Raw genomic sequence first — 288,358 nt, forward strand, 5'->3', positions numbered from 1 at the left:
AGACAGAGACCTGTAACTTTTGCTTCAGTATGTATTTCAAAGTTCTTGTACCAGAAGAAGTAACTCCCCATTTATAACACAAGCTAATTTTTTCTTGTTGCACAGATAAAAAAAACTAAGCTTAAACAACACAGATGTATTTACTGGCATTAGGAAAATATGGGTTTGTAACTAGCAACAGGAGTATCAACATAAATAATATGCTGACCCTAATTCTGCCAACAGAGCAGAGAATCTCTTCAGATCTCTTCTGTGTTTTATTAGGAAGTATAGTTATTGGAATTTCAACTTCAAAATCACATTTTTTCAGCATTTCAAACTTTCGAGTGTTAGAAGACTCACTGCATGCAAATCAAAAGTATAATTATTGAAATAATTACGTGCCAGGAATCATCACACTTTCACTGAAAGGACCATACTGGTCAGGAGACTGAACAAGATGTTTTGCTGTTACAAAATATTTTCTACACAAATACTTCCTGACATTAATCAACTGCATCAAGTTCGTCATCAGCTCACAAGACAGGTTTGGTTTTGGCAACAGCTTAAGTCAAGCAATTAAAATACAGAGGTCAAAATTTGAATGTGCTGGTTATACAGGTTTATTTTAATTAGTGAATTATCATCAACAATATGTTTTGATATTTTAACTTCAAAGGAGTGAAGTGCTATAGGAGAAAGCAAAGGCTGAAGCAAAATGTAAGATTCAGATGCTAAAAAAATAACATTTTCCAGAATGTAAGTAAATGTTTGGTTTCTAAACTGCTACTCCTGGTTATCTAGAGATTTTGACCAGGTAAGAAGGACCATAATTGCATGATTTTTTTTAACATCTGAGGGATTTCTGCTTAAGTTTGCCACCTTAGATCACCATCTATGTCCTAGAGCAACTTGAATAAAAAGTCTGGAGTTTCAGACAACCTAAAAGACAGCAGGTAACACAGGCAGATAAAGGACTAACAAGGAAACTGACAATGGCAAAACAACCAAAAAAATACTAGAAAAGAAAGTATGACAGACATGAGTTGTTACTATCACATAGAATAGAAAACCCCAAAAACTTAAATCAGACAGCCAAGGAGGGTGTGGCCTACACTAAGGAGAAAACCATCCCAGCTTTTCACCACAGTACCTGGAATATCTCTTTTGAAGAGCTAATAAAGAAAAAACTAGCACTTTACCTAGGAAAATAATTGCACACATTGTACCAAACTTTGATTTCTGACTAATCAAGCCTGAGATCAAAAATTCTATTTATAACTCTACCCAGGTTTACACATTACTTTTTAAAAGTTTTTTAACAGATACAAGTTGTATGTTTAGGCAACAGATGGGAAAATAATTAACACTGAAAAGTACTTAAAAGGTTTTAGTAACATTGAAAAGAATCCAAAAGGTCTGAAAAAAACCCATCTATTAATCACAGAACTGTCAGCAGGAAAACAGCCAAACCAATTACTGGAGTCGTGTATAAAGCATACCAAAACAGAACATTCTTTATACACCACACAGACATGGAGCTGCACTAGACCTCTTAAACTGCAACAGAAAAAGTAAAAGAGCCTATTTCGGGAGCTTTCAGTCTCCTTTCAAGAACACCGGTTGAAGAAAGGTGAAATATTTTGCATTCAATCTCTCAACACCTCCTATTTTATACAGCTTTATATTTTACTAAAATTTGACAGTCTACCACGCACCTAAAGCTGTGGGATTCACTACCTGAAAACCAAACAAAACCACCAGAACACAAAAGCTGTTTCAAAATATTAATGTCTTAAAAAGTCTTACTTCTCAAATCATCATGAATAGGAATATATGCTATAAAAAAAACCCAGACAAGCACACAATATGTCACTGCCTTCCACTCAATTGTTATCAGAGGAAGGTGTCAGGAAGAATCAAAACTTGAATTACAACAATACATAGCACCCACGGAAGTGTGTCTTAACAAACAACGTTCTTCATTTCAAATAGTGCGTTCTGCTGAGCTGTCTGCCATGACACTGATCAAGCATCTGCTCACTAAAGTCTTTAGGTTCATTAGTCATGTTCTTGATAACACACAAATATCAGCTTCTCAATCAGAACTGGTCACAGTGCTAGCTGGAATGCACACATGGCTACGAGTAAACCATAAACTTGAAGGCAATCAAGTCATGCTGCAGTCTCTTATCAAAGCTTTGAAACAGAACTTACTCAGCTCATTTCTTTAAAATTTAAGTGAGATGCTCATGTAACACTGATGTAGCTACAGACACAGCTAACCTACGATAATCTCTGTTAATGAGAAGTTTGCATTTGCTATACATTGGGATAAAAAGTTACCCATTTCTAAGTGAAGTATTTGCAAAAGGGAAGAAAACCCATGCCAAACTTAACCTTTAGTCAGAAATCTGCTCTGTGTAAATTTACCAGGAACATGTGGATCAGCATTAGGGAAACAGAGCAAAGAGTATTACCAACTGTCTTCATAATGGTCTAAATAAACTATTGATAAAACAGTTTAGCATCTAAAAAGAAACAAAAAATAATTTCATATCTACTGGCAACTACTCCCACACAACAAAAATAAACAATGAGCAGGTGGATCAAAAAAAGTGAAATTTTTTCATTCTGATAGATTTGTTTGGTTTAGTTTGTGTTTTGTTGATTTTTTTTTTTAAGTACTAAATGAAAACTAGCAGGTAAATGCCTACAAAAAACAAAGAAATCCAAAACACTGGAGCAAAGAATAGTATGCCACCACTCAGAATGAGTTCTGGACATGTTCGAGCAATGCCTCAAAACCTCAAGCTCCTTCAGTGTGTGTTCTCCTTTTGAGAAGTTTTCCCTTCCTCATCTCAAGTACCAAAGAAGGCCAATAGCCTTGAATACAGATCGACTCCAGCAAAGTACTTGGCTGACAACCAAAAGCCCTGAATTCCTTTACTAAAGGATGCCAACTCATACACTCCCCAACTTCATTCTTCTGATTCCCAAGAAATTGCCCAGATTCCCACACTCCAGATAAGAGGCATACCTGTGATGTCACAGGGATGACACGGAGCTATAAACCAGCAGCCACACTGCTGTAGGAGCCCCTTCTGAACAAGAACAAAACAAAGGAGTCCTGACCAACGAGTTTCTGGGCTGTTGATTAAAGAGCCATAGACAAAGGTTCTCTCATTTTCCTCCAGCAATATCTGTGCAAGTATTAAAGTAGAGCAAAGGGGCATGCTGATTTGGGAAGTTTTGATCATGCTATAAGCTCACCCTTAACAGAAAGCAAGGTTCTGAAGTTTAAACCATTCTCAGAAGTATTTTAGCAACTTATTTTCGTATTAATGAAATTATTATAACTTTGTATCACTTACTCTCTAAGGGAAACAAGATAAAGAAGGTAGGCAGACAATACCTGAATTTCTGGGACATCACGTCTGAAATAAAAGCAGCTTTTCAAATCTTTTCTACATTACAAAACAGCGTAACTTGCTCTAGAAGAAAAATTATCTTTTTTTTCAGATCTCATTTCTCATGTTAAATCTACACATGAAAGTGAAATTAATCCAACAAAACCTATAACCTCAGGAATCACTACAAATGTGTCCATTTGGAAGTGAATAGAGATCTGAGCATTGCATAAGAGAAAGGAATATGACAACCAATGTCCTCCACTAAAACTCTGTGACAAGCCTAATATGTTTTTCCAGGGAGGAAAATAAAATTCCAAGTTTTAAACTAAGAAAACCCTCCAAACAAACAAACCAACCAACCAAAAAAACCCCCACCTTCTAATGCCTGACACAATAGAAGCTGACTTCCATATTAAATCCAAATTAAACCAAAAGATTTTACTAGGACACATAGTAGGTAAAGTCAAGTCCAAAATTAAAGCTCAATTCTAAATTAAGTATTTAAGCACAGGCAAATGACATTGGATACTTTTCCATCAACAAGCCAGGAATCCAGAATGTAACTACAAGCCATCAAAGTTCTCCCCTCCTGTATGAAGTAGCTGCATTCTGCCAGAAAAGCACACTCACAAAGGAATAGGATTTTACTCTTCTTTTGTAGCCTAAAGATAAGTATGGCTTGCATCTTCTGTTCTATATGCAATCTTGTCACCACCACTGAAGCTCTTCACACAAGACTTCCTCTAACCTTGCTGAAAGTAGAAAGAAAGCCAGGATTTGCACAAAGTAGAGTCTATTACTCATCTCAAGGAAGTTTAAGTAGCTGTATTAGTCTAAACTAATAGAATTTATACCTGACCTATTCCTTCTTAACAAGAAGAGAAGGCTGCTTCACAAGGAAGGCTCTCTCGAAGAGAAGGTATATTCAGAACTCCAAGCAACATCTTACCAAGAAAGACAGAAAAAGTAGCTACACCTTGTATCAATCCCATGTCTACTTGTACATGTTCTCTTTAATATTATACCTATTTCTTTTGCTATTTTGTAAGCTTCATCTGGTGTATTGGCAACCACTCCATGTGGAACAGAAATGCCAGCCTCCTTCAACAGTCCCATGCTCAGGTATTCATGGAGTGATAGCCTCCTCTGTTGCTGTTGTTGCACTTGAAACCCATGATTACTGAGTATTCCTGGACTTCCAGCAAGTACCTGAAGGAAAAGAATAAAAAGAACAAAAAAAGAAAACAAAAGCACATAACTGTTGTGAAAAACTGCTTTCTTTGTTTAGGTTAAAAAAGAGTCTACATATTAAACAAGTATACTTTAGTGTACCAGTGCAAACACCTGAACATTTAATCCTACGCTTCCACATTAGTCATTCGCATCAGGTGTCGTCTTTAATTTTGGGAGGTTTCATTGGGCAGGGGAAAGAGCTGGTGAAACTGCTAGCACTGGCAAGGACTGGCAGGGTTAAAAATCCCTTGAGCATTTAGTTAGCATTTAAGTACTTTAAAAAACCATCTGTAAGAAAAAGAACCTCAAGGAATTTTGTCAGCATTCTGTAACACAAAAATTAACAACAACAAAAGCAAAAAACGCTTGGTGCATTTTTGGTATTTCACTATATGCAAACAAGACCTTAATTTTATACATACACAAAGCAGGACTCCTACTGAATTCAACTAATCCATGAACGTAGATGAGTACCAAAAGACTCATGGTAAAAAAATTACAGAAGAAATTTAGATACAAAACAAGCTTTTGCATTTATTTTTATTTTTTTAGTGTGTACCATTGGCACAAGCACTGTAAAAATTAGCCTGTACTAGGAAGTTTCTAACAAGCTGGATTTTTAAGGTTTCATTTCACTTCAAATAAAGGAAACAAGCAGACGACACATGAGCTTTACTACAGCATTCCAAGCTAGCGAATAGACAGTAGCCTCCAAAGGACTCCTTCTCCAAGCAGGAGGCCCTTTCCTTGGCACGACCCCAAGGGAGAAGCGCTGAGTGACCCGCCGGCTCCGGGAGGCTGCGTGTAACTCGAGAGGGGCACTCACGGCGACCTTCCCCAGAACGCGGCAGGAGGAGAAAGTGGCAGCGAGCGTCACACGCCGTGTCACACGCCGCAGCCTCCCGAGCTCCTTCGTGTCACCGCTGCCCAGCGGGGCTGCAGCCAAAAACATGCCCGCACCCTCGAATGGCATTCACAGGAACCAAGAGCAGAGGTTGGCGAGGTGCGAGCTGGAAGAAGAGTTTAACTGGCACAGCCCGACCTCTCCTAGGAGCAAGGTGACGGCGGACATGGAAACACTGGGGTTTCCAAGCAAGATAGTGGAGGGAGCGCTGAAAAGGAAGGGACAGGGAACCACGGCGGGGAGACCTGCCACAAGCAAGAACAGCAGCTCCGAGGAGCCGTACGCCAAAGATGAGCACAGTGCTACCAGCCCCGCCGCAGGGCAGAGCAGAGCAGAGCAGAGCAGGGCAGGGCAGGGCAGGGCAGGCAGGACGGCGGCGGGAGTGGGATGAGACGGACGCTCCTCTCGACGGCGCTCCGCAGGGAGCGACCGCGACCCCAGCTGGCCCGACCCCGCTTCGGCTCCGACCCAGCCCACCCCCGCTCCCGAGCCACCGCTACCTTCCCCGCGACGGAGCCCAGCGAGGCGCGGAGGCCACCGCCCCTCAGCCCGGCCGACACCCGGCTGCAGATCATGGAGGCCGCCATAGCCGAGCCCCTCCGCCCTCGGGTGCCCCTGGCAGCGCGCACGCGCCACTCCCGCGCCGGGGCGGGGTCACGAGGGCGCGGGGCGGGGCAGGAAGCGCCTCGCGCGGCTCCGCCCCCGCTGTGACGCCCGCCGGGCGCGGGGGGGGCGCTGAGGTGCTCTTCCCGGCCTGTCGTTCTTTCAGGGGTTTTGATTTTAATAAGGGTTATTTTTGCCTCGCAAGGAGCCTAAAAAGGGTTGTAATCCACCCACAACCGTCTGATCGGCCTCGGTCGGCACCGCCTGTGTTAAAAGGGAGGAAAGGGGCACAGCTCCCTTATGCCACGCCCACGCTCCCTCCCCGTTCAGCTTCTGAATGGAATAACTTTCAGTATTTTCACTCTGAGGATTTGTTGTTGTTGTTTTCGTATTTCAGGGTGTTTTCATGCAACAACTCAAGCACACCCATTATTTCTTAAGACAAGGGGGAATGGTTTTAAAGTGAAAGAGGGTGGGTTTAGATTAGATATAAGGAAGAAATTCTCTGCTGTGGGAGTGGGAGGCACTGGCACAGGTTGCCCGCAGAAGCTGTGGATGGCCCATCCCTGGAAGTGTTCAAGGCCAGGTTGGATGGGGCTTTGAGCAACCTGGTCTGCTGGAAGGTGTCCCTGTCCATGGCAGGAGAGTTGGAACTAGATGGTCTTTAAGGTCCTTTCCAACCCAAACCATTCTGTGGTTCTACGACTGAACTGAGGACTAGTGGGTATTGCTAGGTATTCTGCAACCCACCTTCCCCCCACCCATCCCAGGCCCCTTCCCCATGCCACAAACCCTGTTTTTGTTTCACACAGCTCCACACTGCATCTCCCTCTCTGCAATTCAGTGTCTGTACTTTTACTTCGGTGACCTTGACTCGGGTCACTAAGGAACAGAAGCAGGGGGACAGGTGTCCCTGCAGAAACTAGTGACCAGACCTTGTGATTCACAAGGAGGCAAAGCTTCTTCCTTTAAAACAAAAAGGTAATTAGGAAAATAGCATTGGCCTGGGAAATTGGAACAAGAATGTCCTCTACCAATAATAAGGAAAATGCAGTTATTTCTGTACATTATGAACATCAAAGCAGGATCTGAAGGAAAGCCATGTCGGAGCTCCGATTCTTCTGAGTTTTGTAACTTGAATTATCCATTAAATAACTGGACAAGTTGCCTCTTTTTGTTCTGAAACTGAAGATGCATTATCATAACTTCTCCTTGGGCGAGTATTGCAAAAGACTGAGTCACTCTGGGTCACTTATTTTGCTCCTGGTCCTCTGCTGTCCTAGCGTTATTGTCACCTGTTAGCACTGCAGTGAGCTCTGCAGAGTGCTTAGCTCTGCACCTCTGTGTTCAGACACGCAAGGTAGGAGTATGTGTCACTGAACTTGTAAGCAGCTGCAAAATTTTGATAGACCATCCAAAATTTCCCACCACAGCTGATAAAATATTTCTTCCTGCCAAGGGGTAGGGGAAAAAAAGCACTTGAACTCTGTGTTCTTTCTGCCTTCTGTACACACAGTGGCTCGTCACTAGTCATAGGACCTGCTGCAGTTCCATCACAGGACAGTACATGGATGCCATTTCCACATACAGAAAAATCTCCTGACTCCGGGAGATTCCCCAAAATGACCTCCGCCCTGGAAAGGATTTGCAACAAAGTTTACAAGAGGATGTAATGGATCTTGGCAAAACTTCAAACCTTAACTTTAAAAGCCCAAAGCTACTGTTCAGAGATAAGTACTGGCTGCAGGTCAGGAAACCAGACTTACCTCCTGACTCGGTTGCTTGCTACAGCAAGAAAATTGGACAGCTCTCTCTGGGATTTTAATTAATTCTTGCCTTAGCAAATGGCTGTAAAACATTCAGATTACAAGTATTACTGTATCTTCTTCTCACTAGGGGTTACTTATCCTTCCAGTTTCAAGATGAAGACAGTTTTTACCTTATACATCAAAAGAGGAAATGTTACATGGCTGACAGTTTTGAAGGACTTCTAGAAAGATTGAGGCAGCTGCTGCCATTATCTAGAGTCTGATACACAGCTGTATGGAGAGCTTTAACTATCTGGATGCTGTATTGTCTGATTTCCTTCTTGGCTGTGAAAACTCGTCTAACTGGGATGGACTGTAAAAACGCCTGGATTTCTGTCTGATCACCAGTGCCACCGTCTGGCTCTGACTGTCAGCACAAGGTGGTTGTAAGCCCAACTTAAAATCTTAAAAACAACAGTTCTTGGAAATGACACATTCAGCTTTTCTTTACTTTTTACAGAAAAAAGAAAAGATAACGATCTTGGCTACAACCAGGCAAACCCCTAGTGAGTCCAATTAAACTCACTCAGGTTTCTATAGGCTTGGCCTAGTTCAATATCTGACCTACAACTGCAGAGATTGTGCAAGGAATGCACTGTAGGATCCTAGTAGATATCCAAAGATTTTGCTAAATCTCCAGAAACAGATTCCTTCCTATTCAGAGTTTAAAATAGTGAGGTTTCTTGCTAAAGTCAGAATAAGCTTTTTAACACAGGATTGAAGCCCTCTCTGAAAAGTTGTATTTAAAACTATAAAGAAGAAGGGAAAAGGTACATTACAAATGAGAGAGAAGGACCCAAGAAGTTTTAACAGGCAAGCAGGCCAAATAAAGCATCCTGGAAGGCTCAAGCATTATGAATAGACGTGAATTGGCTTTATTATGAATTTATCACATTCACGCAGTGACAATGGTACAATCTGATTTATTTCCCAGACCTTGTAAGCTCCACTGGTTGATAGTTTATAGTTGAAAAACATCAGGAGAGAAGAACAAGAACATATTGCCAAGAACATCAGAGTGAGGAAGGCAAAGCCTCTGCCAAGACCATGAGTTCAGAGGGTAGAAAATTTTTAAGAAGAGATTTATCAGGGGCTGAAAAAGCATCCCAGTACCTGTGGAGAAAACCACCCTGAGCTTTCCAGAGCACTTCTAGTTGAAAACAGGAGGGAAGAGGCCACTTCTTTGGTATGGTAGATGAGTAAACAGGTTTAGCTAATGAAACAGCCAATATCAGAGAAAAAAAATTGACTTTGAAGCAAAATGAGAATAATCCTTCAGTGGTGTCTACCGTGCCTAACATAGCACATCTTGCAGATGGTGAATTCTCTCTGCATTGCTTGTCTGCAGGAGACATCGTGGTTGTCTCCGGACAAACTGCAGAGGTCTATCTAACAGCATGAAACTATTCACTGCACCCATTTGCAATATGAACAGGTTATTCCACCTCTCCTGCCAGTCATACAGAAAAGACAATCCAGGGTCCTTCACTGAAGGTGCTCTGGTCTTTCTCCTGCAAGGATTTTGACATCTATCCTAGCAAACAGGCATTTAATGTGTGCACTCTTGGTGCATTTTTCTACATGAAGGTGCATTTTTCTATAGAATACAGTATGAATATTAATCACTAAGTCACCATCTCTCCCAACAGAAGAACTGTGAAACACCAGGGAAGACTGGTAGGTGAAAGGTTCAACGAAAGCAAAAGGATTTGGTTTACAAAAATGATCTTTTCAGCTAAACTGTGGAGCTCCTTGACACGGATGCTGCAAATGATGGAAATTTACGTTGGCTCAAGAGGAATTCTTAGCAGGTTTAAAGAAGAGAAACAAGAAGAGGGTTAGTAAATACACAAAAGCCACCTCTGCCTTGAGAAGTCACTGAGCCACAGATGGCTGTAGAATAGTAGTCAAAAAACCTGTCATGATTTCTTGTCTACTATATTCCAAACATCCATTGTGGACCTCCAGGTACTATCCTAGATGGATTTTTGTCCTAATAGACACTTATATTCTTCTGATTCAGGGTCCCCTGGGACTGAGTACACCCAGAAGTTTCATTGAAGTGTACTGAAGCACAATTCATCTTCACCAGCCTATGAGTTGCCCAAGGTCACTTAAAATGTTAATGGCAAAGCTACAAATCAAACAGAATTGTCTCACCACCTTCACTCATTCTGATGACTCAGTCCTGTCTGTACACAGCAAAGAAATAATTAACAAGCAATGAAGATAGCACACATGTAGTACAGCTCTAATTTGTCCTGTTGCTCTTGCACTCACCATTATTCTCTCCATATGTAAATGTGATCAGAGCTTATTTACATTTCAACATAAAAACAATATATTGCACTTTGCCAGATTCCACTAATACTGCTTATGAAGCCATACTATTACAGCAAGCAATGATATATGGTAAAAGACAGACATTTAATGGAAGCATGAGGTGTCATGGAAATAATTCTGCTAAAATAAAAGTGAGGAAACAGTTAACAATGTTGCATTTTCAGTATCAGGGTTCAGGATAACAACCAGTTGCTTGAATGCAAGAGAAGAAAAAATCTTCCAAGTTCAAATTTCAGCCAGCAGGCACTGCTGGCAGGACTTTGGTGCCATGCACTACTGTCACATTCCACCCAGCTTCTGTATGCCAGCTTTGCAATGTAAAATATTTAAATACAATCCTCACATCTTCCAGTTCATACTTCTGCTAAGCAAATGTGAATGTATAGTAAATTCCACAGCCAGGGAACCATGTGTATGAAATTCTCAGAAAGATGGATGTTTTCTGGTTGTGTAGCTGCTTTTCAATAAGATGTTGTACACTGTGAGCTTTTCTAACCTGCTTTCCCTATGTGTGCTCTTTTTAGAGAACAGCTGTGTAGTAGTCTTTTTAATTTGACATAAATCTGGCCTGTCACTAACATGGTTAGTCCCACCATTCTTGTTCCCAGCTGCTCTGACTCACTGCCTCCCTCATTTATGAACCTGAGGTGTAAATTGCATCAGGGAACACATCCTGCTGAAAAAGTAATCTCTCTCCCAGTTTGCTGAGTCAGGTTTGGTTTTCTGCTATGTTTAATCTGATTGAACTCTGTCCTGTCCCCTCCCTGTGCCGCCCACAGCATGCTAGAAAACAGATTAATGACAAAAAAAATGGGGGGTTTTGATCCAGATATATAGCTCACATGTATAGTTCATTCAATAACAGTGTCATTCAATAGCAGTGTCATTCAATAACTCTTCAATTAATAACAGCGTTAGCATAAGGAAGAAGGGATTGGGCCTGAAAAGTAGCTGCCTCTTTTCCAGTAGCTGCTGGACATATGCTGGTTTAAATTCACTTTTTTAGCTGTTTGTCTCACAGAAGTACTTTGTCAGATAAAATATTAATAAACAAGTTTAGAAGTACATATAAATCATAATCTTGCAAGCTTTTCAACATACTACTGTGGCAGAGGATTTTGCTACTTTTTTATTCTTGGTTTATTCCCATATCTTTCTTCAGTGGATGTCTGTTCACTATCAAACTCAGAAAACCAGCCTATATTTACTTCATAATCTGCAAAACCTAGCTGCATAGGCATGTCCTAAATAAATCCTAGAATGAAACCAATTAGAACAGATTCCGTCAACAAAATGCTTATTTTCATACAGTATTCTTTATATTAATGATCACAAATTTAAGGTGAAAAAAATTGAAACAAATCTAAACATCTGTATACAAGCAGATTTCAAAATCTTAACAAAAAATCAGCCATTTTAAAGTTCTGTAAAAGGGTAATACTTCACATCTTTGTTGTGATCAAGAGGATGGTAGAGAGGAAGGGAAAATCTTAGCCTACTGACAAATAAAAATACATTGTTTATAAAAGCATACTTTTTATACTCTACATAATCATCTTTATATAATATTTTCATTTAATTGCATCCTGATAACATGGTAAACAAGCTTACTGACCCTATGAACTATTTTTTGTATTTAAAAATAAATCAGTAGAATGACACTAGGTCACCCTCAAGACGTGTTACTAAATGCTGTTTGGTAAAAGGTACAGAAAAATGGTGTACACAGAAAGTAGAATGTTTTCATTGTTTAGGTAAAAAACTTTGTGGTGTTTTAATGTATTGGACCAGAATGAGCTTTGTGGGTGAGGAGTCTTTGATATGGCTTTTTAAAGATCATTATCTTCTTATAATGTAAATACAGAAGTGATATAACTGACTGATGTTTCATCTGGAGATTAGGATACTCCAGCTGCACCAGGGAGACACATACAAATGAATGAGCTTGGTTTACGAAAAGTCTTGTTAGCTTGGCAATTTGCCCAAGATTATTAATTTGTTATTGTTATTATTTACAAATGTCAGTAATTCAGGGTATGGGCTGACATCACAGTTAAGCAGCATGGCCAAATACTGTCAAAGGGCAACACTCAGCCATTCACTCCTGACATGCACTTCATGCCAACACTGGGACCCATCTCATGCTGTATTGAGCCAGTTCAGGCAATTAAACCCCAGAAAACCGATCCCAGAAAATGTTATTATGCTTCAGCCAGTTTGGCCCTGTGACCTTCATATGTAAATAAAAACATCTATACAGTTATTTCAAAACCTTACCAAAAAACCCCAAACATTTTGAAAGGTCTGCAAATAAAAAACTTCTTTCTTTGTTGTGCTCAGTAGGCTGAAGAAGGGGAAAATCTGACAAACTTTACAGTTGTTTATAAAGAAAATGAAAGCTTGTATCTTGTATTCTACAAATCCCTGTAATTTACAAAAATGCGAAAATGAGGGTAAATATTTGCTAGCAGAAACTTTTATTTCTTCTTTATCAGTCAGGAACTGTCTTTCTGCCTCTGGAGCTCTGCTCAGCTAAGTTTGTAGCTTCCTTTTAAAAGAATTCCAACGTGGCACTTCAGAGTCAGACTCTTCACAGACCAGACACTGTGGGCTAATCAAAGAAGGGCCACTTTTTAAATATTGAACAAATCTGCAGTCAGAGACCGACTGGCCCTGACCTTTAAAAACCGAGTCGTATCTTAACTTGTTTTCAGCTGCCCCTCATTTGCACAAACGCTTTTTCTATTCCCTATGATCTCACGAGTCCCTGCGCACTCAAAGGCAAGGAACCCCAGGCGAACAGCAGGACAGAGCACCTCTCCCTCTCGAGCCTGCCTTGGATCCTCGCCACCTTCCACACCAGCGACGTCACCGCCACGCGCATCTTGCGCGCTCCTGACACACCCCCGGGCAAGGGCCTCCCAAAACCCGGGAGCCCAAACCCTGATTGGCGGATCCGCCCCCGCCCGCCCGCGGCGGGACGGAGCCTCGCCGAGCGCCCGGGGCTGCCATGGGCGAGGAGGCGGCGCAGCCCCGGCGGCCCGGGGTCGGCGTGGGGGTGGTGGTCACCAGCGCCGCGCACCCCAACTGTGTCCTCCTGGGCAAGCGGAAAGGCGCGCTGGGCACCGGCACCTACCAGCTCCCCGGAGGCCACCTGGAGTTCGGGTAGGAGCCCCGCGCTCTCCCTCCCCGCCCTGCCCTTCCGTGCCCTGAGGCGGCCGGGCCGTGCCGCGCCGTGCCGGGCCGGGCCTTCCCTCTCCTTGCCCGCCCGCAGGGAGAGCCTGGCGGAGTGCGCGGCGCGGGAGACGCTGGAGGAGGCGGCGCTGCCGCTGCGCCACGTGCGGTTCGCGTCGGCCGTGAACGCGGTGTGCGCGTCCCAGCGCTACCACTATGTCACCGTGCTCATGAAGGGCGAGGCCGAGCCGGGCGCCGAGCCGCGCAACCAGGAGCCCGACAAGAACGAGGGTGAGTAATCATCTAGTTCCAAGCCCCCTGCCACGGGCAGGGACACCTCCCACTAGATCAGGTGGCTCAGAGCTCCATCGAGCCTGGCCTTGAACACTTCCAGGGATGGGGCATCCGCAGCTTCTCTGGGAAACAGAAAAGCTGCTCAGGCAAAAGGACTCTGGATGTAACAGAGAACTTGTCTTTGTATTGGTAGTTTCTGCATGATCCATCCAGACTTGCAGAGGAAGAATTGTTGTATCACAGAAACACAGAATATCCCGAGTTGGAAGGGACCCCCAAGCATCATCTTAATCCCATTCCTGGCCCTGCACAGGACAACCCCAACAATCGCACCTTGTGCCTGAGAAGATTGTCCAAAAACTCCTTGAGCTCTGTCAGGCTGCACTGTGGAGCCCGTTCCAGTGCCCCACCACCCTCTGGGTGAACAGCCTTTTGCTAACATGCAGCCTAAACCACTTCATGCTGTTTCTTTGGGTCCTGTCTCAACTCTATACTCTGATTTTTTTTTCCTTTTTTTTTTTTTCTTTTTTTTACCCCCTACAGGCTGGGAATGGGTCAAATGGGATGAATTTCCTCCAGCAGATCAACTGTTCTGGGCCTTACGTTGTTTAAGAGAGCAAGGTTACAATCCCTTTACTGAAGAGTTCGATCATCTAAAGGGGTACACAGGAAGTCACCAATTAGAGTAAAAACAAATTGTATGTTATGTAACAAACTAAAGGACAGACCTGCTTTTTTTGGTGCAGAAGAAAAAAAGATTTAAAGTGCTCACCCTGCCCATGTGAAAATATTATCTTTACCAAAGAAGAAAATACCAAACGTTTCAGTGCTTTTACCATATTTCACATGATGGTTGTCTCATTTCAGATCCACTTCCAGGTCTAGTTAACAATTAATGCTTGCTTTTACAGAAAACTCAGTGTTTTATCTAGTTAATCTTTATATTGATGAACAGCCATTTGGAAGTCAGAACTAGCCAGGGAAGCTTACTCACTTAGAAGCAGTTGCAGCAAGAAAACTTACTTGTTTAAACCTGCTTTCCTGTAATTATTGGACTGATTTTAAAACTTAGCTTTGTCTCTTAGCTTCAGTTATGAAGCTACTGTCATGAACAAAAGTTACATTTAATAGACAGTGTCTTTTTCTCCTGCAGACAGCAGTATATATTTGAAAATCAAAGGAGTATTATAAATGTGAAAAAATTGTCGTGACTTATTGCAGGGAATGAAAATTCCCTGACCCTTCTTGCCACTTGCTTTCACAAGAGAATTCTGTTTAGAGCCTCAGTTACACTGAATTTATCTGCAGAAATGTCTCAGATCTCTGCAGTTGATCTGAATTTATGTTACTGAGCTCTTAAAATGGAGAGGTGCCTACTCTACTAGGCTGACACAAATCTCATTTTTAGGTGTAGCTCCACGGCAAAGTCATACTTTGTGGCTAAAGAGTTGTCAGTATTAAACAGCACAGATGGGTGTAATTCTGTATGGCTACTGAGACTTGGTAAAATTGTAAATTTTGACTGATTAAATGACTGAGTTCTTAGTGGATGAAACTACAGTACCCAACAATATATACAAAACCAAGGAGTTCATATTTTTAATTTTTCTAGAATCTGTAACCAATTTTGATTATTTTCTAACTGTAAGTCACTCAGATACCAGCAATTAATTTTAGGATATAACTTTAAAAGAAATCACTAATTCGCTCATTTTTTTCTTGCCAGGGTTTTTTAAAGCACAGCTCTTGTCTATTTCCTTTAGATATACTCATTGTACAAAAATATTGTAAGACACCTTTAATTTCTTTTGAATAAAACACAGGCACAATACTGAGAGATTAAAATTGCCTGAAATTATGAATTGATTTCTCAGTTCTTAAGAGAAATCAGATTGAGGGGTTTAAAGCTCTTCCTTACTTTGTACACCCATTTTTTTAAAGAGAGATGGCTCTTCTTGCTGAGAAGCAGACAGTGATGAGGCGTCAGGATGCTACTGCCCATGGCAATCCTGCTTAGAGTTTGAAGTATTAATTACGTGCAATTTCCCTTAGGACAGATACCCATTCTCTGAAGCGAGGAAAGGAGTAATGTTACACACCAGTTTTGAAATGGGAAATATCACTTAAAAGTCCTTTGCTACTGTACCTTTGTAAAAAGCTTATTTTTCTATTCAAAAGTGGAGATTTGCTTCCTGAATGCAACCTTATGTACACTAAAAACGATTCCATTCAGCTGTCAAACAAAGAAGCTGTAGGAATAGTTGACAGATGTCCTGCCCATCTGTCACAAAGAATAATGAAGAAGAAAAAATTAAAATATTTAGTACAATTTTTAATTTTAGAAGGCATCTAGCTTCTGATGAGAAAACAGGAGCCACTGCAAAATGGTTTGTCATGCAATAAATACTTTCTTAGCATGTTTTGTTAATGGTTATATTCATTCTATATCTTATAAATACACAAGTAGACACTGAAATGAGGACACAAACAGTATCTCCATATGTGAGCATTTCTCATTTTTAAGTGGACTGAGTAAATGACTACAGTGCATTACTGCAACCAGCTGTCAGCAATCCCCAACTTAAGTAACTTTATTTGTATGTATCAAACATTTATATTTCCCACCCCTCCAGAAAATTTGGTTCACAGTCGATTTTAGCTGCCAAGACTCAGTCCTTTCAACTAAGTCTTTACTTTGATTTTTGGTACTTTTGCTAAATAGGAAAATCTATTATGTACAGATCTACACCACTGAGTAACAGAACACTCAGTTACCATTTAATGGTTCACTGAACTGCTTGTAACTGACAGAACTCACCTAAAATGGCATTATAGTTAGCCAGCATTGAGAAATATACTCCTGAACTGTTCATAGTTTGGAGCACTGACGCAAGGAAACTGATTAGGATGCATCTAATACCCAGAGTTTGATTTTATGCTAAGTGAACAGTGGGCAGAGCTGTTACCTTACCTATTTTTTAGATGTTGGTTGGTCCCATTTAATCCTTTAACAGAGTAACAAACAACCCAGAAAAAGAAGTGGTCATTGCTTCAGTTCCATCTTATTGCCTGGAAACAATCACCCACCTCCACAATATTTCAGTTGGTGAATTACATGATACAGCCATAGAAGAGTTTTGAGTAGTCTGTAACACTACACTTTCCAGGAGTATTAATTATCTATTTTTGTATTTAGTTTCAAAAATGTCCTTGTAATTTAGAAGATAAAAAAGACCAGTGAACTGTATCTGTGGGATGTGTTAAGAAAGGGGCATTTAGAAAGAAAATACCAATCCCATTATACAAAGCATTAAGAAACTCCATTTTGCAATATTGTGTATGATTCTGATCACACATGTTTTAAGACAAAAACTGATTTGACCAAGAAAAGGGGTAGGCAAGGTTATCTAGGATGACTGAGACAGGGCATGTGTATTAAGGATTAATGTGAATTAAAGAGCAAAGACACTGGAGGTAAGCACCCAAGAGGAAAACACAATACTGAATAAAGGTTACAATATGTATATATATTAGTAACTTTAGACTGTGAAAGAGGTGACAGTTTAGTAACTCTGAAAACACTTCTAAAAAGTACAGCTGAGACAAAACCCATTTCTCTGAAAACAAAAACCACTGCCCCGTATTATGTGATTGAACCTGACTGAAGTCTTCCTCCTTTCTACATCCTTATGGGATTTGTATGCATGTTGGTCACAGGTGGCAGCATTACTGGCAGCAACATCTGGGAGACTACTTGAGCGAAGGAGGAATTATCTGATTCATCAGATACCTCCTGTGAGGAATCTACAAAATGGAAAGTGAAGAGAATTGTGGTCTGTGCTGCAGGAAACCTTGCTGCAGGACAGTAACTGCCAGGAGCAACAGTTCACATGAGTCACGTAATTTTATCAGAGGGTTGGTTACTTAAGAGAAAAGCAGCTGTCATAAAATGACTCCTTAAGCAAAAAAGAACAAGGACAGGAAAGCCAAGGGAAGTGCCTTTGGAAAGACAAAATAACATTGCAGCTGATGCAGGAAATGCAACTGCCGAAGTAAACTTGATCTGTTTACAAAGTAAACAAATTAGCAGGTTCAAAGAAGTGAAAAACTTATAGATGACAAGAACAAAAAAAATCCTTGAGCACTTTGATCTGAAAGGAGCTAAACCTGCAGCATGCCCCAAAGCATGTCACCTCCAGGGTCCCAGGCCACTTAACCAAGTATTGGTGCAGCCTCGTGGGTGGGCACTTGCTGCCTCAGGGTCTGCCCAGCTTTGTGTGTACCTGGAAGGACTCACCTGAAAAGGAATGACAGGCTTTCCACTTCTGATTCCTCCTCAGCTGCTTCTAATGCTGACTGGCATTTTGCAAAGGGGAAAATGGAGTACAAACTTCTGAAAATCAGAATTCAACCACATACTGGGATAAAATGTGCCAAGTATTGAAGTTACATGGCAACTCATCTAAGATTCAAGTTTGGAAAACTGAAGTTAGATCAAAGCTGAGTTTATTTATGACAAATTATTCATTATATATTACAATAATTACAAACTCTTTTATTACACCTTATTGCCATATTTTTGTTCTTGATACAAAGATGATCAAGAACATGGATTTAGGCAGTAACAAAAAAAGATACTAAAATTACAAACTTCATGTCTCATTTCTGTAGCATAGAAAAGGCTATCATCAAAAGAGTAAAGTTACTAACAAACATACAAGGGGATTCCCCTTACACCTTTTTTCCCAGGAACTTATGTCATCTAATGTATAGTAAATACATATATATAAATATATATTTACACATCTCTTGCAAACATACATTTACACAATCACTGAGAATCTGACATCTCTCCCCCAGCAGACAGCTCCCAGTCATTTCACTTGAACATCTAATGGGAAAAAAACAAGTCTATAGTCCATGGTTTTAAATTAGTCACCCTATTTCTGAGCCAGCTGTTATCTTCTCCCTACACAGGGCTGCTGGTATAACAAAAGGATATTGCAGTTTGTGACAAACAGCATCTAACCTACCTTCACCACAGGAAAGGTCTACTAGGGATACTGTCCCTCTCGTACCTAGTCTGAGTCACTGCTGCTGCTTGAGGAGTCTGTTGACATAACTTCTACATCATCTTCATTCTCTTTATTGTGTCCTGGAGGCTCCAACATGAAGTCATTACTATGATTAGGAGGTAGCATGTTCATTGACATATCACTTGACTGCCAAGGATACTGAGGAGCAAGCACATCTAGAAAAAAAGTGGCATAATCAAACAATCTATCAGTTTTGTATGTTGACAAATTTAATAAGACAGATCAACCAGAACTTCATTTTAAAATCAAAACAAATATTAAAATATTTTCTGAGTTTTGGACAGATTAAACCCTCCAGTAACACCTCAAAAACATCTCATGATAGAGCAATTCTGTAACTGTAAAAGTCTACTCTGCCAGAGAGGCCCATTTATGTAGGTGGCTCTTAATAACTTGATATACAGAGCTTTTCACCTTCAAAGCACAGTTTGAACTGACTTAACATTCACAATTACTGGGAGTAATGAAAATTATCACTGTCTGTCAGTATGCAAAAATAGATAAAAATGTAAGAAAAAAAAATTCAGGCAGACCATAAAAATTCAGAGAAAAAAACTTTATCCAAATATGCCTTCATTTGAATGAGCTGAGAAGGGAAGCCAGTGTTTTACAGTGTGTGGCCATGCTTCAATGCTAGAACCAGTCTGCTGTTAAACCAGGATGAATGTGTGTGCTGAGCAGCCTCAAAGTTTGGAGGCTACCAGGCAGCCCAGCAACTGGCTTGCACATTCACTAAGGACTCAGTAAATGGACATCTCTGCAGGAGTCTCCAAAAGGACTAGATCCTGTCATTAGCATTCTCAGGACATGCCTCCACACACCAACAGATTCAGCATCCCTACACAAAATGCTGGGGCAGCCTCAACTTTCTTGTAAATGAATGTTTCCCTCTTACCTTGACAGTCTAAGTTATGTGAGGGTTTAACCTGACAGAGGAGCCCAAGACCCAATTAAGAACTTAACTGGAGGAGTTTAAATCCCACATCTTCCAGCTTCTCAAGGAAAATTCCTGAAAATTCCTTTCAGTTCTTACAGACAGCACTCAAAAATAAACAGATCAAGTCTGCATCCTCTAAGGCAGAGGAGCCAGCCAGAATGGGCTCTACCAAAACTTACATAAATAAATGCTCAAACTCCATTAGGAAGTCGCACCCTTAACATCTCCTCTGACCGTATTTCAAATGAACAGAAAAGATAACGTGGCCCATTCCTCAGCATTTCCCTGGTGGGTTGCTAGGGACAGATGTCAGGGTCCTACTCCCATTCAGCTCACTGACCCATTTTATCTGAGGCCAGAGGTTTACAAAGTGAGATGATGCAGAATTTCAAGTCACTTCCTAAGAGTGACAATAGGATTAGACAGATGATCGGAAACACAAAATCCAAATTTACTATTTCTCCAATGGAGTCGCAACAGGGGTTTTTTAACAAATTCAGCATCATACTTGAAAACAAGCCTTCCATAATGCCTGATAGTGGCCTAACAGACATGTAAGAACTGTTACCGATCTCCTGTGAAGCCAAACTAAGAATTTTTCCACCATTTAGTCTAACCATGGTAGATTAATGCTGCACAGGTACAGAGGAACTGAACTCTTGATTAGATTACTGTAATTTACAGCTAAGTTCAATTTTACCATGAAGGAATGAATCCCACAGAAGTCAGTGGAAGTGCCCATTTCACTAAGCAATTAAGGGATTAAAACTTGATTCCTACACTTAATGTACTATCTCAGCAGTTGTCCCTTGCCATGTCTTTTAAATCCAGAACTTCTAAGCATAGACTCAAAGAAAGGTAGGGGATGACAATAAACTGCCTTTCTTCCAAATACAGCTTTCACAATTCCATGCTTTGTCATCACCATTAAGTAAAAGTTGCTCTAAAAGTGCTTCTTTCTAATATGACTGGAAATCACTTAGTTTGTTCATTTAAAATATGTGAAGGTAACTGAGTTTTGTTTATATTGACTTAGTTGCAGTGTCCGCAGTATAGCATGAAAAAAAATTATGAAATTTCTAATTAACTCTCTTTACTAGGTCTTCAATGCTAGGGAACAACATTAACCATAATTTTCACTGCTTTATCTCTGGTTTGCCTTTGCTAAGGGAAATGTATAATTGCTGTGACTCTATAAGGAATAAAGAAAAACAAAACAAAACTGAGTTTCACTTACCTGGCAGTCTGCCTGCTGCAAGTGCATCCCCTGGTAAGTGCCCATTAACTCCATTGGTGGATGGGTTGTTCATCTGACCCAAGAGACCACTTCTCATTTCCAGGTCTGTAGGATATGGCCTACGTGGGTCTCCTTTAAGAAAAAATGGAGAAAAAGAATGCTTTGAAATATTTAACAACTGTCTTGTACACAGTAGTTTTAGCTTCAGTGCCTAGTTTAATGACCAAAAAACTCCATACTCTGGTTGCTTAGATAAGCAACAAGCATCACATCTGTTTTATTAAAATCCAAGTCTGTCTTTCACTTAGACTTTCTTTGTTCACTCAAACTTGTCAGAAGCAGCATATTAAAAAAAAACTCCAAGCAACCCAAAGCAACTAAAACCAAAAAACCCCATCATGTTTAAAATATATCTTTGCTCTCCCTGCTACTTCATGGCTAAACAGCAAGAACAGGAATTGGATCAAACACATTTTCATTTTGGACAAAGAGGGTAGTAGCCCAAATTGAAACACGTCATGATAAAAGTTCTGCTTCTGACTCCACTGTTTACTAACATTCTCTGAGAGAATATTGTCAGGGGCAAGAGGAAACACAACCAAACACATAGAAAAGCCTTTAGCATACTTGGCTTTGACTTATAATCGGGGCGAACACTCGGGGAAAAAAGCGAACAAAGGAGAGCAGAGGAGGCCAGTCTGTTAATGAAAGCAGACAGTCTCATAACCTTTTGGAGATGTATGTGAAGTCCACAGGACTTTGGATATCCATTTTTGTTGAAATATTAGATGTTAACAGCTGAAAACAATGTTACTCTAGTAAACCCCAGTGGTTATCACCGTGTAAAAACATTCTAAGACCAGATATTAACCATGATTTATTACAAAAAAGAAATCTAGTGCCATAAACATAATAGTTACCTGGTACCCATGTCAGAGGGGCACAAACAGCATTGCTAGCACTGATCCTATGGGCATATTTAATTATTTCTTCAGAGGAAATGGCACCTGGAAGAACGGAAAAAAAAAAGTTACTGCATTCTCAAGAGATTGCATCATTATTTCAGAATATCGGACGCCAATATCTAAAAGACTGGGAATGTGATTTTGCCAAACATTAAGAGCCTGGTTCAAATGCAGTAACTGTTTAGAAGATTCTCAGGCGACACAAAGATGAGCTTTGCAGTGAACTGATTTTACAGACACGAGTGCAAAACACCTTCAATGTCAATGGTTCTCCAACCTCATGAAAAACACAATCTCTTGAACACGTGTACTTGACAAGCACAATTCCTAAAACTTCAGCTCCTGCTTTATTATAGAATTTTCTGCAGGAAAGAAGGGGTTTTTGTTTGTTTAGTAATTATAGATTGCACCCAGAGGAGTCCTTCCAAATATGTGCCTGTACTAGATTAATAGAAACTTTATGAAATTCCTTGATTATCTAGATGAAAGAGGCATAACAAAATGATAAAAGACACTGTAAAAAAACACTCAAAGAAGATGCCTCCCCTCCCCCTTCAAAAAAAAAAAAGGTCATTTAGCTTGGTAAGTGCCACAGAATGGCAGGAATTGCTACAATTATAATCTAGTATCACAAGCTAGTCAGTCTTTCAAATAAGGTGCATAGACACACAAACATTCTCTTCCTTAATAAACCTCCTGAGGCAATTCGGTAAGGCACTTAGGTAATCAGAAATACTATTATCAGTCCAAGAAGACTGCTGAGACACTTTCACATTAAGATATGTTTGCCACAATAAAAAAATTAAATCCTGCCTTTATTCTGAGGAAATGGTTATAGTTTCATAATGAAATGGAAATCTGTGTACACATGAAGCATCTGAAATCTGTGATAGCAGAATTAAAAAAAAAAAAGGCCCAACTGGAGCTCACTAACAACTTTCTTTAGAATTGCATTTATGTAGTATGTACAAGCATGGATACTCACCTTTTCGTGCTTTTTCAATTGATTTCAATTTTTCCTTTGCTTGATAAACAGCTGTTGCCTAGTTGTAAAAAATAAAAACCCACAAAGTAAACCAAACCTTCAATGCATCTCTAATTTATAAACATCTACATAAAGTCAGCTCTCTGAATAAATCCATTTAATTGCATTTTAAGAGAGAAACTATTCCATGAACATTTTCAAAACACACAGAAATAAAGTATGTTTAGCAGAAAATTAGCATTATAAAAAAACCTTAATACCATGATAACTAAACAGTGTTTAACTACTGAGAAAAAAACCCAAACGACTAAGCTCTTATGAAGTTTTAAATATTTAAATCTTCTCAAACTAACACAACACCACTTTGCCCAGAACCACCTTTTCTACAAGTAGATGCTCAAAAGCAAACACATCATTATGAACTTACCAGTATGTGCTCTGCTTCTTTTAGCTGTTTCTGCAGCTGCTGAATATCATTATCCCGCTTTTCTACTACCTTTTCTAAAAGCTGCATTTCATGATGGATTTTTCCCTGATCAACTGCCAACTTCATTAGCTCTTGAAACTCTCCATCTCTCTGAATCAGCAGTTCCAGGATCTATTAACAAGAGTTTTGCAGAACTTTTAATTTGGCTAGAGTAACAACACACCCTCAGTCGTGCTACAAAGAAGAGCAAATGGCATCCATAGGACTATTTTTGTTTGAATGAAAAATGAAACAAAATTTCTTCCTGTTTGCAGAAACAGCCTATGAAGCACACAAGAAGTGAACAAACAACAGGAGAACCAAGAATGCCTTTGTAGCAGGGCCAAAGCCCCATCATGAGCATTAGCTTGCATATAGGCAAGGACAAAGGGAGAAAGAAATAACAAACAAAAGAACAGAAAAAAAATAGAAGGTAAGCATTATGCTTACCCAAAGAAACACAATTCAGAAAGTCAGCTTACCTGGCTCTCCTCTCCTGGTTGTGGAAGCTTTTGGTTTCTTGAAATTGCCAAAATTTCAATTAGTTCCCTGAAAGGAGAACTCCGTTTGCACTATTTTCTAGGGCATTATCACATGAAGTCATCCCAAATTTACCAGACTACTGGTATCGTTACAAAACTATCCATGGACCTGAGTGTTTTGTATTATATAATACACTGTGGGCAGGGATTTTTCAACCAACAAAGCACATTATTTTCTTTGTTATTTGATCTCATGAAGTCCTCATGTCTTTGAACTCAAGAAATGTTCTAAGTGCCTGTTAAACCATAAAAGACATAAGCAGAAGCTGAGAGAAGAAACAGCATAATGAAGTGCATTCATATCCTTCTTCTACTACCTTTGTTCGTTGTAAGAGGGTCTTCAGTGTTTTACTTCTCTACTTTTTCTCCATTTTTTTCCCAATATACTTGTAGTTTAGAGCAATTAAGTCTACACTTTCAAATATCTCCAGAGCCTGTCATGAAACTACTTTTACAACAAGTATTTCCACAACAGCGTATTAGCTGTGCATCAAGTACACAAAAATATTTAAAAAAACTGATAATATTCTGGTGCTAGGCTAGAAGTGCTCCTCAAACAGACCTCTTGATTATCCTTCCAGATATCCAGATACTCTGCCTCTGTTCTGAAAAGCCAGCAAAAACCTCTGGGTACCATGATGCAAAAAGGCATTTTCTGTAAATTCAGCAAAGTTATGTGGCTTCTAAATCTATGAATGGCAGTTCAACCCTATGCATGAGTAACTGCCTATCTGGAAACACTGTCCTTGGAAGTACTGATTCATTGCTTGGTCCAGTGTAAGCAGCTCAGTGTGAGTTAATACAGCAGTGGGGCCAGAACCTCACAATAAAAACAGATATTTTTCAAAATGTGGAAAAAAAGCCCCCCAGTAAAGCTCTAATCTTGGTCTAAGTCTCTCGGCCACTCCTGAACACTACTATGATTTTAAACAAGTAGAGAAGGAAGAAACTTGTCACTGTCGCTTAAAGCTTTACTCTACCTGACCATCACTGAGCAGCAGCAAATAAAATCTGTTTTAAGTAGGTCAGCTACCACCATCAAGGGTGATGTCATGGAGGGCTGTAATTCTACTCTGTGTTATGCACAATGTAGATTCAAAACTATAGAAAGGCTACAGATTAGACGTGTTGCTTAATTTTTGCCTCTACCACCAAACCAGTATTGTGACCAAGAAAGGCCTAGCTCCAGGGTGCTGCAACACTTTGCTGATCAACAGGAAGATTCACTAAATGCTGAAAAAAATAGTAATTTAGATAAAGAACAAGTTTGTTTTCATTTTTCCATAAACACATGTTCTCCAGCAACCCTTACGTCACAATAAAATCTGTGACTGAGGATAAAACTTAACCAGACACAACAAGAGCAACTCACCAATACCTTGTCCTACTCTTGGTGATCATTGAGGGAGCAAGCCACAGGGACAGCACAGGTTATTCCCTCTGAAAAAGCTTTCCTAAGCTCCTGCTCTCCCTGAGGTGTGGAAAATAATTAGGAACTAGCTGAACTTCACTGCCAGATGTGCAGTGTAGTTGTTAACACGGTTGACAACTTGCATGGAGATTACCAGTCTGGACTCAAGACCGTGGACTAAGTATCTGAGCACTTCTGTAACTCTGAAGACGAGCTCTGCAGCCTACTTGGAGTGAATGTAGCACTAATACAGGCAATGACCAGGACAGCTTATGTCATGCAACACCATCTACGTATTTCTGACTTAAGCATAATTTTTAGTGACTAATAAAATGCCTAAAATCGGCGTGTGAGTGTGCACTTTATGGGGAACGCAGGTGTCAACCAAAGGAGAAAGGCAAGTGCGAGAAAAAGGAAGCGCTCCTTCTCTCTGAAAAAGGGAAGCGAAGCACGACCGATGCTTTCCCACTGGGATGAGCGCCGAGGAGCAGTGCGCAGGGCCGGGCCGAGCCCCCGGCGCAGCACCAGCCCCTCTCCCGCAGGAGCCGGCCTGAGGACGGCGGGAGAGCAGGAAAACAAGAACCCGAGCCGGGCTCGTGTAAAAACGTGAACCCCGCGGTCCAGTCGGGCCGGCCCCTCCCACCCCAACCTCAGGGACTCCCGCTCCTCCCGCCGCCCCCGCCGGAGGCTCCGCGCACGCACCGCGCCGGGAGCCCTCACCCCGCCCCCGGTGTTCCGCCGCCACCCAGGGCCGACGGGAGGCCGAGCGCGGTACCTGGCCAAGAGCTCGAGATCCTCCAGCGCTGTCAGGAGCCGCTCCCGGGTGCTGCTCCGCTCCCCGCCTCCCCCGCCCGCCGTTGCCCCTGGCCCTGCCGCCGCCGCCATCGCCATCCGGGCGCGGGCCCGAGCGGGAACCGCCCCTCGGGAGGCGCGGGCAGGCGCGCGGCAGCGCCCCTGGCGGCCGAGGGACGAGCAGCGGCCGCTCGGCCGTGTGCGCCTGCGCGGGGAGGCGGGCGGAGGGCGGATTCCCTCCCGCCGGCTTTCGGGAGCCGTCCGGGGATGGGAGAGCAGCGGCGTCTCGGCGCGGCTCGGCCCGGGGGCCTCTGGGTGTGAGGGGAAAGGAGGTCGCATCTGCCTCGTCGAGGCCAGATGCGCATCTGTCAGCGCCCTGTCTTGCAGCCGGGTCGCTGCACGAGGAGCTGCGCTTGTTGCTCTTTTTGAATCACAGAATCATTTAGGTTGGAAAAGATCTCTTGAGATGATACCGAGTCTGAACAGCACCATGTGAACTGGACCACGGCACTAAGTGCCACGTCCTGTCTTTCCTTAAGCACCTCCAGGGACGGTGATTCCACCACGTCCCTGGGCAGCCCACTCCAATGTTTAATCACCCCTTCTGGGAAGAAAGTCTTCCTGATGTCCAACTTAAATCTTGCCTGGTGCAGCTGGAGACTCTGACCCCTCATCCTCCTATTGTTAGTTACCGGGGAGAAGAGGCCAACTCCCACCTGGCTACAACCATTCCAGCTGGAATGCATTTCCAGTCCCCGGGTCTCCACAAAGAGCCTCCAGATGATACTGATGTATGCTAAAGATACAGAAAATGGGCTGCAGGTAAAGTGTGTGCAACTGAATTACATCTTCGGGGGCTTAACTCAATTTTTGAGAGTCTTGGTGTCCAAAAATCCCTCAGGTGCCTTTGATCAGATGGAGGATGAAATCACAGAATCAGAGAAATGGTCAAGTTGGGATAACAGAGGGTCATTTGGTCTAACCTCCCTGCTCAAGCATGGTTTTCCTAGAGCACATTGCACAGGATTGCATCCAGAGGGTTCTTGATATCTCCAGTGAGGGAGACTCCACAACCTCTCTAGGCAATCTGTTCTAGTGCATGGACACCCACACAGTAAAGAAGTTCTTCCACATGTTCAGGTGGAGCTTCCTGTGTATCAGTTTCTGCCTGTTGTCTCTTGTCCTATTGCTTGACACCATTGAGATGTGCCGGGCCCCATCCTCCAACAACCTCCCCTTTAGACATTTATATATGGTGTTTTACTGACAACCAAAGAAGGTTAAATGCCTGATACTGAAAACAACAAAAACCTGAGCTTTAAATTGGACCAAGACAAGGGTTTTGCCTGGGCTGGCTGTCCCATACATGCCTAGAGGCAACGCTGACCTCCTGACACTGCCCATGCAGACCTGTGTGTCTGTGAAGGCTGAAGGCAGCTTGGTATCCATCACAGACCTCTACACACAATGGCCAGGGCAGATAACAGGCACAAATCCTGATGCCAACCCTGGCAGCAGTTGAGTTATAATTAAAAAGTACTGTTGTGTTGTGGGGGTTTTTTAATGGTGCTCCATATGGGCTGGTGAAATGGGCCTCTCATTCTGGGTGGGGTCACAGTGAAGCCAGTGGAAGTTTTTATATTCATGAAAGTTTCAGTTATGTGGAAAGACCCTGAGAAGCCAGGGTGGAGGGAAGATGAGGGAGTACAGAGTGAGAGCTAGTCTGGGGCCAGGGTTTAATAACCGGGGCAAGCACTGCCACAGAACAACAGGGAGCCCCAGACCCCGTGTCCTTCTGCTGTCAGCAGGCAGCTGTCAGTAAACAGCAATTTTTTTTCTCCCCTGATTAGAGAAAGGCCTAGATGAGCAATAACATCCCTGAGTGCTCTGGTATGTACTCTGATTATCTGTTACCTTCTGCAATAAGTATGTTCCTGAGAAATTTACATTTATTTTAAAAAGAAAAAAAAGCAAGAAACTCATTAGTCACTGATTCTTTGAATTGTGATTTAAATAAGCAATTCAACATTATGAGATTTGTGATAAAGCAATGAGATTTGGCAACTCTGAGAAAAAAACTGCCAACAGGAGTTATTTAAAATTCATTTGCAGTGCCCAACAACTCTCAACATTCTGATTGTAAATAGTTTGGGAATTCTGTTTAAACTGCATACCAGATAAAATCTCATCAAATAAGTCTGCCTTTTAAATAAGTTTTGCTTGCTTTTTTTTTCCTCCTCTATTTCCTTGCTTTTGTTCAGGGAAAGATGTAATCAGTGATGCTGTCTGGTTGTGCATCCAGTTCACTGATTTGTTAGTGTCTGTATGGGTGCATAAACAGAAAGAAATAGCAACTTCAAAAACAAAGCAGTCCTTCTGCTAAATCATTTTCTTCCTCATACTCATTTTGACATCTGAATTATTTAGACCTGAAGTACTTCTGATATATTTCAGAGCAATAATGCTGGTTTCGCTAGAGCTAAAAGCTTGCAGCATTAACAGGACACCCAAAGTTGACAGGTATTAATATTAGTTATAGAAGATTTCTGTAGGCTGATCATTCGTTCTACTTGTGCCGAGGAGCTTGTTCCCTCCCTTCCTCCTGACAGCAGTACTACTCCCAAAAGGCCAATACCACCCATATTTCACTGGAGCAGCCACCCTTCTCTCCCCACTTCTCAAATTTCTGTCCCTTTTCCAGGCGACATAGACAACTGTCTGCTTTCTGCTGCCCAGTCCTTTCCTTCTTGCCCTGGTGATGCAGCCATGGCTGGGGAGCGCAGTGGAACAGGCAGAGACTTAATTGTGCTCGTGCCTGTGTGGGAGGACAGGGTGAGACCAGAGGTACCAGGGAATGCCTGCCTGTGCCAAGACACAGAAAGTCATTCAGACCATGTCAGAGGGATCATCTCCTTCAGGACAAAGGGAAAGGCTGGGTGAAATGGGCTTGTGCCCCAAACTTGCCCCATGGGATGATTGCTTTAAAACTGAGTGAATAATTTGCTGAACAGACTTCTGAAATATTTGCCTATAAAAACAACAGAGCCTCTGTTCCCCCAGTGTTGATTCCTCTGTTCCCTCAGTTCTTCAGTGCTCTTGGCCTTCTTTCCCCTGGGTAAACTTTTTTCATAGTTGTGTTGGTTTTCAGCCAGATCTGCTTCTTTAAAGATCATGCCCCTCCTGAATAACTAAGCATTGTTCCCAATTTTTTCCAGTAGTCTGAGAACATTTTAGTTCGTGTGCCATACATGGATCTTTGCACAGTGAGTTTATTAGGCATTTCAGAGCTCTTTCATTTCAGATTGTCTATTCAATGGCATACTGAATGTATTGTTAAGAACCTGCTAGCACAAGCAAAAATAGCTTATTTTACCTTGTTCAGTGGAGTCTTGTCTCCTCCAGGATGGGCCTTGAAGTGATGATCTGCAGAGCGAACTGATTCCTCTAGACAGGTCTAGGAACAGCTGATCTGATCTAATGGTTCACCAAGGCCAAGAAGCTGAGATGTTGCTGACTTCTCATGTCCCAGCTGCAGATTTTCACCCGCCCTTAGCTCCTCCTTGGTGTTTGCCTTATGGTCCATGAGCCACTTCAACTCAATAACCAGACTGAAGAATATTTAATTTGGGAGAGGATGTTCATTTCCTTCTGTGTTAGAGAGTGAACTCTAACCTCATCATATGGAACCATGCCTTCAGAGCGTGGCTTTAGTTACAACTTACTTCATGGGACCGTAGACTAGTGCTGAAAAGTGAAGTCTTCCCCCTCTCTTATTCATAATTCAGTGCAATTCAGACCTAGAATTCCTCTAGTGTAAAGCCTTTTCTTCCAACATAAGATTGTGATTTCTTAACTTCAGGTATTCCTACTTTACTTCTCATGACCTAGAGGATCACTCTAGAACTTGGAAGCTGAGTTGTAGAGAAACTCGCCTAAGAAGGCCAAAGCAGATCTGTGCTTCAGTTAAAATCTGTGGCTTTTCCAAGCTACAGTGCTTTTTAGCTGTCTTCTTATTTATACATTCCAGGCACTAGACATCAAGTGTTCAGTTGGCAACTGTTGGATTTGCCACACCTTAAAATAATAAGGAAAAATACTGACTACAGAAGATACATAACTCCAGAAGGCTCTCACAACCATGTGTAATAAAGCATTGCAATGACTACAAATAAAAAGGCAGGAGGATAAGCAAGGAGAGCAAGAAGGAAAAAGGACAAAACAAATACTGATTTTCACTTCCCCTAGATAAAGTAAAAATAAAATCCTTTCTGTCAAATATAAACTAAAATAGAAATCAAACATCTTGAGCACTGCTTGGAAGGATTTCACAGCTGTACTTTGGTCTGTGAAGATGAGAATAATCATCCCTCATTTATCAAGATGTCTTTACACCATTAATATTTTGAAATGCGTATGATAAATCATCCATTTCTTATTGCTATTTTAAAAGAAATTTCTGTTTCCCTGCTCACTTCTGTTGGATAGTGATTTTAGACCAATGAGATAACGGAAATGAAAAAGGTGGCTTTGCTTAACTGATGTCATTTTAGAATAGGTTAAAGATGAGATAAAAATAGATAATACTATGAGCCAAAACTTATTTTTGGGGGGGAAGGAGTGTGAAACACTAGTACATATGGCCAAAACCAGAGTTTGGTATGCCATTCCAGACTGTTTCAGCACAGAATTAGCTCTACTTTGAGCTATATTAAACTTGAGTTACACTGATTTCTGCTGGTGTAAATTTGGGCACAGAGCCCTCAAGACAGGAAGTCACCCAGGCAGAAAGCAGTCCTTGCTTTCAGTCTGCTGGAGGGCTTGTGGGGACCAGTGCTGCCTATGAAGTAGGAGGTGTTGGGTGGGAAAGAGAACCAAAATTGGCCCTGGATAGTGAGGGGAGGGGAAAAAAAAAAAAGAGAGAAAAAATAATGTCCTTTGAAGAGGAAAAGCTTGTTTGACAGCTTGGCCACTAGAGATATTCACAATCCTGCCAAGTCTTCCCATGAATAAAGGAAAATTTGGGGGCAATTAAATAAGAGATTTTTCCCTCACCAAGCTAAAAGTTAATGCTGACTACTTCATGAAATAAAACATCCAATTAGAGATAATGAGACTCCTGGGGTAACCCCCAACACATAGTAATTTTGAGTCTTCATTAAGTTAAACTTGTTTATTTGGAAAAAAAAAATCTCATTTTCCTGGTGGCTCCTGCTGTAACCTGTTTACCAAAAACTACTGGGACACCCACACAAGGTTCTGTAGAGACCAGGCTGAAATTTAGAGTTGTTTACTTCCCATCCCAAAAAAATCCAAGGGCTATGATGACAGCTGCAGTCCCAGCTCTCCCACATGCTGAATCCCAGCTAGGCTGATGGGAGTGGTAATTTACTTAGAATGAATCTCTTCCCACATCTCCCTCAACGTTTTATTGTGCCCCATTGCCTGCTAAAGATAAAGCTGTCATCTCTTCCCATTTACACTGGGTCACCTGTCTTTTACCTGGGTGAGTTCATCTTCTAATCTCCAAGATGCTGCTCAGATTTTCACCTGCTTAATGCAACTTCCAGACAGGTTTTCAAATACCTGCAGTTGACATCAGCATCAGCTTCTGTGCTGAGATTCAGAAAGAGCAGAACACCAGCCAGAAACAGAGGTACCTGGCTTAAATTAGTTGTGAGGACTGAGTTCGGGGGTGAAGATAAAATGGAAGATTTATTTAGAAACCTACATGAGCAAAAATGAAAAAAGTGGTTTCTCTCCTAGCAGTTGGAGACAGGCAGAGGTAAAACTCCTTATGAAAGAAAAGTCTTGGGAGAATTGAGGAAAGTTTTTGCTGGCAGCTGAGAAAACAGTATGATACACTATTCCAAAAGCAATTACAGAATGACTTGTACTCAGCAGCCAAATAGGATCCCATGGGACATTCTGAAAACTAACAAACTACTAACAGTGCTGGTTCCATGTGAATTGAGGGGAGAGTTCATAGCTATTATGCCTGGGAAAGAATACAATCAGTAGTGCTCTGTCCTTTGTGAAACAGGCCTTGCACAGATCTGTACTTCAGGGCCCTGCCATTTATGTGGATATTAACATATCATGAAGAAAGAAACTCCGCTGTCATTTAAGTGCTGGCAGACCTATTATGTCTGTAGATGAGTTGTTCAAGGGTTAGTGGTAGGCCAAGTGAAGAGTTGTTTCTGTAGTTTTGATCATCCGCAAGCATAGATACTGAAAGTCCATTAAGAAGACATTCTTCAGTAGTGACTCGTGAATGCTTTCAGGTGGCCAACAGAGCTCTTTAGAGGGTCACCTTATCTGCTTCCAAAAAGGATGAAGCCACTAGTGCAACAGCATTGTCATGAAGAATCAGAGACCATATCTCAAAGGCCAGGTTGGGTGGGGCCCTGAGCCACCTGATCCAGTGGAAGGTGTCCCTGCCCATGGCAGGGGGGTTGGAACTAGATGGTCTCTAAGGTCTCTACCAACCCAAACCATTCTGATTTCTAAGATGATTTCTATGTTAAATTCACACCAAACTCCCCTCCAGTGGAAAAATCATAACTACAGCTCATGTTTACTCATATCTCATCTCCTTTTTAGCTCAGACTGCAACTTAGTACTGACATAAGATATCAAAAGCCACGCAGTCTTACCATGCCACCTTGTGCTAGATAGGTGGCAGTCGATGAAAGTAATCTGACACCAGTTCATACATGATTAAGATAAATGTATCCCTGATATCCAGGGTATTTTGAAATTCTTATGGGCTTTTTACCTGTTTAATATAAACTTATTGTGCTAGGACTTGTTTCTTGTGCCTTGTAAGGGCACAGAACCTTGCTCAGCTCCATGCTGCCTGTCAAAATTTCATATGTTATGCAAATAACAATGCCAGCATTGGAAAATGCTTCGTTAAAAGCTGCTTTGTAGGCATGAACTCGAGCACATAAGGCATATATGCAAAATGCACACTGGAATACAGAATATGAAAAGCAACCAGTGCAATCTGTCACATCTTTAAAGACCTTGAAAAGTGTCATGACAGGAGAATAATTTACATGTTTTCATTTCTCTTAACCTCACCGAATTAGTTTCATAATGCTTGCCTTGCCCTGCCCCCATCCCAGTAAGAGCTGTGTAGTCATTACCGTAGGAGGGAAGGTGGCCAGGCTGGGATCGTATGTAATTCCTGTCCCCAGGTGCTTCATAAATGACACTTAGATTATCTGGTAATAAAGTTGGCAATGAAAAGAATGCCATAGGAGTGAGTTATAAGCATTTGCAGGTAGTGTGGCGAGGAGTTCACCTCAGGGAACCCTCTTACTTAGTCACTTGCTTCTTCCCCCACAGTATCCCTTTGCGCTTCTGATTCTCACTTGTCTCTGATTTTGTTCTGGTTACTCAGGGCCTGAGTCATACACCTTGAAATAACAGTCACCCTCATTTCCAAATTCAAGGCTCAAAGACACATGAACAATTATGGTACTTCAAGAAATCAAGATCCAGTTTTGTCAAGGGTTGACCTTGTGAAGTGCTGAGGGTTTTTTCCTCAGTTCAATAGCACGCCTCTCCCTGTGTTTAACGCTGGGCTTTGGGCTTGTTGCTTGCAATTAAGAACATATTTAAACTGTTTGGTAGATTGTGGCCTGAGCATACAGTACGTGGCAGATTCCTCTGTCTTGCAGGATAGAGTACTTGAGAACACATTTGTGCTAGGACTGCTCAAGTACATTTTTTCTAGATGCTGATAACTCTATCCGAGCCAAGTGCTTCTGCCTTCCAAGCTATTAACATTTTGTCCTTTAAAACACAGTGTAGTTCTACTGTTCTTTGAGCACTTTCACAAGATGGAATTGCATTCAGCGTGGATGCAGGCAGGATGTTTATGGAATTGTAGGCAGTTGTATGAACTATTTGCATTGCTTCTGATTTGACCATTCCACTGCCACAGCAGAGTATCCTTCTGCAGTCACCCAACAGTTCCAATTCCCTACACGGCCAGTGTAGGTTAGAAGTTAGTGCTGGAGATGGCACTATGCTGGGTTTTTTCCTCACAGCGCTGACTGTACCTTTCTGTTACGTGCCAACAAAATCAAAGAAACTCATGGGACAAACACCAGCACGCAGGAGTGCCTCTGCAGTAGTCCCAAGTCCAAACACATATCTGGTATGTCAGGGTGAGCCTTGGGTGTGCACCAGTCTATCCTTTTGCCTCGCCCACTTCTTGGCGCCTTTGATTCATGGGGGAAATATACTCAGGCCAAAAGACAACCATGGCACATTCCTCCAGACCCCCAAGCAAAGAACATCATGTTGGTATTCCAGACATGCGTTCTGCATGTAGCAACATATCTTGTGTTGGTTTAGGGACTTTGGGTCTTCTTTCTCTGTTAACTCACAGTACCTGTCTTTATATAATATATAAATATATATAATACAAGTTTTAAAATTTATTTTTCAGGAAACAGGTATTTCATAAACAGGCTTGCTTTTGTCTCTGTGAAAAGGCTATCCTATCTCTATGGGATGTCTACTTCTCTCAGGCTATCAGATGCCTGCAAAATTGTCCCTTGTTTGTGAGAGACCCACACAAGGCTCCTGGCTTGTGAATTCACAGGTGCCATTGGTTCTGTCATCTTCCTAGACAGTTGCCTCTCTCTTACGAAAACAGACAATGCAGGTACTAAGGTGCAGTCTCAAAACAGAAGACCATGCCAGACTCTGCAGAGATAAAATCCTAAATCCATAATCCTTCTTCTCACCAACCTCCTCTTCCTGGCCTGAACATAGGTGCCGAGAAAAAAAAAAAGAAATTATGAATTAAATAGTAGCCTAATGCTACAGAACTTTGTGAACTAGAGAAGGACTCAACACAGATTTTTAAGATTGTTTATGCAAGGAAATTATATTGAAATTCTGTTCAGACATAAGCAGTTAGAAAAGGTTTCAGAGTTTGATCAATTCTGCCATTAAAACTTTAAAATATTTAAACCTTAAATTTTTTGCAGAGACTGGTTTTGCCATTTTTTTTCTATGAGTTTAGTGTCTCTGTTGCAGTCCTTATTACAAGTGTTTGCTGTTTATCTCATGTGCCCAATTACCTCAAGGCTTGTTTTTATGTAAACAAAATGGTGTGGTTTGTTTCAACATCTGAACATCAGCAGCAGGTTAGCTGGAGAAGCCATGCAATGTCCCTAGTTTCAGACTGACCTCTGGCAATCCTACCTCCTGCTGGAACAACATCTTGTGTTCACTTCCAAACACCTGATTCGCACTAATTTTCCAGAAATAACAGTATGTAGGAAGGGAATCTAACTCTCAGTTACACCCCATTTCCTCTATCTTTTGGAGAGATGACAAGCTTCCATTAAGAGGAGGAGAATTGAAACAAGTCCTTTCCAATTTGAAATTTCACACATGTAGAATATGCTAACCGAAGTTTGCTTAAAGTAAAATGGAGAGTGATGCGGAAGCTGAAGTAACTGCACGTGCTATATTCAAAGCCAGACTGTGAATGGATTTCTTGAAATATCAAATTTTAACTGTAGAAAAGCTGTCAGAATGCATCACATATGAACACAGAAAGAAATTACAGTCTGCAAGCAGATGAATATCTGTGATGAGAAAAACAGCCCAACTGGCATGTAGAGGAATGCTTGAAGCCTCCTTTGTTATGACTACAGTAAAAATACACATCTATTTTCCTAGAATAACAAAGCACTCATTCTCTTTCCTGCTTGGAGCTGTTGGGCATTTGCAGCATGTTATTAGCAAATACTGTACAAATGTCTTGTGTTTTAAAAAATCAAAGAATTTAGTAAGTAAGGAGAATTAATACCTTGCCTATATTGCCCCTGGAATTATGTGGTTTGCTTTGAGGAGTCACTGGATTAAAAAACTGTAATCTATGCTGAAAGCAAGGACTGGTACCTAAGACTTCCATTTGTCAGGGGAGCACCTCTATAATTAAGGTACAGAGTTGGGCTTCCTGTTATTGCTTGTGCTTTTCCTGGCTTTGTGATTCTTCATTGGTTTGGGGGTTTTTTTTGTCTAGAAATCTCTGCTGTAGGTGGGAAGGGTCATGCATCTTAGCCTCCTGGCTCTGTCTAAGAAAGTCTCCTTTTGCGAAGGGAACTGCAGGTTTGAACAGTGTCCCTCTGAGGAAAACTCTGGCCTCTTTTTTCTTTGACTGGTATATTGGGCCTGACTGAGATAAAGTTCATTGTTTTTCTTAGCAGCCCTCACAGTGCTGTGGTTTGCATTGGTAACTGGCAGGGTGTTGATACAACACAAGTGCTTTGGCTGCTGCTGAGCTGCACTCTCCCTCTAACATTCCTTCCCCCATCAAGGGGCTGGGAGTGGGAAAGATCCTGGGAGGGGACACAACCAGGCCAGCTGACCCAAATTAACCAAAGGGATATTCCACACTATATGGCATCAGCTCCAATATGAAAGCTAAGGGATAGAGGAAGAAGGGGAGCCATTCATTATTCTACAATATTTGCCTTCCAGAGAAACTATCACATGTGCTGAGGCAAAAACCTTCACTTGTTTGGTTTTCCTTTGCTTTAATAAATTGCCTTATCTCAACCTACGAGATATTTTCCATCCTATTCTCTCACGTGTCTCACAAGGAAGGGGAACAATAGAGCGGTTTAGTGGACACCTGCCACCCAGCCAAGGTCTAAACACTACATCATTTTATTTCCTTTCCTATCTATTCCTTTACCTTCATTTCTTGATTTCTCACTTGATTTCCTTTCACAATTTTTTTCCATGAAAGGAAATTTCTCATTTCATTTCCTTTCATGAAATGAAGAATTTCACTTCATGAAAATAAATGAAATCTTGAAATCAGAGAATGAAGTGAAGTGGAAATACAGGGAAGGAAATATAATGACATGAAATGAAATTGGAAAAACAGAAAACTCTGAAATGAAGTGAAACCAATGAAAAGGAATGGAAAGGCAGGAAGTGCATCAAAATGAGCGAAAACTTCATGACATGATTTTCAAAGAAACCTCAAGATTTCACTTCATGAAAGGAGATGAGAAATCAAGGAATGAATGGAAATTAAAAGACATGAAAGGTAATATAATGACATGAAATGAAATTGGAAAATGCAAAAATTCTGAACGGAAATGAAATTTCAAGGTTTCTTTTAAAATCATTTGTTGCAGTTTTGGCTCACTATGATGGTCTTCCTTTCTCGTCCATTCCATTTTGTTGTTTTGACTTTACTTCAGAATTTTCCATGTGTGACACTTCATTTAATATCATTTGTATTGGTTTTGCATGGCCTGGTTTTTGGTATTGGGGAGCCACAGATGTGGCTTCTGACAGAAGCTGCTAGAAGCTCTAACCATGTCCTGCAGAGCCAATCCCTGATGGCTCCAAAGATGGACGTGCTGTTGTTCACAGCTGGGCCAATTAGAAATGGCAGTAACACCTCTGTGATAACATATTTAAGAAGAAACCTAAACAAAGGTGGTTGCACAGTTTTAATTTTGACTAGAGAAGAGCTGAGTAAGAACATGTGAGAGGACAACTGCAGACACCAAGGTCAGTGGAGAAGGAGGGGGAGGATGTCGTCCAGGCGCTGGAGTCGAGATGCCACTGCAGCCTGTGGTGCAGCCCATGGTGAGGCAGCTGTACCTCTACAGCCTATGGAGGATCCATGGGGGGATGCAGAGATCCACCTGCAGCCTGTGGAGGAGCCCACACCAGAGCAGATGGATGCCTGTGACCTGTGGGAGACCTGTGGAGACAAAGGCCCAGCTCCCATGCTGGAGCAGCCTGTCCTTGGAGCACTGCACCCCCTGAAAGAGTGACCCACGCCACAGCAGTTTGAGGGGGACTTGCCCGTGGGATGGACTCAAATTGCAGCAGGTCACAGGGAGCTCCTGCTTGTGAGACGGAGTCACATCAGAGAAGTTCACGGAGAACTGTCTCCTGTGGGAGGGATCCCACGATGCAGCAGGGGAACAATTCCTCTCCCTGAGCAGTGAGAGAAAAACCACAGGTAATGAACTGACCAAAACACCCATTCCCTGTCTCCCTGCACAGTCGGTGGGAAGGAGGGAGGGGTTGGGGCTAAGGTGTTTTTATAAGAGCTTATTTTACCTCTCATTATCCTGTTCTGATTTTATTAGTAATCAATTCACTTTATATCTCTAAGTCAAGCCTGTTTTGCCCTTGATGGTATTTGATGAGTGACCTCTCCCGGTCCTTATCTCAACTCATGAGCCCTTTGTTAAATTTTCTCCCCTCTATCCAGCTGCAGAGGGCAGTAACTGAGCAGCATCCAGCCAGTGTCAACCGGCAGCAACTGGATATTTAAACCGTTGCCTATTTTTCCTTGGAGGCCACTTTTCAGCAGGACACATTTATTTCCCATGGCAGAGCTAATTACCTAAATCTAGAAACAAATGAAAGGAAGGAGGGATCAAAATAGGTTCCAATCTCACACACAGAGAAGTCTAAATATGAGAAGAAGAATCTCAGCTCTTCTCTGCCTTGTCTTTCCCTCTGTCTAGTTTCAAGAGATGCCTCTCTCCCTCATTCAGAGGTTTTGTTGGTAGGAAAAGGATGCACCACTGCCTCAGTTCCTGGAAGGGGTGAGAGATGCTAAATCAAGCTCATGAACTAAAGTCTTTGCATACCCTGCCTAGAGATGAAATGCTCCATCTTTAGTCCCTCGTGGATCTTCCCCTTTTGTTCTTAGTGTTTAAGTTTGAAAACTCACTTACCACACACGTTAAAATACTAACAAGCTGTTAAAAATGCAGAGTATCTTTCTTCCTTTGTTTACGCCATCAGCTAAATGTTTGTACCGCATTCCTTTAATGAGATGGACTGTGCAGTGGGCCAATTCAGAAAACAGATTTCCAAGGGAAAAAATTCTCAGGTTAGGTTTTAGTTAGGTCAGCTCCCTGGGCATAGTTCCACTGGCACCAATGCTATGGAAAACATAAGGCCAAAACGTGCAGAAAAAGAAGAAATGTGTGAGTAAGGAAGGAGGGGAATCAGGCAGCAGTAGCCCAAATTTAGAGCAGCTTCTGCTGTGTTGGAATCATACTCCAAAGTACAGTTTGGCCTGTTATCTGCCCAGTGGGTTGCCATCATCCATACCTCCTGTAAAATAAATCTGTTTGAAATGCACACTGAGTCCCAAAATAAATTAGATATCACCCACTGTAGGGTTTTGCAATAAATTTTAAAAAAAGGACTTGGCAATGAGCAAGGCCCAAGGGTGGGGTTTCATGTGATGCTGAATGCAATTTAAGAGTTGGCTGCTGCTGGAAGGGGGCTGCTCCTCCTTTTTTGTCCTGCATTTCTTCCCACACAGGCACATGCCATTAATGCTTGCCTTGCACCAATGCCACCGCTTGTCTTGCACTTAGTTTAAGAGTGGGTCAGTTTGTCTCACTGTTCACATCCGAAAACAAAGCCAGCAAAAAAGTGAGTGGTCTCCTGAGCTTAGGAGCTGAGTCAGCTTTCTTGGTCACCTGGCATGTTTGGATGAGCTCCACACCAAGCAATTCCATGGAAGGAATAGGAGGATCTGATGGGAGAAGAAGGGTGAGGAGGAAGATGGGAATAGGATCACAGACTGTTGGCAACGCCCAGCTGTTAGGGTGGTCCAGTTTCCTGCCAAATTGCAGCCCAGCTCTTCTTGGACTCTCCTGTCAAGAATGTATCATTAAATACATGCAACTCCTATGTCAGAGCCCTGCCAAACTTCTACTGCTATGCACTCTGGGCCAACTGAGTTTGCAGATCCTTGTAGACTCAAGAACCAGCCTTCTCCTTGGCTCTCACTGGCAGCTTAGGCAAGTTATGGAACAGTGCTGCAATGTGCTTCCCCTCCAGGAAATTCTGCTTACTAAGGGAGCAATCTAATTATGTGCTTGAAACTTCTGGAGAAGTATCACCAGCCTCTGGAGGGGAGCAGCAGGAATCCAGATGCTAGGCAACAATAGTAGGAAATGCTGCGATGAAGCCTGCATTCAGTAGGGAAGAGTGTCCTTAAATGACAAAATACCTACTTGAGAACTTCCTCTCTTTGAGCAGCAGTCTAGTAATTCCTTTGTTAAAAGGACTTGACATTTTGTTTGCTGTCAGGTCTCAGGTTTTACAGGCAGCTGTCATAAGGGGGCCAGCCTGTCTCTGCTGGGATTTATAACCCAGGAGATTCACAGATCTGTTTCATAGGCCATAGCTCTGGCTTTTTCCTGTCCCCCAAACCAAAGTCATTTCAGTTGGCCAACAGTCAAGCAGAAGGGAGAGCTCCTTTGCCCCTGAGGAGCAGCAGGATGCAGTTTGAGTAATTATAATCTACAAAGTCATCCACATTCTTTGGAGAGAAAAACTAACTCTGTCCCTGAACCCTAGACACCCAGGCAATAGGAGCCACTCAGAGCAGCTGAGACACACTGGGATTTTGTGGAAGCTGTGGTGGATACACAGGAACCTTTCCTCTCCTCCCACACATGAGCTTTCCAGCATCCTTCACAGCGAAGTCGATTTGCTTCAGTGAAAATTCCTCCGTGCAGTACATACACCGAGTTCCTACCAACAGCATCTGTTGCTGAGCTATTGTGGAGTATGAAACAGAGCCATTGGAGCCCTAGACCCCAGATTGTTCCTCACAGAATCATTTGATTTATGCTGCCAAGATCTGGAAAGAGGATATGTGTGCTTTCTTACAGAATTTGGGAAGTGCAGGTATTTCAGTAACATGGTCAGGGATTTCTGAAGAGGAGGTGTCCTGAATTTCTTGGCAGGGGTGAAAGAAGCCGGTCTGAGTCACCAGTGGTGCAGCAGAGCTTCCATATTTTCATTTGTGAGGGTGGTTTTATTTTCTTCTTCCCACACTTAGCCGCAGTGTGCATGGTCTTTTAACACCCTGTTTCAGGATCTAGATGTGCAAAGGAAGATGATTTGTTGTGGCTGCATTCAGTGCCTGGTGTGGAGCCTGCTTTCTGAGAACACACTTGCCTTAGGCTTGCAGCATGAGTCTTCAGATATGCTTAGCATTAAAATGTGGTTAACTCAGTTTCTAGCCCAGCTGAACTTTGACAATTAAGGAAGACTGTGCAGCAAAATCAGACTTCTGTGTTTATTTATTTTTAGCTTCTATGGAAATTACAATGATGCAGTCTTGTTCTGAGCATATGTGTGCTCTTGCATGTCTGTCTGTCCTCCCTTTGCAAACAACTCCTGGCCGCTCTGAGCCCAGTTCTATTCAGAGACAGCAGTTTCTAACATACTGGGTCCCTACATATATCAGGAAAACAGACAGTTGAATATAGCAGAGGGAAAGCCTAGTGCCTTATATGGAAGAAAATGTATACCATCAACCCAAGCCATGTTAGATAAAAGGAATCTACACAGGAGAGCAATATTATTTATCCCGACCTCATAAAGAGTTAATCAGAGTTCGCACCATTTTCAGATGATAGAAGATCCACCATAGATGAAAATGAGTTGGAAACACGAGTTTCAATTGCTGTGTGGCATATGGAAATACTTGATTACTTAGGTGAGTAAAAAATAAATACTAATTTTGTCTTCCACTCTTTCCTGCTCTGTTGCTTTGCTTCTTTTGCTGCAGGCCTGTAATCTAGAACGAGATCCTGTGTGACCAGGAAGTGGGGGTTAATAACTATGCATAGAAGGCTTAATTTTAAGAGAATGTTCATTAAGCTTATCCATTAAATTTGAACAAGGAATATTTTACTTCCCGTGGCCTTGTACATCTCATCCTTAATCTGACATTGGTTAGGTCTTAGCAAGTCACTGCATGTTTGATATGTCCTTTGCTGGAACTATAAAATACATTATCCACATATTATTCCATATAGGTGAATCCAAAAGAGAAAAACACAATAAAACTGTGCTAGCTTTGAAATTCTGGTAGGGTTCTAGCTACTTTCAACAATTCATACATCTCCTATCTTGTGGTGAGTGCCTTACTGTCTTGGTTTTGGAGACAAACTTCAGGAGGAAACACTCTGGAATGAGTGTCTCCTCAGAAGGGAAAAGGGCCTTCCCTTTTCCTCCACCCATAAGACAAATGGGTCACAGCAAGTGAAAGTGGAAAAAAACCCAAACTGTTTATTAACACCAAACAAAACAAGGTAGAACAGGGGGGAAAAAACCCTCAAAATACAACAGATTCCTGGAGGGGGAACAGAGACACGGGCTCGGACCAGCCTGGGCCAACTGCAGCGAGGAGGGAAGCGAGGCAGTGAGGCAAGGGGAAAGGAAAGGAAAAAAGGACAAGGGAAACCAAAGAACCTTTTTCGCAGCTACCTGGAACACAAAGGAACCCAAAGAGCAGCACAGCGCTCCCGGCGCACTCCCTCCCGAGCCCCAGAGCCCCCGAGCTGCTGGGCCCGGCCATTCGACCCGGCCCCGGGTCCATCTAAAGGCGCAGCGTCCTTGGGCATTGAGCGGGCGGCGTCATAACATCACCCCAGGACACTTACCTTCCCCAAACCAAATCATTCACAATACCAATTTTCTGCATCAGGACATAGTGAAGTACTAACAGAAATATAATATAGATTTCAGTTGCCAAAAGAAGTAAACTGAATGTTGTAAAGTGCGTTCCCAGTGGATTTCACTGTCCGTCTGTGTCATGACCACAGTGTGTCAAACCCTGAGGTATGCAAGTAACTCTAAGAATATAAATAGCCACCAGATCTTCAGAGGTCTGTGGCTTCACAGAATAAATAAATTCACAAAATAATTCCTAATCATATTGTAGTTTTACATCAGTTGTACAACATACTAGATCTATGCCTTCATCACTATGAGTTATTCTGATGACTTCAGCACATTTATTCACGTTAGTAGGCAACTCAACGCACTGCTCTCCCTATACTGGTGAAGGAGATAATAAATGTCCCTTGGAACTAGAATTTGGGCATACAGTCTATTAAGCTGGAAAAAGGATCCCAGCAAGAGCTCCTGTCAGAAGGCTTTCCTGACACCTGTGCTAGGGTGTGCAGCCCTTCCCCAGACGGCCCCTAGATGCTGTGTGGTAATCAGTCACAGACCATTTGCAATATGCAGTTTGGATGCAGCCACCCTGTTTGGGGAGATAAGAGAGTTTAACAAAATGGGTAGTCACAGTGGCCCTCAGCGGGATCATAAGCATATTTAATTTGCTAGCACAGGCATAGCCTTAACATCTTTCAATTGATAAAATGGATACAGCTAATGTGAATTAGTACAGAAAGAATCTCTTTAAAGCCTGACCATTTGCTACCCTTGCGTATCCATTTTGTTCTTTGAAAGATGATTTTAATGTCAGTTCCTTCTTCACCTTTGAGGCCCAGCTGTCAGCATTTCCCATTTCTACAGCTCGCCCTTAAATGAAGGTAGACTCCTTATGCTCCCCTAAGCACCAGTCATGTCAGCAAGTACTGCAGAAGCAATGCAGAGCCAGAAAGAAAGTTCTGAACTCATCTTTGGCAGATTTAAAAGCCTGTCATCCTTCAGTGCAAGAACAAGCCTCTGTAAGTGAGGATTATCTCAGAATGCATTTTACATTAAAATTCAAACACTGTCATAGGAGGAATATGCTTTTCTTCTTTTTTTTTTTCTTAAAGGAAAACATTCTAGTGCATATTTTGACTGCTGTTCATTCTGCTTCTGATAAAAGGAAGCAAGACTCAAAATAACAAAATACTGTTTAAATGGGGCAAAACCTGCGTAATTAAGAAGTCAAAATATGCTTTTCATTAGTCAAGGATGTATTAATCAACAATTTTAAACATGTTAAAACCTGCTGTTTAGTCCTCAATTATTTTCCACTCCCTTTCCTTGTTGCTTTTTTCATATTGTCAAAGCCTAGACGCCCAGTCCTGACTGAGGACTAGGGTCCTCGTTGGGCTCACACATAGAACTTTTGCTTGATGGGTTCATCTTTCTTTCAAAATATTTGCTCAACTATGGTTATTACTCAAACGATGTAAATCTGTGACTATATACTTAAGATTACCCTAGACAGATGGTCTTGAATCAGTTCACTGTGTTTTGTTGTTTTAATAAATTACATGCTTTAATTAACTAACATCTCACACAGACATTTCCCTATCAATTTTCCATAGGCTTCCTTAGCCTTTTTAATTGTAACAGCAGCCATTTCACATCCAGACAGTCAGAATATATAAATTAACACCATTTTTCATGGATAGTTTTGAAGCCACATGCAAATCAAGTGCTAATAGACAAATAATTATTCTCCTGGTGCACTTGTCTGATTATGAAAAAAAGCTGACTTTGTCAGCATTCCTTGCTTTGCTGTAAAATATTATTCCTGTTTTACAGTGGAAGGCAGTAAGAAACACAGTTTAGTCCCTAATTTTTGAAATCTGGTATCAGGCAACTTGTACCTTCTGGGTGTGTCTAAAACTGTGGGACCAGAGACATCAGTTCCCAAAATGTGTCCTGGCCACTTTGTAACTGCATATGAGGATAAGGTTCAGATGTACAATTTTCTCCCCTTCCTGCATCCTGTTTTTCACTGGAAGGAAATTCAGGTGTATGGGAGAAGAAGGCTCTACAGTGTGCTCCACTTTGTCTCCATCTGAACAGGCACAGGATCACAACAGCAGTGAGGACAGGGATGGGGAAGGACAGAGGAGGGACGCACTCCAAAACCCTGCACATTGCCTCTTAGGAGTGACAGTAGATATGTAGAGTGAAAAACGTCCATTAGCACTGGGGTGTAGATAAAGGAATTTTCTGGCAAGTATGGGACTAGGGAATTTTTCTTTTTTTATTCAGGGTTATCGTCTTACTCCAGCATAATTCTTTCCCTCATTTCTGTTTGATTGCTGCTACAGAACCACTATGATATTACATATTTATATTACAGTTGCAAAATAATACTCTGCAATTTCAACTTTCGTTTTTAGAAAGCACCTTGTGATGTTAAATGTGAGAAACCAACAAATTTCCTTCCTATGATCAGTTCATCTGTAACCTCTCTCTGCAGCCACATTTTCACTGCTGACACTCACCTATAGATGACTTCTTTTTTCAGATTGTATTTTCATTATTAATCTTCCTTTATGAGAAATATTTCAGTTTCCCTGCAGCAGACTGGCATTTTTTCTGGGATGTTTCAAGGGAAGCTAATTTACATCAGGGAATTGCTTCAAGGTGATCTATCTGGGACAGTCAAAAAGTCTGCATAGTCTGTATTTGCTTTATAGACATATTTTCTACTTTAACACATCACCTCTGGCTCATAAGCATCTCACCTCCATGACCAGTCTTTGCCTTTTTCCTAGTAAGTGGGCAATAAATTTGTGATTGCCAGTTGTGGCATCCAAGAAAACTGGGAGGGAAAAGTCTATCCAAACTTAACAGCTGGAGACTAAAGGGGACTGCCATGGGCCAAGGCTGGCTTACAGCTCTGAAGGAAAAAGTGCTAAGGGACAAAAACAGGTCCCTTCTTTGCCTGGAGATACTGCAAAAGGACTGCTCAGAATGTCCTTCCTTCCTGAACAAGGTCAGTCTTTTTCTAAGTAAAAAACCTGTTTATTATCTGCCATGTCCCAAGTTGGAAATGCAAAACGCTTCATTTACCACAGAGGCACTCAGCATCAAGTTAAGGGGCACCATGCAAAACTTGAAGTGGATTGAACAAAAGCAGTTCCAGCAGAGAATTTACTGACACATCCTAGTGAGACATCCTACTTTGTTGACTGAAACTCAGATTCAGAGCTACATATGTGCCTGGTCAGAAGACAGGCAAAACATTTCATTTCTGCAAAAACTCCATTTTTCTCTTCCCATCCAGTGTTGATCTCAGGCAGAGATTCAGAAAACAAGACTGCATCAAAGTGGGGAGTAGCATGTGCTTGAAATGCTGGCACATTTCCACCCAGCCTATGGCATGGCTCTCATTACACAGTAGATGTAGCTTTTCTTCTTTCTCTTTCTCTCTCTTTTGTCTATCCAATGACTTTTTTGATCATTTGGACAGATAAGGCCAACAAAAAGTCTGTTCAAGTGTTCTACACAGCCATGTCAAACAGATGCACTGAATCTGCTAATGCCGTGGCTCAGACAGACATCTCCAAGCTTCCTGCCCCCCACATCTCTCTCACAGGAAGGCTTTCTCCATAAACATTATAATGAGCTTGCCATTATACGCTGTCCCTCAAGTACTTCATTACACTCCTCAAAACTACCCTTTTTGGAGAAGAGCTGGCAACAGTGAGGAACTGCCATGCAGGTCTGTCAGGATGCCTGAGTTGTCCTGTTTTGATTTGTCTGTTTTGGTCCATTGTCTTTGATTTTAAACTTAACTGCTCAGTCCTGAGAGGTGGAGACCTTGTGTCCTGTGTCTGTACAGCACGCAGCACTACTGTGTCCTTTGTCCATTGTTTCAGGTTTCTAAAAATGGATGCACTGATTGATCCTAATTGCTCTTCTCCATTTCTAATGGTTAATCATATTTTGTGTAATCCTACTCTCCCTGCCTGAGTATGAAATTATACTCAGAGCAGCAAAATCTGAAGGGATGGAGAACAAAAATCTATTTCTTTGACTTCTCATTAATTTTTGGGACTACAGTGTGTCTCTTCAAGGGGGCTCCTACAAAGGACTTTTGTGCCCTAGGTCTATGAAAGTGCTATACCCACACTGTAACAGACCACTCAAACTTACCACTCCTAAGGATTTCTGCTGCTTCATCCCAAAATGGGCAGCCTCTGTCTGTAGCACATACTGGCAGTAGAAGTTCCCAGTCACATCTGCCTTTCCTGTACCTGTCCCCAAACACAAGACAGACAGCTTGAGAGCATAGTCTTTCTCCAGTGCTGGTGCTTCCCAAGGCAGATATGAACCTGTCAGATGAAGTCAGTTACAACCACAGTGTTAAAAAAAGATCCTGTGCTGCTATTTGGTAGCAGCTCTGTGGTGGAGAGAAAGCTGTCTGAAGCTGTGCAGTTCTGGATGTGTTTTAGTAAGAATGCAAGTATGTACCCAAACTGAAAGTGTCAGATCAGAAAAATATACAAACCATTATGTGACAATAATGCAAAAGAATCTTGGAAACATACTAATGCCTCTATGTTTTCAGAGAGAGAAAAATGGGACATAAATGCGGTATGGGTGGACAGGCCATATGTGCAGGGTTACAGTTTTGTGGAGAAATGAGAAATTGCTCTCTGTAAACTGTCTCTTCAGCATCTGTTCATTCTGTTGTTGCGTGAAGGCACTCCCAAAGTGCAGGACAGACTGAACGCAACTTGCCATCACTCATTAAAAAATTGCTGTCCAGCCCATGAGGGTGTGCTGCCCTAGCAGAGCATGTCCTCAGTCACCCTTCTCCAAAGTGACACATGGCTCCCTGGAGGAGATGGACAGCCAGGAGGCAAGTATCTGTTTGTGGTGGCTGTAGAAGTGTCAAGGGTTAACATTCCCACATGAGAGCCTGCCTGGCAACTCTTTCCACCCCAGTGGCTGAAGAGTCCTTTGAGGACAGCAGGTTCCTGTCTCCAGTCTCCTTAAGGCAATGTGGGGGAATTTATGCAATGGGACTCCAGAGGAACTGATTCCTGAGCACCCAGCTTAACTGGAATCCTCATTTGTCTTGCCTCACTCAGAATCTTAAGATTTTTTCTTTTTAAAGTCACCTTTCATACTGTATATGAAACACCCCCTATGTGACATCTCCTGTTTCAGGGCTCCCTCAAACCCCTGTTTCATACCTTAGACACCATGTGGTCAATATTTTACTACTCTGCTGGTGGCTCAGTGTCCGTCTTCACCTGCTCCCCACTGAAAATATACTGTAAACACTCCCACCTTGAGACACGCACACCAGTGTACCCCAGTGTTTCTTCTAGGATCTCAATTCTTTTCACATGCCAAATGCTCTCCGCCCATATAATTTTCCCTTGGCACCAACACTCCTACTCACTGCAAAGATTTTGTCTTCCTCTCATTTGTTGCACTCTTAGCTTAGTTGACCCCAGCTTTCTCATGCTAAAGACTTTATGCCCTTTCTATCTGTGCTGAGGACTTGATGCTGGTTTTTTCTTTACAATTCAGGCTCCCCCCACTCCCTTCCCTAGTTCCATGGCTGGGTTCACACTCATTCCCCCGCTACTATTATGAGGTTGTATTTCTGTCTGAGAGAGAAATTATTCAAAGTGCAGATGTGTCCCAGCTGTGTTGACAGAACAAACAAAGAGGATGGATGGGCACTGTTATCTAGGAAGGTGCTAATGGATTTTGGTTCACTATACATTTAGAAAAGTGTCTGGGACTGTAGTTCTGATAAACATAAGGAAAAGGTCTTCTATCCTCTTAATTTTTTGTTCCTCCTTCATTATTAAATATTTACTAAAATCAAGAGAGTTCTGCCCACTTGTGCCAAGAACACAACCTGAAACTTGAGAAATAAATGGAAACTGTATTCAGAAGTTGTTGCTTTAGAGAAAACACAGGTACCTGACTAACCTGAGTGTAGCGCTCACAAACTCAGCCTGTTACTTGTACAGAACAGAGGAGAAAACACAGTCTAGCAAATATGATAATGTGATTTATTCAAAGACATTTTCACACTGAAAGACACCTCTTTGGGTCTCCTAAACTAAAACAAGCTGATAGCCCCCGTACATACTGAGAAAAGAATGATATACCAAAACATGCCTACACAATTTTTTTATAAAATACTTATCACCTTCTTCTTAATTTGGGTTTAAAACTAGCATGAAAATTGTCTTCATCTCCACACTCCCAGTCTCATTAAACTGTCTATTCCTCTTGCTCTTTTTTCTCTGGATATTTATTTTTGGCTCCTCTGTCATTCCTGGCTCATATTTAGTTGTGTTTGTTCTTGTTTTTCTAATATGGGACCTGCATCTATTGTCTTTACTCAGGCAATTCTTTATTGAAAGTAAATGGCAATCTTACTGGGGAAAAGGCAATGGAAATGACCCATGGTTTTCATATTAGGATTGTTGTGGCTTCTGTGACAAGCTGCATGATGGTAGGGATATTCACCAATATACAAGTAGTCTCAAATTTCACCACAAATGACTGGTTAAATATTATGTTTCCATTAATAATCTATGTAAAGAATGTATTGATCATAAAATATACTAATTTTAACCTATTTTTAAATGCTTTGCATTCAGAAGGGGCGGTATTATTTAGGAATCTGATTCTTGTGCTATGCATTACTGAAGACTGAAGGAAAACTAACGGGTTTGCTGGCAAGATACATATGTTTTTACATATTTTACATATTTTTATGTAAAAACTTTGACTGATAATGTCTTCTTGTCAATCATTTGAGTGATGCAATTTCTGCAAAGAAACTGTATTCTTCACTGTTGCTTCCAGAAATGGCCAGATATTTCTTGGTATATACATTTTATTAATCTTGAAAGGGGATTGTAAACTCCTTTTTTAGCAGAGTGAAGATGGATAATTTACCTCTAAGGCAGTCAAGACTCATAATTGCACATCTTCAGTCAATGGGAATATTGCTCTTGACTTCAGTAACTACAGAACAAAGTCAGAGGCAGGAACACAGATTTTTTTTTTTTTTTTTTTTTTGGTGTCTGAGCCTCCCCAGAGGAGATAGTTGAGAATTCTTAGATTGACACGACAGTTTTCTCCTTGAGTCTTGATCTTTCCTTACAAATTACTATTACCTTTATTTTTCCTGCACAATTTATGTCCACAGTGCAGAGTCTGAGCCACCCTCCACAGGTAGGTAGTCATCTCACCGTAGCTTGTTCTACCTTGTGCTGGTGTGATCAGTGCTGTGTTAAGGCAGATAGAGGAGATTTTCCTGAGAAAGTAAGAAATATCTCTTTCATTTCTTTCAGTTCTCATCCTTGTAATCATATCATTACCCCACTAATCAGCCTCAAAAATATAAAGGAAACTTGATTTGTTTGCTCTATAGCTTTAAATAATCATGAAGAGAAAAGTGTTGGACACAGATTGCATGTTATTTAATTTTTTGTCTCTATAATAAGGCAAACATTGATGATTTCTGGGGGGTAAACATATTTTCTCAAATCCATTCAGGATTTGAGAAGGTGGTCCTTTAGGAAATTTTCCTAAATGAAATTTTAAAATGGGTTTCAATTATTGACAGATATCTCTTTGGCCCAGGGACATCACTTAACAAGCAGTATGCTGCAGCCTACTCCAAATTCTGCTGTCATTATAACCCATGGTTTAAATTTTTTCCTCTCCTCTCCTCTCCTCTCCTCTCCTCTCCTCTCCTCTCCTCTCCTCTCCTCTCCTCTCCTCTCCTCTCCTCTCCTCTCCTCTCCTCTCCTCTCCTCTCCTCTCCTCTCCTCTCCTCTCCTCTCCTCTCCTCTCCTCTCCTCTCCTCTCCTCTCCTCTCCTCTCCTCTCCTCTCCCCTCCCCTCCCCTCCCCTCCTCTCCCCTCCCCTCCCCTCCCCTCCCCTCCCCTCCCCTCCCCTCCCCTCCCCTCCCCTCCCCTCCCCTCCCCTCCCCTCCCCTCCCCTCCCCTCTCTCCCTTTTTTTTCTCCTCTTGAAGTTGTATTGAAAAGTCTGGGCTGTATGATGTGAACGAGTCATAGGCTGGGGATGTATGGTTATTGCTCTGCTTTACCAGAATTACAGTATCATAAAGGAAACCTCCTTCATGCTGAGCATTCCTGGGGAAATCTTTCCTTGATCTTATTAAGCCAAGTGACCTTACTGAACTTACAGTTGCTTTTAAAAGATATATAAAATGGGGTGGGATATTTTACAAGTCTGTAAACTGAGTAGAAAAGTAATCTCCAAGCATCAAAAAAACTTATCTCAAATGCACAAGTAAAGACACCTCTGATTACTGCCATGGGACAACTGCTGGATCCCATCCTTTGTTAACAGTATTCTCCTGCAGGCTCTCATAATTCATGTTGCTGCTCCTTCTGTCTTGCTAGGAAAAACAAAAACAAAACCCCCAAACTGCTGTACACAGAGATCTCAGCATCACTTTTGCGTGCACACACACACAGACAGACACACACCCCCGCCTCCAGCATCTTCATTGCCAGACTGACAGTGTCAGTTGCAATAACAATGAGGTTTCGTTTTACATCCAAAGTGAAGTGACTGTGGCTGCTGCCTGCCAGGGGCCCTTCCACTGCTCCTTCCCCTTCCTCCCCCACCAGCAGCTCTGGCTGCTTCTCTGGAGGCAGCTCCAGGGGTGGTGCAGCTGAGCAGTGAGTCGCTCAGAGCTGATCCAGTGAGAGCTCATCCACCAAGCAACGGCAGTAATAAAAAAAGCAGCATTTTACTCTTGGATCCATTTTATCTCTGATCACACCAGGGCCTAAGGGGCTGTCACTGTAGCAGATAGATGCAGTTGTCCAAAATTTGGTGTAACATGAAACTTCTCCTGAAGATACCAGGTGATATTTTAAGCAGGTGCATCGGGGTGCAGCCTCCTGTTTGGGAAGGTTTATCTGAGGTGTGGCAGAGCAGCCAGCAGAGAAATTAACCCTCTGACACAAGCCATGGTTTACTGTTCTCTGAGCAGCATCAAGAGCCAACCACACCGAAACCTGTCTAAACAGGACAGAGACTTTCATGCTTTGCAGTGTGCAACTTACACAGCTTTGCAGAAGTTTATCTTAAAAACCACCAGCTGCAAGGTAGAATTAATCTTACATCATCAGGCTGGAAAGGTCAGTTCTTCCCTTCTTTGTGGAATGCTGGTAAACACAGAAGAGATTTGAAAATCATCAAGGTCAACAAAAGCTGTAGGGAGCTTTACAAAAAAACCCAACCCAAACCAAAACAACAACGATAAAAACCCAAAATCAATTTTAAAAAGATCTTGACTGATAGAAATTTTGTAAATTTGGTAAACAAGAATTTTGTTCCAACCGCACACCACTGACATTCCACCCCCCTGCTTACTTCAAATGAATAGCAAGGATGCTATCAGAATGGTTTGTACTACAGGAGTGCCTAGGGTGAGTTAGCTGGTGTTAAAAAGCACTGTGTGCATGCTCACACTTCCACAGGGTCTATGAAAAGACAAGCACAGGTTCAGAAAAGCCAGGGGAAAATAGTGATATACAGCAAATGGGGAGAAAGGGATGAAACCAGGAGTGCAGAGCAATGATAGGATCAGACTAGTCAGGTGAGCAGCTTATCACTTCACCTCAGCAGGGCTGTCATTTTCCCTGCACATCAGTGCACAGGAGGCTGTATCCTGAGCCCTGGGACTGCAGAGGAGCAGAAACAGTAGGGTCTCACAGTGTGTGAGTCCATCCAGCATACTCAGGGCTTCAGGTGTGGCTTCATCTTCTCTCCTGTAAAGCTACCGTTTGCCCCAAGGGAGAGCAATGCTATATAGCATTAAATGCATGTGTGAGAGACCCGGGTGATCTTGCTGGGAAGTATGAGACAAGGACAACTTTACAAATCTGTGGTGACCCAGCTGCCACAGATGTGGCTCTTCTGTTGGGCTACGAACACACTGTGTTAGCAATGGCATGGGTTTTGATGGACAGGACAGCTCCTTCCTTGGATGGGTGAGCTAAGGTCAAAGAAAAGAAAGGTTTGCACCAGTAATGATGTGTAGGACCTGCCACAAGATCTAACAGCCAATATGGATAGGGCCACGTGCCAGCCAGAGAAGGCCTGGAAGGCCAAGTGAGGAAGTTTGCGTTTGATGCAGCAGAAAAGGAGACAAAAAGACAGGTACAAAAATCCCTGAGGCCTAAACAGAAATTTGAGACTGTGACATTGTCTTCTAGGATATACTGTAATGGAGCAAGCTGGATTTGTCTTTAATTTCCTAAAGCTGGCATCCTGGGGTAAATTAGTGATGGGTACCCAACAGTTCTGGAAGTCTTGGGTGCTGACGGACAAAGAGAAAAGGAGAAATAGTATCTGCTCAAGAAAACCTAAAAGACAAAAGATATTTGCAGCATGTATTTATTTGTGTTAAAAGGGGGAAAATAGCATTTGCTGGGCTGGTAAGGAGAAAGAAGCAGCTGCTAGAATATTAGAGGACAAGGGCTTGTACACAATTTTTATTTCTGTGAACAGAAATGAGAGAAGGAAAAGAGCTTAAAGGAAAAGAGAGTGAAGCCTTCAAAGTTATCCCACGTCCTTAGCTTCCCTGAGAATTTTTTCTTTCCGTATCTGATTTAGATTATAAAGTCCCCAGGGCAGCAATGGTCTTTAATTTGAGTCTTCTTCAGTACTGGCCAAATCATGATGCTTAATGAGCAAATAAAGTGTTTATAAATTCATATAAAGGTTTCTTGTCTGCAGTCTGGCATTTAATAGATGACACCCAGTTAAGACTGACAGGATCAGCTTAAAGGGAAGAGCATGAGAGTCCTTCCACTGCCTTCAAACAAGGGAGGTTCTGGTTCATGTTGCAAACAATTCTTTGAAATTGAGAGCATGCAACTGGATACTGTACACACAGGTACCTTTCTGCATATTGCATAGGGCAATTTCCCACCAGACGAACTGCAGACCCAGTCAGGCAAGCTGCTGCATCTTGGTGGACCCCAGGGTTCCACGTGGGTGCAGAAGCCGGCCATGCAAAGCAGCTTGCTGGATTATGGCATAATTCATTATGTGGTACAGCTTACTCACTCTAAAGGGCTTTATTCACAGCAGGGATGAGTGAGGTGCCGGGAGGCACAAGCCAAGCTGAAATAGATTTGTCAGGCTTATTTCATGCTTTGTTGTGGTAGCTACATTTTAGATAGATTGTGAAAATTATGTTATTTCTAAGATTCAGATTACAGTACTGCCTAGAGATTAATAAAAATTGGAGATTTGCCTGCAAATGCTGGGTCCCAGATTCTGTGAAAATACCAACAGTCTGCAATCCCAGTCATCTGCAAGCTAAAGAATGGCAAAGATTTATGCACCATTTGGTTTGCCAACTTCAGCAGGCTCTGGCATACTTAGAAGTATATAGAGGCTGATAAACAGACTCACTCATATGGCTTTTGGTATGTTCTCTTTCTTATCCTATTCTGTTTAAAATAGTAAGTGCCATCTTTTCCTTTCTGCTTTAGCCTTCAGGAATTTAGGTTGTTCTTTTTGTTTTGAGTTGTTAAAGAAAAGGTAGACTTGCGGGTGGTAGCAGATTTACCTCATGACAAAGCTAAAAATGCTGCCATGGACATATTCCCCCATCTAACAAAAACAAACAATCTGGAAAAGAATTCCCAGATCAACACATTAAGAAATGGGGAAAAAAAATTCATTTTGCTGATAAAAATGGCATTTTGTCACTGGAATTATACAAATAAAACTAGTAGTCTTACCTGTGTTCTAATGTATCTAGGATTAAGTACAAGTCCTTGTGAATTAATTCAGGGATTGCACAAAAGGGACGCTGTGACAGCATGTTTGTTGTAGGCCATTTGGGTAAGTATCTGATAGATGAGATTCTCTCAGATGAAGCTGAGGGGGCTGTGCAGAAAAGAGGTAGAAGGGAGAATAAGGCAGAGAGGAAGAGCCAGCCGCAGTGTGAAAAGCCTTGAAACAGTGTAAATGGATTTGAACTTGTGGCTGAGAAAGCAAGCTGAATAAATGTCTGTCGCAGAACAAATTTCTGCTTGTCTCCTCCCTCCCCCCACCCCAAGAAATGAACATGATATGCATAGTTAGACAGAGATAGGTAAATGGATTATCTATAGAGAGAGAGGGACATAAAATTGGGAAGAGTGGTTGAGGGAAAAGTAAGACACACCATATCACAATGTTATGCAGTTAACAAGAAACAAGGACTAGTAGAAACAATTAAAAAATACCATGACACCATATGGAACTTTCTACTTTCAGTTGCATTTAAAAGCTTTATAAAAAAACTTTAAACAACTACATTCTCTTCACCTCAAAATGGTGTCCTTTGTTGGCAGACAACATCAATATTGAACGCCCCCTCCAACCCCCCCCCCCCCCCCCCCAGTTTTACATGTTTGAATCTACACATGTCTCGGATAGGCATTGGAAACTGATAACCCTGGTGTAAGAGCAAGTAGGCTGATTTTGAACTGTAGATGGGTAAGCAGAGGTACCCCTTGAAGCATTGTGGCATTTTACGAGGGACATCAGAAAGAGAAAGCAGCTTCCAGTCCTGATGGATGTAATAGCCATTTTCCACTCAGGGTAAACAAGGAATCAATGAGTTGCCCCCTTTTAGTGTCAGCTGAAACAATGGAAAACATGTGCCCAAGGACACAGACAGATCTAAATAGTGTGGGTCATTTCTTCCTGGGAGTGGTCCCGATATCCAATACATGAATGAGGCAAGGGACTGAAGGAAATGAAGACTTGTATGTGAAAGAAAAGGGGCAGAAACATGAGAGGGAATGAGAAAGTCATCTGGATATAGACCTACTTGTCTGAGAAAAAACAATGCTGTGGTTTTGAGAGATGTGACAGGCTGGTTTACTACTTGCATCTATGCAGAAGTGGGGAGACTTTCCTCCCCACTTCCCCTTTCCTTCTTGTTCTTAGTCTCACAGGCCCACTGTTCATGCTGGTGCTGGTCCCTATATCTCTCTGAACTGGCATAACTCACCAACTCAGCAGAAAACTAATGCAGAAAAACTTAGATATGCATGGGTGATACATCTAGCACAGGCACTGGGTGGAATTGCTGGTGGAAGGAGGAGAATATGAAGAGTGACATGAGGGGTAAGATGAAGGACAAGAGGAGAGAGAGATGAGGCAGGATTTCCTTTTGGAGAAGTGGAGCCATCCTATCAGCTTAGCTGCCTGTGAAACCACAGCCTGAAAGCACATAGAAGCAAAGCACAGTCAGGAAGTAAGCTGGGAGGTTCTCTTCATGCTTTATCCTTACTTTGGTCTCTAACAGAAATAATGCTAATATCCTAAATTCTCACTAATAAAAAGGTCAGAATTGGCAACACATAAGGTGCTGCTCTAATCCAGCTGCAGTCAGCCGCCACGGTTTGTAAACATGATTCAAGAAGCAGACAGAGTATATTTGATCTGGAAAGATAGGAGTGTATGCTGCCTGGGGAAAGAGTTAGATGTACTTTGACATAGATGATAAGATACCATGCCTTAGCCTTGACTGTCTTTTGCATACCCATCTCCCTGTGAGGAATATCTGAAGATGTCATTAAGGAGAACAAAGCAAAGCAAAACTCTGAACTACAGCCTTTGCATGCTAAATATTGTCCTGAATACACAGTATGCCTGCCCAGATTCCCTTTGAAATGGGAGCAGAGGTGTCACCTGGTGCTTTTCTCAATCTGGGAGTAAGACAATAAAAACAAAAAATAAAAAAATCTATAGTAGTATCCTGGGAAACTGTAGCTTATGATATCTTTATTAAAGTACTTTATCGTTTTCATGTAGAGCGCTCAAATACTTTTAATGAAAGTTCCTACTAAAGTAAAACCTCCAGGGTCATACCAAATATGGTCAGAAAGTGCCTAGGGAAATGTCTGTATTTTGTCTTCCTTAGGGTCCATGACATTTTCTACTTAAGTGAAATATCTGCAAATAATTCAGTCAACCTCTGTTGAATTTTAAGGTAGTTAGATCGAATTCTTGGAATATCTGGGCAATTTACAGTCTTGGGTGCAAGCTGTGCCATCAAGCTGTGCCATCAAGCTGTTTTATCTTAAGATCATGTAAATTACTATGATTTGCTTTGTGAATTTTATATCTTCATTGAAAATATCCTTATGTTATCCATAGGTCTCTAAACACTTTAGGATGATAGTATGAAGCAGGTTAAGTTAGCTTTTCTGTTAGTCATTTTAGGTCAACGATTTAAAAAGATGCTGATGATGGGGTACGTGGCATAAGGACAATTCAGTCCTGGTGCCATCTAATGCTCCAGGGAGAGAGACCGTATTTTGACTAAGTCAGCAGCAGAGCACCCGCTGAATTCCAGGACTGCATTTTGCTTGCCTGGTGTCTCACAGAGATTGACAGAAGCACTACTCTGCCAAGCTCTTGCCAGGAAATCAACTCTACCCAGATGAGTCACCAAAATTAACTTCTTGGAGCAGAGTACAACCATATCCACAATGTAAATTCGAATATGTGCATCACACAGTTTTACTGGAGAGCACCCTACTCGGATGGTGTGCTGAGTTCACTGAGTTCTTACCCGAGTGCACCGGAGCGGAAGGGGGAAGGTCACACCTCCACTTCCCCGGTGCTCCTCGTATCCTTCCCCAAGGGTTTAACAACTGGTGGATTTCATCACGATGCCTATACAGCATTTTGGGGGTTTTCTTCACGAACATAAGACCCAAACATTTTTCTTTCAGCAAAAAGCCCCAAATTAAAATGACACCCAGGGAAATGCTGGCACTGCACCGGGTGAGCCGACCCGCTTGTGCCAAGCCGTGCCCCCGGGAAGCGCAGCGCCAGCAGCGCGTCAGCCGGGGGCTCCTCCATGCACAGGAGCCAAGCCCGGGGCTGGGGGGCAGGGGCCCCCGAGGGTCTCTGCCCCGAGGTCACTGCGACGCCAGCCGGGGCACGGCCAAGCACCGACTGAGCCGCGGCCCCTCAGCTTCCGAGCCCAGAGCTGGGACCCGCCCGGCCGAAGCCCCCCGCCCGTCAGCGCCGAGCCAGGCAGTGGGCGGAGGGCGAGGCCCTGCTGCCACCACCTCCCCTCTTTCCACCCGCCCTGTCAGGCACCGCCTCCTCCTCCTCTCCTCCTCTCCTCCACCTCCTCAGCCGCCTGACAAGGGGACGGGGGCGGCAGTCGCGGCGAGGCAGCAGCGGGGGGGGTGACAAGGTAGGAGGCAGCCCGCGAAGCTCCGCCGGTCCGGGCTGCTTCTCGTCCTCTCTCTCCTGCGTGCGGGGCGCTGAGGACCGGCCATGGTGAAGGTGTCGTTCAACTCCGCGTTGGCGCAGAAGGAGGCGGCGAAGAAGGAGGAGGAGAACAGCCAGGTGCTGATCCTACCTCCGGACGCTAAGGTGAGGGCGGCGGGGGGACCGACCCTCCGGGGCCGGCCCGGCGGCGCTGGGCGCTCCGCTCTGCTCCGCTCCGCTCGGCGGGGCTGGCCGGGGAGGGGAGCGCGGCGGGGGCGATGCCGTGCTTTGTACGCCCCTTGCCCGCGGCGATGCCCCGCGGGCCGGCCGGGGTAAGGCTGCGCAGCGGTGCGCCCCGCCGCCCCATCGGCTCACGCTTCTAAAATGGCTGACAGGGAACGAGCTTCACGGCTCCGCTTCTCCCGACTCCGGGGATCTCTGTGGTGGTTTCCTTTTTCTGTTTGTTTGGTTGGGGGTTTTAGTTGGGGTTTTGTTTTGGGGGTTTTTTTGTTAGCCCCTATAGCGCGTGGACTGCGGCCACCTCGGCTTTGAGGGCCGGCTGCGCGCCCGCTCCCGCAGCCCCCTCGCTGTGTTGGGCCGGCGGTGGGAGCTGGTTTGCGTGGAGAAGGCGGGTCGTGCCTCCTGTTCCCCCCGCTGCCATCCCCCCCGGCCGCCCGGCGGGGTCCGGCCGGCTGCTGGCGAGCTCCCGGACCCCGGATGCTGCAGAGCAAGGGAGCGCTTGGAGGGTGAAGTTGGGGGTTCGGCCGCGCTCGTGCCGCAGCGTGTTCGCAGAGCCTGGTGGTTGTGTGGTACAGACAACTTCGCCTCGGAACTTGGGCTGGCTTAAATAAAGGAACAAAGAGCTGCCTCCCCCCCGCCCCAAAACAGCACCCAAACTCCAAGGCGCTGCTGTCGCCTCCCCTCTGCAAACAGCAACGAAGAACAAAACACCAGCCGCTTTTAAAGTTTTTGAAGTGCAGAACTGCCTAGAATATAAAGGTTTTTGGTTGCAATTTCTATGCTCCCGTAATCAAAACCAGTTTTTAATTAGGAGAAGTGTAATTTGCTCTAAGCTCTTTGGAGAGGGAATGAAAACTTGAAAAATGGCCCGTTGCACATAAAGAGTGCCTTGCTGTTTTCATTTGCTTTCACAGTCTCTTGTGCATCAGGCCTCCGCATTACCAGATTGGCTCTTCAGAAGTGATAGTGTTCATTAATCTCCTAAATCTTTGTGATCAATTTCTGCCTAGGAGGACAGTAACTGTTCAGTTTGTAGCTTGAAGTTGTGCCCTGGTGCAGGTTTTCCTGTGATTTTGATGGGGACAGGTTCTTCACCTGCAGAATCCATTGTCATTTCACAGCCAAGGGGAACCAGAAAGGTGTTTCTATCTTCCTGATACAGCAAGCGGTTCAATTTCACACTTCTACTGACCATACTACACTTTCAAGTAAAACTCTGACTAGAGTATTTAAGTCTCTAGAACAGTGTGCCACAAGAGATGAGACAGTATTGTTACTCGGATTGCCTGCAATTATGGGAAATCCATTAAGTGCTCCGTGTTCCTAGAGGAGTGCCATTCTCTAGGAAGTAATCGCTTCTCCGAGCCCAGATTAACGTGTAGAATTTCTTCCTGACCGCAGGTTTGATGGTCAGTTTGACACCAATCGCATAAGCAAGACAAGCTGCATGTTCCAGAAAACGGGGTTTTCTTATTAACTTGGAATCCAGACCTGCTCTGGCTGATGTTTGTCTCCAGATAGCCTACCAAATTGGGCTTGTTTTTCTGCTGCTAAACAAACAAAATACATCTGGCTAGTTGTACACTGGGGAACAAATCCTCCTGACCCTGTCCAGATACTGACGGAAGCATGTCATTTGACTGTGATTTCCTTAATGCAGAGCTGTAAATTCTAGCAGCTGAGGATGACATACAAGATCTGCCTTAACTTTGCTTTCCTTGCCTAAAAATGAGACTTGTAAACATTTATTAACCAGGTCCAAAGGCGGTCTCACACTAGCTACTTAAAAGTTCTTGCTCTGTTGTCAGGGGATGAACACGCCTGAACGAAGCTTGAAACACTCTTAAAATAGCATGCCAGGAGGGGATGCTCAGTACAGATGAAAATTCCACAAACAAACAAGCACTCTTGAGAGATGAGTCTCTGACATTCTCCTTGACACATTTCTATCTTTTATCAGCAGAACTGCAGACCTGCACCTAACAGTGTGCAAAATTCACTTGAGTAAGCTTTTTTGGAGCTTTTTTTTGTTTTAGAGCATAAATAAAAGCAGATCTGGTACAGTAGTGTTGTCTGTAGTTTTTGTAGAATAGGCTGTGCAATCCATGCAGGATTTACCGTAGTAAAACAAATAATGCCATGTAGCTCTAGAGGTATTGTGATTCTTCCAGTCTGAGAGCTTATTCTCAGATCTCGGGCGGGGGGGGGGAGGGAAAGGAGCTGAGGGCCCTTGTAAAATTTGATACCTTTGAGGTACGTGCAAGATACACTCTTTGAACTTTGCCTTCTCTAATACAACTGCATTGAAACAGATCTTCCCCCGCCCCTCCACAACTTCAATTGCCTATGCAGTTCTTTGGAGGAAAGGGGAAAAATAAACCACAACTGACAAATGTATTATTCATATCACGTCGTTGTTGGAAAACCCTTAGCTTCAAGTGAGGTTTGAAGGCAGTGTGGGAATGTTTATTGGAAGAGTGAATTCTGGTAGATTGAAAAAGGTCACATCTCCAAAACTGCATATATGGGACATTTGTTTTCCTCTCTCCTACATTGTTTTTGTAGGAAAATAAATAGATCTGGATCACAAGTGTAAACATGAAAAATATTACAACATTTTATGAAGCTTTCTTTTATGAACAAAGTCCTGGGAGGCATTCTGGACTGAAGTAAAGGGAAAACTCGAAGAATGGAAGAGGATCAGCAGAATTGCACTATAACAATTTTATTACCAAGAACTTAAAATATTTGAGCTCAAGATATTGATAGTTGATATTAATGAATAAAGCAAAATACTCTGAAATATCCAGAAAATAAAAATTCATGGAATGAGCTTTTGGGCTAATTCTTTGACAGTCTTGTTCTGCTGCTTTTCCCAGCACAGTGCCTTGAAGACTGCCACGCTGCCATTGCAGGATTACTCTCAAATACATAATCTTCCAAGGACTTACTAAAGAGCATTTGCAGCTAAAATATGCTGATGATGCAGCATAGAAATACTCTGATCTTTCCAGAATGTGCACAGTAACCTCTGATGAAGATACTAATCGGAAATTAATCAGGGAAGGTAAGACAGGAAGACGCAAGAAGAGTAGGGGATGTGTCAATATGTCACGGAAACAACAGCTTAAAAAAGTGCTTTTGCAGAAGGCAATGGTCTTATGCTTTGGAGCACGTTACTTAAAAAGGAGTTGAAAAATCCAGAGTGCTAATCCTGTCTCTGCATAAATCACGGCTCAGTATTATGGCAGGTAGTGAAAGTGTCTCCATAATTACTGCAGGCAGCCATTACAACTCTGTTTCTGTTGTTGGGATGGTACTTCTATGCCATAATTCTTGGCCAAAATACAGAATACTCCTAGTGAAGGTTCTTAGGCCACATTTCATTTTCCATTTTGCTCATTGTCTTTACAATAGGGTGTTTTATGACCCAGTTTCCCAACAAACAAACAATGTGTGGTATTTTAACATTTCTCCCTACAATAGATCTTTGGAGAGCCAAAGATGGTTCTGAGCATTGCTGAAGTCTTCAGACATTTTGTAAAGGCCGTTTACTAGATTAAGCCCTCCCAAAAATCTTTGTGCGCTCAGTGACTCAGGCTGTTGCTCCCTTCTGCCAGGTTCAGTGGCAACCTTTTAAAACTATTTTGTTTTTTCTGAGGTGCTCAAAAAAAAATGGTGCATCTTTACCACATCGAGATTTGTGCACAGAAGCTGTGGATTCACACGTATGTGTTGAGGCTGACCTTTGGATAACTGCATGTGCAGAGAGTTCAGTGTGAAAGTGTAAATGTTAAGAATTTAAAAGCAGCAGCTTTCTGCATTTATTCATTATAGGAACATTATTACTTTGACCTTTAAAATTAACCTAATTTTTTCACTTTAGCTTAATCTTGCTTAAAGCATACTAAAATAGATGTTTTTAACACAGAATGAAGGGATCTACCTATGAAATACTGTTGAGCAACAACTAATAAGCACTATTTTGCTGTGTAGAAAAACCCTCAGATTTTGTGCAATTGGTGTTGGATGTTTCTGAAACAAAGGCATTAACTTTACAGGTTTTTTACATGTATATATGTTACTATACCTACTAATGAATAGTTACTCGCTTATTATTTTGTTGTCAGGAAAGCAGGTTTTCCCACTTTATGGAATGTGTCTGTAGCTGGGTGGTTTAGGATTGTTTTGTTTGTTTTTCATTTCTTTTTTTCTTGCAGGAGTTCCCATATTTCCTTTATAGGCTTTCTCCAGCCAAATTTCTATAGGCCTTTCACCAGTTGCCGTTGGGAAAAGAGCAGTCTTTGTATTTTCCTCTATTTTCTGTGATGCAACTAGGTCATTAAACCAACTGGCTTCTGCTATCTGTCAGAGCATTGTGGAGATTAAAACATGATTATTTAAAAGAGGACCAGAAGTAAAAAAACCTAACAAAGTGAATTTTTTCCCTCTTTTCTCAGGCATTGCTAAAATTTTAATGAAAATCCACCAAACCATAGATTAAAACCCTCCAGTTTCAGGCACAAAGAGTACCCAGGGTTTGTTCTGTTACTTTATTTGACTTTATGGATACCCAAAACCATAAATTAGGGTAAATTGAGTTTTATTGAACAAAATTAATGTTTTCAATGAGGGACTCTTCCTAAGAAAAGAAGCCTTGTGGCTGATATCTTCCCCTGCATCCTTTTACATTATGAATTTGTGCTACTGGTGAAGTAGTGCCATTTCCTGAAAATAAGGTAACCGTGGTCTTGAGACTTTTGGCTCCTAAAGCTATTCCTTAAAGGCTGCCAGCAATTGAGAGAATACTGAAAAACCAAGATCTCTAAAAGTTTCTGCTGCTCCTCTGACAATCTCTTGCTATTTTTGAGTGAGTTTAGGGATTTGGAATTGCAAAGTTCAAAATGTGGTCTGGAAGAGCTTGTGTTATCCCCATCCCCCAGCAATGGACATGAACCTGTGGGACAGAGGAGTTCTGTCAGTGTTTCATAGCTCACTTCCTTTTCTGTCTCTCATAACTTCCCAACCTGAATAACAAATACAAAGTTTTGGTTGAGAAATACAACCATTTCCCAGAAGAATGATATTTAATATTTCAAACAGGATGTGTTCTGCCAGACCTTTGTGATAACTGCTTTGTCAGTTGTTTGTATCCTTCACGTTTTTGGCTGACTGAGCAAGAGCTGATGGCTGTACCATACAGCTCGTGTGAATTCAGTGCAGGGATGACTAGAGGGACAATCCAAATACTTCCTGCAGTTCTAAATAGTTTCTCTTTTAAGATTCCCAAACTTTTGCTTGGCTGAGACGCCTTGCCCTAAAAATGTATTTGGAGAACTTTTTTTTTCCTCTTAACATCATCATGTGGAAAAGTCTGTAATTAGATGATGCTTTATTTAGTGCAGTATCTAGAAAAACCATCCTGCACTGTAATGTATCTTTATAGTAAATGTCATAAGTACTTCTCTTGTGTTCACTCCTTTCTGTGCTGCAATACTCTTTTTGATAAGCTTCAAGAAACTAGTTTAGATGTTAACATTGCGTGGTGGTATGAAGCATACCACTTAAACAGAGGCTGTTGGAGTGAAAGTTCTGTTGAAAGGGAATGATCAAGGTAAATTGGTTCATTTCTGAAGATGTGGATCAGAATGAAATGCTGAGCTTTCCTGTGAAAATCATTTGGAAGAAAATTTTCTTGGAATCAGCAGTATTTTCAAGGGAAATGGTTTTGACTCATTCCATTGTAACGAATATTTAATCCAACAGATGAATGTCTACTTTAAGAAACGTTTAATTTCAAAATATAATGTTTATATACATTTTTATTCTTTTAAGTATTTTAATGAAATGTTTGCAGTTGCAAATGTAATCCAACAGTTGTGTTTTTATAGACTATTTTCTATTTTCAAATCTATTTTCTTTGTTATTTATGTAGGTTTTTTCCCCTTTTTTTCTTTTTCTTATCAGCATTTGAGGAAATATTGATGCTTATGGACTTTTGGGGAGGTATATAAGAATGGTAAGCATACTTACCTCCAGTAATACTTTCAGTTAACGGTTCTGCAGTTGTGATTTTGGAATATTTGTCAGCTTTATACTTGTTTTCTATCCAGTAGCTAGCAGTTACAGGCATCTGATAGCTCTTCACAAAAAGAAAACAGTCCTCTCTGTGACTCTCAGGAAATACCTTCAAAAGCAAATACTGCATTTTTCAGTCCTAGAAATTCTAAATGTTCTTTGTTCTGTATTTCCAAAAACATTATGACATATTTAAAATGTAACAACAGCTGGGATAAGTAATTATGTGTTTTGTTACTTATTGCACAGATTCCTTTTTTTTCCCTGTTTTTTTTCTCCCCATCCTTCCCTTATACTATGATTGACAAAGGTTAGCATTATCTGCTTTTAGTCTCCTGATCTGTATGAATAATACAACATTCATTTTCTTACTATTTATGTACTGCTTTTTATCCTCAGTGGAAATTACTTTGAATCTACAGATGAAAAGCATGCTAATTTATAAAATTCAGCTATCTGTCCTAATTTTACAGATGTGGTAAACCAAAGGGATGAGATAATTAATAAGATTGAGCTCTGCAATGAAGTCAGAAATGGTTTTGTGGCAGACATCACGTGATGTAGGCAGGGTTTGGGACACAACGGACATACAGAAAAGCACTAGGTCCTCTCTGAGTGATCCATGTGTCATCTGCAAGCAGGGGTCCTCTGTGCAACAGCTGTGCAAAATTTGTCATGACAAAATGCCAAAGTCATATTTGCCCAACAGTTATTATAGAGATCCTGGAAAAAATAAACGGGTATCTGGTTTGCCCTTTCCATATAGTGTCAGTGGGTGTGTGTGTGTACACAAATATTTTTACAAAGTTTATATGTTATTAAGTATGCAAAACATATAATTTCATATATATATATATATACACACATAAAAATAAAACCCACAGGCATTTTAAGAGCAGAGTTCGTTGAATGCAAATCCTTGGTTAATTTGTGGTTGTCTTTGTCCTAGGGTTCAGCAAACTCCTGCTTTGATGGCAGCTTTCTGCTCTTTTGTGGGTAGAATGACATGGTGGAATGACTGTGAAAAAAGAGCGTGCTGGGGAGATCATAACTGGGAGGGGTCAGTGATCTCTGGGGTGGATCTCACATAGTTGCTGAATCACTAAGGCCTATTTATTTATTTTAAAAGATAAAGCCTACACAGAGATAGAAAACCCTTGCATTTACACATTTGAAAATGCAGCAGCCTTTGCAGGGTGTGAGGCCAAACACGACTCTCGGAGGCTGCTGCACAGTGCAGTGAGTTGTCTTGCCTAAGGTTTGCAGTTTTGGGAAGCTCTCTTAGTAAGGTGTTTGAACACTGGCCAGCATCTGTGATCCTGCAGGGTGTGATGCTGCCAGGTGCTGGGCACTGGAGTGTGTGCTCCACTTCAGACTTTGAATAGTTTAATTGCACTGAAGCCCTTTAGTTTGTTACAAAGGTTTTGTCTAGAAAGAGGGTGTAATTAAATGTAAGCCTTTCAAGGTCAGCTCTCCTGTGCTGATACTCATAACTGCTACAATTAAATGCTATTCTGTATTTGCATATAGAATGGTTTCCACTCAGAGAGCTGTGCTTGCTGTACAGGTACTATGCATTCTAATTCACTAATACATTATTAGCAGGGTATATGTGTTTGGAGACAGGGCTGCCATTCCCAAGAGCCTCAACAGGCTACGGTAATGAGCTGAACAAAATCTCATGAGTTTCAGAAATAACAAATGCCAAGTCCTGTACCTGGAGCAGACTCATCCCAGCCATCAGGACACACAGGGGACCACCTAGCTGGGAAGCTGCTCTACTTGGGAAGGACCCAGGGCTTCTGGTGGACAGTCAGCTGGACACTAGTCACTGACATCACTGAAGGCTGAGAGCTTTCTGATCCAAAAAAAGACAGCAACAAACTGGTGCAAGTCCAGCAGGGGCCAGCACAGCAGTCAGATGCTGGAGGTTATGCCCTGTGAGGAGTGGCCAAGGGAGGGGGGCTTATTCAGCCCAGAGATGAAAGTGCTGCAGGGAGGACTTCACAGCAGCCTCCCAGTACGTGGGGAGATGACTGAAAAGACAGTGGTCATAAATTGAAAAAGGAGAGCTTCTAACTGATAGAAGCAAAATATTTTTCAGTCTTGAGGAGAACTGAATGCTGTTGAGGAAGTTGTGCAGAGAAGCTTTGAAGTGTCAGTCCTAGCGGTTTTCAAACCTTGACTGGTCAAGAGCCCTGAGCAACCCTGACAGGCTTCAGAGTCCACCCTCCTTTGAAGCAGGACTACAGACCTCACAAATGGGTTTTGTGATGCTGGATTCTACTTTTGAGAGAAATTGAGACACAACAGCCTTTGTAACTTGCTTGAGATGACATACCATCTGTGGCTGAACTGGGAATAGAGTTATTAAATTCCGAGGCTCAGTGGTGCATATGTGCATGCTAATGAGATCTCTTGGGTGAAAGAGCCAATGCCGCTTGGGAAAATAGCCTTGAGAGAAATCTAGGTTAAATTCACATAGCGTTCTGTCATACTGATGTCTGAGAATCAGGCAGTCATAGGAAAAAAGAAATTTCATATATAAGAAGAGAGCAGGGTAAGGCAGAAACAGGAACTGGAGCAATCAAGGTCAAAGAGATAATTTAGTATTGATCCATTTTAAGTGGAATAGGAACCTTCTAAGTTCCTGTTTTCAAACACTGATCTAATTCAGGATAAAGATGAGAGAAATACTGCATTAAAATTATAGATTGATTTAGTGTAGTTTTTATAAGTATGGTAGAATGCAACTCAGTTGTAAGTCAAAGAATAAAGGGTTTATTTTGGCAATGTTTTAAATGAAACATTTTTCAAAATTGGACAGTTTAATGAAATGCCTTGTTTGGTATGCTGTAACTATAAAGGGTGTGGTGGTTTTGTTTTCTGAAAGCAAAATGCATTCTGAAGAATGTCCCATATGACTTCGTAGGTTTGAGGGGTTTTGTTAAAAAAAATACAATCCCTCTTGCTGGATATCTGTTCAGGCTTTCCACCTGCATGTTTTGGTCTATGACTTGCAAACTTGCACCAGAACACTCTCTTTTCTCTAAGTATTTGAGAAAACTAAGTGTGGAATGCAGAACAAATTTCCATCATTCTAATTTATGAAAATCTATAGATAAATTCAGCAACATTAATATATTTTATAAATAAACCTGATTTCTACCATGAGCTTCCAGACATTTAGAGGCAAGACATTTTCCAAATGTTGTAGGTTTTGTTGAAGTTTTTATGTTGGGGAGCAAGGAGAAGGCAGAAGACTCATGAAACTCCAAAGCAAGGGAAATAAAGGATGTGTGGAGCTTTATTACTGGTCTAGCACAGACCCAGCACTCCTGGAAGTCTGGGGTTTTTTTCTTTAATGCAACAAGTGGTTAGAGTTATTTGTGAATCCTCAATGTATAGTGTTAGTGTTACTTAAAAACTGTAGATGTGTATCACAGAATGGCTGGCACTGGAGGTCATCTGGGCCAACTCCCCTGCTCTAGCAGGACCACCTGCAGCTGATTGCCTGAGACCATCTCCAGCCAGCTTGTGAGTATTTCCAAAGATGGAAGACTCCACAACCTCCCTGGGCAAACTGTGCCAGTGTTTGTGGTCATACAGTAGAAGAAGTGTTTCCTGATGTTCAGTAAGAGTATAAGATGGTATTAAGATCCTGTGGTGCTAACATCTGTACAGAAAAAGACTCAGGAGGGCAATCCTTGTCCTGAGTGTTTGCTGTGAAAATGCAGGCCAAGAGGCACAGGAGTGTTGTGCTGGTTGATGTGACAGGCCAAAGTACAGAGCAGTTCTGTGGCCATAGCCCAGCTCCTCATCACCAGAGCATAGTGGTGAGTGGTGTATCTTGGACAATGATGAAGGGAGGAAATGGAAATAAGGTGTGCCCAGTCACTCTGCACGTGGCAGATACCGGAGAGCTCTGCTTTGGGGTTGGGAAAGGTACAGGGGGCACAGACATAGGATAAGTGGCCAGAGAAGGAAGTTGGAAGATCTTGGAATTGGACAAAGAGGAACAATCTGGGGAACACAGACTGAACCAGTCAAATACAGTGTGTGGTTATTTGTACACTTGCTGTAGACAGCCTGGGACGAAGATATAGCCAAAAGTGCATGTGAATGACCTGAAAAGAAATCTTTGCCTGGTCTACAAATACAACTTTCAGGCCATTTAAGTACCCTGTCACTTTCTAGTACATGTAAGACCAAAGCTAACAATGACAAATCTTAATGCTAGTCCAAAATTTAACCAAAGCAACAATTTGAATAGTTACTGGCTTTTTCCCTCTTTACCCATCCTCTTTAATTGTTGACTGCCATCAGGTTTTGCAGTCTCTTATCTCAGAAATGAAGGCAGTGTTTAGGTAAATCAGGATTACTCACACTGGTTAGGAGTTGCTGGATTACTCTTCAGGACACGCTTCTTTTGTTGTCCCTCTATCACGTAGCTGTGGATGAACTGCTGATTCATGTTCTTAACATTCACTTTACAGTTGTAATTTTGCTTTACTTCCTGCAGAAAATTTGAACTCTTCATGTTCTAACATGTTTCTCTCTTAAGTTTTATTTCCTGCTCCCCTACTCTTGCCTCTTCCAGTTTTTGTTCTCTTTACACCTCTGTCTCTCCCAATACATGCAGCTGCAGCTAAGTTCCTACCCACTAGCACTCATTCCACTTTTAAGATGATCTTGAGCTGGCTGCTTATACTAATGTTTTTATTCTGTTATAGTTACCATGTTTGAACAATGAAATGAGTCATTTGACAGACACCTTACGTTTTAATAAAACTCCCCCATTATTTCGTGAAAGGTAGCATTCAACTAATTAAAATGACCTTGGACTTCGAACTTGTAAAGCTCTTGGAATGCAGTTTCTTCTTACTTCTGGATTTCCTAGTGCTGTCTAAAAGATTTTGTATTTACAATACTATTTCAAAGACCATATACAGATATGAGAAATACAAGAAGAGGTTAATAGTACCAACTGCCTAATAGATAATTCTAATTGATTAATCTCCTTAGTTATTCAGGCTACGTTACTACAGCAAATGGCAGCAAAATTAAGGTCGTGTTTTCATGTTGTTCTTTAGGCAGAGAGCCTTTGGTCAGATGGACAAGTCCCTGCCCATTGTGACAGAACTGGCAGTGCTGGCACTGAAGGGTTGTAATGTTCAGATACCAACTGTTCATAAACAGCCATAGCTTGTTTTCTGGACAAGCAAGAAATCTCTGAAGCATCTATTGTATATAGAGTGGTTTTTTTCAGCAAGTTTTTTTTAGCAAGTTAAAAGATGATTGTACTTAAAATTTAATTTTATTAGTAAGGGTAAAATTGCTGTTTTAGAGGCAGATTAGTATGATCTCCTTCCAGATTGGCAGCATCTGCCAAGTGAGGAGTCTTGCAAAAGCCTGCCTTAATTTCCCATCTGCAACAAGTAATAAGTAGAATACCAGGCTTGAAGCAGTCTTCAGGCAGGAATACCATTGAAGGAATGCAGAGCTCTTTCTAAATTAAGTTCGTTTTAAATTTACTTTCTTTTGTGAGGATTTTCTACAGATGTCAGATTGACAAGTCAGAGCAGGCAAGCCTGACCAACAGAATTCAGTTTATACAGCCATTGGTCAGTATTTCATTTAAAGACTTTTTAGCCTCTCTCATTAAAAAACACTTCTAGGAAGTCATCATTAACTTCCCTTCTTCCTATTCCACTAATTAAAGCTGCAGTTGGTCAATATTTGCCTTCAGGAAGCTCAGTCTGTCCCACTGTGTTCTATCCATCCCTGTGAGCTAAGTGGCATGCAGAGGACCTTGGAGGAAAACTGTTCTGAACAGCTTCCAGCCAGTTCTACCCACATTAACTGTAAGCTTTTATATATGTGTTTGTGTATATGTGTTAGATATTATTCTCACATGCATGATTATCGACGTTTTGTGTATTATGCTGCAGACATTTTTAGTAATACTTGTAATACTCAGTCATTCTCTGCATCTGGTTTCTCTGTGGATCAAAAACTGTTCATTCTGAAAGACATTTCCCCCTCCCAAAATGATTTTTATTGCTGTAGTATCTGTTTTTAAATTTGGGACATTATCTTTTGCATAGCAGTCATACAGTATTCTGGACTTCTCACAGCATGTTGTCCATCATACCTGGTTTAGATAGATGTGTCCTTAATTTCTGCAAAGGAACAACGTCTGATAATCTTCTCACTCATTTTAATATGAGCTAGACATGCCTTGTAAGTTTATAGACTGCTTTACTTTTATAATGTTAAAGCAATTATATTCCACTATGTACAAAAAGCCACAAGGGGAAAATCTAAGAATCTAAGTAATTACCAAGTCTAATTATACATATTTGTACCTCAGTATTGGAGCTTCTTAGAATACATTTGTGATATTACCCCAAACATGAATTTGGTCATTCTATAATTCAGCATTTACTTAAAGAAAAAAAAAAAAGTAGCATTAAAATTGAACTGAAAAAGAGCAAGAGAATATATGGCCACTAGCCATTAATAACTGCTAGTGTTTGCAGGTTTAAGGGGTTATTAACTTTTTTTTTTAATCTACTGCAGAACAGTTAATGCTAATTGTCATAAAGATGTTCTTACTTCTTTTGACTGATTATAGAGGGAAATTTCTTGGTTAACAAAGTAGGTACCTAATTCATATGCAGCTAAAATTAAGTGATGTAAAGTGATGTTCTTTATGATCTTGTGAAGATCTCTCCGTAGTTGAGAGGTGTTCTGGTAAACAGTTTGTGGTATCATGTGCCCATCTCAGAAGTGTTTCATGGTTTTAGTAAGGAGACAAAGAGCAGCTTTACATTCACTTCTGTGGTCACTGATGAAGGGACCTGTACTGAAAACTGAAGTAATCTTGTCACTTCTTTGTGAGAAGACTCTAGATTTGAATCTTGCTAGTCTCAAATAATAGAGAATTTAATACTTGTTTTCTGTCTGAAAGGAAAATTGTTACTGCAGAGCTTGAAGCTATTCAGGTTGGGAAGTTCTGAACCATTTAATTTCAACACTGTAGGATTTAGTGCACAAGTGGCAGAGAGATGCTTCTGTTTCATGTCTTATCCATTGGAAATAGGCTAATCAAATGTTTTCCAATTAGAACAATCAGCTCATCAAGGGAAACAAGCCAGTTTTGGGCTTGCATCCAGTTCCTCCTAAGGCATTTCGCATCAGAGATGAGTTTTGTGGCATCATCTTAAGGCTGGGGACTCACAAGGGAGTTGAAAGTACACGGGGCAGGGATGAAGCAGAAGAGAGGAAAGAAAGGGACCAGGACAGTAATGATTAATTATTGCTGCTCACAGAAGCAGAGAGGTGTCTTTTTAGAGGTCAGTCTTCACCTCAAATACATGATGCTTTCTTTTGTGAGATACCTCTGGCAGTGGAAATCTGGCCTAGAGAAAAATTAGTCATTGAGGCTGCACTGTCGTGTTGTGCTGTGGCTTCAGAAGCCAGCGCTGCTGCCTGGGAACAAAGTGCAGTTGTAACCATGTGGGGAGAAGCAAGCACTAATTCAGCACTGTCCCTCTTAGTGGGGATCTGCTTTCACTTAATGGATTTTTTTCAGAACATGAGTCACCTGGAAACAGGGTGAGCATCCATTGCGCTTTCTTTTGCAGTGCGGAGGGTCAGTTTTATATAGCAAGGGAAGATTATTCTTTTGGGTCAATACAGCCCAAACTGAGCTGTCATGGCAACAATACAAAAGCTTAGAGAGCTTATCCATGGGTCAGCTACAAATACGAGTATAATTTGTTCAGATAAGTTATGTATAATATTTTAATTTAAGCTGGTTTTAAACTGCTTGATAATATACTTCGTTTTCAAACTAGGAAATCAATTCTGTATTCTCTTTCAGTAGCATAAAATCTTTTCAGTGTTGTCAGTTTCAGGTTCTACCTGTGCTGAGATGCCATGCTTTCATTCATTCCCCTAAGCAAGAGCCTAAACTGGGCTTGAACTCTTGCTCTGAGTTTGGTGGGTTGTTTTTGGTGAGCTGGGGACAAATCAATGCAATAGGCAACTACAAATACAAAATAGCTTAACATGCCACCACTAGGGACACCTTCAGAAATAATAATGATAGTCATTAGCTGGTGGTAAAGGATAAAAGAGTTGTATTAAACCTGTTGTTTACATCTGTCATCTCATATATCAAAGCAAAATTGTTTAAGGTGGAATACTGATAAACTTGTCCTTCAGGTTCCTCCTAGCATGGGAAAAGTGTAAAAGTTACTTTCATTTTTTTCTGATTATTTTTGTGGCATATGGAAAATTGATCTGACATTAACCCCCATTTCCAGGTAGGTGTTCATACTCTGAATGCCTTCTGCACCATTTCCCAGATGCATGTTTTCTTAGTCTTTCTGAACTTAAAAAATAATGAAAAAAATGGAAGAGGCAGTTAGTCTACTAATGGATAATTCTGGGTGAAGTTAAAAAGGTGTAGGGGGTAAATGCAGCACCAGGAAAGAATAAAGATACTCTTTATATTCTTCGCTAGGGAATATTTTGATACTGTATCCGAAAGGCAGTTTGCTATCGCTTTTTCTGACGTTAACTTGAAACAATTTAAATGACAGCTATTATTTAAAAGTTTCAATCGGGTGTCCTGTATGCTTTGAAATATCTAGGGAAATAGTTACCTAATGATACAGGGCAACATAAAAATAAAAATCCTTGGTTTACCTGGTTTAGATTTATAATTGAGATGATTTATAGAAGAATCCACAGTGACTCTCAACCTGACCTGAGAGTTAATTAGATTAGCATGGGTATTATGTCCTATTCTCAGTCTTTGCAAAGAGCCAGGTTAAAAATCAGGCAGCTTGTAATCCTGTAATTTTTTACACTGAATTCCTTAAATAATTTGTATTCTAAAAGTGTTAAAAAGTTGTTTCTTGTCTTTATATTCTGCCTTTTCAGTCCACAGCAAATTTTTTTTGCCGATTTCACTTTGCCTTGTAATGTATCCCAGAAATGTTGGTTTGAAGGGGCCTCTGGAAGTCATCTGCTGCAGCCTCCCTTTAGAAAGAGGATGGTTGCCAAAGGAAGATTAGCCATGGCTTTGTCTAGTTGAGTCTTGAAAACCTCCAAAGATGGAGATTTCACAATCTGATTTACTGTGGTATTTAGCAAGGTAAAGTAAAATAAAATGTGTGAAATATCTTCAGTTTGACTCTAAATATTTCTGAATCAGATTTTGGCAGCTGTTGCCTGGCAAAGAAGCTGCATTGCCACTTCTGTATGAAAGATGATTGCAGTATACTGTAAAGGTGGATTTCACATCACTTAATTTTAGCTGCATATGAATTAGGCACCTACTTTGTTAACCAAGGAATTTCCCTCTGTAATCAGTGAAAAGAAGTAAGTCCCTCCAAAATGCTACTTATCCCTCTCTGGGATGGCTGAGTCATTCCCAGGAAGTGCCACTTTCTCCCACCATTTACAGGGAGGGTCCCCTTTCCATTTGGTGTCAGACTTGCTTAGATGGCTTCAGCCAGATAAGGGGAATTCCTTCCCTACTGGGTCAAGGCAGCTGGGGACTATACCCACAACTTTGTTCAAGTGGGGTATCATCTTAATTAGCAGATACAGCCAAAAGACCCAACACAACAGGCAGAACATTGACTAGCAACTATGGCTGTCAAAGCCTTCTCAAGCGCTTCCCTCATGCTCTTCCTCAGCTTTCTGGTTTGGTGGTTTTTTGTTCATTTGGTCATAATGATTTTGCCCTGGTCTTCATTCTACGTTACTGTTTTGTGGTTGCAAAAGGGTAATTAATTTCTTTGTATTTATTTGAATTCAGATGTTTTCCCAGGAAAACCTGGCTTGGAACAGGGTAGCTCAAAGTTGGATTTTTTTTTTTTTTAAATATTTTCTTTTTTTCTTTGGATATGAGTTATGCAAACACTTGGGGGAGGAAAGAGCATTGTAATGTGGCTGATAGAGGAAAGATTTTGCAAGCAGCAGTTTATTGCTTAGGATGCCTGTGGGGACTGCATGGTTATGCAAACTAGTGCCCTAAAGGGGAAACATCCTGTCATTCCTTTAGTATTACACGAACAGCAGATAGAGGCATGGCAAATGCTGTCTTAGAGCAGAAAGCTTCCTTAACAGCAACTTACAAAGCATCTTTTTTTCATTCTCACTCTGCTGTTCTGCCAGCCAAGTTGTGGTAAAGGCTGTTTTGTTCTAATGGAACAAACATAGGAAAGGGTATATTTTGCTGCTCTTGCTACCTTTGATCATTTGTTGGTTCTTCAGGTTCACTTACATTGCATATACTAAGGTAAAAAAGAATCTGACCTTTCTGAGTTGACTTCCTTGCTCTGTTGTTGTTGCATGGAGGTTGCCTGAGAATGGGTATTTTTCTGCCTGCAACCTGTGAAGTGGCTCACTGTGTATTATTAGGTATCTCAGCAGATTTTGTTATATTTTTCTCTTAAGTCCACTGATTTAGTCAGTGACTGTGGCTTTAAAAGTGACTGATAGTACATGTTTTACTAAACCTCAACTAAAATAGACTTGTTTTAAATTTTACCAAATAAAGTAAGTTTCTAAACACTTGTTTATGCTGAAGTACATACAGCCTTTTCTGGTGGATGCAATGTTTGTATTTGCTGGGCCTGAAGTATCTGCTCTCTTAACCTGCCTTGGGAGCAGTGTGTTGAAGGTCTCTCTGATGCCTTGCAGGACCCTGAGGATGCTGTGCCTGTTGGACAGAGAAGGGCCTGGTGCTGGTGCATGTGCTTTGGATTGGCCTTTATGCTGGCTGGTGTATTCCTGGGTGGTGCCTATCTGTACAAATATTTTGCATTCCAGGTAAGTCACATACTTGTTATGAGAGGGCTGTTTTTCTCTGTGGGAAGAGGAGCAACAGACTGTTCTTTTTGTGTTACATTTAGAAGAGGAACAACAGACTAAACCAAAGGAAGTAAACTATTTTTTCTTTCCAAAACTTCATGTTTTCTGAAGGCCAGAGTGTGAAGTTCTCTGAAGTTACGTATCTGCAGAGGAGGGCAGAAGTGAAGCTGGCAAATAAAAGGGAGCAACACTTTTGAAAACCTCACTTTGCAGAGAAAAGATTGTATCTAAATAGGACTTGGTTTTAGGAGCCCCAGTGGTGTCCCAGATTTTTATCTGCTCTCTTTTTTCTCTTGCAGTGCCAAATACTGGAGGTGGATTAACCCCTTGAAAGCCTCCTTGTTTGATCCCAGGTTTCCTAACTCAGGTGGCACTGCTAATGTACAGGAAAGGGACTGCTTGTCAAAGCAACACAGTGACTCTCCTCTTCCCTAGCTTCCACAAGGATAAGAAATATGGGCCCTGCAGGGGACTTGGGAAAAGTACAGTCAGTGTGGTTTAAACATGCTCTGTCAAGTCTAATCCACATTGACAAGATCAGACCTCTAACAAAATGTATTTTCAGTCTTTTTAACAAATGACACTGCTGCAAGAGCAGCTCTGTGAAGGCAGCAGTGCTGGGGAAATGGAGCATTTACCTGAAACATGGGGAATCTGAGTTAAATATTGTCTCCCTTGGGGGAAAGTGTCACTGGGCAGCGCTGTATGTGCTGGGCTGTTGCCCAAGTGGTGCAAGCACACCCTCCCTGCTGCAGAAGCTGCTGGGGTTGCAAGATCACAGAGCTAGAAAGGGAGAGGATAAGCCAAACATGAATCTCTCTCTAGCCCACTGGTTAGTGCACCTAATTATAAGGTAAAAATTCATGTTCTTGTCCCTGATAGCAGGATTGTTGCTTTCCCCCCATTTTAGTAGCTGCTAATGTGGAAAGCCAAGTGATTAAGCTTGAGAAATTCTAGCTGAACTTGCAGTTTGTAGTCTATTTGGCTATCACATTAACCAAATTTACAGGGGAGCAGTAGTGTTGCAAACGATGATGCTTAAACAGCACAGCTTATCCCGGTGGATTAACGAGCTGAGGAGCTGAAGGTCAGCTTCATTTCTAATGCACATTTCACCCGAGCTTAGCGCTGGGTGCTCCACCTTTCACCTGCCAGTGAGATGGAACTGAAAGTGCCATTTAATTCAAACCTGTGCTACTTGTTTATGCTGCAGGTCTGCGTTAAAAGAAACATTCAGGAATTGAGCTAACATTGCACTGAAGACACATTTTCAGTGTAAAATTTAAAATTGATGGCATGTGCATATGCATAAGTTCTTTATTTCTAAAACTATCTGGCCTGTAAATTTGGTATGTGACTTCCTGTGACTCAAAACTGTGTTTTACACTTCACTTAGGTAGCCTGCCATGTGTGCTGTGGCAAAAGGACACAAATTGCTTGTTTTAATTTCTCTTTTTACCTTTTTGTCTTTTAAAACTGTTTAAAAATGATTTTAGAAATTGACTTCTAGACTCCTGAAGTCTTGTAAAACTAAGCAACTTCACAGAATAATTGAGTTTGGAAGGAAAGTCTTGAAGTCATCTAGTCCAACCCTCTGCTGCGAGCAGGACCAAATTTAGAGTTAGACTTGCTTTTTAAAGGTGATTTGGATGACCACTGGATGGTTTTAATGTTTTTATCATAATTTTGACTACAGTTAGATCATAATTTAATAATAATAATATGCATGCATATAGATGTAGGAACTTCATTGTCTTTGTAAAAATACATGTAAGAATGGATTTTAAGAACCTCCTTATGGGATCCTGTTTTCCTTGAATTCAAGGGAAGAACTGCCTCTGGGGTGAGTGTAATTGAGGTTTTATCTGTGGTCCTGTTGTAGATAGCAACTGGCTCCTACTGTGGTATACAAATCAAATTAAAGTCAAAAAATTCATTTAATCTGACAAGTGTTTCTTCTCTTCATTGCTCTGAGAATATTACTTTTAAACTTCTACGTTACTGATCTTTTTGTTGCTGGGTTGTTTACTATTTTTAGCAGGGTGGTGTGTATTTCTGTGGAATAAAATACATTGAAGATGGCTTAAGTTTACCTGAGCCTGGGGCAGAGGCTCAAAGTGCTCGCTACCACACAATTGAGCAAAATATTCAGATCCTGGAGGAGGAAGATGTTGAGTTTATCAGTGTGCCAGTCCCTGAATTTGCTGATAGTGATCCTGCTGATATCGTCCATGACTTCCACCGGGTAAGAAATATGTCTGAAGAAGTTGAAAGCATTTAAAACTTGAAAAATGTTCCCCCTCAGTCATCCTGATAAATATACTCCTTATTTATTATGGTGGGGGAAAGCAGAAGGGTGGAGGAGGCAGCAGAAATGTTTTGATCAGCAGCAGGCTGCAAGCAGTTATTAACCAGGCATGAAGTACAGCACGATACAGTCATCATCAGGTAGTGTGTAAACCACCATTTGCAAATACAGTTCTGTTTTTAGAAAGGGAAAGATCTTAGACCTACTTGCTTTCCTTAGTATGAGGAAAGAGAATATTGTTCTTTCTCTGCTGAGTCCACTGGGCCAGAATTTGACCAACTGCTGTGGTGCCAAGGGAAATTTGGAAAGGGCTGTCATAGCTTTGACATCAGCTTGGAGCAGCTGATTGCATCTGATGTCGCTGGGTGTGTTCAAGCACCCCCAGAGGTGCTCTCCTAGCATGGCTCAAAACCTCAAAGCAGCAGCAGAAAGGGAAGGACTGTGGAAGACAGCTCATTTTCCAGATGCCACAGGAAGCCAAAGTTTAATTTCTTTGTGCACCACAGGCTACTGCAATTCCTAGAGGCCCTGAACTAGGGTTTCAAAGCTGTGTCTTCCTTTTTTGGAGAAATAACCTTGATTGATAGGAATCATGGTAATGAATTTCTGTTAAGGCAGCTGTCAGGCCTACAGCTCTCAGTGTTAAGAGCAGCTGTAAAACAATTAGAAGCCTTCCTTTTCTCTATCAGCATGGTTGGAGCTGTCTGATGGTGATGAAATGTTGTACAGCTGGTTTTCAGGAAGCTAAATCTCTGAACATTTGAAGACTTCGCTGAACAGCTTTTTTTAAGCAAAGCTGAAAAAGAATAGGGAAGTGTCCTATTTTTTTATGCAAACTTCGGAGTTTAAAGTGCTATCTATCAAATATTCATAGCCAGATTTGGAGGAAAACATTGCTTGCTCAAGCTATGTAATTTAAATAATATTTCAGAATATATTTAGGGAGCTTCTGTTAAGAGTTAGAATAAAGACTCTAAAGAGGGAAAACTAGAAAATGAGAAAAGGAAAGCATCTAAGAAGCAAGTAAGAGCAATATAATATTAGAAATTTACTTTTTGATTTAGTAAGTTAAAGGCTTTGCTCTAGAGGTCAGTGCAGGGGTCATTTGACATAGGTACAGCACTTGCTCCACGTAATGAGATTAGCTGCACTGATGATTGCTGTCCTGGCGTTATTTTGACTGCTGGGCTCCTGGTGCTCAGTATTTTATATATGTCTGCAGCCTCAGAGCTTTCAGCAGCTAGAGATAATGTCTTCTTTAGCAAGAACAGGTGCAGTAAAACACAGCTCAGTGAACAGAGCTACAGGATTCATCAGGATAATTCCCTGAGCTTTTTATCAAATAATGGCAAGTATTGCAGTTCAGGTACTGTATAAAGATAATTATTCAACTGTGAATAATCATTAATCTTGCAATTCAGTAGTATTTTTGAAACTAAAACTACTTTTGTTGTATTATCTGTAGCAATATTCTTTTTCCTTCTGTTTTTGTTCTTACAGCAGCATTTCCTCTTTAGACTATAACAAAATATAAAAGCATGAAGATTAGAGCAGGTTTTTGCCCTGTTGTTTTGAAATGCAGGCACTAGGCATAAATGATTGCTATACTTGTTTCCACAACAGCTCAGATGCACCTTTGTAGTTTCCTTGCTTAGTGCATTTGAGCTACGCATCACCTGCTGCCTTGCCCAAATCCCTGTCATAGATAGAAACTGTCATCAAGGCTGCCCTTTCTTTGTGCATTTCCCTGCCCTAAGATTGGAATTTGTTGGACAGACTTTATAGTGAACAAAAGAATAATTTGAAGAACAGCACGAGGCAATAGCAGTTCAGTAATGTCTGTCAATTTTCTGATGTTCTTTTTATTTTGATTAAAATAAATGTTTTTCTCAACAGAGACTCACTGCCTATCTTGACCTTAGCCTGGATAAGTGCTATGTGATTCCTCTGAACACTTCAGTTGTTATGCCACCAAAAAATTTCCTGGAGCTGCTCATCAATATCAAGGTATGATTAAATCACAAGTAGTTTGTTTTTAAGACAGGAAAAATGTAGATGTTTTTCTTTTTTTTTTTCCCTTCTGCAGACCTCTGACATTCACACAAGGCACACGATTGCAGAGGTCTTTCCAAAGAGAAAAAAAGTCTATAACCTACTTAGTTAATAATCTACAATCATGAAGGAATTATTAATTCAGAGGAAGGCAAAAAACCCCTGATTTTCTTCAGTGCCGTAAATTTGGCTGACAAAATCATGTAAATGTGGTGTCGCTGGACTATTTGATAGTATCTGTGTGTTTTTTAATTTATAATCCATTGTGACTAAAGTTACTACAAAGCATGTGTGCACTGGACTAAGACTGGTTAGCTGAGAGGCATGAAGTAGGTAAGACTGGGAAATCCTTTTAACAGGGGCATTGGTCCCTAGGGTTTGCCCCCACTTCAATCCAGTGGCTTGAGGGTGTGCACTTCACATAATGTATGCTTTTAATGCAGATGGTTTTTGGCCTTTGGGTTTCTTCACAGAACAGCAAAACAGTCTAGGTGAGGAAGGGAGCTGATGAAATGTGACTCAAGATTTAGGGAGAATGTTTTAATATTTTACTGGGCTTTTGTAACTTTAGACCTGTTACGTCATCTTCGGGTTTGCATCTTTCAAAAAAGGCTTTGGAATTAGGACTCCAGGAACCATTTTAGCCATTTCTGAGTGGTTTGTATATATAAATAAATTTCATGGGAAAAGTTACCACAAGTAAGTCCTCTGCTGCTTTTTTGAGACTGGCTATTTAACCATACTTTCGTTTCCTGTACATAAGGATTATGTGGTGTCTGTAAAACTCAGTGACCCCTTTTTTTTTTTTTTTTACTTTGTCTGTGGTGTTTTCTTTCCATTTTTAGATCACACAAATTTCACTATTAAAATCTGTTAATTTCCTAGTTTGTCATTAGTACTGAATCAAAATTGCTTGGTTTACAACTAAGAGGATAACCAGGCATCTCGCACTTAACTGAAAATCTGTGCAAAAGCAAACAGTTTTGATCATTGTGCCCAACAGTGGGTGCCCTAATTTTAAGAGACATCTGTTTAATTCTCATTGTATTAACAAAAAGCTGTGGGCATTTGATGTCGCAGAAAATCAGGCTAAATATTTATAACTGGAATCTGGAAAACTATGCTGCAGATACACAAAGTGGGTAAATACTGTCCTGCAGTCACACTGGTTGCACCAGCAAAAAAATGTATGAAGCCTATGTGCTAGTTTCATTAAAATGAGCTCTGAATACATACAGAGGGCATTTTATGAAAATGGAGGAGCTCTGGGCTGTTTTGGTGTTTAAGAAACACCATAATTTTAGCCTAAAGAACCACATTTCTATATATTGATACAGTTTGCTTCAATGTGCAGACATGAAAGGCCTCCTTTGTTTCTTTGGGAAGCAAAACTGAAACCCAGATATATTTGCTCATCCACCTCGTTCCCGCTGCTGAGCCAACTGGCTAATTGTAACTGTACACAGTGCACAGGATGTCTCAAAGATGATGATATTTGTGGCTATGCTGGATCCCAGAGCTGGATAATTGCTGCTGCAGCAACTGGGCAGAGGAGATCTCTGCACTGAGTTTCCTCTCCTCCTGTCCCACCCAGGGAGGGCTGAGAAGGCTGGGTCTGGGGGTGGTCCGGGAGGTCCTGTGGCTTGGAGGGCATAAGCCCAGGAGTGTCCTTGCAGGCTGCCCCCCAGGTCCTCAGCACTGCTACCCACCCTGCCAGTGCCTTGCACTGCTGCTTTGCTCTGGCACTCCCTCAGGGCTCTCTCCTGAGATTCAAGAGACCAGGAGTTGAGATACAGTAATTTACAGAGACTTAATTACAAAATTATGAGTGGGATAATTTGGGAGAGTGATGTTTGCTAAGTTGTTACTTAAAAAAAATTGCTGTTGTTTTCCTCATAGTATATATTGAAGAAAATATTCATAGTTTATTTATTCATGTAAAATTTAAAGTGAATTTTATACAGTCCTTTCTTTACTGAGAAGAATAGCATTTAATCAGCTTCTCAGCATGTCACTGGAGCTGAAAAGATGATCTTGTTTTGCAGTGGAAATTTCAAGTTGTTTATTGTCACTAAAAAATACAGAGATCTTTCACAACAGAAGCTGCATTTGTTTTGACAATAAGCGATCATTTTATTTTTAGGAAGCAAGGAGAACCTTCTTTACTGCTATAAATTAGAACCACTTTTAACAGGATTTCTTAATATTTTTTAAAATTGATGATTATTTAATAGTGGTGGTATTAGAAAACTGGCTCATAGCTAAATCTGTGCATCTTCAGTTATGTGCAGTGAGGTGTGCACAGAGCCAGATTCCTTCATCATTTCATCTCTGGCAAAATAATACTGGAGGGACTAGAGAGGGCTTGGGAAGCCTTTGCATGTCATCGTGGCTCTCCCCTTTTTCGGTGTATTGCCTTGAAACACCTGATGTCCCACCATGCCTTTGTAATACCTTTCCACATAAACAGTTGTGGAAGTTGCCACAATAACTTACAGGTATGGATGATCTCGTCTTGGCTTTGGTTGGAGAGCAGTTACCCATGTTGTGAATAAGTTCAAGGCTTCCCAACCCCATGGACTGCAGCCAGATTATACTGCAGCTGGCCTGCTTCATCAGCAGGAGTATCTGCACGTAGATCATGCTTCTGCCAACTCTTGCTTGGGAGTTGTTCCCACTGAGGTCTGGTAGGCTGTTACTAATTAAGTGAAAACTTTGAATGATAAGTGCAGAAGTGACCCGTGACAGTGGGTGCCCCTGGAAAAAAAACTTGCTGAAGACTGATGTTACTGTAGCAAGAGGGCAGTGGGTGTTAGCATCAGTGGAAGTTCTGTCACCTTTTTGAATATAACTGTTACATGTTTCTGTACTGAAGTTTGCACATTTAAAGTAAAAGTCTGTGGATAATACATATTTTTAAATAATTCAAAGATATGTTGAAGAAAAACATTGCGAAGTGTTTCTTTTGTACTTAGACCATGAAGAGATGGCTTTTGACAGAGCTGTTACATTTTTGTTCAACAGGCTGGAACATACTTGCCTCAGTCCTATTTGATTCATGAGCAGATGATTGTTACTGATCGCATTGAAAATGTGGATCAGCTGGGATTCTTTATCTACCGCCTCTGCCGCGGCAAGGAAACCTACAAACTACAGCGCAAAGAAGCCATGAAAGGTAAACACTCCTCCCGCGGTCTTGTGTGTTAGCAAAAACCTCAGTGATGCCTGAGTGTGTTCAAAGAAAAGACTCTAATTAAAGCAAGGGTTCCTTATTGCAGTAACCAGCCTCAGTGTGTCTGATATTTTCTTGTGTAGGTATGGAAATAAGTCATGTCACACTGCAAAAGTGCTCAAGACCCCAGTGAGCTACAAGTGCCAAAATGTGTGTGTGTGAATGGGTGTGTTTTCTGGAGCTCAGGCTTTCATTGATGCTCTTCTTCCATCTTGAACCCTAAACCACCCACCCCACCCCACATCAAAGAAAAATGTTTAATACAGGAGAAGCTTTAGCCTTGTAGTCCAAGTACAGAATTGCAGGTTCTTCTTGTCATTAAAGCCATCTATACATTGTTCCATGTCTTCCTATTTGTATCAGTGGAATGTGAGTAGGAGCTATCTTCACAGGAAAGTTGTAGTGCTTGGTAGTTTTTCATGGAAAAATGGTTGAAAAACATTATTTGGAAGAGTCTTGAAAAGTTATTAAATACTGCCTTAAAATTTCCATTCAAATGTTACTCAGATTTGCTTTTAGGTGGTTTGGTTTTTTTGCTTTTTGATTGGTTGATTTGTTGTTGTTGTTTAATCAGCGTGTGGTGTGCAAGTACACACCAAAGCAGTTTAATTCCTTCTGTCATATTGTTAGATCTGACTGCTTGGGAAAACAAAGAGAAGAAATACATTTTATGAAAGCAGTTTAGAATGATGTTTGAAAATTAAAAGGTCTTAATAGCAAAATCCAATTAAAAATTCAGTATGTTTATCCTGTAGTAATAAATGATTGGCATAGGTTGGCAGTAAGCATAAGTTTGCCTAAAATTTGGTTAAATTCTGTCTTTTTCTGATACCAAGATAATGTTTAAATACTACAAGTCCATTCTTTGTTGTGTGTAGCAGTTAATTCTGTTGCTGTTCCCTCTCTCACATCACCACAAGCATTTTTACAGACACACAGAGAGGGAGATTGGGAACTGATCTGGGTTAAAAGCTAGCCAGTGGGGGGTTTTGGCAGGTTGGTTTTCACTAAACCAGTACTGGGATTTGATCCACCACACTTTCGGGATCATTCCCTGCTTATTGATTTTTTTTATGTCTGAATGTGTGCCTGTGTGTGTTTCCTTGGATGGGAGAGGGGAAGTTCTGATTTCTGGCGACATCTTACCATAGCAAACATAAAACTTCTGTCTCTGATGTACCTCAGCCCTTCTCTTGACACTCTGTTCTTTACCAATACAACAGGAATTCAGAAGCGTGAAGCCATCAACTGCCGAAAGATTCGACACTTTGAGAACAAGTTTGCTATGGAAACACTCATCTGTGAACAGTAATGAGGAATAGTACTGTTACAGGAGACTTAAAAAGTACAGTATGACCCCACCCTTTGTATTGTGTGCAGTGATTATTTTTTAAACTCTTCTTTAATGTAAGTAGTGGACAGGGCTTTCTTGCTGAACACCTTCCATACTTGTCATCTCATGATACATATAAAATCAATACGTTTTAGTTTTCTCCTTATTTTCAGGTGTGGTGTTCTTCTTATATTTGAGTAGCAATTGTATAAAGACTTAGTTGCTAGTGCATTTCATGTGATGAATCTTGAATACTAGGAAGAAGAGGAAGTCTTTGAAATATCCACCAGTTTTTAAATAAGTGAAATTGAAAAAAATTAATAATGTACAAATGGACTGCAAGAGCTACTTCTAACTGTAATATTACCTGCTATATAGTTTGTTACAGCATATAGACAAACCTGTATTTGACTATCCTAACCAAGTGCAATTTGTTTTGTTTTTAAAATATTGTCATATTTACCTTTTTGAGATTGATTTCTGACTTGATGTTTTAAAATGGCAAGTGTTTGCTGTAACAATCTTTTAGAAAATTAAGAAGTAACTTATGTTACTAACTTGTATATAATCCATGTATGTGCAATGGAAAATAAACCTTATAAACCTGTTTGTCTAAAAGTCTTGTGTTTTCTTCTGCTACTACTGGATTATTTTTAAGAGGAGGGGACTACAGTTAAAATTAATGCATTTTACTTGAATTGCTGTTTCTAAAGACAGAATAGATGGCTGAGAAATGAAATATGAACAGAGAAGCATGCTTTTCTGTCCCTTTTCATTTAAAGGCAATATTGTGCTGCTTGCTTAAATTCTGAATGGGTATTTCCACAATACATTTGATCAGAGTGGAGACCCAAAGCTGATCTAACCTGTTGTTAATGTCTGAAATCCCTCTCCTAAGTATTTGTCAAATGATGGGCATCATCCAACATGTGCTGTGAGCCAGGCTGACCCCACTGAGAGCCATGTGTTCGCTACCTGCAGGACTGTGTTGTTCCCTTGGTTCCCCACTGTGGTGTTCCTGCCAGCCTGTGCCACTGAGCTTTGCCAGTTGATCTGGGGCTTGCTCAGTTACCACCAACACCATCCTGTATCGTGCCATTTACACTTAAAACTGCTATTCTTAAGGCAAGATTGATTTTATTTTTTCTAATATGATTTGCATCTTTGTAAAGCCAACTTTTGTAGGGGAGAGAGCAGAATAAGATGTATCATAGTAGTTTGCTGTTTGCAAGAAAAAATATAGGACAGAAAAAAAAAAAACATTGAAAAAACAAGGCTGGAAAATCTCCCCCCAGATCCACTTGAGAGCTTCCATGACATGGGAACTGACTTGTCTTCTGGCCAAATTTTGAGCATTGATTCATCAGAAAAGTAGGAATGTTTATAGAATAATTGCATATTTGAAAAATAAAACCAACCTGCATATTTTTAAATAATATGCACCATAGGTGTCCAAATCATTTGTCTTAGGTTAATTTGGTCAAGAGGCTTTGTACTAATCTTATTTTTCATCTTCTAAAGGATCTTTTCTTAACACAGTGGTAGGATGCTTACTGGTTTTGGAACTATTATACAATTGTAAACATGCTATGATCCAGCTTCCTGCTATTGTGAATGTTTGGATTGAGATAAAATAATTTGTTTTAAAGGAAGTTTTCTAAATACACAATACTTTTTTTTTCTTCATCTGCATGTAGCTTAATTTACAGATTAAACCTGGTGTAAGTATCATATGTAAAATGAAAAGTATGCTGTATTCCAAAGCTGGACTTTTTAAATCCATTTTTGATGGTGCATGGTAATCATGAACATCAAATAAGGCCTCATATGCATACAGGCTAGATACTCATGTATGAATTATATTTACATAGCTGCACTTCAGTATATGTGCAAGCAAGCTGGAAAACCTTCTGGGAAAACGTTTAGCTACAGACATTCAGGATGTTGCAATTGTGTGCTTGCAACAAAGGTCAAGTGTATGTCAGCAGAAGTTTGCTGGTGCGTTCTTTGGAGCCCTGTATGACGCAAGATTCACGCTGAAGTACTTTTAAGGATGTTTCCTACCTTTTCATGAGTGTTCTGTTCCTATTTTCCCTAAGTTAAACATAAAACCTGTTAATTTGTAAGCAAGCTTCGAATGGTCTTTAACTTGTTTTCAAAATAAAACTCAGTGGCCAAACTCGGTGATCTGTGATGTGCCCTTTAACGGAGACACCAGCAAATGAGGCTGCTGAAGGGGTGGTGGAGCAGGGGGAGAAATAGATTTGTTCTTACAGACGGGAGATTTCTGTGATCATGCTGTATGCCCATGTCCCTAATAGCTTTTGTGCCTGTTGGAAGGAAATTTCCTTCACTCAGTAGTATGAAAATAAGCATGGGGAAGGAGGGAGAAACTCGTGTGCACTGAGAAGAAGCTCCCATCGTGTGCTTGTGTCTTATTAAATGCCAGGCAGTTTGTGTAGGAAGACAACCTAAAACACCTGGAGTGCAGTGAAAGCTCATGTTGGAACTGCCCTCAGACCAAGTCGATGAAGGCATGGGACACAAATCCATGGAAAGAACTAGCTCTTGGAGATGCGTGGGCTTTTTTCCTTTTTAAATAACAAAAGTATAATAAGTACCAGTATAATAATAGTTAAGAGGCTAATAAACAAAGATAGCTGTGCTGCACTGAAGAAACCACATTTCTAGCCCAGTGAATTCCAGAAAAGGGTTAGTATAGAAATGACCTCATTGGATAATTATCTTTGCAAATAGTTCTAAAACTCCTCATAAGAAACAAAATCAGTCCTAATGCTGAGGCATACTTAGTTACTGAAGCAACAAAATCACTATCCTGTGCCACCATGTTTAGGTGGTGGAGGGGGCTGTATTACTCTCTTATGCATCCCAAGCAGCCTCTGATGTTCAGCTGGTCTTTGCGCATGTAAAGTTGTTGTGACCAGTCAATGTGATTGTGATCTGGGCTTGCATAGTGCAATAAAAGCTCCAAGGCCTCCCTCCTCCAGCTAAAGTCTTTCAGTTTTAGTAAAGAGGCACAGGGCAAGTTTTGGCATGCAGAAAATCCTTTGGGCCTGCAAGACTGAAAATGCAGGAGTTTGGTTACCTGATGCCTGTCAAGGTGCGTACGTGCTTTTGTTCATAGGGGTTGGGTGGGAGGATGGAGATTTGACACATCAGCGTTAGCAAAAGCTTGTGGTTTAGAGACATCAGCAGAGCTGCACTCTCACTGACATGGCTTGTTCTAGTGGTTGGTAGGAGGAGATTTTATTGCTACAGAAGAAGCAACATAGAAGAGCCTATAGTGCTGTTGTCACAGGCGTTTGTCTGGAATGCTATACACAAATGTTTTCACTAATTAGGCTATTTCACTGCCATGGTTTAGTAAAAATGTCTTTCTCTTAGACCCACTCTTAACAAAAAGAAACAAAATTACAGGTTGGTTTAGTTCAGAGAAATGCCTGTGCTCACTCACTAAGGGCTGAGGTTGCTGATTTTCAGTTGGTTTTCAGGTTGTTGGTTAAGATTGATTCCTAAGAACTACTTCCAGGAGAGTGCATTTTGCTTCTTGTGGCTTAGGAAATCCTGGAAGTGGAGACATGGGAAACATCCTTGCTGGGGAGATGGCCAGCAGCAGGACAGGGTGTTGCCTGTGCCAGAGCGCATTTTCTCATGTGGTGAGAGGAAGAACTTGGGACTGAGAAGGACAGGAAGGAAGGGGTCATTGATGTGGCTGTCTAATTGCAAGCAACAAGAGGGCTGTGGTTTGCTGGCTGATCTTTATTTCATTACCAGCTGGCAGTACCAGCTGAAATGAACTGCCCTGCAGAGGGGACGCAGAATGCCCTGCACCCTCGTGGAGCAGAATGTACCCAGGGTTTGAAGTGCCTTGCCTGCCAGGGACACAGGGTGGTACCTGTGTGACAAAGCACAGGGTGTGATGCAGCTGTGCATGCAAGGGCATGATTTATACTGATGTCCAGAAACCTTCGTAAGCAAGGAAAGCTGTACCGGGAATGATGATTTTTTTCTGATGTAATTGCACTGTCACTAGGGCTTAATTTGATAAATTGAATCAGTCAGAGATTTTATTTTTGAGTGCCCTGGTTCTCAGCACTAGTGCAGATCAGACACAGCTCTGACAGCCATTCTCACAGAGAACAAGAAATGTGGAAGTAGTTATGATTCTTCTATAAATAGATAAATATCACTATCTGAGCAGAAAGAGAAAAAAGTGACACTCAAGTCTAAAAACTTTTATCAATGCAAAATCTCTCTGATGTCCAAGCAAAAGAACTAGAAGTATGTACGAAAGGTTGAGGTTCTGCACATAGGCATAATTTACGTGCAGCCATTTCCCCATTCAGTGACAAGTCGTGGTGTCCTTTCAGATCCCACTGGCAGTTTGGTCAAATGCTTTATTGATAGAGATTCCTGCCTTAAACTCATCACTGCAGTATTGAGAGTCCAGCAGTGCCCTGTGTAGTGCTCTGAGAAGAGCGAGCCACAGATGTGTATAACTGTGGAGTGAAAAATATTCTTTTTATTAATAATGTCTATGTATAGAGAGAGGCTTTGATCTGTTAGAAGAGGCAACATCTGACAAATACCTCTCGGCTTAAAGAGAAATGGGTTGAGGTTTGTTATGGTCCCTATGGAATTTACATCACTGTAAAAATATTAACTCACAGAAATGGTTTTTATTCTTCATATTCCAGGCTGTGTATTTCTGTAGGAAACAATGACACTGAGGTCAGGCTCACCACCACCAAGGGGCACAACCAGTCACCTTCACACCATCACCCCAGTAAACCCTTTCCAGGTTCAAAGGCAGAGCTGATGCCAATGCAATCACAGCGTTACCAGGGGAGGTGATGCTGTGGCGTGGAAAGGGCCTGTTCAAGCCATGGCCTGAGTGTCCCTGAGGCCCTCCTGCAGCCAGACTGTCACTTGTGTCTGTCTGCTGCACCAGGTGTTTCTCCAGCAAGGTTCTTCTTAAGGCCTGGGGCCTGTAGGGCAGCAGCTGGAGAAAAGCTGGCCTGCAGGTCTGTCACCTCCTTGCTCCTGTTAGCACTTGTGCTGGGGCTTGAGAGGGACAGCTGGGCTCCAGGTGACACTGATGGCAGGGGCTGGGGGCCACTACACTCTGCAAGGAATGTGAATGCACAGAAAAGGCTGGCAGGAGAGGCTATGCCCCCTCACTGGTTAATTCTGCCTGTTACAGGCAGGGAAATGGGTGTGATTCAGGCAGACATCTCTATAATCTGTGACTTTTACAGCCCAGGGGCTTTATTCAAGCAAAAATTCTGCCAATAATTAGTATTCGGACTAATATCCAGAAGTTCCCAACTTAGTGGATTTTTAAATGCATACATTTCAGTCATGCAACTTCAGGAAAACTGATTTTACTATAATTGAAATCACAGCTTTTATTCCCACCGGCAATTACCATGAAACTATAGCAACAGTTTTAAGTGAAAAAATTAGGATAATAAAATTACCTAAGGTTGGGTAGCAGCTGGAAACAATGAGTCAGGACTGCATGACTGGACAATGTTTCCCATATGTCTATGACCTATACTCTAAAAGCAGTTGTAACAAGATGTTTAGAATAAAGATTTTGTCAGGTCAGATGTGAAAATTATCATTAATACTTTATTTGACCTTGCAGTGTTTCCTTTGTTTCTTTTTTTTTTCCCCCAGTAGGAGCTGATTTTTTCTTTCCTTTGTAATTTATTTGAAAAGTCTAAAGGCTTCATTTATACAGGATTAAAACATTCAAATCAGTACTTCTAAAAAAGGAGAAGGGGAAAAAAAGTGCAGCAATTTAAATATGGTTTTACACAAGGATGTGCCTTTCTTTGGAAGTACATACACACATGTTAACTCTTCCTACTGCAGTTTAGATGTAGTTACTATAGCCAAGGCTTTGGGATGGATGATTAAAGGTTATTGTTGCTTGATTCATCTGCTACCTCCCTTCGTCTCCCTCCAGCTGTAACCTGAAGCATGCTGAGATTATATTTTGGTTTTACCTGTTTATGAAGGGGAGCCCTAAGAGCCTTGCTTGATGAAAAAGTGCATAAAATTTGACTTGAGAAGGCGCTTGGTGCACTAACAATTAAAAAAACTTAGTATTTACACTGAAGCTGGTTTGTGAACTCTTTAAAGGGAGCAGTGCACAGAGGGCCATGAAACAAATTCTTTGCCTGCCATCTGGACAATCCAGGGCCTGGCTCTAACAGTATGTTAAAGCAGCTGCGAGGGAAGCCACCCAGGAGGGTGTGTTTCCTTCTTGCTGACAGCTGGCATGGTCTCCACTGGCTATGACCAAGTTTTCTGAGATGCTTTGCTCTTGTTTTAAATTCTTTTGTGCTCTTAAAGCCAGTTGTGAGGAGAAGGCAATGGACTCAGCTGTGGTTTAGGGGTTTAGCTTACTTTTCCAAGCTGGTAGGTCTCTCTACTTGTCTGTGGTTCAACTGTAGATGACAGACTGTCCTAAACTCGAAACCTTCCACAGCATCTGGTATCATCTGAATACAAGAAGTATTTAAATGTGCTTAGAAGCAGGGTAAAGTTACTGCCAGTTTTACTAGAATCATAATAAGGAATGTCTAAATCCCACTACAGTCTACAACTCAAACATTTAATTTGGAGTTTACATACTTTGATTTGTTCTGTATTCACTTTTCTGTAATTGGTTTAATTCTAATCATAAAGCAGAAAGCCAGACACTTTTCTCCTGTTTAAAGTTAATGAATATAAAGGAAAAGCCTGAACAAATTACTAAAATGTACAAATGTAAAGATACCAGTGAATTTTAATAGTATAACATATTAATGCTCATGACGATTTTTTGGGGGGTTTTCTTAAATCCAGAGTTTTTACAGCAGTCTCACTACAGCCTTTGCTCAGGTAGTTGCAGAGAGCAGTAAGGTGTCCCAAGCCTCCTTTTCCCAGGTTAAACACCCCCAGCTCCCTCAGCCGCTCCTCCCAGGACTTGTGCTCCAGGCCCTTCTGAGCTCTGCTGCCCTTCTTTGGACTTTCTTGTAGTGAGGAACTGGACACAGGACTTGAGATGTAACTCCACCAGTGCTGACACAAGGGGACAATCCTTGCCCTGGTCCTGCTGGCCACACTATTGCTGATACAGGCCAGGATGCCATTGGCCACCTGGGCACACTCTGGCTCACGTTCAGCTGCTGTTGACCAGCACCCCCAGGTCCTTTTCCCGTGGGCCACTTTCCAGCCACTCTTCCCCCCGCCTGTAGCGCTGCAGGGGCTGTTGTGGCCGAAGTGCAGGACCCAGCACTTGGTCTGGTTGAACCAGCGGTCCTAAAGGGTCTGCAATTCCTGCCCTGCTCTGCACCTGCACAGTTATCCTTACACACAGCTCTGCGTTTCTTCCCGTCTCACGGAAAAGCTGTATCGGCTGCCGGGGCTTGCTGAGTACCTGAAGCGTCACGCACGGCACGGATGCGCTGCCGTCCGTGTGGCGGCCGAGGGCCGGGCGGGTCTCTGAGGCCGCGCCGCCGCTGCCGCTCGGTCCCGCCCCGTGTCCGGGGCCGACAGGCGGAGCGGGGGCGCGGCCGCCGGCGCGGAAGTGACGGAGCGGTGGCGGTGACGCCGTTTTCCCGCGGTTCGGGCGGCGGGCGGGGGCCGGGAGCGGGAGCCGGCGGCCCCTGGTCAGTGCCGCCCGCGGCGGGCGCTCCCGGCAGCCGCTCCCGCCATGCCGCCCAAGCCCCCGCGCAGGGCGGGCGCCGCCAGGACCCAGCGCCACAGCCCCGACGGCGGCTCCGGGCCGCCCGCCGCCCCCCGGTAAGCGCCGCCCGGGCCGGGAGCGGGCTGGGGGCGGGCGGGCCGGCCGCGTCGGGGCTCTCCGCGCCCGGGGCTCCGGGCTGTGGGGCGGTGTCACCCCGGGGCGGCTCCGGCAGCGGGTGGCGTGGGTTCCCTGGTCGCCTCGCGGTTCGGTGTCCTCGCTGGCGATGTGTGGTGCTTTTCCTAGGCTCGAGGTCGGCGAAGCGGACTTCGTCGTGCTCTGTGATGCGCTGAAGGTGTCGGACAGCGTGAGGGAGAAAGCGTGGAAGACGTATGAGAACTTGTCGGCAGCGGATGGAGCTCTAGTGAGTAGCTACTGCTCGTAGCATCGCTCCGCAGTAGTGGCTGTCCTGTGCTACTGCTCAGATATTGAGCTGTAACTTTGCGGCAGCGGCCGCCGAGGGTCCCACAGCCAAAGTTCACATACTGTGACTTAGCTTTTCGAAGTGAAAGCAGACTGAAGTGGGGTGTTGCCATGCTCACGTCTCTGTAAACTGGCTTCTGTAGAGTGCCCTTTTTTGTTAATGTTTTGCGATAAAGGTACGTGCTCAGGAATCCTTTTAGATTACTAACAAGTGACAGTAGAAAACAGCACCATGCGCTCAGTTAATTCTTCGAAGTGCAAGTAGTTTCACATATGTCGTAGTCAGCTTTATACAGGTTGTCTCATTCTGTGTTTCTGTGTATTTTTTCCCTCTGCCTCTTTTATGAGGCCATGAAGAGGGTACAGACAAGACTATTGCAGAGACAAGAATGTCTGTATGTTAAACCTTTCTTTTCTATTGCATAATGTTAACGTGTGCTTATCATTGAGGCATTTCCGTTCAAAGTTAGTCATTGGGCATGTGTAAACAGATTAATAAAATGTTAGGCCCTTTCTTGATTTTTACTTTTTCATCTTCTCAGTATGACTGCTGTGTCAACAAGCTGACTCAGAGAACAGCTATAACAGAACTAAGTCATGGCAGAAGCTTTGTTATAGAGTCCAGATGTAGTTCTGTAATACTTAGCTAGGGTATTATTCCCACTGTGTGGACTTGCATTGTTCTACATGTTGTGACTTCTGCTTGGCCTTCTGCAACTTGAGCTGACTTACCACACCTATGCTGTCACTACTAATAGTTTGTTATCTGTGTTTTTTAAACTGCAGTGTGGAAATACCAGCTCTTGATGCATTCACATCACAGTGTTATAATAGCATGGGAAGGAGACTGCACAGCTCTTTCAGTAACAGATACAATTTTTGGTCATGGATGTTCATGGGAAGCATTTCCCTAAAAGCATAGTTGAGTTCTCTTATATCAATGAAAACAGGACTACTCAGTTCCCTTGACTGAAAAAAAACCAAGGCAGGTTTCAGTATAATCCTGCAAATTTCATTTACAGGTAAAGTTTTGTTTTCACTAATCATTACTTAGCAGTGGCCAGGTAAGATACGCAGTGTTTGAAACCTTTTGGCATTGGAGGATTGCCTCCTTTACCTATTCAGAACCAGACCTTCATTATTATATATAGCTAATATCTGTTGTCTTGCTATTAAAACTGATTGCTGAGAGCCTTTCAATTAACAGGAAAAAAAATCCACATTGTACTGTGTTTCAATCCAAGACCTTTTCCTCAAACTTACAGATGTATTTGCAGGGTATTGAAATAAGTAAGCTGGCAAGTGTGTGCCTCCATGGGGACCTGGAAGGTACTGGAGTGCTACTTCTAGCTGAGAGCAGGTTTCACCTGACTCTGAAGTCAAGTGAATTACAGCCTGGTTAATTGCTGCTTCTTTTCCCAAATCAAACTGTTATCATGGTGAGCTTGGCTTCTCAGGGTGACTCTCTAGTTCAAGTTGCAGGGATTCAGGAGGAGGCTGCTCTTTTTCTCCCTCTGGTGAAGGCATTATGGTGGAGGGACTGTCCCAGGGTTTGTCCTGCAAGCACCAGCTGCATATGTTTTATTCAGTGAGATTCAGTACTAACCTGTTCAGTTCTGAGCTGGAACAGAAGCTGTTGTCTAGTAGCTTTCTGTTCTGAAGCAGAAAGGGAAACACCAGGCCACCAGTTGAGACAAATACTTACCAGAACATTTCTGTTTAACTGTGTAGTTGGTTTGACTTGAGGAAGCTTAAATCATCAGGCCACTGATGGAAATAGAGGTAGCATCTAAGAATCCCCCTCTCAAGCCACTTACAAAATACGAAGACCTGAAACCTTACCTTTCTTGGCTCACTGGCCTTGTTCTTTGTGGTTGATATTAGAATTGTGTCTGCCTAATCTCTGACGATGTGAAGGGCACTCATAGTGCTAACTAGGAAGCAGCGTGGCCCAGACTTTAGGTACTGTGGTAACTGGCAGATATTCAGGGTTGAAATGTGGGTTTGGATGTAGTCTGATCATCTGCTATATCCTTGCTCAATGAATATTTAGTGACTTGAAGTGGAAACATCTTGTAGTACTGTCCTTTTGGAGTCACTTAGGGTGCATGTACAGAGACTCTGCAAGCCAGGTGCATGTGGCCTAAAAGTATAAAGCAATTATTTTTGGAAGGCACATTCAAAAAAATTGCTAGAATGTAGTGACCGATCGGCCTAAATGTGCCTGTGCTTCAGTGAGACACTTTACTGGCTAGGCAGGCATCAGCCAGGAGGGGAGAACTTATCTGCTACTCCATGGAATTAAAGCCAATGCCCACTGGAGCCACTGCTTTTTTTCCTTCAGGATGTCACCTTTCCACACTGGTATGTTTTCTTTTGAGCATTTGAGCTACTAGTGATGATACTTCTCTCTGAAATGTCAGCTTTCTTATCTTGCATGTTCTTTCTGTGCACTGTAGCTTTCCTTGCAGTGCTCTCAAGTTATCTGTTTCCGCAGCGTGTGAGTCAAGGATATACAGCTGCACCCTATTGCAGCTGGGCCTTGAGTCCTTGGAACAGCTGAACCTCTTTGAGAGGTGTGGAGGAGGAGAAGGGTGACAAGAGAGAGATGGTAACACAGTTTTTATGGAAAATGTGGCTGACCTGTAGTTGTAAAAACTGGATCTTCAGAGAGGGACTGTTAAAAAGCACTAAAGCCATCTGTTAAATATGGTGGTGTTTCCCTTCGTAGTGGGAGAACATTAAAGATTTCCTCTGTGATAGCTAGAGTTTAATGTCACTCTTCTACAACAAAATGGTAACTCAAAGTCTCTTAGACAGAACCCCAAACTGTGGCTCCAGAGATGTTGTATTGAGCCAGTGCTCTTGGTATATGGGATGAAGGAAGGTGTCTGATGTGTGATCAGGAAAAGGTTTTCTTTTTAAATTCTTTTGATATTTGGTGAATTCCCACGCAAGCTTACTGTAAAGAGAGCTTTTGCATTAGTGTCATACAAATGTTTTTTTTCTCTCTGTCATTTCTCTTCTTTACCAAACCAAGCTGCCTAGGTAAACAGAATGTTTTAGAGTTGTAGTTTTATTGTCTTAATTTCAACACTCTTACACACTGATTGTTTTTGGCTTAACAGTTGACTCTGGTGCTTGCTTCTCTTGTACTCTTAATTTTTTGTAGCTCTCCTGAAATCCGTATTATGAACCAATAGTGCCTGTAAATTCTAGATGGAGTGAATAGATTTAGTGGAATTACTGATGTTCTTTGGTGAGCAGCATGTGATTGTTGGTGTAAGAGATATTAGAAGTAGTCCAGGAAGCCATACTAATACTGCTATGAAAAAGCTCAGGGCATTTGTTATATTCTGCTACTGTTTGTTTTGGTAGAGAACAACAACATGAGAATCTGAAGGAGAATATGGGGTGATACAAGCAGGAAAAAAAGCTTGAGCGAATTGTTGCTGAATATATTGGAAAGAACCTGTGTGAGGAACAGATGACATGGTGACTAAATTGGAACCAAACTTCTCCAAAGAAAACTGAAGTGGTTTAAGAAATTGATAGAAATTGGAGTCTGCCAAGGACCTTAAGACACAGGGTCTGGTATGCTTCAAGCTCATCAGCTTAGTTGGCTGTAGTATGTGGTGCAGGGGTTTGGAGCTCCATTTTTTGTTGGCTGTTCATAGCCCTGTTAGGGAGACATGGCTCACTGTTCTCCTGCTGCAGCTCAGCTGTTCAGACTCAGGAATTCCTGAACCATTTTTATCAAGTATTTGTCTAACCCGCTATTAAAAAACTGTCATGGTGAAAGATCTGCAGTCTGCATAGTTAGTTTTTCCTAGTGTAGCTTTCTTTGCCCTTGTATTTTTTCCCCCAAGTACTGTACTAATTTGTTTCTGTTACAATTCAAGCCTGTGGTGTAAAATTCTGTACCAGCCAATTCTCTACCCCATGAGAATGTATTATTGCTGCCTTTTCTTTTCCCTCAGAAAGTCTCTAGCATCTGAAGATGTTTTAGGTGGTTTTTCTTGTTTCTAATTACTTATCTTACATCCTGAAATTCTCTCCAATTGGTGACTTACACTGGTATGCAGGAGTTGATCTGCTTAGTGAAGAAAACATACAAGGTAAACTGTAGCTTAAGTTGAGGAATGAAATAATGACGACTTAAATATGGAAGGTTGGTCTGTATAGACCAAAGTGCTCATGTTCAGCAGGCCAAGTGTCCCCAGTCCCTAAAATTTCACATTTAAATTAAATCAGGTCCTTTTAGTTGTGGTTTCTTACTAAAAGGAGAACATTGGTAAGCCATCTCATCCTCATGTTAAAAGACAGAGAGGCCTCTTGCTTTTGGCAAAAGCATGAAACACATATGAGGTAATAAAGTATTTTCTGTCTAGACTTTGTCTCTAATTTATAGAACTGCAGCTGATCTGAACATGAATCCATTGAAGCTTTGGATGGATGAGCAAAATTACAGCTATTTTAGGATCCTCTGTCATTAAAAAACAAAGAGCTACTGAAAGTCCCAAAACAAACAAATCATTGCCACGGCCTCTTGCTGATGATATTCAGTATCTTAGCAGCAGATGCGTTGCTTGTATGTGCCCTTGCACTTTAAAAGCTCAGGCAACTGGTATAGAGTTTCTTTTTTTACACATCTTCTGCCTATCTTGGGGAAAGATTGATGGCCCTTCCAGTCTTGCTACATGTAAAAGTATAATAGGAACTTTGCATATCAGATGAACTATTTTCACCACTTCAAAACTTTCCATTTACTTCATTACTTTTAGCTGGTATTATATTTGAATTTGATCTCATCCATTGAGAACTAATAATAATCTTCCATCCCAGACAATGTTCAATAGAAAATTTAAAACTGGTATTGCTGAAAAATGGAGGATCTAATTGTCTTTACACAGAACTTCTTATATGTAGACAGGGGGTAAATTGGTCACTATCAGCTTTTTTTCTTCCCCTGGGATATTTTTCCTTCAGGTTTTTATTCTGAACAGTTTTCTAATGTGAGAGCTTCTTGAGTCTATTCTGCAGTCATCTTCCACCCACTGTAATCATAAACATGTAAAGTTAGAATGGTTTGGGTTGGAATGGACCTTTAAAGGTCTTCCCATTCCAACCACCTGCCATGGGCAGGGACGCCTTCCACTAGACCAGGTTGCTCAGGGTCCCATCCAACTTGGTCTTGAACACTGTCAGGGATGGGGCATCCACAGCATCTCTGGGCAACCTGTGCTGGTGTCTCACCACCCTCACAGTAAGGAAAAGAATTTCTTCCTAATATCTTATCTAAACCTGCTCACTTTCAGTTTGAAGCCATCTCCCCTTGTCCTATCTCTTTGTGCCCTTGTGAAAAGTCCCTCTCCAGCTCTCTTAGAGCTCCCTTTAGGTACTGGAAGGTGCTGTAAGATCTCCCTGAAGCCTCCTCTGCTCCAGGCTGAACAACCCCAACTCTCTCCAGCCCTCTGATCATCTCCATAGCCTCCTTTGGACTCTCTCTCTAATTAATGTCTGTGAATGTTTCTTGTACCATCAAGCTAGTTCTCTGTATTGATTGGAATGTAGTAACTGAGATTTTAGTAAGCCAGGTTCCACATCTTTCTGTTCAAAAATCAGGTGCTTGGTATTTACAGTGAGACATCGTATATCCCATTTGATTCAAGCATCCATCTGTCTTTGCATGTTTCTCATGTACATTTCCATTGACCTTCTTTTATGCAGCATCATTTGAAGTTTCTATTTCTGGATCACTTTTGTAGGCTGTCATCAAAATCGTTATCAGTGTTGGCAGAAGAGTAAACATCTCTAGCTGCATACTGGAGCTGAGACTTCCTGTGGCCATTTCCTCCTTGGGACTGCTTGAGCACTGGAGAATCTCTTGAGGCAGAGAACAGAAGTTATTTCTGTTAGTGCCTTTAACACCTTGCAGCTACATCTGGAAAGAAAGAAGCAAGGATCCCATTTCACAATAGTTAGTGCTGGATGAGCATTTTAAGCCAGTGACTCCTCCCAGGTTGTTTTCACTAGATTTAAGTAAACTAGTCATCTGGTAAAAACCAGATCAAATAAAAGCAATGGTAGGTCCAGAATGAGAAATATTTTGAAAGCTTTTGTAAGAGTTTTAGATTTTTTTCCCACAGAAAGCTATTCAACAGAACTGATCTACATTGCCCGAAGTTATAGTATTGGTTCCTCTGAATCCTAAATAAAAGATGAGAAAAAGAGAAAGAAATCTATGTAGACTACTAGGTGTTAATTAATCTTAGGGCTAGTGATTGGTAGGTAGGCTTTGCTTCATTATCAGTTGAATTAAGGTCACTGGAAGTCATCTTACTGAAACTGAAGGACAGCCAACAGCAGATGTTGAGCTGTTGTCTTGCCCATTTTCTGCAGTGATGCTGTATCAACAAAGATCTTGAGTCAGACTGGTGAAGAAGAAAACCCTCAGAAATTAATTTCTGGCTATGAATTTTTCTTCATTTCATTCCTATGCACTCAAGTCCATCTGAGATGAATCATCTGCTTTGGCTGTGAACAAAGCAAAATAGTTGGAAGGAGTGATGCTGCCATGTTTTTGTTCAGCAGGCAACTTTAACTCATTCGTGTAGGAAAGAAGTGAACTTGAGGAGGGAAGGGGTGTGAAGAGGGGAGTACTTATGAGCGTGACTTGCCAGGAAGTTATCTCCTTATCCCTTCTCCCCTCCTTCTGCCCCATGATGTTTGTATTTGTTCTGGTTTCAGCTGGAATAAAGCTGATTTTGTTCCCAGTAGCTGGTATAGTGCTGGATTAGTTTTGGATTTAGTATGAGAATGTTGGTAACGCTGGTGTTTTAGTTGTTGCTAAATACTGCTTGCTCTAAGTCAAGGACTTTTTAGGTTCCCGTGCTCTGCCAGTGGACATGCGGACAAAGATCTGGAGGGAGCATGGCCAGGACAGGCATCCTGAACTGGCCGGGGGGTATTCCACAGAATGTCATGCCCAGTAGATAAATTCTTGGAGTTTTGCTGGGAGTTGCTGATTGCTGCTCAGGGATGGGCTGGGCATTGGTCAGCCTGTGGTGAGCAAATGTATTGAGCATCACTTGTTTCTATTGGGTTTTATGCCTCTCTCTATCTTTCATTTCCCTTGCAATTATTACTAATGTTGTTGTCATTATTGTTGCATTTTATTTTGTTCCAGTTATTAAACTGTTCTTTTGTCAACCCATGACAGTTGGTTTTTGATTCTCCTCCCCGCTGCAGGGATGGGAAGTGAACAAGCAGCTGTGTGGTACCTAGTTGCTAGCTGGGGTTAAACCATGACAATATTTATGGATTAAAATCACTCAAATCTTCATGCATGGCTATGGCAGATACCTTATTTTCTGAGAAAACTGCTGTTTACCTGTGTCTTTGGTTGTTTTAACCAGCAGTAGCTGGTGGGATAGTCCCAGTCCAGTGGTCTTTCATGTTTTTCTCTCCTTCTTCCTTCAGCTGTGTTGTAAGGCAGGCATGCTCAGGTGCTGCTCACCTTTGCTACTAGAAAAAAAGCCCAACCCATAATCTATTTATCTTGGGTTGTGGGTAATTTTTCTTGTTAGGCCAGGAGTCATCCAAGATGTTGTGTTGAGGAGAAGGTGTCCAAAGCATCCTGACCATCAGCAATGGGTGTGGGAGTAGTCCTGATACTGAAGTTTGACTCACTGTAATGGTTTGGAACTCATGGATTGCTAGGCTGCCTCTGAGACTGCCTTCTTGTTAGTAGTAGGAACAAATGAATTGTTATCCCAAACCATACTGGACAAGGAGTTTAAAGGTCGTTCTTGGAAAACCAGACCTCTCTCCTATTGAGTAAACCATTGCTATAGCCTTCTAGCATTCATGCTGCCAGAGTTGAGCTGGGCTGCCCAGGAAAGCTAGGTTTGTTTGGATAGGCAACAAACCAGGAACAATTTCACCACTTGGTAGCACTCAGTCTTCCTGCCCTACAAGGTGTTGTATTTACAGGACAACATCCTGGTCTGAGTTTGCAGGAGCATGGAGTGAAAGGAACTTATTTATTAAACAAGGTCAGGTGTATGCTCAGTCTGTGTGTAGTCATCCTTCTTGGTAGTTCACTAGCTAGCATTAACCTTCACCATTTTTTACATCCCTTTAAGTATCAACAAATGCATCTCAGTCTGTTAATAGCTTATTTCAAAATTATTTTCTCTTGTGCAAGGAGTCATGATTTGTGGAAACACTCAAAGGGGAATGCAGGAAGAAAGTAATGACTAAAATGATTGTCAGTTACTATGTTGTTGAGGGTGGCTGATTACTTTTTCCTTGAAGCTTGTTCTATAACTCTTAACAGTTGCACAAGCCAGTGAAACTTTTTGTTCTTTGGAGAAGGCCCCCAGTCAGTCTTCCCTGATGTATAAATACCACAGAACAATTGCCAAAAAAAAAAAAATTGTTGGCAATATGAGTGAAATTGTATCATTTATGGGCACAGCAGGTTATTGGTCATGGTTACTGCTGACTAAGCAAGGACATGAGTGGTGCAGAGGATTTCGGCGTGGTTTTGGAAGACCACATAAGGTGGAGTGAGCTAGGTCCTGTTGCCTTTGGGGAGCATTTTCTAGAGTTAACAGGCCCCTGCAACTTGCATTGGTGTTGTCTAGGAGGCAGCTAGGTGGAGTGATCAGGGAAAGGATAAAAAAGTGGGCTAGGGAGTGGGCTAAAGCAAAGCAGTGTAGAAGAGCAGGAATTCAGTGTTTCCATTCACTTGCTCCTGGTGCTCCGTTTCACCTCTGTCCTCCAAGAGATGTCATGTCCGACCTAGAGCTGCCGAGACGTGCGCTCAGATCCTGCTCCTTTGCTGTGGGCCTGGGTGGTGTTGGAGTTTTATTCACAAGGATGCTGGATGTCTGAAAAGTGTTTTACAAGTTTGCTGTTTCTAGAGGCTTGCAGGGCTGCACCCATACCTTGTTCTGTCTTCAAAATAGCTTTGTTTTCAAAGCTACCTGCGTAAGGGGTTTTTTTCTGTGCTTCTGCAAATCACTGTTCTCCAGAGGTTTTCCACTGTGATGCTGTTTTGGTGGAAGGGTGTTGAAATCTTAAGTGTTGCCTGTCTGGCTCCAAGTGAGTGGCTTGTGAACCATCATCAGGAGTTCTACTCTATGTGGATGCCATGTCTGTCATTGTGGGTTGGCTTCTTTTGATGAAGGATGATTGGTTATAACTTGTACCTTCTAAGTAGCAGAAGGCAGACCTTAAATGTAGAGGTATGGTAGGAAAATGGCTGGAAGTGCCTGTTACTGTCATGCTTTACGAAGCAGAGATGGGTTTGTGCTCCAGCAGTGATGAGTGGTTGACACAACTGAAATCGCTTAGGAGTGTTTATTGCCTGTCACTGTAAAGGTTTTAATTATTTTTTTATGGCTTGGCTTCTTATTCTTTAACCTTCAGTGTCTTTTTATGGTCAAATATGGTAATTTAGGGGAAAAAAAAAAGGAATCATGACTTCTGCTTTTCATAAATGCTCCATGGAACTAAAGCTTGTATTTCAGAGTTTTGCTGAATTGTATGGGTAAAACTGATCATGTTCTGTAGGAGTAAGAGTTGAAGTGCTTGGTCTTTCACCTGTGTTGTAAAACCTGGAATGGTTTCCCATTATCAAATAATTGGCTATCATAGTCATATGTTTGTTTGAGGATGTTTTGTTTAACCATTTCTAATCATGTTTGGACTAATTAATGCTTTCCATGTATTACCCATTTTTATTGAATAATAAAGACTGTTTCCTCTCTTTTTTTCTGAAAGGCTTGTAACAAAAAGAAAAAGGAAACATGGGGAGTATGTATCTTTATTGTAGCAATTGATCTGGATGAAGTGACATTTACTTTCACTGAGCTTTTGAAAAGTATTAACATAAGGTAAGTGAGTTTAAGTGTGTGAATTTAGATTTCAACAATTAACTCACCAACATTTTTATAAAGAGACTGTCTTTAAAGCATAGTGAATCTTTGTGCATATCAGATTAGTTGATTTTAAAATGAAAATTACTTACCAAAATTCTGAGTATATTGGTAAACTAGAAGTCTTGCTATTATATTTTAGTTGAGGGAACAATGATACCTGTTTGATTCATCTATGGCTGGCTTCGGTTGTAACACAGTTTGTTCTTGCTCTCCCTAAAGTATTCATCAGTTTAGGTTGGTGCAAATTGCACTTAAAATATTTTTCTTTCCCTCTATGAAGAATTTCCATAAAACCTTTTTCCCAGCATTAGGCTTAGGCTAAATCAAGAAGTAGGGAAAAAAAATATTACTCTTCAAACAGTTTGCCAGCATGCTGCTCTTCTCAAACATTTTAATGCCAGTCTAAACTTTGTGCTTTCATACATACTTTCTGCTAGGGGAGTATTACTGTTATATTGTATATTAACTAAGTTCATAATACAGAAATTAAGATTATAGTATCTGCTTTTAAGGTAAATTTAGGTGGAAAAAGCACTAGGCATAGCTTGTGTTAGATTCAGCTAAGGGAAAGAATTCCAGTGCCATCTGCCTAGTAACTGTGCCGTGTGTGGAAAGCATACGCAGGAGCAGAGCCTCTCGATGCTCTAGGGCAGGAGGCTAAGTCCTGGCAATAACCTTGGGCCAGAATATCCTTTTCCTTGAAGTCATCTGTTATGATTAGACTTCTCCATGCCCTCTTCTACCTTGCATCATCTCCCAGAGCAGGGTCAAGTCCAATGTTTTGACTTAATCTCTTCAGTGTTGACTGCCTTGGAACCGTGTGGCTGAAAGCCAATTGCATTTGTGCAGCGACATTCAGTGTGTTCCACCCAAGTTCCACAGACCAACTTGTGCTGAAAACTGAGAGACTTTTTTCCTTAGGGTTTCAAAGAGTAAGCTGTTACTCTGCTGATTGTGGTTTTTAGCAATACTCAATTGCCTGTTAGCCCTGGGCTTTTTGTCAGCTGTAAGGTCAAACTGGCAGAGCTTTCTGCTAGTCATCTTATCCTCTAGAGCCTTCAGATATATTGGAAAGATCTTTTATTCCATGATAAGAGTTCTTATATGAGCTTCTGACTGGTTTTGTATCTTGTTTCTTTAATCTGACAAAGATCAAAAAGTCTCTCAGAATATTATGATAAAGGATCAAAATATATTTGATACAGTTGAAATAGTTGAATATATTTGATAGCTTCCTCCTTTTTAATTTTTAGCAATCTGCTCATTTTAGTTATGAACATAACAAAATGCTTCCTTGATGGCCATAATATTACATGGATGAGTAGGGAGAGCTTTGATCCCACGTGTAATAATATTTCCAAAGGTTGGAGATCTCCTTGCCCCGATACCTGTTGAAAGACTTGAAATTCCATATAATTCAATGCATTCATCTCAGTTCTCATTCCTAGGTCTTTCTTTAACATGGATGGAGCCAAGGTTCATGTTCTTAGAGTAGTAGGAGCGTTTCTGTAGTAGAACAGGAGAGCTGAGAGGTGTGTGTTGGATATTTGTGGTATTACCAGCAGAGCAAGAACAAAGGTGTGTCTAGTTAGCAAGTTCTGACTTCCAGAGATAATATCTGTGCTAGGCAAGAAAATATTCCTTCTGTAGTAGAGCCTGTATCGTGAGATACCTCTGCTGCCAGGCTGAACAGTATTCCTGTGTCTGGAAACGTATAGGTGGGGCTCAAGGTAAACAAGTAACATTTCCCAAGGCAAGGTTTCAGTCACTGGTAATAATAGTAAAAACGTGCTGGAGTCTAGTGAAGTAAGGCAATGGGTTTTCATATAGATGTGTTTTTATTTTCTCTTTTTAAAGAGCTGTTTCAGAATATTTGTTTTCACGAATTATGATAATGTATTTTTTTTTTCGTTTTTCAGTGTATGCACATTTTTTCAGTTTCTGAAAGAGGTGGATGTTAACATGGATACTGTAAGCACTAAAGTTGATAGCACTGTATCAAGGCTGAAAAAGAAATATGATGTATTATTTGCACTATACCATAAGTTTGAAAGGTAGCGTGTGTTTTTTCATTTTGCAATTGATTTTTGTCTGTCAACATTTAAGTATTTTAATTTTTCAAACTGTGTATTATAGGAGCCCATTTAAACTGTGCATGGTAATATTTGCAGAACAGTGAAATTGAGCTGTTTACATGCATTAAATAAACACCTCTTACATTTTACTCTGTAACTATCACAATGCTTTGTTAAACAATCCCCTTGTTGCAGTACAAACAGTAGTAAGACTAGCATGACAAGTTATTGCTACTCACTTTAGGCTTTTTACAGATATAAAGAGGATTGGTTTACTATCTAATGGTTTTTTTTTTTATTTAACATTTTGCCTTCCAAATCACAAAAGACTCTCAAATATCTTTTAAATAACCTTTGACAGCAGTAGGAGATCACCCTTTGGTACTTTATAGAATGAAGGCATATCTATCCTAGTTAATTTTTCCATAAACTGAATTTTTTTCTTGAAATGATATGTACTTAGAATAATTGGGAAGCAACATTACGCCACAAGGCTTTCAGTAACACTGAAGAAATACTAAAGATTTTTAAATGCCCTTTTATAGAGTGTTTTGTGCAGCTGCAGCACACTTTGCTGTATTGTACAGAACACTGAGTAACTATGTACAAATCATGTCTTTCTGGAAGAGAGTAATTTTATTATACCAAGTTAAAATTGTTTTGCTGTCTAAGCTTTGACATAAATATGCAAACAACATTATTTCAGGCTTGCCAGGGCCATAGTTGATCTGTTGTTAATCTGTTCTTTGAGTCAGCTTTTTTTTTTTTTTTTAAGAAGTTAGAAAAATGTTTTGTGAACTGGTGTATTTTTTAACTACACTGAAGTCAAATAAGAATTTATTTTGATTTTGTAGGACTTGTGGCCTTATTTATCTGGAACAACCTAGTAGTGAGTAAGTTTGATTTTCCTAAATTGTGTTTGTCAAGATGTAAAATGTGATAGCATTTTATCTTTTAACCCTTCAGGACTGACCTAAGTTGTAGAGTGTCATGTGTTGACTTTAGATTTAGTGTGGACTTTGAATTTCAACGAGATTATGGGAGATGCAGAAATCATATATGTTACCTATGTATCTATCTGTATATCTCTATATATGTGAGCTATACATATGTGTTATATATATTATGTAAGTATATTTTTATAAAAATATATAGTGTATATATATACACATAGAAGTGTATATATAAAGTGTATATATATTATATTGTATTTATAGATAAGTATATTTTTATACCTCTATCTCTCCTCCACGAAGTATTGCCACCCAGTGGCATATGTCTCAGCATGGTGGAAATGAATATGTGGATGGAGAGTGAGCTTCCTAATCACAGCAACAAACGAGTGTACTAAAAGATGCCTTAGCAACTCCTGAATGAGCTTGAGTTCATGCTGTGGCTGGAGAATAGGGCATTAGTCAAGGGCACAAGAGAAAACAGCTCATAGCAGTTCAGTGAATTGTCTACGTTCACTTTCTTTTCTGAGGATGTTACAGATATTTCCTGATTCTTGAATGGCTTTACCAGGACTTAGGTTTTTCAAACGTGTAGTCCTAATTACAAAGGGAATGGAATGAGATTTTTAGTAAACTTAACAATATGGGAAATGTTGCATGTTGTTAAATAGTTCCATAGACTGAAGCATGTTTTCAAACATTGTCATTTAAATTATTACAGAGCTATCAATGCAAATTATTTTTGCTTCCCTACAGGATTTCTGCTGAACTCAGCTCTGTATTAGTCCTAAAAAATTACTGGATTACTTTTTTGCTGGCAAAAGGTGAGTTTTGATTAAAAGACACTAATTTTGATGAATGTGTTTGAAGTGACTTTGTTTGTTTTACATGTCCAACATGAGACTAGTATCCTTATTACAAGTAAGTATTTTGCAGACCTAGAATGTTTTGGTTGCCTGGCTTTTGTAACTACTCAGTGATATTTCTTTATATGCAGTTTGGCTGTTCTTTTCACTGATACTACTTTCTGTATGTAAACATATATATTTAAGCTTTCTAAAATTGCTATGATTTTTTTTTCTTTTACTTTAAAGGGTGCCATTCTGTATTTAAGTCTATTCTGAGGTGCTTTGTAGTCTGACAGCATTTTGATAATGGATAATTACCTTAAAAATTGTTTAAAAATTATTAAAAAATAATTACCTGGCGTATTTTTTTAAATGGACTTACATATATTATAAATATACATAGTTTTATAAAACAAATTTAATAATAAGGTATTTTAGTAAGTCCCTGAAAGCACATCCTCTGAGTGTTATGAATCTATCTTTAAAAGGCATCAGTTACAGTTAATGCTGAGTGAGGAAACATTTGTAATAGTTCATGGAGCTCCTGTCTCATTGTACTCCTGCTAACAGGAATGAATCATATATCTCAAGTGCTGCTTACTGCAGGTGTGTGTTATCAGTGAAGTGTACACATCCCCGATATCAAAATCGGACCTGGATCAGCTGAGTTTCATGGAGCTTTGTCACTAGAATTCTCCAAGCATAAGCATAGAGCAAAACCTACTAAAGTTTTTTTTAGCCTGCCTTTTCTTGAGAACAAAGAAAGCTAGAATTTACTAGAAAATAGTTGGAGCTTCAGAAGAGCCTGGGTGATGCTTTCTCCTTCTGATTGAAAATAAATACAAAAATTGCACTTGTAAGTAGAGTACAGGTAATGATCTGTAGCTGTTCAAAATCACTATCGACTTGCTAAATTTTTCATGGCAATGCACGCTGTCATGGGATGGCCCTGTAGATCTTCTTTGGCATATGAATCATAATTTGGGAAAAACTGCAATAATGCAGCTCTAAAAGTGCTCTTCATGCTATTACTTGTGTGACTTTGAAGTAATTTCATATACATTTGACAGGCTGAGCATACAGTGTGATAGCATGTTTTGAATTTCTCTTCACTGTATACTAGCAGCTCCTGCTTTCTGAGTATTTAGCAGCTTTCAAAAAGCTTGCATAAGACCACAAAAAAAGAAAGTAATGAGGAATTACACAGAAATAAGAGGTTATTCCTTTACAGTAAAAAGAAAAAGAAATCAGGACTGAGCACTGAGGGCAAGATTTTGTGCACAGTAATTTTATTTGTATGTATGCCATCTCCAAAGCCATGAACTTAAGAGCCATGAGTTTTAAAATCAATAGCCTTTAAAGAACACTGGCATCCCGTATGATGCTTCCTGAATTCTAGTGGTAGTGTTTTTCTATATGAACTTCCAAAGCTTTTTTCAATTTTTCAAAATTACTGCTAAAATTAAGTCAAACATCTCAAAAAGGTTTTCTTTACCCTTTGAAATATTTGCAGGTAAAGTGTTGCAAGTGGAAGATGACCTGGTGATTTCTTTCCAGTTGTTGCTGTGTGTCTTAGATTATTTTATCAAACTGTCACCTCCTGCTATGCTCAAGGAACCATACAGTAAGAATTTTTTGGTTTTTGTTCATTGAAGTAGAAAGTAAATTTACTAAATTTCTATTAGTCATGCTAACATTCATAATTAGCATCATAAAGCTTCTTAAGCTTATTAAAATGCATTTTTTTTCTGTTTTAGTTCTATTTAGATAATAGTGAGTTTGAATTCAATTACCTGAATGTGGCAGTATATTTAATATAATTTTTGCTATGTCATCTGCCCATACAAGTTGTTTAGGGACTTGTTAAAACAGCAGGTTTAAGTTGGTGAAAGAGTTCAGGTTCTGGGTAGATTATAACTGAGAACTATTATTTAGGTTTGTCTTGAGTTACAAAAGGAAAATGTGGTGCTATGACTCTTATTTCATGGATGTGTAACAGCATCACAACAGCAGAAATGTGCAAGATACTGGACTGTACAGATATTTAAAACAAATGGATAAAACAGTGGATAACAGCTCAAAATACAAGAGTAGAGGTAAAATGTAGACAGCTTTGCTTTTATTATATCCTGTTTGCTATTGGAAGTGTCACTATTTTAAGTAAAAATATAATGGGTCTTCTCTATAGAAACTTCTATTCAGCAGTAAGTTTTTATCCATTCAGTTTTTATACCTAAAACTTGGAAAACCTCACTAGAAAGGTAGAGAAAGTAAATATTTATAGCAACTTTCAAAGACAGAATTTTATTTGAGTTAACAATTTTATTCCGCAAGCTGTGGAATTAATATACTGAAATATTTGGAGCCACAGGATGTGACTCACTTTTTTTCTTTACTAATTAGTTTATCCTCTGCTGGGTTAAGATGCAACCCTAGTATATTTAGCCTAAATCTCTTTGCTTTATTTCTTTCTTTGGCAACTAAACATCCACCTAGGTTATAATGTCATAGAATAGATAAGGTATTAACTACTATATTCTTAAAATTCCATGTTTTGGAGGATATTTATCTGACCTAGTGATTATTTGTTGCAGGTAAGAACAAATAACCTTGCTTTTATTCTAATGTGAGGGTGAATAAAGGGTGGGAAAGGATGGGCTAAGCACAAGCAGATGCCTGCTTTCCTCCAATACTATTTTGAATTTAAATTTGTCCTTCCTAGTAGGACAGACATACATGCTGCTCCTTATTTCCATTGTTAAAAAGCAGATCCTTTTAAAAAAACACGGAATTGAAACTACCTGTTTTTGAATTCTGTTCATGCTGATTTATTTTTTCATAGTGAAACTGTGCAGAATAGGAGCTCATTATTAGAAACAGTTTGGTTCTGTGCATCATACCTTGAAAAAAAAATGCTGCCGCTTGACACTACATTGCTGAGATGGGTATCACTGTCCCAAGTGCAAAGCACTGGGTTTCTAATGTGAAGCTGTGTATGAACTGTCAAAGAGCTCTGCATTCTTTGAGAAAATAACACAATGTATTGTCCAAACCCTCGTGACCAAGAGGCTTCGTGTTGTAATAAATGATGTCAAGGTTTATGATCTGAATAAGGCTGAGGGGATTAAGATGCAACCACCCCTGCAGTGTGGTTTGTCAGAGTTTCTCAGAACGGTTGTCAAATGCAAATGAAGTTACAGGTGAGAGCAGCGTGCTGATTACAGTGTCAGGTCTAAACCAACAATATTTAATCATATTAATGTATGTTATTAATATAATTTGCATATTTCAGCCACTGAGGCCATCTATTTTGAGTTTAGCAAAATGAAATATTTTTACCTTGCTGTATTAAAGTTTTTTGGTATCTTCTTCAAGGTGGACTTGTTTGTTTCTGCTTGTGTGCCTGGGGGCATTTGGGGAAAGGAGGAATTCCCTCCAGGACCATATTCCAGGTTCCCACCAGCACTTAAGTCCTGGACTGATTTATTGTCTTTCAGCTTCTTGTTTTATACTTCTGTAAAAATAGAAAAAATAGTAACTCATCTGTGAAAAGATAAGGCTTTCCTAGCTTTGCAAAACCGATTCTCATTTAAAGCTACTTGCAGAAAGTGCTGTTATATTCTGTGTAGAGTAGCTTCTTAAAAACAAAATGTCCAAATACTGATAGAGGAATTCAAAAATTACCTTTTTTTTAATATAGATCTCCTGTAATGAAGGTTTCTCACCTAGCTAAATGGGTGAAAAAGAAAATGTGTTTCAGGAGAAGACCTGAAAAAGTATATACGAAATAGAATCTTCTAGGTTTAATAACTTAAATTTCTCTTTCTTAAGCTGGCTCTAACCTTGTGATGGTTCTGAATATCTTTCTAGAGTCTTCTGTGTCTGCAGTGACTGTAAATGGTTCAGCTCGCACTCCAAGAAGAGGCCAGAACAGGAGTTCCCGTACTGCAAAGCAGCTTGATACTGATACAAAAATTATTGAAATCCTTTGTAAAGAGCATGATTGTAATTTAGATGAGGTAATGCCTGCACTTTAAAGTCTGATAGATCTTGCTGCTAGACTCCATCTGGAATATGTATTTATTTAAATGGTCTTTTTTAAAATTGTCATTATTTGTGCCACATTAACTCTTCTGTCAAGTAGTTACCTTCTGTAGTGAAGAGAGAATACCTTCTATAGTTTCTCTAGTCAGTAGTTTAAAAAACAAACCAAAACCACCCAAAACAAGCCCTTTAATGTGGGTGATAATTTTGCCAGGGTAACTGAATTGTGAAGAATACAATATGAAGTAACAGGCTGATCACAGCATGTAGCATATGGATGCAGGGCTGCTCTGATGGGGTTTCACAGCTGTATCCCATGACGAGAAAATGTATGCAAAAAGCACATTGCTTCTGTGGGAGATCTTAAAAGACCCCCTTTGCCTTTTCCTTTGCTGTTAAATCTATTTCTGTGTAGAAAGGACTGATTTTTGAATATCCAGATGGATGATGGAAGCAGAAATATGAGAGGGCTGGAAAGAGTGCAGTTCTTTTCCAGTTTAATCACTTAATATTCTAGCAAAGGATTGCATTTGCATGCTGACATATCATTGAGTTTTGGATATATAACAAGCTTCATTCTTGCTTTATTGAAAACAAACCACAGTACATTACAGAAATGTCTCAGTTTCTTGATTTAAAGATGCAAAAGCAGTGTATGCATGGCTGACTGCCTTGATAATGTTATATTTTTTTCTTTTTTTTTAAGGTCAAAAATGTGTATTTCACAAGCTTCATTCCTTTCTTGAATTCTGCTGGTATTGTAGCTTCAAATGGACTACCAGAGGTAAGTGGAGGAATTTAAGACAGTGTGGTGGGTAGACCCTGGCACCCACCAAACCCACTCTTTTACTCCCCTCTGCAACTGGATGGGAAGAGAAAATATAACCAAAGGTTCTTGAGTTTAGGAAAGGATGGGAGAGTGATTGCTCACCAAATACCATCACTGGCAAAACAGACTTGATTTAGGGATGTTAATTGAATTTATTGCCAACAAAATCAGAGCAGGATAATGAGAAGTAAAATAAATGTTAAAAACACCTTTTCCCCACCCCTCCTTCCTTCCCAGGCTCTACCTCCTCCCCATCAGCACTGCCAAGAGATGGGGAGCCAGTTTATCACATGTTCCTCCCACTGCACAGGGAGAGGAGTCCTTCCCCTGCTCCAGTGGGGGGGTCCTTCCTACAGGAGACCGTCCTCCATGAACTTCTCCAACATGACTCCAGTCCACAAGCAATAGTTCACAAACTGCTCCACTGTGGGTCACTCTCCCACAGGGTGCCGTCCTTCAGGCACAGCCTGCCTCACTGTGGGTCCCCCACAGGCTCACAAGTCTTATCAGGAAACCTGCTCCAGCGTGGCCTCCTCTCTCCATGGGTCTGTAGGTCCCTGCCAGGACCCTGCTCCATGGGGTTACAACCTCCTCTCAGACATCCACCTGCCCCAGTGGGGGTTTCCTCAACAGGCTGCAGATGGATCTCTGCATCCCTGTGGCCCTCCATGGACTGAAGGGGCACAGCTGCCTCTCTGTGGTCTGCACCACAGGCAGGAGTTCCAGCTCCAGAGCTTGGAACACCTCCTGCCTCTCCTTCTTCACGGACCTTGGTGTCTGCAGAGTTGCTCCTCTCACATATTCTCACTCTTCTTTTCTCAGACAGCAATTGCTTCTGTGTAATAACTTTTTTCCCTTCTTAAATACATTATCACAGAGGCACTACTGTAATTCCTGACTGGCCCAGCCTTGACCAACAGAGAAGGTCTGTCCTGGAGCCGGCTGGCACTGGCTCTGCCAGACATGGGGGAAGCTTCTGGCAGCTTCTCACAGAAGCCACCCCTGTAGCCCCCCCGGCTACCAAAGCCTTGCCATGCAAACTCAATACAGACAGTTCAACAACGTTTTACTTCGTGCCAAATTACTTAAGATGCCCTTTACCCATTGATGGAGTTCTAATAGGTTCTTCCAAAATCATCTAGCAAAATGAACTGTTTTTCAGGAATGTGGGTTAGCAGGGATTCCAGTATTGATAAAGTATATTTAGCTTATACATTTGAATTTAATAAATGAATCTCCTGAGGCTAAACCAAGCTTTGCTCAAAGCAAAAAGCTTTTGCTCAAAGCAAAACATAAGAGTTGCATATCCATGACCTTGGTAAGGCCATTCATCTGAAATACAGCTATTACAATATTAGGTCTCTGAAGTCACTCAATAAATGCTTAAAGTCTTAAATTACACACCTTAATTTAAATATAAATGAGACATGTTATTGTAGTGTTGTTGGAAAGATATCCAAAAGATTAGTCTCAGTTTCACAACTTGGCAGAGTTTGGACTGCTGTATCTGTGCAGAATTACTTTCATCTTGCTGAGCTGTAGCCTGCATGCAGCAGACTACCTCTATGCAATTGCATCCAGAGTGCATTTTAATGGGTAACTTCTTGCAGTGTGTTTACATTCATCATTCTTAAAAGAGTAAGTTTAGCTGTGTGTCACCAGTAGATGTGGTAATCTGAAAATAAGCAGCTCTGAAGCTGATCAGAGCAATGAGTCTGCAGGGTTCAACCAAGAGTATCTTCTGTTTAGTTTCATAGTGTATTGGGTGGGGAACAAAGTACAGGACTCACTGAAGATCTTAATCTCTTCCTAAATTAATTTCAGGGTATCAGTTGCCTGTTTAGACTTTTTAATTTATGTGTGTACATATAGTTGGGAAACCCTATATGAACTTCCAGGCAAAGGTCATTTTACAGCTTATTCTTGAATCAGAGGGTTTTCATCCAAGGCTGCACAACTTAAGCATAATATCAAAATTATTAGCCTAAGGACTTGCTGGTGAAAATTTTACAAAATTATGCATTTGAAGAAAAATACAGTCACATGATCTTTGCTCCTTAACCTTGAGTGCCAGAGCAGAAAGTTAGAGCTGTATTTCAGAGGTAGTTGGTTCATACATGTAATCAGCTAACCAATAATCATGGATGAGATCATCAGTACAATAGCTAGTAATGTGGCACATTTAAATTTACTTTTTTCTTAAAAAAACACTGAGCTTTTGAAAGATTTCAGTGTTCTTTCCAAAGCAAGAAAAGCCTTTGAGGCTTAATGTTGGTATTTTGTTTGTCTTTACCATGTGTTTGCTGGTCAGGCTTTATCAGGCACTGATGAATAGATTGATACAGAACTCTTATTTTTGACTGAAGTTTTCTTCCAAGTTAGCCCAGTACAGCCATCTTGTCTAAGAGCTGCTGTTTTTTTGAGAAATTTATGAAATACTGAAGTGCTTTAGATGAAAAGAATGCATGAGCCATTAAGAAGGTAATGAAAAATGAAAATACAATTAAGTTTTTAAATAAAAAGAATAGCAATAATGAAAACTGAAATATAATCTTTGGTTTAATAGACCTAATCTCAAAGTTTTAAATGTGAGATCAGTTTGGAGCAAATCCATTTGGCAAAGGTAAAGAAGAGGGTAAGGAGCAAAGGTGTGGGGGCAGTATTCGTAACTTTCTCTCTCTTGGGACTGAGAGTGGACTAATTTGGGTTCATATGTACTGTTGCCTGTTTTTCTAACAGGAGTTTGCCAGAGCACATCATCATTTAATGTTTAAGGGCTCAGGGAGCAGATAATTGAAGTGGCTGCCTACTTCTGCATGAGCACAGCAGCAGATTCAGAAGCTCAGATAAAAAAATTGCAGACTTCCAGTTAATGCTAGTCACTCAAAGTAAAAATAAAATGAAGCAATTAAAAAAAAAATTTTAAAAATCCAATAAGCTTTTCCATGCAAAGTGAAGTCATATCAATCCGGGATTTAGTCAGTTAAGAAACTTTTTAACAGTTACTAAAAAAACTACAGTGTGAGTATGAAATAACAAGTCTATTTTTGTAGCAATAGGCATGTCTCTTAAGAACTACTCCAGTGCAAAAATATTCATATAAAATGAAGAAACTTCTACTGAGAAAAAAAAAAGATTTGGGTTTAGGCCTTGTTGTCCAAACCAGCAAAGACAGGGACTGAGCAAATTGCCCGACAGCTGTTCTTAAAAAAAGCATTTTACATTTCCTGCTCTTAGAGACACCCCTTTTTCTGGAAGGAAAGATTTAAAAGCATGGAAGTGTTAGTTTGATTTGCAGGTCTGTTTCCTACTCTAGCTATTTTTCCAGTGTCAATACCTACATTTCTTCAAAAAATTCTTACAATTTTGGATTGTTTTCTCTTATAAACAATAATTTTCCTCTGGATATGTTTCAGCTGTTGTGTAAGAAGTAACTTTGTGAGCTCCAAGGTCATTCTTTTATCATTTCAGCATTGTAATCATGAGGTTAGGAGTAACTTATGTTATTCAGTAAATTGTCAAACTTGTTCCTGTAAAATAAATCTGCGGTTTTTTCAATATCTTTTTGAGGTTGAAGTTATCTTGAAACAGTATGATGAGCTCTATCTCAAAAACAAAGATATAGACGCAAGACTCTTTCTGAACCACGACGAAACCCTGCAGCCTGCCGTCATAGCATGGTAATACTGCCGGTTCCTGCTCTCATTCTGTAATAGAAAATGCGAACTTGTGTTGCTCTCTGCCCCCTTGTGTTATAAATGGAGATCTCTGTATCCTGTTGACCTGCTAGCTTTGTAGTTCAGCTAAGGTATTTCTGGCAGCACCAGCCTTGCTTTATATCATCACTTAAATAATTAGAGAACATGTGGCTGTGACTGCCTAAAATGATTTGGAAGCTCTGCTCTAACTCTTACTCTGTGCAAGGCCCAGGGAAAAGCTGAGGAATCATGAGGAGGAGGCATGTCATACTAGCTGATTAGATGTGCCAGAGGTTGTGTTATGGCTCTGAAGCCAGCTGGCACTGAATGGCTTGGATGGTGGATTCCCCATCCCTGGAAACATTCCAGATTAGGCTGGACAGGGCTCTGAGGACCCCCATTTAGCTGATGTCCTTGCTCATTGAAGGTGTGTGGGACTGGATGGCCCTCAAAGGTCTCTTCCAACCCAAACCATTCTATGATTGTTTGATTTTATCTTTTTTTTCAATCTTGCAGTTAAACACTAGCAATTTCTGACAATTCAGGATTTCTATAACTTAATGTGGGCTCGCCATGTGAGTCTGAATTTATCTATGCTATGAAAATACACTAATTTAAAATTGGTTAGAATGGAACTAATATCATCTCTACATATAAATTAAGGTGTTTGTAAATAGAATTCTAGAAAAGAAAAAAAGCTTGGAAGGAAACTTTAGAGGTTGTCTAGTCCAGCATCCTGCTCAAAGCAGATCTACTTGGGAATTTAAACAACTGGAGTGATTGGACATCTAGATTGTCTAAAAATCTGTTACACGTTTTTCTCTTCAGATTGGTCAGTCTTTATAGAAAACCTTGTCTTTTGAGTTGTATTTTTTCTTTATAAGTTTGTTTTCCATTTCTGTAGCTCACAGTTGGAGAGGACACCACTAAAAAACAATTCAGATGAGGAAGTCAATATTATGCTTCCACAGACTCCTGTTCGGTATGAGTTTTTCTCTTAAATGCGTTCTTTTGTTTAATACTGTAGCTAGAAATATTCATCTTTAGAGTAGTCTGTTTTAATTTTTAAGGAACTGTGGGCTTGGTTTTGTTGTTTTTTTTTCCATAAACCATTCTGTAGTTCTGATCGTTGACACTTTTTATTTATAGTAGATATAGAGCCCTCTAAAAATGGTAAAGATGCTTCCTTAAAGTTCTTGACATTAAGAAAGTCCAGGAGTACATAGTTTCTGCATTGCTAAAAATTTTAAATGTGCTAAACCAACTTTGATCTTGAGAGAAAGTGTAGTGATATTTAGATTCTCTCCATCCACACCTGGGCTTTGCTCTGAGTTTTCCAGAACTGATGCTATTTAAGGCAATTCATGTGAAGGCCTATTGACCAGCACTGATTTTGTGCTGTAGTAACTGTTTTTCATGAAGCCACAAGTATCAGTAGATGGCAGCAAAGTTTTGATCACCAACTTAGAGTGGTGAGTGTATCCTTATCTCTCCCTGATTAAACAGAACTCTGTAGAGGATATGCTGAAAGTATCATGCTTATTGCTTTGAATTACCTTACAGTGTCGTATTTCTGAACTTAGACTCATAGAATCTTCTTTAAAGCCCCCTGAAACTGAGAGAATTAATAATTTTTATCAGTGGATTTGTATCTGGTCATTTATGTAGAAATTAGTATATAAAAAGGGTGCAAGTACTAGTTTAGAGCATAATGAAGATGTGTTGTATGTTTTTGTTTTATGTTTTTCCAGTGTTCTTATGCTTTTCCTTGTCATTACTAGAGTTTGGCAGAAGTGATTTATTTCACCAATACCTTGTGAAAAGTAGATTAAAGAAAAATGCATCTTTGCACTGCTACAGTTGTAATGATTGAACGTGTTTTTCTTGGGTTTGCACTTGTTTGACTGGTGATATGAGCCAAATTGAGGTTAAGTGGTACAGAAATTTAAAACAGACAAACACACAATATTCAACCAAAAACAAAAACCACAATGAAAAATTCAGGAAGTAACAATATCACTGAAGAATCAAAGTGTTTCTTAGGTGTTAAGCCATTATTTCGGTTATTAAAATTATCACAATCTGTATGTAAATAATTCAATAAGTTGCATTGTTAGAGTTCATAATAGTTAGCACAGTGCAATAGATTTTCCCAACAGTTTGGTAACTGGAGTGAGAACTGAAATCATAATTTTTATTGTGTGGGGATTTGCTGTTCAGTTTCTGGAAGCTGTAAAGCCAACCTTAATGCTTATTATGCATTTTTTTGTGTTTTTCCAGAGCGGCAATGAATAACATTCAGCAGTTGATTATGATTTTAAACTCAGCAACTGATAAACCATCAGATACTCTCATCATGTATTTCAATGTAAGTGACTACAAAGAGGATTTGTGTAAGATTCTTGAAATTATCACTGAAGCAAAATATACACCTGTAGATCTGATGCACGTGTTTTTGAAGGAGTAAATTTTTATTGGATTGGCTTAAATGTCATCATTCATTGTAGAAAGCACTTCTCTCTAACTGTTGTGTACTGGAACCTTATAAGTGCTTAAATACTTTAGATACTGAGCTAAATATTAAAATTCTTTTATGTATGTATTGAATGGGAAATAAAAGGGAGTATAAAAGGGAAACAAAAAAGAGAAAAATGTGTACTGCACTCTTTTAAATACTCCATTTTTATTTATGTTGATGACCTTATTGAGAGGTGTTATGAAGGGAAGCAGGACTTTTAATCATTTAAATGATTAAAAGGTTTTTGAAGAAAAATTTCTTTTCTTTGCCCTTCCTTCCCCTAATTTACTTCCTGTGCTTTATTAGAATTGCACAGTGAACCCTAAGGATAGTATCCTGAAAAGAGTGGAAAGTTTTGACCACATCTTCAAAAAGAAATTTGCTGAAGCAGTTGGACAAGGATGGGCTGAAATTGGCTCACAGGTAGGTATTTGGGTAGAGTATCACTCATTTGAACTGTTAGTTAGCACTGGCTAATGTGAGACCTGGCTTACTGACCATCCTTATTCAGTGCAGATCAGTAAAGGTAAAAAGTAACAGTATTCTTTTCAAATTGAGGAAGCACTGTAAAGATAGTATTTAACAAATTCCTCTTAATATATAAGGAACTGGGTGGAAGTATGTTGGAAGTACTTTACTGAAGAATGGGAAAATGGCTGGCTAAAATACATTAAGTGAAACATATATTTGCGTTCATTAAGCTAACTTGGCCTAAAACTGCAAAAGGTGACTCACTTCCTTATAAAATCAGGAGGGCAGCTGTGCTTTCAACAAGGATTTTGGAAAATAAATCCGACCAAGTTTGTACTCGACAGTCTCCTTCCTGTCTGTCAGCCCTGCTTTTTATCCTGTTAGCATGAATCAACGTGAACACAGTTCATGTTGTTACACTTGGTTAAATCTTCTCATGGCTGGGCTAGTCACACACCTTAGTAGTCCTTGAGGCCTCTCCAATGTTATTGGCAAGTGGAACTGGGGACCGTAACTTCTTTATAGTGGCTCTGTCAAAAACTGGAATGTTCTGGATTGTTAAAACACAAGAGTCTGCCTGTTGTTGTGTGTTAAAACTTCTTGTAATATTCCTTAATTTCTCATTCTAACAGAGGTACAAGCTTGGGGTGCGTCTTTATTACAGAGTAATGGAGTCCATGCTGAAGTCGGTAAGTTTAGTACTGCTATCTCAGCACTGGCAGTACATCTAGAAATACTAAGAATATTCACCAAGTTTGGTCTGATTTATTTATTTCAGGAGGAAGAGCGCCTCTCAGTGCAGAATTTCAGGTACTTGCCCATAACTTGTTATTGAGGTCTGCTATTTTAAGTCTTGGGACAAGTACTAATAACTTCCTTTCTCTTCAGCAAACTTCTAAATGATAACATCTTCCACACATCTCTTCTGGCGTGTGCTGTTGAGGTTGTCATGGCTACGTATGGCAGTAAGTTAAATCTAAAGTCTGGTACTTAGTGATAATTATTACCATCTATTCTAATCGGTAAAATAGAGTAAATAGCAAAAAAACCACCCAAAATGCAAAAAGCAACTCACTGAAATGTCTGAGCTAGCAATGAGTCAATAAATAGAAAAAGGAAAAAAGATCAAAAGTGGAAGAAAGTAGAATTTGGGATAATTTTAGTCTGTTTTCCCTTCAGGAAATGCTTCACAAAGTGACAGTACCAGTGCTGAAACAGACATGTCTTTCCCATGGATTCTCAATGTATTTGATTTAAAAGCTTTTGACTTCTACAAGGTGATCGAAAGCTTTATTAAAGCGGAGCCTAGCCTAACACGGGAAATGATAAAGCATCTAGAACACTGTGAACATCGAATTATGGAGTCTCTCGCTTGGCAGTCGGTGAGTGACACTTTAAAGTAGTATTTGCCCTTGCATAACGTGCTTACTTAGAAAAAAAGTCGCACCCAACTCTATAAAATAAGTTGTGGTCTTGCTGAGATTTAGTTGTAGAAAAATAAATTACAAGAGCAAAATAGGATTCGTTTTGGCATGTCTTCTGGTTTTAGAACAAAAGGAGGGTATCAGAGGAAGAAGTCAACATAGCTCTGCTGATTTACGTGATTGTAAACCAACATCATCTTACTAGTCTGGCACAAATTGTAGGGGTCATACCCTTAACTGTGTTTTGGTACTAAAGTCAGCAATAAATACTATGCTTTTATTTGAAAGTTAATTTTTATCCAGTTGCTATTCCTACCTGGCAATAGCACCTCAGTTCTGGGCATCTGATATGTTTGCTAATAGTACTTAAAATATTGTTTTGTGTTGTCGTTTGCATTTCAGTCACTTAGGTATTTTTTGGATGCCATTAAAATAAAATGCTGGAAGGTTGGCTTGTTTTTTTAGGTTGTATTTTACTAAATCAAACATTGTTTCTTTTCATTGTTTGTTACTTATAAACCAGAAATAGGCTATTTATGCCACAAAACAGGAGACTATAGAGACTGATAGTTTTGACCAGAGAGACATAAAGCAACCATTTAAGAACCCATCCCTTATCTTTTAGTTCTGGAGAGGAAGGGGTGTTTTAAGAGGCAGACACTATTTTAGGAAACTTGCAGGCATGTAAAAGGTGTTTGAGAATTGTAACCTTCAGAGGACAAAAGACAGAGGTACAGATACCAGGGTGTGACTCTCTCTGGGCAAGAAATGATTCGTGCTACCTTCTACAAACCAGCTTGAAGCCAGCTTACTGATCAGCAGTACGCCGTATCCACCAGTTTCTACCCAATAACTCAAACAAGGCATGCAGGATAATCTAATTTAGACCTGGGCTTTCAAACTGGAAAATCCAAAGAGTTGTATTTTCAAAAATTATGGGTATGTCAGGCTTTTGTGAAACAAATTATAATGTCATCAACAAGTACAGGACTATTTCAGGTTTTTTGAGTGCTCTGCTTGAATGTATTTTAATGTTTTGACTCTCTGTTTTTGAGTTTCTAGAGGGACATGTTTGGTACTGTTTTGGGGTGGCTGATTTGAGTATTAGTAGCATGGAATAGTTCAGTTGGAAGGGGTCTAAAAAAAAAAATCACCTAATGACAGAGAAATATGTGGAGTGGAGCCCAGTGGAGGGAATGAAAAGAAATGTGCATGACATGTGTCCAAAGGCCCTGCTGCTTCGTTGACCTCCATATCCCCTGGTCTGGGTCTCCCCAGGCTCCAGACAGTGAGTGTCTCCTATTGTTGGAGGCTTGGCACCAGAGGGCACAGCAGGTTTCCTGCAAAAGCTGAGGACAGCTGTGGCAGCCAGGACAGGCACTGCAAGATCCTGTGCTGGCCTATACTGCCTCCTCTGGCTGCCCATGACGGGAGGAAGGGCTGTGAGTTGTAAATAGCAGAGTGCTCAGGAGAGTAGGAGGAGTACTGAGGCATTTTCTATGCCAAAATGTCTTTGGGTCACTGCCGCAAAGGACCTGAAGCCCCACATGGAAATGTAAAGCCATGAGTCCTCTAGTGTGGAAAATTTACCCCTTCCTCACATCTGAATATTGGCTGGTTTTGCCTGCAGAGTTTAATTTATTAGAAACAGGAGAAAATGCTTACAGGGCTGACTCAGGAGGCTGTTGAGGTATCCCAGAAAGGCTCAGCTAGTGAACAAAAGAATGGTTTACTGTATTCTTCTGCAGTTCCTTATCTGGGTATTGTCTCCATGCAATGGTGTACAAGGTTTGCAAGTGTCAGCTTAATTAGCAATACCCTCAAGAATGGGCAGGCAATTGGAGAAGTGTAAATACCAGTAAATACCTCTGAACCTCCAAACACTCAATAAAGGAGGAGAGAAAAGCCAGATGCCGCTTTCTTACTCATAAAGAATGTCTCACCATAAGTAGTTGCTTTGGTTTAATTTTAAGCAGTCCAAGAAAGATGGACTCTCGAGAAAGTTCAAGTGTCCTCATATGGTTAGAGAGTGGTTTTGGGTTTTGGGGGGTTTTCTGTTGGTTTTTAGTTCCACGCCCCCCCCCAAAAAGTGTTAAAATGAAGAAGAAAAGCATGGAATGAGCAAAGCTTATGCAAAAAAACCGCCAAAACATCTAGCTTAGTAAATAAGAATAGAAACTTCTGAAAAACATTTATTTACAAATATTTGTATAATGCAACTTTGATTTCCCCACTTACTTGCTATGTATTTTTGTTTAGTTCTTGTGTCCTCCACCCTCCCAGGTAGCGCATTTCATTACAAGGCTTGTCTGTTTCAGTCTTTGCTCATTCTCCTGACTGCTTTAAAAAGCAGAACTTCAATGAGAGATTTAAAAGGATTGAGCAATTTAATACAGAATAGCTTGAATTTATTGTAGTTTTACTTGTCACAGAGCTTTTGTGAGGAAAAATGCCTTGTATAATTTCTCTGGAAAAAAGTCTCAAGTGCATCTGACCTTTACCTGACTTTGGAAGCTGTATCAAGTGAATGTAAAAGATTCTGGTTTTTACTGTTTTCTGAAGATAAAATATTACTCCTTAGCTACTCATTGTGAATATGTTTATTGCTTTTGCATAGCTAGCTGATTTAGTCATCTGTGCTTTAGGAAGGAAATGAAACTTTTCTAGGTCATCCTTTCTTTTAACAAAAAAAAAGCATAGCTAGACAAAATAAAGGGTGGAAGCCAGTTGAAGGTTCTTTTCAATAATTCTTGATTTTAAAAAGGGGCAAGTACATACTGACTAAATCATGTGAAAAGTGCTTCCTTTTTCTTAAATCCTTATTGAACCCAGAAAGGAGAAGTCCCATTTAACCACTCAAATATTTACCAGTGAGGTTATGATGCTTCCAGATGATTATGTGGAGATCTAATTAGAATATGTTAATAATGCTGCATAATTTTTATTTGCAAAATAGAAATACACTGTACAATATTCTTTCTTTACTTTGAGTTTGTGCTCACAGTATTTTGAGCACTGTTTTGATTCTGTAACTTTAGAGGGAACTGAAATTACTTCAGACTCAAAGATGCTGAATAGCCTTTGCTTCATTTTTATCATACTTACAGAAATATGATTTAAACCCTTCCATAGTTAAAATCTGTTTCCTATGAAAGGGATAGCTTGTTACCTGCCAGCCTGGGAGTTCATGCTCAGCCTTTTCCATAATTCTATCAATTATGGCCACCCAAAAAAGTCATTGTTTTGACTGTCTCAAATCAAGGTTATGTGAACAAATTCCAGAATATCTGAATTTCCCTTAGAGAAAGCCCTGTCAACTGCCATGTCACATCTTTGACTGAAGTGTTTTTGCTGTTTGCTGCAGTTTGTTAGGAATAAACATGAAAGAGCAGGTTTTCAGTGCATGCAAACCAAACTCAAGTCTGTCAGATTTCAATCTATTTTGAGTGAAATACCTGTGGCTTTTCTTGGTTTTGCTGTGCCATTCAAGGAAGTAAATGCCTATGGCATATCTTTGTTACGTGTATCTGCAAAACAATCCAGCTGTATTTCCCTGCCTCTCAGCTTCCATTCTGCTCACAAGCTCTGAATGGGAAGGTACAAGCAAGGTACTGTGTATTTCACGCTGCTGCTTAGAGAATGTGCTTCTTGCAAATGCCCTTTCACGGGTACAGTATTGGGGTAGTGAAAGGGTCTGGGTCTTCTGCACTGGAATTGCAGGCCAACCACAGCCTTGCCTGTAGATAAAGCAGAAGCACTCCACAGTTTCCTGGTTAGTTCTGTAGACAGTAGTGTTCTGTTAACTTGTTAACTCATCCATGTGACCACTAGTATTCCAAGGGGTATTTCTCTTAGGAGGGCAGTTTTAAAAGGTTATGTGGTAGCTCTTGCTGTTAGCAGGGATGAGGGTCAGCTGCATCACCACCTGCAACCTGCCCACAGTTCAGAACAGAATGTGAAGGTTCATTGTGGCAGGCTAAAGGGAGTTCATTCAGAGCCTGATTTGGTCTGGTAACTTCAACTGTGGTTTTCATGTTTGTTTTTGTGTGAGTAACAAACAGATGTGAAACCAAAGCAGTGCATTGCACTGCAGCTGTTGACACTCTAGCCTTCTTTGGCTGTATTGCTCTTTAATACATGCTGTCCTAATTAGTGTTTGTATTTTTCAAAGGAAGAAGGAACACCAGTATTGATATGTGTTGTGATTTGGAGTTGCAGTGTATTTTGGAGTTTTAATGACTGATGAAAGATAAAGATGGCTTCACAAAGTTACCTCTCCTAATGGCTAAAATACGATTAGAAGTAGACAAGTGTGTTTTGCTTTATTTATAACTTCTTTCATGTAGCATTGCTTAAACTGTGCTCCATAATGTTTCTCCTTTTTTAGCTTCTTCTTTTCTGTGGTTTCTATTGTTTCTATTCTATTTTGCAATGAAATCTACAGTGTTGTTTTATCACGCATTGTAACTTGATGTTCGCAATAAGTATTTGTCAACTAACTGTATAGTTGGTGTTTATACTTAAATGCCTCATCCCACACCAAAGACTTCAGTTGGTTTTAAATGATGCAGCTCATTGTGGCAGAAGTGCCTTTGTGCTCAAAACCATGTATTCCCAAAGAATATATTATTGCATTAATATGACAAACTCGCTGAGCTGGAATAACAGCAGACCTACTTTGATCATGCATTAAGGAGAAAAATATTAAGTAGGTATGTTTGAGATTTGCATAAAAAGCGTTAGACAAATCCAGGTCATGGTAAAACCTGTGAGCAGTTACAGGTTAGTTAGTGCTCCTTAGTACTTTGAAATAGTACAGGCTTAGCTATGCAGCCTCCTGGTCTTTGACTGTACAAGGACACACTTATTGTGGAGCTCACTGTTCTCCAGTGCTTAGTGCCTCTTTCCTTGGGTGCAGTGTACAGTTTCATATTAGGTTTCTGTGCTCCTTGTAAGGAGGAATTGAGCATCTAGAAAGAGGAGTTAATATATTTTCTTGTGGTTTTTATCCTTCTCAGTAGGGTTTTCTGTTAGGTGTGTTTGAAGTCCTGCAGCTCCTGTGAAGGTAGGTATCTACATGCAGTTTAAAGTCCTCTTTGGTTTCAACATCTTAAGTGATTCCTTTTAAATGAGGAAGAAGTAGGAACGGTCATACTGTTACCATTTGATAGATTAGGTTACTGGATAAGTGGTTTACTGTTGTGTTAAAAGAATGAATCTAAAATCTTGTTGATAGGCAGCCAAGTAAGGGCAGGCAGCAAGAGCTGGGTATTTGGGGCTGAGTCTGTAGTACTGGCCTCAAAGGGACAATAGTTTGGGCTTAAGTATTGCCCCACCGTCATTGGGGGTATTTCATTGCTAACATGTTCCCTGGCCTGTTCTGGCATTTGTTGGCTCTCCTCTGGACAATGCCTAGGCAAGATTTGGGGCATGATGCAGCTCAGGGACTATTTTCAGCTGCTGGTATGGATTAGCAGTGGAGAGTGCATAGTTATATGGGTGCAAGCTGTGCTTTGCTACTTGCCCTTGAGGCCTCAGGACAGGCTGTGGCTTGTTGTGTTACCAACCACAGATGCAGTCGTGGGCTCAACCATGAGTGACTTTAGTGCTGGCAAATGAGTCACGCGTTCCTGTGCTGTCTTTCCTTTGGGCTGCAGGACTCATGCGCGTTTCTGCACAGCAGCTGGCTTCTCCTGGGAAAGCTGGTCTGTATCAGACATACTCCTTTGATGCCTGCTAAATTTTGCCTTTCCTCAGATATAGAAATACCTAATTTGTGAATGGGGGACAGCCTTAGGCACAAAAAAAGTGCTGAGCATATCCAGAATGACAACATCTGCAAGCATGCTCACTGGCAGGATGCAATCTACAGAGGTAGCTTCACTGGTGTAAAGACAGGCACCTCAGGAATTGCAGTCATCAGATTGCTCAAGACATCACTCATGTCTTGTGGGCTTCTGGATTTTAGGCACCTAGTATCTTGTCTCAGCTTGGAAGTTGCAATGGGCAGTGATTTGTAATATGGATTTTTCTAGTGTTTTTCTTGCAGGGGACGAAACATGCTAAGGGTCATCAAACAATGGCTTGTCATGTGCTCACCATGCTCCTTTCTACAAAGTTACATTAGGAGTATGCAGCTTTAACCTTCAAAAAGGAACTGAGAACATATTTGAGGTTTTCTGTCTGTACATACTAAATATATTTCTGCTTGCATCATGAGTGTGTTCCAGAAGCATGTGGGATGAGAGAGGTCACGACCACTGCTCCTTGGCGTGATAGTGCTAAAGGCTCATACTGGTTCTGTTGCATGGGCTTTTTAAAATTTTTTTAAGGTTATGACATTTCAGTTGTCACAGCTGTGGCTGGAAAGCCTTCTGTGATTTTACCTTTGTCATAACAGGGCACATTTTCATGAATCTATAAGATAATTGCTTTTTGGGTATTTGTGAATATATGACATAATGTAATATGAATATATTTATGTTTATATGCTTTTTTTTTATTTTGGCTATATATATACACACACTCTTTAATAAATGCTTACATGAAATATGTAAGAGTGTTTATCCCATGCCTTTCTAGTACTCCTGAAGAGTTTCCTTTGATAAAAATCATGCTTTGCTTTTTGAGGCTTGAAACCTACCTGCTTTAACAGCTGAAGGCAAATTGAAAAACCAGGAAGAACGGCGAATTACAGTCTTCACTGTCTCTCCCATCACTTTGAAAATCTTCCCTGCCACTCCTATTTATCGTGAGGATGACTCAAACTGTTGTTCGTGCTTGGGTGTTACCATTTGAGAAAATCCTCTAGGCTACTGGAAGAGAAGCCAGAACATTTAAAGCTGAGGTCCTGTGTTTCCTCCTTTTGTCTGTGTTGACAGTGTATTCACTTTTTAGTAGGCACTCACAAAGTGTATAAAGCACTCACTAGGACTGGAGGATTTTGGTTATGTTAGCACAGTGTTAACAGGTTTATCTTTTGCAGGTATACCAAGTCAGCCCAACCCTTAAGATGCTCTTGGTTCAAGTACAAACATGACTAAAGGGATTACCTAAGACACAGCAACTATGCAGAGTTTTCATTCTGTGAAGTTTAGATTCCATTCTTGATTAAGAATTTTAAGTTTTTCCCTACTGCATCTACTTCTTTAGGTTATAGTTTCTTTAGGGGGTATGAGTCCTACTTCTGTAACTTAGACACTTAGGTTTCCTCTATACTTGAGAGAGAGCTGTACTTCCAGGAAGCAGTTCATTTTCTTTATTTTAAACAGGTATTTTACAATGGGATTATTCACTTTCTACTGTCATCTGACTCAATGACAAACCTAAACTAGATTTATAGCGTTTGTCTGTTAAGGTTAGAAGGAGCAAATAATTTGCTTAATTCTCTTCTTCATAACTGCATTTCCCCCTTCCTTAAAGCATGGCAGGGTGGTTATCAAGAGGTGGTTGTGTAATTGTGCCTAGGTTTGCTTTAGGTGGCTGCTTGTGCTGTGTATCTTGCCTGTAGCCGCTGCTGTGTTTTCACATGGAGGTCATGTACCCAGGCTGTGTCAGGATCTCTCTGGTTATAGATTTACAGCTGTAACAGGGAGCTGGGGTTTACAGGCTGTGCTCAGTGGAGCTGCCAGCTCTGTTGGTGCAGCATAAACGTATCTTGCTTATCTGTACACCAGTACCAAGTACAGATTTAGTCACAGAAATAAGTCTGCTTTAACATGATAGACTTTTCTTTAGTCTGTTTTTCTTTAAGGTTGCCTGATTATAAGTAATAAGGAATAGTGAAACAGTTTTCTAGGAATCCTTGTTTTTCAAGTTGTTGGGGTTTTAAATTTTTTTTTTTTTAATACTGTCCAATGTTTTGGTCATATCACAGCTGTAGGAATTTGATTTTAGTCCTACTATGTTTCTAGGTAGTTTGAACTTCAGCTTTTCCTACTGCAACACTGTTATATCTGCATTGTAAATACTTTGTAGGAGTGTTTAAAGGTCGCCCATGAGGGAAAAAATATATTAGAATTCAGGGAGGTATCTTTGCAATTCTTCAGTTTTGTAAAATCTTGCTGAATTGTGGCAAATTTGATGTGACTGTCTCCCTAAATACAAAAGTAAATGAAGCTTAGGTTAAGTTCTGTGACTGTATCCCTGTTGCTCCTTCCTTGGATGGGACTATGCTCTCCGACTTTATAGTTTTATAAATCTCTGTAGGGAAACAAAACTGGTAAAATGAATAGAATGAAGTTTTGTTTTGGTTTTTGGGGTTTTGTTGTTGTTGGTTGATCTGGTTTTTGTTTTGGTCTGGCTTATTTTATCTGATCCAGAGTCCTGAATAGTTGTCACAAGCTTTCATTACTCTTTCTTTCCTGATTGCTGTGTCATTTGACTCACTCACTTGCTAACTCTTCTATGAAAGTAAAATTAGCTTATGTTAAGAAGCAGTGGGTGCCAAACAAACATTCTAATGTGGAGGTTTGGGGTTTTTTTCCCAGCTGTGCGCTCAATTTTCAAGCTCTTAGGCCAAACCAGTATCTTGTCAAACTGTCAAATTATATATTATTGGAAGATGTTTTTGCTTCTTTGCTTGCTGCACTTTCTTTAAGTTATTGTATGCATGAAAGCATGGAGTTTGTTTTGAGTTGCTTTTTTGTAGACCAAGTAAGTTCTTTGTGCCTGTTTTTTTACTATATAAATATATATAGTATTTCAGCTATGTGTTTGTATCACTATCTTACAGTAACTTTCTAGCAATAAAAAGCCCTTGTCAGGGATGTGGATCCCCCTGTTCACAGCTGTTGAGCAGGCATGGTGTTCACCATCCTCCAGAAAGGTAATCCCTCTAGGTTTGGTGGAAGCTTTTCCTTTGGGCTGGATTTGCCTGTTAGGATGGGGTAGGTGCAGGTTGGTAAGTGCACAGCTGAGTGTGGAGCTTCCGCAGCTGCATGCCTGGTGTTCTGAACCCTGAGCAGAGACTTGAGGCTCACCCAGGTAGACTCTGCCTGCTCTGAACTTGGCTTGGGTACGTCCCTGGACTGCCAGCGCCCTGTCCTTTCTGTTTGGGAGTCACCCTGCTCAGACCAGAGCCCGTGCTTGGCACGCTCTCTGTGTGCCTGTTGCACCTTCCAGCAGCTGGGAGGAACTCACAGATCTTATCTGTACAGCAGCAGGTACTGAGTTTTTTGTTTTGCATTTGCTACCCAAGGGAGCAATACAAATACAATAGCATGCAGTCTATGTGGTAAACTTTCTTTCACACGTAAGAAGTGTGAAATAACTTCAGTATACAAGTAGACCAGCAGTTTTCGGGTTTGATTTCATTAATGAAACATTTTTTTTTGTTACGCCAAAAAGGCAGATATTTTGGTACTTGCTTCACCATCGATATTCTCATTTTTGTCCGTGTTTTGCTATGTACTTAATAAATTTTTCCAATAGACTTCCTTTCATAAAGCAGCAGTATTTGCAGAATTCATCTGAAAAGCAGACTTAACCTAGCCACAGTTGTTTTCATGTGAGATAGACTTAATATTATTCCCAAAATGATGGCATTTTGATAATTGTGGATGCCTCCTGTTGCTAGCATTGTTATTTAAGAATTTTGTTCTTTAAGGCAGGAATTCACTGTTTAAAAAAGATAAAGTTAGGGGAAATATTTAAGCTATGTGTGTGCAAAAATATTCTTTTTATCTCATCATAAAAGGCTTGGAACTTTCTAGAGGCCTTCCATTGTCATTGCTTGTGGTTTCATTCTCAGGTTTAAACTATAGGAAATTTGCCCCTTCTTATTGCTGAACAGCTTTTAGTTTTGATAGAACTAGAGTGGGCAGACTGCTTCTTAAATAGAAGAAAAAGAATTATTTAAAATCTAAATTCTCAGCTCTGGAATTTTTAGTTTTCCAGCAATGTAGTAGGTTTTATAGAAGACCAGAAAATGTGTGAAGGGTTCTTTTCGTTTTGTGGTAAGTTCAGTTTTCCTATGGGAAGAACTGGGCTTGCTTTATAAGCAGCTATATGACAGGAACTGGATGGGGGTGAGGTGATAAATATGAAAGGCTTCAGTCAAACCAGAATTGTCAAAGCAAAACTTCTCCATCCAGCTTGCAGAAGCGTTAGACTGTGCAAGCTTGGCTTTCTGAATTTGGCTCATCTTAAATGAGCCCTATTGAGTATGTTCTGTAAATGTGCTAATGCAGTGATACTTGTGTTTATACAATGTTTTCAACATTCTGGTAATTGGATAAAAATGCAGCCCAGGCATTTCTGTCTTCTAGATTTAGAATCATTCTGATTTACACTTTGCCATAGCTTTTGAAATGTATCCTCTTTCATTTTGTCAGTGGTGCTCAAATGCCAGAAACCCTGAGGTCTAAATGTTAATAGTCTAGCCAAAAAGGGAACTTGTCAGGATTAACAGGTCTGCTTAGATGCAAGAACCTTATAATATTACATTTACTGCTGGAAAAGTATGAACAAATTGCTCTTCACTGATAAAACTCTTTAGAAAACAACTTGAAAGAATAAATAAGGCTAGAGGATACTGTGATCAGGTGGGATTTTCAAAATCACCAGTCTCAAAGTGAGCCTCACTGGGTTCTCTAATTTTAGCTAAGTTCTTTGTGTAATTCTAGAAGTCTCATCTTTGGTTATGATGGTGCTTGAAATTACAAATGAAAATCATTTTGTCATTTGCAAGAGATGATGCAAGACTGTCTAATTACAAGTGACATGTAAAGACTGAATGACAATCTAGTGCTCCCTGCCGTGTTTCAAAAGAAATGAGAAGGGCACTAATGAAACCAGTGGATTTGAAACAAAAGGAAATTTGGGTTTCTTAGTTTTGTTCCCCCAATGCACACACACACACACACAGTGTGAACTTTTTTACTGTTGTGAACATTAAAAACTTTGCACAAGTTTGAAGGAGGACATAACAAGCTCACAGAAGAAAAAATTTTGCTGAACACACAAATATATCTGACCCAGAAAGTCCTGAGATATGACTGATGAAGTGGTGTTGCACTTGAGAAAGCCTTGTGTGCTTCTCCAACTCTTATGTTGTTCCCCAGGCATCTAGCCTCGTCTGCCCTTGGAGTCAGGATTGTAGATTAGTTGCATGTTTGGGGTCTGATCCAGTACTGTCATTCTTATCTTTCACCTGATCTCAAGAGCTCTTTTTCAATTTTTGCATTTCTGTGACTGAGGTTAGTTCCTTAAGAAACAAAAGCTTGGAGGTTGATTTTGGTTAAGGATTCCTTACCTGCCTGAACAATGTTCTGTAGGGATTTTTTTACACACTTTTAGATGAAAAATATAAAGACATATTTGACTTGGTATTGGTATTTTTTTAAATGTAAAAGACTTGAGTACTGAGGTGAAAAAAGAAATTGCCTGACATTCTGTTCTTGTTAAAGCCAGAAATTAAAACTTCAAGCTGAATATAGAAAGTGTAGAATAGGACATCTTTTGATTTTGAAGTAATGGTAAATCTGAGGTGTTTATAGTAAATATTCTTTTTCCTTGTCTTTTAAAACTACTTGTTAATTCTCTAATTATCAATATCTACCTGCCTTGGTTTAGATCAAAAACATGCTTGGAATCAATTAAATTTGGCCTGCTTTTATTTTTATAGGAAGTGTGCATTTTCTGCACTCTGTAGATGAAGAAACCACACTAAAAAGAACAATTTCTCAAGTTTTGATCTTAAAACTGAACGCTTAACTCTCCCTTTGTAGGAATGTGAGTAAAAATAATGCACTTTCAGGAAGTACTGGTTGCAACACATTCAGATCCTCACCAACTCTGACAATGTAAGCCTTTTTTCATTTGAGATGTCTTGGCATGACTTAGGAACATAACTTCTCATCTAGATTTTACATTTAAATTTTGGCATAAGACCTTACCAGAGAGACAGAAGAGTTGGTATCAAAGACAAGAGCAGAAAGAGGGAGTGCATCTGTTGCGGAATCCACCAGTGAAAGCATTGCTCCATCCACACCTCTCCAGGATAATCTGTTGCAGAACCAGAAAAGGCGGAGAAAACCTCATCCAGTCCTGAATAGCTGGTACCCTGTCTTTATATCAGCTTGTGGGAGGTACTGTTTTACTCCCCATCTTCCCAATCACATCAGGAATTTTTCAAGTAATGGTCTGATTCTCAGCATTACAGATGATGCTTTTTGACTGCATTGGGTTTTTTCGTTTGGGTATTTGTTGGTTTGTTGGTTTTTCTTCCTTCTGTGGAAGAGTGGAAATGTTTAATAAAAAAAATACGAAGTTTCCTCAAATAGCTTCTGGAGACTGAGCTATTAGCTGATCAGAAAGGTATTGCACTGTGTTGCACTGTGCTCTTCCCAAAAAACAGAAGCTGCTGCGCTGGAGAGTGAGTGCAAAGCAGAGAGAGCTATTGTCTGTGCTTCTCCAGGCTACTTGAGGTAATACACCCAGGAAAGTTCCGTTTAAAGGGGAGTGCTCATATATGTGACTTTGTCTGATCGTTCTGCTTTTAAGTCAGTGATGGGTTTTTACTTTTCCCTGCAGTTTTGTGATCTCAGAAAGAGTAGCTTCTCTTTACCGGGGTGAGGCTCTGGGGTGCTCACTGCTGTAAGGCAGAGGGCTGTTGCTGAACAAGTTGTCACTCAACTGAGTAACAGCTTTGACGAGCTCAGGGGAGTAGTGCCCTGGAAACATAGCCCAGCAGTGACATTGGGGCCTATTCTCTCACATTTCTTGGAGGGAGTCTAATATTAAACAGACCCCTCAGAGAGAGAGGCATTGAGACCTTAGAGGTGCATATCTGGTTTTGGACTTTGGATTTGTCAGTGGCATATGGAAAAAATAGAGAATTTCTACTCATGCTGAGAGTTTTGAGCATTTTTTTGAAATCTGATATGAATCAGAAGATTTTAGGTTTCCCAACAAAGATAATTGCTTATTCTCAGATGTTATGCAGACATTTATATCTATGCTATCTTTGTAGCTTAAGCCCATACTATTTCAATTTTCCTAAGTTCTGTGGCTAAAGATTGAAAATCCTGTTGAATTTAAAATTCAATCAACTCTGGTTCCCAGCAGCCATTGAGTAACTCGGTTTCCCAGAAGTAGGAGGCAATGTATGGTTGATTTATAACAATTAAACAGAAGCTTTGCATAGGGAAATAAACTCATCCAGATTACAACTTACCATATAGTTTGATGGCTCAATATGCATTTTCTCAACATTGATTCACTACTCTGTATATACAGCCCTGGTGTAAAAATGTCTCAGTGCTGTATCTGTGTTGCAGTTGACTGGCCTAAATCTGAAGAGCAAATTTGTTTAGACTCAGTTTTTATTCTTGACTCCATTGTTTTTGGGGAGGAAAAAACAACACTTATTTTACCTTTTAAATTTTATTTTATTTTACAGTGATGTTAAATTAATTCTGCAGAAAATGTACACAGTTTTCTAATAGCTGGGAAACATGTATAGCAGGATGTTGTAATGCAGTTTTGTCTATGTATTCCTGTTTGTAACAGTAATATATGTATATTCCTCCTTTTACCTGGTGCTGACTTTTCAAAGTGTCTTGATTAATTTTGCCAGCACAGAGCCCCAAGTACTTAATTTTTAAAACTTTTTAAAGTTTGAAAGAAAATAGCATTTGAAGTTTTAAATGCTCATGTTAAAATTATTTCTAGGACACAAAAATTGAGAGGAAGTTGTGCTCCAAAATTACTGCATCTTGAATTTATGGGACACCAAATAGTTTCCTGGAAGAAATAATTGACTTGATGCACATGTTCATTTCTAGTTAGAAAAGGTCTTGTTTTTCTAAGAAACTGTACTTTGAGATTGAATTAACTTATTCAGAGGATGTTATTTTCCTCAAAAGTCATGCTGAGTCGAAGAACTTCTCACAAAAGAGTTTAATAAAGTGGTATTGTACCTAAAGCATTAACTTCAGTCATCACAAGTTACTTTGTTCTAATTACCACAGGCTTCTGAGGGAGAGGTGAGAAGGAAAACCAGTTTGTCTGAGACGTTTCCAAATGCTCTAAACTACCAGACTTAATTGCTTTATGGGGGCCAGGCTTGTGGAGAGAGCATGTATTTTTATCAGATAAGCCTGGAAGAAACAGGGTTCTTGTAACCCACTGATTGAAGCCTCCTGTGAAAGTAATGGTCCCTAAGAAGGAAAGTGCAGAGAAAAAGACAGGGGGAGAAGTAAGAGACAAGAGGGAAACTCTAGAGAACTAGATGCAGTAGCTGAAGTGATATGACAATATGGGGCAGTTTTTCCGCAGTGTAAAGCAGGTTAACTTCACCCCCATCCTCAGTAACTTGGAAACTGATACAATTAAATTGAGCAACTGTTTTAACTTCAGGAAGGAAAAACAACCTACTTTTTCATTTGTGTTTGACTTGACAAACAGCCTTTGGACTTTGGTTAACCTAGTCTAAACCCTAAAGTTCATTTCTAACATACAATCTGTAGGAACAGACCTTTGACATAGATTTTTAAAATACTTTTTCTGTGTGCTGTTATGCTTAACACTTTTACAGCCTTGTAATAAGCTTTTCAGATGTGAAGGAAGCACAACCTTTACATATCAGAATATATGTCCACAGCTAAGAAATGTGCAGGCTTCTAATTCCAGTTTAGTCCCGATAGTCTTTTAATACAGTTCATATTGTAGAGTCACTGTCAAATATTTTCATTTTTATGGTCTGGAGGCTGTGTTGAATGAAGTTTTCTGAAACTGGCCTTTCAGAGAATCTGACGTCCCGTGGTCTGGTGGACTGATTCTTTTTTATGGAATTTTGAATGGTATCGGATGTGAAGTAATAGACTATGGGGTCAAAACAGCAGTTTGAAACAGCAATGCACAGAGTGATGGGGTACATAGTCCTGACTGCAGCCACCACTGAGCAATTGACCCAGGTCTGTGTTCTCATAAGGGAGTAGAGTATTAAGGTAACATTATAAGGCACAAAGCAGAAGCAGAATATCACCAAATGGACAAAAATCATTTTGAGTACCTTTTTCTTGCTTACTTTATTCCGGCTTAATGTAAGCGGTTTATTCAGAGTCCGTAGGACCACAGTGGAGCAGGTCACGTTCAGGATGAGCGGAATAAAAAACCCAACAGTTTCGATGAAGATAACAATCCGGGATAGGTAGGTTTTCCACGTGTCCTCTGAAAAGTTTTCAAAGCACGTCCTTTGCTCTGTATTGTTCCAGCTGTTTGTGGACTGGAAAAAGCTTGCTGGTGTGCTGCCTGCTAGCACAGTTATCCATACTGCAACACAGACAATCTTTGCATTCCTTTTGGTCCGGAGAGTCTTGGATCGGAAGGGGTGTACGATGGCTAAAAAGCGATCCACGCTGATGCAAGTCAGAAACAAAATGCTCCCATACATATTTGTATAAAAGAGAGTGACAGAAATCTTGCAGAGAATGTCTCCAAATGGCCAGTTTCTGGTTACAAAGTAATAAATCCTGAAGGGTAATGTAAACACAAAAAGCAGATCTGATATGGCTAAATTAAGCATGTAAGTTGTAGTCTCGTTTCGCACTTTTAAAGTACAGGTGAAAATGTAGATCGCTACACAGTTTGCTATGAGGCCAAGAACAAACACCATGCTAAAGATACACCCATATAAAGTATATTTAAAGGAGTCCTCAGTGGAACAATTAGAGCTTACCATTATAATGGTATGTTAAAAATTCCTGTGATTTGATGTTTTCTCTGGTATTTTTATTGCAACTTTTTTGAAATTCCAGAAGAACTTGCAGGTCAGATGTATTTGAACAGCGTGCTTTGGCGAGTTTGTTACGCTGCTAAACTTCAGGGAAGGAAGGTGAACTCTGTGGCAGGGGAGTACATCTCCAGCAGAAATCACCAGGAAGTCTCTCTTCTCTGCTGAGTGCTATTTGTAATCACATAGCCAGTCTGCAAAAGTCAGAAAATGCATCATTTGTGGCAGATGAGGTCACCCCAAAGCTTGCTTAGTTCCATTTCCCGCCTCGATTCAATGAAGCCATTGTAGGACTTTCTGCCTTACTCTTGGCTGCAGATTGTGATGGCGAAGGCTTGTCCATCCGAATTTACTGGGAGCATGTACTTTAGGAAGTGTTTTCCTGGACACTGCGAAGTGTCGGCACTTGCATTTCCCCCTCTCCCTTCTTTCTGTACAGCAAGTTTTTCGGCTCGCTGCCTGGCCCCATGGGGCGGGAAGCAGAAGGGAGGGAGCGGCTTGCCAGGGCAGAAACCGAATTCCAGAGCGTGTTCGTTCCTGCAGCCCACAGCCCTCGGCAGCTCCTGCCAGCCCAGCTCCTTCTGGAGAGCAGAGCAGAGTGCCCGGGCAATTTGTAGCATGACATCACAGGAAGAAGAGGCCGGGCGCTGAAGAATGGTTTCAGTTTGGTTTGTTTGCCTTCCCCTCTCTGCAGTACCTTGCAGATGTAGCTTGCAGAGTGCTGCAGCTGCCTCTTAACTCTTTCCATGCTCCCTGAGAGGTCCTTTGTCAATGTTGCTGGGGTCCGAAAACTTTTCAGTTATAACAAGACTTTGCAGTGTCTAAATAGCTCCCTTGCCCTTAAGTTCCTGTCTTTCTTTGGAGATAGTAGTAATTGTGGGATTTTATATAGGACTGAACTAACATTATGCCTTTTGTTAATAGCTTTGCTTGTAATAGAGGATACATTAATCACCAGAAATCAGCTGAGTAGTTCTGTCTAAATTCCCCCAATACACCAGTACAAACCTCAAGAAGGACAAAGTAACATTGATAGGTAATTAAATAAATGCGCCAAATAATTACTGAAAAAGAGGGTTGCTTTTGGATATTCACAGGACTGAGATGTGTTGCAGTGGGAGGAGAGATTTTTTTTTTTTTAACATATTCCATATTAGAAAGCACACCCCAAGCTTTATTTCTAATCAGAAAAGTGGTTCTTTTAAAAAAAAAAAATTGATTCCAGTGTTTTTTTGAAATGTTGTGATGCAGAAAGTGTTTTCTTGAATATCTAAGCACAGAATTAATACAGCAAAATGCATATACTCTACTGTGGCTCTGGTAATTTAAAGGGGGACAGTTACCACATATGCACAAAATACTCCCATTAGTCACTGATAATTGAAACAAAACATGTTGTAACTAATTACATTGTTAAGTAAATATTTTTTAAAAAGTTGCTCTTACTGCCTTTAGGGGCAGATATGAGATAAATCTCAGTTTAGACAGACTCATTTATTAAACAACAACTTGGATAGACTCACTTCTGGCATCAGACACGGTCTATTTCTAAGTCTTAGAGTAACAAACCTCTTCATATCTGGCTGGGTGGCATGGTTCTTTTGAACTGTATTTTAATCAGTTGCACCTAAGCAAGGCTCTGGGGCAAAACCTTTCTAGTCTGCTGTGAAGGAGAGTAAATAATAGCGCTTCACAGGGTTTTGGCATAGTTTCTTGTAAGGTATGTCAGACAAAATTCAGAAACATGCAAAAGTGGGTCTTGCTTATTTTATTTCAGGTTTTCTTTATAGTTTTCTGTGAAACATTTTCACCTTGATTTTGAGGTGAAATCAGGCAGTTTAACTTCAATAGGCTACAACCACAAGAAACCTTTTTGACTATTCTTGAAATTCATGCTTAACTGTAAGGCATAGTGCACCTTGGACATCTAAGTCAGTCAGGAAATGAAAATGTGAGCTTGGCAGAGTCTCTCATGTGTCCAACTAATATGTACCTTAGCATAAAGGTTTTCCTGGCTTTTCTCACAAAAGCAGTCATCTCACCCTAAATTTTGTTTCTGTCCATGGCAGCCTTGCATGGTGAAAGAAGGGCTTTCCTGCAAAAGTTCTGCATTGGGCTACGGGAGCTCTGCTCTCAGCTTTACTGCTCCAACTTTCTTTGCACAGGAAAACTGTGTGGGGCAGGCTCAGCTACTGGAACGAAAATCCCTGAAGTACAGAAATTTGATGTCACATGTCAAAGGCTCAAGAAATAATTCATGTTTAGGGAGAGAAACTAATGGCAATGAGTGTGTATCTCACTGGTTAGAACTTGATTTGGCGTTTGGACAAAGGTGTGGGTGCACAGAGGCAGAGTGGGATGTCTGGTCCCTTTTACCACTGTAAATGTGCTTTAGAGCAGTTGTGAAGGTGCATCCTCAGCCTTTGCTCCATCTGTCAGAGCTCCTGGCTTGCTGTGGCCTGTGTTGTTGTTCCTGTTACAAGTGTGGACACTATCAGAGCTGTATTTATGGCATTGTGTGTATGGTTGTGTTGTCTTTAGGACTCTGTTGCTGCTGTACCCTTGTGGTGCAGTACAGTACATGCACTTTGCACTAATTGACGACCTAAGTGATAATTTGTATATGTCCAGAAATACCATTCAGCTGCAGGGTTTCTCCATCTGCAGAAGAAAATGTGAACCCCCTGAATTGACAGTTTTTTTCCTTCCCTTCCTCTTTCAGCGAGGAGAGTTACGACTGAGCGGGCAGGCTGAGTCATTTCAGTGTAGAAGTGTGAACGGCAAAGGCGAATTTTGTACCACTTTGTTAATTTAGATGCAGCTGATTGTTACCAAGCAGTGTTTTAATTTGTGCGAGCTTGTCCAAGCTGAAGAACCTGCGTTAGTTCGCTGGGAGCAGTTGGGAGTCAGGAGTGGCCTCCCTTCTGGCCAGGCTCCAGCGTGAGCAGGGGCGAAGCTTCATTTCACTCGCTCCTTTCGTTGGATCATGTTTTAAGATGTTGGCCTTTGTGCCAACAGGTTCGGAAAGGACTTTAGTAGCCCCCAACACCTTAAATTCTAAGAAGTTTAACAGTTATGGAGGAAGAATTGATATGGTAATGGTCTTGCTTACAGCCCTTCACCACAGGCAATTTTCCTTCAGGATGGGAAGGAGGGGGTAAGCAGGAGGAAGCAGCTGCAGGGCGGGCCTTGTACACTGAGGGGGTTTTTGTCGCCAAAGGAAACGATGCTGTTGCTGCAGGGAGGTGCATATGTGAGTCTGTCTGCCTTTCTGCATTAGAGATGGGAATGAGTTAGGACCTGTCATTTGTTGCTAGTGCTAGATGAGCAAAGTCTGCATTTCCATCAACAGGCTTCCTGTGGCTCTTGAGAAGGCACAAAGGCAGAGTAAGACTGGGTTCCTTAAAGCCAGGAGCTGATGAGGTGCTTGAAATCATCTCACTTTAGCAGCGAGCAAGTTTTGTGCACTGCTTCAGTCAGTCACCACATAACTCTGCTTCTCCGAGTTTAGATACCATTTAAGTGATTTTGGATTTGTGTGGCAAACCTGCTCCACCACATGGGGTCAGAAGGAAAAGTGCTTATAACCCTTGCAGTGTGCTTGGAGAGTGGCTGTAGGACACTGCTCCTTCCTCCCCAAGACGCCACTGAGTTGGATACTTGCTCTCATTTAGGACATAGGGGGCAGGATCCCTTAAATTCAAAAGTCCGACTGGTAAAGAACTATTTCACTGAAATAAAACAAGTATTTGAAGGCTTTCCAAGCTTTTAGAGTTGTGCTGACCAGTGTTGTATGTTTGTCTGGTGGTACCCTCACCTTCAGTGCTGGAATCAAAAAGAAGTTTAAGTGGTCAAAGGTGAAATGCATTTGAACTTGTCTAATGTACTGCATTCAGTCTGTGCTGATGCTAATACTGAAAGCTCTTTAGAGGAGGGGAAAAAAGCAACTTCAATATTAAGAGCGCTGTAATAAATTCTTACAGTTTTTCCAAGGCCAGGGTATGCACTGTTAAATGAGGGTTGTCAGGGGCACAAAATGCTCTGTGTGGGACCATTATTCCGTAACTACTGTTACTGCTTTTAGTGGCACACCTGTGTCATGGTGCAGGCATTTGTTCTCACTTGGGTTAAGCAGTCTTATGCAGAAGAACTTGTGCTGTCTGGTGCAGTGAAGACAGACCCTGACAGGACAGTATTTTCTTTGACCTAAGTATTGTTATTTATTCAGTTATTTTGATGGGTTTTAGCGCTTTTTTGTCTATTTACTGGAGTTTCTCTTTGAACATGTGTATGTACAGGAAGGAATTTATTATGGTTGAGAAGGAGGGCTGAGAGCCAGGATGTCTTTCTGGCTGTGCCACGGATTTTCTGTTCCAATCCTGGCGAAGTTTTCTATAGCTTTGTGCTCTAGCTTCCCTCCACATTAAGAGCTTGTTCACTTCCACACTGGGATCTGAGGCTGTCTTAATTGCTAAATATAGTTTGAAGCCCTTGAATGGAGAACCCTCTATTAAATATGATCTTGAGATAATTACAGCGGCAACTGAATGTGACAAAAATATAGACAGATTAAATTTTTTTATTTTTAGATTAGATTTCAGCCAAGCAAAAGAATCAATTAAGAGACTTCATTTGTTTCACCTCCGTAAGTCTCTGGAAAAGTAGGTGTAGAGGAAGCAGGGCTGGGCATTTTGACCTTCTCAGCTGTCTTTTGGAGCTCCCTGCTCAGACACCCCTAAGTCACTGTAAGACTGCTTCTGAGAAGTGGATGACTGCTTTATTAAAATGTGGTGATGGTGTCCACCTATGGAGATAATGTGAAGCTGTTATGGCACTGAAGAGTCCCTTTTTTTCCTCCTGCTAATGTGGCAGGCAAGTCTTCAAATGAGCATTGTAAAACTTAGGATAAACAGAGTATTTTTATCTAGCCAGCCTAATAATCCCTTGTGACTGTTGCAGAGGCAGTTAAAGGCTCCTCCATGTCAGGAAACTTGTTAGCTTAATGCAAATAAAATCACACATACAATTTACAAGTAAAAGTTGGTTGTGTAATTGCTTAAAAAGGGAAAAGGAAGCTCAGAATAAAACTCTGGACTTGTCCTTCTTGCATGTTTAAAATTCTTCTCTTTTCTCTTAAATTGTTTCAGTTTCCTTTGAAAGAGACACAACTGCTCCTCTTCTGCTTGTAGATAGAGGAAACAATTTCTCTCCTTCTGTATGAGATTTTAGGCTGCTAGAGTACTTCCCCCCCTCCCCACGTTGGGTTGATGGAGTAAGTCTAGTTGATCTCATAGAAGGCTAGTAGAGGTTAGATAACATGAAATCTTTTCAAGCTTTAATCTGTGGATTGATTGGTTTAAAAGGGATGGACTAAACAGCAAAGGAAAGGATCATAGAGATTAAAAGCTTGAAAAGTGTATGTTGATGTTCTTCAAAGGGAAGAAAAATGGCAAAAAGATCATTTATAATCTTAACAACATGATTTTCAGTGGATAGGAATAGAATGAAAGGAATCTCTAAAATGTCAGGTAGGAAGAGAAATGCCTTAACTAGAACAAAATACCTGAGTTCCTAAACTCTCATTTGCATTTCTTTTAAACTTAAAAAAAAGTGTTTATTCAGTTACTCTGCAGACGTGATTGAAATAACATCAATACTTGAAATTTCTGTCTGCTGTAGATGCAGGAAATAAGTTAAATGCCTTTCCCAAACACTGCAGCAAGTTCTGGCTCTACTCATGCTTGTACTGTTTAAGTCCCAGGATTAGAAACTCGAAGTTTGAGTTGGCAGAAATTTGTCAGATGTTCCATGGCCAAAAACTTTTTACTCAAAATACTTCTCAAGTGCAGAACATGACTGTTTTAAGAACCTATAATAGACTAAAAATCACTTGCTATAGTAAGCAAATATTAGGAATGATAGGAAAGAAGAAGCCTCATTAATTATTTTGGAAACTAAACCAAGCATAGGGAGTGAAATGGTTGGGACAACAGAACTTTAGAAGAACATCTGTAATTTGTGTAGCTCTAAAGCAATTGCTTACTATTTTTTATATCTTTAGTGTCAGTTTTTGCCCAACATTTGTTCTCTGGGCAGGATTCAGGTAGTCTGGTTCTGTGTCAGGATTACTGGTGTTACTGCACTGGTTCTGGAGGATTCTACTTTCATGCTGAATTACTTGCAAATACTGCATCCAGTGTTTACAACCTCTTTCAGTTTTGGCCAAATGGAGGCCTCTGACTTTATATAGAGGATTTTAACCTCTACTTGTCAGAGGCAGCACAAAGCCTACAGTCACATTCCTATACTGCATTTTATAAAGTGTAACATTGTGAAGCTATTGAAAAAATTTGCCACAGTCATTCAGTAAAATTTATGTGAGTTCATATTGTTTAAAAAACTCAAAACCCCATGATATTAATTTTGTTCCCTTCACAAAACCGGAATGTAAGAAGTTAATGGGGGGAGAAAAGTTTTGTAAGAATTATTCAAGCTGGTAAGCTAATTAGTTTGGATAAATACTGACATGAAAATGCTTGTCAGGGGAGAACTGCTGCCAAAAAGCAGAACTTGGGCTTGATTTATGTGAAGAACTATTACTTTCTAAATGTGTAAGTCAGCAAATAACCTCTTTAAATTCTGCATGATAAGATCACTTAAATGATTATTTAGCATATCATTAGTACTGGTAAACAGCAATTACAAATACTTCAGTTGATTTTCTCTTAAATCTTCCCTCCCAGCCCATATCCTGAAGTTTTATGGAACCAATTCGATACTTTATGAACCATTTTATTACACTGTTGACCACATTTAGCAGTTGTTTTTTCAATGTGGCAATCAGCTAATACCTAGAACATAAGAAAGGAAATGTCAAAACTTGGTAGGGTAGACAAAAGTCATGCTTCTCATGTGATAATTATAATTTTTCTGCTGCAGCCTTGGAGAAATGGAGTGATGCTCTCAAATGGAAAACATAAACAATCAATTTTTGTTGAATCTCTGTTAATAACCTTCCTGGATGTGGCAAGGTGTCTGTCTGGGAGACATTGGTTTGACCCTGGCAGGAGAGGGGAGACTGAAACCCACATGTCATGCCCTGAGCAAGTGCTCTTGTTGTGAGAGATTCTCATCCTTTGCTGTCAGGGAGTGAGTCCTCTGAAAGAAAGGTGCTCCATCTGTGGAAGTTCAAGCTCATAGGGGGATGGGGCTTTGAGCCACCTGGTCTAGGCAAAAGTGTCCCTGCCTCTGGTGAGGGGTTTGGAACTAGATGACCTTTAAAGTCCTTTTCAACCCAAACCATTCTGTGATGTTGTATTTAGCCTCAGAAAAAGGCACTACACTGAGAACGGAACCTTTGTGCTGCAGTTCCTGGTGAGATATCCATGCAATGATATTTTGCTCTTCCAGTGGAGGTGGTAGAGGAAGCTCCAGGTAGTGCTGTGCAGCCTACACTGTCCTGCACACCCCTTACTCAAGTCTCTGGGTTTTGCCAAACTTCCTCAGCTGTTGTCTGTGATGGTTTAGTAGGTATGAGGTACCTGTTGTTGTGGAAGGATCGCCAAAGTCCTACTTCTGCTTACAAATATTCCCTTAACTTTCTCTGTACTTCTTGAATTCCTTGGCTTCTGATACAGTTTTTAGGGTTGATTTAAACAGTGTAAATGTGGGCTGTTGCTTGAAGTAATCCTACTGCTGTCCATTTAAGCCTCTCTGCTTCTTCCCTTGTGCTGTGTGTACATATGCACTCAGCAAATGAGGACAATTATTTGGTTTAAAACTAATCCTAACAAATACATAATTTGCAGTCATAGCTGTGCTAATGCTAAAGCCAGGGATGAGGCAAAAAGTGGAGATATGTAATTTGGAGAAGCACCAGCATGATTAAACTCATTTAAGCCAGTGGTGAAACTATGCAGGAAGTTTGGCGATGTGTGTTGTGGCAATGTTCAGCTTTGAGGCTTTCAAATCTGTATTGTTTTGACTCTTGGCCAGACATTAGCATAGTGTTTGGTTGTGTGAGGTTTAAAAGCCTCAGCTAAGCTCAAGAGTGAGATCTGTGCTTCTGGTCTACTACTCTATAATTTATTTTCATGTAAATGGTTTGCAATAATGATATTTATAATGTAATAAAAGAGAGCCATGTATGTCTAATTGATTTTTCCACAAAAGAGGATAAAAATGAGCAGTATTACAGACATAGTATGCATAGTCATGCTTTGCTATATAAGATTGATAGGGGTGGTAAAGGATGGCAGCTTTCTAGGCACATAGCCGATACAGAGTGCATTGAAGATGCTGTAAGTTTTCTTATTGACTTCAGGTTGTTGGATGCTGTGGACCAGTTGTCTTCACTGTTGATTTTCATTTTCATTGTCTCAGGCCAACCAGTCTAGAGAGTCAGAAAATCACAGACAAATAAATATACTACAGGTACCTCGTATCACCTGCAGTTAAAATAGACAAAATAGAGAGTCAGGTAGCAGGGAGATGGATTCAGGCTGAGATTGTAATTTGAGGTTCTAACTTCAGAAATGCATAAATTTCCTGCCTCTTATTTCCTTGGAAATCAATGGTACAATCTGTTTTGTTTTTGCTGTGGCTCAGTCATTGGTTTCTATGCTTCAGAGCTGCTATAGAAAATGCCCACTGAATGACAAACAAAGAACCTGTTAGATACTTAAGAAAAAAAACCAGAGAAGTCTACATAGCAGAACTCCTACTGGATTGAAGTATCTTAGTTGAGGTCCCTTGTGTGAGCTTTTCTTAACAAGACATTTATATGTAAGGCTTCTGGCTGGTGTTCTGCTGTGCTTGTGGGCACACTCTGGGTTTTGGTTTCTCCACGAGTTTGACACCAGTACATGTGTGCTGCAGGGAGTGGAGCTGCCCATAAAAGATCTTACACTAACCAAAAGCATTTTCCTTACAGTGAAAGTAAAGATAGCAGAGCAAAAGTGCATTCAAGTCAAAGTAACTCCTTTAAATTTGACAACTGTTTCAATGTGTTCTTTGTCCATCCTCCTCTGAAATATCAAAAGTATACATACAGATGCACAGAAAAACTTGGTATATATGCCTAAGTCAGCGTGAAAATGGTCTCTTTTTTTACCAGAAGCAATGTGGTGAAATTTCAAGGTCAGGTTGTGGCTCTAAGTCTTCCTTTTATTCTTTATACTTTCTGAGGCAGTCAGGTTATCCTGATTAAAATGCAACATAAATCTGTGAGAGTTATGACTTTTTAATCTCATGTGGAAGTATGTGAGAGGCAGGTTTAGGAGAAATGGCTGAGCTGCAGTTCAGGTTTGGTTATTTTCTAGAGCAAATATCAGAAGCTATAAAATTCAACAGAACTTGGAATTACATTATTGTCTACATAATATGAGACCTTTACACACTCTGGAGTTTGAGAGCTAAAGGGAAATGTTTTGGGGGGGTTTCTATAAGCCCAGCACTTTAAAATCCCTTGTCAGGAGAGAAAATCTTCCCAGTCAACCCAATCTTTCTGCATCTGCTTATCCTGTAGGAAGTTAACAGTAACAAGTTCAGTGTGCTCATTTGTCACTTCAGTAAAACTAAGGTGAAATATTTCGATTAAGTCATGTACAATGACAGTTCATGGAGTGATAAAGATTTAAAATGAGCATATGATGCCTTTTAAAACACTGCTTGGTGAGCTCCTGTTTTGAAATTGCTAAAAGAGATGCTACAACCAGATTGGTGGTACTAGTAGAAAGAGTTTGAAATGCTTTTATTGGAAAACATTAGCAAAATTTCAGGTTTCTGCTGGAATCCAAAAAGGTAAATTGAAGTAAAAGAAAAATTTTAAGAAGCTGATTAAGCTTTCCTTAAATTTAAGGATCAAAAGACTTGAATTTTCTCAAATTAGGATGTAGAGCATAGTGGTTGCCTCAGAAACACTGAACTTGGGTTTTGCTTTGTTTACAAATGACTAAGAGTTTCTCACAATAAAAATGCAGAGCTTTAACAGAAAAGCACATTGCTATTGAAGGATTTCACATTTTTCATTAGTGTTTTCCAGCAAGAGATTTTTAATTTAATGAGATCAGGGGAAACATGTTTTGATCATTTAGTAATTGAATGCACCTTGTCACCTAAGTCAGTTTTACTGCTTTATTGATATGTACTCTTCATGTATTGCCTAATGTCATTGATTTATTGCTTCAGGAAGAATCTCTTAAGTTCTTTTTATGTACGTGGTGCAGTTTTTATTATATGCCAAGGTCATATAATTAAAAGGAGCAAGTGTTGCACAGAGGAAGGAGAGAGCAGAGGCTGTGAAATTTCCTTGATTTTCATACACACATCTACTCCCTACTCAGGAGTATCTGAGCACCAGAAAAAAAAGGGGGGCATCAAAAATTTTGACATCCTTTCTTTTTAAAATGCTGTCATTTTAAAAGGAGGTTTGACTTCCTCATTTTCTTTATGAAGGCCTAAGACCCACATGCCTGTGCCTTGGCTGGGCAAGCTTTTGCTTTTTAGTCCCCAGTTGGGTGTGTGCTTCTCAGCATGGCTTTTGTTGGGCCTCTCTGAGGCATCTGGTTGCCCTCATGGGTCTTGCACAAAGCCTCCAAACCAACTTCTGGCTTCAGGTTCCACAATGAGTGGGCAAAGGGGGTGCAGATGGGTTGCTGAGTATGGGTCCTTCACTGCATAGATGTGTAGCACAAGGGTTTCCTGTGGGGGAGGGAAGTTTCTGCATTGGTGCTACTCAAAGGTGAAGAGGGGGGTGGGGGTAGATCTGGTTTGTGGTGTTATGGGAAAATCCCAACAAAACATGATCTTTATCTTTTTATAGCTGTAAGTTTTAAAACTTGAAGAAGATAAATGTTGCTTTCCTAGATCTCTGTGAAGTCATCCAAATAGAAATGCACTGGGTTTTAAACACCCTGCTTGAGCAGGGAGGTTGGACTGGATGGCCCACTATGTTCCCTTCCAACCTTAACCATTCCATGGTTTTCTAATATCCCACATGATTTTGCTCTAAATATCTAAGGGGGAAATGTTATGCCTTCCAGTGTGTTTTTCCAGAGCCTGAGCTGGCCATCACTGATCAGTCTTCATAAAAGATTCTTGTGTGGCCATGAGAAAATGAGTATCATGTCTTACATTGTTTTCTGGAAAATAGTACTGGCCTAGTTTGCAGAAATGTGAGCTCAAACTTCTTGCAGATGTTGATGTGGTCCAAGTGTGGTCTGCATATACCACATCTACACACTCAGATCTTAGATAAAGCGTTTCGACTTTTTTGCACCTTTTTATTGGTTTTGCTGTTCTTTACTAGTTCAGCTATATTTTTTGGTCTTACAAAAAAATTAAAGCAGGTATATTGCATTGTTTTAAGGTTTCTTTAGTCTTCTTTTTAAGGATCCTAGAATAACTTCATGGATATTCCACATGTTTTAGTGTAAGACACTTCTGGCTCCCATCATTTACGAAGGGATATTCTTAACATTTGATAAGACCAGTTACAGTTGTTTCTCTGCTTCAGATCGATGCAAAGCTAATGCTGACCTAGTAATTCTGCTGATACAGTAATTCTTGTATTGTTTCTCATAGGGTTATACAAATCTACACTTTGTAGTTAGGGAAGCCAACTAATGCTGTAGATGAGTGAAATTGCCCTTGAGACAAGTGGTGGGAAGTGAAGGAATAACCAGAAAAAAGCTGGGCTGGTAAGGTTTTGTTTTTTTTTTTTAGTAGAAAGCACTGTAATACCTTTTACCCCTTTTAACAAGGGCATGCAGTGACAGGACAAGGGAGAATGGCTTTAACCTGAAAGAGAACAGTCTTAGATTAGATATTAGTAGGAAATTCTTTACTGTGAGGGTGGTGAGGCACTGGCACAGGTTGCTCAGAGAAGCTGTGGATGCCCCATCCCTGGAGGTGTTCAAAGCCGGGCTGGATGGGCCTTTGAGCAACCTGGTCTAGTGGGAAGTGTCCCTGCCCATGGCAGGGGGGTTGGACTAGGTGACCTTTAAGGTCCCTTCCAACTCCAGCTCATTCTGTGATCTGCCTCAGAATTAGCTGCAATAATTTGAGAGAAAACAGAGTGGAAAAACACTTAGTAATTGATAAAATAATAGATGTATAAAATTACTAAAAAGTGAGTATGAAACAAGTGTAACATAAAAAAATATAGGTACTAGTGCTTTCCAAGTTTTTGTTTCAGGTCTTTTAAGACAACTTATTGAAAAGTTTGGGGTGTTTTTAGTATAATTTTATACTACTCTGTATCGCACTGTCAAAATTTAATTATTTATTTTCAGTTTTGGAAGAATGTTTTAGGTTTTTTTTTTAATAAACTCTAAATAATAGCCCAAGACCTTTTGTAACGTTCTCTTGTTAATTTGATTTCCGGTGCAGTCTTCCTCACCTCTATTATGCTGCATTTTCACTGATTATTAAATAACTGCTTGTGAGGCAGAAATGCGTATGTGGAGATATCTTCTTAAATTCTGCCAACTGAGCACTCAGAAGCTCTGCTTCTGCTTTAAAAGCCAAGCACAGCAGGGTGACTGCCAGGTCTTGTCTGCCTCAAGCTCATATTAAGGTATAGACCAACTGAGCTTGAGATATCCTGTAATGATAGTCATACAAGTATTGGCTTAAATTGAGATCAAAACTCTTCTCAGAGGATGGGTTTCTGCCCTAAATGTTGTGACACAGTTTTGTTACACCTTCAGGTTTTTCTTTCTTCTTTGTCTTATGTAATTTTCTTCATATTGAAATGCCTTCCAAAACTGGTTGATAAATCCATTGTATAAAACTTTTCATGCTCACGTTGTTGTGTTTTGTTATAAAACATGGCATATTGTTTCTGGAACTCCAATTTCTCTGGGCTATTTTTCTCTTTTAGATTATATTAAGTACATTGCAAGACATTTATAGTAATTTTTTTCTTTTAAATATCACAAGGAGTCTGCTGTTAATGGTTTCAAGACATGTGCCAACCCCTACCTAGTACTACTTCTTCTAGGGAATTGCTCTTTCTGTGCATGCAGCTTGCTCATATCCTCTGCAGATCATCTGTTATATCTTTTTTTGTTCAATTTATAATTCTTTGACTTCTTGGTTATGTTGGTAAAAGATATTGTCCTGCTCTTTCAAAAACTGCTGTCTATAAAGTTTCCTGGCACACTTACCACTTTTAGGTTGATAAGAGGATTGTTGGTGGTACATTGTACCTGAATTTGTCCAGCTAATGAGAAATTGGAAAGAACACAAGACTTGAAACTGAATCACAGGCTTTAACTGAAAGTCTCAGAGCCACTTCATTGTCATGTTTCCACTTGTACTTGTGAAAATATTTTCCAGAACCACTCTTAATTGTTGTTCTGGGAACTGGGACTGTGTAAGTCAATTAGAAATGAAACTGATAGAAAATGTGATGCTGTACTGTGACAATTTGATTGTTACAGTAGTAATTATGTAAAATTATCCTTAGCAAGATAGGCATTTTGTGATCCAGAAGTTCCTCTGAAGAAAGTAAGTACTTGAGTGCTGTTTTGCTCCCCAGTATAAGACTTTTTCCTGCACAGAAATAACTATAGAACTGTTATTTCTAGTACTGTGTGATGTTACTTAAGATAATGGTCCCTTAAAGCAACTCTCCTCTACTTCCTGTACTGAAAATCTTTACACCCTGTAGTTTTTTCACAGCTTAAAGATGTTGCAAAACTTTTCAATCTCTAGATTTTTTGTTGATATATTGTCCTTTCCAACAGTCAAGTGGCTCACATCCAGGTGGGTTTTGGTTTATTGTACACAATTTCCTGTGTGGAGAGTGGCGGGAAACTGGTATTGATTCAGTTGTCCTTGAGTTGTCCTTTGGCTCTTGCCTAAAAATCTTGAGATTCATCCAAGAATAAGTCGTACTGAAGCCTGGCTGCCTTGTGGAGCTAGGTAATAAACTTGCTAATTACTTCAGATACAGATTGTTTCTGCAGCAGCACTGCCAGTGCAGAACACAGATCCCTCTGGAAGACGCTCATAGCAATTGCTTTGGGGGGGAAAAAATGTTGGCAGATGAGCCTAAAATGGTGTTTTCTTGGATAATGTTCAGCAAAAAATAGCAAGGGTTATTGTATTTTGTAGTGCTTTGTGTACCTGCATGTGCAATTGTGTGAGTTGAGCAGGAAAACTGCTGCAGGAAGTGGTGCAAGAGGTGCAAACTGTGTAGTAGCAGTCTGCCCAGGTCATTCTGAGCAGTTTAAACAAAACAGTTGTATGAAAGTGTAGTTCTGCCTGTAGATTGTCTTTCAAAACGCCTTTCAAAGTGGTTTTTAAAAAGTCTTACAGGCTTGGCAAACAGGATCAGTCCTAATTACCAGGGTTTGTTTTTTTCCTTCAGTATTCGACTGGTGATTGGTTGCAGAGACACAAACCAGTAACTGTATCAGAAGTTTCCCAGTTTGCCAGGCATTATCACTGGTCTGTGTAATATTTTTGAATGTAACCAATAGTTTTAGTTACTGTGTTGACACAGAAGTTCTATCGTCTTTATGGCCAAAAAGTGTTTTCACAGAATTCCTTCTGCATTGCTAGGAAGGATATTTTGATGATACTCTTGTACAGTGAGGTGGGTCCCATGGACTTTTGCTAAGAGACACTCTAAAACATAGAGAATTGGTTAATTGGTTTTCATTTGGTGAAGAGTAATTTCAGGAGTGGAGAGGCTGAAAACTCTACGGTATTGATTATTCTGAAATAATGCCCCATTTTTAACAAGATTTGCCAGGTCACTCCAGAGACTTCTGAGGAAAAGTAGATAATTGCAGAGCTGTGAGGAGAATGGATTTGCAGCATCATTTAAAGCAACACAAGTGTAAGATATATATTCAGGCTATGGCAGCCTTCTCTGGAGAGATTTGAACTCCTTTATCACTAGATAAAAGGAGATCCTCACAAAGCTGCATGACTCTATTACTTGATCTTAAATGCTCAAGATGAGTGGCATAGGAATAGGATGTGTATTAAACATATACACACTGTAAGGAGTTAAAAGCAGATCTGTCAGTATTCTTATATGAATTAAACTATTAACACTGTAGTTGTTAATGGGGTTTTTTATAAATTTTGTAAGAACAAGCCCCAGTACAAACATAATTTATGTAACACAACTCATGCGTGAAATTAGGACATGATCCTTAATTTTGTTGGTTTTTTTCATGATCAATACTATTTCAGTTTAGACTCTGAAGTCTACTTTGTTTTAGCAGGTCTGAGTTATTTCAGAATTCTGGTAACTAATTGTCACATGAAACTTCGGAAAACACAGTTGCACGCAAAAAACAACTTTCTGGGCATGCAATTCTCCCTTGGGAAAGAGGTTGGAAATAGCTTGTGCTGATCCAGTCCTTGCACTTCCATTCCAAAGCTGTCAGTTCTAAACTGGCTTTGTTTTGCCCTGTAAAATCACTGCCATCTTTTATCACCTTATGAAGAAGAACATTTCTTAACATTGTGTTGTATTGAGTGATTCAATAATTTGAAAACAAGCAAAAGAAAAAAAGCAAGCCCGAGGCAGAAAAAAAAAACCAAACACCCAAGGGACCTTGGCATTGAGATACATACGTAGTTAAGTGCTAAACACTGCATTAAAATTTAATGTGAACAGATAACTACATCCTGAAAATTTATTAGGAAATTATTGCCAAATAAAAATATAAAGCATATAGAAAGCAAAGACAAAAGCAGGTTTTTTTATTAGTGAACTACTAATAGCACTGTTTAGAGTAAAGCTGCTCAGGGCTTTTCCTCTGTAGTCAGTGGAGTACATACAAACCCCAGGGTAGCTCTTCCCCATATTTAAGGATTTTTTTTTTTTAATCTTTTAATGGAAACCAAAGTCCAATTAAGCATGTAGTTGGGATAGAGCCAATACAAAGATTGGGAAGCTGGGAAGCACCTGTGTATCCTGTAGTTTCACTGTAGCCAAATAAAGAGTAGCAAATAAGAATTTCAGCCTGTTTTGTCCATAAAAGGAGCTTTCAGATGGGGAAAAATCACTGCAGATGCTTGTGATGGAGGCATTGCTGCAGGGAAGCATCCTGCAAAGCCACTCTTAACAAAGCCCCACTTAATTCAGAGTTTAGCCATGGAGAGTTAGTTAGCCCCTGGGTACTGTGAGAGGGAACTGAGTCAAATTTTACTCTTACTCTTCATTCTGATGCCAGTGGCCTTTTGACCCTGAGAAATTTTAAGTCTTCACTGCTTTCTTGCTTTTTGCACTAATAAAATGGAGGTTCTGTAGCCATCACAGGGAAGTCTTAAACAAAAAGCAACATTTTGCTTAATTAGTGAAATTTATTCTGTGGCTGCATCTAGTAACATTAATCACTTATTGAGCATTAAATTAAAGTAAAAACTGCAAATCTCCTTTCATGTTAAAGGCATGCAGTGGAGGTGACCTGTTCACCTGTTAAGTGCTGCTTAAAAGCTTTAAAAAGCAATATGAAATTAGTAAAAGATAGCATGAGTAACATCGCTTTAGAAACGAGTTCCTGATAAACATTCCTATTCGATTAAGCTGGACCTAGGGGTTAAAGTTCTTTGTGACTATTACTTAGAGGACTGGTAATTGCCTGGTTAATGATGCTGTATTTCTGTCATATGAGTGTTGAATATCAAATAATGGGACTGAAGCCGAAGTTTGCCCTGATAAGCTTGAAAACACCCTGCAAGCTGCAGAATGTGCTTTGAATTCATGGTGTAGAAGTGTTTTCATGTTTAAGTGTAAAGAAAGGAGACATGGCTGTAATTAAACCCATCAGTTTTGCAGCAGGAGGGGTAGTTGCACTTGAGAAAACCTATCTCTTTGTGTTTCTACATTATGGCACACAGGGGTTTTTTTGTGAGGTATCAGTCTTGTCAGTGCAGCACCTACTTCTCCAACTACGTGGCCATGCATTTAGAAGGGTACCCGTGACAGTGGTAGGGGTCCCTGGGGAAAGAGCACAGGGGGCTGCACCTAAAAGTCTGAGAGGAGGGTGGAAGTGGTGATCAACAAAACACCCACTTTAAATGTCACCAGGTCTGAAAGCTAAACAATCTCTCTCTGCTCGTGCAGCCACAGGGCTGACAAGTTTGTGCAGCCAGCATAGGTGACAAGTCTTTGCCCAGGGACACGCACTGAATGGCGCTCTCTCACACCCTGCCATTGCTGGTGCTGGCAGCACTGCACTGCTGGGGCCAGCTGGGTTGTAGGACCCTGTTTGTCTTGCCACCTTTTTAACCACAGCATCAATTAGTGTTTGTGGGAACCAAAAGAGATGTGTTGGACTCACTGCATCTTGCTGTTGGGGCTCTATGGGTAGATGTTTCTACACAAAGAATATCCTCTTGCTGACTGTAGCTCATCTAACTGATGGAAAACAGCAGTTATTTTTGTACATTCCTGTCGGATAAAAGTCCACGTGCCAATCAGGTTATGGAATATGTTGTTGTCAGTAAATGCACAACATCTTGTACTTTGTCTCCTGCTTTTTTCTACTCTGCTCCCAGCCTTTGTGGTGTGGCTGCCCTGTCTGTTCTTACTGCTTGTTCTGGCTCTGTTTGTGATTGTCTGTGGAGCAGACTTAAATCTGGGTTTGCTTTCTCTGTTAACTTTCTGATGACTTGATTGACTTATGTGGAGCCTGACTGATTGCTGAGGCTGGCAGGTAGAAGAGGAGTGGAAATGACACAGAAGTAGGCAGATCCCTTCTGTGTGTAGCAAATGGCTGTGTCCCCCATACCTTATTTAATGGAATCACTCAGAATAGTGTGAGCAGAATTGGAGCAAGGGTGAGAGAGGACCTGGAGCTGTTGGTCTCAAGTGCTAACTCAAGAATAATAACTTTTGCTTGTCTTTCTAGACCTCTCATTCCCTTTTATCAGCCCCTTTTCGTCCTTCATTAAAAACAATACTTTTCCAGTCATTAATCACTAAAATGTGAAATGAATGAGGCAGGGTTCACTCTTAGTCAAGATACCTCAGCAATGACTGCTCTGGGAAAGGAATTTGGATTCTTCAGAGCAAAGTGAAGTGGTGGTGAGAATAATAAAAAAGGAAGAGGCCAAGTGGCCAGAAGAATGAGAAATGGAAAAGGTCACGTGCCTGCATTTCTAGCAAGGGCAGCACTGAGAGACACAAACGAGAAGTGTGTGCACTCCTAAATGGAGGGAAAAGTGATTCAAACCAGCCCAAGAGCTGAAGTAATTAAAAATGATGGAGAAATAACTACGTGGTTATGAATCAGTAACTGATGTTTTTTCTGCTGTGAATGAAACGGCTCCAGTATTACCAAAAGCACAATTTAAAAATTGCAGTGTGAAAAATTGTAAATCTCATCACTCTCATCTTGTCACTCTGAATTTTTATTTGATGCACTTCAAAAAAAAAAGTGTTCTTTTTTTGGAAATAAGTCTAAATAAGGAATATCTTAATGCTAGTTTTAATTCTAGGAAATCTAGTCTAGTTTTAGTAGGCCATTTCTTATTGCCTTATCCAGGTGATCCTTCATGCTTTACATGCATGCTGTGCTCCTCTTCATAGCTACAGATTTGTCATCAGTGCCAGTGCATTTTAATACTAAAAATGTGCATTTGGAGGATCAAACAGACCATAAACCATCAGACAGTGCATTGTGCACAGAGCAATGAGCTGACAGATTTTACTGCTGTCTTTTGGGGAGATCATTTGAGGAAAATGCTGCATGTCTGGTTTTGCCCACTTCATCCCGAGTCTTACGGACACTGCTTCCCCCACCTCCCACTCTCAAGAAGGCACATATTTGCTATTCAAATGTTCCTCTGTTGTTTCAGGAGTTCTGATGCTGCACTGTTGAGAGGCAACATTGTACTCAAGTATGAGTCTCCTGTTTAAAGAAAATAAAACAAACAGAAGCCATCAACCCTGTGCTTTCAAAGTTATTTAGAAATATGGATATTTTCCAGTGCAGTTTTGCTGTCTCAGCATAATTCTACACTCTGTGCGACTCGCAAGCAGGCTGAGATTTTGTTTCTGCAAGACTGCTGTTTATTACTAATGTCAGCAGATGGGCCGGTGTGGTTTCAGCCAGAACCTTCTCCTTTCCATTTACATTCCCTCTGCATCACCTCCTACCTCGAGCTCTCAGTTTCAGAGGACTGGGTTAAAGGACTGATAATTAGCCTCAAATCAAAATAGGGTTTGCTTTGGGCCATGAGGGCAGAGACTTAATGTATCCAGAGTCAGTCTAACTCTTTCCAGCAGTGGCTCTGGAACATGATACTGCAGAGACTAAATAGTCCCCAGTGCAGTTAAGTGACTGTGGTTTATGTATTATCAAATATAAAATATTGGGTAGATGTTGTAGCAGAAATGGATTGACAGTAGGTACAGCAATAACTTTCAGTCACCAATGGGTTGAGGTTTCCTTTAGCTGTTTTTTGGTGGGTGTTTTTGGTTGGTTGGTTTGGTTTTGAGGTTTTATGGGGTTTGGGAGGATTTTTTGTTTGTATTGTGTTTTTTGAAATGTGTCCTTTCATGTGTTTTCTTGTGTTAATTTCTTTTCAGAAATTACTTCAATAGGATGGTAGTGAGGGACTCGAATACAACTAATACAACTGTCTCAAATCTGTAGTTAACCTATATCTAATAGACTGCTGTTGAAACAGGAAAAAAAGTGTTTTAAGTATTTAATATCTCAAAGTTAAATGGTTAAAATTTATCTTGCCAAGTATGAGTGTTCTTAAGTACTTAAAAGCTTTAATCTTCTGTTGAGGTTCACATTTTGGAGGTTGGTTTTAGAGAAGGAACAAAATTCCTTCAGAGTGGTGGTCTATTCTCAGTGTAATGAAGGGTTCCTGTAATTTTTCTAGGGGTCGCCTCTGTTTGATCTTATCAAGCAGTCAAAAGAGCGAGAAGGTCAAGCTGATCAGCCTGAACCCACTTCTACTCTCAATATGCCTCTCCAGCATAACCACACTGCTGCAGACCTGTAAGTGAATGCCTGAGGTCTAGGAAAATGTGAAGTTGATATCACCCTTAATATTCAAATCCACCTGTATTCTGTTTTCCTACTTGTTAGGCTTGGCACTTAAGATTTGTTAAACCACTGTATTTGTAGATATTTATTATACATAAAACATTTAAATCAAATGCTGAAATACTTTTTCCCCAGCCCTATCAAACTTGTAATTGTAAACTGTTACATTACTTGCCTAGGAATAAATAAGTCCCTGCATCAAATAATATGGGGATAACAGGTCACAATAGCAATTCCTTTCTTCTAATGGGGAAGAAGGAAGAGTTCCTGCAAATATTATTCATCTAGAATTGTTCCTTTGTCCTGTGATGTTAAGGGCTTAATATGTGTTGAACCTCCAGCTATCTTTCTCCTGTGAAATCTCCTAAGAAGAAAGCATCTGGACCTCCTCTAAGTGCTGCTTCCACTCCAGATGTTCAGCCTGCTGTGATCCCCCAAACACAGAAACCACAGAAATCTACCTCCCTCTCTCTGTTCTACAAGAAAGGTTTGTTCCTTCTGTATGTGCTGACATTGCAAAGTTCTCTCTTGCTTTTTATCCTTTTTGGGTTTTGGCACTCAGCATTTCTGAAAAGTTCATTGTGGGACCTGTAATGAACACCATGCAAACCTCTGGAAGAAAGGGCAGAATGGTGCCAGCAGGTGGTTACTGTGTGCACTCTGCCCACTGTGAGTTTGAATTAAAAACTTACCTATCCTGGCTGTAAGAATGTCCATATGGGCTCAGAGGGTTCTGCCTTAGTGTCCTTTTCCCGGCAGTGACCATAAAGAGATGTCTTGCAAAGCTGAACAACTGGGCAGGCATGGATGGTGCTTCCCCTGAATGCTTTCCCAAGCTTTGACTTTGTCCAACTGGGGTGGGTTTTGAACTTTTTGTGGCTGTGTCTGCTTAGTAACTCTCAGCAGATTCATGTTCCAGGTGCTTGTTCAGACTCTTTGAATTGGCATAGACACACGTGTGCAGCATTGTTTGGTGTGGCCTTCCATGTGTCCACTCTCTCATGTGAAAACCTTTTCCATTTATTTTGAACCTGGCTTCTACTACTTTCCCTTGATGTGTGGTAGTTTTTTTTGTTGGAGATGGTGAACAGTCCAATGCTGTCCCTCCTCAATTGCACTCCTTTCATTTTGTATACTCCTGTTACAACAATTTCAGTTTATTTTTCTTTGTTTCTGAAGTGTATCTACTGGCCTATCGTCGACTCCATACCCTGTTCCTTCACCTTCTCTCTGAACATCCTGACCTGGAAGCCTTAATCTGGACCCTCTTTCAGCACACACTGCAAAATGAGTATGAGCTAATGAGAGACAGGCACCTGGACCAGGTAACATGAACAAAAAAGTTTAAAAAGGATCTCCTGAACAAAATGTTCCTTTTATGTTCTTTAGCCACTAGAAATTGTACTCTGAGTTTCTATTAATCTGTTGATCACTGAAAGGGGGACTTAATTTAGACTGAAATCTGTCATCTCAGTTTTTTAAGCAATGGCAATTATTTAATACGGCACCTTCAAATACCATTTTCAGCTATTTTCAAAATAATGATGAGAGACAACAATTTCTAATAATTTACATTAAAGTGATTTTCTTGGGGAAAAAAACATGTGTGGCTGATAAATATTTCGTTATTCTACACTAAAACTGCAGCATACGGTATTGAGAAGATACTATCAGCTTCAGTTAGTTGTTTGTCACATAGAAATGGAGGTAGCAGTAGCTGACTTAGGTTCTGGAAGTTCTTATGAATTTGAGTTGGCTGCTAGTTTATAGAGCACAATCTGTAATAGAAAACTTATTTCTTTACTTGAAATGAAGAAGCTGAATTAATTTTCTGCATTTTCAGTTGTCTTGTCTTGTTTCTTTAATAGATCATGATGTGTTCCATGTATGGCATATGCAAAGTGAAGAATGTAGATCTTCGATTTAAAATAATAGTTTCAGCATACAAGGAGCTTTGCAACACAAATCAAGAGGTATGGAAGTTCTTAAATGTTACTCCTCCATAAAAATCTTACAAACTAATTACTTTCCTCTGAAATCAAAATAAAACAAACTACACCTGGACATACAAAAGAAAACTTTTGCTGCACTGCATCTCCATTTTATGGAGAAGAAAACTGACTCTAATACTAAGTATCTCTTTTAAACATCTTGCATAAATAGTTTGGTAACTCTCCTCAGAAAACAAATTTCTTTCCATCTTTTGAAAGATACTAAATAAAGGTTTATGATTCTATTTGGAGTCTAGATAAAAATTTTCTGTCTAGAGCTAATAGGACTTTCAAAACCAACCCAAGTTCCTTTATGACTTGTCTAACTTCCATGGAGCATTAAGGGAAGAGAAGCAGATGACTTTCTAATGAAGCTTTCAATAGAAACATGGTTTGATACCAAATAGAGATGTATGGCTATATATCAAACAGCTGTGTATGTATTAAAGTTGCAGGCTTAATTCTAACATGAAGAAGTTCCTTTCTTCACAGGAGTTTTAATGTACTGAAATTTTTGCACAGCACAGTAATGAAATCAATAAAAAAACCCTCACCAGTTAATGGAACTGTAGCATCCTTTCAGTAGCAGAATTTCTCACAGTGTATTTGTGGATCTTGGCTAAACTCCAGACATTGTCTCCAAGCCTAGAGAACTATTTTATCCCCGTCAGGTCAGTAATGAGTTTTTTAGCCTTCCAAGGCACGCACAGTAGTCTAGACTTTTTGACACGTGTGTGTGAAAGCAAATTGTTCTTAAATTTGGAAAATGTTAGAACTGTGTTCCCACCAAGGGGCTGTGCCAGTTAATGAAGTAGGTGCTTGTACTGGTGCTCATACATGTTTGGAAAAGTCCCCAACAGTTTAGAGAAGTTGCAATGGCTTGCATACAACCCATGTGCTATTGTAGCTCTTAATCTAACACAGACTTTGAGTGACTTTGAGTCTGTCAAATGTCAAATTATCATTCTGGGTTTTTTCTGTTTTTTTAAATCTGTGTATGATTTTCTCACCCTATGCAGACTTTCAAACGTGTTCTTATCCGGGAAGAACAGTATGACTCCATCATAGTCTTTTACAATTTAGTGTTTATGCAGAAGCTGAAAACAAATATTTTGCAGTATGCTTCCAGCAGGGTAAGCCATTAGCTCTGTTCCTTATTCAATAGACTAGAAATATGCAGGCAATAAATCCTTATGATTATTTTATTATTTTTATAGCCTCCCACTCTGTCACCTATCCCACACATTCCTCGCAGTCCTTACCAGTTTTCCAACTCTCCTCGGCGTGTTCCTGCTGGCAATAACATCTACATCTCACCTCTGAAGAGCCCATACAAATTCTCTGATGGGTTTCAGTCACCCACAAAGATGACTCCAAGGTCTAGGTACGTTGTTGACAAGCATTTCTTTGACAAAATTTAAGGTATTTGAGGGATTTTAGTGGAAGAAAATTGAAAAACCTGCACAATCTAGTTTGTCAGTAGTCTGTGGCTATCATGGAATTTCTGGTTAATAGTTTTTGTCCTGTATTTGGAATCTTTATTCATCATTCAATGCTTTTCTGTTGTGCTCAAGGAGTTTTTTTGTTGTTTTTTTTTTTCTCTTTTTTTTTTTACCTCCCACTTAAGAGGAGTTTCCTCACCTGGTTGCTTAAATATTGTTGGTTTTGACCCTGCATCACACTCCCAAAAAACACAGATGAGCTTTGTCAGCTTGTTTAAAGGGAAAATAGTTTTTTGCAACAAAATGGTCATTTAGCTGGCTGAACAGAACATTTCAAACTGTTGGTTACTAGTTCTTAGCAGATGAGGATGACAGTAAATGTACCAGTTTCCGTGGCTTTTCAGGCTAGGATCAAGTGAGTCCCACTGTGCACAAAAGATTGTGTATTTTAGGTTGATTAGCAAACACCTAAAGGTAAAGTAAGAGGATGATAGTCTGGGTACCCAGCACTGAAGGGTCTTCTGCTCATACGGGACGGACTATGGGGGCCTCTGATTGTTTCAAGGCACAATTTCATTTCTGTCTGTGTGATTCAGTTCATTTGGTGATTCAGCATTCACTGGCTCAAAGAGAAATGTCTCAACACAGTAAAGCACAGTATGGATTTGCACTGTTAACGCAGAGAGGGAGAGAGGAAGAGACCTTGTCAATGCCTTGTGCTAACCTGTGCAAATTAGTGGATGCTTCTGTTATTGTTAAATGTAGCTTAAATTTCTCTTCTTCATTTGGCAGAATTTTGGTGTCAATTGGAGAATCATTTGGGGTGAGTTTTAACATTTTTAATGTCTGGTCTTAAATGCATATAACTTTTGGAGGAACGGGATAGCCTGCTCACATCTCTAGAGCCGGCCAGTGAGTGTGTCTGCTTTAATATAGTAATTATAGGGAAGTTCTGTTAACTCCTTTCAAATACCCAGACTTCACTTTTAAAATGTGTTGCGTTTTATTGTAGTTGCTTTGGCACAAGATAAGAGTTCTTAAAACTCCAGTGTTTTAGAACTTCTAATTTTTTGTGGATGATCTGGAAGTTGGAGTGGTTTCAGGATTTATTGGCAATTCTTTCCCTATTTTCTTGTCACTTCAGACTTCTGAAAAGTTTCAAAAAATAAACCAGATGTTGTGCAACAGTGAGTGCCAGCTGAAGCGCAGTGCAGAAGCAGGTGCTGCTGCCCCGAAGCCACTGAAGAGGCTGCGCTTCGATATAGAGGGGCAAGACGAGGCAGATGGAAGGTGAGAGATTATCCTGGGCTTTTCAGAGATCTTGTATATATTTGGTTCCCAGGGTCTTCATCCTAACTTCTTCCTGATATCCTATCTTGTGTTAATTCATGAGCTTTAGCAGCTGTATCAAAGAGAGATGGAAGCATGAAGCCCCTCAGTTATATGCTTTGATGTCAGAAGTCACTCCCCTTGATTTAAAGTTTAGGTTATGAGGGTAAAAAGTTATTTTTATTAACTTAAACTTATGCTTTCTGTCTGCAGCAAACACCTACCCCAGGAGTCCAAGTTCCAACAAAAGCTGGCAGAAATGAGTGAGTATTACTTTTCTCATAATCTGCACAGCACTGAGTGCCTTGGGCCCACCCAGATGAAAACACTGCTCAACACCAATGTGATTTGGGTAGCTTGCTTAGCTTTTGTACATGCTGCATTTTAGTCTTGAAAATGCAGATTACAAAATGGAGATTTATGTACACAGGAAAACCATATATAGTGGTTTTGTTGCTTTGCTGTCTTTTATATTGAAACGTCTGAGATTGCTTTTTTCTTCTACTGTGGGTCAGCATTTCTTTCAGATCTTATGGGATCACTTTTCTGTTTCACAATGAAACTCAAATCTAGCTCATGAAAAGCAAAATGGCTCCAACCCCCACATCTGAGTTGTATTTTCCACTCATGTAAAGGAGCACACTTGGCCTGGCCAGGCATTCTCACTCTGTGGCAGAATCTGAGCTCTGCAGCTGAGCAGATTTGCCCGTTAAAAACTCTTACCTTGCTCATCAAATAGGTATGAGTGTGGATCCAGGCACCTCTCCTTTATTTTAAGATAGGGAAAATGTTTCAGTGTTTACTTATGGCAGAGGTTAAGAAGGAGAGTTCTGTCTCGTGTCCAGTGGTGTTAGTGTGTGCCACTGGGGGGAAAAGGCATTCCTGGGCAGGCTGTCTCAGGGATGTGGGCAGTGCTCAGCCCACAGCATCTGCCTGGCTACAAGGCGAGATTCCCGGTGTGACACAAACCATCTGCCCTCCTTGAGGATGGAAACAGACACAGTGAGGGGACAGGGACAATGAGAACTGGAGTGAACAGGTGGAAGGAATTTCATAAGATCTGTAAGATGGAGCAAGAATGGCTGAAACAATGCAAAATTAGGTGTTTGTCCTATAATGAGCGATTTGGTTCGTTTACAATAGAATGTACTTCTATTCCTTGTGTCATTACAAATTTTTCCAGTAATCAGTCTGAAGTAATTATGAAGAAAATATCTCATTCTTTTTGTTTGTTGGGTTTTTTTGTAGCATCTACTCGAACCAGAATGCAAAAGCAGAAGCTCAATGATGGAAATGATACCTCAGCCAGTGAAGAAAAGTGAGATTCTTCCTCAGGACAAGGGGCTGCACTGCTGGCCCTCTTAAGATTGTTTTTGTTTTACAGCCTTCATTAATAGAGTTGCTTTTTTAGTTGCTTTAATTCCAAACTGCTAGTTGAAAGCATTTGTACTTTTTAAATTGTTAAATGTTTTCCATGATACTTTGCCTTATGATGTAGCATACATACAATGTAAGCCACTGAATTTAATTTATATTTTTTTTTGAGGATTTTTAAAAAGTCTTGGAAAGCGTCTGAATTTCCTGTTGCAGCATTACTGATTTAAGCCAGTTCAGTCTCCTTGGATCGATTTTTTTATGTCTGAAGATTAAATGTTTGCTAGAGTGATTTGAAATGCACTAATTTTGTTTCTTAGATTTGAGTTTTAGATTTTCATCACTTGAAAATTTTGAAAATGGTGGGCCATTTACTGCAAAGATTTCTGTCTCTGGTCATAATTAGCACATCAAATTCCCATGAAATTAAACTGCACAGCAGCTGGGGGCCTTGCAGAGTCGGGGCCTCACCTCAGGAGTACAACCCGAATTCAAAGTGAACTCATTTCACAGCCTTACTACTGAAACCAACACTTGGCATTTTGTAGTTTTGCTTCCCCAGCTCTCACCCCACTGTCATTTCAGAGGGCAGGTACACTGTCCCTCAGTTTGAATTTCATGGAATGTGAATCCCACAGAGGTTCACCCCAGAATCCCAGAGAGAACCTTCCCAGAAGCTGAAGTTTCTTCCCATATGCAGAGTAATTGATGTGCCCTTTTTTTATCTTGGGAAATCTCAAGTATTTTAAAAAAACAAAACCAAACAAAACAACAAACCCAAACCATAGCTGGTACACATAAGATTTCAAAATTCTAATGATGTAGAATTTTCTTGATTTCTTTGAATTTTCACCCAACTGTAGCCAAGCCAAACAGCTTGAGAAACAGCTGGAAGCTGAGTGTCTCCAGTTGGGTTCCAGGTAAGAGCAGCCTGGTCTCTAAAAGCACAGGGTATCTCCCATTGGCCTTATTGCAGCATCTGCAAATACCTGAATGTGGTAAACCCACATTGGGAAAATCAGTCTGCCTTACTTCACTGAAAAGGCAGTTAATTGAGCAACTTGTGAATTTTGCAACTAGCAAAAAAACCTAAACAAAACCATCCAATACTTTTTTCATCTTTTGTGTTTGTAAGTTACTGATTCAGATACTGGAACTTTCCTTGCCACAACAAAGTTTTGTAAAATACCCAATTAACAAAAGCACATGTTTTATTTACAGTGGATTAAAACATGAGCAAATAAATTGTCTTGCTTTAAAATTACCCATTTTTATTAAATTTAACTTTTGCAGCTACTTAAATTAGGAACAGGTACAGTAAAAAAGCATGCTGTTCATGACACAGATGTTTTAAACCAACATCTTCCAGGTAGCTTATTTAGAGATTGCTTAGCTGATCCTAGAATACTTATAGTAGGAAGTTTTTTAAAGATCCATTCTTGTGTTGATTCAAAGCTAACCCTAGAGCTAATAAAAATTATACGAGCAGCAAAACTGATTGTAAATTAATTTTAAAATAATATTTTTTAGACTCAGTATGGCTTCCATTTTCCTACTGAAAAATGTACAGAAGTTTCCAGACTTCCATAAGTACCTTATGCTTATTTTCTCACTTTTTGCAGTTTTACAGACAGGATATATGTTAACATTGGGGTACACTGACTGTAAGCTCTGTTACAGCAGTCAAGATTCTTCCTTTGGCTAGAGGGATGATACAGTCCAGTATCTAAACAGCTTCATTATTTCTTTACTGTGACAATGTATTTTTTTTGTTCAAACAGACTGAAGGCTTTACATAAAATGTACAATATTATTTTATACAACTAATCAGTTTCTCTCCTTTCAAGATAAATAAAATAGCTTTTAAAGGATTTATAGTCAGTAATTTTCTTATATTCATATGGTACCTATGCAAATAAATGTGTATTGAAACTAATGGCTTTTTATTAGATATGGAAATCTTACTGTGTTTTACAGCACTTCTCTTAGAGTGAGACCTTGCTGTACTAAAAATGGCCTGGAAAATTGAAACTGTTCCAGGAAAAAAGAAAATTAGGAATCACAGCAGAAGTTGGACACAAAATGTGATGGCCAATTTAGGTGCTTAACAACAAGCAGCCGTTCCTGTAGAAAGCCTAAGCCCTGGGTGTAAGATGAGGTCAGGTAAATTGCATCCTGGAAAGGCCTGTTCTATTGGTTTGGCTGTGTAGCCATCTGAAGGTGGATGAGCTGACTCCCAGCCCCTTAATTTGATGTTTTATACCTTAAGCTCTTCCTGCTGTCCACTGTTTCCAAATGCTGTTTGTTCTTATATGTCATAGGAATTTATTTCTTCCTCACTGCCTTTGCCTTCTTTGCAAGTGAAGAATTTTGTGCTTAGGCAGTGCTTGTGCAGAGGGGCTGCACTAAACAGCAGGTGCCTCACAGGTACTGGGACGGCTGTAGGGAACCTGTAAATACACAATTTCAGGTACAGGAGTGGCTGCAGGAAGACATCTGTACCAAATGTGAAACGGCTGGAGAAGATTATGGCTGTATGATACCAGTGCACAGTACGAGCTGAAATATTTTAAAATGTAACAAGCTGGTCATAATGTGCATTTGCTTAAGAAATGATGACTGGTGTTCTGAGGACCATTTTATTAATAGCAATGTATTAAGTCACTAATAAGGCATAAGGGCATTGATACACTTGAGCAAATGCTCCACCTTACAAATATGTTATCTGGTGACAGTGATTTCCTGAAGAACACAAATAACCTTTAAGGTACCTCTGTGAAATATTAATCTGGTTTACTTTTCTCCCACACACAGTTAACTCAGTCTACAAGCATCAAATTTTCTTCATTTTTACTGAAAAGAAAGGAAAAAATCTCACTCGTACTGTTTTAAATATTATGACATTTTTATTAATGGTCTATTAAACCGGGTAAGTTTGTAAAGAAACAAAAAATCATTTTCGTTCAGGCTGTAAACTTTCTACATCATTGGGTGGTAGCCAATGAATCCTGCCTCTATGGGGCAAATAAATGCTTTGTTTTACAAGGAAAGCCCAGGGAACTTGAGATCATATCAAAACAACAGTTTACATAGTTACCAAGCATTGTAACAAAACTCTACAGCTGTGTACTAGATGACAATGCAGTGCTGGCTTTTAGCTTCAGTAACTTAGGAGAACCTTTAAATGACCCTACCCATCTAATTTCTTTTTCTCTCCAGACTCCTTTCTGGAAAGTGGAACACTGCTCTTTATTTAAACCCCAGACACAGTTTATGCTTGACCATATTCTCACTTTTTAATAAATACCTTTTGTCGGCGGTATCCTAAAACAGAACAATACTTTATTAAGTATTTAACCTGCAAGATCCACAAACAAGGTGGTTGCAGACTATCTCACAACAGTAAAATGCATCCCTAATTTCTTCTGAAATGTCCCATGGTTGGGTTTCAAGCATATATTTACATCCATGCATCCACATTTAACCACCTCAGCCAGTTAGGACTTTTTTTTTTTAACATTAACCTGAAAATGCATGCAATGAAAATTAAAAAACTAAATAAATAAATGTTTCTATGAATGTAACACTATTACATCCAGGGCAGCTGACACAGAATAAAAGCCAGTGCTGACATACTGGATCTTTAGCCTCACCCTCATTCAGTCCAGAGATGCCTTTTCTCAAAATTACAGGCTTTGTCAATTATTCTGAAATTGCACGTAGGCTTTAATGTATATGGTTAGTTGGAAGTTATGAGCAGCAAGGAAATAAATTGGAAAAAAAATGGCACTTGGTAATATTAAGCCAAAAATGCCTTGTTCCAAGCAGCATGCCATCTCAGCTGCAGTAACTGTTCAACTACTTTATGAACTTGAGGCAGTCCTGGAGAGTGGTGTCCCTCTCCAGTGCTATCATTCCATGCAGTAGTGCCTCCAGGGAGCCAGATAAGGTTTCTTATCAGATGTTGAGTCAAAAACCCCTCACCACTTCGCATTTATAGTTTTTTGTTTGATTCTTTTGAGTAAAACAGAAATGTGTGGAGAGACCTTTCGTAACACATGCCATAGGAAAGCTGGAGTGACCACTGCCAAGCCAGTACCAGGGGTGTAGGTGCCCAGCTGGTTCCACTTCCCAGTGAGACTGGATGTGTGCCAGTGTGATGCCACTGGAGCGCGACAGGGGCTGGTGCCCACTGCTGCCCCAAGGCTGGGATGTGGTTGTAGGCCCTCATTCCATGCACTGCTACTCTTAAGGAAATGCTGGCAGGTGAATCTGGCATCCCAGGCTTAACCAGGGATATGCAGCCTTGGCTTACATAGAATTCCTTATGTCCATGCTTTGGTATGACCAGGGCTGAGCTAGAGCACACAGGGGTCGCAGTAAAGCTGTGCCCTACCAGGCCCCTGTTTTACTGTCTGCAGTAACCTCTATCTGGGTGCTGGTGTCAAGTGCTTCTCAACACAAACTTACCAAAACTCATCTCCTCCCCCAGCAATGTTGTGGTTTTGATGAATCTGCATTATGTACTGGAAAGGTTTTGACCACTTCTGTTTGAACACAAAATACTGACACAGCTGCTAAGAACAGCACTAATGCTGCTGGAGGAAGTCATACTCATCACTGAGGGGGTGGCAGAATGTGCTTGTTAGCAGTAGATGATCCAATATCTTTCTAGTGAGAGTCTGAGGCAAATGTCTCAAACACAAGTAAATGTTTACCACAGCATTTTCCAAAATATTTGCTCATCACCCTCCTCCTAAATTCTGCTGCCTGCGTGCTTCACCTTTCCACTCACACCCACAGGGTCTGGGGTGAATGGGGAGGGCACTACTCACTACTGCTTTTCTGCTCCTTTTCCTCCTACTCTTCCTCAAAGAACAGGATTGTTTGAGAAATGAGCCTCCAATATAGTAAGGAACAGCTATTTCTACCTTAGACATGAGGATGTGATAATTTAAGGGAATTAGGTTCTTAGGAACCACATTTGAGGATTAGAAAAAGTCATTGAAGGATGCTGTGGCACAGCAGGGACCTGCAGAAAGGTTGCATGACTACTTACATAATTAGTGTACTGAGCCTGGCATCCAGCTTTTTGTCTTTCCCATAAAATATTGCAAAAGGCACTTGAAGTCACTTCACTCAGTCAGAACTTTAAGAGAAATTCTCAGGGTGAATTCATAGTTACCTGTTAGAAAATTCAAGTAAATGCTCCATGAGCTCCTCCACACCTTCTGTAATGGGGCAGACCTCCCTCTGTGCAGCACTGGGTGGGGTTTTCACCTTAACTCACTGCAGCCAGTTAGAAATGAAGCATCTCCTCTACCTTAGCCACCGATGATCAGTGCTGGGAGAGAGGCGTATCCAGAGGGCACCTCCTCTCTCCTGAGCAGCCCTGAAAGGAAAGTGATGTGGGCACCTTGCAGCTCTGACCACAGGAGAATCTGAAACGCTGTAGTTGGACAAGGTGCCTTTATCACCATCTGGAATATAGTGTCAGTTCACTCTTATGAATTCAATTCATTTGAAGTTACCACTTCAAAATCACCCTTTTCTCCATTTTTTCTGATCTGAGAGAGTAAGACAGGAATAAATAAGCCTCAAGTGGAACTTCCTTTTCTTGAAATCTTGTTTGGGTTTGTAACTAGGTGGTTTTCTTTGTAGCAAAACTCACAGCATGACAATTCACATCCAGACAAACTTGGTGAGTGCTTCCATCGGGGTGCCAGGGACCATGTCAGGTGTAATGGAAAGGAAGATTCTTTTCATTCTGGCTAAAATATGAGACAGGTGCTGGGAACGCAAAAGTGTAATACCCTGCTGAAGCTCCTCATAAATAAACTCCAAACAACCAGCAAGTGAGACATATCCTCCTACAAATCAAAAAGCCTCTCACCCTAAAGAACTTATGTTGTTTTACTCACGTCCAGAAAAACAAGTTTGTATCTTCACTGAATTATAACCAGACAAAAAGAAGCGCACTATGGCATATTAACTGAGTTTTGAGACAAAAGGACACCATGGAAGTTTTAGCAGCAAACAGGTCACTGTCCCATAAAATCCAAACACAGACTGTTTAAAAAAAAATTAAAAATTAGATAGACTAGATAATGACAAGCTTAGTTTGCTTGAGAGGGAAAGGGTAGTTACTACATTAGATTTTTGTGTTAAATTCTGGCTGTTGGCAATCAACAGTCACCACACACCTACACTGTAGCCGTCCTTACAAAGCTAACATGTTAGTGGACTTCCATACACTCCCTAAGCTGATGGACACCAAGACTTTCCTTCCAAAGCATTGCACATTCTGACCATGGAGAAGTTCTCCAAAGGAGAAGTGTTTCCAGGAGGGAAGAGGACATGCTCTTCAGCTTGGTAGTAGTCAGACCTCAATTTCGGAATGCTCCCACTCTGCTGGCTTTGCTAATGAAGTTTTTCAGAAGGTCATGGTCCATTTCTGCAAAGCCTTGAGTTTGTGTAACAACAGTCAAATGGTTTATGCAAAATCTGAAGCAAAATTCTTCCAAGTCCTAGGAACAAATTGGAGTAATTTGTAACATGAATGATTGATAAATCCATTAACATTATTATTTTGTTTCAAATCTGTCACTTAATTAGCAGAGAATATACCAGATTGTTCACCCTTTTCTGATCCTTTTGATGAGATCCCAAATGACAGGATGAAATTTGTTCATACAAACTACTCAATAAACCTAACTTGAAAAAACAGGAGTAGCCACCTAAATCAGCTCTAGAACTCCATCATATTTACTAGAACTTATTACACATGCATTAGAAAAGTTATTAGTGTGTGAAACCATCAACTTGCCCCACACAGAACTACTAGAGCATCAATAACTCCTTTCTTTTCCTCCCTGCACTGCATTTGGTAGTGGCCCTGTGAAAAACAGCAGATATCTTAGTCATGCTGGAAATAAAAACAAAATATGATGCAAAATGTGATGATGCTTGCTGAACACAAACAGCATGTTAGGATACACGTGTCTTTCATGGCAAACCTAGGAATTGTATCCCTCTGTCTAATGGGATTCCTGGATAGCACAAAAGGTACTGTCTTGTTCTGGTCTCACTGTAAGAGTATGCTCAGCTATTCAGCACAGGGGTACAGGGGTACAAGCCATCAAGCCATACAACCACGACTGCACACAGCAGATTTTTCCCACTCCAACTCCTCACAACAGTGGCAATCCTTCTGTCCATGTACTGGGTCAGTCTCCTTTAGTTGGGTCCTATGCAACAACTTGCTCTGAAGGAAAATTCTTTACCTTCTGCAGCCAGAGCCAGAGCCAGCAGCAAGGAAGTCAGAATTGATCCATAAACTATAAACTCTTCAAAGGTTACAGCAAAAAGAGTAACCCATGACAATTTAATTCTATGTTAACTACAGAAACATTGTAGCCTGGGATTAATAGTAGAAAGATACTCAGAAGACTACCTGTGCATTTCCTTTTGAAACCTTTTCCTTAGATTCCATGTTTCAAGATCTAATTAAAGCTTTAAATGAAGCACAAAATATCCTCAAAGAAGATACATAGTATAAGAAGTATCTCTCTACTGGGAAAGTAGGAAAGGAATGAGAACAGAAGCAAAAAACCAGAGGAAATAAAAAATGTAAACAATCAAAGACAGTGACAGCTTAAGTTCCAGCAGACTTCTGAAATGGTACTGTCAGAACCTGAGCTGCTTTACAGTCAAGGTGTGAACTTTTATGCTAACTTAAATGAACAGCACCTGCCTTTTCTGGTGCTGGTATGAAGAGGACCATAGATTACAGAGAAATCTTGCAGTTTCAAGAAATAGTGTCCTTTTTATTCTGTTTTATAGAAGATGATTAGTCTAAAATTTGCTGCAGTGTATATGAGAAATATGCTTTAAAGTAACTTGTAGCTGCAGCTCTTTGTATTTTCTGAAGATAGGAAAAAATATTTTCAAGCATTTTAAATCCTAACAATGCATACAGTAGTCAAGTCAGTCTTCATTTAATTTGTAATGTGAAGGGCATATCACACACCACGATAATCTTTCACTTGCAGTCTTCACATTTATTGACAAAAAAAATTGAATTCTATCTTTTCAAACTTCCAAAATATGAGGCCTCTTTCATAATCCTTCTTTTGACAGTTTTCTACTGAAGTCCTGACACACTGCACATGGTTCCCAAAACAGGAGTTACTATATTAATGTAGAACACCGGAAGATCCTTAGCCAGAGGCTATCCCCATGTCTTTGATAAAGAAATCTTTGCTGCATTTCCCCAAAGCCATTCTACTCCATCCCTTTCTGAGCTGTGGGTGTAGGGAGGAGGGCAACAATGCACTCCTGAGCTTGGCACATGCTGCAGCCAGGGCAGGTGAACCAATTCATCATCTGACAATTGTGTTAAACTGTAACATGTTTTGAAAGAGTAAAATACTGAATCACAGAAGGAAGAGGAAGATAACACATATTTAGTTATCCAGCCAATCCCTTTTACTGTGTCTCAGCCATTATGAACTCTGGTACTTTGTCCAGACTAGTTTTACTAATTCACAACACACCTAAACATATCTTTTACTCTTTAACTACTTCACCAGATGCAGATCAACAAAAATACTTCTGCTTTGAAGAGTTCAAAAATGTTGAAAAGCTTGTATGAGGAGAAACTACAGAATAAAATTTTAATGAAAAAATCTGCTGTTAAGAGAACCAAATCATTGGGTCATGCCTTCCTGTAGAGTCTTCCCTGCTATGCTGGGCTTGTACCAGCACAGCACACTGAAAGCACAGCTCGTCTTTGCCCCAGCTGTTCATGCCCTCTGTTTCTGATACCTGGGTTACAAATGCCTTGTAACTGGCAGCTGGTGATCTTACTATCTACTAATCCCTTGTTATCCCCTTTCAATGGACAGAACTCACCGACTTCCAGCCTCCCTTTTGCAACTCCTACACAAAATTATCTCCTACAGTTTGCTGTCTCCATACAGCACTGACTTCTGCAACATTTTTAACTCAGTGTTTGCTTCAGTCTCTTCCTTCTACTTGCCTCCCACACCTGAAAGGTATTTATAACAATGTCCCCTGTGACTAAAATACATAAGCAGACCTTCTGAATAATAAAACCCACCACATAGTTACTTCCACAATCATCACAGCACTAAGAAGATGAGAAAAGGAAAATATCTTTGAAAGTATTTGGTTATGAAAAAAGCACTGCTAACAGGCTGAGTGCTAGTGACACATTCCACAATCAAGGGTGGACCACAGGATATGGGGATGACAGGATATGGGGAGAATATTAACAATAGGTGATTTGTTGTATGTCAGCACAATTCACTGTAAACAATACTGCAAAATGGATTTTTTTATATAAGCACAAGTGTAAATATGCAAGGACTTTATACGTAAATTCTCCCACTGCCTGTAAAAGTCAGTACCAGAATGACTGTACCAGACACTGGCAGACAAAATGATTAGGTGAGGAACTCAGGGACTGAAAGACAGGGCAAAATCCAAAGGCAGAGATGTAAACAGCAGTGAGAAATTTGCATGCCACACAACAAAGCAGGAAGCAGATTAAGAACCCTGACTCACAGGTGCAAGCCAAAAGAGCAGGAAGAAAACACTAGTAACTGGGGGTTTTTCAATTTTTATTTTACAGCTTAAAAAGGGGAAAACAAACATCTGGAAAGCCAGAAAGGGAAATTACAGTAATCATGCCTCAGCAGTTAAATACAGTCATGTTTACATTAGGCAGCTTCATTTCTCAGAAAACAACTGCTTACCTGAAGAGAAGTTCTTACCTGAGCTTCATACTTGACAGCAGCAGAAAGAAGAGCAATGGCATTCTCTTCACAAATGCCTTGTTTGATGGTTTGCTGGCAAAGCTTTTTCAGTCTGTTTTCTCTGTACAGTGTTGCCAAATCTAGCAGCCCTGTGAAAATTCATACAGCTTTAACTATTGTGGTGCAAAATATACTAGTGTCTCTTCAAATTAATCAACTACCCTTTTGTTTTAGGCTGAATTAATCAAAGACTTGCTCTGGTTTTTTCCTTAGCTGATGTGTGCATTTTTTTAGGTCCCCTACAGACGTATCAAAAAAGGAACCATTGTATTACTATGCAAGTGTTCTGTTCTCTTGTTCCCATTCTGGACATCAGTTACTGACTTACCTCCTCTTAAATTCATGCAGGGAAGAGCTCCCTTTTCGTTCAGGAGCAAAAATCGCTACAGCTACTCAAATAAGAAAAGTTTCAGGATGGCATTAGTGCCTTTCTGAATAAAAGGAAGTTCTTAATAAGAGCAACAATGAGCTCTTTTTGAAAACTTTGCATGTTTGATCTCACTGCATGCCCACCACTCATTCTCCTTGGGCATGTTTCCTGCTACTGCATCCTTTCTTCCTGACACCTGCCAACCTCAAGATTTAAGAGCTAATGAAACTAAAATTAACAAGCCCTGCTTTCCTTACCCTGTAACGACACAGATTGAACTTTTCAAAAACAATAATCTAGAGTAATTTACATTTATGACAAATACCTATTGCATCTTCAGGAGGGAGCCTAATGTTGTCTGTATACAGATACTCCAGGAAGGCTCGGTAAACAGGATAAGAAAATTCACTCATTTCTATAATTTCATCATCATTATTGAGTATGGAGCGAAAATGTTCACACCTACAAAACATGAACAAAGATTGTACACTGTAAAGAGTTAAGCTTGAAAGATGAGCTGCAGCAAGAAGTTGGTAAAAAAACAGATCAGTCCTAACAGCCTAAATTCACAAGCAGAACCTCTAGCTACATGATTTCTTGCTTTGAACATCTTAATTTCTTTAAGCCTTACAAGGCTTATAAGCCTGATACATATAATTTAGAATTTTATTTGTTGTTAATATTTTATGGCAGGATCCATTTCTACTTACAATATCTACAAGGATTATCCATCTGGTTTTGATGCCATTTTCTTAATTACATTGTACATTAGCAATTAATTTTATTCCCTGTCTCATAGAAGATAAAGTTTACAATTAACTTAGATAATTCTGACATTTGACCCTGATTTCTCCAACACTACCTAATGAAGAGGGAAATTATTAATAATTTTAGATATCATTTATTCCAGTGTCAGAGTCCATACACAATTTAGCATTAATCATTATATTCAAGGATAAATTATTGAAAGCTAAGACACTCTCACTCAGATCTTTCATCACCTTTTTCTTATAATTCTGAATGCTTCTGTGACAGATACAAACAAGGACAAAGCACTGCCTTTGACAGCTGTAATCTGCAACTTGCAGTTCACAGTAATTTACAATGCACTGTAACTTACTGTTCCCCAAAAAGCATCCTAACATTCGCATTGTTTTCAAAATTTTTGTTGATATAAACGAACATCACCACCTCTGATAACTTTTCCTATAACAACCACATTTAATTGTACCTTTTTGTACAACACTAATTTATAACTCTCCCACATCTAAATTTTCTCTTCTTTTACTCAAACTTCTCTATAAAAAGTAGGATGGTTTCCTTTTAATGTCTCTGAGACAAGACTACAACCTAAAGACAGTATCACTTAAATCCAAATGAAAAACAATTAACTAATCACTTAAGTTCTTCACATTTTACTGGTTATTGAAATAATTTTTTTTAATCTTAGTATTTTGGGGCTTTTAATAAAATACTGGAAACCTTTGTCAAATTCATAAAGAAATAGAAAGTCATTATCTAGCTTCTGCACATGTGTTACCACATTCCGGCATTGGGAGAGGCCGAAAAATACTCATTGTTTTGCTTCCCAGAGCCTCATGTTAAGTAGTGGTGACCATGCTATCCATCCCGTGTGGATCAGACCTTGGGAATGGTCTGTGCCCCAATGGCACCACACACAAGTCAGAGAGAAGGTGGTACACACTGATCCCTGAAAAAGTAATAAGTAAATGAAAATAAGAATTGGTTAGCACACATCCTCCAGCCTGCAAAGCATCTTGGAGTGACTCATCCTTTGGAGTGTTTCTCTCCCTGTCACCATCAGGGACAGCCCAGCCCAGTTGTGGCTGGCTGAATGCAGAGCTGATGAATCCCACCTGCACACTGGGATGTATCTGTTCCTGCAGGCAGCGCTGCCCTTGGGCAGCTCTCACTGAGCCGGGCATTCCCAGACATTTCACCACCACTGCCAGCCAATAACCACCAACAAGGGGATCCAGTTCAAGAACAGGAATAGGACAAGATGGAAAGAAGTCCTTGTAAGCAGTAAAGAAATGACTGGATAATGAAAAGGAACTTGTACCAGCACTGCTTTCACGACAGTGCCCTGGAAGAGGCTGAATGCTGCAAAATACCATTTTAAATACCCTGATCCAGTTGCATCATGACACTCAAACAACATATTAATTGTACAGACTGTGCCTGATGCTTTATTATTCCTTCATAGTATTTTGGTAACACCATATATTTAAATCCATTTTAGAATTAGACATATTTCCTTCACAGAATGCCACATAATCTGAGAAAGAGAGCAAGAAAAAGAAGTAACAGAAAGCTACATACAGTCTGGTTATCAGGAAAAAGAACCTCTGGAACATTTTGGGCATACACAAGATTTGATTTTGGTTTGGTGGTATCTGATAGAGAACACATGGCATTCCAAATGAAGAGGGTGGACCATAGGCATGAGTGTAATGTACAAGCAATGAAGCCAGTAAAGGGAGGACAAAAGTAATACAGGTAATTGATGCAGTAAGAGGAGAGCAGAAAAAACTCCAACAAAACAGGAACAGGCAAGAATTAACAGGGAATTTCAAATTTACACAGTAATATACAAGAAATCACTACTAGGACTCAGGAGCAAAAGTAGGAAGATGAGAGTGGCGATAAACTGAGTGAGATAGCCAAGCATTTTGAGAAAAAAAAATAGCAAAGAGAAAAAAATATTGTAACAATGAGGAGGATGAAGCAGAAGCAGTTGGCAAGGCAGAAGAGATCTAAAGCAGGGTCTCTAGAATATCCCAGTAGAAACCACATCAGCAGTAACAAATTAATCTCTCTGCATGTTAATAATAATGAGATCATTCTGTAGAACTGCTTATGTCAAATCTCACTGTAAAGCGATTTTAACTTGCAAAAAGTTGTAAAAACAGAAAGAGAAGCCAGCTTAAAAGTCAAACTCACTGATAAGAAGGTTTAAAACAAGTAGAACAAGAAATCTGTCATAAAAGGAGAAAAAAGATAATCTGGATAGTGCCTACAGAAGTTGCTGAAACAACTGAAGGGTCGTGTGGAAGGAAAGAAAGCCAAGAATAAACAGAACCCCCTCAAATAATTCTGGTGGAGGAAGCCAAGCATATAAAGAAGGAAAAAACTGATTCTAACTACTGGGAAGACAGCAGAAGTAAGTGAGCCTTTTCCTCAGCAGGAAAAGGTTATTGGAAATCATGATTAAGGCCACTTAGGCAGCACAAAGGAGGATAGATGTCAGATGGAGGGAAGTGATGGAAAGACAGGTAGTAGAGCAACATGTTTGATAATTACAAGAAGTGACAGAGAGTAACAGCAAAGAACAGAAGATGAATCCCTGACTCAGGGAAAAGAGAATTTGCAAGAATAAGTAAAGAATTTTCTGCAGTGATGACTCAGCACAGTGGACTACACTACACAGTTTAGTTTATACAATTTATACAGTTTGTTCCTTACCTAATTTTGAGAAGAACTTTATGAACATGAATGTATTTTCCATCCACTAGGAACTTCAGGTCTGCAGTTTCAGGGTTGTCAAATTCCTTCTTTAGTGACTGGGCTACTGTCAGATGGTCATCGGGCTCTAGAATAAATAAGGGACTTACTATAAAGTAGTAAGCAATACAAGTATCTCCCACTACAACTGGGTATCTGTCAGCAATTAACACTCTTAGTAAATACATCTCCTTAAGGCTAGTAAAACCCCCCAGCAGCCTGTGCATTCTGTGTGAGCCAGAAAAACAAAGAAAGGACAGCTTTCTTCAGTTCTTTTTAGTTTCCTGCTCCAAGAAAATATCTCTATTAAAAAACCTGTAAATTCCACTCCTCTAACTCATCTATATCAGGTCAGAAAAAAAAAAAAAGTTAACAGTCTCAGAAGTTTACTGCTGCATCTGATAGAAAATGCTGTCAACCATTACTGAGTAAATTATTTCAAATTAAAACTGTTAGTTATTATAAGAGCCTCAAAAGATCAATTGAAAAATCATAATAAAATTTTCTGAAATGCTCTCATGAGGAGACATTATATTACAGCAAAAATAAATCTATTACAGAAACAACTTGCTGGTTGCAGTGAAACTGCCCAGTGCAATATCCCCAAAAGTAAATACCAACACTTACAAGTCTATTCTAAAAGGATAGCTTTCCCTAGACTTAATGGTGTTAGAAGCACAGTGTGTCAATGTCTGCATATTCCTGTTTGTGTCATATGTCTGTATATCCCACTGTGTACATAACATTTGCATTATAAAGTTACCAGACAGCTTTGAGAAGTCATTCATCATTTGCATACAAAATTTTACCTCCTGAACTGATCCAAATCGTCATCACACTCAGAAAACCATCTTCTTTAATACTACTAAAAAAATCAACAACCCCTTCCACCCCCAAACCTCATTCTTAACCATCACAACATTTTGTCTTCTTACCATATAAATACACATTACAGGTTTATACAGATCTTGTGGGTCAGTAATTAGTTGTTCTCTACAGAAAATTACATAAATGCTAGGTCCTGTAACCTACCAAGCTAGAAATTAGAATAGTATTCAGCTGGAAATGGAAAGACCGTCTCCACACGCTCTGGAAAAAGCTTAACCCACACATACACACTTTGATGCTGTTACACTTTGTTTAGCACAATCATTTTGCATTTCATTTAGAGAATGTCAGGTATACCCAATTTGGGTTGGTACAGGTAAAATGGATGGGGGAGAGAAATCCAATATAGTGGTAAGAAAAATGAAATATTTCTGAAACAATGATACTGTAAAATACTTTGTTTTTATTTTGTACAATATGTGGTTTATTTATTCAGACCTCTGCTATCCAAACAAGTAAGCATTTTAGCAACTAATGCAAAGCTGAAACTCTTCCTCAAAGTTAGCTGGCAATCCAGATGTCCAAGATACATCTCCAGATGACTTCTACAGCCATGAGAGGAGAACTGAATATAGTGGGGTTCAGCTTTGAAACTCTTAGAGGGAAACCACATGCTTTTATTTCACTGTTACAGCAGTGAAGGGGGAACCAGAGGAAGGGAATGAAGAGGCAGTTCACACTGACAAGGCACAAAGCCAAGAAAACTCCTTAGCAGCCTGTGCTAAGAATTGTATTAGAAATGTCAGAACTGCCACAACATGGAGAGAATGGGAATGCCTGGGTGTGGAAGCACCAGAATAAAACAGACAGAGAGGGCTGTAAGCATGGCAGATGTCCATGGCACCGAGGTCAGCAGATGTAAGATCCCAGGACACAGCTGCCTGAGGATTCTCACCACGCATACATCAGGTAACAAACAACAGTGAGTCAGTCCTGGGGACAGGATGAAGAGGACAGTCACACTCAGCTCCTGGAGTGTGCAAAAAGGCACATCTGAAACCAGCACAGTCATCTGACTAAAAACAACCCAGAAGACATGGTAAGGGCCTGATAGCCAGCATCCTATACCCTGTGTCATCACAAGGAACCCTGCTCAGAGCCCCTGAATAGTGCCGGGATGTTGAACAGACCACTTGGCACATATCAGAATGTGGCTTTTAAAGTGCATCTGAAACTTGTTTTGTTTAAAAAGAAAAGCAGCTTTTTCCTCCTGTAAGGCTTCATCTTATGCTTTGGTACAGCGTTGCTGCAGTAGCAGTATTTCCAAAGGGACCAAGAAGTCATGGTCAAAAAAACCCCCAAAAACCCCACAAAAAACCAAACACACAAACCCCTCAAGAACAACAGCAAACAAACAAAAACCACAACAAACCAAACCAACAAAAACAACAACAAAAATACCCCAACAAACCAAACAAAAAAACCCAGCAACACCCCAGCAACTTTATTAGAAACCATTATGGGATTAAATTGTAGCTGAAGAATGAGCTCTCTGGTAGCCAATGCTGTATACTTAATTCTTTCTAGTCAAGGCCAGCAAGACAGATCTTAATGCTAACCAAATATCTGAGATCCAGCAACTTGTCTGTTCAGAAGATCAGGTCATGATCACTTGTGATGAGGCTGAATGCTTGTGGCCAATTCAGAACACGGGAATTTGGGTCCCTCAATTCTAAGCAGTCTACTTAAGGGCATCAAAGAAAGCTTCAGAGTCCCTAAAGGTTCTGCATGGCTTCCTCAAATCTCCAAATTAAAACTCAGCTTTTCCACCCAGAGCCACTGGACAGTCACATACAGAGGTTACACAAAAAAAGCCCCTCCCCAAACCTAAGGCATTTCCCCATAGAAATAACCCACATCAATAAAACGGACAATTACTTAGCACTGCCCTCAGGCTTTAGCAATTTTTTACAATTCCATATTGCACTTACACATATGTAACATGTCACTAGGACTACACTTCCCCATGTAAATTTTTGAGAGAAACTAAGTTTAGGCTTCAAACACACACAACTGTTTTATGAAATAATGATCCTATTTAGAAGATGTCAGAAAAAGAAGTATTTCAGCTCACCTACGGAGAGCAGGCGCCACATGACGGCGGGGGTGGCGAAGCAGGCGAACACATCGTCAGTGCAGGCAAAGTGGGTGAGGTGGGGGAAGGTCACGGACTGGCCCCGGCACTGGCCCCACATGTACACCTGGCCACTCTGCGTCTTGGCAGCCGACGTGTGCGCAGAGTGGCAGGCTGCGATCTCTATAACTCTGAATTTACAAGCAAACAAAAGGAAAAAAGCAGGTCACTCCCATTAAGAGCAGAATGCAGTGAACAATCTCATGGCCTCCTGTGTTCCGCTGGTGCAAGACATGCTTGTAAGCACACATGTAAGCAAGAATGCTTTCTGGTCGTACATAGCAAAATTAAAAAGGGCTGGCAGTGTTTCTTCAAACAGAATGCACTCAAACTTTCTCTGTGGAAAAGCATCTTGGGAGCAAGCAGCCACCGTGGCAGTAGAGCCCTGTATCTGCTGCAGCACACTCCTGACCCCTCAGCCATCTCAAGCAAAGCTATGATGAGTTTCAAGTCTCTGAATGTCCTTGGTGGTGCTGGACAGTGAGGTGAGTGGCTGCATTGAGCTGTAGAGAACAAATACTTGGAGAAGATGAAGAAGGAAATGAGGAGGCATTAAAAAAAAATTGCCTTTTGGCTTATAAATGAAAATTAATGAAAGCCTTTTTACTTATTGGTAACAGTTATAAACCAAAAAGTTAAACATACTTCATCATATAATTATTATTACTTACATGTAAAGGACTTTCATTTTTAAAATTAAGTATTAGAACTGAACAGCACTTAAAGTTGCTTCTAAGTGTGTTTTAGCTAGGCTATGTCTCTAATTCTAAGGTTGATTTAGGACTTCAAAACTCCCACTGTGTACAGCATTACACAATCCACTGTTTTGCAGTCTGAACTACTGCTTGTTTACTTGTTTGCCAGCTGCCTGGGGATAATGGCAGGGTAACAACTTGTTTAAAGCTGTATGCACAAATCTTGCAGGCTTTATTGAGGCAAGATTTTCACTGGCACCAAGAATTCATATTCTGACCAACAAAAGGGAAAGGCAGCATGCAACACTAAAATTTGTATTAAATCATTGTTGTAACATTTTAACTGAGGCCGAAGTGTCTGGAAAAAACAAAACCAATGTTTTAAGCAAAACCACAAATAGACACAAAGAAATAGCAATGTTCAAGATCAGGCCATGTCTCATCACCAGAGCAGCAATGCCACTTCCTCACAATGATGTACTCAGACAGAGAGTTAAGAGGGACATCTCACTTTCCTTCTTATTCACAACAGGAGGCCAAAATCAAGACTTCTGATCATATACATACGTGGCTTTACAATAGCAATAGAAATAACTGCCCCACTAACCCCTCAAGGACCTAGAGGAAAATATTAAACTTGCAAAAATCTAAGCTTAATTTTTAGGCAACAATGCTAAGAAAGAACTCCTCCCTTTCTCTCCCTCCTGGGTTATGAGCCAGATTTAATAGCAGAAAAAACACAAATTGTGGATGTCCACCCTTCACTTCTTCTGAGTATGCTTCTCGTCAAAAGTAGCACATTAAAATACAATTTATATTCACAGACAATAAAGCTTTTATTGTTGACTTCAAACAAACAATGAAACTACACTACTGAAGGGAAACTGCAATTAAGGCCTGTAAAGTACAGTGTGAGCCGAAGCAGAAAATAACATATTCAGGCTCAGAATATCCATTTCTTTTTCATAGGGATGGTTATGGGGCAGATTCAAGCATTTTCAGTGAAAATTCTGTTCATGTTTAGCAGATGAACCATTGCAAAAAATTATAGGCTCCTTCTCCCCAAAAAATAGATTAAAAATACCATAATTTTATGTAGTTCTTCTCAGAGCATGTCAACCAATGTCTGATTGCAAGACTGTAAGTATTACCTGTCCTTATCCACAATAACTGTTGTAGGGTAAGACTGGTTACTTTTATTCCCAGTACCTAACTGGCCGTATGAATTGGCTCCCCAGGCATATATCTGACCTTCATCTGTTAGCACTAATGTATGTGCATAGCCACAGGCAACCTATAAGGAATAATAAAAAGAAGAAAATCTCATTTTTATGTAATTGTAAGTTAATACAGATAGATGCATCTTATGCTATACATTAATGTCATTGATTCTGTACCAGTGTAAAAACTACAAATACAGGTAAGTTGATTACAAATGGAAGGAAATTAGATGAGGTGACTTTGAGGAAAAAATATACCAGTGAGAAACCCTGACAGATAATCTCAAGAGCAGAGCAAAAAGAATAGCTGGAAACTTAGAAAGAAGGAAAGCTTTATGACAAATATGAACAACATGCAGAAAAGTGAAGATTGCCTGCCTTGCATTGGCCTTGCTCCAGGGGCAACTGCTCCAATATGAATAGCTTACCACTGGAAAAACAGGTGGGGTCTCCCTGTCTGCTCCTCTCATCCCTGACTGACAGCCACACAGAACTGCCCCCTCCCTGTGCCAGCTCTAGTGCTCAGAGAACCCTCTGCTGACATAACTCCCCATCTCTGGAAGTGTTCAAGGCCAGGTTGGTCGAGGCCCTGAGCAACTCAGTCCAGTGGAAGGTGTCCCTGCCCATGACAGGGGGTGGAACTGGATGATTTTTAGGGTCCCTTCCAACCCAGGCCATTCTGTGATTCTCTAAACTTACATCACTGGAAGAAAACTCTCACAGTAGGGTCTATGGACCACACAAGGTAAGCAACAAGAGCAATCTGCCAGAAAAGAGAGGGAAGATACAAAACTCTCCATTTTGATGGCTGCACACAACTGTGTCAACGCATAACCTCTTGCGGGAAGCCCTCTTGGTCCTGCTGAGCTGCTTCCCCAGGTACCTCACATCAGATTGTTCACAAATCCACTTTACATATGCAGCACATGCCTCACATACAGACAGATACACAGTGGCAACACTACCAGCAACAGTCTTGCTCTGCAGGAGTTAGTGTAACTTCCTAGAGATAGATGGCTATCAAAAACCAATTTACATTGTTCAAAACTAGCTCACCTATCTTTATATGACCTGCAAAGCAGATCTACCATAACTACATATACCCCACTGACATCCATGAAGCATGTGATGTAATTTAAATTAAATAAACCTTTAAGTTATTTACTGAGTGGAGATCTACAGCATGGTATTAATCAATACCAAGTAAATGAAGTGGATGGAAATAGAATCTAAGCCAAACTTGCTGGAGCACTCTCTAAATAGAAGAATAAATACAGGGGAACATAATACTCACTTTATTATATTACTATCCAACACCAGTTGCTACCAGCAAAGCTACTGTTTACATCCTAGGCACTGAATGTAAAATGATGTAATTAAATGAGTTTCTTTTAAAAGACTTTAAAAATCCACAGCTTCCCTGAGTAAATGCAATAAATACGATCCAAAGTTCAAAACACTCTTGCAAATTTTCACTGGGTTGCAAAACCAATGTTTTCTAACAGATTGTATCATTTTCCTGACAGTATCCTCTTTTTTGCATAAATCAATTAAAGACTTCCAGTATCAGTCCTGCAGTCAATTTGCATACTTCTTATTAGCCAAAAGTAGTTACCAGTTTGCTAGTTACACTGGTGGCAGCCCCACTATTTGGTAAAGTGCAATAACCTCCAAAGGTCAAGACTAACCATGGAATCATACCAAATGTTAGCCAAATGCAGTGGGAGGTAATTTGTTCAGACTCCAAACACCACTAAGTCAGTGTGGCTGGAGTGCAGTTCTGAAAGGGTAATTCAGTCTGCAAGACAGACAAAATGCTAAACTGCGGCATTTTTCCAGAAAAGAAGGCGGGGTTAATGAAGAATGGAACATCCTAGAAAGACTGTTATCTACTAAAATAACAGGAATTTTTTTTTTTTTTTAATTAACTTTCACAAGGAAGAAAAAAAACAAAACAAACATTTCTAATGGTCTAGTCCTCTTTAAGTAAAATCCTGACCTCACGGAAGTCAATGGAAAAATTCCCACTGAACTCCACAGGGTCACAGTTTCTCCCCTGTTGGCAGAGGTCCATTTTAGGACACGTGTTTTTCATTCTGACGTCACTTGAAACAAAGGGCTATCTCCTTCAAAGGCAGCATATGCTGCCTGTAGGACACTTGCAGAGGTTCCTAGAGGGTTTGAGGTGGAGCAGCACACACGTACCCGCTGCACACGAATGCCCTGCAGGGCTGCGATCCGGCACGGCGTGGGCTGGTTGCCGCTGCTGCCCAGCCCCAGCTGGCCATTCCCATTGTACCCCCAGACATAGACCTTAAAACAGAGACAGGGACTTTTAACTGGTTGCTACTATTCACTTCTTTTGAAAGCAATACAACTACTTTAAAGTTTGAATAATAGTCATTTTCTTCAATCTTTCTCACCCCACATTTTAGTACTTTATAGGTAGATACACACAGACAATCACATATACCTACCTATATAAACACATATATACACGTTTCTCTTTAAGATGCCAGTTACATGCTCATCTAGAATTCTAAACTTCCATACTCATACTCTTTAAGAGTTAGATTATGTAGGACTACAATATTTTAATATGAAGAACAGAAAATCAGTGATTCATATGGCTGCCTGCCAGCACAGAGCAAATCCAGCATAATACTTCCCTTCTTCAAAGAGCTAATTTCTCATTCCAAAATCTTCTAACAGAAAACACACTAGAACAAGTATAAACTGGAAGCTATGCACAACAGTTTGAGTAGGCAGCTTTATGCCAGACATAAGAAAAAGGGAAAATACTGAGCTCTGGTAATTTCAGTGACGTATGTTCTACTGCAAACAGTCAATAGCTACTTAGTTCTAAACTCAAGTGTTTGGACAAATGGAGTTAGCAAGGATGTATGCTGCCCAATACCATCAGCTTATATGAACAAAATCAAGAACTCTACAACCTCCTTGTGTCTTTGCAAAGAGGATAAAAAAGTATGAGAGAGATTCAAGAGGTACTCCAGTACAACAAATATATGTAATGTACTTTTATTTTCTTTGTCTTCTCTTAAGATGCGTGTATATGAGCACTGAAAATTAAAATATCATTCAGTGATTATTCTCACATTCACTGATTACTCTCACACACAACACTTAAGATTCTAGTATAGACAATAATTTATTTGTCTATGAATGCTAAAGACAGCAGTGGTATAATAACAAAGGTTTTTATGAGCAGTATAAGCAGCTACCCCTGAGGGAATCTGGAAAGGTAAACCTTCTTTCAGAATAATAGCTCATTACTACCAGGCTTGAAATTATCTACATGCCAAGTTATTATACAAACTAAAATTCAGTTCAAATATTCAGTTAAAATTTCTTACCTCTCCATTTTCCACCACAGCCATAGAGCACATCTGTCCACAAGCTATATTAACTACTATTTTATTCTGCAGACAGCTGGTAACTCTTCGAGGAATTGGTTGATTTGCTGTTGAACCAGATCCAACCTGGCCTGAGTTATTATAACCCCATGTGTATACCTGTTGCAAAAGAATTGTCATCAAGGATGGCTTTATAATATAGAGTTCAAAGTACATATTCAAGAGAGAAAAAAGCTGTATGCAGAAAAAATTTCATTTTGTATGTGCAAGTGGATGCATTGTTTTACAGACCTAGGAAGACACACAGGTTTACAACTGAATTGTTTCTAACAAAAACATGCCAATTTAAGTATTTATATATTCCATTCTTTTATGTTCCTCCACACAAAGGCAAGAGGAAAGATGATGGCTGCGGTTAATGCTGGAAGAATCCATTGCTACTCTTCCAGAATCCAAAGTAGAATAGCTAAGTGGCACAAATGGCACCTCAAGGCAAATTCCAGGAAACTTTCTACTTTGGCAGGTAGAATTCCTTACAGTGAATGTGATTTACATTAACATCAGCTTTAATGCCATTAAGCATTTAAAGTAGAGTAAAGCATAGGAAGGAACTGGCTGCACAATTTGTTACTACAAGCAGATGTGGCACAAAATCAATGTTCTGCATGCACTTCAAAGCAGCTACACCCTAACAAGTTTCAATATTTTTGGAACATTTGTGTTGCATCAGCACTGTGAGGATTGCAAGAAGCAAGGTCTAATGCTACAGGTGCAGAGTGTTCTGTTTCTCACATACGTGAATTCCACTAAGAGAAAACAGATATTTGTTCTCACTACACTCACCTCTCCGTCAGATGTTAACACCATAGAATGGTGAGAGCCACACGCAACTTCAATGACTTTCTTGTTCACCAGGTTAGTAGAGACTTGACAGGGAATGAAACCATGATTTGTTGTACCATTGCCCAGCTGACTATAAGCATTATGACCCCATGTATACACTTCTCCTTCTACAAGAAAAATGTGAAGAGCTGGCTGAAAAATCTCTATTTCTCCAGTGAGTACACAACATAAAACTACAAACTAAAAAGTCAAATTCAATAACAAAATGCATACTTAAGTGTCTAAATAGATACATGTCCTTTGGGGCTCTTCAGCCCATGGGTGTAACAATGCTACCTTCTCACAGTGTTGACCACAAATCCAAAAGGATAGTATCACCATAATCATAGTAAAGGAAAACATATTTCTGCAAGAAAAGGGATGGTGCAATACAGAAGAGAAAAGGATGAAATGACACTCAGAGTCCCCATTTAAATTTCTTTGTTACTGACAATTGATTAGAATTTTTGTCTATGCCCTGGCACTGTTTCCCATTTTGGAAAATTCAAATAATAAGCTTTCATTCCCTGACAATATGCATATTCCCTAAAAAGGGTTCCCTCACAACTATAAAGGCAAAAAATGCTACACTAAACCAATACTTTTCTGTAAGAACTGGTTAAATCTAATTACTTTATCTTGTCAACAGCAATCAACCTTTTCTTCAGTTCACCAACATGTGAATACAAATTTCAGTAAACACATGAAACATATGGCACAGAAATATACAGCAAAGTGGAAATGACAATAATTAACATAAGAATTGTGTAACATATCACAGCCCTCTAAAAGGCAAGTTAAAAAAGGCCATTAATGCAAATGGAGTTATGAAGAAAAATCATCAAGGATCAGTTCTGGACCTGCTCTTTGGCAGTACTTCATCATCAGGGTAAGGAGTATGAGTGTGTCAGTGAGATCTGTCAGCAACAGAGCTCAGAGGAATACAGATGCATACATAAAAAAAGCAAGCAGAATGGTCTGCCATGAAGACTGGAGAAAATGGTGGAATGCAACTTAATAGTAGTAACTGAAGTAGTAACAAGATCAAAGTAGGGTTTGAAAAACTTCTAAAAATAAAAAGCTAACTGACCTGTCATATTTGCCAGGGAAAATACGCAGGACTTAACAGTCCAGAATACTTATCTCAACTCTCTCTCACACATTACCAGCCCAGACCTTTCACACCTGCTGGATGAATTTAAGTGGACTCTCTGAAAAAGCAATATTCAGATCATACTTTACCTTCTGTAGCAAGAACAACATGAGGGCCACTTCCATAACTCAGGCAGGCTATCTTTTTGCCACACAGGGAATCTAACCTCCTCGGTTCTATAGTGCTCTGCATGTCTCCTGTTCCCAAACAGCCACTGCAGTTCATGCCAAGCACAAAAACCTGTTATAAAAGAATCACAGACTCATAATTTAGGTTGCAATGGAAAACCTCCTCCAAAGGTCAACTGGTCCACCCTCATGCTCAACAAAGATCTAAACAGATCAGTTGACGCAAGGCCATGTCCAAAAGATTCTTGAACAGTTCCAAGGAAAACAAATCTTGCAACTCCTTCAGGATTTAACCCCTCTTATGGCAATTTTTTCCTAGTATTGAATCAGAACTTCCCATCTTGCAGTTTGTGTCCACAGCTTCTCATCCTGTCACTATACACTTGCAACAAATGTCTAACTCCATCTTCTCTGTTTTGTGACAGTGGTAGGAAGCCTTTAATTTAAATTGAAAATGTTTCAGTAGCAAATGAAACAATCAGACATTTTTGCACCAACTTTCTCTAGGTGTACTATCCTACTGCTGGCCTTCAGAATAACTTGATACATAACTGATTAAACATGTCATATTCATACACACTCTTGGACAATTACCTCATCATTTTCAGTTGCATACAGCACTTCATTACCAGCACTGCCAAATACACAGGCTTGGCGAATTAACTTGAGCTCTTCTGGGGAACAGAGAGAAAAAATCGGCCATTTCCCAACATCCAGCATCTTCAGGGCTGACAACAGTGTTGCCTCCAAGGCCTGGTATTATAAAAAATGCTATCAAATACTTTCACAGAGAGAAATGTATGCCTTTGCATAGTAAAAAATTAGATGAACACCACCACCTCCTTTTTCACCTACAAACCAGTATTTTAATTCTACAATACTTGAAAGGAAGGCATTAAATAAACAAACAAAATATATCATGATCTAGAAAGAAAGGATCTATATTAATGGAGAAAAGTACCATGTAAGTTAAACAGTTGACTATATTCATACAACTTAAGTGCTATCTTACAGAATTCAATGTACAGGATTCCAATATAAAGTGTAAAGTCTATATTCAAAATTTGAAATCTGTGTATTTTCCCCTGGTGCTACAATTGTTGTTAAAATAAGAAACCATAAAAGAAATCTGCCCAAGAATACACTTATCTTTGAGAAATATGCATATTTGTTCTTATGTATGTATTTTTTCTACCTCCAACTCATACAAAGATGTGAATAAATTCCAGTTTGGAGTCAGAAGTATGTTATACCAGCCTTAAGAATATTGGGTTTTCAATTAGTATCACTTACTATGAAAAAATATACACAAACATAACATTAGAAATGCAAAACTGAAACCCTAAATTAATCCTAAATTAAATTCTTTAGACAAATAGCAGTTAATCACACATTTCTTTATTATATACTTCTGAGGAGGGGAAAGAAAGATTGGCCATCTTCACAGGAAAAAAAGTTGTGGTTTTGATCACACCAGTTCTTTCCCCACCTTCTCACAGCAAATAACTGACCAACTTCAGCCAAATTGGCAAGTGAAAGGGAAGTAAGATTCTGCTGACACAATAGGCTTGGCAGCAGGCAGCTGGACAAACAGACATTATGTTATGAAATAAGTCAGTGAGCAAGTAGGTCCAAGCTAATCCTAGCAAATGCTGTTCTCTCTGACACATAGCAGGGTCATAAGGGATGAAGGACCAGAATCCATATGGAATCAGTCTTCGTTCATCTGCTGTTTGCAGAGTAATTTTTTTTATGTCAAGAGGCTACCATTTATTCTACAGAGAATTTTAGACCCTCTTAAGATATGATGATAAATACTGAAAGCATCACAGACTACTCTTCCAACTGCATCAGCAAAACTGCATCCCACTTCTGCTCATAACTGAAGAAGTCTGAGATTCAAAAAGACAGTCAGGATGCCCTTAAATTTTACAGATTCCTTTATTGGAATAACATATTGGTTTCTTTACAATGTGGGCTCTAAATTCAAAGTTCTCAGTGGGTCAGAACCCATTCATCTTAAATAGAAAAGCTGTTTTTCCTGTAACCTCACTCTACAAAGAATTCATGTCCTGCCCTCATAATTAACAGGTTAAAAAAAACCCCGAACTGTAGCATTTCTTAACACTAAAATAATACACTGAAAGAAAAAAATCCCCAACTACTCTTATAAAAAGCACTCAAGGAAATACTTATGATACTGATCTTTTTTGTCAAAACAGAAAGAACCAAAACTTTATCAGACAAAAATGTATCCATAATCTAAATTCTGTCTCTGGAATTATTACTTACACTCAACTCAGTAAGAGATATTCTTTCACCTTTCAAGACTTTCTCCCTTCACACACTTCTACATTATATTTTATTCCAAAAATATGAAAACCAGCTTGAACTCTTAGCCTACCAATATTTATATCCCATAAGTGACCAGTTCCCTCATTGTATTGCACGAAGTCATGAAAGGCAGACTTAGACATGAATCTCAGATGCTATATGAATATATTGTTCTTCTTATACTTTGTGGATGACTTAAGCAAGATTTCTTCTGCTAGTATCATTTCTTCTACCTATAGCTTTTGTTTTCTGTCCACCTTGAAAACTACTTGCATGTACTAAGCTACTGCTAAATGGAACCTTTTGAGCAGAGCAGTACAGAATTCTCAATACAAATCGACACTCTGACCTTGGCACTGACTCCTTGAGGAGGAGGTTCATCCTCCATATGGATTTGTATTTGTGTCCCCCTGCAGAAAGAGAACTGTGATTAAAATCATCATATCATTTTGCTGCAACAATACTTTCTGAAACTATACACACTTAATATTAAGCCAGACTATCTTCTTCTGTGAGGTGAGAAAACAAGAAATACAAAGCTCACTCAGTTTTGCTTTTATATACAATTGTACAATGATCAGTTAGGCAGACCCTGCTCTTCTGTATTCTTACCTAAAATACTAATCCTTGGACAAAACATTTCTTTTAAAACAACTAGGAAAATTAATCAGATTGTGATTGGAAAGAAAGATGTTTTATGAGCACCATACTCCAACGCCTTTTTTTTGCAGTAAAAATAAATTGAAAACGTTGCTGACATAATGCTTTAAGACATTTCTTTCAGCAAAGAAAAAGCACACCTAGAGAATTCCATTTCTGGCTTAAGCTTTCAAATGCTCTTATTCCAGTTCCATTCTGAAACCAACGTTAGAAAAACATTTGTGTCTTTTCAGGTTTACTGAGACCTCCTAAAAAATTCATTCTACTTCAGAAAATATTGTCAGCTCTGTAAATTACCTGTATAATTTCTACGATGTACATTATCCATAGAAACAGATTTTCAGACCAGATGTTTCTTCACAAATATGCACAACTCTACTATCCTAAAATTATTGCCTAACATAAAGCCATGCAACTCTGTTTTCAATAAAACTACAAAAATGAGAAGCAGGTCTGAAGCTGTACAAGCCACTTTCACTGAACAATTACGAAAGTTGTACACATCATTTTCTTTGAGGTACATTGGCTCAGACATAGCTAAAAATCTGTTTACTTCTTACATAAAATTACACGTCTGTAAAATTCTGACTACAGGCAGAATAACAGGAATAACATCCAACAAACAAGTTACTGTTTCACTGAGTTAATTTTCAGAGTAATACCACACTAAAACAAGTATCAAATGTAGCTGCATGAAACTACCTTACTACTAAACACGTCTCTTATGTGAGACTTCACACCGTAAGACCTAATCCAATGACATAAAATACCTCAAATTAGTACAACTTAAGTATTATAAATGTTAATGATTCAACAAATACAATGCAATTTACTGAATAAACAAACAAAAATTATTTTCCTGAAACAAATGAAAACCTGAACAACTACTGCAGCTCGACCATACTGAATATGCACAACTGTTAAGCTTAAGCTTCAACAAAACCCACAAATCTACACACAGAGAGTGTATTTTATACACCTAGTTTGAGACTTTAAATGATGAATTCAGCTCCTGTGAAAGTCCACACTGACTTTGAGCTTAAGGCTCAAACATACAGCCAAACTGAAATAACTAGAAGCTAAGTTATATTCCCCTTCAGCTGGAAAAGACTCAAGGGCTGACTCAGTTGCCTCCATGTCAGCACCTGCTGCTATTTGAGATGACCTTGGGATCCCCGACACCGAACGGCGCTGGCGGATAAGATACAGGACCCATGGGGTATCCATGTGTCCATGCCAAGCTCGAGCAGCAGCTAAGAACTAAATGGCACCAGACAGTTCTGCCTGGGCAGCTGAGCAGAGCCCTGAATAAGCACACACAGCCATTTATCAAGCTTAACACCTTCATGGAAATGCGGGAACTTGCTGAACTCTTGCGGTTAAGCAGTTTCTTGTTTTCTTCAACATACTTGCTCAAACATCAAGAATGCAACCCGTTAATTTTGTGCACATTATCTCTCTTTAAAGTAGAAACTATTTGCCTAATCGAGGCCTTTGCCTGTACTACTGAACTGTTCGGAAGCATTTAATTTCAAGTATGCCAGTAGTCCTACTGTGAAACTGATTATCAAGGCTATCCAATATTTTGCAGCATCCATTTCCAGCATTCCCTAGCAATGCTGACATATGTTACCCACTTATTGGCCATCCTTAGCCTACACTCAGGCCCCCAAGGGAATAATTATTAACTATGAATTTTCTAGGTTAAACAAATGTAGAATTCCGTATTTCCTTCCTCAATCCACTTGATACAAAACTGATACCCATGATTCTTCAGGTTCTAGTATTTCTCTTCAATTGCATCTGTTCAGACAAAAGCACAGTTTGACTTTAAAAGCAGTTGATTTGTTAGTATAAAGATACATTAGGATCTAACCACCTCAGTTACCTAGTAGAAGGTGCTCCACCACTTTTCCGATTCCACACAACTTTGTTCCAGCTTTTCAAGAACAAAGATCAGTTACATGCCCTCACAACTCAAAAGTTAGAACATGCTTTATGTTATCTAAAACGACAAGAAAATTACCCTGCAACTGCATTTTCAATTTACACTGCAAACAAGGACACCTTACTTCTGAGCAACCCCATAGGAGCACGTGGGGTGACTCAAAATATGCCAGTTTATTCTTTTATTCGAATTCATGTCTTCTAATAAAAGTACATACTGAGTGCCACATAGCTGTATCTGCAAAGCTGTTCTTTTTAAAAACCTGTAATTGATTTAAGAGTATATATCCACCTGGGGATCCCAAAAATAGACAGAAAAAAAATTAGGCCTGTTTAAGAACCATTCTTATCCATATACCTTTAAAATACTAGCAATGATTCATATTAGCCTACTTGCAAGAATTTTCCTCCAGAAAAATAACCATTGTGAATACAGTCAAGCAAAGAAAAAACCAGTATTTTCATCAAAATATTGAAAGACAAAAACCTGTATATTTGAGTAAATCAGGTACAGGAGAAAAACATATCCTATTTATTTTAGACAACTTACTGGGTTTGTTCATCTACTAAATCTTATAATATGTGCATAACTGCTAAAACCCCTTACTTTGAAATAGCTAGCCACTACATTTTTAAAAAATGCAATACTCACTTTAGAAAGTGAAAAGGTAAGCAAGAAATATTTCTCATGCATGAAAACTTTTTATAATTTTCACTAGCTGTGTTTCCCCAAAAAATTCCCCAGTGCAGCTCTAAAGGAGAAAACACTATTGCAAACATCCATTTCTTGAGGACATGCACAGCCTTTTGATACAAAAATATTTATACCGAACTTCCACAAATCTCTTATCTGGAATCCAAGTACAATTAAGAATCTGGACAGCATACTCTGGCAGTCTGAGTTTTGGTTTTGGAAGCTGAAAGGCCTGACACTTGTTTTGGTCCAGCCACAATAGGTCTTTGGGTAAAGCACACATGTTTCTGATAAGATTGAGTTAAGGAACATAAATACTAATCCTAATAGCCAAGCTCTATTAGCAGGCCAAGACTATTTAACCCTAAATATTTAAACAGGTTCACTGACTCATCTGAATGTAAACATTCTTGTAGATTCTCTCTCTAGGAACTTGGCAAGCAAACAAAAATTTTCAGAACTCCACTTAACACTTCCTCCCACTTAACTTGGGCATTTATGAATCTCATCTGCTGAATCAAAGGTCTGTCTGCAGCTTCTTCCCCAAGGACTCTAACCACAAGAGTTAGGTTCCTTTTAGAAAAGGAACCTAATCTCCTCTGATATTCCTGATTTCTCAGCAGTTTCCTACCAGAATAGTCATGACATGATGCTGACTTGTCCAAGCAATTTTGCAGGAGAGATCAGATCAGCAATACTGCCAACATGTACTCCCATTGAACAGGTCACATTCCTTTCTAGGAAGACTCTTTTCAAAATTATCTTCCCTCTTCATGTACAGTGAGATGTCAGTACTACACCCAGTGCTGACAATAAATTGACAGAACTCAGCTTGTCATTCATTCTTCCACTGATGTGGCATTTTCCACTATCAAGAAATTGAAGACCTTAAGAAACAGTGAGTGGTTGTTCAAAAAACTTCTAACTCCAACTAAAGCATCATCTTCCCTCTTTCCCTTCTTGCTTTATGACACCAGACTCTGAATTCTTTGCTCCTGACACAAGTTCCACAGAGTGCCTACTCATTACAGAAGCAAATCAACACACAGTTTAGAGGCTAGATCCAAGAAACTCTTTATTGGCTCCATCTCCAGAGGCAAAACTTCAGTCAAAAGCATCTTGTCAGACACCACCTCTCTTCTGGCATGACATCCAGTTCCTCCTGTTCCAGGTGGACATCCAGTTCCAGGGATGGACCTCCAGCATGACCCTACTGACACTTCCAGAGGTTCATATGCAGAATGCATATCCTAAGTGGTGGTAAGACAAGTGCTCATATTAAGTTTCTTAATTTTTCTTATTCCTACGTCAGTTACTTTTTCCCCTTTAGAAATGAATATCACCATCATTGATATAGAATAGTGGATTGTTGACCTGCCAGAAAAAAGAGTGGAAGCAACTGGAAAAAGTCAACATCACACACCAGAAGGAAAATACTTAAAGCAGAAATAAAAAAATAATCCCAAATTCTTTTCTCATGCTACAAACCCTACAGTCAATCTGAAAAAATAACCCCACAGCTTTGGCTATCCATCTACTTGACTTAAAAAAAAGATTTGAAGAAAGTGGCTGGCAACTACTAAGAAAGAGAAGCTATATAACAAACAAATGAAAGGCAGAAATACAAAGACAATAAAATAGTAATATTTATAAAAAAATTAAGCCTCCAGTAGACTTATTGAAATGTCAGTGTCAGCAGCTAAAAAAGCCTGCTAAGAAAATGTCAGTCTAAACACATTTTCACTTAAAAGTACTTACACTTCTTTCTTTCTACACTTGCAAAAATACCTTTTGAAGGCAAATAAGTGTTTCAGATCATGCAAACAATGCAAGAACTACTTTCAGTGCTGGAGTCATTTTCACATAATTAGTGGTTTACTTCTCCAGTAAAAGGAAAAAAATAAAATGAGCATTATCTCCAGAACTTGAGATGTGTTAAAATAATCAAACATTTTGTCAGACAGTCTCCTGGGAACAAGATGTCCTTCCTGCATCAAAATCTAACCTAATGTAATCTAATGTATCCTAAATCTAACCTGAGATGCTATAGAAAAGCATCTGTTCACAATTTTGATGTGGTTAATCCAAGATCTTCAAAAAATTAACTTGAGAAGTTCCTTCTCTTTGCTGAATTGTTAGCCAAGCTCTAAATACACTTCAGTTCCTGTAGCCCATACAGACATACAAACATAATAAAATACAACTGATGCAATTGTTGGCTCTTGCCTACTTTATATTCTGCATAAAACTTCATTTACCATACAACTGATTTGGTAGAATTGAAAACTTATCTTCATTTTGACCTTCCAACATGAGAGGCCACGGAACCAGCTTTAGGGAAACAAAATGAATCTGAAGATTCAGTTTAAGAAAAAAAAACTTTCTTAAAAATACTGACTATGCAACAGAACAAAACAATTCAAAATAATGCAATAAATAGACAAAAAAAACCAGCTATTTTTTATAAAGTTAAGAAATTGTAGTACAGGAAATATTGAAGCTTTAAGAACTCAAGAAGCACCAACAGGTCAGTTGTTCAGGATAAAACATGTACCAGCTTCAGATGTCAGGTGGCATTGTACCTGCATGTGGGAGCCTGACAAAGTCAGAATTTAACTAGGTATATACATCAAACACACATATATATATGCATATCTAAAAATACTATAGATTATACACACACACACACCACAGGTATTACATACCTGGAGCTAAGAATTCTGATCTTTAAAACTCAACGCTGCCTGCGTACAAGGATAGTGCATGTTATATAAGAGAGATAAAATGGTAAATAGAATGTGTATGTGAAAGAAAAGTTACCCCATTTCCTCTACCAGTAAATGACTGTTAAATATCCAAATGTACTGTTCCAGTCTTCTGATAGTGGAACTGCTGAACATTAAGTGGCAAGAGCATTGGATCAGACATAACACACAGAGGTTTCCTGACCCTTAAAAAATAATTAAGAGACAAAATCTCATTCTTTCGAGGTAAAAGTTTGAGCATCTAACATTAAGTCTACCCACTGCAGTAGCCTCCTCCAAACTGCAACAGATTATATGCATCATGATGCCAAGGCCATTTTACCTCAACTTTATCACTCAGAGTTCTTATTTCTATTATTGTTTTCACTTACATGATTAAAGAAGCTTAAAAAACCAATTGTCTATAACTAACTCAGAATTACTTTTGCCAATTCTTACTGTGAAATTGACACTTTACCTTTTCATTTTCACTTTGCTTAACTATCCTTTTCCTAGTCTTTATTTCTAAAATCCTTTTTCATGGTTAGAAGTTGTTTTCAACAGGCCTTTTTAAAAATTTTTTTGGATGTAAATTCCGAATGAATTCTACCTATGGAATAATACAGCTGTCTACCTTCATTTCTAGGACCCTCAGGACTCCTGTACAACCAACACCGCTAATTAATCCTCTTGATTTTTCCAAGTTTGCCCTTCTAAAACTAAGAATTTCAAACCTGTCTAGCCACCTATTTTATTTCTATTTATTTAATCCAAGTAAAACTTGGGATCCAAGACCCCAAGCTGACTAACGAACCACCTTTTCCCAGAATTTTCACACTGATTAATTGAGAGCAAGTCTAAGACAATTCAGTGGTTATTTGGCAAGCTTACAGCAGTTGCATGTAAGATCATCTGGATTACTGCATGTCTAAATGATGCCATCATCTGTATCTGTTGGTTGTTCAGCCTGAAGAAGAAGAGGTTCCAGGGAGACCTCATTGTGGCCTTTTAGTACTTAAAGGGGGCTTATAAGAAAGAGGGAGAGTCACTTTTTACACAGGCAGATATTGATATGACAAGGGGGAATGGCTTTAAACTACAAGAGGACAGAATCAGATTAGATCCTAGGAAGCAATTCTTTACTCAGATGGTGGTGAGGGCACAAAGAGTTTGCCAAGAAAAGTTGTGGGTGCCTCGTCGCTGGCAGTGTTCAAAGCCACGGGATGGGGCCAGGGGCAACCTGGTCTAGTGAATGGCATTCCTGCCCATGGCAGGGGGGCTGGAACCAGATGATCTTTAAGGTCCCTTCAAACCCAAATCATTCTGTGATTCTACAGTCTAAGAAAGAAATCCATCTGTGACATAATTCCTGACAGCTTCTCTCAGTAAGCAATATTCTTATACAAATCCAACTCCCATGGTCTATAGCAGACACCATCAAAAGCTCTTATAATTTTCTTCTTTCAAAGAAGTGATATTCTTGACTCTTTATCCACAGAGTCTCTTTCTGCTATTTTACAGTTTGTCACATCATTCACATCCTGCATAATTCTGTCACATTTATTTCCTATACCTGGACAGTATTATCTCTTCTATCAACACTGAGCAGGATGATCACTTCTAAATGTTTCCTTTACCCTGTGTTTGCTTTCACATCCTCCAACATGGAATCATAAAATTATTTGGGTTGGAAGGGACCTTAATGATCATCTCATTCCAACCCCTACCATGGGCAGCGACACCTTCCACTAGACCAGGTTTCTCAGAGCTCCATCCAACATGGCCTTGAACACCTCCAGGGATGGGACATCCATAGTATCTCTGGGCAACCTGTTCCAGTACCTTACCAATCACAGTGAAGATTTTTTCCTAACATCTGATCTAAATGTACTCCCTTTCAATTTGAACCCATTCCCCCTTGTCCTGTCACTACATTCTCTTGTAAATATTCTTGCCCTATCTTTCCTGCAAGTTCCCTTCATGTACTGAAAGGCACATCGATTCATCGGCCCAAATGGTTTCTGACGGTGCACAAGCATCACTTCCTACAGACCTTACCCCATTCATAACCTGAGTAAAACCTCTTTGCTGACTGTGCCTGATATTAGAATTTCACCTGCACAAGGAAACGCCACGAAATCCTCCCATCTCCCACACAATAAATAAACGGTGCTTGGTTTCCAAAGTATCCCTTCTTTTCCTTAAAACCGTAAGCGGCCGCCAAGCTCAGCTCGCCCGTAGTGCCGCCGCCACCATCACACCCCTGCGCACCTGCGGGCAGCGCGCACCGCCACCACACAGATGGGAACTGACGGAAGCGGAGCACACACAGACAGACAGACACACAGACACAAACGGACAGACACACCGCCGTCCCCCTTATCGGCCATTTACAGACCGGGTGCCTGAGAAACGAGGCCCCGGGGAGAGCAGCCCCAGCCCGGCCCAGCACAGCCCACGCACCACGGGCGGCCGCGCCCTGCCCCAGCCCCGCTCCCCACTGACGGCCGCCCAGGGAAGGGAAGCACAAGGAAGGGGGGGAGCCAACCCCCTTCCCTCCCCTCCCCACCCCCGTACTCCGCCGCTTACCTTCCTTCCCCGCAGGCGGCGGCGGCCCCGGCTCCTCCCCCCGCTCCAGGGAGCCAAGGGAAGATGCTGCCGCGGAGCCGGGGAGGGAGAGGGGAAGGGGAGGGAAGCGGCTGGCGCCTCCCAGGGATCCACCCACTGCAGCAGGATCCTGGAGAGCGGCGGCGGCTGTCCTCCGAGCCCGGCGGGGGTACGGCTCCCCGGCAGAGGGGCAGTGCTGGCTGCCGGGGAGAGCTGCGGGGGAGGCAGGAGCACTCCCAGGGCCTGGCCCTTTGTGATGACATGGCTGCTTTGGGAAAATTCATGCTCCCCAATGCACGGAATCAAAGAATCACAGAATGGTTTGGCTTGGCAGGAACCTTAAAGACCATCCAGTTCCCTCCCCCCCCCCATAGGCTGGGCTATCTTCCTCTAGAGCAAGTGGCTCAGAGCCCCGTTCAGCCTGACCTTGCTGGATCTCAGATGAGCGTATAAGAATAATCATATGCCTGATTATTTCAGCCAAGCAGACAGTGGTAGCAAAACCCAGTGGAAGCTGAAGCTATTAATTTTCAGACTGGAAGTAAAGCAAAGAGTAATTGTCCCCTAAAACAAGTTTCATCTTGGGCTGTGAGCTGTGTATTGATTCTTCAGTGCATATTTTAAAACGATATGCATATTTTAAAACAATATTCTTCCAGAAGTTAAGCTCGATTTGGCTCATGTACTGCATCAGGCTGAAGGTCGCACTTAGAAGCAGTGGAACAGGTGGTGTATTCGATCCTCTGAAACAAAATGCACTTTGATACAGTGAAGCCCTTAAATCTAGAAGCAATAGATGTAGATCTCTGAGCAGAGAAAGTGCATTCTGGAACATTTAGCTTAAGGATTAAATTCAGTGAACAACAGCTGAATGCCAGAGGATGTAGAAGTGAAAAAGGCTAATTTAATTCATGAATGTGCCAAGACAGGAATTAACAGTAAGTAAAAGGAAATTTGCATCCAGTAATTAGTATTTTTTAGACCAGCTATTAGGATGCTGCATATAATGCTACTATGCATTTTGATAGGGACGTTGAAAATGGGATATGATGAATGAAGATGATCAATTATTTGAAAATAAGAGATAGAGGGATTATTTGTTTAGCTTATTGAAAACAGTTTAAAGGTAATTGCAGTTTATAGGTTCCTTACAATGAGAAAATAGTAGGTACCGAATGGCGTTTTGATTTAATGGAAAGAAAAAAAGCCATTATAAGAAGCTGGGGAGAGAAATTAAAGCCTCAGGAGTTCAAACCAGAAATGGTACGCAAATTTCTGACAGTGAAGGTGGAAAATGGCCTCCATTTTTTATGCCTTCAAGTGAAAACCTGATCCAGTTATTTCTGCCTTTTCTTACATGACATTTGTTGAACTCCTGTCTCATTTTCTTCCTTTCATTTGAACTGTCCCTGGGTTGTTTTTCTTCTTTCCTAAATGCAATGCCAAATTTAGAACTCAGCAGCAATGAATGGAAAGGAATTGGAATGGAAAGGAATGCTCATTGCAGGGGGGTTGGACTAGATGACCTTTAAAGGTCCCTTCCAAACCAAAACTATTCTATGATTGTGTGATTCTAATATTTGCCTGTCTCATTTTACAAGCAGTTTTTAGGTCCTTCCAGTATTTCAGTTAATGACTAGGATGATATTCATTACATTTTTGTTGGACATGAAGCCGGGAAGGACTGATGGTGCACAGCAAGGCTGTCTAACTTTAGTTTATACAGTAGCATCACATCATTGCAAAACAGGTAAACCTCATACTGGGGCATCCAAAAATAGTATCTTAAGACAGAAAAGAAACATTGCCAAGTTGTGAGAAAATGCTACTGCAAAGAGCAAGGAGAATTTTTGATCCCTGCATGATCAGGAACAAAACTGAAGTAAAGGAGATTCAGCTTTGGCAAGAGGGAAAACTGCTCTCACAGTGATAATAAGGAAGCTGGGAATAGATTGCCCAGTGAGGCTGTAGTTTCCATGATTTGAAATTGTAGACCGAAAATAAAGTAACTTTTTTTGATCCTAATTCATGTAATGAAAATCTATCAGATGACCCGTTGAAGTACTTTCCACTTTTAGGATTATATCATTACCTCCATTATGGTTTCCGTGTACAGGAAATGAAAAAAAAAAAAAAGGCAATAAAAGGTATAGAACCTGTAGTTAAAATAGGAACAAATAGTTTTTAATCAAAGTGTCTTTCATATAAATGTTGATTAATAAAAAGATTATTTAACAGTAACCTAATAATTCAAAATACTCGAGCAGTTTTAGTGGCTCAGTTCCCTTTAAAAAGCCATTAAGGTTCGCTGTTCTTTTTTGCAGGGATGGAATATTTTAAGAATGGAATAACAGACTACAGGTTAGATATCACATGGCTGATAGAACAACAAGTCTAGGAAAAACCATCTATTTTGCTTCTATATTCAGTAATGTCTGATAGGTTGATGCTGACAAGTCTTTGTTGATATTCAAATGCCATCTGTGTTGTGATTTTGTGATACTACCCATTATGTTTGCAACAAGTCAGAATTTTCCTAGTTTTGAAAAATCATGATTATGGAAATATAATTCTTCGTTCTTTTTATTTTAGGTAAGCATTTCAACAGATAATCTCTGGGTCCTCTTCCCCTTGAGTATCATTCTTTTTATGCCTTCAATAGTAGTGGTTTTCAGCCTAATTAATCTTTTTTGATCTTTTCCAGATATTTTAACAGAAATACTGTTTCACTATTAGTCTCAGTGAGCAAAGAATCAAGGGTCCACTACCTCCATGATTACATTGCTTAGATACTACCTATGAAAAATTTGCTTTAAATTATTTTTTAGTCTGTGAAATACAAACTTTAGTGATGTCGGTGTAACTTCTGAAAACAGTTTTCTTTCAGAGTTACATCATACTATGTACACAGGAGAAAACAGGACAGAAGCTAGATCTGTGACTATTGCCATTTTCTATAAGCTCTGTCATTTAATTCCTTGCAAAGATGCTATTTCTAGCACCATAGATATTCTTTTTCCCACAAAAAATGTTACAGACAGGAAATGTTTTGGATAGTGTAAAAACATTTCCTGATAAACATTTTATGACAGCTTGATAACCATTTCCTGTTGGTAGGATTTGTTTTAACTATTGACATTTTGTTTGCTTTCTTGCTATAATTAACACACATATGGGATCTGGCTAAGTGAGCTCATCTGTTAAACAAAGGTTTCGACAAGTCACACATTTAATTATAATGTCATGCAAGGTTTTATATTGTCCATTTCCCCTAATTTCAACTTTGTTTGGAGCAATAAATGAAGGAGCAGTAGGCGTGCAGCATTCTGGGAACTGGGAATTCCCAGAAGGGTGGGGGTTCCTCAATATTCCAAATAGAGCATTGTCTGCTGTGAGCTCAGTGATTTCAGTAAGCTTCCAAAATAACTTTAAATGAAAAGGTGGGACTTCATGGAGGATCTTGTTGTTTAATATAGACTTGGACTTGAATTGACCTGAAGAATACCAGAAGAAATTTGTAACTTTCTAAGGAGATTTAAAGCATTGTCCTTGCAAACTTATATTAAAAGGAGACTTCATTCATAGAACTGTACTCTATGAAAATACCTTTTCAGTCAGCAGAACCACTTTTGGCACTTTTGTAGCTACCTACTTACTTTATAAGTGGTAAGAGTATCACATGCATACAGCTCAATCTGGTTCTCAATCACACAAAGATTGGAGGCGTTTTTAGCTATGCCTCTACTAAACAGCAGATGGCCAGGACACAGCCTCTCTCCCTGCCTGGAGGCATAGCCTAGCTCATGTGCATATTATTTAGGGCTGTATTCCCCTTAAGATCAGATTGGCCAATCAATAGCATCTCAAATGGCCCTGGAGCTCCCCTGTGCTGTTTGTCATCCTGTGGCCTTCAAACATATCTTACTTACGTCTGTGGGGCTTTTTATTCAGTTCATTGTATTTGAAAGTGGCTGTTTATTACGTTTTGTTTAAAAGTTTCAGCTCCACAGTTTTTCAAAAAAGAAGCTAAATTAGGTCACTTGAATGAAAGCATGTAGTATTTGAGGGTGCAACACCTGCTGAGATAGCACTGAGGGAGTCTATAGAGAGCAGACTTGGAGCAGGGTTATCCATAGAGCCCACTGGAAATGGTGTTTAGCATGCACTGCCCTTGAACTGCCCTAGTTGGCACAGGCCAAGTCTGCTGGGAAGTCAGCTAACCAGCAGGCTGGGTGATCAGAGGTCAAGTAGTCAGGCATGATGAGTTTAGGGAGTCTAAATAACACTTTGTCTTAAGCTTATTTCTGTTAGAAAAGTCCGAGGAAAGAAGAATCTGGAGGTGAAGTCTTTGGGAAAAGCCTACATGCATGGGGCTGAATTTGAAAAAAAAGGAAAAAAAAAGTATTGGTGTGTTGTGGATAGGTATATTTTGCATGCACATCCTGAATGTATTCTTGGAAAAATATCCAAGGAAACAGAATCTGAAAGGTGGTATCTTTTGGGGGGTTGTTTGTTTGTTTGCTTGCTTTTAATTAGACTGGAAGAGAGTGAATAAAGTATTCTTACAAGTAGATGAGCCCAGTCCTGCAACCCAGTGCTGACTGCACAATCGATTCAGGCATCTGGAAGAAGGTGACATTCACGTAATCATCTATCTCACTCACTGAGGATGAGTGTGAAAATATGAAGTGTTTTTGGAACAGGAAAATGAACTCACAACCTTGATTTAGAATTCCAAAAGGAAACAAAATTGGTTGCACTGGATCCAGTAATGGTGAGGCTAAAGTAGATTGATTTTTCTATTATTGGACTCTAGCAATAAATAAAAAGTAAGGCAAAGTGAATGCTATTTATGGATAGTGTATCACATCCATTATCATCATCTGCTTTCTGTGGAGCAGGCATCTTAGTAGCCATTACCTTTGACCCTCATAAATAAAGCAGTTTGCTGTACTAAATATGTAAAATTTATGGCAGCATGTATTTGATGAGGTGCAACATTTTTCGCTAAATTGCCTTTAGTTGTGTAACTGTGTTATTGAAAGGCAAGGTAATTGCTAATTTTAAGCAAATTCTTTAGCATTGCTCTCAGATATCGTTCTGGCAAGGAACATATACAGTAACCTTGTAAGAGGTAATGACTTATGTCTCAGGTTTTGTGGGATTTATATTTCTCGGTGCAAACAATTTAAAAACAGTCTGCATTTTTTTCATTGGAAGTAATTTGCAAGTCACTCTATGGGCTGTTGAAAAGATAAATAAAATCAAGCAATTGCTTTTTGGATACGTATTGAAAAGAATGTTACAGATGATAGAAGCATCCCATTTTATCAGAAGCCAAGAGCAATGTTATATTATTTATGATTGCTATCAAAACTTGAACTTATAAAATTAATTGTCAGAAGACTTTTTTTTCCTTTTGAATTTACAACATTAATCCTAAGAGTAAAAAAAAAAAAAGTCATTTTCCTCCTGCAATTCAACTTTCAAAACTTTCCATTTTAAGATTCTGGAAGTGCTAAAACTGCATGAACAAGTGAAGGGAGAGCAATCAACTGAGATTCCTCACAAGAGTCTCCTGCTGAGAAATCGCTGAGCTCTGAGTGTTCAAAGCCTAGGGATAATATTTAAAGGAAGTTTCATATTTACCTACCCTGTTCTTTTCTAACTCACTGCCAGGGAACAGATTTCGATAGAAGGCCTGACCCTTTATGGCACTTTTCTCATTCTGTGTCCTCATGTAGAGGATGTTTAATTATGTGTCTAGCTTTTGAGATAACACTGATATGCACTTTTTACTTCCTGTGAGGAAATGCTCAATGCTTTCTGGGATTGGAGTATTTTTTTTGTGTTTTGTTTTTAATGGAAGCATTGTTGCTGTTTGTTGGTATAAGTATTATTATCTTTTAAGGTCAGAGGGACTGAAGATTTTTGACTAGTCTAAAAAAATTCCATGTACAACCAGCTGGGCAGCCAGGCACTGAATCTAACATTGAAGGTATCTTATATACTACTACACTAAAGCATACAGAAATAAATAGCTTTAAAAAGAAAGCATACTATATATTCTGTAAAAATGCATTTTATTGCCATTAGCAGCATTGCAGTATTATACCATACACTCATTATAGAGTATGTACTCCATATATAGGTCTTGATACTCTTAAAATGCTACACTAATTGTGACATAGCAGCTGTAAAGATGATTTACAGAGCACCACACAAGGGAAATAGATGGTCATATTTATTAAACAGGAACATCAAAAAATAAACTGAAAATTTGAAATGAAGATGAATCAAGCAACAGATCTGGGTCTGCTTGAGGAAGTGATCATATTTTGTTTTCCCCAAAGTGATGTGTAACCATTAGTTCTCAAAATGCATGGAGAAAGGAAGATAAACAAGTTGCTCAGTGAAAAAAGCTGGAGCTATAAACTGGACACGGACAATTTGAGCTCTTGGCTTCATTTGAAACATTCCTGAAACTGTTCATCTTTCCCAGTGACAGGAGTCTTTGGATCACCACAAGGTTTCAATGTTCTTTTTTGTAGCCTAGGAAATAGCTCACACTGCACTTCACAGCTTTTTCGTGTATTTCTCTAAGTGCAAGTCATGGTGTGTGACAATTCATCAGTCACCCTGTCAGTTTCTCTTCCAATGGAGAAATGAAGAGTGTTCTAAAAAACGTGATGGAAACTGGCATTCAGGGGAGCTTTTGCTTTTGGGAGAGAAGTTGGAACAATAAAGAAGCCTTGCCAAAATGATAATTTTGTCCTAATTCTAACATCAAAAACCTTTGATCTAAGTAAAAATAATTTATTGGAGTCATAGATAGAAACTGTGCTTTACAGTTTAGCAATGGAACAGAATAGTTAATCTCAAATTCGTGATTTGCATGGGAAATGAGTTACATTTTTTTTGTTCCACTTAACTTGTTTGTCTTTAAAGGGCTATGGTTTTTCCTCTTTTATTACTGCTGCACATTTATACACCACATGTTCAACAATATTCATTCCCTTCTCTTTCCTCAACCCCCTACCTTTCCTTTATTGTAGTCTTCTTGAAAAATCTCATAGATGGGGTAAAATTGCTTCAATTGAATCTTGCCTCTGACCTGGTCATTAAATGGCCAAAGCAGGGTTCTGACCACCCTACTATAATATAAAACCCACTTGTTAAAAACAATAGATGCAGAAGTCCAGGAAGCACTTTTGATATATAAATCGCATTCTTCAGAAGAGCGCTTAGCCCAGACCTGTAATTAAGCACCAAAACAGAATTACCACTTCAGATGTCACTCTTCTTTGCTACTTCCTCTGGGTCTGGGCATTATGCACAAGCACTGCTGTATGATATAAACAAGTCTTGGGGTCAAGGTTGGGGCATACAACTCTTCCAAGCCAATGTTCAAGGAATACGAATGATGGTCAATTCCACTTCTTTCAGTACTGGAGGTCACATGGTTTTGTGTTCACCACAACTATACCTGTGGTTAGTGGTATTCTCTCTTTCATTGTTTTGAGATAAAGATGCAAGGGTCCCAACTGGTCCTGACCATTCAAGAAATATCTGAATTTGAATCCTCCGGAAGTAGTCTAATCACCCTAAATTAAGTAACAAGAAATACCAATCCACTGATGCAAGGTAAGTTATCTAAAACATTAAGATCCTACAATGTTAAACATCCTTGCTGTAAACTATTTCGTCTCTCTTCCTTTTCAAATCCAACACAGAGACTAAACTACAAAATGCATTGATCAAAGTCACAAAGGGTTTCAGGTGCAGCCAGGAATGTAACAAGGCCTCCCAGGGAAGAATTCAATGCCTTAAGTACAGCCTGTTCAGTCTTTCCTTTTTTTTCTAACTTCAGAGAAGAGTTATCAACATTTGGTGCACTGCTTTTTTATGTAGATGTTGGTTCTACATAAAATTTGTAAAAAGGTTAGCATTTGGATAATGGATCCAATCAGCTTAGCACTGAAATCCTTAACTCCTGCATGGATCACTTTCAGAAGTTCACCTCTTAGATATGCATTCCACTGGCTCCATTTTCAAAGGGCAGATTTGTGTCACCACTCCATGTCCACACCTTGTTTATCTGTAAATCAGGTCTACCATTACTAAAGGTATTCTATTCATGTGAAGGACACACTTTAATGACAGAACAACCTTTTAGCCCACAGCCCACTGAATAATTTAATAGGGGCAGATTAATAAAACAAAACAAGCAAAATGAAATTAAATTTTTAAAATATGTGTATAAAATCTAGCACGTGCAACCAGATGGTAGGACTCCAGCTGCCAGGTAACTGGGTATGACATCATGGTTTATGTTAGCCCTGAAGTTACTTAACCCCATCAGATAGAAACAGTTCCCTCCAGGAACATCAGGATGCAGCTGGGTCACATGTTGATTTGCTCTTTCCCATAAGTCCCACAGTCTGGATGGATGAGCTGCAGCAGGATCAAGTGTAAAAGAAGTGTAAAGATCTCATTTGGAGGAAAGGAGATAAGCAGCAGAGCTGTGCCCCACTTTAGCCGCTTGCTCTAGCCACTGCCACCAGGCTCTTCTGGGCCCCATCCTTGTAGCAGATGGAAAGAATGTGAGGAGAAAGGCTCCCTTGGACAATGACTACTAGCCAGGAGATGCTGGAACTTTGTGTATTCAGCTAGAAAAACTCTCTAATGAGACCAGTTCCCTCCCTGAGGAGCCTTCTCTTTCCCCAGGCAAGGAGAAGAATGGTTTTTGAACTTCAGTAACTTCTCAAAGTGCACAAAGGCCTAGTTTTTCAAAGACTTGACTGTATGTCCCTACCTGAGTCCAAATGCCATTTCCAGATCTGTACACCTGTGCATCCAATGGCTTTCTCTCAACTGACATCTGGGCCAGTGCAGATTCCAGACCTGAGCTGTGTGATTGCACCTGAGAGAAGGAGGTCTGACTGTGAGCAGTGTAGGGCAGTACAGGCTGGAGACCTCTTTCCTGGTGTCAGGGAGCCAGACATCATTCATCTTTCATGTCCAGTGCTACTTCCCTTTTGAGATAAGATGGACCAAGCAAACCTAAAGAATCCCTGAAATGACCATCTGGAACTGTGCCCAGCACACAAGTCTTTTCTTATCCCTGTGAATGCTGGTCAGGATGCAAAGCCAAATGAGAACCTAGGCCTTTCAACAGGGCCAGTATCCAGCAGGGCCCACTTCCCCAGGATGCTCATGTCTGAGGCTGGGCAATGGCTTTTTGGCAGGTTTCATAATAGTGTGGAATCAGGAACTGACATTCCATCCAGGTCCCAGCTTCAGTACTTAAGTCCTCTGAGGTTCTCCTCAGAGAAGTTAAGTGCTTGGCACTCCTTCCTATGTATCATTAATGGAAGCACTACAGTTTTATGTTTCTGCCACGACTGTTTAACTAGCCAAGAGAATAAAACACAATTACATCAGCATTACAGGATTTGCTAAGTAAACCAAAAAATATTAAGATGCCATCTATTTTGCTAGACAGATTTAAGGGAGCACATCAGTAAGTAGAGATTAGACTTGCCTTTAGCACATTTTCAAAAGATTTTTAGTTTGTTTTGGAACTGCTTGTCCATAAAAATGCAACAACTGCCCCTCACACACCTATCCAAAAAAAGCCTGTACCTGAATTAGGAAAAAGGAATATGCTGTTAATGGAGAAACACAGTAACATTGCAAGCTGTGATTGGTATTGTTGCTGTAAGAAAAGTTTGCTCTGGAATATCACATACTAAGTATTATTACAACCACATAAAAATTTCAAGTAAAAAACATCTCTAAGTCATTAATCAGATCTGTGATATCCTGAGTGCCATTTATTGCCAAAATACAAGTTCTGATCACCTCAGAGTTGTGGCCTCTCCAACATTTTTGGGGACATAGGTAGGACATACTTGAAGAATAAATTTGGATTAAGAAGCTTAGGCACAATGTATTTCTGGTACCTAATGCTCAAGGTTCAGGGGAGCACACCAAACCACAGCCTCTCACAGTCTTAAAAAACCCACTTAAAGATCTCTTTAAGTTTCTCCTGCAAACCTAAAGCTTAAAGCATTTCTTAAGCCTCTCCCTGAACATCTACACTTCTCTCATCCGAATTTAAGGCTTCTTATGTGTCTCATCTAACCTGGCTGACAGCAGGGCCAGTGCTCCTCCAGGAAAGACCATGGAGCGGTTTGTTGCTCAGCCATGTGATCCAAGATTTTTTGGAGAGGTCAGGCACAGCAGGGTTGGTCTGTAGGACTGACAGATACCTTGAGAACCTCATGACAAAGAGGTATGGTTTCCTCTGGACATACAGTTTAGGCTGCCTCAGAACACTTCCACAGGCTTTTTGTGAGCAAGCAGCAAATCCAGCCCCAAGGTAGTTCAAGTTTGCTTTTGCAGAGCAGTGCTGAATAATGAGGTAGGATATAGCTCCCCTCATTATTTTGATGATGCTCACACTGGACTCCAGAGTGTCTTGCTACTTCTCTCCCCACACCCATCATGTTTAACACAGCTTTGAATCACCCCAGTGCTTATCAGGTTGCAATACAAATGCAATTGCATGAGTAGTACTGGAGTTATGTGGGTACAAGCAGCAGAACTGAAGAATAAGGATACTTAGGTTGAATACTGAAGATTATTTTAATGCTTTGCTTTCAGACCATGAACAGGATTATATAACCTGATTGCCAACATTTTCAAGATGATTTAGTGAGCAAGGAAGTCCTTCGGGGCTTCCATTCTGTGGTCGTAGGATCACCTTACTTCATGCATGACTGTGACCTGAAGGGTGGCCATTCTGCCATTGCTGGTGGTGCTCCAGTGTAGCATCCTACACACTGTACACAGACACCATGGAGCAGATAGCTCAGAAGAGGAACAGTGCTGAATGTGACTACGTCATAATTACATTCCTTATCATCCTGACCTATGTTATTCTTCCAGATGGAGCCAGCCAAGCTGCTTCAGCCATGAAAAACAACAGTAACAATCAGAAGAAACTCAAAAGCCAGAAGTTGTCATGAGCAAATTGCACTGAATAAACAAAGAAAACATCAGCTTTACTTAGAAAGTGTAACATGATGCCTAGGGTTGTCTTGTCTCTACCACAGCCTGCTTTCCAAGTCTACTGAATACTTTTGCAAAGGCAATTTCAAAAAAACCTTTAGGCCAGTGGAGTCATGTACAGTTTTCTATAAAAGCATAAAGGAAGGAAGAATGAAGCCCAGTGGTCTCTTTTACATTATAATGACAGCAAGTCAGCCATAGAAGATAGTCCACATATCTCAAATCCCTGGCAGTCCTTCCTGGTAACCACCATTTCATGTCTGTTTAAAAGTCCCCTGTGTACCTTCCCTTACAGAAATTGTTCAGGGGAAGTAAAATTTGCCCTCTGGTTCAGTGCTTTGGTGTTACCAGGACACAGGTCCATGCAAACAAACTTTAAGCTCTTTAGGGCTAAGCAGTAATTATCCAGCTTTGCCAGCTGACTGGTTGACTTGCTGCCAGGGGACTGAAGCAAGGCTGGAGACTTCTAAGCATATTGCCTGACAAGTGACGGAACATGCAGCAGGGATAAGGGTACAGATTAGCACAGTTCAGTGGACAGAGAAAGAAACAAAATAGATATTTATTCACGGGGTTCAAGCTTCATATAGGGAATCCTGGGGTGGAACTATCCAAAATTTCAATAGAAGTTTCTCCTAGCTCCAGTTTGCCAAAAGTATTTCCTTAGTGCATTTTTGACCCCTTCAGGGGCTTCATATACAGGGAATTGTACTTCAGAATCTTTCTTTGGCTTTTGTTCCCCCTTAGCGGAATTTCTTTCTAAAGAAGAGCTAAGGTTACAATCCTATCTAAACTGGTTCTCTTCTATCCTCTACCCAATCTTCTAGAAAGCTTTAGCTTCTTCTGCCTGTTTCTTTCAATCCAAATGGCTAATCAAACCTGAAATTTAACTGAGAAAAATCAGTTACAGTGAAGCAAAAAACCAAACTAATATTGATTTGCCTTTGTAAGTTCTAAATTAGGAATGCAGCTTAACTTCAGTATCACAGCCTGAATTAAGGAAGCTTTAAATTGTATTTGAAGCTTCAGTTTGTTCATTGCTCTGCTTGAGCAAGAGGAATCTTGATAGGATAGAGTTCTATGAAGCAAGGTAATTAGGAATTAATATATAAAGCAAAATGTGCTGTTCAAATCATACATTAGTCTTCCCAGCACACACATGCTTACTCTATGGGACAATGTTTCAGAGACAGGCAAAAAAATACATAAGCAAATAAATATGGGTAGAAGCAAATATATGTGAAGAATGCCAGGCTAAAAGCAAGTATTTTTATAATGTTGGATATCAAGAGGAATCTGGCTCGATTGTCTGAAAGCAAGAGGCCTCACAGAAGTGTAGATGACTTCCCTTTTTAATGAATCTAAAGTATTCCTTCCTTCATGCTGTGAAATACCAGGACCTCTTAAGCAGGGACTAGAGTTCACAGTTACATGAGCTGAGGGCAATGTTTGTATTCCTCAGTGGGGCCAGATCCAGTCCCCACACAAGCAGATATCATGGGTAGGAGCATCCTTCCTGCCTTTAGATATCCACAGGGTAGGCCTATACAATCACCCCTTAATCCTTTCTAATCAGTGAAGAACAATCCCCATTTTGAAGGGTGATTTACTGCAGGAACTCATGCCTTCTGATGAACAAATCAATATGATTGTGCAGAAGCTTCTTATTGTTTAAAATACCCCCTGTGTTCACACATCTCACAACTTTGACGTAATACCTTACTTAAACACTTTGCTTACCTATACATTCTACCTACTTATACATTTCACTTGCTTATCTTATACTAATTATACATAATACAGTGCTTATACATTTTCTTACTTACTTATACTTTTTACCACTTCTACATAACACAGTACTTATACATTTTGCAACTGCTGTGCATGAGATCTCACATTGCTTGATTGGTTTCTATATTTTATCCACAAGCTCCACACACACTTTTCTGATAATATGATTGGTTTTAATCTAGTGCAGCACAGTCCTTTTTTATCTACTCCTTGCTGTCTTGGTATTTAGTTTTTCAGCTTCTTCTTTCCCAATTTATCACAGTTTACCTTTCAGTCCTTAATGAATTCTTGAGGACTCTAACAGGTGGGGCTCCCAATCCAGGCAAGCAGCATCAAGCTGATGACAGCAACAAAACTCATTCAGTGATCAGCAGCCAAGTTAGTCCAGGAAACCCAAACAACAAGAGCAAAAGACAGGGAACAGATATAAACCTACCCCACCTCTCTCCTCCAGCCTTCAGACTGGAGCTTAAAAACCCTCTTGGGGCTGATGTGCTGCAGCTGAAGGTGGAAAGGCCAGGTGAAGCCAGTGAGGGTAATTCCAGCCTGGTCCCACTCTGAGGGCTCTGGTAAAAATAACTAAAAATTGTTTGGCTGGGGCGTCTTCTAGGACAAGGTGAATTAAATCCTGGTAGTGGCTCTTTCTCTCTGCTAATATAGTTGGAATTTGGGATGGTGACTGGCACAGAAGTCCTTATTTGATTGGAAGTCCATCACTGGCTACTAGGCTTCATGGGAACATGGCTGTTTACAAGGCAACAACATGATAACCTGCTGAAATGTACAGAGATTTTGGAAAAGTTTTTGATAATTAGAACTTGAGATTGTCTATTTGATGGTGTGTGCAACACTGTAGTGAACTACAAACAATATCTGATGCTTTCAGTTGATTTTCATCAGAACAAATAACTTTCATTCACACATTTTTACTCTGGTCTGCATGAAGAATTAAAAATATCTGTTCTCTCACTTGATCAGGAAAAGCTGAACATAATCTTCAAACCCACAGGTCTAATTTTAAATTGATAACTTCTCTGGGCATTTAAATTGCAATTAAGATATTAAACAACATAATTTTAAAAAATCTTGATATCTCTTTGGAAAATTGACATCAAAAATAAAAAAAGACATTGGATATTATTAGTTTCAATATGTACCGGGTTACTTAAAATGCAAATTGCTTTATGAAAATTCTTAAACCTGAAGGCCTAATTATTGATATCTATTATTGTCACTGACTAGCTCTCTCTTTTTTGGTCATGCTAATAATAATCCTAGTACTATTTCTTTCTCTTCTTATTTTGTGGGTGTTCCTCACTGTCTAATTTTTTCCTGGAGTTTTAAATCAGCTTTTCTAAAAAAAGTAAGGTCCATATGATCACTTCATTTGTTGACCTTTCCCCCTTCCATCCCCTCAGCAAATGACTTTTACATTTCTTGTCCTGTTTCAACCAAATGAATCAGAGGGAGAGAGATTTCCAGAATAATTACATTCTTTACCAAGTCTGTGAAGACTGATAGCTAGGAAGAGGAAAGAGCTGGACAAAGGACTCTGCTGATGGACAAACAAGTGGACCTAGGTTATGACACGGCTTTGGCCCCAGTATGTAATTACTTTTGTGGTCCTTGGAGGACTCCAAGGGGACTTGGGGGAAGTTTGGGCTATTCCAGGATGAGCACTTAAGTGCCTATAAAAAGAGGGGACCCAAATCAAGAAGTCTGATTTACCTATTACTTGGGTCATTCATGAAGTAAGTTCTCTGATTCTCTGCCTTTTTTTTGCCTCTTCTTTACCCTGTTTAAATGAACTGATAAGAGCTTTCTAAACTTGTGGAAATATGCAAACAGACTGAAAACAGAGTCCATTTGACCTTGGTTCACTGCCTCAGAATAAGCTTTTCAGAGTGTTTTTAAGAAAAATATGTAAAATTCTAGGAAAAGTGATCTGTGATCTCAAAGTTTTAACCTGAACTCCTTGAACTCAGAAGCAGGGCTGCTATTTCTGTGCCAGATAAGGACACATACTGTGGATACACCACAATTAGTGTTACATTTACTCAACTGTAGAAGCCTCAAATGGAATTGTGGCCTCTGAGCTTGATGTTTTACAAGTGCATGTGTGCAAGAGACAGAATGAGACACAAACCAAAAGCAGAGAACATTCAATTAAGTTTTCTGTGTAGATTAGACATGGCCAAGAACTTTTCACCTAAGTGACTGTCAACTCAAAATGCCAGTTATCTGAAATGAAACTCCTTTTGCACAAATGCATTTGTTTCAGTTTCATTATTTGCATGTGATAGGAATAAGTCCCGGGCTTGGTCTGCCCTGTGCAGAAACCTGTTGCTGTCTGATGAAAAAACCTCTCTGAAAGCTCACATACTGGATGATGAAGCTCAGTCCTGGAACTCTTCTCACAACCCCCTGCCCAAATGTCCAGCTTGTGGAAGGATCCATGTGAGCCTGGTCATGGGACCTGCTCCTTGGCAAAGCCTGGGGTGAGCTACCCACAGCCCCTAAAATGGGCAGACCAGCACCTCCACTCTGGGGCTTAGGCTCTAACTCAAACTGGGATCTCACTGTAAGAGGGACTTAGCACTTTGTAAGGAGGAGGTCATGATGCATCTGGCACTCATGATTTTGTACTAACTGGGTAAAGCCCTTAACCCTGTAAAGTTTTTAACCCTGTACCACAGAAGAGTCTTCACGCCATTTTGGCTGAAAAAATTAGATATTTTGAAATTCCCACTTTGTTACATCTTGAAGCAATTGAAAGAGAAAAATAATATTCAAAATCAATATGTTTTTTAGTCCTTATCACATATAGACCCTGAAATTTATTTCTTAAAAATTTGTAATCCAGTATGGGGGTAGACTGGGTAATTTGCTGAGTAGCACAGAATCAAAGAATCATAGAATTATTTAGTTTGGAAAAGATGTCTGAGAACATTTGAGTCCAGCCATTAACCCAGCACTGCCAAGTCCATCACTACACCATTTGCCTATGTGCCACACCTACACATCTTTTAAATACCTCCAGGGATGGTGACTGGGGTTAATGGCATCGACACAATCTTCCAGTAAAGTGCTGCTGGATTTTGAAGCCTAAATACCCTTTTCCTACAATTCTTAAAGTATTTTTACAGTATTTTTAAACTTTAAAACTTGGCTTTTTTCCCAAAAATGGAAATACGCTATTTTTATCTGACAATTTCATAGATTGTAGTTACTTCAGCCATCACAGAGTTTCATGTTTTGAACAACAAATTGTAAGGCAGATCATTGTGTTTGGACTGATGGACACCCAGACTTGCAGTGAACCGAGGGAGACCGTGTGATTAATGGGTTTCTGACCTCAAAATTTACATCTGGATCGGAAAAGAAAGTCTAAGGCAAAATTTGGAGAAAGAGTTAGTGTGGATTAGCCTGTTTAAAATAGAGGGAATATTGTGGAGAAAACTTCCTAATTCAACTCCTTTTTGTGCTGGCAGTTTTATTTCAAGGAGTGGCAGAATTATGTCCCACCCTGTAATATACAGCTCTCATTGGCTGATTACTGCAAATTAAGACAATCTGCAGACTAATTTTAGATGTGTTGTGACACTTTACCGTACTCTGGGTTCCTACATGTTGGAAATGAACTAAAGAATCAGGAAGTTGTTTCTTTCAATTTTGTTGTAAGCCTGTTCTCTCTTAGGGCGAATCACATGATGTATATGCATTTGTTCATAGCAAAGTACATCAAATACATGCTATTTCATCATCTCTGGTCCCACAGGCCACATGCCAGTGAAAAATAATTACAGACATTGGGTTTGATGGCATTTATGCCCAAGATGCTTGGCCCAGCACCTGTGTTTCTGAACAAACAGGCAGGGAGGGATAGAAATGCACAACTCATGGGATCTAAGCAACTGTGGCACACAGGAGAAAAGAGAGAGCTCCTCATGTCTTTGCAGTCAGGAGCAGTTCTGCTGACAGCAACCAATTCCTGTTCCTTCGGCTCTGCACCCACACTCTACCTTTGCTCTCAGCAGGTTGTGTAAGCACAATCAAGCTCTTATTTTCATGTAGGTATAAGCTTTTGATATACTGACTTTTTAAGCTAGACCCTTTGTGTAGGATCCTTCTGAACAAATTGGACAGTGTTGTGTCAAGGCCTGTGTCTGAGCTGGCTGTGAGTCACTAGAGAGGGACAGTGGTGTTCAGGCCCTTTTATATGTCTGAGCTAGGTCAGATGCACTGCCTTAGACATGCCTGCTCATTTCCTTTCACTGTAAAGAAAGCATGTGAGATAAGTAAAACTACACAGACTGTAACTTGTGTACAATTTGGCACTAATAGGAATTCTATTTCAGAAACGGTGCCACCTTATGAGCAAATTTAAATTTTTCATATTAGTGTAATAGTATCTTCCCGCTTGCTTGGAATTCACAGTAGGACAGTGTTTAGCTTGGAATTGCCACTCAGAATTAAAATACACATTGAACATTTCATGTGACCCCAGCCAGTGCTGTACGAATTGAATCAGATCATGGATGTAATAACATATTCAGTCTGAAATAACTGAAAACAAAAGAGCAGTGCCCACACTTGGAGCTACTGCAGAGGGAGAAATGACTGAGTTAAAGCAGAATGGTTTTGAAGTTTGACTCCTTGCGACAAATTAGCCAGTAATTAGACCGTGGAGAAAAATTCTGACAGACCATAGATGGATGTAGATTCAGAAAATAAATAAAGGAGGAGGTCAGCCTTAGTTTTACTAAAGCTTCAAGTCTATAATTGGTTCTAGATTTTATTCTAGATTGTCTGTAATTTGGTAATTCCCCTTGTGTTCCTGGAAGAGCACAAGGAAGAGCAGGGCAGGTAGATTGCATGACACCATCCAGCTGTGTTTGCTTTGTGAAGCACAGCACTGTTTGCTGTACCAGTCTCTGGGTGCTGTCAATAGCTGTAACTTGTCACTCTGTTTGCTTATATCTGATGGGAGATGTTGGAAATGAAAACAAAATCATCTTTCCTAAAATATCTTTTATTCTAGTGAAACTTCACCAAAATAGCTTGCTATAACATGGCTGTTTTCCTAATGTAACATCAGTAACCAAAGGTTTAACTCAAATATTCATACTCAAGTGTGTAAATCATTGCAGCAGCTAATTCCCTTAGTAGGGAGAACTACAGGAAGAATGATTCTGTATGCAATTCAACCCAAAGACAGTGCTATTTATATAATTATGGTCTATAAATAATGTTTCCATACACAACTGTGTATGTTCCAGATACACTGTGATGTGTCTTCTCCACCCAGAGCTGCAGGAAAAGGGGAAGATGAGAAGAGGCACCTCAGCAGCAGTTCTGGCCAAAGGCATTTTGCTGGTGGTGCTGCTGCAGGCTGAAATTTTCTGTGGCTCCTGGGAAAGCTCCCTTTGAAGCTGCTCAACACCACTTTTTAGGAATGAACTCTACATCATCTCTGGAAAGAGCTGTACTTGAATTAGGGGACTTGTTTGTAACCTTTTTCAGCCTCACAAAGGGAGTATCTCCCTTGCCTTTAACACAGGTATAGAACAGGGGTCTGTCAAAGGCACATTTCTTCCTCTCACAAAAACTAAAGGAAAACCAGAATCCAGTAATCACTGGGATATTGTTATTTCCTCTAAACAACCTTTTTACTCCAGTATGTTTTTATAATACTGTGTATTATAATATACATCGGCATATTGTGCTTAAAATAAGAGATTATATGATCTAAAACCTAGCTTAGACATTCACAGAGCAATTCTGAAGTTTAACGAAATCCTGTATCCATCTGAAAACTGAAAATTGAAAAGTAACAAAAAGAAGAAAGGCCAAGTATTATGACTGGTCTTTGGTTACCATTTTGGCCAATAAGTTGAGACTGATGTATTTAGAGCTAGCAACAGAGACAGCCTGAATACATGAGAGCTATCTGCACATCTGGCACACCAAGCTGTGCTAAAAGAACATGAATGCTTTGGATCCAACCTCTAAAAAGTTAGGAAATGCCAGGAAAAAAAAAAGGCACAGGCAACCTTAGTTTTTCCCCTTTCTACAGACATGTTATAATATGGACTTTAGCTTTTACTTTTCCTTTAAAGAATTTCTGCCTTGATCTGCACAAAGAGGAAGAATGCTGATTATTCGAGAGCTGCTCCTCAACAGTTTGTTTTGTCCTGCTTTAGCCTTCAGCCTTTGGCCTGGTTTACTGGCACTGGAATTAGAGGACAGTTGTCCAAAGCTCCCTCTGGAATCAGTGGTGAGACATTAGTGCTTCCTCAGAGTTTTTCAGTTCAGTGTAGATTTCAAGTTACTTTCTCAAAGCATTTCTTTCTCAGCTTTCAGCAGCAGGGAGCGTAAGGTGAATAAATGCTTTATCATGCACTTTAAATGAGCATTCATTTAGGTGAGAAAAAGCTGTTCCGTAAGCCTTGTTTACAGAAATTGTTCTGTTCCTTTTTTCCAAACAATGGCTAATTTCCCATTTGTCATTTGCCATGATACATATTGCTTCAGTATCTTAATGCTTTGCAAATTATAACTATTTTTCAAGGTCCTCTAAAATGAGGGGATAACACAACTCCCATTTGTCTGTTTAGAGCTGATATCCTGAGTAACAATAAAAAAGCCCTGTTAATTTTGGTTTCTGTGTGCTGTGCATTATATGTAAATTAAGAGGGAGTTCTTATTACCTTTGCCTGTAGCTCTGTGTCAATACACATCCAGATCACCTCACAGGATTCAGGGCAAGCCCAGAAAAGTGCACTTGTGAGCCGCCATGAGTGGTCTGGAGTAAATGATCTGCCAAGCACCTTTCAGGATGGTATCTCCTGGAAAGGGCAGTTTCCTTCTCCATGGCATCTTTCCATTGGCTGAACTGCGTGGCTTTCTTCTCCTTCCCTTACCTCATTCATCAGTTGTCTTACAATTTCTGTTAGTTCAGGTCTTCCTGCTCCAGGTCTGCCTTCCTCTTGGCCCTCTTCACTTCTCCAGCTACCTCAGTCTGGGCCTTTTTTTCCCCTGAGCCACATCAGGAAACTTCCTCAGCTACCTCAGTACAGTGGAAGGGTCTCCCAGGAATAGCTCTTTACAGGAATCTTCTTTAAAAATGTCTTGGCATTAAGCAACTGTCTTGGCTCCTGTCTGAAGCTACATCTGAAATATAGAATATCTAGTAGTGAGTAAGCCAGCTCCAGCCCTGAGTTGAGACTCTGGTTCAGATAAATTATCTCCCACTTGCAGTGGTTTTTCTTGTCACATTTTGGCTTTGCTTGTTGGTTTCTCATCCAAAGAAAATCCTGACCTCATTAAAATATTGGCCCTATGGACTTTGTGTCATGTCATAACTGCTATTACTTTACGCTTACCACCGGGGAAAAGAGTGTGCCAGCCTTCAAAGTTCAGAGGTAGAATCCAACACAACTGCCAACTTTCCTACGTTTCAAGTTTTCCACATCAACATCTTGAACCAAGTCGGTATGTTTTGAAAATTCAGAGACCAGGAAGTCTGGAGTCCACTTTTGTATTTTAATTTAATCTCAGTGCTCTTGGAATTAACATACAGAATTCCATCTGATTAGATTGAGTTCAGACATAGTGACAACAAGACACTTACTTGAGCTAGGAATGACTCATTTGTAAGTGTTTAACACTGAAGTTAGAAGCTTAGTTGAACAGAAATCAGGAGGTGAGTTAATAATTGTTACAATATATTAAAATCACAAAGAATAATTTTATATTAGCTTATTATATTTTTTATGCTCATAAGCTGCTTTTCAGGCCAGAAGAAGAGAAAGAGCAGATGTAGAGCAGTGAGTTTGGAGGGCATTCCAAAGCATTCCTCAGCCACTGCCTTTTAAGGCCCAAATCATCTAATTTTCTGGATATTTTGTAGCTGTTCCCCACAGGTCAATCATGAGTTAACTTATAGCTATGTCATTATGGCTGCATTGGGACCTTGAAAGCTCTCAGCAACCTTACACAGGTCTCATGAGAGCTGCTGTTTCAAAGACAGATGGTCGATACTTCCCTTACAACACCTCAAGCAGGGTCTCAGCCACCTTGGCCTCTCGAGCTGCCCTGTCTGCACTGCAGCAGTGACCAGCTGACATGGTCAGCAGCGTGCAGCTCAAACCCACAGCCTTGTCCAGCTGGTAATTTGTCAGCCAAGAGGCAGATGCATTATACTCACTTACTTTCACTCAGCTACTCCCACACTGCTGGTAAAATTGTACCTGGTGTTTCTAGTAGCTAACTCTGTGAACCTCCATGACCCTGTAAAATGACCCTCGTTAAAGGCTTCTGCCCTGGGTTTTGCTGAGTGAATGAATGCATGAGGCACATAAATCACACCCAAACTTTCTGGTAAATAGGCATTTAAAGCTCTCCTTGTTTAGTACCATCTTGCCTAAATGTTCTGTACTGGAACCACAGATTATAATACTTTTATATTTTCTTTCTCCCTTTTTTTAGCTAATTTATGGATTGAACACACTCTCTGAGCAACATGGATGTGCAGGCAGGTTTTGAAATCAGAAATTATGGCCTGTCTAGTCTTGTGGAAACACTCTAGAGACTTTCTACCACAGTTATGAAATTTGTTGACTCAAGCACACAAAAAAGCCAGAATCAAACCGAAAGTAATTTGAACACAAGCGGATGTCAGATGGAATTTAAACCTGAAAGAGGGCATCCATTAAAGTCTTTGATTTGCCCTTTATAAGTGAAAGGAAAGAACATTTTGTTTATTGAAAGTGGAGCTAAGAAGAGCAGTCAGTTCTGTCTTTAGCACAACAGCACATGAAGAGGAAGAGAGGATTGCAAAATTAGAGAAATGTGTAGAAACACAGCTGAAGTAGATGCTTTCAAGACATGGCAGTTGCAGATGGGAATTCCCAGCAAGTGGGATATCTCGGGTAGCTGATTCTCTGGTTCCTGGTGATCAGGCTAATTTGAGCTGTGCTATGGCTCATCTGGTCACCATCTCTCTCCTCTACTGCTCTATTAGCAGATAGGACAAGCTGCATCTGCTGTATCTCCTTGTTGCAGTAATGTCATGCAGCATCTCCTTCATGAGAAGAGGGGAGACACTCCACCTATCCATTATATATCTGGGTGGTGACTGTTGTATCATAAGATTCAGTAATGTCCAAAATGTTTGTGAATACCAGACTGCAATAAGGACAGAATGAAGAGTTACTTTTCAACATGCCACCTAAACCAATTTCTCACCTTTGCTCTCCCATCTGGAAATGGTCCCTCATCTGTTCTAAATTGTCTGCTGTGGCAAAGAAGGAAAAAAGCCATAATTCCTCCCCTCGCTCCTCCTTAAGCCTCCCCAGCAGCAAGCCGCAGACACACAGACCTCTGCAATTCACAGTGCTTCTGTCAGCCTTGCTCTGGCCCTCCAGTGACAGGAAAAGTGAGAGTAGGAGCTGCCTAAGTCTCCCCTGAAAATTCTTGCTCCATGGGGCAGAAACATCTAGGGTCTAAGTCATATGAAAAATATGTGTAAAAACAGGATTAAGGCACTTTTAAGTATTTTTGGAATCACTGAGGGTTGGAAAAGCAGAGAATAATTTTCACCGAAATGTGTTCTTGTAATTCATAAAAATACTGTGGATGCAAAATGCCTTTTACACTCTGTAAACCAGGCTGAGCTGCTTTCATGCGCCACTTCACTTTTTTTCGGTGTGTGTTTTATTCCTCTTCTAGATGGCGCTAGTGTCTCATTACTGATATGTCTCCTTCCTCTCCATTATCTTATTTTTATGTTTTTATTTTAATAACTGCTTAAGTAAAGGACTAAAATAGGTGTTTTCCAAGAATCAGGTTTGCATCCTGTTCTGCTAACTTTTGCCAGTGGCTATTATTTTTCACAGAGTCTTGACTTTATGGTATGGAATATTTTCTACAGGTGTTCATGTTTTTAGTATATATTTTACACCTGTTTTATGCCTTATTATTGTTAAATGGAACGTGCCAGTTATCGTGAAATAGGAAAGAAGATTGATGATATTATTCCAATTTTTCCATGCTCCTGGGCCCTCAGGGGAGCAGCCCCATAGGAACAGACATTCTCTAAGAGCAGAATGAAGCCTATGTATACTGAGGCATTGCAGTTCATGTGTAAGGCAGACATCAGGGGGTTTGTGGTATCCTTTCACATGTAGCTGGTGCAGTTCAGTTTGTCTTCTCTGTGCTGCTGTAGTTTTAAACGCTTTACCACCTAATGTAAATTGGTTCTTCCTGCAGGATACATGTCTCTGGTTACAAAAAAAAATGAAATTTTCCACAGTGAGTTGTTTCAAGAAAAGCTGATGCCTTTTACTTTCAGATAAATCACACAAAGACCCAAGAAAATGAGCTGTTAGGTAAAAAGAACTATTCCTTAAAGTAATGTTTTTTGTTACAAGGGTGATGTTGCTTTCTAAAGTCTGGACCAACATTTTTTTGTCTACCCACCCTGCTGAACAGCCTTTTTTTATTATGTTGCTCTGCTAGTCAAAATCCATACCTGTCACAAGGTTTTCTACAGCATGTGTCATCCAAAACCCCAAATGCCCTCAGTGGAACTGGGATTTTCTGGCTTTTCTAGTAGGAATGTTGAAAGAAGAAGGAGGATTTTGCAGCATACCTGAAGGTTAATCACAGTTTTTATCATTTTGATTTCCTTCAGGATTTCATTCCCCATTGGCAATCTTGAACTGAAAACATCTGTCTGTGACTCACTGCTTTGATGCTGAGATTTGTTTCAGCAGCCAGCAGCTGCCTGGGTGGCACAGGGAAGAGATAGCCTTGCTGTGGCAGGTGTTTGTGCCCTGGACCTGCTTTTCTGCCCAGCTTCTAGGATGGGTGTTGCTCTGCACCTTCAATACCTCAATACCTCTGCCTTGGTCGTGCTGAGGGCCTGCCATTTGCAGCCCTGCAGCCTGCATTTTATTCCCAGCTCTGCAACCTCTTCCCACAGCTGTTGTGGCAGCAGATTTCAGAGCTTCTGAAGAGGGGCCTTTCCTTTGTTGGGTTCATGCTTTTGTTGTTTTTCATGCTATTTTCGTTGTTTTTGTACCTACAAACCCAGACGTGGTTATAATGTATTTTCACAGGTGACAATTACCACTGACATGAGTCTGCCACCTTATTTCCCCTTTTTCCTTATCTCTCATTTTGTAGATTTTTGGTTTGAATCAGAGAAAACCAAAACACAGTTTGTAGTAAAGTCGATAGAAATAATTTAAATACTCAATGAATGTTATCCATTAATTTACATGCAATGCTTGCACATAAGGGGCAACCAGAGGAGGATGTTCATCTGAGTCTCCATCACTGCTCTTCCTGGTCTGACTGGTCACTCAGACAGCTTTCATTTTTTCCTTTCTCTCTCCTGCAGTGTGTTGTTATTTCTTCCAAAAACAAACTTTCAGCATTAGAGTGGATGTCAGCCATCAGCTGCAGATCCTGCAAACAGAACTGCATGTGCACCTCTCTGAACATTCTTTGTGCAACATAAGCACAAAGATGTCAGCCCTCTGCCATCCTGCAGTGACACTGTGGTGTCCCTAAAAATAGCCCACATGCTTCAACTGTATGAAAGAACAAGACTCCCTGGTCTCTCTTTCAGCATACATTAAAGAGAGAGAGAGAATACAAGTGTATATAAAAGCAAGTTTTGAGTTCGGACTGAAAAAGGCTTCACTGAGGAGTTTTAATCCTAAAGCCACTTCAGTAAGAAAAGCACTGTTTTAATCCAGACGATTGCAAAGTGTCATATGAACCACTCTACATGTAAGAACTTGCTTTCTTCCCTCAACAAGAACTGGCAGGGACTTTGCTAACTCTGTAGATATAAATGGAGATCAAAGAATGCTCACACCCACAGATCACACATAATTCAGCAGATTACTGGAAAAGTTAAAAACCCCTTAATCAAATAGCAAATGGCAAAATTATACAACAAATAAGCATCCATTAAGAGACTGCAAGAACCAGCATGCCTGAAATTCTGCTCCCCCTGTTCACACCAACTCTCCCTATTCAGACCAATTCACTTAGCACGCAGATTGACACCTCTTTGAGAAGTAATTCCAAGTCAGTTTTTAGGTATTTTTAGTATTTCAATAACACAATTGCTCCTTTTTCCAAACACACAAGTGAGAAGTCTGACCTTTTCAAAGATGAACTGAAGCTTCAGCGTGAACAGCTCTGGCTAATAGAGGCTTTGCCATCCCATGTCTTAAATTACATCAAATCTGTTAGGAGAAGCTAATAAAAGTCAGCTACAAGAAGGCGAAAGAGGCTTGTGGCTAACAAACTATCCAATTTTATGTGAGGTATTTAAGCTTGTGGGCACTGTGTCTGCATGTGCTGGCATTCTGCCTATATTTACGCAGGTACTGCCCTGTCAGCAGTACCCCAGACCAAATCCTGCATCATTCCTGCATCTTTCCGTGCTGTCCAAGCACTGTCACACACCAGAATAGCTGAGCTCCTCTCTTCTGCTGTCAAGGACAGACTTTCCCAGTAGAACACAGCTGCCTCATCTGGCCTTGCTCAGACCTTGTACTACCCCTCAATGGCATCTCCTGCCTCAGTGCTGCCCCACTGCCAAGGGACTCAAATTTACCTCACAACAGGTATGTGCCTGAAGAGATTTTATGCTTGAGTAGCTGCTATTTGCAGCCACAGCCTGTCCTGGCTTGAACGTGTCTCATCACCCACCCAGCATTTTGACAGAGACAGCACAGATAGACACGCCTTTAGGGCACAGAGCATTGCAGCACATGGCCAGATTTAAAGAACAGATGGCGATAGAAAACCCAGACAAGAGAATTGAAACCCTGATTTTGCCTTGGTGATTTCCCCTGGAATGTGGGTTGAGTGTACATGTGTCTGACATCTCCCACGAGTTCCACTTGGGCACACAGGGAAGCCACACTTCTTTGGGGAACCTCACTGTGCCATGGACTAGGGATACAGTGAGATCTGTGGAGCTGTGGCCATCAAAGGTTCTCTTGATGCTTCCTGTGTCCTGCTGAAGTGCCCTGGGCAGGCTCCCCTTGGGCACCCAGTGTACCAGACTGCAGATGCAGGCTTGTGTGGCTGCTGCAGGGCTTTCTCAGGAGACTGCCCATGAGAGCCCTGGCTTTGCCTGCAGTGTCTGTGAGTGAGGAAGGAGAACAAATGTGTTAAGCCTGGCAGGGGAAGTAGAAATAAAATGTGTATTCCTTGACTGTGTGTGCCTTGCATCCTGACTTGTTGCATTAGAGCTCCCAAATCTCATACTACTCCTTCCTCACACCCAAGTATAAATCCCCAACAACAGTTGTTCCGCCTCTCGTGTGGCCTAGGCATGTGGTCTGCCATGTCCCAGGGTGCTCCTGAGTTGTGCTGCTTTTGTCTGAGGCTTGTAAACTCCTTCTGTGGAAGAAGGCCTTCAGGCCTTTACCCCATGCCAGAAGAAGCCCTCGGTGTGCTGGTGGTTTGTCTGTTTGTGTTATCTCATGGGCACCTTCTCTTGTTCTCCCTTGTTCAGCGACAGGAGGAAGCCACCTTGGTGAAAACAAGGTTTTCATGTGCTGATGCACAATAGGAACTAATAGGAATGGAGTAAATCCTTCCTAGCACTTCCAAAATAAGTTAGGGCTTAGAATTTTACACAGAAACTATCTACAATGTTGTTAGCAGATGCTGGCCAAGAGGTACATTTGGCTTCTAGATATGGCATGGACAGCTTGGGCTAAATTTACTTTCAAACATTAACATTATAAAGTTCTTCAGAAAGTTCATGATGGTAACAACTCATTCCTAAAACCAAGAAAGAAGAAAGTGACAAGTGACAAGGTGAGGAAGGTTTGTATCCTTCAAGCCAACATCTTTTCTGAGACATAAACAAGACATGTAATAGGTCCTAGGATATAACACACTTATTGACCTGGTCAGAAAAATGAGAATTCCAAGATTAGCTGAGTAATCTAAAATAATTTTAGTCTTTTTGTTAAATTTTGTCAGAATTAACTACAAGTATAAATTATTTTCTTTTTCATTTCTGGTTCCTGTAGAGGGTGTTGAAGTATTTCTTAATGCAGTGTCTGCGTATGCTTGTTTTGGTGGTTCCTAAAACTGCATATATATTAAAATATGTCTTCTGAAACCACAACTCTGCTTTCAGTTCTTTGCTCAGGCTTGTTTTTCAGATTTTTTTTCCTCTGTCTACACAGAGATATTATTGAACTAGAGATCTGAAATGCAAGGAGCACTGCATCGAGGAGGCCACCATCTGTACTTTGGCCCTTTAAAATTAAACTGCAACAGTCTAATTTCTTTGGAGCACTCCAGCTCTTCTGAGCTGTTCAGTTCAGGGGCTGCAGCACCCCTGGCATCTTTGAACACTGTGTCCCTTCTGACAGTCAGGCATTTGTCACCTCTCAGATCGTTCTTGGCATATCATCTCTCACCCACAGTAAACCCAGCAAAGCCCATCACTCTTCATAAGCACCTGGCAAGGAAAGAGAGCAAGCACAAAATGAACTTGGTGCACTTTGTGACATTGTCCTCAAGCCTTGGCTTGGGAGCTGACGTGCTGGGCACAGTGCAACCATTCCTTGCAACAGAACAGTACTGGAGGGACTATTTTAGGTGTCATATAATTTACCCATAGTTAGTAACAAGAAACATATACAATTGAAAAGAAAATACTGCATTTGAGAATCTGAGTCTCTGTGCCTTAACGAACATTTCAGTATTTTGCAAACTTCATTTTCCTGGACACTTCAGGTAGGCAGTGCAGTTATCAATGTACCAGAGTGTGGGAGGGAAGCACTCTAAGTGAAGTCTCTTCTAGATATTTCCCTAAATGGATATATTTTAGCTGTTCCTTGGTATTTTCCAGACTTATTTTCTATACCTTTATGAAGATGGCTGCTTAGTAGACGTTCCTTCCACAGGTAGGCTGGAAAGGCAAGATCTACAAAGTCCCTCGAGCATCACTTTCTTCTGGCATACAATCATAATGAGACAACAGCCCAAACTTATTTCAAAATTAATAATCTTGCCTTTTATTCACTGTCGTGATTTTCTCACTGATGAAGCCATGATTTTAATGTGTATCAGAAATGAATGCATTCACTTCAAAGAACCTTTCTTACTGCATAGGTAAGTAATTGTGCCTTAAAAAAAGACCCTTTCCTATTCGTCCATGCATGCACTAGACATCTGTAATTTTAGCTTGCTGACTGATTAGATCAAAGTTCTTAGGCCATTATCTGAAGGCTTTTTTGTTGCTTTTGCTAATAAGTTGCCAAGAACAACCAGTCTTAAACCAAAAAAATATCCAAGTAATTTTCAGTAGACAAAGATTTGGTTTAGTATAGGTAGTCCAGCTCCTCAGTCAGATGCACTGTAAAATAACTCAGGCTGTTCCTTGAGCTTATTTTAGGAGCTTTACAATAGATTATATAAGAAGCCATCTGCATCTAGTAAACTTGAGTTTGTGCACATAACCTGCTTAGTGAAATATCACTGCACTGCCTGTCAGAGGTACAGTCACAAAGATGAGACATCAAAGTGTCAGTTCAAGACTTGCTCTGGAGTCAAAATGAAGGTTACATTTATAGAATACCCAGTCTTTTGGACAGAAATGCCACAGATGGGTGGGTTGTAAGTGTAGTCATCATTTTCCTTTATGCACATTTTGCTTGTACTTCTGCAAGGCTTTGCTCACCCCAGCTCCATAGGTTACCTTGGCTCAGGCAAATAATTCTTTAACTAGACTGCAAGCAGCACCCTATGCCAATAGACAAGTGTTTGTGCATCACCAGAAACAAAGTACCAACAGGCACCTTTCATATTAACTGGAATATTGTCTAGCAGTACTCTGATATTGTTGTTTTCTCTGCTGCAGTCAAATCAACAAAAGTTCATAGCCTTGACAGTGTTCTCTGCACATTTGTTGCACTGAGGGAAAGGGGAATTGGGGCTCACTGGATAATTCATTCATCATTGTGGATTTGAGGTACAATTTAGTAATGTCTCCCAAAAAAAGCAACTTGTTTGGCAAAGTCTCTCTTCTCCTGGACATCTCCACCTAGGTTTTTCTCTCTTTTGCCTTTAAAGGGATATGTTTCAAGTCCCATAACTGCTGAGTCAGTATGCATGCCTGCCAAGTGGCAGTGGTTTTGTAAAATCTCCTTGTAATCTACTTCATGGACAAGATATTTATATTAAAAGTAGGAATGCTCAGTTCATTGCAATTAGTGTTAGTGCCTTTGCATGGCAGGCAATAATTAGTGTATTTTTAAATGTCTTTTCCCTGCTTTGGGAGCCACCCTAAATAGTTTTTGCAGCCAAGGAGCCTCTCCCTCAATTCAGATCTGTCTGTTTTCTTATAAACTCATTTTTTATTTACTCAGAAATATGCTGTTTCCCAACCAGATCGTGCCTCAGCTCTTGTCCTGAATCTTTGAGTTACCAGAGAAGATGAGTCTGCTCTGATAGGTTTTAGTCATTCCTATTTTTCAGCTCACTTCCCAGACCTATCACAATTGCCATGGTTCTGGCTATACTAATAAGTGTGCTGAACCGTCCTCTCACACTGTGCAGAACTGCCTACATGCACATTGCAAAACTTTGACTGCTTCAGTCTTTATGACCCTCTGTTTTCAAAATGAGCTATTGTAATGACCCTGGTAATTTCCAAAACATTCATGGAAATCGGAAGACCCCAGGCTGGCACTCCCAGTAGCAGATTGTTTTAACCATTTAGCACTGTAGACCATCTGGGAACATTTCTGACATCTGAGAATATCTCTGGGCATGTATCGTTTCATTCTTCTAATTGTAGCCTGCATGTCTTAAAATAGCTGTTTCATAGACTCTTGCTCTTCCTAGAAATATCCATTTATGAGATTTCCCAATGGGGGGGTTTCCAGAAATAACATCTAAGGTTAGCATTTTTTCTACTGCAAATGCTACTAGTGTTTACCCTTCATCTCAAATCTTAAATACACAGACTTATTGGTAATTGCTGCCAGAACCTCCTCACCTCTGTTTGAGGAGATCCCAGGGACAGCTTTCAGTGGATACAGTACACTGGTGACCCTGCTGACAGTCTTCCCCTGCCTCAGAAGCTGAGGATATTTCTTTGCTCACTGTATTCCCCTGGTGTACCCAGCCCTGTCTATCTGTTGCAGACTTTCTTTGATATCCTTCCTACAAGTGGATGAAATCTGCTAACAAAACTATTCTTTCCTTTGTTTCTTGATTTAAGAGGTCACCCTCAGCAATTTACATACCTTGGGTCTTGTCCTCCTGTGGGGCTGAATTTTACCCATGCAGCAATTGGATGCTCAAACCCTAGACAACCTTCAAAGGACCTGACTCATGCTCCTAATGAATTAATCTGGGCACCAAAGGCCTCATTCTCTCCCAGCACTATCTTGAATTATAGTACTCAAGGTTCCACCAAACCCAGCTTTACCAGCCCAGTTCCTGGGAGAGAAACAAGCATTTGCAATCTCAATATTCTTTCATAGTTGTGTTAGCAACAATCCGCCTCATTCTATTGCTGTCCACATTGTATTGATGCCTTTTCCTGGTCTTAAAATCAGGAGTCACACACGGTTAGAAGGGGAAAAGGGATTTGACCTTGGTGTTTATTTTAAGGATCCTTAGGTGTACACATCCAGGTCATATGCATTGAGATGTACCCCGAGTCTATCTCTGTCTTCGTCTTCTGTCTCCACCTCTGACCCCTTCCCCAACATTGGGTATAACATTATAGGTTTTACTAATTAGCATATCTATCAAAGATTCCCCAATGAGAGGCTCAAGTGAGCCCCCCTCCCCAAGGAACCTTCCCCTGGATGGTTCTATCTTGGTTTACAGAATGTGTTCTGGAGAGGACCTTGGGGTCTGGGGCACACTGATCCCTAGCTACGAAGCTTCTAAAATGTTTTGTCTCTTAGCTTAACAAACAAGTCCAAGAATGTAGGCAAAAGCACTAGGAATACAGAAGTTGTAAAAAGGTATAACAGGGGTATAAAGGAAAGGGCAAAAATCTTCATGGCATCAGTATTAATACTTTTCCAAGTACAAGCAGGCATCACTGCTATGAAGAAACCATAATTCCTACAAGACAATTCCTTGTCTCTGTCAGTTCAGGTCTTAGTGTTGATCGTTGTGCTTTGCTCTTCAGCCTGTCTTTATCTTTTGATTAGTGATGCCACTGGGAGAGATCTCTGCCCACCTTCTGAGCCCTTCCAGTCACAGTCTGACAACTACTAAACATGTCTGAGTTAGTCATCTTGTGCTATTAAAATGAAAAAAAATAATCCCTTGATTCCTTTTAGCTCTTCCTGTGCTTCAAGAAGCCCCCCTGCAGTGTTTCAGTTAAATCTTCAGTCTTAAAACCTTTCCTTTTTTTGCCATGGAGTTTTAATGTCACTTAGGAAGGCATTTCATTTCTAGTATGGCCCAAGTGTGGCCTACTAGCTGGCCTACTGGCTTCTATAAAAACAGATTCTCCTGCATCAGACATATACTTTTCAGGTCAGAATTAATCCCCTGGTCTTTAATTTGAGGAATTAAGTCCTTTATTAAGTCCATAAATAACTCTTTCAGGAGTAACTTAATACTGAAATATTTCTACCTTACAGTGGAAACCACAAGAAGATGAATCTTTTCCCAGGGGTGCCCTGATATTGCTGTATTTCCCTTACTAACCAGAATGAAGTAGCTGCCATCACTCCCTTCCCTCCCCCAAGTCTTATATATCAGAATTAAGCTGCTTGTGTAAGGTTAACCCTCTGGAGGCAGAGATACCCACGGAAGGGAGGAAAAGCTGTAGCAGTGGCCAGTTTGATCATCACCCATATAAATAACTGAACTCATAGCAGTGGCTTGCTTGCCAAGTGAACCTTAAAGTGCATCCGAACCAGCTTCTAGGAAATACTGGGGAGATGTTGGTACTTGTGACCTATGTTCAGCAGGATGCTGAGTATCAGGATATCCCTGGCTGTACTGTCCAAAAGGCTCCTGGCACATTGTGCAAGGCTAAGAAGAGGCAGAGATGCAATTCCAGCTGGGAGGAGATAGTTAATAGGGGCTGATGGCTGCACAGGGACTGGCTAGGCATTGGTCAATGGGTGGATAAGTAAATGTATTATGTACAGTTTTATTAATTTCTCATTTTTTGTTATCTCCCTTTCCATTACAATTGGTATTATCAGTAGTATTATATTTAATTTTATTTCAATTGTTACACTGTTCTTATCTCGGCCAACCACATCATGGTTAAATCACAACACCATATTACATTATTTTCTGGTATATTATTGTTATTAAATAAAATTACTTAATAATATCACAGAACAGTTGCAGGCACCTCTGTATATGATCTAGTCCAATCACTCTGCCTCAGCTGGAGTAGATTACCTGGGACTTCATGGAGGAACAATATTAGCATATAGTGACTTATTGTGGAAGAGCCATTTGGTGGTCATGACCCTGATGTACATGAACTTACAGCACTTTCAGGATCAAAAGAAGCAAGAATGTTCAAAGAAGCAACAACTGCCTTACAGCTTTTAAATTTTGCAAAGGGGAGCTATATAAAGGAGAGGGTACCTATTAAAAAATGTTTACTTTAAATCTCTGTGCACAACTTTAGTACCAGGTAAGAGTACCATAGTGGAGGAAGAAAGCAAATACTTTCTGCTAATCAAAAAAGATTTGAGAAAGCACAGAAGGAAGGCAGCACACATAGAAGCCATTGAAAGGAATCCTGTTACAGACAAGAAGACTTCCTCTGAGCAGCTGAAGTTGTGCCCAAATAGGGTGAAAGGGAAGATCTGTTTGCTGTAATTAAGTGAGAAAGTGTAGCAAGGCAAGCCAAGAAACTTCGTCCTGAACATCCCCCCTTCCAAATTCAAATAATCCAAGGAATTATTTACTAAAATCAATTAATAAATCCTAAAATCACGTCAGGAGCAGAAAGCCTGTCAGGGGTTTGTTTCAGTAGCTCAGTGATTGGAGTGTGAAACATGCAGGCAAGAAAAAGCCCCAGACAGAAAAAAAAGTATTCATACTTTTTGGATCTATCCACTGAAAAAGAGTCTGGATAGCCCTTCTTGCAGAGAATGTATCAGTGGACACGTCTCAATTTTAATTTTAGTGTCTTGGAAGAAGCAGACAGTATTAACATTAATGAGTCCCCATTACTTGATGTTTTTATCCAAAGTGCACCCAAGAAGCTCCAGGCACAAAGTGCTGCATTTCTCACTGTAATGTATAACATGGCACTTAGAGCTGTCTTACTACCAAAGGAATGGAAGAGAGTTAATGTGAAAAATTAAGCTACTAATTTGGAAACCTGGCATGTGTACTGGGAAAATTACTAGTAATACTCTTAGAAAAACAGAGAATTAGTGAATAGATGCATAAACCAGACCGTGTGAGGAAGAACTATTTTCTATTGAGGAAGAAATTTTAGACTGATAAATTGTGTCACAAAAAATATATTGAGTTCCTCTGAATGAAAAGTTATGAGAATAAAGGAGGTCTGGATTCAGCATATCTGATGATGTCTAAAGAATACTGAAGAATCTAAATGCAAGCCTTTCAAGCAGCTAAGCAGCTAGTGCATAGAAGGGAAGGCCCTTGTGTTAACAATCAGGAGGAAGGGTAGAAGAAAATAGTAAATTTTTAGGCAAAAAGGGGGCTGCTACTAGTGTGTTCCAGAAGTCTTTGCTGGGACTTAACTGTTCCACATAATAAAATAATATAAAAAAGAAGGTAAGGGGTGAGGAGAAAAAATTTGACGATGATATGCAGGATTCTTTGCTATTCTGCAGAATAGCAAAGATGAGGATTGACTTTGAAGAACTGCAAAAGCACCATGTGAGTATGAATAATGGAGCAATTAAATGACACATGAAATTTAGTAAAGACAGATGCAAAGTGATGCACATCAGAAGCAACCATCTTTGGCAGTTTTACTTTTAGCCCTAAGATGGGGGAGGCGGGCTCTGAGTTCATGGCTGCCTCACAAACACAAAAGTTCGTTGTAAGAAGATCTTGGAGTTCAGGAGCAGACAAAAACCCCAAGTTACTGCACCACTGGGTAAATCTAGAGTTTTTAACATCCTGTGCAGCATCAAGTGCCCCAGTTCAGCAGTCATTAACTCCAAAAAGTTAATAAAAAGGTTTACAGTTAAAAATGACCAAGGTGAGCAACCTGGCTTCTATACATGGAATGCATGTGTAGGCTGGGACCCTCCAACCTGCCAGACATGGCATGGAGTTGTGTCAAAGGTCTACAGCCTGGAAGGGGTGATTACAAATTGACTGTACTGACAGAAAGTTTGAAAATAAAAGAAAATCTTTCACCTCTGTTAATGACTGAAAGATGCACACTTTCTTTCAAATGCACCATGATTTTCTGTACCAGCTCAAGGGGCCCAAAAATAATTCAGAATAAACAAAAAAAATTATCCATGCTAAAAATAATTGCAAGGTGGGAGAATATTAAGGGGAAGTAGCATGTAAGTTTGCCTTGCTCCTGTCCTTCTCTGTCATGCACACGGAAGACTGGATGCTGCTCTAAGTAGCCTCATTCTGAACCAGCCAATGTTTTCTTCATATGTAGGAAGGAACGGTTTTTTCCTGTCCTTTTTCAGTGGAAGAAGCAAGGAGTCTCAAAGAAAGGTGCCAGCCAGCAGGTTCAATCAAGATGAAAGAATGTGATTTCATGCAGGTAGTTCTAATGTATATATATATATATATATATATGTCTAATGTACGTGGTCTAATTCTGCAGCACTTATTTTCCATGGTATGTACTTGTTCAAAGGAATTCTTCTGTGCAAGATGTTGGGTTGCCAAAGGCTGACATTCACTGGAGGAAAACCCATCAAGGGTTACTAAATCTAGGCTGTTCTCCTGCAGCAAATCTTTAAGCAAGAATCGTAGACAGCTGAAAGACTGTTCTAGGGAAACATCGCTACATACTTGTTTTTTATTGAACTGCTCCACAGGCATCCGTGATTTGTCCCTGTCACATTCAGGGTGCCAGGTAAAGTGAGCATCTTGACTGATTTTGTGTGGCCTTTCTTCACATCTGACTTTCTCTTGCAATGATGTGAAGAATGTGTGTGTACAACTCTAGGTTTGATCTTCCAAAAACTGGTCTTCAGGATAAAGATTTCTTTTTTTTTTTTTTTAACAGTCGGCTGGCAGCACACAGAAATGGCTGAGATACAAGGCTAATTCTTATTGTATAGCTTATCATTCTGCATGGTTTAAATAAGGCTACTGTAGTGCACTATCAAAGGCAGTCACGGCTTTCTAGCTGCAGTCTCCACTCTTGCTGGTGAACACAAGCATGGCCTGATGGTCACCCAGCAGTGACTTCATACATAAGGACCAGCTCTTCATCACTAGCTTGATTTCTTTTTTCCTTCCTTTGAATAGTTGCATAAAGAGAAGCAAAATATTTATGTTTCTATGGCTGTGGCCTGCAGACATTGTATATTTTATCTCAAGAAAGAGCCAAACATAATTTGGATGGTATCTTTATAAATGTGAATCCTAGCTGTGGCTAAGATTTTTTGTGCTGAAGCAAAGGAAGATTTCATTTTAAAATATTTAAAATTGTGTTAGGTTTACTACAGTTTGCCATTTCAAAGAGAAGAGCCTCTATCACCCATTTGCAAACCCTTGACATAGCAAAATTGTGCTTTCATCTTTTGGATAATTCCAGCACTTTAGTCTTACAATTCCCGTTCTAATATGTGTCAGCAATACAAGTGATGGATCTATGCACTAGAGAGATGAAAAATGAACAGAAAACATCCCTAAAGTGGGAGCATGCCGTTTCCTCAGCCAATTTGCTTACACCAGCAGATGTTTTCAGTATTGCCTGTCAAAGGGAAGCAGAATTTTCCAGTGTTATATTGGGTGGATATTGTACATAATGCTGCTTTGCAGAGATGCAAGCAGAGAATATTAGACCTAGGAATTTTGCTTGACAAAAGGCAATGTTTCTGATACGTAGAAACTACTCCATTGCCTACAGAGGCTATAGTGACCATGCTTAATTATTAAAAAAGAAAGTAAGATATGATACTGTAGGCAAATTAGAAGATTTGGTTTATTTGCGAAAATTGTCTTTGATTAGTGGTGAAATGAAAGGTTTAAATTATAATATAATGACGCTAATACAATATAAGTGCTGATACAAATTTGCTAGAAGTAATTTAGCTAGCTCATAGGAATTATACTTACTATTCTACTGAATGCACTTAGGAGATACTTAGGAAATTAAAATGCAGAATGGAGCAAATGAAGTGCAAAAGACATAATAAAGGTCTTGTTTTTTGGAGCTTTCCTCAGCGATGTTTTTTAGAGTCTGCATCATGTAGTTCTATCAAGTCATTATCAGATACAAAAGGTAAGTTGCTGCCTTGATTTTAAAGCATATTAACTTCATCTTGTTTCCTCTTTACATAAGCCTTTGACTTTCTGTAGTAACTTTAGTGTCACAGAATAATCCAGGAAAGTTTGAGCATCTCAAGCAGATGTGATGAGCCTCAGTCCCACTCTTGTCCTGTGCATGGGTACTAGTGATTGGAGCAAAAAAAGAAAAATTGCATTGCTCAGCACCGAGAAATGCAAAACAACAGTTTGTCAGTCCGAGACATAGTTTACACTGACAAGAGCTTTCCTTAGCCCAGCAGGGTGCCACATACATCCCACGAGTGGGTCAGAGGTCCCAGCAGATTTAGGAGGGGACCTCTGCGTTTACTGGATATCTCCCCTTTCTGCTTGGCAAGTGATGTTCTGATCATAGGGAAATCGGTTGAGCTTGTGAGAGATTCCTGTGGCAGCAGTGGTTGTCTGATGCATATGAGGGTCTCACTGGGAGAAAGCACAAGATCTGTGTGACAAAACCCGAGAGATTTCATCTGAACTGGAAATCTACTGACAGCCTGCTGTGTGTTTTGCCTCTTGTCTCTCAGCCAGGCAAGATGTTGTTAAAACCAGACTAGCATGTGGAAAGCAAGAGTGAGGATAAATGTTCTAGGCAAACACAGCTTTCACCTGGGAATCCAGGATCAGCCTTGTTGCCAGCAGAGTACAGCATGACACCATGGAAAAGGGATGGTAACTGAAGATGTCACCAGCAGGGCAGACTACGCAGACCTTTCCCATGGAACCATTTCATCTGCCTGGGGATATGGCTTTTATGGTGTTGCAACACAGATTCAAAACCTGAGGGAGCTGAGTGGGCAGATGTTTTGGCCAATGTCCCCACTTTAGAGTGGCTTCTGCTTTGCAGCCATGGAAGTGTGTTAGCTGAGCTAACAAGAAGCCTGAGTAGAGAGACGGCACAAACTGTACTAACACTTGGTCCCCTTGTGGCTCCTCCTTGTCCTAGAATTAGCTATACCAAAGCTTCATGTACCTGGTTCCGAGAAGAGTCACAACGAGCTAATTGTGGCACAGACAGTGAGTCCTGCTGCAGCTAACTAGGGCTAGAAGGAGTACATTTTCATTGTGTCATTCTCTTTAATGAGAAATAAAATATGAGCTAATGCAGGAGATCCTGGGCGAGAGAAAGCTTTATTACATATAAAAACTTCTCTACTTTCCACCCAGTCTATTATGTGAAAAATGAGTCATATTTTTTGAAAGTGGCTGATAAGAAAAGTTGTGGCTGAGGGACTGTGAGTACAAAAGCAAGCAGATGGACGGGTGTTGGAACATGCTGAACAAACAGCTTACTTCATTTTGTTTATTCTCTTCTAAATGATCAGTCACTGGGTGTTGAGAAAGTTGCATTAAACTAAAACCATTGCGCTAATTCTTCTCTGGAGGCATGCTCTGTATTTCCGGAGAATAGACAACAGCTTTGGTCTTGTAGCAACAGCAACAAAGTAGAAGAAACATCTCTGCCAAACAAAACCAAATGAGTATCTTTATTTCTACTTCCAGCAGAAGACCAGTCAGACTCTGCCCAGCTTCTCCACATTGCACTGAGGACTCTGAAAGCAAAACATGAGGTACTTTAATCATCACCATAAAATCCTATGCAAGATGGACTGACTATTACTCTGTTGTGTAGCCAGCCCATGTCAGGCTGCTCAGGGCTGCCCAGACTGGTCCCAAACACCGGGACCAGCTGGCGAACAAGGTCAGCTGATGACAACCAACCACAAAGAATGGTGCTGATATTGGAAATGATCTAACTAATTTTAAATTAGTTGTTGTAATTATTCATAAGCAGTGCCCACTTGTAGCCAGCCCAAGTTAAGTTTCTTTTTCACAGACTCTTGTTGTTCCTTTGATCATTAAATCACCAAAACTGAAGTTTGCTAAACTTGCCCTGGTAAGCTTCAATAAAGAAAGCCTGAGAGAGTTGAAGATTGGATATCTGGGATCTTAAATTTATGGACTTCAAGGACATGTTGGAGAAACCAGAAGATACAGAGGAGATTACAGCCGGGAGAGTTGGAGATTCTGTCTTAAAAAAAGATTATAAGAGGGATGAAAAAAATGTGGACTCATTACCTTGAGGAGTGAGAGATCAATAATCAACAGAGGATAGAATACTAATTAATAAAGAAAACTATGTTGTTACAGTGGGGATTCTGTAACATGTGTATCAGACAACGAGGCCCGTGGAAAAGAAATATAAGGACAGATTCTTGGTGGATATTTTCAGAGATGTTTATTTCTCCAGCCGCATGGCCAGTGCTGTCGAAGAACTGCGGCAATCACGGGACCCGAGGGTCCTTGCCCGCGCAGGGGAACACAAAACAACCAATGGGGAATGAGGCTGACCAGGGGCAGGGAAACCCCGTGTCTCCCCCCAGGGCCCCTCTCCCAGGACCCCATGGCAGGGAGGAGGGCCCCAACATTTCACCCGTTTATTTTTAACAAAAAGAGATTTGAAACTTAACATTGAAAATAACTGGATAAACATAACAAGAACAGTTTCAAAACAAAACAAGCCACCCTCTTGAGTCTTTAAATGTCCAAACAGATTCTCTGGAGCATCTTAAGGCTGACAGAAGGGAGACAGGACTCTCCGGGCATGCTTTGTGGGGAAACTGAGGCAGGAGAAGGTTTCTTCCATTTGTACCTGTTGGAACTCTAAACAAAAATAGTTAATTTCTTCCCTTCCCCTCTTCGTCCCCCACTCAGCATCGGAGAGGAGTTGTAGGGAAAGGGAATTGTATAGGGAAGCCATGGGGTGAAAAATGGGTTAGGTATAAATTGGGAATGGGGTAAACTTAGGAAAGGGTTCACTACGTAACTTAGAACCAATGAGCATTAATGTCTTTTTTTGCTAAAAGTATATAAATATATAAATAAATAAGTGAAAAGTCCTGAAGGGGGTGCATGTGGCTGGAATGATTTTCTACACATCCTTGCCCTAATGCCTAACTAGATAGCTCATATAAGATAGTGTTGGAGGGCTTAATCTATCCAGACAATTTCAAGGACACTGAAGTACCCCTGGGCTTGGTGCCTGAGCACATGAAGCAGGAGAGCTCACCCTGGGCTTCTCTCGTCTTCTGCAAAGAAACACAGAGTTCACAGAAACACACAGAATGGGTCAGGTTGGAAGGGTCCACAGAGCGTCATCTGGTCCAACCTCCTTGCTCAAGCAGGGTTGTCCTAGACCACACTGCACAGGATTGCATCCAGATGGTTCTTGATTAACTTCAATAAAGGAGACTCCACAACCTCTCTGGACAATCTGTTTCAGTGCATGGTCACTTACACAGTAAAGAAGTTCTTCGTCATATTCGGGTGGAACTTCCTGTGCTTCAGTTTCTGCCTGTTGTCTCTTGTCCCATTGCTTGGCACCACTGAGAAGATCTTGGCTCCATCCTCTTGGCATCCTCCCTTCAGACACTTCCACACATTGATGAGGTCTCCTCTCAGCTGTCTCTTCTCAAGGCTGAACAGGCCCTGCTCCCTCAGCCTTTCCTCACAGAGATGCTCTGGGCCCTTACTTATCTTTGTCATCCTACACTGGACCTGCTCCAGGAGCTCCCTGTCTCTGTTGTGCTGAGGAGCCCAGAACTGGACACAGCACTCCAGATGTGGCCTCAGCAGGGCTGAGTAGAGGGGCAGGATCACCTCCCTTGACCTGCTGGCAATGCTCTTCCTAATGCATCCCAGGATTCCGTAGGCCTTCTTGGCCTTCAGCACACTTCTGGCTCATGGGCAGCTTGTTGTCCACCATGATTTAAATGTCTAAGGTAAAGGGAAACGATTGCATTAATCAGCTCAGCATGGCAACTTCCCAGAGAGCAGCAGGTTGGGATGTGTGGGTGATGGATTTCCCTTAGCACTGAACAATCCCCATCCTGTAATGGTGGAGGACCCTGCCACCTCAGAATTTACCCTTCCCTCTCCCACTCGTGTCACCACCATAGCCAGCCTTGTTTCGACAGTTTTGTTTTCAGTAAATGACTGTCAAGAGGATTTCATGAAATCATGTCACAAAAACATGTAGCCTGGGACAAAGATGAGCTTAAATGAATTCTCACTTTTATCTAGGGGGACACTAGTTGCAAACTAATTACAAAAGAAATATGTCATTCTAGCAATTTTCAAGGCTAGAAATTTCATTTATAAATAGACCTTGGTTTTTTTCAATGTATTTATTGCTCATCACAGACACATGGATATTTTCCTGAAATTCTGAGAAAAAAAAAGGGACAAAAGGTCATGTTATGATCTCTTTCAAAATCACATCTATAGATAATTGTATATGCCATTATAAAATACAGCTTAAAAAACATCAAACAGCACACAATATACCATTTCCCAAAGTCAGTAGAATAGAAAATGTGCCTACTGAGATCTAATCCCATCTGAGTTTTATCTGAAGAAACATCATTAAAATCCAGACCAAGGACAAAAATTTAAACTTACTTTTTGTCTCGGCTGCAGTCAGTGTCTGCAGGAAGAACTTCCCACATACTCCAGGGAGAGGGACCTCTGGCAGGTGGAACCCATCAGCCTCAGATGACAAGAGACTTATGTCCCACATTGTGCAGAGAGGCACATTGTGGTCTCTCGTAAAGTTTTTGCTAACTATCATTGATGAGTACATTGACATGAAAGTGGGCTTGGTGGTCATGGGTTATGTGGAAGGACTCGCAGGTTGTATCTTACAGGGGTGTTTGGCCACTGGATATAAGAAGCAGAGCACTTACATCTGGGCATTCTGATGTTAGAATGTTGTCATTGAATTTTATCCAGCTCTTGCGTCAGGGATATCATGAAAGAGTCATCAGAGAGAGAAAAAGGAAGCTTATCTTGCTTTGGGTTTCTATATTTGTGTGGAAGGAGAGTTCAGCAGAATTCTCAGGTTTCACAGAACATTTAGTATGTGGTAAACACAGACCAAAACACAGCCCTGTGTGCATGCATGCATTCATGTGCCAAATACAATCAACAAGTCTTTGGAAGACCAAATCTTAAGATAGAGGTAACTAGATTCATTGCCAAATCCTTCAAATTCTGCACTTTCATTATCCCACCAATGTGCAATCCTGTAATGTCTAACACACAAACCAGAAGTAACACAAGCAGAAAGCAACTTTGTCACCGTGGTGATTGGTAGGTAGAGAAATGGCTGCAGAAAGGTTTTGAAAGGTACATTACATGGAGAAGACAGAATATACCTGACATACTGACAAGCTTGCACGTGTTAGATCTGAAATGCTTTTAGCTAGCTGAAGGAAAAAGAGTTGGTTTTTTTTTTTTCCGGTCATGATTTCCGAGTCTGTCTTATTTAGGTTTTAATCCTAAAAGACACTATTCTTTCCAGTGACGTCAATGGGTTTTAGATGAAGACCATAGAAGGTGTTTGGTGTTTTGTTTGGTGTTGACTACTCCAGTTCAGTCTTTTCAGAATCAAAGACTGGATCGATTATTCTCTGGGAAGAGCATTAATGCTCCCAGCTGCCATCATCTCCACAGCTTTTGGAGACAATCAATTTTTCCTGAGGCCCACAGCCACCTTTGAAGAAGCTGGCAAAAATATTACCAGTTTTAGTGCTTCATAGTTAAAAAAGAACAATTTATTTTACTTAAAGACAGCATTAGATGTCTTTTTCCATTCCAGCTATGTATTAACGCTCCTCCACTCTCAACAGTATTTTAACAAGGAACTGCAAACAAATAAGAAAGGACCACAGGCAATTAAAAAAGATGCCATTACTAATGTTGCAAAAGAACCAGCTTGAAAACCGTCTGTGCTTTTCCTTCCTGTATAATTCCTTTTAAAATTGCCCATGCTTCTTCCCCCTTCTTCATGCAGCTGTCACTTTCGTCTTCCCATCCATCCAGCCTTATGGCTGACAGCAGATGAGTGACTAACATTGGATGCTGTTTTTTTCTGGATTGCACAGAAAATGAATGTAGGCTTGTAATTTTGGTCTCTGGAAATAGATGTGTGTTAGTAGGCTAAACTGCCGTGTTGAAGTCATGCAGTGCTAAAATCTTCAATGGAGGTAATCCCTTCTGTCTGTTTGACAGATCCATTTTTATCAAAAATCTTTTGGCATGAAAAGAAGTGAAACTTTGCCACTAGAAGTTTGTGCCTCCAGACAGCAAAACACTGACTGAGCAACTGGAAATATGCAGGCTGCTTCACCTGGGTTGCCTGGGAGACCTGGTATCTCACCCCAGCTCTCCTGGTGCTGGGGATTTCCATGTCTCCCATGCACAGTCCTTGTGTCTGTGGGAAGCCGAGATGCTGGAGCTGCTGTGCAAGAGTGTCCATGCTCTGTGAGCTGATGACCTTTCAGGACTCTGTTGAGCTGTGTGCATCCAGCAAGACCCGTGTGGGTTTCAGGTGCTCTTGGCCCCTCTGTTGAGGTGTGGAGCAGATGAAACTGCCCAGTGAGACTGCAGTGCTGGAGGGATGCACCAGAAAAGGGGGTAGGGATGGACCACTCTGAGACAGCACGTCACCTGACTTTAGGGTGGCACAGTACTGCTGGAGGGGGAGGCCTGGCTTATGGAGCACATGATGGCATGACATATATTTGGGACGTCCAAGGTGTCCTATACAGGGAGTGTGGTACACAGGCCGCTTGACTGGCACCCCTAGCAGGTAGTGCTCAGCCCAAAAGGACACTTGAACTAGCCTATATTAAACTTTGAAAAGCTGAAAGAGAGTCTGAATTTTTGCTTTTACTTAGCCTGGAGTACTTATTTCAGACCCAAAATCTGGCTTCTTCACACATTTGGAGCCCTCCTCTGTGGGCAGTACCCCTGTGCAGGGCTGGAGAGCATGTGGTTTTATGAGAAAGGGGAAGGAATAGTATGAACAACCCCCTCCTGCGTTTCTGTCTTGAAATTGGGCTGTTGTGGAGCCAGAAGTGCAAAATAGAACAGAAACAGAGGCAGGATGGAGACTAGCTGCAGCCCAGAGGGGTCGTTTGCACTCTGCTCAAACCCCTATGCATTTTAGGGACTCAAAATTCAGAAATAGTCTAGGCTCTTAACTGCTGTTGAATACGTGATAAGCCCACAGCATCTTGTGATGAAAGTCTTTGGTTCTTCATGATATTCTGAGATGTCTTCTCCAGAATTACTGAAGTTTTTATTAGTAAGAAATGTAATAAACTCCCCTCGGAAGCTGAGTCATACAGTGAATGTTTCTAAAAAATTCCAAGCAGTCACTCCGGATCTAGCTCATCAGGAGCAGGGTGAGTTGGCAGCCAACCTCATTTGTTCAAAGCCAGGCTAAAAGCAAAACATAGAATTACTTTATAAAAGGGAGGAAGCAGTACTCTCCAGAAAGCAGGGCATTTAAGAAGGTGAATGTGGGAAATTACCCAGGCAAGGAAGATATTCATATCACATGGTGAAAAAGATGTTCTCAAAATATCTCAGGAAAATAAAATGTGATCAGTGTCTTAACTTTTCTGCATGTTTCAGTCTCTGATCCTGTATCTGAGAACAGGCTGCCCATCAGTCCCAAAGTGATTATTGCCACACACCTTGTGATGGGGATGTCATCAGACTGCTACTGCAATGCCTAAATTAGTCTCTGCCAGCTGCAGATAAGATGCAGTCTGAGTTACTGGGGCATTGCCCAAATGAAGACCAAGGCCAGAGCTGCCTTTTGGCAGTGACCTCACTGGCTGAAGCGGCCGCAGTCCCTGATGCATGTCATGGCTCTTTCCCAAAGGACTCTGTCCACAGAGCAACTCACAGAATCTTTTCCACCCTGCTTTAGTCCATGTGAACTGGGTGAGAAGATACGTCCTGAGTCAGGTGTCTACAGTACCTGCCTCAACAACTGGGTGGGGTTAGGGAGAACCTACAAGCCACTCTGCAGGCAGACCTTGGCAGAGAGGGAAACAGCTGTGACAGTAACCAAAGCAGCCAGCACAACCACAGCTGGAAGAGGACACTTACCCATGGGCTTAGGTGCCACAAGAGTTGGCAAACAGTGGTCCTAATTTGTTGTCACGCTACGCCTTGAAAATTCAATTGATGTGGATCTCTACTGTGAAGCTTTTTAAGTTGGCTTTGCTCTGTCAATTCAAACACAGGTGAGTGTCAAAAACCACTGTTTGTGCTCACCTTGGAGACCAAAAGAGTTAGACTAGTTCTTAGCTAAGGTGGTTTTCTATGTCCTTTATCAGCTCCATGCTAAAAAAGAGGACCCACAGAGCTGCTTGTGGGTCTAGGGATTTGTGAGCTCTGGTGACACAAGTCTTTACAGCCTCTGCACGTTGCCACCATGACCCCACATGGGAGCACACCCAAAGCACTATTTTGGCTGTTCTCAATTTTACATGTACAAGTGGTAATATAGAGGAGAGATTAAAATCTTTATCCAAAGCACTTTAGGGCATAGATATCTACAAGTGTGGGTGGCAAGAAGGTTGGGTTTTTTTGGAGACTCTCCATCTGCTGTGCTAAGCAGCCATGTGTGGACTCCTGACCTGCTGCCAGTATGAAATACAGCACAGCAAGCAGGAGGCACTTGAACGTGTCTGATCCACCTGCATGTGCTGACAGCACAGAACAGAAATAATCAAGCTTTTACACCTGTAGTGTGTATAGAAACCTATTTCACAACAGCAGTGGGCTCTGAACACCCATCTGTGCAGTCAGCATTGCTCCACTAAGAAGTGGTGAAACTTAAGAAGGGAGTAAGGCATTCACTGCAGCCATTTGCTCATGGCTTAACAGAGCTATATCTGTTTCTATAAAAATTCAAGGAGAATTAGTCCCTCAGCTTGTTAACTCAGACTTGAATTATGAGTTGAATGAGATTATGCATCAAATCCCAGCAGCCTGTTTACGATTTTGTTATTTGTGTGTTTTCTGGGAAGTAATCAAAACAAATATCCTCTCCCTAATTCCAAGAACATCTTTAATGATTCATGCAAAGATTATATGGGCATCTCCTCTTAATATTTTGAGCAACTCTGACGAATGACAGCACATATATAGAAGTGTGGGCCCGAACACAGAAATTCAGAATGCTTCTCAGCATGCCATGTAGCTGTAGAGCCTCTTTCATCGGGTGAAAGTAATGAAAGATTGCCGTGTGATTGCTAGCACCAGTCCCTGAGCTGAGAACATTTCTCTTTTAAGAATATGTAAGAACTTTTAACCAGGATTTACTTCCCTTTACCCTGTTCATGGTTTTTCTTTGGCTTCTGCAGTAGTAGCACTTGGTTTTTGCACCAAGTTTTTGCGGGTTTCCTTTCCATTAAAAATCCTGAAGTCTCTGAGCAACAGCAAGCAGAAGAAGGAAATACTGAACATATCAGAAGGCGCATGAGCTGAGGTAGGACAAGATTTGTCTACTTTCTCTGCTGTAGATAAAATGGTTGCAATGATTAAAATACAACCTACTTTTCTTTCTTATTATTTGCAGTTAGTGTATTATTTGCCAGAAGCAGTGATAGATGACCAAACTTCTCTGTGACAAAGCTGGTGTTGAGAAATTTTTTTGGCAGAAAAAAAGGGTAGATTTATGTAACTAGGATTGTTTGCCAGATGGAAGATAACAATGAAGTTGTGGATCTGATTAAGTGAGCCTTGGTTTTTAACTAGATGAAAAATATGCATTTAGCTTATGGCAAACTTTAAAAATAAAAGGTGTTAAATGTCAGACTCTTTATTTTTTTTTTCATTATTGTGCATTTAGAAAGGTTAATAATGTGCCATGCTTTGATGAATTTAGTGTTAATTCTAAATATTGCATTTTTTTCATTTATTCTTGGTAATGCTGCTCCTGAAACACAAAGTGAATATTTGCAAGAAAGCCAGTGGGAACTTTAAAAAGACATGAGAACTGTTTTTCTTGGAAGTGCACTGGCAAATGCAAGTGATCTCCTCTATAGCAGAGATATTATAATTGCCTTCTTATTTGGGTAAAAAACAACAGACTCAGGTGTCTGGGATCCTCTTCAGACAAAGGGTTACTGTGATAGATGCAAAGATCATCTTTTTTCCTGGCACAGAAGAGGTTCTACGTACTTACCACTTTACATAGTAAAGTAGTATATTTTGATGGAACAGCCTGACTTCCCCATTTAACTTTGCATATGAAGAATGTCTTGTTAAAATGAAGTTGTTTCATCATTCCTCATGTTATAGTGAATCCAGTGTTTCAGAGCAGCAGATCTCAGATCAGCAGTTTAGAAACTGAGAGTGTATTTACACCTCCAGACACAGTGGAGGTTTCATATTTAGGCCTTTAGCAGCAGCACCCCTCCACCACACATCTTCAAAAGGACTGTGTCCTTCTGTCCAGGCATGGCACAGAAACTCATCCCATTCTCTGCTGAGATGCCATATGACTTGATTGACTGCCCTCTGTAAGAACTTGGGTAGCCCAGGGCTGCTGACTTCTTTACTTGCCTCTCTCTGTATGTTCTCTAACTCTATAATCTCTGTTTTCAGTGTAGAGACAAGAGCTGCCCAATATGGGAATGCATAAAGGTTTTATACAAGGTGACATCCTACTCTGTTCTCCATAGCCTTTTTGATGGTGCCCCTCATTTTGCTGACAATTTTGGTTGCTTCTGCTGCTGTAGCCCGTGCAGAACTGACTTCAGCAAATGGTGAATGATGCCAGTGCCAAGTGCCCTTTCCTGAATGCAACAGCCAGTTTAAAGTTCATATAATTAGGCACAATTTAGATTATTTTTCCCTAGCATGCATCACTTTACATTAAAATATACTGATTCTCATCTGCCACACTTCCAGCACCGCATCTGCCAACCTGGAGAATTGTCATCTCCAGGCTGTTGATAGAGACATTGACTAAATCTAGTCTGAGTAGCAAACCCTAGAGGACTCCATTGCTGATTTATTGAGCCCTCACTTCACTTCCTACACTTCAGCCAGCTTTCAGCCCACAAAAGAACGTGACATCCAGCTCTGGCAACTTAGGTACTTAAGAAACCTTTGTTGCAGAGCTATGTCGAAGGCTTTGACAAATGCAACTCTATAAATGCACACGTATCATAGAATCATAGAATGGTTTGGGTGGGAAGGGATCTTAGAGATCATCTCACTCCAAACCCCCTGCCAGGGGCAGGGACACCTTCCACTGCACCATGTTGCTTAAAGCCCCATTCAACTTGGCCTTGAACACTTCCAGGGATTCCATTTCCCCTTGTCCTATCTCTACATACCCTTCTGAAAAGTCCCTCTCAAGCGCTCTTGTAGGACTCCTTTATGTACTGGAAGGCTGCTATAAAGTCTCTCTGGGGTCTTCTCTTCTCCAGGATGAACAGCCCCAACTCTCTCAACTTGTCTTCACAGAAGACGTGCTCCAGCCCTCTGATCATCCTCATGGCCCTGCTCTGGGCCCCCTCCAGCAGGTCCATGAAGTTCTTATGTCGGGGTTTCAGAGCTGAACACAGTGCTCAGGTGGGGTCTCACAAGAGTGAAGTAGAGGGGAAAATCTCCCTCGGCCATATATGTACATCCAAATATATGTATGAAATGGCCACTGGGTCCCCTTCATCCGTTGTCATCACAGCCCTTCAGCGGGTGAGTGAACAGGATCTCCCTTTTCAGAAGACACGACTCTTTCTCAGCAGACTGGCATTTCAATGACCTCAGTGCCTTCATTCTTCATTACAGATGCCCCTAAAATGTCCCAGAGGAGGAAATCATTCCCAGTGGTCACTAGTTCCCAGGACTGATGACCAGCTCATGGCCTTGAGTTGCCTTATCAAGCCTTTCTTGTAAATGAGAGCTGCACTGATGACACATCAGTCCCCTGGCACCGCGCCTGATTACAATGGTGGGTTACGTGCCTTGGCCATCAGTCTCACAGTTGAGATCCTTTGGGATACTGATATGAGTGCCATCTGGTCTCAATTATTGGCCTCCCACTTATCTGGTTGGTTTAATACTTCCTGCCCACATCTGTCAAGTGGAGATGGCTCCCTCTGACCTTTTTACTGCATCAGACACGAAAATATCCCAACATCTTTGGTTGGGAAGAGTGAATTCCCTGAGTTTTCCTGCTGTGACCTTGTCCCTAAGAGATCTTTTGTCACCAAGCAATCCTGCCAGTTCCCAAGTGATTTTCATCTTTCAGTGGCTTTACAAAACTTACTGTCAATCAGAACACCCTTTACCAGAATCTCTTCACTATTTTTTTTCTTTAATGCTCCTAGTTTCCTCTCCACATTTAATCTGTCATGATACAGACTTTCCCATTCTTCCCATTTTGACAAGCCTTCTGTTTTCCAAATGGAGATCTTTTCCTTATAATAGTCTTGGTAACCATTTCACTGATAGACACTGGGCTCAGTATTTCTTAAAATACCTATTTCTTTTGGAATGTAGGCTTGTTGAATTTTCTGTTTGTTTTCCTAAACAGCCCCCAAATTTATGTAGGCTTCTTCCTTTTCGGACTACTTCTCTGTTCCACAATGCTGCTGAGCCCAGCTCTACTGTGATTAGCAGTACAAAACTCTCTCCACCAAAACCTGCTTGAACTAGGGCCTGTACAGCACTAAAGATCAAATGGCATCTTGTAGAGGTAGAATGCCAAGATAGAATGGCATTTGTTTGCAGGACTAATTACTCAAGGAACCAGGAAGTTGTTGCATATGGACATCACATCCCATTCTGCTGCAGAATCGCATCTTTATAAAGACACCCAAAGCCTCCTCCTGTTGTTACCTGCTTTCATCGTCCTACCCTCACTTAATGTTTTCTGGCAACTGTCATAATCATGATAAGGAGTTCGGTAGTGCACTCCTAGTACTATATTTTTATTATTAGAGTATGTGATGTCTGCCTACAAGAACCCTGTTGTGCTTCTCTTTAGCCACAATATTTTTACACTGTTGCGAGTAATGTAGTCCCTCATGCACAGTGCCACTCCTCCACCCGAGCATCCTACACTATCATTACCATAAAGCTGGTAGCATGGCAACACAGGCTTCTATTGATTATCCTCTCTCCTGCAGGTCTCTGAGGTTTCCCTTACACCAGGGTTTTGGTTTCATGCCAAGCCTGACAGGTGCCCTGTCTCTTTTTCAGGTTTGAATCTGCATCAGTGCAGAATTACACGTAAGATTTGGTTTTCATCAGGCATTCAAGATAGCATGTGCCAGTCTATTGGGCTTTGTGGGCAGTTGGATTTGCCTTCCCTAGTTATTGCAGTTGGACTTTTTTTCCCTCCTGGCCTTTTCAGAGGTGCACTGGATGCGTGTTCACTGCCCTCGCAAGTGTTGTCAGTCCAGCCCTTTGCTCTCCTATGCCCCTCAGCTCCCCTGTTGCTTCTAATTAAACACTCCTCTGCAAACCTCTCAGTCTGCAGCACCAGCAGCCTGAATCTGCATCGGGTACAGTGTAGTCTCTCCTTCCCGTATTGCTTGCCTTTGTTCCCTCAGTTCCTCACATACCTAAATTTCTACTCTCTACTGCCTCATCCATGCATTGCAGTACTGGGTCTGACTGAGCTTCTCTTGCCTCATAGCAGAGCCCCAAACATCACAGCCTTCATCCCTGGTACCCACAGTGACTACAGCCACCACCAGCTCCTCACTTACACCCCCAAATTATCTGCATAGAAACCTCAGAAGGTCAGTTCCTTGGGCAGACCTGCTCCTCCCCTGCTCCTGCTGAGCCGCTCTTGCCTCAAGACAGCCAGCCCTGTCCCGCTGTGTCCCCAGCCCCTTGCACTCCAGACACACACACCCTGGTGAGGTGGACACACATATCACACCCTGGGCAGCTTAGCACCTCTGCTGCTAGACTGCTACCTGCATCCTGAGCTTAAAATATGACGGGTTTGGGGCATTTTTATTCGTTTATTATCTCCTTCAATTAAACAAATATCCTCTTACATTTGCTCAATCAGCCCCCCACCTGTCTTGCACACCCATCCATTTGGTAAGGGCATAAAATTCACCTTAGGCAAGGAATGTCTTTCTGTTATCATCTTACCTTAAATTGAACTCAAGCCAGGCTAAGATAAAAGGCAAAATATATATTTGTATTAAATAAATGCAATTTATAATATATATGTAATTTGTTATGAAAGGTAAATATTTATTTATGAAATCCATACTAATCAAGCTGTAAATATTTTTTAAGATTTCACAGAGATGAAGAAAAGACAAAACCCCACCCAAACTCTAATCTACTTATGCAGCAATTATTTCAGAAAAGGCTCCCTTTTTCTTGCTCAGCTGATCTTCTCTTTCTCCTGCCAGGGAGGTTGTCAGAGCCTCAGGACATGTGTCAGCTGCTTCCATCTGATAGCTTCCGTCACTGAAACTCATATGTAGAAAAAATCTCCTGTTAGAGAATTTCTATCACAGAAGTCTTGCAGTACCACTGAAGAGAGAATCCCATTTCAGTTTGTCCTTTCTCTCCTTTTTTTCTCAGAGGGCTGTTAGATCTTACTGTAAATCTTCCTTCTTTTGGGGGATCCAGAAAAGTCCTAGGTCCAGTTTCTCACTCTTAACCCATCCTGTTCATTCCTGACCCAGGAGACCATCTGGACACTTTTGCTGAAAAAAAATTTATTGCCTTCCCTTAGATAGGTTGTTCTTTCTGTATATCTAGGAGCCATTTCCTAACCTTAACCAGCTAATAACAGTTCCTGGGTTCAAGAAGGGCTAAAATTCTCCCCTTATCCCCTGTGGCTGGTTGAGGTAGTCCCATGTGAAACCTTTCACTTCACCTTCCTTTCTACTTTGATCTGTGTGTCAAAACACAGCTAACAGGAGCGTCTACATAGGAAAATGACAGGCCCTTTGCTGAGGGCGGGCACCATGGTGCTTTAAGAGTTTTCAGATGACTGGTATCTGATTTCTTTCTCTTAGACATCCCATAACAGCTTGAAATTTGTGTTTGAATAATTTGGAGAGGAGTCTGAGAACTGATTTTCTTGCCAGGTTCAAGGATACTGAATTTTCTCAATTGCACATGCACTATTCTACTTTTAGTCTCAGTCTTTGACCAGAAAGAGAATTGAGGAGCATTTGTGCAGTTAGAGGACAGAATAGGTAGTTGTTACCTAGATACCCTCATATGAGGAGCCTGAGCAAAGTGCCTCAGGCCCTGTGCTTGTAGTGCTCTCCCCAGGGTGCAGGGACCCAAGGGCTTTTCATCAACTGAATTTTCATTGCCCCAGTCCCATCCTTCATCAGATAACATTGGGCACAAGCCATCACTTGTAGTGCTGATCAGGGCTTGAAATTTATCCATGGCTCCAAACTCATTTGACTCCTCTATCTCACAGCTTCCACATACAACGGGAATGCTTCAACAGGTGGCAGATCCCTTTCCTAATATTTTCTTCTGTTTTGGGGTTTCTAAAAGCAAGGATGCTTGGACCACAGGAAAACACTGTCAGAAGGGCTCTTCTCTTTGCTGTACCTCAGGGTGCAATATTTCCATGCAAAATGGGGGGATCATATTCAATCTGGAGAAAAGCTGATCTTTGATCCCATACAGAAAACGTGTATATCAGACAGTTTTTCTGTAAAGAAAAACAAAACAGTTAGAAGTCCTTAGATTGCAAAAGATTTGTTTTTAAGAAGAATATATTTTCTCTCTCCTCTGTGAGGAAAGAGAATCTCAAATGAGGAGGAGATTAACTTTAGGAGCATGGATATTGGGTCTCAGCAAAGCCCTCAGTCCAGGCCTTTGCTGAGACCCAATATCCATGAAGTCTTCCTTGGGAGCCCAGCCTGAGGTAGTGATTCCCACGCTTCCCATCTCAGTGGGGCTGGATGAAAGGTGCCTGCTGGGCACATCTGGTTGCTACATTGAGAGACTTGGACAGACTCTGAGATGCCACACTGGAGATACCATGGGCTTTTCTGAACATAGCTCAGGCTCCCACACCATGGCTTCAGTTTGCAAATTAGTTCCCATTTACAGCACACTGGGAATACCACACTGGGTAGCTGGGCATTCAGAGCACCCAAATGTAAAGCCAAATTTACCCCCAGGGAGGCTCCATGTGTACAAACAAATTAGTTTCAAATTGTGAAGCCATTGAGGTTCAGAATAAGAGATAGGGTGCAGTCATGTACCATGGGCACATTATCACTCTCACTGGAGCAAATTAAAAGCTTCTTTTCCATGCATCTGGAAATACCACGTAGTTGTGGTTTTCAGGCTAAAAACTTCCATGCCCCATCTTTAGAATATGTTGGCAGATACAAAGAGGGAATTGCTTCCACTGTCAAACAAGAAGCAATACTGACACCTTCCTTTGAAAATACTACTAGCTGCAGGACAGCTGAGATAAGAAATCAAGAGATCAGAAAAGAAACAGACACTAATGAGAAAAAATTAATTTATTATTTAGAATGTTTTAGTGGTGAGTGGTTTTGATTTGATTGAATTATAGTCTCACAGGAGGAAAAAGGCCACTCTCCGTGAACACAGCCCATTTTCTTAGAGGCCATTTTCATTAGGGCTGCAAATGTGCGCTGCCCTGGAAGCTGCAGTGTGTGTAGATGACTGACTGCTGCAGAGCAGATGAGCATAAAAGAGGTTAAGAGAGTGGTACATGAAGCAAAGACCCCACAAAAAGAGACAGAAAGCCACCAGAAGCTAACAAAAAAGAAGAAATACTGTGTGAGGAGGAGGGAGTTAAAAAAGGAACCATGCATAATTAGCAGTGTTTGCACAGTGTTTAAGGTCAAAAATGTCCTTAATTGATACATGTATCAAAATATGTCTGGTATTGCTCAGGAAATACTGCCAAAAACATACCAGAAAATTTTCCCTGGTTCCAAAAGACAAATTCAGTTCTTTTAGCTTTCCATCCTAATTTGAAATGCAGACTTAGCAGTGGGCAGTGATTTCTTTTCTGATCAGGTTTTGATGTTTCCATGGTAGGTGACTGGGGACTCAGAACCTCCCTGCCACAAAATGGCTGACAGCAAGTTGGCTTGTTTTGCACAGTGAAGATCAGAGACTTGTCATTAAAACACACAGATAGCACCTCTAAAAGGTAGCACTTTTACAGGCTGAGACAACAACCAGCTGCTGTAATATTGAAACTCGTTAGAGCTTACTTAGGGCCTTGTGTCTTGAGATGTGTATTTACTGGGACATCACAAGTAATTACTCATTAACGAACCCTTACTTCCCACTGTTGTCTGCATCTTGCAGTTTCTGCCCTCAGTGAAATAGTCTCACACAGCCAAACTCCCTGCCCAGACCGTAACCCAGCACTCACACCACTTCTTTTCACTTTGGCAGAAAAATGGAGACGCTGGCTCAGACTACGAACATTTCCAAGGTGGCGCTAGATGGCAGCTTCACTAACAGCTCCTCCAACTGTACAGTTGACGGCTTCAAACAAGTAATTTATCCCATCATGTATCTCTTTATCTTCTTCCTGGGCACTGTTGGAAACGGCCTCTCTGTGAGGAATGAGACAACTCTTTTTAGAAATTAAAACAATTTATTAAAACAGAAAAATTGAAAAATTGCAAAAAAAAAAAAACTAACAAAATATAAAAATTTTGGATCCTGATGGCTCGAGAGATATGCCCCAGGAGCGCAGGGATTCAGGAGCTTTAGGCTTAAGACAGCTCTGAACCTCAGGTAGAGAAAAAAAATAAACTTGCAGTTTAGGCTGGTCAAAAAGAAATTTATTTCTAAAAGCCCCTAGAAAGGGGTAGGCTTCTCCAGCACTGCCTTAGCAAGCTGGAGAGGAAGGGAAAGAGAGTGGGCGTGTCTTCTCTTACACTTTTATAGCTTTTGCTCCGCCCACAGTCCGCCCACAGTCCGCCCACAGTCCACCCCCCTGGTTCAAGGCGGTTGGTGTTTTCCCCTTGACAGACCACCTCTGTCCACCAATGGCTCCTCCTGGTCAGAGGGGTGATATTAGTTGAGATAAGGGTCATGTGCTTATGGGGGGCTGGGCTGTTTGTTGCAACCGGGGTTTTTAAAATCTGCCTTGAAACCAAAATACAAGTAAAACAAAAAAAAATACATTCCACACATCTTAAAACACTTGTAAAGGTATACAGTAAACACAGGAAGACCATAAAAGCTTGATTATTGTACCTGGACTGATGGATTGATTTTAACATTCAATTTAAAAATATTAAGCTCAAATTAATTAAGGCACTTAATATGCAAAGACCAAGCACAAATAGGGATTTCATGTATGACAAGTCCCCCCTTTTTCTCTTATGCTCATATCTTTGGTCTTTGCATTTAAGTGGAGGTGGATAACTCTTCAGGGATAGATTCAAGCTCTTTAAAACTGTCCCACACTTGCTGGGCAATTTTTCTCTCCTTTCTAGTTTTCTTATTGTTACTATTATTGATATGCATAATCTTTTGAGCGAATGGTGGACGCTGCTGTTGTCCTTGAAGATCCTGGATCAGTGGCATGCTTTGGACGACAGTGGTGATTAGACGGATGAAACAAGGGATTAAACAAGGGAGAAAAATAAGTCCTGTAAGGGAAAGTCTAACAATAATTAAAGCTTTCTTCCACCATTGTCCTTGGAAAATATTTTCCCACCATTCAGAAGTGATCAAGGGCTGCCATTTCTGCACTGGAACATGGGCTAGTTTCCTGATGTTTTGGGTAATCTTGGTGATGGCTTCGCCGTGATCATCAATATGGATGCAGCAGTCTGAGGTGTTAAACTTGCCACATACTCCACCTTTTTCAGCTAGTAAATAGTCCAATGCCAGCCTATTTTGGTACACGGCTGCTCGAGTTTGCCCTTGCTGTGTGTTAAGTAGTTCAAGAGCAAGAGAGGTCTCATTAGTGATTACCTCAATTAGTGCTTGCAGTCTGATGATCCGGTTTAGCATGTAGATGGGAGTTCGGTACCCCCAGCTCCCATCCTGTGCCCATGTTGCAGGTCCATAAGTCTCTAGGATCCTCTCAGGTGGCCACTCTTCTTCTCCCCATCTCTGGGTCCCTCCTATTACATGTCTCTTAGTACGGAAAAGTTCATCATAAAGGGAGATTCCAAGGTGGGCTCCAGCGTTTTCAGCAAGTAGGAAGAAGTTTGGTTGAATGGCTCCAAGAGTGCAGCTCCCTTTCCAGCGAGGTGGTAAGTTGGAATAAGCTCGGTTACCACAGATCCAGTAGAGGTCTTGTGGTGCTTCCCAGAAGTGGGGTTGTATACTTGCTGCTGTAATCCAGTACTTGGAAATTTGTGGCAGGACAGAATATGGATTTCCTTGATCCCAGCACTGCCAGAGTTTTTTAACAGGATTCAAAATGCAATTTTTGTTTTTAACCTTTTCTGCAGACCAGAATACATCTGGTTCTTGAGGTATCCACCAATGTTTTTGCCCATCAGTTACCAGGTACCTTTTGCATATTGTCTCACCAACTTCTTTTAAAAATTTTCTTCCTTTCCTCCAGATGCATTCTTCTCCAATAACAGTATTGCTTAGCAGCCAGGTTTCATTGTCATGTCTGGTTGTGGGGGAGAGATTACTCAGTCGGAGTAAATCGGGGGGTCCAAGACTCACTCCCCGCCAAGGCCAACTCTCCGATTCTAAAGTTCCTCCGCACACCCAGCAATTTGTTAAATTTAGCTGTTGTCCAATCCTTTCTGCCAGGTCAATAAACAAGTTTTTCCTTGACATCAAAGGATTGTTTTCTTTTTGTTTTTCCTTTTCTTCTATGACCACCTCTTGGATCAGGTCAGTGTCATAGGTCTTTCTTTTTAACAAATCTTCTGTCTTGGTTATGTATCTAAAATTGAAACAGAGCCAATCGTCTTGGGAGGGGCACTCTCCCTTCTGCTTATGTATTTGGGTGCCAATGTTTTTGCCAATCCAGTACTTGTGACCTTTTTCTGAGCAGATACTCAACCTTGTTATGTTGTAACAAGATGGATTAACATAAGTATGTGCTCGGAAAAAGTGTCGAATTTGAAATGAGCCTCTTTCTGCCTGGTACACAGTCTTGTAACATCTGTTACAGCGGCTGTCGGCTGCTTGTGTAAAGGGAGGCCAGAGGACCCAGAGACAGATGACACTCAGTAGCAGGATGTTGCTCACTTTCCCCTTTAGGCATACCCGAGAGGAGCTGTCAGCATTTGGGTTGCCTCTGCTGGTGGGGGTTGTCATCTTTGCTTCTTTCGTCCTTTCTTTAGGCATCTCACCTTCAGATGGTTCTTCAGTGACCTCAGGCTTCTGGAAACTCATGGTTATTTTAGGGTTGGCCTTGTCAAAGATTAGAGTTATCGTGCCCGTAATTTTGGAGTCTGATTGGACTGTTATTGGAAGAGAATGCTGGCTTCAAATGGAGCCTTACTATACAGTTGATGTGACAATAAGGTTGTGTGAAGGCAGAATCTGTAAAAGGGAATAACAAAGAACAGAATTAACAGCAAAATATTTTCAACTTAGTTTAACAACTTGTAGCTAGCACTTATTACTGAGGTATAACTGGGGAAGAACTGGGAGTACAGGATTTTATTAACTTGGAGTGAGGGATGCTGAGTGGAGCTTTCAAACAGGGTGTTTAGTTTGATGGTTTGTCTGGAGGTTTCTTCTCTTCAATTGGTGGTGTTACTGGACCCTTCACCCTCTTGACATGCGTCCAGCCCTTTTCAAATGTCCGGACAGCTGTTTCAGTGGTTAGCTGGACCTGAAATGGACCTTCCCAGGATGGGGTTAATGACTTTTCTTTCCAGGATTTTATTAACACCCAGTCACCTGGATTGATGTGATGTAAATTAAAATCAAGTGGGGGAGTTTGTGGTAGAAAACCTCTTTCCCTTAGCAACTCTAGATTTTTGGCAATTATCTGTACATATTGTTGTACATTGGTGTTTCCACACTCTTTCACATTCAACTCTTGTGGCGTAGCAAGGTAGGGTAATCCATACAACATCTCATATGGTGAACAACCCAAATCAGATCTTGGCTGTGTCCTAATTCTAAGAAGAGCAAGTGGAAGGCATTTTACCCAGGTCCATTTTGTTTCCAGCATTAATTTTGTGAGGGTGTTCTTGATTGTCTGGTTCATCCGTTCCACTCTCCCAGAGCTCTGTGGATGCCACGGGGTGTGTAATCTCCAATTTGTTCCTAATTGCTGAGCCAATTGTTGTACAATTTGGGAGGTAAAATGAGTACCTCGATCTGAATCTATGCGGTGGACTATCCCATAACGGGGGATAATTTGCTCGAGGATCACCTTACTCACTGTCTGGGCTGTTGCATTGACAGTTGGAATAGCTTCCACCCAGTGGGTAAGGTGATCAACGATTACCAATAGGTATTTCCACCTCTGGACAGGAGGCATTTCTGTAAAGTCAATTTGAATGTTTTGGAAAGGCCTGATTGCTAATTCAATTCCTCCGCCAGTGTTCTTTTTCATTACCTTTTTGTTAACCTTTTGACAGATTACACAGTCCCGGGTTATTTGGTTGGCTATTTCATAAACACCAGTGCATCCAAAGGTTCTGAGATAGTGATCCGCCAGAGCCTTTGAACCCCAATGATTGCTTTGGTGGATATTTTGTAGAATTTCTCGGGTTAAATTTTTGTTTAAAATTTGGCGTTTATCTGGTAAATACCAGCGACCTTGAGAATCCTCATTAGCTCCAATTAAAACTAATTTCTGTTTTTCCTGATCAGTAAAAATGGGCGTGGGTAAAATGTTAGTTTGTGGAATAGTGTCAGATGTGGTGGTGTTAGTTGGAAGTTGGTTTACTTCCATCACTTTTACCTCTTCTTCCACTGCTGCTTCTTTTGCTGCCAAGTCTGCTAGGTTGTTCCCCCGAGCTTCTTTTGTGGTTCCCGATTGATGACCTGGAATATGCACCACTGAGATCACCTGAGGCAGTTGCAGTGCTTTTAGAATTTTTAGGATTAATTCCTTATGTAGGATATCTTTCCCTTTGGTGTTTAGGAACCCCCTTTCGGACCAGATTTTTCCAAAGGTGTGGACTACGCCATAAGCGTATCTGGAGTCAGTGTAAATTGTCCCGATGCTTCCTGCTAGTCGGTGGAGTGCTTTTTCTAGGGCATAGAGCTCACAGACCTGAGCTGACCAGGTTGGTGGCAATCTGCCCTTTTCTAGCACACACATTTGGTGTCCATCGACCACTGAATAGCCAGAGCATCGCTTTCCATCCACCACTCGAGATGACCCGTCAATGAAGAGGATTTCCCCTTCATTGAGGGGACAGTCCACCAGGTCCTCTCTGACTTTTGTTTGGATGTCAATTATCTCAATGCAATTGTGTTCAATTTCTTTTTCTGATGGGGTCCCATAAAGAAATTGAGCTGGATTTTGGTGTGTACACACAACTAACCTCAGGTGGTCTGAGTGCATGAGAATGGCTTCATATTTGACTATTCTTGGGTCAGTTAACCACTCTGCAGCCCTGTGAGCTAAAATGGTTTTGATTGAGTGTGGTGTATGCACTGTCAAGTCTCCACCAAAAATGAGTTTTTGACTCTCCGAGACCAGAACAGCTGCTGCGGCGATGGACTGGATGCAGACGGGCCATCCTCTGGACACTGGATCCAGTAATTTGGAAAGAAAAGCAACTGGCTTCCTGACTCCTCCCCACTCCTGGGTCAAGACGCCATAGGCAATTCCCTTCTCCACATTAACAAATAGATCGAAGGGTTTTTCTAGTGAAGGAAGGCTTAAAACAGGTGCTTTTGTTAATTTCTCTTTCAGATTTTGTAATTTTTGTGTGTCTGAATTAGTCCAATTAAAAGGTTCTTCTTCTATTAGTTTTTCATATAAAAATTTGGCAGATTGTGAATACTGATCAATCCACAGTCTGCAGTATCCAAATAGGCCTAATAATTGCCGAATTTCTCGTTTTGAAGTTGGAGGTGGTAGATTTAGGATTCCTTCTACTCTTTCAGCACTGAGTTTTTTTGTGCCATGGCCAATTAGATGTCCCAAATACTTCACCTCCTGTAGCACAAATTGTAATTTAGGTTTTGACACCCTCAGCCCGTTCCTCCCTAGAAAATTCAGTAACTGAATTGTAGCAGTTCTTACCGTAGACTCCTGTTCCCCAGAGAGGAGCAGGTCGTCTACGTACTGAGTTACCTGAATCCCTTCGGGTGGAGAAAAGGAACTTAGCAAATCTTCTAGCGCTTGGCCAAAGAGTGTGGGTGCCTCGGTGTACCCTTGAGGCAGGCGAGTCCAGCGCAGCTGCTGCTTCCGTCCAGTGTCCGGATCCTCCCAGGTAAATGCAAAGATGTCTCTGCAATGAGAATCTAGAGGACATGACCAGAAAGCATCTTTAAGGTCAATAACAGAGAACCAGGCATGTGCTGGGGGTACCCGACTCAGGAGTGTATAGGGGTCCTGCACCAGTGGGTACCTGGTTTGGACTCTCTTATTGACCTCACGCAGATCTTGTACAAGCCGGAATGACTTATCTGGTTTCTGGACAGCCAAAATTGGAGTGTTGTAACTGGATTTGCAGGTCTCAAGAATTCCATCTTGTAATAAGTCCATGATAACAGGCTTCAGGCCCTTTCTTTTGTCCTTGGAGAGGGGATATTGTGGTACTGGCTGGCTATTTGGGAGCAACTCAATTGTTAGAGGTGTGATGTCCATTTTTCCCCGGTTGCCAGGTTTGGCCCACACCACCGGGTCAATGTGTTGCTCATCTACTAAAGATAAAACAAACAATTTAGTGGCCATTTTTCCACCCTGCGGTACCACCCCAACCCTCAGAGGTATTTGGAAGTCACGTCCTAAAAGATTGATCCCAGCTTGAGGTAGGTATAGCACATCCCCTGTATGGGTACGTCCTTGTATGGAAAGGGTTACATTTTTAATTACAGGAACAGCAAAGCTTTCACCATTAGCACCATATATATCTAATGTATCTTGAGAAATAAAACATCCTGGAGGTGTTTCAGTGACACAGGTTCTTTCAGCACCTGTGTCCACTAAAAACTCCACTTGTTGTCTCTGGGGTCCAGCTTCTAATTTTATCAAGGGCTCTTTAAGATGTTTTTGCCCCAGAGAATAAAGCCCCTGACCCCTTCAGTTGTTCAAAATTTGTCCCTCCATTTGAAGGACTCCTTGATCTCTCTGCTTTTTAAAACAGTACCACTGCCCGTGGCCTGGTTTATTACAGTATGTGCAAATTAACCTCTCAGGTCTTTGAACAATTGGGGTAGATTGTTTATTGCAAACACAAACCTGTGGCTGTTGCTGAGAGCAGATTTGGGTTTGCTGTTGTGGGATGCCCCTTTGGGAAGTTCTTTGTGTAGGAGGATTGTGGATTGGAGCATTAGTACTGTTATTCATTATTCGGCTTTTAGCCTTCATCCTCTCTTCATCCCTCCTAACAAAGACTTTTTGGGCTTCCTCCAGTAATTCATCTAGTTCCTTCTCTGGCCATTTTTCCAATTTTTCCAATTTTTTCCTGATGTCAGGCCAGGAGTGAAGCACAAAATGTACCTTTAGCATAGTTTTGCCTCCCTCAGTGTCTAAGTCAATGACAGAATAAAGTTGAATGTTATTCCTTAACCGAGCCATCCAAGCTGTTGGGGACTCATCCTTTTCCTGTTCCCCACAAAATGCTTTTTTCATATTATTAACTCGAGGAACAGCTTCTCTAATCCCTTTTATAATTAAATTTCTGTAGTCTTTCATGTTCCTCCTGCCCTCTTCTGAATTTGGGTTCCATTCAGGGTCTGTCAGTGGTAATTTTTGTTCTCCAATTGGGCCCTGATTAGAATTATTTTCTCTGTCCCAGACTGTCACTCCTGCAGCTCTAATCAATTTTCTTTCCTCAATGGTGAATAAGGAGTGAAGGATGGATTGTATCTCTCCCCAATTATAAATATTAGGGCCGAGGAATTGATCAAATTGGTCAGCTAGACCAATGGGGTCAGCCATCAGACTTTTCATTTCTTTTTTAAATTCCCGTACCTCAGATGAAGCTAGAGGTACAACTACATAACCAATTCCTCCTTGAGCATTTCCCATGGGTACCTCCCTAAGAGGTAAAATTTTAGACTCATGGGGAGTGCTAAGGCAGGTGGGACAGTCAGGTGTTTTAAATGATTTCTTTCTAGTGCAAGATGCTGGGCCATCCTGGCTAGAAGAAATCCTTTGTCTGGTTGTCTTTTTGTGAGAGCAGGAAGGAACAGAATTTTCTTTTTCACTTTCATTCTCATTTTCTGAGTCCCTTTCGATTGGGTGGCTTGATGAAGGAAAGACCCTTTCTTGTTCAATTTGGACCCTCCTTTCTGGAGGAGTTACTGGAGGAAGGTAGTCTAGGGGGTCCCACTTTGGTTTATTTAATTTAGGTTTTTGCTTTTCCTTCTGTTTGTGTTCTTCTGCAATGGAAAAAATTTGGTTTGAATTTTTATTAAGTCCAATTGAATCAGATTTAGTTTCCTCTTCCAATTCTATTTTTTTGCTTTGGTCTTCATTTTGTTTTTGCCAATAATTTAACCAAATTTTAGCATAGTCTAATTCATCAGAATGTTTTGGAGCTTTGTAATGTACATAAGAATGCAAAGCCTCACAAAGCCATTTTTCAGAAGACCCATACTTGGGCCATCTGAGTCCATCTTTGTTAATTTTATGTTTTGGCCACTTAAAAACACAGTACCTAATCATTTGACACTGGTCTTTTTCTTTAGTTAAAAGATTTTCTTCCCACTTTAGGAGCATTTGCCCTAACGGGCTTTCTGGGAAAATTTTGTATTTCTTCATTAGGTCTTTCTTTTTGCAATTCGCTTGTCCCATTTTGTTACTGGGAAGCAAACAAGTAGCTAGTGCAGAAGAAAAAAATTTTTTTTTTTTTTTTTTTTTCTTAATTAAATAAACCAAAGTATTGTATTATATAAAACAATTAAAATATTGCATAAGGAAATAATATTACAAAATAACCTAAATTCAATACACTATCACAATAAAAAAATAATAATAAAGTTATAAGCATAAAATACAATACAACTAATGTAGAGAAAAGCAAGCAAGGTTAGTAGATATATAAGGGAATGAATGATGGCGAATCTGTGGGAAAAAATTAAATATGGCAGGCTGGTGAGAAACAAATATGGTGCAAGAAATATTAATTTTAATTATAAAAAGAATAATTAGTGAATATTTAAATTGGTTAAAGTATAACTGAAATTTAGATAGTTTTATACATATATACTTAAAATTTAAGAAACAAGAGTTGTCTTTATTAGCAAAGGAGAGATAAATTTAAAATATTTATAATCGAATTAAAGGAAAAAGATTATAATGAATAACACAAACAGTAATTCAAAATATCAAAGTAGTGTCTTATGATTAAAGCAGATAAAGCAAATTACAACTACAATCCAATAACCCAAACACTCCAAACTAACAGAAAGTATAAAGGTGCTAGATAGCACTGACCAGAAGAGTGCAGCTAAAACAAGTTCACACATGCACTTAGAACAGCAAAAGGGGTGCAGTTCAAATTAAAAAGACACAAAATGGCGGCCGACCACGTGGCGGCCCGAAATTTCAAAATGGCGGCCGACCACGTGGAAACCCGAAATTTCAAAATGGCCGCCGACCACGCGGCGGCGCGAAATTTCAAAATGGCGGCCAACCACGCGGCGGCCCGAAATTTCAAAATGGCGGCCGACCACGCGGCGGCGCGAAATTTCAAAATGGCCGCCGACCACGCGGCGGCCCGAAATTTCAAAATGGCCGCCAACCACGCGGCGAAAAGGAAAAGAGAGGGGTTTAAAATTAGGTTTCTCCTCAGTTCTAGACCCGAGAAGACTGAGACACTAATAAAAATGAATTTGGGGCTGCGCACACCCCTAAAACGTGGAAACCTCCCCCCAGAAAGGCTGATCACCACACTCGATCTTCCCCTCTGTGTCTCTAAAGGGGTGATCCCTCGTGGTGCCCTTAAAAATGAACCCTTTCAAGCACACTCACACACACACTGGGGGCGGCCAACCCCCCACACACTCTCTCACAAAAGGAATTCCACTCGGAGGTTCCCCAAAAACTAATAGCCCTTAAAAAGGGTAAGTCCCTAACTAAGTTCCCTTTAAGAAGGGTTCAAGCCTTACCACAAGTCTTTCTCCACCGGAGGTGTCCTTTCTCTGCTGCAGTAATCCTTGTGGGAGCCCAGAAAATCCAAGGAGAAAAAAAAACAAAAAAATCGCAAAAATTCAAAAATAGTAAAATTAACCAAAATACCTGGATTTTAGGGCAAAAATAGGATCCCAGAGAGCCCCCAAAAGAGTTGTGAGGAATGAGACAACTCTTTTTAGAAATTAAAACAATTTATTAAAACAGAAAAATTGAAAAATTGCAAAAAAAAAAAACTAACAAAATATAAAAATTTTGGATCCTGATGGCTCGAGAGATATGCCCCAGGAGCGCAGGGATTCAGGAGCTTTAGGCTTAAGACAGCTCTGAACCTCAGGTAGAGAAAAAAAATAAACTTGCAGTTTAGGCTGGTCAAAAAGAAATTTATTTCTAAAAGCCCCTAGAAAGGGGTAGGCTTCTCCAGCACTGCCTTAGCAAGCTGGAGAGGAAGGGAAAGAGAGTGGGCGTGTCTTCTCTTACACTTTTATAGCTTTTGCTCCGCCCACAGTCCGCCCACAGTCCGCCCACAGTCCACCCCCCTGGTTCAAGGCGGTTGGTGTTTTCCCCTTGACAGACCACCTCTGTCCACCAATGGCTCCTCCTGGTCAGAGGGGTGATATTAGTTGAGATAAGGGTCATGTGCTTATGGGGCTGGGCTGTTTGTTGCAACCGGGGTTTTTAAAATCTGCCTTGAAACCAAAATACAAGTAAAACAAAAAAAAATACATTCCACACATCTTAAAACACTTGTAAAGGTATACAGTAAACACAGGAAGACCATAAAAGCTTGATTATTGTACCTGGACTGATGGATTGATTTTAACATTCAATTTAAAAATATTAAGCTCAAATTAATTAAGGCACTTAATATGCAAAGACCAAGCACAAATAGGGATTTCATGTATGACACTCTCCATTTATGTTTTCTTCCAGACTTCACAGAGGACCTCAGTACACATTTACATGCAGAACTTGGCTATTTCAGACCTCATGTTTGTGAGCACTTTGCCCTTTCGGGCCACATATTTCCTCTTGGGATCACGTTGGATATTTGGTGATATTATCTGCAGGATCATGACTTACACCTTGTACATGAATATGTACTGCAGCATTTATTTCCTCACCGTGCTCAGTGTGGTTCGTTTCATAGCCATCGTCCACCCGTTCAAACGCGGAAGCATGACCAACACGAAGTATGCCAGGATAACCTGCGCGGCCATATGGATCTTCGTGCTGGCAGCCACCAGCCCTCTCTTAAACAAGGGAGTTGCTGGCTACAGCAACCCCGTCAAATGCTTGGACCTCCACCCCTCCAGCACACACAGGCTCCTCATGATGAACTGCTTTGTCCTCGTCGTGGGCTTCATTCTGCCATTCTGCACAATTGTGTTCTGCTATGTCTTTGCCATCAGAGCGCTGCTCAAGTCCAGGGCTCCACAGAGCAAGAGGGCGATCTGTCACAAGAAGGCGCTGTTAACCATTATCATCAGTCTCATCCTCTCCCTCATCTGTTTCCTGCCCTATCACATCCTGCGAACTGTCCACCTGATGTACAGCAGCTGCAGCCAGGCCAACCTGCACAAAGCGCTGGTGGTCACTCTCTGCCTTGCTGCCATGAACAGCTGCCTTGATCCCATCCTCTATTACTTTGCTGCTGAAAATTTCAAAGCAAAAATCAGAAGTCTGCGCTGCAGGTAGCTGGTGCAGAATTGCATAACAATATATGCGTGGTCCAGATGGGATAATTAGACTGGGCTCATACTATCCAATGACAGACTGTGTGCTGTGCTGCTGGCCAGCCTGCAGCTCTGATGCACACTGTGAGGCATCTCTGGAGCAAAAGTTTCTGGGAGAGAGCTCTTTGTGGGTGACTAAAACGGAGTCAGGTTGATCAGAGGTCAGGTGGCTGGGTATGATCCCTGGTTGTCTTCTGTTTAGCAGTGTAGAAATACCTCTTTTGTTCACCCTCCCCAGGACAAGGGATTGAAAGGAATTTACCTTGCAACTAGAGTCCCTTTATGTCATTTCATAATACTAAGTGACTGGAAAGGGAAACTGCTCACCTGACCACTTCAGAGTCTGTGCCTGAACCTCTCAGTTCTCCATTTTCCTGCAGGTGCAGCGGTTCAGACAGTGCGATTCCCTACAGATTCACAGTAGCCTGCCAGTTCCCCTTGCAAACACTGGCAAAGGGGTTGCACATTAAAGAAATGTAAAGCATCAATGATGCTTTCTGCTGAGGCTGACTTAAAAAGCAGGAAGAGACGCAAACAGGACCTATCACTGGCTCAGGCTGCTCGGAAGTCACTAACATTTCCAAATTTTCCACTCTGAGCCAGCCACAAAGGTATTCTGCTTAACATTTTCATGGGTTGTCAAGTGAGAGAATTATTTCAAGTAAGTGGCATCACCATGGAGTGTTGTGAGTAAGATGACTGCTGGCAGTGAGGGCAGGATGCAGGGGCCCAGAGCACTGGGCTGCATCCTGCAGCTCTTCATGTGGCGTCAATTCCTTCAAGGTCATTGCAACGCTTTGTTTTTATGCCCAGTGTTGCCAGTGCTTTTCAGAAAGCTGAGGCTAAGCACTTCCTTTCCCATGCAGGGATCCAAAGACAAACTTTTAAAATTATTTTAGTCCAAACAGGTAGCTAGGGAGTGGTTTCCTCTGCACAGGTAAATCAGTCTGACAGCAAACTGCTGCCAAAGGCATCTCCAGTCCCTCATCTTCTGTCTCCTCTGAGGTGGAAACTGATCCCTTTTTTCATAGGATTAACTTTCAGTTGGTTTGAATTTCCTTACATCAAACATGAACGAATGCAACAGGAAAGCACTAACCCAGGTACAGGAAGAAAGATGGGCAACAGAGAAGGTGGAGGAGAGCTTTTTTAGAAAGCAATGGGAAGCTACTTCTATGTGTACTTTGGAAAATTTCATCAAATGGCTGTGTTTTTAAGTCTCTGAATATTTTCTAAAATATGTTCTCTAAAAATCAGACCTAAGTGAAAACAGGCTCCAAACTCATTTTGACCATATTTAGATTTTGGTTTTAATTACCTCATCTTTTACTAAAAACAGACAAGAAGTTTAGTCATATTTTCCAAGAAAGCAGCCGTATAAGAAAACTAACAAAAATGCTGAAAGCCTTCCCTCACTGTGAAATTCAACCAAAGGAAGGTTTCTGCCTGTGAAGGTACTTCTCAATGCTCTGAACTTTTAATGGAGAAAGAACTTCACAAACTGAATGTTACTGCTCCCAAACAAAAATAACAGCAGCAAGCTATTTTTAGCTCTGTCTGAAATATGCAGAAAACAAATCATTGCTGGTCAGGTGGAAAAGTGCTTGGCAAATCACTGGGAAAGGCACATTTTTTTCTTGGCTATCTAAGAGTTATGTTCAATCTATTTCAGTCACTTGATGCTGCCTTTGATGTAAGCACAGAGTTTTATCAGAAGTCTTCACTAAAGTTCATGCTCCAAATCCTTATTTCAATAATGCATCAGCATACCCGAGAGCTGACCTAATATGCCATATGAACTCCTTGATCCCATGCTATTGATGAAAAAGGGAGTATTAGCAGTGGTTTGCAATGGGAATATGATTGAGATGGTAACCGGTGCAGATATAGCAGGCACATAACTGGAAGGAAGGGGCAAGCTCTTTTTCTGTGGTTTTCACCTGTCAGGAGCAGACCTGAGCATCAACAAGTGACAAGCTTGAAGCCTCTCATGAGATACCATACACTTCGAATACTGCAAGAGAATGCAAAAAATTAGCCACAGTGTATTCTGACCAACGTACTTCTGTCTGTATCTGTCCAATGCATCCGATTATCAGATAATTTTGCATCAAGAGGATATATGTATCTCACTTATGAGGTCACTTTTTTTTGTATTGACCACGCTACAACTTTGTTGGCAATTGAATTAACTGGCAGACCTGTGTTTCAATAAAGTAGATTTACTTGTGGCTGAAGATATATTTTTTATTGATCACACAGCTAACAAGGGATCTCCTCTGAGTGCAGGGGGAGAAAGAACAAGAAACAGATACTGAGTTTTTGTAGGTGGGCCATCATTTCACAAGAGTGAAATGTCCTTGGAGGTGTAAGAACATCCTGCTGCCTTATTTACTCTACTAACAAAACAGTGGGGAACATGAGTCAAAATCTGAGGTGCAGGTAAAGGAATAGATTTTTTAAATTATGATTTATTTAAAAAAGGATTCAAGACCATCCTTGTTAGGGATCTTCTCATGAAGCTTTAGCAACACTTGTATAACATGCCATGTTCCCATTTACTGCCATTTCTCCATTTACTGTTCTTGCATGTCTCTACTCACACAGCTGAAGATTAGGGTTCTTCACTGTGGAAGTATCATAGTAAAAATGTAATTTAAAAAGCACCACCATATCTATTCTAAAAAATAAAGCTCCTGACAGTTAAATTACTAGCAATGCCTCTAGGTCCCTCAAGGGATCACATACCCCTTAAAAAGTACTTTGGTATGTTTCCTGAAATTTCCAGGAGGCAAAATCTAAGAATAGCTATGTGTATAGACAATTAAAGCAACAGTAAACTTGTGAGCTTGAACGAGACATAAGAAGAGGAAATGAAGTCTTTAAGTGACTGTGACCCTTAAGCAGCAGCAGCAAATGATCTACCTTCATATGCATGTTTCCCCGTCATTCAGCGAACCACTGGTACTTCTAGACAAAGGTAATTATTCAGTCCAAAGCTGTGCTAGAATCATAGAGAGAGAGCAGAAGGAAATGTCACTCTTCACATCAGCATTTTAGCCCCAGTTTGAGACCACATGTGGCTGTGACTGCCTGATGGAGTGGTGTTGCAGCAAGCAGAGGAGCATCGCATGACTGTGATCTTCCCCCTCCACTCTGCTCTCATGAGATCCCACCAAGAGAGCTCTGTCCAGCTCTGGGGCCTCCAACATGGCAAAGCCTTGGACCTGTTAGAGCGAGTCCAGAAAAGGGCCACAAAGATGGTCAGAGGGCTGGAGAACCTCTCCCATGAAGACAGGCTGAGAGAGCTGGAGGTATTTTAGTCTGGAGAAAAGCAGGCTCCAGGGAGACCTTCTAGCACCTTCTAGTACCTAAAGGGGACTACAGGAGAGCTGGAGAAGGACTTTAGACAACATAGCGATAGGACAAGAGGAAAAGGCTTGGAACTGAAAGAGGGCAGGTTTAGATTAGAAATTAAGAAGAAATTCTTTACTGTGGGGGTGGTGAGTCACTGGAACAGGTTGCCCAAAGAAGTTGCGGATGCTCCACCCTTGAAAGTGTTCAAGGCCAGGTTGGATCAGGCTTTGAGCAGACTGGTCTAATGAAATGTGTCCCTGACCACAGTACAGGGATTGAAACTAGATGATCTCTGAGGTTCCAAACCATTATATCATTCTATGATTTTATTATTTGTATTTTAATCAATGTATTATCCCACTAATCTTTGTGATATATCCTCTGCCTTCCTCAACATACAAAGCATTTTGCTTTGGCTCCTAAGTGTGTTGGGAGAAATGGGTGCAGATTTTGCTACTCAGCATCTCCTTCTGAGGTGCATATTCCTTTATGCTACAACAGCATGCTGTGCTGGCAGCAGAGCAGGCATCAGACTTTTTCTCCATCTTAGAGGTGTTGACGCATCTCTTGGTCCTTTGGGATGGTCAAGATAGGAATGACCTGCTGCTGATAGGAATGGAAATAAGATCTCTCCAAAACAACCAAGTGTAATCGCAGTCAGGAGGATTCAGGTGCTGTTTCAACAGTGATACCATCCCTGGGCTAGTGTTTTGATTTCCTGCATCGTATCTGAGGCATTTTAAATGATGGCCTAATTAAAAGACAGTGCAAGAATAGATTTCCTGAGAGAGTCTGGTATTGTTTGAGGTACTTCAGCTTCCTGGCCAGCACTGAGCATGACCTGCTAGGCACTGTGACTGTCCCAACGTGCTGTGCAGTCCTGTCCTTCTCACATGTTGTGCTGTGTATATACAGGAATCCCCCCGGACATCTGCAAAGACAAGCAGTATGTTTAATTGCATTCAGCTGATGTTATGTTCATCCACCATATGATGTTATCTGTTCATCCACCAGTCAACAGCTTAAGGAGGCCAAAGAACTCAAGTAACTTTCTTTGTCCCAGTTTCCCTTTCCATCTTTCAGAAAAACTGTCAAGAATTCCACCACTCCTTCTCCTTTGATTTTACAGTTGAAAGGATAAAGCTGCCTAATACAGGGGCCTGGTCACACAAGTCACATTCCTGTTCACAGGAGCAAAATGTGAGCCTTTACTTCTGAAGATGAGAAATAAAGCTCTGGACCTTGGTCCACCTCTCATATTGCATCACTTGATTGCTTGAATGCTTGAATGCTTGAATGCTTGAATGCTCAGAGTGCTGGCTGGCAGTTTGCTTGTCATATCTGCAGTCTGCATTTCCAGATGCTGAGGTGCTGAGCACGTTAACTGTTGGGTGATATTGTGTCTTCTGAGCAGCCGTGGTAGATGCAACTGGGGATGATTCACTCAGCACGGAGCTGTGTTTCGTAACGTGAAAATTTTGGCGAAGGAACCCCCAAAGAGGGGATCTTTGTTCTCTGCAGATTTTTCTTACATCATCACCAGCTTTCAGTTCTGGAGGCAAGGAGCCTGAGTGTCTCTGGCAGGCCAGCTCCAGGACCCTTCTGATGGCCAGCCCAAAAAGCCCTCCATAACAGATAAATCCCTTCTTGTGTTTAGTTTCTCCTTGCAAGTAGTCTCTCAAAAGAGTTTCAGGATGTTTAAGGATGCTTTGCTCATTGGTAAGATACTCCTTACATGCTGTAAATTAGCTTCTTTTTGGCGACTACAAGGACAAACAATCCAGAAGGAATGAGAAAAATAATCCAGTTCAAGAACCAGACATCATACTACATCTTCTGATCTTTATTACTGCAGCTGGAGCAATCTCTTTTGGTGGTCCCTCACCATTAAAAAAGAAAATATAAACACAGATAATGAATGAGAATATGCTCTAAAAACCAGTGCTCTCAGATAGGCTTCTTTTTTTTTTTTTCTTTTCTTAACTTTGAGTCTCACTCACCTAACCACTGAAGACATTGAAGCTTGTGGAATTCACTTGGTAAAGCAGCTAGCAGCAGCACAGGCACACCTGGATCCTCCAGAAGCAGAGGTGTGTACCCTCCTCAGTGCTGCTACCCCGGCCTTTCACAGACACACAGTCACGGGGGCAGTCTGTGGAGCTAGGCAGAAGGATGCCCTGTGGCCAGCCAGGGTTGTGAACCTTCCTATTGCTTGTCAGCAGTCCAGATACACCTGACTCCACACCAGCACCAACCCAGCCCTTCCCACACCTGTGTGTCCTGGTTGCCATGGAAAGGAAAACCAGGTGCAGAGACTAGATGGGAAGGACATGCTCCAGCAGGTCATCAGCATGCATGACACACCTGAGTGATGTGTCTGGCCATGCCACCTCCACCGACTTGTTAGTGCCAGGTACAATTCAAGATTGGCCATTTCCCAGTTCCTTTCCCTTCAAATTCCTAATGGCATTTAGTTACACCTGAGCTAGCTGGGCTACGTAAGTGAAGGTTGCCCTGGGAAACCTAAGAGTGGATGGGCACATGGCCCAGTTGGGAATGGCATAGGAGAACATGCTGTCCCATTCTCAGAGGAATAGGACATTCAAGCCAATGCCCAAAGACAAAGGAGCTGCTGCCCACCTGCAGAACCATCTCTCATTGTGACATTTACTGTCAGGGCCATCACAGAGCAAGTAGCAGCCCATGCTCTCACAGGGAGAATCTATCTTCATGCTTGCAAGGAGAAAGATGAGCTCAATGACTACTGACATGGTCTGTGGTGTCTCTTCCTATTTTCTGACCAGCTGTTCTAGAGTTTGCATGGTCTGTCTTTCTGAAGGGATCCTGCAGGCCTGACTCAAAAGCAGCAGAACTCAGCAGCACAGGAGGACATGATACAGGCAGCCTGGCAATGGGGAGGAGAACATGTTCTTTGGGCTGTGCTATGGGAGGGAAAAATTGTGAAAATGCTGGACGTGCCTCAGACACCAATTCCAGTGATGCAATTTACACTTGCAAGAGTCAAAACATTCTTATTAGTGAAAAGTGTTATTGCTGTCTCCCCACATATTATCTTGGAATTATCCAAGACCATGAAAAAAATCAGGCCCTCAAAGCCACCATCCACCACAAAGACATCCCTTGGCTTTAATCCAAGGCGCTGCAAATGCCCATGGGTGGAGCTATTCCTAACCCATCATCAGTGGAGCTGACACCATGGTCACCAGCATGCTGAGGCAAAGACAGAGAGCATCTAAACAAGTCTTTCCCAACACCACTCCCCAAGTAAGGCCTCTTTCCCTGAATAAACCATCAGTAAGACCCTTTAAAAGCCACTGGATCTCCTGCTGAAAATCCTCAGGCAACTGTGCTCTTTTAAGACAGCTTCTAAAGCAAGACTGCACACAGAGCTACCCACTCAACCAAGCCTGTAAGATTAATTCAGAGAAACCCACTGAGAAAAGGAAGCTCCCAAGCCAAAATACCCCCTTGGGACACCTCTCCTGGTCTAGTGCACCTTGCTGTTTCCACCCCTACAGTCTGTACCTCATCTCAGGACAGGGGCCATGTGTGTAAGATGGTTTTGGAGACAATTTGACATGTTGACAGAGGATTTGTGCCTGATCAGAAGAGAAAGGACAATGATGGCAATCATTCCAACACTCCCTGAGCTACTTGGGCATCAGCAATACCCTGGCATCTGCCCATCTTCCTTGTCCCCCTCTCCACACAGACAAATGACAACTTTTTTGCCTTGAAAATCCAACGAGCAGAGAATCTGAGGGAAAATGTTGAATTAAGCATGACTACGACTGACTCAGCTGCATTTTTCATATGGAACCAGGGTCACCTAGCAAAGAGAAATCAACAGTCAGGGCATGAATACCAGAGATTTTCTCAGAAAACTCCAAAAATCAAGGAACTTAGAAACCTCTATGAGGAATACTCTCTACAGTATATCTATACTATGTATACTTCCAGGAATTGGGAGGAGCTGTTGCCTCCCTTGAAGGCAAAGAAGCCCTGCAGGGATACCTTGACAAATTAGAGAGCTGGTCAATCACCAACCATATGAAGTTTAACAAAGACAAGTGCCAGATTCTGCACCTAGGACAGGGCAAGCCTGGATGTATGGACAGACTGGGGAATGAGAGGCTGGAGAGCAGCACCTTGGAAAAGCACCTGGGGGTTCTGATCAGTGGCAAGTTGAACATGAATCAGCAGTGCCCTGGCAGCCAGGAGGGCCAACCCTGTCCGGGGGTGCATCAGGCACAGCATCGCCAGCCGGGCAAGGGAGGGGATTGTCCTGCTCTGCTCTGCACTGGGGCAGCCTCACCTCCAGTCCCATGTGCAGTTTTGGGGGCCACAATATAAACAAGACATTAAGCTCTTAGAGAGTGTTCAAAGGAGGGCTACAAATGTGGTGAAGGGCCTTGAGAGGAAGCCATATGAGGAGCAGCTGAGGTCACTTGGTCTGTTCAGCCTGAAGGAGACCGAGGAGAGACCTCATTGCAGTTACAACTTCCTTGTGAGGGGGAGAGGAGGGGCAGGCACTGATCTCTTCACTTCTGTGACCAGTGAAAGGAACCAAGGGGATGGCAAGAAGCTGAGTCAGGAGAGGTTTAGTTTGGATATTAGGAGAAGGTTCTTCAACCAGAGGGTGGTTGGGCACTGGAACAGGCTCCCAGGGAAGTGGTCACAGCACTAAGCCTGACAGCATTCAAGAAACATTTGGACAATGCTCTCAGGCACAGGATGTGACTCTTGGGGTGTCCCGTGCAGGGCCAGGAGTTGGACTCAATGATCCTTATGGGTCCCTTCCAAGTAAAGGTATTCTGTGATTCTATGATTCCATGAATAGAAAGTCATGGCAAAATCTCCATTTTAGAAATTCATCTACTGTGAACTCCTGTACCAGAAAGGAGCCTCAAAAGCCACAAAGAACTATGCCTCTGTTGCTCAGACTGTGCCTCACAGCCAAGAACTTTCTTTGTGTTTCACATACCGTACATTTCAAGATGTTTGATTTCTGGCTTGCAGCGGGCATTATCATTGCCATTGCGTGGTACTATAACATACTTGCCTTCAGAGTGCCATCCTGATTCCTTTTTTCTTCAAGTACTTGAGTAACAAAAGGAAGAATAGGGAGAATTTGGGATTGCTGCTGAATGAGGCTAGTGCCCTAGAGACGAAGAAACAGAGAAGGTTGACTTAATGAATACCACCTGAGAATACCACTTAATGAATACTGCTGAGGCCAGCCCTCAGGAATCCCATACCCTGGAAACAAGGGAGAAGGAAAGACTCCCCCTTCATCAGAGAGGATCAGGTTAGAGATCAGTTAGGCAAACTTGACACCCACAAATCCATGAGTCCTGACAGGATGCACCCACAAGTCCTGAGGGAGCTGGCAGATACTGCTAAGCTACTCTCTATCATCTGTAAAGGATCATGGAAAAGAGGGGAGATTCCTGAGTAATGGAGGAAAGACAATGTCACTCCAGTCTTCAAAAAGGGCAAGAAGGAGGACCCAGGGAACTACAGGCCAGTCAGCCTCATCTTCATCTCCAGAAAGGTGATGGAAGAGTTCATCCTGGATGTCGCCTCTAAGCATGTGGAGGAACGAAAAGGTTTTTAGGAGTAGTCAGTATGGATACACCAAGGGAAAATCACACTTGACCAATCTGATAGCCTTCTAGGATGGAATGACTGAATAAATAGATGAGGAGAGAGCAGTGCACATTGTCTACCATCACCTCAGCAAGGCTTTTGTCACTGTGTCCCATAATGTCCTCATAGGGAGACTCAGGAAGTGTAGGTTAAATGAGTGGACAGTGGGGTGGATTGAGAACTGCCTGAATGGCTTGGAGGCCTGTAGCTACTGATGTTCCCCAGGGGCCAATACTGGGTCCAGTCTTGTTCAGCTTATTCATCAATGGCCTGAAGGGACAGCCTGTACCCTCAGGGAGTTTGCTGATGACACAAACCTGCAGGAGTGACCGGCACACCAGAAGGTTGTGCTGCCATCCAGTGAGGGCTGGACAAGCTGGTCAGCTGGGCAGAGAGGAACCTCATGAAGTTCATCAAGGGCAAATGCAGGGCCCTGCACCTGGGAAGGAATAACCTCGTACACCAGCACAGGCTGGGGGCCAACCTGCTGGAAAGCAGCTCTGCAGAGAAGGACCTGGAGGTCCTGAAGAACAACAAGCTGTCCGTGAGCCAGCAGTGCCCTTTTGGCCAAGAAGGCCACTGGTACCCTGGGGTGCATTAGGAAGGGCATTGCAGCGGGTTGAGGGAGGTAATCCTGCCTTTCTATTCATACTGCATTGGAAGTAGTGTCCAGTTCTGGGTTTCCCAGTTCAAGAAAGAAAAGGAAATACTGGAGTGGGTCCAGTGGAGGGATATGAAGATGTTGAGGGGCTGGAGCATCTCTCTTATGAGGATGAACCAAGAGAGTTGGGTCTGTTCAGCCTTGACAAGAGATGACTGAGAGGGGACCTCAACAATGTATACCTGTATCTGAAGGGAGAGTGCCATGAGGATGGAGCCAGGATCTTCTCAGTGGTGCCGAGCAATGGGACAAGAGACAACAGGCAGAAACTGATGCACAGGAAGTTCCACCTGAACATGAGGAAGAACTTCCTTACTTTGCAAGTGACCATGCACTGGAACAGATTGTCTGGAGAAGTCTCCTCATTGGAGATATTCAAGAGCCATCTGGATACAATCCTGAGTAACATGTTTCAGGTGAGCCTGCTTTAGCAGGGGGGTTGGATGGGATGATCTCCAGAGGTCTCTTCCAACCCCATCTATTCTGTGATTCTGTGATTTATTAGTGTTGGATTTTATACTTCACATCCAGTAATTAAAGACAGCAGCAGAAAAATAAAATACTTTAACCATAATAAGTAAGAGAGTTAAGTATTTTCAGTAATGTACAGCAATATGAAAAAACTTGGAGAGATAGATAGATAGATAGATAGATAGATAGATAGATAGATAGATATACACACATATGCAGGCACATACACATTCTCATATTTATTTAATATTTTTTTACATTTTTATGTGTTTATATATTTATGTACATGACCACAGATCTTAATTTGCAAAGTCAATGAATATCTATTTAGCAATAAGTGTCAAACCTCTCAAAACTAATGTCTTGTATAACCCTATTCCATTAATATCTCAGTAATGGATTTAAAAAAAGAATATATTCAGGACTAACTCTGCTCCATCATGAAATTGTAATGTAGATCTGAAGTATAAGAAAGCGAAACTTGTTCCCTAAGTGATGTATCAAAATTCCTACCTGCTCTGATGAGCATTCTTCAATAGGGGAAAATTCAAACCCAAACCCAAATACCTCTTGTCCTACATCTTGCTAAATTTTGCTTGACATTACCATTATGAGAAAATTTCTACTTCCAGTTTCATTGTAACTCCTCCTTTGGCCTGAGGTGACAGGTAAACCTTTGACATGCTGGCTTTTTTAAGAAGTTGACAAGCTGTCTATTTTTCACACACGGGAAAACCATGTGGAAAAGATTTCAAAAATCTCTACTGTGAAACACCTGTGAAATTAAGAACAGGTTTTTGGTCTGATGCTAGTATAATAAAATAATGTTTCTTACCCTATGGTCTGCAGGCTGATGGGGTCCACAGATTCTTCTAAGAGACCACAGTATGTAAGAAAAACATCGAATCTGTAGTTAGCCAGATCAAATGTGCTGTTGGAGGGTTCACACCTTCAGAGGAAAGCAGAAAGCTATTAAAATGTTTAGGACTAAACCCACTCTCTCCCATCAAAGACAATGTTCCCAATTACAACTAATTTATCATTGTGGAGGGCATCAGGAGAATTCCAATCTTTAAAGTAGAATGAAGTGATGAAAACGTAATACCCAAAAATAAAGATGAAATAAAATTAAATTGAAGACTCATGAGAAATTGAAATTGATTTGAAGGCCAATATAATCTTCTTCAAATAGAAGACGATATCACATCTTCTTCTCATACACAAATGTATAAGAAGCGATCAAATTTTATTGCTTCAGAAAAGATGTGCCATAAGTGGAGGTGATAACAGAACAGAGTCAGATTGTTCTGCTGCTCTGGGGACTTTTGTTCATGCACTGTGGAATTGACCAGCTGCCTCTAACAACTCTGGAAAAATATAAAATAAGATACAAATTGCACTGGTGCTAGATTTTCAAAATCCAAACAGAATATTGAGAAAGTAAGTGTCCAAACCCAAGAAACATGGAAAAGGATGTTGATAATTATCTTAATTTCTATGGGAGGAGACAGGTAAAAAAGTAAGTCTGAGTAGGAAGAGAAGTGAGTATGAAGAGCATAACTCTTCATACATTAATTAATGTGCATGAATTTGTGGCTTGGTGTGGTCAGATGCTTTCCTGACCTGAATTAAGCAAGATTAATTAAAATTAGCCAGGTTATTTAGACCTCAATATTTCTGTATCATACTGTGGTGTACAATAAACCTATAAAGGATGGGTGTCAAGACAAAGTTTGAACCATGACTGTGTGGAAATCTGCAAGACACTGCCCTAAAAAGCAAGGATTTCCATTTCATAAACCATATTAGGATAGAAACCATAATAGTGCAAGGTTCAGAGAAATGTGAAGAGGTCACATAGTGAGGATGTGCACTTAAAGCATCCCAAGTACCTCTGTCCACGGTCAGCTATAAAACTCCAGTGCGGGAGATTCACCCTGAATAACCTTGGCTGGAGATGTGTGACCCAAGGTGGAGGGCTGTGAAGGAAGCCCCAGTACATTTTAAGAAAACACTCCAGCACATTAAACATGGTGTTATTTCTTAACATAGAATTCAGTGCAAAATAAGGCACCATTTCCCCCAGATTCTTGGTATAGGAAACCAGCACCAGTTCCTTGCCATTTACCCAGTGCACCTCATTGCAAGAACTGCTTCAGGTCAGCTCTCCCATGCCAGATGGATTTTGCTCTGTCCTTGCAAAGGTTGACTCCTTTGTCCTTGATCTCTGCCCAGGCTGGCTGCCTGCAACACAGCAGCAGTCACTCCACCAGCCAAGCATCCCCAGCTGGTGGACAGATACTGGGGCAGTGCTAGTGTCAGCCAAGGTGTCCCCCACTTGCTCTGTGAGTCATCCTGATAGGAGTTGCTCCCATTGGCTTTAATGGCAGCTCAGGGTGATTAGCTCCATCCTTTTTTCTATCTTACAAATAACTACACTTGGGCAAGGCACATCCCATCTTAAATCTTCCAGTTCTCACTCATGAATACTGCAGGGACCCAGCACTGGAAGAGATCTTCTGGGAAATGGTGCCTGTTGCTAGCAACAACATCACCATATGTCCATCTACACAAACTGATCAGAGTTGCCTGAAAAGCAGTTACACTACTTCCAAAAATATTTCTTTGACACAGCTTTTCCAGGTGACAGTGCTTTGATGACAAGAAATAATTTCCCTGTTCCCACTCTCCTGTTTGACTCTCTCCTGTGCTTTGCATAGCTGTTCTTCTCCATCTAGAGGTGGTAGTGTTGAGGGGATACATTTTTGGTTTAGTTTTTGCTAGCTTAAACATGTCACATACTCTTGGGACAGTGTTTCCATTCACCTTGATCATCCTGATCATCTCCACTTGAGGTTGAGTGCATCTTCCTGGACATGCATGTTTTGAACTGCACACGTTGTTTCATCTCAAGTGAAAGAAAAATTATCAATGGCCCATTTTCTTGCCTTGTCAAGAAATGACTTGACTCCAAATCTCCAAACCACAATGGATTTCTCACGGTTACATCATGTTCTTGGGGCTCATACTTGCCCTGTGGCTACCTAGCATACTTCTATACACCCCACAGGTTTATTCTCCATTGGAGGAAGGTCATTTTTCTGCTTTTTGTCATCAGTCTTTATGGCAATTCCTACACTGCTGGATAAAGGTGAGACCAAGAAGCCCAGACCAGCTCACACCGACCCTGTCATGTAGAAGTGCATTGGATAGAACCAGCTGAAGTCCTCCAAAATGGAGTTAGGAGTGAAACAAGGTGCAGAGAAAGCAGATAATCAGCCTCTGGGTTTGGCCTGGTTCTCTTCTATCTAGTGATGTGGAGAGACTCAAAGAGTATGTGGTTTCATGTTTTGCACTACTAAAGTTGCTCCTGATTTCCATTTCCCACAGGCTTTTTAAGATGATGCAAGAGTTCTTTGCTTTAAATTCTCTATCATATACCAAAACTCAGTGCTAGTATTGTCAATAATAAGGTAAAAAAGGGTGAGTTTCATGTCTGCTTCTGGAGTGTCTGCAGTCCAAAGATCCTTCAAGCTTTAATCTCCTTCCCCCAGGACTACTTGCAGTGACCTTTCTTTAGAGAAGGATAAATGTCTGTTAGAGTTTTATTGGACTCATCTACCTTTATGTCTTTTGCTCCTTCTTAAGTAGCAGTACTAACTGCTGGTCATTAAGTGCTCCCCCACTTGAGGGAGATACTGAAATGCTTTGCTTGCTGGCGACATCAGAACATGTGAATGTTGTCACACCAACTTAGGGAGCCCGAAATTGTTCCATTAAGGGATAGGTTTATAACATATTTGGCAGGGAACAGCCTTCTGGGAAGACCACATTGATCAACATGGTCAAGTGGGGACTTTCCCATCTGCTGTACCAGGATGCACACAAAAAAAAGCAGTGTGAAGAGAAGGAAGCAAGGGACAACAGAAGGCAGGAAAAAACAGTGGTGAGGAGAAAGGGAAAGGAGAAAGGGAAATGGGAAAGAAAACAGAAATAGAAACTTGTTAGAGGGATAACTCATCATAGCATGAGTCAGCTTAAGGTGCCAGACCTGGACTTTTGTCACAGGACAATTCTCTTTGGCTTTCCTTTTTTCTGTCAGATGAGAAAGGGGTGTCAGTGTCTGAATGAATGGCTTGTCCCAGGAGAGGAAGTGTGAGGAGTCAGCCAGGTAGACCTGGGTTCCTTGCTGCTACTGCTGGGAGAGGGCCAGGCTCTGGCCTCAATGAGGAGGATTAGGTAAAGATGATGTTGATAAAATTAATACCTTCGGGAATAAGATCTTTGTACCAGAATGGTTGCTGAAAGAAGCTCCTTGGTTCTAGGAGTATGGCTATAGTTGTGTTTTGGTGCTAACTTCTGGCATCATTCAAACATATCACTTCTGCAGCCACAGAAAACTGGAGTGGGGCACAGATCCAAGGAAAGGAAGAGGGAAGCAAAGGAAAGGAAAGCACACATTGGTGTGGAAATGAGGACTAGGAGAGAAAGGAAAAACAGTGGGCAATACAGAAATGTATGAGCAAAAGAAAAGGGACAGAAGAGAGAAGGAAAAGCAGATAGAAAGAAAATCTTATTGCTGAAATCCAAAGAAGGAAAGCCATTCAGTGACAGAGAGGAAGATACATGCTGCTATTGGAGTAGCATGGAAAAGCTTAATATACATCAGTCACACTATGATCTGCACATAAACCCAATACAACTCAGTACTTACAGGCTGCATGTTAGAGAGATAGAGAGGGCAAAACGGCCTGAGACACCAGTCTAAGGGAGCAAAGAGGAAGAGAGTTTAAGCCTGTGGACACAAGCCATGTTGCACCACTCAGTCTCAGAGTGAAAGAAGAGACCCTGGACTGTTCTCTTTACTGGTACTGCCAGTGACATCAGGGGAAGGTTTGGGTTGAGGTACTGATTACAGTGGAGATGTCTAAAATAAGGAGAGATAAAGCTGCCCTGGTGCTTTAGCCTGCTTTGCACTATCCCCTTTGCTCTTCTGCTGCAAGGAAACTCTGTTACTTCTTGATCAGGTGACTTGGTGCCACTCACTTCAATGTGTAGCCTTTTAATTCTGCCATTAATAAAAAAAATTCTCCCATTAATAAACTTGTTGCCATTGTGGCAACAAGTTACCACGAAAAACTATTATTTAAAACAGCAGCTGTAACTCTAATATCCCCATTCTTAAACTGCAAGTGAGGAGGTTTTTTTCAGTGTTTGAAGAATTTCAGCTGGAAGTAGAGCCCTGAGAGTATGAATAATTTTGCCTTGTTGCACCAATGTATAAACTCTGTGTAATGCCACAGAGGTCAATGATGCTTCAGATTCCTACAGGTGAAACTGATTATGAAATGTGAGCATCCTTGCAGGGCTGTGAATAAAAATGAAGCAAATCCTGTTCCAACACATAGACTTTTAGATCAACTTCATGCTAATAATTGCTGCATGCAGCCTGGCGCTCCTAAACATGATTTTTCTATAAAACAATGCAAGTTTTTAAAATGCAGCCATCACATAGCAACAGACAGAGCAAGCTCATACAAGTAAATCCCTAGGTACAGATGACACCACCAAGCTCTTTAAGTGATAAACTTTCACCTATCTGAGCCATACAAAAGCCTATTTTCTTGCTAAAAATACACTGTACCAGCAAATTGCATACACTCAAGCGACACATTAAAATGCAGAGAGAGCTCTCTGGGATTTGAGGACAAATATAGTCCTGTGTCAGTGCTGACTGATTTAAGGCTGTTAAAGTGGTGCTCTTAAACAATTAAAGATATCCACCAGTCCTGTCAAGATGTTCTGCTGGGCTTTTCCATCTCCCACTATGCTAGAGCAGTTCCACAGTGATGGGATGATGGTGATGCACAGTGACATATGAGTGGAGGGCTGAGTTCTTACATTTCCAGTCACCAGGACTCCAGATAAAGGACAAGAAGAGGGGCTTGCCAGAAATCTGACTCCTTGAACAGCACAAAGTTTGGAAATGTCAATGCATCCAGAAAGATAAAAAGAACTGAAATTCACAGCAAAGACTCAAAGCTCAACACTTTGAGAACACAGATCTTTCAGGATGACTATTGAGAATGAGCCCTGTATTCTCCTGGGACAGAGAATCAACATGTCTTGGCTTGGATTTATAGGCTTCTTCTTTCATAAAATTATCCCCTATATGTTCTCAGTGAACAGGGACTGTATCCAAGCATACCTTGTAAAAACGGTCCTGCACAGGAGCAGCAAGGTGAGATGCTGCGATATTATCCAGCAAAAACATTCAGAGCTGATCTTGGCAGTCTAATCCATGGCTGTCATGGATTTTGGACCCAAAATAGCTGGGTGAAGGTGCTGTGGGGATCCCGAAAATCCCAGATTTTTTTGTTACCTGCCTGCATTTCCAAAGATATTAATTCCTTGAAGACTGTGAGACCAGAGACCTTGCTGGGCAAGAAGCCTTCCCAGCAACTGCTATCTGAGAGGTGGGAGATTTTTATGTTCAGGCTTCATTTCTGGGGATCTCTGCCCAGTTGTGTATGGCCTTAGCCTTGCTTTACGTGGAAATGGAACAAAATCAGTCCTTCAGCGAAGTGGCTGCCAGAGGCACAAAAAATGTGACCTCCTACTTACATGACAACCCCCTAGCCTGACATGGTTTTCTTTTACTTCATACGCGTACATACATACATAGATAAAGAAATTGATTCTTTGTGCCCTGTCCCTAGACTTCCAGGGTTTGCAGCAGAGGCATGGTCCACAGGACTCTGTCCACAAAGAGCAGCACAAATCTCCAGAGCTCCTCATTGACAGCAGAAACAAGAACCTGACTGACTACTTGGAAATCCCCAACAAGCTGAGATGTGTCCGTGGCTGAGCTCCTTCAGCTGCTCCTTTGGGGCTATTCAGTTTTATCTCAAGCTCCTGAAACAACAGCAGCAGAACTGGACTGAATGTGGGGGTCAGGTAGAAGAAAAAGGAGCTGCACAGGCTGGCAGACCCAATTCTGAAGGTTGCTGCAATTAATAATAACCAGTTGTAAGGGTTGTGGCTTTATTACCTGTGACCTTGCCTGTGGGAAAAACTAGGGTTCACTGCATCAGCCATTGCCAGGTGCAGCTAATGTGAGAGCTGTTGACATTGTTCCGGAGGGAGAAAACATATTTTTCATTATATTAGTGGTGGATTTTTTAATAGCCCATTAGCTGGGAAAGCACCCAGGTGAATAAAGACTCTTCATTAGAAAATGAAGTGATCAGGGAGGAGAAATGCATTGTTACAGTCACTTCTAGGGTCATTTTGTTCTGGTGCTTTCAGCCGTATGCAAAGAAACTCTGCAAGGAAAATATACAGCTTAAATGTATAAGGCAATGAATTATTGATTATCACAGACAAGTCCCATTACCCACAGACTACAGCCTGGAGGGAGGAGGAGCAGAAGGAGCATGTTAGGAAATAGAGTTGAAGGAAATATCCTCAAATGATCATAGGTCAGTCCTGTTACCTGCTCACAGTTAAAGATTTTGAAGATACTCATGGGTGCTCCTCAGCTGGAATGTCTTGCAAAAGATGATCCATGTCTGAGCCCATCTAATGGAGGATGTAGATGGATGAAGGAGGTATCTGAGCACCTGCTACAGCTGGTGACTACCTCCCAGAAACTTCCAGAACTGCCGAAAGCAGAGGACCCAGGAGATTAACTGATAGTGTTTCCCAGCAGCCCCTTTGGGGATAGGTTTTTTCTGCCCTGACTGTACCATCACCTCTGCTTCTCTCCAGGAGTTCAGCTCAGAAAGTCCTTGCTGTCATCTGTATTTTTACCTCTCTTCACTAAAAAAACAAAGTTAAATGACCATTTCATCAGCCTGTCATTTCCCTGCACTAACTTCTGAATGTGCAAGCCAGTTATGACCCTATTTGACAATGGAGGGGTGAAGGTTTTAAGAAATAGGTCTTTATATTAAAGGTACATATGTTTTATGATGACATTGGGGAGATGAGAGACACCCAGATTCACTGCTCCACAGAGTTAAAGGCTGCCATCACTTGTCCTTCCAGCTAGACCATCGACATTCTCTTATAGTAAGGGATACAAAAGAGTGTGGGATTTGTGCACTGGGAACAGGAGTAGGGTACAGGAATCTGTAGCTGCCATGGTAAAAAAGCCCAGAGCTTCAGTGTTTCTTCCTATTATAAAACATCTTGTTTTCCGACAGTACAAGGAAAAGTGACTTTCTGGTGAAGAACTAATAGGTGGAAAATCAGGATGTTTTTCTGCTTATTTGGGGATGCCACTGGATTTGTTAGGTGGAGGGAGCCTGGAAGGGTTTATCCATAGGGATGGTGCAATAAAGTCTCAAATCACTCCCTCGCTCACACATGTACACATTCATACATGCACATGCACAGAACTAAGGTCTCATGAGTGGCAGTTCAAAATGTTTTTCTCATCTGTGGTGTCTGGTTGGAGTCAGACACACCTCCATATATCTCACCCATTCAGCACCCCTCTCCATGTGCCAGCTTACAGACAACTGCCCTCCTACCAAGGACAAAAACTCAAGAACTCAAGAGAAAAATTTGCCTGTGATCTAAACAAAGGGAGTCATCAATATACCCAGCTAAGTTATCCACCTATTATGAACAGGATACTTGATAATTTACTTATCATTAACTTGAAAAATATCTACATGCTGAGGAACTTGCAGCTCCAGATCATACCACACCTGACAGATTAAGTGGCAACACAATTGAAAAGCTGCTGCAAGCCTTGCTTTTATATTGGGATTTCCTGGACGTTGAGTAAACCGTTATAAATGGCCACACACAAATGCACACCACCTCCTTACACCAGGAAAGTGCTTTGCCAGTCACAGGAGATGGAAAGAGCAGAGCACAGCAAACCACATCATGGACATGGTTGAGCACTGGGGCAGTAGATGGCCATTTCTCTGAGCACCTACCATTCACATGGACTGAGATAAGGGAAGCCTGAGAAGCCTGGAAAAAGCTGTCGGGAAAAAGCTTTCTCACAAGTATTTGTTTAACTTCTTATTGCATAGCCATGTCCAAACTACCACACCTAGGAGAGGCATGAGACAAATCTGGTCTATCAAAGACTTTTCACTGGCAGGAGGGAAGTCTCTTAAGAATGAGTCCATTCCCAAGCAAGCCTGATGGTGGTCACCTTCTTGGAGCTGTTGTTTGGGGCTGTCAGATCTCAGGGTGCAGGGAAACCCCTTTCTCAGCAGGTTCACACACACTCAGTGCTCTCCTACTGTCACACACAGCTAGAGTAGGATGCAGATCAGTCTCCGTGTCAGTGAGAAGTCTCAAGTTTCAACAGTGGTGATTCAAGGTTCAGTTTAGCCACTCACATGCAGTGCCACTGAGTGATCCTTCAACATCATCACAGGGCCAAGAGACATGACAATGAGCCTTGGGGTACCCAAGGGTATCCCAAGGTATGATGGATGTTAACAGAGACTCCCCTCTCAAAACTGCTCAGCTCAGAGGCCCATTAGGCTCCTCTGGCTTTATCAACATGGACCTGGGTTTCAGTTGTCCAAACATCTCTACAAACATGGAGCCATTTGTGGTGTCAACCTGACGTTGATTTAAATGGTGCAGGATATCCTTCCTGTCTGGTGTATCAGGGCACGGACCTACTGTAATCACAGTGTCTTATCTGCCAGCTCTGAGAAGGTGTCATGGGACCACAGGGCATCTCAGAGGGCATCAGGTGATGAGATGCACATGGCTGGAGCTGGCAGCATAGACACTCCGGTGGAGGAACCCAAGCTGGACCTGGATACCACCCCAAATATCTAAATCACAAAGAAATTTGCAACTGCACGTTTTCCCCGGGGTTTTCAGTACTGTTTGATCAATATCAGCAAAGCCTCGAATCAACGCACAAAACACTCACTCAAGCACTTTTATTTGTCTCCTTCCCAAATTGAAATCCACCAAATCAGATTGGTAAATTGAGCTATTACCTCGTAAGACAAAGACTGAACAGAGGGTTTTGGCACTTGCCCATCCAGGATCCTTCCCTATTCATTTGACAAGATGAGCATGTAATAGCAATATAGTAACACTTTATATTTCAGTGCTGTAACAAATCACTGGTATTACATCTGTACAGGTAATTGCTTTAATATTGATGAGTTCAGCCTGTGCCGCTCCGCCTGTATGAGGTACCTACTGCTTCTACCCATACTGTGTTCCAGGTAACCAAATAAATAAATCTAAAATAACTTTTGCCACACTAGTCCTGTGTTCCTTCCCAGATAACTCTGCAGTATCTGTTATTAATAAGCATGATATTGGCTGCACATTAATATCAGATTTTATGCCCTTAAAAGCTGTAGGCTTTTTGCTGAAATTTTGGTTCCAGTACTTTGTGCTACTTGCCTTGCTCCAAAATTACTGCCCGACAGCTGGGGTTAGTTCAGTATTTCAGCACAGTAAAAACCCAGTGGGAGATCTTTATATGCACCTGGTTTTGGCAAAATCTCTTCTGTCCAGTGACTTTCTGAATGGCTAGGTTATGACTCTGACAATCTCACATAGCAAATCCATTCCTGTCTCATATGGGGTGCTCATAAGGACTTAGGAGCTGCCAGAAACATGCACAGGAACAGGTCACAGTGGTAATGCAGAGCTCTCTAACAGTGTCTTTACTATGGAATATGACAAAAATGTACATGGGAAAAAAACACTACCATCTGGCCTGCATAAAGACAGACAGTCTTGATTCTAGCTGTCCCTGTGGCCATGCCTAAAAGTCCTTCAAGGTCAGAAAGGATAGGCCAACGTACTTATTTAGAAATATTTAGGCATTTTAAGCAGTGAGGGGATTAAAGTGAGTGTCCTTTCCCCTCAGATAAGCAAAAAAACCCTAAAAATACATAAAGATGTTGAACTATAGTTTGTGTTTAGTAGAGACAGGTGGGTGAAAGACCATATTGTGCCATTGAGCATAGACCTGTGTTACACACCAGGAGGTGGAAGTGGGAGTTTGACAGCATCTGTATGGCCATTGCAACTGGGAAGGACAGGATGACAGCCCACAGATGGCTCTGATTTGTCAAAGGCTGAGCTGCTTTAAAAAAAACCAACTCATAGAGCCTGAAGGAAGGTGAAATAGCCCTCTGTCTTTTCTGACTGCACAGCACAAAGGACGCGGTTTTCCTTTTTCATGTGGGACTTGCCACAGTCGTCTTTTCTGCCACCTCCCAGCTGGAGAATGCTAAACAGCCTTGTGTGGCTATTTGAAGGTCACATGGAAATTTTGTCAGCACAGGATGGATCTCCATGGCTGATTAGTAATGCTTAGCAGCTGGTACCTTCATTATTTTCTGCCTGAAAATGGAACTAAATCCTGCTGCAGTTTGAGGTACAGTCCAACCAGCTCTTTTTAATTCCAGTCCTTTCTAACTGGTGTCCTCCATTTCTAACAGCTTTCCTCCATATTTATGAGACAACTTAGGTGAAGATATTGCAAGATCATCCAAATGTCTGTAAAAGAAAACACACTTCTCCTTACATATTTAAAAATATGATTCCTCCTCCCATTTCTCTGTTTTCTCTTTTTGTGTATTCTCTAATGGCAACTGTAACCTCTCCCAGAGTTTCAGATACTGTTTTTCTGGCCAGGCTTCAAACCCAGCTCAACTTCTCTTTTTCAGCTTTGCATTTAATTCCTTCAACATTCGTGCATGTCTATCCACCATTTCAATGTAAGTTCCTTACGATGAAACCCAGATCTCTTCCCTTTGGCCTTTTCTGCATTATCTGTCACTGTGGACAACTCCATTTTCTTGTCTCTGTCCTGTAATCTGGCCTCTCTTCTCTCCTTCAACCACACTAAATCTTGTCTCATTAAATCTTGTCATTTCTTTTTTTAATGTAATCAAGATCAGTCTTTTTTCATTGCTATCTCCAGTGTTAACACCTGATTCATCTTCTGTCCTTATGACAGTAAATTCCTGTAATACATAGATAAGTGGAATGCTGCTAGAATGTTTCAGTACAGGAACAAATCCTGCTTGTCTATATTTTTTTGTTCAACCTGAATGATTTGTTACTCCATCATAACCTGACTTTGCTTCATGGACAAAGCAGACCTAGATGTAGTCCTGTTCTCTGTGCTGTTAATTGTACAGCCAGTACCGTTTTCAACATTATTGAACAAAATTTCATATGGTATTTTGAATTTCCTTTACTACTTCATTGTAGGGTCATCTGATCTGTTTTCTGCTCTACAGTAATTACTTCATGCCACTCATTATAAGGGAACAAATTAATTCAGTGTATAAACTCTGACTCTTCCTGTCAAAACACTTTCTCCAATGGGTTGCTTTCAGCTTGTGTTCTCCAAGCCACCGACTGAATATGCCTACACTGGATGTCATGCAGATAAAGATCTTTTTCTTTGTTTACAAAATGGTTCAGTGCTAGCTGTACTTTGATGGGAAAGGTGATGAATCCTCCATGACACCTCTTTATCTGAGCTCTTTTATTCACACGATCTGTCTCTATTTTGTGCATTGCCAGTTTAAACCTTTACTTAACTAGAACTGTATTGCTCATGCTCAGTGCACTTGCAATGTGTCCATCAGGAAACTGGAAGTTGTGCCAATCATCACAAACATCTCTGCTTTTCAGTCACATCAGTTACAGGCCCAGCCTTTAGAATCCTGTCATCACCATTCACCTCTTAGGAACTCCAAGATCCATGAATCTTGTAGGCTTACATGTGTATGATGTTATATACTAGAGCAAACTGTTAAGGATTCTTCTCTTTAGGAGATCTAAATCTTCCTCACTGCAAAGAAAATTTCTTTTTGTAAAAATTTCTTTTTCCAGGATGGATTTTACTTCTTTGCACCACTTGGCCACCTGGGAAATTGCAGTGACAGCAAGGGTGGAAGGTGTATGCAGTTGCACAAAGGTGTGCATATCTTACATTTATACACACACACACACACACAGAGGTGAGCCTCTGCCAGAGGAATCTGCACCACATCTGAGCAGCACAGGACCCATGACAGAAGCTAAATATGTCTGATTGCTCCCAGCAGGGGTCAGTGGTATCATAGCTGCCAAAATTGCTCCCTGTGTCCAGTCCAGAATGCACACACAACCCTGCACCAGAAAAAGTGACCTGGGAGAGGGATGCCTCAGCAAAGGTTTATGCCCAAGACTGGGAAATTTCATATGGATTTCTCAGTTTAGGGCCAGAAGCACTTCCCATACACAATACCTCTCAGCTTTTTTCTGAGAGGTATATTGGACTTTTCATTTTGGTAAATAACACCTGTGGCTCACACCATCTTCTCTTTCACACTGGGTTTTTGCCCTTCAAATCATGTAAATATTACTTTGTCCATTGTGGTCAATTTAACATAAAGTTAAAGATCTTCAGAACATGGGGTTTTTTTGGTTTGGTTTGGTTTGGTTTTTTGCTATTGAAAATGCATTACCTATTAATAAACTGTTTCATTTCATGTTTTCGTTTCTCTTTTGCTGAAAATGAAAGGTATGTAAAATACACTCCTTTTTTTGTTGTTGTTTTCCCCATCTTTATGCCTTCTCCAAAACTCATGCTGCCAATATAAAGTGTATCTCAGATAGAAGAGGCTAGAGACCTCATTTAAAAAATGGCATTGCAGAAGATAATTTTGTACTGTATTTTCCAGCATTTCTTTTCTCTTCTTTCTGAAAAGTATTGCAAATTTTATTTCACATCAGCTTTCAGTATAGCCCAACCACTAAGTCTGTGACAGAAAGTACAAGTGAATGGTAACAAACTTCTAATTAGAGCTCAATTTGCCTCTGTTAATGTATTTCAGATTTACCAACCTTGGATCCTTGATATATGGCAGACACTCTTATAATTCAGTTACTCATCATTTAAACAGCAATAAAAGAGATGCAGAGCATTTAATAGATATTAATGACCCCCTAGAGACCTGTTTGACTTAAGACCAAGGCCCAATAACCTCAATTGATCATAAATTCCCAAACAACTGCTTTGGCCAGAGTTCATCATTGCTATTGGAATCTGAAAGGCAGGGAATGAAATATGCCTGTGTTCTCCCCACTGTCAGGTTCTGTGATGTGCATGCCCTAAACTGACCTGGAAATGCTGGGAGCTAACAGAGAATTGACTTTCCTTGTGTTACCTCACCACATCCCATTTTTACATCTGAACTGCCCCATTTCTTTAATTTAGAGACTAAGTTCCAGTACCCTGTAAGATTATTTATTCCACAGGCTTCAAGACACCTTTCTAGTGGTAACATAAAGTACATGGTATTGAAATGTGCTACAGTCTTAATGTTAACACCAAAGATGTGGAAGTCTGATCACTTACGGATTTTTCTGCTTTCCTTCTGAGGTAGATTTGTCAATAGCTTTTCTAGATGAACTATCCTCTGTAAAATAATGAGGATACCCAAGCTAGAGCAGTGCAGGGCAGGGCACAATCCTTGGGGACCAGCAGAAGCAATGCTTACAGCTGAAGCAACATCTAAATTATTGATGGTATCAAAGCCACAGGGAATCTAAACACTTCCTTACAATGGAGATATCAATAAATCAATGGCTTTGGTGTGTGAGGAATAAATCATGGAAGATGTCCTGAGCCACTGTTAGGGCAAGAGAGCAGCACAAGCTCAGGATTGTATTTTGGCATGTCCCATGCTGACTTTGGTAAGGATGGTCCCTATGATGTCAGGTCTGCCTAAAAAAGATATAAGATCATCTTCCTGGAAGCACATGCTTGCAAATGTTTCTGTGCTTGAGCTGGCCAAGACTCTTCCCAGCAGAGGCTTCAGTGGAGCTGATCGAGGGGGGAATTCCCATCAGGAACCTCCCTCACCTGCTGTTTATTGCAACCTTCCTGTTGGATTCCAAGGGATAAGCAGGGACCACCCAAAGGGAAAAGGGTCTTGCATGAAGGAGCTGGAGAGATGCTGTTTTCCAGGGAGAGTGGATGGGCAAAATCCATCAAGCCCAAGGAGGAGCTAAAGCAACACAGACCTGGTGAAGGACAGGGAGTGTAAGACCACTAATTTTTGGTCATGCTTTTGTGGGAGGTGAGGCTAAGAAATTATGAGGCACACAGGAAGGCAGGGGAGAAGGTGAAAGATGTTGAAATAGTTGACAATTTTATACCAAGATCATTTATTTAGCACGTTTTAAGTGTTCTTGGGGTGTCCCATATCATAATGACGCACACAGAATCACAGAAGCATCAGCATTGGGAGAGACCTATAAGATCATCAAGTCCAGCACTACCACTGTGACCACTAAACCACACCACCCAGTGCCAGATCCAGACTCCTCTTAAACACCTCTAGGGATGGTGACTCCACCACCTCCCTGGGAAACATTTTCCAAGGCCTGACCACTGTCAGAGTGCAAATTTTTTTCTAATATCTAATCTGAATCTCCACTGTCTCATCCTAAGGCCGTTTCCTCTGGTCCTCTCACTGCAGAAGAGATCTCACAGTAGAAGAGATCAACCTCACTACACCCTCCTTTCAGAGAGTTGTAGAGAGCAATAAGGCCCCCCCAAGCCTCCCCTTCTCGAGGTTAGACAAACTTAATTCTTAAAACACTTGCATTTCTTACCTACGTGCCTTCTGTCAGAAAGCAGAGCTCTCTTCTTATTACTTAATACACCTGCCTGAAAAAACACACCAGAGGAAAGATTTCAGCGGAATTTCTCTCCAAGTTATCTTTTCTGACTGTTTCCTAATATTTCAAAAGGTAAACAGCAGCACTACAGAAGAGTTTTAAAAACTGCTCAGCCAACAACTAGTTATTTTCTTCAACTAGTTTTCCTATCATAAATATACTGGCAGCACAGCATAAATCAGGGGGGGATGGGTTGTCACAAAAATGTAAAAATAGGATCCTCCATTACCTACAGTTTATTAGAGCTGTAACTGTACCTCTTTTGGGTTGTTTTTCTGCAAATATTTTATGGGTTTTTCTGCTTGTGTGGATGGATGAGTAGTTGGATGGATGGGTAAACAGATGTCTGGAGAAGGGATTTTATTCAAGCAAATGAAAAGTCGGCATGTGAACAAGTATATTCATGCCAGAATTGCTTTCTTGCCTGTCATGGATAGAGACATTTGACTAAATATAGGTATATACATGGTTATTGGCAGAAATGTGAGACAAAAATGAAAGGAGTGTCTTTCACACAATAGAATTTCTGCTGTCAGGAGGGAAGACAGCTATTTAAAATCTGGGACCAACATCTAAAGAAAACATCGCACCCTTTGTTGAGCAAAAAAAAAACCCTATGAAAACATTGTTAAATGCTTTGATTTTTCCTAGTCTTGTATTTCAGCTGTCTGTATCTGAAGCAGTGGAGAAAACCCAAGCACCAACATGATGACTATTTCTCCAAGGAATGCAGAGAGGGAAGTATGGTGTTCCTGCCTGCAGTGATCCCAATGGGAAAGGTTGGTGATCCCCACAGATGGCTCCAGGGCTGTGACACATCTCCCTTGATACAGGACAGACTGAGCCGGGCCATTGCAGTGGAGGATCCCACAGGCACCTCTCCCTCTGTCCCACATTACACCCCCTGTTTGGCCTTGCCTTTATCTCACAGTGCAGCAACAAGTTCTCATGTGAACAGCCTGCCTGTTGGGTGGGAGTAATGATGAACAGAGATGTTTTCTTGTAAGAAACCCCTGTAATATCTTGAATGACCAGCATGAGGTAACCCTTTCTACAAGCAGTCTCCACATTGTGCTGCAGCCAATGGGA

The 288,358-nt window shown here is 40.8% G+C and overlaps 8 protein-coding genes across 17 annotated transcripts in view; 4 read left to right on the forward strand and 4 right to left on the reverse strand.

The window, feature by feature from the left end:
- SUCLA2 (succinate-CoA ligase ADP-forming subunit beta) overlaps positions 1 to 6,160 on the reverse strand; it is a 20,267-nt gene extending 14,107 nt beyond the window's left edge. The window contains exons 1-2 of the mRNA XM_069010604.1: positions 6,030 to 6,160; positions 4,418 to 4,601 (exon numbers count right to left, since the gene is read on the reverse strand). Of these exons, the coding sequence (XP_068866705.1) occupies positions 4,418 to 4,601; positions 6,030 to 6,116 (271 nt within the window). The 5' untranslated portion in view covers positions 6,117 to 6,160. The remainder of the gene's footprint in view (positions 1 to 4,417; positions 4,602 to 6,029) is intronic.
- Positions 6,161 to 13,223: 7,063 nt separating this feature from the next.
- NUDT15 (nudix hydrolase 15) lies at positions 13,224 to 15,613 on the forward strand. Its single transcript, XM_069010633.1, has 3 exons — positions 13,224 to 13,448; positions 13,558 to 13,748; positions 14,295 to 15,613. Exons 1-3 carry the CDS (start codon positions 13,294 to 13,296, stop codon positions 14,438 to 14,440), a joined length of 492 nt encoding a protein of 163 aa, XP_068866734.1. The 5' UTR covers positions 13,224 to 13,293; the 3' UTR covers positions 14,441 to 15,613.
- Positions 15,614 to 15,709: 96 nt separating this feature from the next.
- Positions 15,710 to 26,317, reverse strand: MED4 (mediator complex subunit 4). Of its 2 annotated transcripts, XR_011149914.1 has the most exons (8): positions 26,166 to 26,317; positions 23,920 to 23,986; positions 23,399 to 23,569; positions 22,972 to 23,029; positions 21,942 to 22,028; positions 21,022 to 21,153; positions 18,049 to 19,002; positions 15,710 to 17,555 (listed from the first exon to the last, which is right to left on the reverse strand). XR_011149914.1 is itself a non-coding variant. In XM_069010616.1 (7 exons), exons 1-7 carry the CDS (start codon positions 26,279 to 26,281, stop codon positions 18,830 to 18,832), a joined length of 804 nt encoding a protein of 267 aa, XP_068866717.1. In that variant the 5' UTR covers positions 26,282 to 26,317; the 3' UTR covers positions 15,710 to 18,829. The 2 variants fall into 2 exon arrangements, 1 of the variants encoding a protein (XP_068866717.1); XM_069010616.1 differs by having other exon boundaries at positions 15,710 to 19,002.
- A 31,569-nt stretch (positions 26,318 to 57,886) lies between these two features.
- ITM2B (integral membrane protein 2B) lies at positions 57,887 to 84,742 on the forward strand. 2 transcript variants are annotated; one of them, XM_069010655.1, is made up of 6 exons: positions 57,887 to 58,150; positions 75,029 to 75,157; positions 77,241 to 77,444; positions 79,404 to 79,514; positions 82,584 to 82,734; positions 84,015 to 84,742. In XM_069010655.1, exons 1-6 carry the CDS (start codon positions 58,052 to 58,054, stop codon positions 84,101 to 84,103), a joined length of 783 nt encoding a protein of 260 aa, XP_068866756.1. In that variant the 5' UTR covers positions 57,887 to 58,051; the 3' UTR covers positions 84,104 to 84,742. The 2 variants fall into 2 exon arrangements, with proteins under 2 accessions (XP_068866756.1, XP_068866747.1); XM_069010646.1 differs by having other exon boundaries at positions 57,889 to 58,150; positions 77,238 to 77,444.
- Positions 84,743 to 91,748: 7,006 nt separating this feature from the next.
- On the forward strand, positions 91,749 to 162,895 carry RB1 (RB transcriptional corepressor 1). The gene is made up of 27 exons (XM_069010678.1): positions 91,749 to 91,942; positions 92,130 to 92,247; positions 102,099 to 102,211; positions 104,176 to 104,310; positions 105,186 to 105,224; positions 106,041 to 106,108; positions 107,646 to 107,756; positions 110,003 to 110,151; positions 110,883 to 110,960; positions 114,576 to 114,685; positions 115,608 to 115,685; positions 116,984 to 117,071; positions 117,528 to 117,644; positions 118,325 to 118,381; positions 118,471 to 118,502; positions 118,581 to 118,657; positions 118,872 to 119,074; positions 154,722 to 154,840; positions 155,230 to 155,375; positions 156,068 to 156,213; positions 156,757 to 156,861; positions 157,899 to 158,012; positions 158,097 to 158,263; positions 159,114 to 159,144; positions 159,466 to 159,611; positions 159,864 to 159,913; positions 160,899 to 162,895. The coding sequence occupies exons 1-27, from the start codon at positions 91,854 to 91,856 to the stop codon at positions 160,970 to 160,972; spliced, it is 2,760 nt and encodes a 919-aa protein (XP_068866779.1). The 5' UTR covers positions 91,749 to 91,853; the 3' UTR covers positions 160,973 to 162,895.
- Positions 130,019 to 135,446, reverse strand: LPAR6 (lysophosphatidic acid receptor 6). Its single transcript, XM_069010667.1, has 2 exons — positions 135,159 to 135,446; positions 130,019 to 135,046 (listed from the first exon to the last, which is right to left on the reverse strand). Exon 2 carries the CDS (start codon positions 134,799 to 134,801, stop codon positions 133,779 to 133,781), a length of 1,023 nt encoding a protein of 340 aa, XP_068866768.1. The 5' UTR covers positions 134,802 to 135,046; positions 135,159 to 135,446; the 3' UTR covers positions 130,019 to 133,778.
- Positions 162,896 to 166,916: 4,021 nt separating the features above from the next.
- On the reverse strand, positions 166,917 to 209,522 carry LOC138108272 (RCC1 and BTB domain-containing protein 2). 8 transcript variants are annotated; one of them, XM_069010701.1, is made up of 14 exons: positions 195,883 to 196,068; positions 193,573 to 193,611; positions 187,916 to 187,976; positions 185,827 to 185,985; positions 185,194 to 185,344; positions 183,913 to 184,079; positions 183,070 to 183,228; positions 181,901 to 182,008; positions 179,627 to 179,769; positions 177,721 to 177,911; positions 174,720 to 174,846; positions 171,559 to 171,695; positions 170,822 to 170,952; positions 166,917 to 167,551 (listed from the first exon to the last, which is right to left on the reverse strand). In XM_069010701.1, exons 3-14 carry the CDS (start codon positions 187,952 to 187,954, stop codon positions 167,411 to 167,413), a joined length of 1,653 nt encoding a protein of 550 aa, XP_068866802.1. In that variant the 5' UTR covers positions 187,955 to 187,976; positions 193,573 to 193,611; positions 195,883 to 196,068; the 3' UTR covers positions 166,917 to 167,410. The 8 variants fall into 8 exon arrangements, with proteins under 8 accessions (XP_068866802.1, XP_068866820.1, XP_068866811.1 ...); XM_069010719.1 differs by having other exon boundaries at positions 196,010 to 196,027; XM_069010710.1 differs by lacking the exon at positions 195,883 to 196,068 and adding an exon at positions 194,503 to 194,754.
- Positions 209,523 to 240,635: 31,113 nt separating this feature from the next.
- On the forward strand, positions 240,636 to 262,204 carry CYSLTR2 (cysteinyl leukotriene receptor 2). Its single transcript, XM_069010766.1, has 4 exons — positions 240,636 to 240,689; positions 241,815 to 241,939; positions 249,859 to 250,017; positions 260,581 to 262,204. Exons 3-4 carry the CDS (start codon positions 249,863 to 249,865, stop codon positions 261,368 to 261,370), a joined length of 945 nt encoding a protein of 314 aa, XP_068866867.1. The 5' UTR covers positions 240,636 to 240,689; positions 241,815 to 241,939; positions 249,859 to 249,862; the 3' UTR covers positions 261,371 to 262,204.
- Positions 262,205 to 288,358: the final 26,154 nt, after the last annotated feature.

The sequence above is a fragment of the Aphelocoma coerulescens genome, chromosome 1 (assembly GCF_041296385.1).
Source record: "Aphelocoma coerulescens isolate FSJ_1873_10779 chromosome 1, UR_Acoe_1.0, whole genome shotgun sequence".
Taxonomy (NCBI): domain Eukaryota; kingdom Metazoa; phylum Chordata; class Aves; order Passeriformes; family Corvidae; genus Aphelocoma; species Aphelocoma coerulescens.

Bases quoted from the DNA above. Each gene is read 5' to 3' on its own strand.
- NUDT15 (XM_069010633.1), top strand. From the start codon at position 13,294: ATGGGCGAGGAGGCGGCGCAGCCCCGGCGGCCCGGGGTCGGCGTGGGG. The intron at 13,449-13,557 runs GTAGGAGCCCCG...GCCCGCCCGCAG, and splicing joins GGAGGCCACCTGGAGTTCGG to GGAGAGCCTGGCGGAGTGCG. The intron at 13,749-14,294 runs GTGAGTAATCAT...TACCCCCTACAG, and splicing joins GGAGCCCGACAAGAACGAGG to GCTGGGAATGGGTCAAATGG.
- MED4 (XM_069010616.1), bottom strand. From the start codon at position 26,281: ATGGCGATGGCGGCGGCGGCAGGGCCAGGGGCAACGGCGGGCGGGGGA. The intron at 23,987-26,165 runs GTACCGCGCTCG...TTCTCCTTTCAG, and splicing joins GATCTCGAGCTCTTGGCCAG to GGAACTAATTGAAATTTTGG. The intron at 19,003-21,021 runs GTAAGTGAAACT...CTTTTTTTCTAG, and splicing joins TGCAGCAGGCAGACTGCCAG to ATGTGCTTGCTCCTCAGTAT.
- ITM2B (XM_069010646.1), top strand. From the start codon at position 58,052: ATGGTGAAGGTGTCGTTCAACTCCGCGTTGGCGCAGAAGGAGGCGGCG. The intron at 58,151-75,028 runs GTGAGGGCGGCG...GATGCCTTGCAG, and splicing joins TCCTACCTCCGGACGCTAAG to GACCCTGAGGATGCTGTGCC. The intron at 77,445-79,403 runs GTAAGAAATATG...TTTTCTCAACAG, and splicing joins TCGTCCATGACTTCCACCGG to AGACTCACTGCCTATCTTGA.
- RB1 (XM_069010678.1), top strand. From the start codon at position 91,854: ATGCCGCCCAAGCCCCCGCGCAGGGCGGGCGCCGCCAGGACCCAGCGC. The intron at 118,382-118,470 runs GTAAGTTTAGTA...TATTTATTTCAG, and splicing joins TGGAGTCCATGCTGAAGTCG to GAGGAAGAGCGCCTCTCAGT. The intron at 119,075-154,721 runs GTGAGTGACACT...TAATTTTTCTAG, and splicing joins AGTCTCTCGCTTGGCAGTCG to GGGTCGCCTCTGTTTGATCT.
- LPAR6 (XM_069010667.1), bottom strand. From the start codon at position 134,801: ATGGTAAGCTCTAATTGTTCCACTGAGGACTCCTTTAAATATACTTTA.
- LOC138108272 (XM_069010693.1), bottom strand. From the start codon at position 187,954: ATGGAGGATGAACCTCCTCCTCAAGGAGTCAGTGCCAAG. The intron at 184,080-185,193 runs GTAAAGTATGAT...TTTTTCTTGTAG, and splicing joins TGTTGTTCTTGCTACAGAAG to AAGGAGAAGTGTATACATGG. The intron at 171,696-174,719 runs GTAAGGAACAAA...CATGTTTTGTAG, and splicing joins AAAGTTCTTCTCAAAATTAG to GTGTGAACATTTTCGCTCCA.
- CYSLTR2 (XM_069010766.1), top strand. From the start codon at position 249,863: ATGGAGACGCTGGCTCAGACTACGAACATTTCCAAGGTGGCGCTAGAT. The intron at 250,018-260,580 runs CCTCTCTGTGAG...TTCATGTATGAC, and splicing joins CTGGGCACTGTTGGAAACGG to ACTCTCCATTTATGTTTTCT.